Source organism: Chiloscyllium plagiosum, unplaced genomic scaffold (genome assembly GCF_037043375.1).
Source record: "Chiloscyllium plagiosum isolate Xiang-an unplaced genomic scaffold, Cpla_swu_hap1 HiC_scaffold_21, whole genome shotgun sequence".
NCBI classification, from domain to species: domain Eukaryota; kingdom Metazoa; phylum Chordata; class Chondrichthyes; order Orectolobiformes; family Hemiscylliidae; genus Chiloscyllium; species Chiloscyllium plagiosum.
Genome location: NW_028270159.1, coordinates 28,027,090 through 28,270,882, shown reverse-complemented (window position 1 = coordinate 28,270,882; position 243,793 = coordinate 28,027,090). Strand labels below are relative to the sequence as shown.

Genomic DNA, 243,793 nt, shown 5'->3' with positions numbered 1-243,793 from the left:
TGTAACATAGTGAGGTTGACAAATAGCAACCTGCCCATTCCCTTGACTACTCACTGCCTGTGACCGTGATGATCTGCTTGACTTTGAATTGCCTTTCAGTGCAGATACAAACAGACACTGAAACATTGTGAGCATTTAAGCTCTTGCTGAGGAGTAAACTGCAAAAATGCAAAATAAGGACAGTGTTGGCATCAAAATGGACGCTGAGTGAGTTAACACTCAGAACAATTAAGCAGCCCTGAGATGAAGCCTGGTCCAATCCAGGAGTGTGCCCATCCCTGTACACAGCATCCTGACAGCAGCATCACAGAACCACCTCAGATTTATACAGCACTTTCAATGTAATAAAACATCCCAAGAAGCTTCACAGGAGTATTATAAAGCAAAGTGTGAGGTTCTATAAGGAGATATTATGGCAAATAACCAAAGCCTTGGTCAAGGTGGTAGGTTTTAAGAAACACCTTAAAGGGGAAAACAAAGTATAGAGGCAGTGAGGGAATTCTATAACAATTTCCATACGGGGGTCAGTGTAATTTTGTTTGAGCCTGACTCTAACCTTGTGAAGCCTCAAGAGACATTTTACTGTGTTAAGTAAAAATAAGTTATTGCTGTGATCTACAAATTGGCTGCTGTATCTGCTTACATAGTGACTGCACTTGTTTAAAAAAAAGTTGGCCCTGCTTGTGAACAATTTTGGGACGTCTAGATATGAGAAACATTCTATTACTTCAAGTCCTTTGTTCTTCATTGTGTACATTCCATTGATGGGAAGAGACAGTGCTCATTCATTTGTCATTTGCGTTGTGTGATGATTATTGCTTACTGGCTCCCCTCCCCCACCATCTGTCAACCATCTATTTGTGTTCTGTGGGGAGGTTTAAATCTCCTTTCAAACTGGAAATTTGAAACTCAAGAGGCAGATCATTTGCAGACTGACCTCACCCCAACACACCACTTTTCCCTCAAGCTCTAGTTTAGTGCACCACCAGCAAGGTGCTGTCTATTCACACTATAATGCTGTACACACTGGTTGTTGCAATGACTAAGGATATTCTTCCAACTGCCAATGGTATTAGAAAATTGCATATTTGAAGTAAATTGTAAATGTGGAAACATGAGACAAAGGAATCTTGGAAAATGAACATCTAAAATCTTGGCAGATTTCCAATCCAGAATTTCCTCATTGCCGTGACATTATAAGATTACACAAAAGTTCTGTGAATACCAGCGAGGGTCACGTTCGGGATGTACAAGTTGTAATAATCAAGTTGAAAACTATACCACCTTCATAATATCAAATATAAATTACTTGTTGCAGAAACTGAGAAGGGTTCTTAAAGATGAGTTTAAAGCTCCACATACCATTTGTTGTCCAATTGTTATCGTAAAGAGGGATTGGGATATTTACAAGAAAAATGCACATTTCAGAAATATTAATTATTGAAAATAATGCAAAGATTTAGAAAATAGAAACTTGGTTCACCTCAAATACCTCTATTCATGCTAACATAGTAGTCCAACACTTTTAAGCCTGGAGATGGCTGGATGGCAAAGCAGAGTGATGCTAACAGTATGGGTCCAATTCCTACATTGACTGAGGTTACCATAAGGACTCTCCTCCACCTCTCCCCTTGCCTGAAGTGTAGTGACCCTTAGATTAAACCACAACTAGTTGTTTCTCCCCAATAAGAAAGCAGTTTATGGTGACTTTATCTTATTATCAGTTTTATATTTCTGGTTATCTTACTCTCATATTCTAATTTCAATTCCATTACTCTTTGCTGGTTTCTAAAGTTTTTCCAACCCTTTGATCTACCACTGATCCTTGCATCACCGTATATAGAGTCATAAAGATGTACAGCACAGAAACAGACCCTTCAGTCCAACCTGTCCATGCCGACCAGATATCCCAACCCAATCTAGTCCCATTTGCCAGCACCTGGTCCATATCCCTCCAAACCCTTCCTATTCATACACCTATCCAGATGCCTTTTAAATGTTGCAATTGTACCAGCCTCCACCTCTTCCTCTGGCAGCTCATTCCATACACGTACCATCCTCTGTGTGAAACAGTTACCTCTTAGGTCTCTTTTATATTTTTCCCCTCACACCTTAAACCTATGTCCCCTAGTTCAAGACTCCCCCATCTCAGGGAAAAATACTTTGCCTCTTTATCCTATCCATGCCCCTCAAGCTTTTGTAAACCTCTAGAAGGTCACTCCTCAGCATCCAACGCTCCAGGGAAAACAGCCCTAACCTATTCAACCTCTCCATATAGCTCAAATCCTCCAACCCTGACAACATCCTTGTAAATCTTTTCTGAATCCTTTCAGGTTTCACAACATCTTTCCGATAAAAAGGAGACCAGGATTGCACGCAAGATTCCAACAGTGGCCTAACCAATGTCCTGTACAGCCGCAACATGACCTCCCAACTCCTGTATTCAATACTCTGACCAATAAAGGAAAGGATATCAAACACCTTCTTCACTATCCTATCTACCTGTGACTCCACTTTCAAGGATCTATGAACTTGTACTCCAAGGTCTCTTTGCTTAGCAACACTCCCTAGGACTTACCATTAAGGGTATAAGTCCTGCTAAGATTTGCTTTTCCAAAATGCAGCACCTCTCATTTATCTAAATTAAACTCCATCTGCCACTTCTCAGTCCATTGGCCCATCTGGTCAAGAGGAGAAAGTGAGGTCTGCAGATGCTGGAGATCAGAGCTGGAAATGTGTTGCTGGAAAAGCGCAGCAGGTCAGGCAGCATCCAGGGTACAGGAGAATCGACGTTTCGGGCATAAGCCCTTCCTGAAGAAGGGCTTATGCCCGAAACGTCGATTCTCCTGTTCCCTGGATGCTGCCTGACCTGCTGCGCTTTTCCAGCAACACATTTCCATCTGGTCAAGATCCCGTTGTAATCTGAGATAATCTTCTTCGCTGTCCACTACACCTCCAATTTTGGTGTCATCTTCAAACTTACCAACTATACCTGTTATGTTCACATCCAAATCATTTATATAAATGATGAAAAGTAGTGGACACAGCACCGCTCCTTGTGGCACTCCATTGGTCACAGACCTCCAGTCTGAAAAACAACCCTCCACCACCCTCTGTCTTCTTTCTTTGAGTCAGTTCTGGATCCAAATGGCTAGTTCTCCCTGTATTCCATGAGATCTAACCTTGCTAATCAGTCTCCCATGGGGAACCTTGTCGAATGCCTAACTGAAGTCCATATAGATCACGTCCACTATTCTGTCCTCATCAATCATCTTTGTTACTTTTTCAAAAAACTCAATCAAGTTTGTGAGACATTATTTCCCACTTACAAAGCCATGTTGACTATCCCTAATCAGTTCTTGCCTTTCCAAATACATGTACATCCTGTCCCTCAGGATTCCCTCCAAAAACCTGCCCATCACCGATATAGGTTCACTGGTCTATAGTTCCCTGGCTTGTCCTTACCATCTTTCATAAACAGTGGCACCGCGTTAGCCAACCTAGAGTCTTCCAGCACCTCACCTGTGACTATCAATGATACAAATATCTCAGCAAGAGGCCCAGCAATCACTTCTCTAGCTTCCCACAGAGTTCTGGGGTACACCTGATCAGGTCCTGGGGATTTATCCACTTTTATGCGTTTCAAGACATCCAGCACTTCCTCCGCTGTAATATGAACATTTTTCAAGATGTCACCATCTATTTCCCTACATTCTATATCTTCTATGTCCTTTTCCACAGTAAATACTGATGCAAAATACGCATTTAGTATCTCCCCCATCTCCTGTGCTCCACACAAAGGCTGCCATGCTGATCTTCGAGGGACCTTATTCTCTCCCTAGTTACCCTTTTGTCCTTCATGTATTTGTAAAAACCCTTTGGATTCTCCTTAACTCGATTTGCCAAAGCTATCTCATGTCCCCCTTTTGCCCTCCTGATTTCCCTTTTAAGTATACTCCTACTGCCTTTATACTCTTCTCAGCATTCACTTGATCTCTCCTGTCGAGACCTGCTTCCTTCTTTTTCTAATCGAAAACCTCAATTTCTTTAGTCATTCAGCATTCCCAATACCTACCAGCCTTCCCTTTCACCCTAACAGGAATATACTTTCTCTGGACTCTCGTTATCTCATATTTGAAGGCCTCCCATCTTCCAGCTGTCCCTTTACCTGCAAACATCTGTGCCCAATCAGCTTTTGAAAGTTCTTGCATAATACCTTTTAGATCTGGTCTATCCTTTTCAATCACTATTTTAAATCTAATAGAATTATGGTCACTGGCCCCAAAGTGCTTCCCCATTGACACCTCAGTCATCTGCCCCGCCTTATTTTCCAAGAGTTTTAGGTCAAGTTTTGCACCTTCTCTAGTAGGTACATCCACATACTGAATCAGAAAATTTTCTTGTACACACTTAACACTATGGCAGTTCCAGTCTATGTTTCGAAAGTTAAAATCCCCTACCATACCCACCCTATTATTCTTACAGATAACTGAGATCTCCTTACAAATTTGTTTCTCAATTTCCCTCTATTAGGGAGTCTATAATACAATCCCAATAAGGTGATCATCCCTTTCTTATTTCTCAGTTCCACCCAAAAAATGTCCTTGATATATTTCAGTCTTTTCTTTCAGTCTTATTCCATTCTTATCCTCAACTATCCATTGCTCAGGAGGTTGTGTTGCATACAGTATCATTTTTCTCAATGGAAGAAGCATTTGCTGAAGGTTATGCATAACTTCTTAAATGTCTACTACCACTTATCTACTGTCTTACCATTTGACCTATTTTCTCAATTGACATTAGCCAAGTGTTCAGGCATGAGCTTCAGACCCAGTCCCATCTCAAATTGAATGTGAAATTCTACCATGTTGCAATCACTACTCCCCACACCAATCTATGCCATGGTATTTACACATTTGAAGGTATAAAATAGCCTGTTTCTTGGTTGGTTCTGTGATATATTATTCTAAAAATATGACGTAAATACACTCGCTGAATTCTCAAGACTGGCTTTGCCAATTTCATTTGCACAATATGAATGTTAAAATAAACCACAGATATTACAGTTCTTTTCTTTCAAGCCCCTATTTTTTTTGATTAATGCTCTGTCATCCCCAGTGTTATAAACTACTGACACCATTGACGTGCAATATTTTATTTATTTAGTAGAAGTGTTGCATAATAGACCTCCAAACTTTAATGATATGGCAAAAGCAATCTTTAATCAGCTTATAGAGAGGGCTAGTACAGAGAGACAATAACAGTGACTGTTCAAAGGTTATAGACTTAGAATGTTAATTATTCATAAGGTGAGGAGATGCACTTTACAACAAAAATAGTAGCAATTTTTACAAATATATTTTGTGTTGTGGGAAGTAACAACTTGGGAGTATATGTTCAGAGACAACATCTCAGTTATAACACTGCACATAAAATTAATAGAACTCTAGGCTTATTTCAAGGTGCACAAAAGCCAAGATGAAGTGGTGAATCAATATAAAACCTGAGTCGAAGCATTGTGCTTTTCCAAGCTGGAAACTATAAAAATATCAAGGCTGCAGAGAAGGCATAGTGTAGATTTATTAAGACTTTAGCTGGTATGAGGAAAGTTGAAGGAAGACTTGAAACACACGGCCTTATTTTCATTAGAACAGTGGTGGTTACAAGTGATATCACAGAAAGTGTGTGTGACATTTGGAGAGGTTGGCACATGGTGGAATAAAAGACTGCTTCCAGTAGCTGAATGCATAAATATGAAAGGCCGCAGCTAGGAGATAAAATACAAGGAAGAGAGAAGGAGAATAAATGCATCTTTTACTACCATCTTCAGTTTCCACCTGTACTATAAGATAGCATATTGCGATTAAATATTTGACTTTTAAAAATATTTATATTAAATTAGCATATTAAATGAGGTCTCAGGAGACTTATTTATAAATTTTGATTTAGTGAAATCACTTTAAATGAAGCATATGACCCAGAAAACACATTGCAGATCATAAAGAAAACTACTAAACTAAGGGAAGTTTTGTATTCATTACCAAAAACATAAAACATTAAACTGTATCCTGGACAGGGTATTTAGTTTACTATTTTACCCATTCTTTTCAGAATTACATCAAATCACCTCTTAGCAAAGGTGGCATGTAAATTGTAGATCAGAATAAATCTCATATTATGTGCAGGTTGATAATTCAACAGCTAAGTAGGCAGCCCTACTGTCGGATACTATGGAGGTTTGTTATGCCTAACTCTTCAAGTAAGCATAAATGATCTCATAGCACTGTTTGAAGGGCAGCAGGGGAACATTTAGCATCCTGGTTAACACTTACACCTGAACTAACACCACCAAAAATAACTCTCTCAGTATGGGCTGTCAATTGTTATTTTGGTTAAATTTGATGTGAATGACTACACTTTCACAAAGGAGGTAATTGGCTATGAAACAAGTTAGCATATTCTGAAGCTGTTGCAGCATTATATAAACAACAGCATTTTTTTCCTCTTTAATTCAGAAGTCCTATTCTTAAATCAGTGCAGCTTTTCAAATCAAATTGGCAAACAAATTAAAGATATCAATCTTTTAGTCTGAAATATTGAGAAAAAATATTGAGAATATAGTTGGTTTAATTTAAACACCTATATTTGCTTACTTCTCCATGCTGCTGAACTTGGTTCTTTGAGATAAGGCATCAACTAAAATAATGAAGAACCAAGAAGTGTCTGGTGCTTCACTTAAGATCTGGAGATTTTTTGGGGGGCTAGGGGGGAAAATATACCTTGTCACCACTTTAGCCCAGATTGTAATTTAATTGTAAATTATTCTAGTTCTCTGCTAGGTACGGAAATATCTAAGGCTGAAGAGGAGTTTTAACAATCAAACTTACATTCAACATGGATCATTGAATGTAGTGGTCAACTCATCAATAAAATTCTCCTCCTCATTATACCAATCAAGTTCATAACAATTCCATTCCTATCAATATAATTGAATGGAGTGTTTTTCTAATTACAGCGATGTCTTTGATCAGCATCTGGATAATATTATAAAACTTAACTAGAGATCACATCTTCACACAGAAGTACTTAGCTTAAACTCTATTTGCTATTAAGCAGAACAGATAGTGACAACAATCAGAAGCTATTTAAACAGAAGCTAATTACTGTAGGTCTGTGACCAACAATGGTGAAATAATTCCCCAAATTGGTACCATTTGTTATAGTGAATCATGGGTTACTTTGGGTTCTTAGAAAAAGATATACGTAATTCTCAAATTTTATATTAATTCCACTTTGAATCATAGCTCTTCAGTATTTAAAACTGGTGTTAACTTCTTTTATATATCTCATTTTGTAAACTGTACGTCTCAGCTTGTTTTTTCCCTTTAGTCAGAAATTGAATTGGAACTACTGGGGATGAAGGTCCTTCTCTTGTTTAGACATAAGAGCCCTAAATAAAATTACTTAGAACATCATTAATCCAATGTCTCTGATGTCATTAAATTGGCTGATATAGTAAAAAGATTCATATTGGAACAACAGATCATTAAACAAAATAACGCCACAAACACTAATCATCTCCTGTAGTTGAGAACGAAGACAAAGTAGAAGGTGCTTTCTTCTTATTTAGGGAATACAGGATACAGATAATGACTGACCAAAGTAGGATTGTATCCCTAACACAGTTCTGACATCTTTCATTTTAATGAGCAACTTTTTAAAATTAAAAAAATGACCACTCTCCAAAAATTATACCTCGCTAAATGATCAAACCAGAACTCAAGGTGACAGCTAATTGTTGCTTACTCTGAAAACAACATTCAAAAGCATTTACTGACATTACTTATAACTCAGAACTCTATTGGTCAGCAGTTACTACTGTTTGTATTACCAGAAATGTGGGAACTAGGACAGTATACTGGCATGAAAAATATGATATCAAATCTGAAGCTTGAACGAATGTTTACTAGGGATGGGGACAGTAGAGAGGTAGTTTTCAGGAGTTGGATATTGTTCTTAGAGCTAAAGGGATCAAAGTGAAAGCTGGAAGAGGGGGCTGAGTTAGATGATCAGCCATGATCATATTGAATGGTGAAGCAGGCTTGAAGGGCTGAATGGCCTAATTCTGTCCTATTTTCTATATATGACGACAGCTATACATTTTATATATCTTCATATGAAAAATCTTAACTTGTGAAAGACTTCTTTTTATTGGATTCACGAAGTCTAAAACTTCACTCAAAACATAAATAACATCATGTCAATTGTTCCTGGTCTGTGTATTATATAGTGATTTATCCATAACAGAAGAATGTGAAGGGTTAAGGGGAGAAGTTGAGTGAGTGGTAATGGGTAAGTTGCTCCTCTGGATGGCCAGCTCAGACTTGGCAAGCTGAGTAGTCTCCTACTCTGCTGCAACTATTCTGTCATTTTTCAATCAATGTGGACAGAAGACTTCTTGGTCTGTACCCAAAATGTAATGCAGGCTAATAAACCTGTAAAGCACTGCAGGACTCAGCAGAGAGAGAAGTAAGAGGCATCGATCCTGGTAATTCTTCCTTTTCTACAAGCAGAGAAGAAGGCCACAATAGTTTAAGAAATTCAAGGCGGAAAATGTGTTGCTGGAAAAGCGCAGCAGGTCAAGCAGCATCCAAGGAACAGGAGAATCGATGTTTCGGGCATTAGCCCTTCTTCAGGAATGAGGAAAGTGTGCCCAGCAGGCTAAGATAAAAGGTAGGGAGGAGGGACTTGGGGGAGGGGCGTTGGAAATGCGATAGGTGGAAGGAGGTCAAGGTGAGGGTATTAGGCCGGAGTGGGGTGGGGGCGGAGAGGTCAGGAAGAAGATTGCAGGTTAGGAAGGCGGTGCTGAGTTCGAGGGATTTGACTGAGACAAGGTGGGGGGAGGGGAAATGAGGAAACTGGAGAAATCTGAGTTCATCCCTTGTGGTTGGAGGGTTCCTAGGCTCTTCCTCCAACCGTCGTGTTGCTGGTCTGGCGATGGAGGAGTCCAAGGACCTGCATGTCCTTGGTGGAGTGGGAGGAGGAGTTGAAGTGTTGAGCCATGGGGTGGTTGGTCCGGGTGTCCCAGAGGTGTTCTCTGAACCGTTCCACAAGTAGGCGGCCTGTCTCCCCAATATAGAGGAGGCCACATCGAGTGCAGCGGATGCAATAAATGATGTGTGTGGAGGTGCAGGTGAATTTGTGGCGGATATGGAAGTATCCCTTGGGGCCTTGGAGGGAAGTAAGGTGGGGAAGTGTGGGCACAAGTTTTGCATTTCTTGCGGTTGCAGGGGAAGATGCCGGGAGTGGAGGTTGGGTTGGTGGGGGGTGTGGACCTGACGAGGGAGTCACGGAGGGAGTGGTCTTTTCGGAATGCTGATAGGGGAGGGGAGGGAAATATATCCCTGGTAGTGGGGTCCGTTTGGAGGTGGCAGAAATGACGGCGGATGATCCGCTGTACAAGGAGGTTGGTGGGGTGGTAGGTGAGGACCAGTGGGGTTCTGTCCTGGTAGTGGTTGGAGGGGCAGGGCTCAAGGGCGGAGGAGCGGGAAGTGGAAGAGATGCGGTGGAGGGGCCAATTATTCAACCTTGTAAACTTGAAAAGTGCATACTTTTAACATTTGTTGTTGCTTCATTAAATAATTGGCTTGTTCATAATATTTTTGATTTTTAAAAATCAATTAAAAATGTATTTTGCATAACATGAAAGCTATTTTGTACCATTTTTCTGAATGCTATGGATTGTGGCTGTTTTTATGAAAGTCTTAAGTAACTGACAATTGAAATTCTTGTCAGGATTTATAACTCATGAATGATTTATTATAGAGATGCAAGTCTTTACTTGTAGATAACATGAGAAATTTAAGTAGAATAACGTCATTCCTTTTGAGGTCTGCAATTAGCAATATGATTCCTTTGAAAAACCAGCTTTGATGTGTTCGCAGCAGGTGACCACTAACCAGAGACTTAAATCTAAAATTTCATTTTAAATTTAATGCAATTCTACCTCTTTGGTTTTGTAACACTGTTCTGTTGCCTGCAATTGAAAGCTTAAACAGACTCCTTGCAGAAAATCACATTAATTTTTTTCTTTGACATTAATGGTACAATCTAATTTATTTCGAAACTGGTGGCATAGTGAACAGTAAAGAAGGTTATCCAAGACTACAAAGGGATCTTGATCTATTGGGCCAATGGGCTGAGGAGTGGAATATAGAGTTTAATTTGGATAAATGTGAGATATTGCATTGTGGTAAAATGATCAAGGGCAATATTTATAGTTAATGGTAGGGCCCTGAGGAAGTATTGTTAAACAGAGACGTAGGGGCTCAGATGCCTAATTCTTTGGAGTTGCATCACAGGTAGATACTATGGTTAAGAAGGTGTTTAGCATGATTGCCTTCATTGCTCAGGCCACTGAGTACAGTCAGTTTTTTTATAAGACTTGGGTTGTGGTCTTGTGCAACCCTGTATTATAGAAAGATCATGCTTTAAAAACAGCACTTAGCGTTGGGGCTGTAATCGTGTTACAGCCAACACAGCCGCTTCCGCTGCCATCTTAAAGGGATCTTAGCATCCACCATCTGGGCCAATCGCAGGCAAGGGGGACTAGTTTACTTTGGGAAACTTGGTTCAGCATGGATGAATTGGACGATAGGGTTTGTTTCCATTCTGTATGAATATGACTCTTTCCTCGGCCACAACAGGTTATAATTGCTGATCAGTTTAATCATACATTTGACAAACAACAATGTGCCATGTGACATTATAACAATAATTTATAATTAATATTCCCAAGTTAATGTTTGTAACGAGTGACAAAATGTTTCTGTTAGTCCATTCGCAGCTTCTTCAATCAACAAATTTGAGAGTGAAGATAAAAGTATCTGATATGTATTATAATATGGCACAAATTATTAACTTCTTCACACTGTGACTACCTCTACTCTATTATTTTACTTCGAACCTTTGCAAGTCTACATGTGTCTCATATTATTCTCTGATCAGACTTTGGGGTAATGTAAATGGCTTTTAATCAATATGAAGCAGGACTTTTGCTAGAGGCAATAGAAGTCATACCAATTTCAGATTTGAAGTTAATCACTTGTAAAAAGATAAAGTCACCATAGTCCTATGAGAACTACAGGGTTACTTTTCATTAAAGCATGGAGGTGGTTTAATCTGAGGGTCACCACACCTCAGGAGCAGGGAAGAGATTGAGAAGGACAGCCCTTCACAGTAATCTCAACTAATGTGGGAATTGAACACACACTCTGCATTGCAAACCAGCTGTTCAGCCCAACTGAGCTAACTGATTAACTTAATGGATTAGATCAATACTATAATCCTTCATCTGATCCTGAACAACTATATGATAAGGCTGATTCCATTACTACAGAGAGAGGATCTGATTGAGATGTTAACCAACGAGGGTCTTTGTTAAAGTAAATGAAAAAAATTGCCACATTTCAATTTACAAATAAAAACCATAAAATTAAGTTTATGATCAATGGGAGAAATTCCTTTCTAAAAATAGGGATTCAGTAATTGTAGCGATACAGGAGAAGTGACAATTTGTAACACCATTAGTATATTAGAATGAATACAATATAATAAAGAAAATGGAGAACATAGTGGGGACAAGAAACTTCACAAGTAATATTTATCAAAAATAAGTACATATGATATTATCTAAAATGTTATAGGAAAGGTTTTTTTTGTCCCTATCTCAAAATAAAGCTAGAAATAAAGAAAATAATCAGCAATCCATTATTACTGTAGCACTGAAATTGGATTACTTACAAAGTAAGGTCAATAGTTTCACAGCAGTGCCAGAAATTTTAAACATGGGTTGGTGTGGATCACATTTATGCAAACTATGCAGGGTTCAACCTGGATGAATTCAACAGGTGTCACCTTGGCCTACCTGTGGAGGAGTTTGTGGCATTGGGATTCGGTCCTTAAAGTCTCTCTTTTTGGTCTAGCCTCCCTAACGTCTTGCATTGCTGAGTATTAGACTTCCATGAAGCACACTGGGAGCTTGAATTAATAAAGATATTCTACAAAAGTAAGGAAATGCTACTTTCTTGATAATCAGAAATCCAGAAGTATGGTTACGCTTTTTTTTTGCAGACTTGATACTTGTGTAATTAAGCAAGTAGTTTTGAGAAGATTGCAGCCAATAAACAAAAATCAATAGGATCTGACCAGGTTTATTCCACTTTTTCTAAAATTGTTTCAAACAATTTTAGGTATAGGGAGATGTTTTCCAGTATTGTTGGACCCAGAAAGTGTCAGCCTTCAATTTTGTGACCTGGTGGTTTGCATTGTAGTAGTTGCTTATTGCAGTTTATACTAAATTTTGCTGTAGAGGATGAAACTAAGATGAGAAAGTGCTTGAACTTATTGACCTTTGTCTTCTCTGGGTCCTCTTCTCAAGTAACTGATCATTTTGCTTCTCTTCTAATCCATCTCCTAACAGACTCCAGAGATGTCTCCTAGTTCACTATCAATATCGGCTATCTCAATCTCTCGCTTGTGGGTGATGTTGCAGCAAAGGCTTGGATATCTCAAGAAATCATGACCCATTGGCCAGTTTACCACACTTGTCTTTGGGCATGCAGCTGTCATCCATCCAACGAATATGTTAAGCCAGCACAGATGTTACTGCATTAGTAATAATGTGTGCTGATGGGAGTTCCTGGAGCTCTGAGTTGGTAACCTTGACTTAGCCAGAAATGCAGAGCACATTCCTGAGACAGCACAAACTGAACAATTCAGCCTCTCTCTTGCCTAGCTTAAGTCATCCAGGTCTCACTACTGTAAAATAATACATGAGGACACAGGCTTTGTGACATGCAGTTTGGTGTCCTCAGGCAGGCTGCTGTTTTCCATACACTTATTCTGCTTGATGTAACAGTAACAGCTCTTTCAGAAGATTATTATTTAGCCTTTTCTCATCATAAACACCAGATCTACAATAATTTGTGCCCAGTTAATTTCTCAACATGTTCCAGAAAACCACATCAAACACATTCCACAAATTCTTTCTGCACAGAACTGGTGTTCATTAGATTTATCCAGTATACAGGTAGATTGAAGCCATCCATAATTATTGCATGCCCCAGGCATATGAAATTTCCTCATTTATACTGTGCCCTGCAACACCACTACCACTTGGTAACCTGTTAACAACTCTTACCAACATGTCCTGCCCTTGCCATTTCTTAGCTCCACTCAAATATTCTACATTGTGTTTAAATAATTTCAAAAGTTATTTCATTGTTGGTCAATGCCAAATATCTAACTTACAGGGCATTTTTCATTGATAAAGACGACCCTACAAACTCAGACAATGCAATCAGTTTAAATGTAAAATTTGCTGATTATTTCAAAATTGGAACACAAACAAAAAGATGAGAAAACCATGTACACATTCAGAAGAATTTAATCTGTGGAAAGAAAAAAGTTGCAGATTCAATTTAATGCATACAAATGTAAAGGAATAACATCTACAAAAGGGTGCTGGGAAATATATATTCAGTAGGAACACAGCGGTTGTGCAAAAAGAGATTTCAGATCACTGGTGCACAGTACACCATGCCCTGTTCGTGTTCCAAAAGGAAATTAAAGTGTTGGGTTGAATTAACAGATACTTTTAACGAGGCAATTTTTAAAAACCCCAGTTTACTTTTTAAATACCATGCCTAATGGTGCCCTTTAGCTCAGCAAGGATAACAAGATATTGAGAAAGAACAATGAAGGATTAGAAGACTTAGCAGCAGTAAATCAGGATTGAGCTAAGAAAAGCAATTGTATAATCAAGGACATCCATGCCATGAGATGATCAAAGGGAATATGAATAGAAAGGTTGCAAGAATACAAAGCATTCAGTAAATTCAAAATGATTATTAATTACCAATCCAGAATAAGGAAAATCAGGAGTCATCAATGTAACTTTATTAAAAGGGATGATCAGCATATGGAACAGTGACAACAGGTTGAAAGGAATTTTAATCAGTTCACAAACAAGAGTTTTGGCATTTTGAGATATTCAGTGTTCTTGGCCAAATCAAGGGCATAGGGGCTGCTTGTATAGGCAAAGTAACAAAAAAAAATAATTAAATGGTTTACAAAGATCTGCAAATTGATATGATCAAATTAGATGACAACTGTGAAATATTAATAAAAATGTCCAGAATAAACTTTGCTCCTATTTTTCAAAGGTGGAATTATTTGCAAATGGGCAAAAGGTCAACACTTTCAGACTTGGTCCATCTCATATTACCTGAAGAAGCAAAGTATCGGAATAACATCAAAACGGAGTTAGAAAAGCATTTCACACTGTTGTGCTACAGCGGCAACATGCAAAGTGTTTTCAACTAATAGGGATGCTGTCATTGACCCAAAAAAAAAACAATTTGCCCAACTAACAACTGAGTAACTTTGCACTTGAAGTGTGGCACCAATACGTTGCCAGGTATGTAGGTCGCACTCATGAATGATCAAATGTTTCTCTGGCTGTTTATAATACAGTACAGGCTATAATCAATCAGTCCTGATTTGCAAAACTCCACAATTGGGTAACATTTGTGGAATAATCCTGTGGGCATTAATAGCTACAGTAACAACCAAGTTAGGATAATCAATTGAGCTTCCAATATGACTCATTTATTAGAATGACATATTTTGTACGCAAGAACTGGTTCTCTAGAAACAAAAGGAAGATGTTCAAGCCTTCCAAGTTTTCTTTTCAATTACCTGGAAACGTCCACTGCTTTCTCCATTCCTCAGCATGAGTTGACTTGTCAAAGAATCAGTGCCGTTTTCCTTATGGTCACACAAATTGTTGCAATCAGCTGAAATTTGGTATTCTTGTATTTGTCCTAATGCATGCACAAAAAGCTTCAGCAATACTCAAGTTCTGTATTAGCAAGTGACTGTTAGTGTGATGATTCTCCAATAAGAGTTCGAGAAAAAATTTATAGTAGAATTGAGTGTATCATTCAGAAATATGATGATCCTGTGAGTGTCACATTTTGCACATGCTTTCATTTAATTCACATTTCATATAAATTTGGTTGTCGGAACATTTTAAAAAAAAACTACAGTTCCAGTGAAATCAAAGATGAGCAATAGTATGAAGAGTATCATGATGTCCATGCAGTGTTCATTCACAATTTCTACTTGAATATTTTTCTCAGTTTTCTTTTGCAATATTATTTATCACCGTCATTGCAAAGATTTGCATAAGGGGACATGCAGTGATCTAGTCGATTTCTTGTTTTGGATATACAAACTAGTATTGGATCGGTGTGATTTGAACTAAATCAATTAATTACATTGTCCCTTCCTCCACTCACAAATAGAAAACCACAAGCACACTCTTTCCTTACTCTAGCATTACGTGGCATAAGTTGCTATGCAACATACATTTCTTGAAATAGAGAAAGATGGTCAGCACAAATGAGTTTAATAGTGTACTATTTTCTAAAGACATTTGAATCTTTCTATTTTTTGATCATTTGTTTTTTGGGACAGAAGACAGCGTTGAATGCATGGCTCCAAGCTCCCCATATTGATGCTTCAGTGCCAGTAACTCATTTTTTGAAGATGACCAGAAGGTAGATTAAAATAATATTTTAGCATTCTTTCATAGTATTCAACAAGTTACATATAGTGGTATTTAATTAGTCACTTCAAAACACTGAAATTATTCAAAATAACATGCTTAATAATAAAGACAACAAAAAATGTTTGAATTTGTGCAATGGTTTTAGTGGATCTCAATGAAGTTATGGAACTTCGATACAAAGAGTATTTTTTCAGAATGATGTAAATGGAGTTAATTGTTAGGTGAAATTTCCATTCACGTGCAAAAATCTAGCATTTCAACACTGAAGATGGTTCATTTAAGAGTATTCAGTAAGGAGCAATGACCATGAAGCTACTTTTACTTCTCAATTTGTTCAAAAATACTCAACACAATATTTAAATAGTGATATTTTATTTTACAAAATGCAAGTACTGGCTGTGTTGCACAGTTATTTGTGACAAAAATCGCATACAACAAAAAAATATACACTATATATAATTTATGTTCATTATTAAACTGGTTATTGCCTTTCTTCTTTCCATACACACTTCCGTAAACATTTAACAACACATAAATAAGCTTTTACCTCAAAGTAGTTTGAGCCTTCGTTACTTATAAGTATATACATTTCCAATCAAGACTAATTTTTCTCTGTAGCTTTCACCTAGATGAACATACTTACATATTGTTATATATTTCATGGTGTATATCCACCAATAGTCTCAAAAGGTAAGCTTTGAGGCTTCAAAAGTACTTTCTGTAAATTAAATTCATAAACAAATGGAAAGCTAAATAATTGATTACATCAAGGTAATTATCTTGGAAGAGTTTGGTAATTTTACTGCCCTGATTTGTGCATTTGAAAATTCAATCTACATTTTGGTAGGGATTTAGAAAGTCCAGATCGACAACCAGCATTTCAAATCCCTTCATTACCCTGAGAGAAGTATTGCTGAATTAGAATTGTGCTTTAGCTTACAACTGAGAAATATTCAATTATAACAAATTATTGCATAAACTGTAGATTAAGGTGACTGGGCATAGTTTCAAAGCACATTCAAAAACATGGCTGATGGTATTCAAACAAGGCTGTAATAAGCCATTTGCCAACATGAAGTATGTTAGGTTATTCTTTTAATATAACATAGATGTATTTATATACAAAGTTGGAACAACAGTGAAGAACAATTAATGTATTAACATAATAAGAATACCAGATGGAACATTTCTTCCATGCTTGTTTACAATAAGGGCATTAAACATAAATTGCACAATAAAATAATTTGGAAATCTGGAAGGAAAAAACCCAGTAGACTATGGTTGAAAAAGGATACATCTTATCCAAGCTTTTTGTCTTGTACTCATCAGATAGTTCAAATACCAAAGTAATACAAAAACATTTATACACGGTGACATTACTACTGGTGTTCATTTACCAACCAATCAGCACTCTTTTCTCAGCCTGCCACAGTTTTTATGGATACTTCTTGGAAATTGTCCTGATGAGTGTACAGTAAAGCTTCAACAAATGTATATGTTTCAACAATACTTGAATTGTATTCTACCAACAACTAGACACCTCAACTGCTACATATCCTACTTTCTTCAACAGAAGATCTACCTCTGTGGGCAAGTTTGACTCTGCCACTGGTGAAGAAGCATTCCATTACAATAAAATGGAAGAATGGTAAACAAGTACAGCATGAAAGAGAGTACAGACTAGGAGTGAAACACAAGACATTTCAAACAATTGTCTGGCAATTTACTGCTGGATCCACAAAAACTGATTCTGAGACAGTTACATTTGCATAATTCCACAGAATAGTTCTGGTTCATTGCAGTGGTACCATATTGACAGAATTGACATGTAGTTTTTTTTTAAAGAAAAGGGGTGTCACTGGCTAAGTTAGCATTTATTGCTTATCTCTAAATGCCCCGTTAAGAGCCAATCATATTGGGTAGGTCTAGAGTCATACATAGGCCATGCTAGGTAAGGACAACAGGTTTCATTACCTAAAGACGTACGACAATCGACAGTGATTTCGTGGTTGCCACTAAATTAACTTTTTTTTTAAAAACTCCAAATGTTTAAAATTAATTCAAATTTCACTATTCGCCATGATGGGATTAGAACTCATTTGCCTGGAACATTAGCCTGGGTTTCTGGATTGCTAGTCAAGTTTACTCTAGAATATATGCTGTAGCAACGTAGTATTATCATATGCTGTAGATTGCAATGAATTATGGGCACAGTCCAAAACCTTAAATAATTTGGAATTTCATGCAGCCAATATACAGATTTTGACTGCTCCAATCTTAGTCTATTTGGAAGTGCTAACTTATATTGAGAAAACTAATTTTGACTCAGTTCCAACCTATTCTGGTCCTCAACGCATAGTATAGTTAGAATACACTTAATAAATGAAAGAATAACAATTTAAGTATGGCAACATCTTGACTGGCATGAAGATTAACATGCAGTTGAGAATGCTTATGTTGTAACAGACAAAATGAATAATGAAAAACTAAATTTCTAACATGATATAATTGATGTCAAATACAGACGATAAATGAAACATGATACCAATTATATTTCAGAACAGTGGAAGATTATTTTTAACCAGTTTAAACATTGGAAAAACCAGCTCTCAACAAGTACAGACACACAGCCATCCCTATTTTCAGGCAAAAAGATGTTCTTAAATTTACACAGATTTATGGTAATTATCCAGAACAATGATAGAAACAGTCTAGTCATGATATAACTCAAAACAACTGTCTGATTTGATAGACCTATGCTAGTTTACCATTATTCAGAATATATCCTTGGACTAAAAACCTGAACAATAATTTTCATGTTAGTGCTATTGAACAAGCTGCTTATGGTGATAAGGAGCCTTGAGAGCAGTATCTATTACTTTTCATAACAAATTTTGCACTGTTGCCACAACACATTAATTTGAAGTTAATGTATTCATAAGTTTTCAAAATTAGTTGGCCTAACATCGGAAATACTATACAATCCTTTTGAATAAAAAAGGTGCAAGTTTGCTAATGGATAATATGGTAGATTTCATTTTGTCTTTCCAAGTCTAGAAAATGAACAATAATCTCAAAGCACAATTGCTGGAGTAAGTAGGGAAACTAGATGCTTCATGGTCAGTGAGGTTTCCCAGAAGAAAGGTTCTCACAAGGAGCTTTGCACCAGCCATGACAAATACAGTTAAAGCAATCTATCCAACTATATAAATCACAGAAAGGTTGCATGGTGTCATTCCAAATCAACTTTGCCATGTACCTTCAAACTGCTTACAACAAAACCCCTTGCCTTGGAAGATCAACTCAAAACACGTTTCTGCAGATACACTGGGAAACCCAAGTACAATGCTTGGAACAATATCATACAAAAATTGCTTCCTCTGCATTCTCCTTTAAGTCTGCAACATTTCTTCAATATTGTTGGATAAGTATCCTCTAATTTTCCTGTGCAACACATTCTATCTTCACCTTCTTGGGACAGTAGGGAAGGACTAATTACACAGCAAGATCTTTTGCATAAAAGTGTTATTCTAGGACTTGTAGATGTCTTGCTATATGAATAACCATCTCATATAGCATGGGAGTATTAAGCTCAATCTTGATGAATAAAAGTTTTATCCTGTCTATTTGGAAAGTCATCATTTGTGTCCAATGAATGCTTTATCACTTCCCAGGCTGCAACACTTGAACAGCTGTTATACTGAGCTGCGAGAGGAAGTGGTAGAGGCTGGTACAATTGAAACATTTAAGAGGAATTTGGATGGGTATATGAATAGGAAGGGTTTGGAGGGATATGGACCGGGTGCTGGCAGATGGGACTAGATTGGTTTGGGATATCTGGTCGGCATAAATAGGTTGGACCGAAGGGTCTGTTTCCGTGCTGTACCTCTCTACGACTCTATAATCAAAGGTTTCTTCACTTCTGGGTGAAATGAAGAATCCTTTGAGGTCACTTAATCACTCAAATAATCTTTGACGCCTCATTTCAATAGACACAAAGTGTTTAGCCCGCAGATGTATCAATTACATGTCAAAAGCCCCAGGAATCTTTGAAATCCACATTCCCAGCAAATTGCGCTCATTAGGGAGGCTCAGGAAAAATCTAAGAGGGTAGTTCACATTCGAGTGCCTCTTGAAGCTCTTTAAATGTGCATTCGGTCAGCTACTCCCCTCTCTCCACCCATTTTCACCTCAATAAATTTCTCACTTTGTAACGCGAGCAACATGTAAAAATCATGCAGTCAGCAGAAACAACTGCACATTTCATCATTTTCAATGGCTTGAGCTGCAAAGAGATGAGTCAAAAATGAAGTAGCCCTTCAAAAAAATTGTCTTGATAGGTACTTTTTCCTTTGAGATGCCAATTAAATCAGTGGTTTTAAAACTGGGATTTGTTGAGACTTTTAGGGATTAGGTAATAAAGACAAAAAGAAAAGATGGAAGCTGGCTGGGGAAGGGGGCACTTATTCTGCGTAGATTAACAGTAGTGTTTGCGTGTTTCACACGTATAGCTGGTAAATTGTCCCAGCTCAATGCTCCAGAATAGTCTCTCTTTGTGGTGATGGGTACTTTGCTTGCCATGGTTTCAAGCAGTGAATTTCACACTGACTGTTGCTGAGAGGGGAATGGAGGCAGCTGCTGCTTGAAATAAGAGTTCATTCAAATTGTATTCATCCTCTGAGCAAGTGCAATTATAATGCTACCTAGCCTGAGCATTTCCACACTTTGTTTGGTTTAACTCTTGTATGTGTGGAAAACTGTCAATTTGATTTGCTTACTCTTCCACCAAGTTTAATAATGTAAATTCCTTGAATTATTAAGTAATACTGAGAAACAGCTGGTTGGCACAGGTCCATAAAGTATTTCGAGAATGTCATTTTCAAGTTTGTACTTTAAGAGAATTGAAAAAAAAATGAAATTTGTATGCTTAGGATTTTTTAAAAATTAAAATACTATTTTGAACATGGTTATATATCTAGAGTGAAACTGCTGTTAATACTGACTTAGATAATAACTTTGTATTGATGTACTGTTGCTTACAAATGACATACAGACCTAAGCTTTAAACACATTAGACACACTTCAATTCGCATACAGTACAAGGTTAGTGGACTTGCATTTACCTTTTAACTCATCTGGCTTTGAGCATTCAAATTACTCGAAGTACTTACTTACTTTATTTAGAGTTAGTAAAATACACCTCCAATCAAATCTGATGAGTACTATATAGTATTACAATTTTGTGTTAAAGTCTTCCCAGTTATTAATCAATTACTTTAAAAGGGCCCTTCTGCCTTGTATGTGTAGTGAACATCAATTTAATCCAACTGGCAATAACGTTAGTGAGAATGTTTCCACCAAAGATCCGTTAAAGTTTAGTGAAGTTTGATACATTAGAACATGCATTACAATCAGAATTAGCATGACTGCAGAACCCAGAGACTAATCAGCCTCCTGACTAATTCTGGAAGACATGCAGAATGATGGTTGCTCTATAGAATTCTCCTGGATTCGATTAGAATCATTGGTACAACCGCAAAACTAAGATCATCTGCAGGATTTATTTATAATAAGTTGTTTGCTTTTGCCATTTTGATGAATCATGAGATGTTTGTTGCAAGGCAAAAAAGGTCAGTTATCAAAGGGATAGAAAGCAGAATTCCTGTCAAGATTTAGAACCAGAAGCTTGCATTAACTGAAGGGAATATCAGCAGAAAGAAATTAGGTTTCTTAAAACAACCTTGCTGAGAAAATATTGAGATGCAAGCAATAATGTGACACAGCAGGCATGTTGTCTGCAAATTCAAAATTAACTTTCAAAATGGATTGTCAAATAACTATTATTATCAATCCACACGATAGTGATAAAATACAAAAGTGGTCTTTGCTGGAGGTCTTTTCTGAGACCAAATGGAAAACGTTTTAAATAGCAATGAGACCTTATGAGCACTGAAGTGAAGTGAAGATAATCTAAAGTAACACAATGGCACATGTCCTTTTAATGAATTTTCCAGCATAGATAAACCATTTCCAACTTTCAGGTGATGCATTCATTGAGAACTTATTTACTTTTCAAAACATACATGTAATAATTTTTCACTTGTGTGATATCATTGCTGATGTTACTTGCTTAGGTATGGCTTTAGGATCAATTTCATCAGCAAAAAGTGAAGCAGCTTATAATTAACTTGAATACTGCAGACATAAGCAGGATTCAATCAAAACCACTGACAGAATGAAGTTCTTAAAAACAAAGATTCTGAATTGTTATAATTCCATGAATCGGAACATACAAGTGTAAAATGTTATTTATTTCTGAAACTAAAATTAAATTGAACTAAGGCAAGTTACTAAATGGAGATAAGGCAAGTTCCCAGTTTTTAAAGATTAATGTACATCAAAGCACATGTTTTCAGATGGCTATTATAGTGATTGATGTTTCCAAAGGCATTTATTGTTCCAACAGTTTAAGAGAAGTGTAGTAAAAATTATAGCTCTGTATATACCGAAAATGTTAATGAATGCACATTTCAAGTACTGGCCATTGTTTCATTATTACTTCCAAACGTTGGATATATGAATAAATAATAATTCATCAGCCATGCTATAGAAAATGTCAATTATTGATTAAAATTGGTCTGTCCCTTATTGTGCTGAATTTACTACTCTTTCCCAGATACCTTTGATCAGATTTCAAGTATCTTGTTGCAGGTAAAGCTCATAGCATTGTTCAGCTTTCACATTTTTGCCTGTATTAAACAATTACTTTAAACAGTGCCCAGCCACCATAAATTTAGAAAATTATTTTACAATTTTTTTTAAACCCTGTATTAATAAATCAAGGAAAACACCAAGTCACTAGCATTTAAATAAATCCATAATAGGCAATGCTCACTACTTTGTAAATAAAGGATTGATTCAGTGTTACTCTTGTATTGCACAATACTTAAGACTTATAATCTGGTGGTTTTACCATGTGTTATGACATTTCATTTCAAAATTTCACTGTTGAACCCATTCAGTAAATGGCTAGCAGCAGAGTTGACAAAGCAAGTCAAATTCACAATACTTTTACTTAAGTACAAAAACAAATACATGTAATAATTTCAAATGCAAATTCTAATGAAACAGCAGAGGATTAATATATATTAAAATGGAGGAATAGGGAAAGCGAATCAACTTTATTATACAGTTCAAATTTCTAATCAGAATCATTAATAAACAATGCTCATGATTTTGGTTTAAACATTTAAACTCTAAATTTAAAGTAAGCTACTTCCAATGACTGTTATTCGTGCAAGGGCTGGATAGAGATATGACCATGAAACAGTCTGCCTTTGTTTCCTAGCCCACAGCTGAACTAACACAAAAATAAGTTTTCAAGTCTCACAACCTGATGGTTCTAGAAGTCAGAGTCGAAATCCTGAGGACCCAAGTGAATAATAAAAGGTGCGATGGCCCGAGGCTGGTAATAGGGATTGTCAATGAAAAAACCACCTACAGTAAGGAACAAAGCAGAGAAGCAAAACTGCACATTAATTATCATTGCAGTGAAGCTATTTCATGAGCATTTATATTTCTCTGCTCCTTTAGCTGTATGTGGAATTTTCATTGCAAAAAGGGGCAATCTTAGTCAAAGGTATTAAAATTCTAAAACACACATTTCCTACTTTGATATCATATAATTCATTTTCAATAAAGCAGAGAAATGTAAAATTTGCAACAACCAGGGTTTTAGACACTGCGATTAGACACTTGGAATAAACAAAAAAAGACAAGATACATGAAAAAAAAACCACAGCCATCATTTTGGAAGATGTACAACTGCTTGTTTATAGATCTTATGGAACACAAGTGAAATGGTCAACTTGTCAAAGCAATGAGCAGCAATATTCCTAACGTTATTCTAGAGACATCCAAACAAACGTTTCTATACAATGAAAACAAAGCAGGACAACAAATTGCATGCATGCTCAAAACTCAGCTTTGCAAAGAACTAAAAGTATAAGCGTTTATGCAATTTAGGGCAGCTTTGCGAAGCTGTAAAAATTTAAAAACAAGAATAGTTTCTCTTTTCAATTTTTTTTGCTGATTACAGTCAACTGCAGTAAGTGGTCTGCTTTTGGAATAATATTTCTGAATTTGTTCTTTAGGCATGATTAGAAAACAGAGAATTTGCCCATATAATTATAGGAAATATTCCCAAATAAAAAATGTTATACACAGCTTAAAGCAGCTTTTCATATTTAGCCTTTAAATCTGCCACTTGGGTTCTGAGACATTACAACTAAAAATATTCATTCATTTAATGTATGTAACTTAGGGATGAGTGTGGCTGAAGACACATGATGTGAAAATAAAGAGGGATTTTTGAGACAGGAAATCATGTAATTATAAGACTTATTATAGTCTGTTGTGAAATGGAAAAGCTCCTAGTTCACTTCAAATGGGTGGAATAGCTAGTTTTCACATACGGAGATATATTAGTGTTCCTTTTGTTTAACCTCAAATACAGTCAAGAATATGGACCACCACATTTGCATCAAACCATCAATGTGATCTCAGCATTTTAGCACTCGAGCATGTACCACGGGATGAGGTCCTTACGAAAAACATAACTTGACATTGCTGGATTATTTACATGCAGAGCAAAGGACTACTACAGCAGTTCTTCATAGTCCTTTTCCAAGGTGACTCCATTTTAACTCACCATCATCTTCTCATGGGTATGTAGAATGGTTTCGCTACTATCACTCTCATCCCACAGACATACTTAAAATTAACGTGACCCCAACAAATACGAAGCATCACAGTGATGTTTGGTATACAAGTATCAATGTTTGCATATTTATAGATCAATTTAATTGTATATATAAAATGAAAATGTGTTCCTAAAGAACTAAAATGTTATTTTATCTACTACTTTAGATTTCAGCTGAGCTCTTTGTATTCCATGGTGACAGAAGGCTCGGAGAAGCACCATGCGTACACTTAATGAACTCTTCTGCCCTTCCATTCAAATATCCTCCTCACAATAACTCAGAAATCCCTCTTTCCAAATACCCTCTCTCTCATTCCCTCCCTCTACACCCTTCATATGTACTCTCCCTTCACACTCACAAAACCCTTTCTTCCCTCTCTGCTCAGATGCATTCAACTCATCCACCCCCTCTTCCCCATCCTCTCACCCACCTGGATTTCTGCACTTTGCCCAGACTCATTGCTGCTCTTGCCCCTGCTGTCAATGGGCAGCTGTCATTGGTCCTCAGAGGGTGTCACTTCGATCTGCACTGTGGGGAAGGGTGAGCTGGGGGTATGAGATTGGGTTCTGGGGTTCAGACCCAAGTGGGCTGGGAAACACTACCTCTTCCATCACTAGGCAATTGTCGAGTGCCTACAAAGGCTGAGACAGAGGTGATAAAAAACAATGACTGCTGCCAAGGACAGAATGGGGCTAAAACCACAGCCAGCCAGAACCCTTTTTTGGGCTCAAGATTGGAGCCTGAAGCCGAGTAGCAGGCATGACTGCATTGGGAGAAAGTCCATAGGCAATGAAGCCTCATTCTGGTTGAGAAGATCTACCTGCCCTATACCAGTTGTTGTCATTTGCACAGCAGAAGTGGCATCAGGAAGATGGCCAAGTGCAGGAATGTACTTTGGAGGTTGCACATTGGAGCAGCCTCCTACATCACCTAAGCACACGAAAAGGAAGGTATCAGTGTGGTAATTTAATTACTTGGAAGTCAAAGCCAGTCCAGGTTAAAGACAAAAGGTAACAGCGCCCCCAGTCAGATGGAGGCAAGAAATAAAAGAATGGAACAGGAGTTCTACAAAATGGCAAAAAATTTCTGATTCCTACGTGTTAAAAATAAGGACATGCAAAATCCTTAATTACGTGGAATGGATCTGCTTGCCATTTGTTTCAGAGTCAAAAACCCAAAGCTATATTTACTAGTTAATACACAAATCATTCCACAAGAACTGTGAACCCATAAAGTACTTTTGGAATACTTTCTATATGCTGGTTTTAGACACAAGCAAGATTCAACAATAACTGTTATTGGTTGGGGACTGTTCAAGAACTTTTCACTTTTCGAATGTCAAAAGGAATAACCCAATGATAACAAAAATGTTAACAATCCAGATCTGAGTTTTATTTTTCATCAGATGTATTTAGAAAATCCAAATCTGGGTGGTGCAAAGAGGAGAGCGAAAAAGAAATAGATTTTATATTCCCTCCATTGAGAGTTTGACCAACATCAATTAGTCTCTGATTTTGCCTTCCTGTCTTTTGGTTTAGCACTACTTGGCTAAGATTAATCACTGTACCTAGTGACTCTGCAATCAATGTTCCATAATTGAAATGCCAACATAATATCACCAGGCTACCTTAATCCTGCTTCTTCTTGCTTGGGTTTGCAAAGCATCAATTGAAATCTACGATGATATTTTACTAATAATTATGTCTTGAAGTGTCCAGCATTGCATTCAGCATGAATTCAGTTTTAACACTGTTTATATATAAAGAACGAACCATGGTTACAGTGAAAAGGCACCTTAATCTTCGAAAAAAAGATCCATTTATAATAATGGATAAATTCCACAAATTTCAAAGCCATAGTAATGTTGACAATAGCATTATCTGTTTAAACTTTGCCAAATACCTAGGGCCTACTACTACTATTGGGTGTTCTCTAAATTGAAGGGTTTTGCAGGAGCTAGAATTAATTAGATGGCTTGCCTACTTGGATCATTCCTTTACATTCTTGGTTATCAGATGTACTACTTTATTTTGTATCCATTTGTATTAAATGTGCAATAAATTATATACAGTGAATAATTAATTTAAATGACATATTTAAGTTTTTGATCTACTAACAAATATTTTCTACAGACATCACTCTTTAGGTCGACTTATAAACATCAATAAACAGTCACATTTCTTATAAATTAAACGTCAATACTTCTTTCTTGACAGACAAGAGTTCACACCAGTCTTTCAAGTAGAGGAATTGTTTAGTTAGGTTTGGAAAGAAAACTTTTAAAAGCCTTCAAAACTTTAGAAAAAGTAAATGTTGACTGATAACAATGCTTAAGTTTAGGACCATTTTAAAAAAAGCAGTCCAGTTAAATGATAACCAACTATTTTCTACAGAGTCCATGTGCATTGTGTTTGGCATTTTTATGTGCTAATTAGATGATTTTCTTGAAATTAAAATTAAATAAATAAATAAATAAATAAATAATCTAAAATTGCTGTTGTTGCTCTAGTTGGCCTGATGTTGAAATAATAAAATATTTTCAGTAATCTGTATGCAATAGGTGTGGTTTTCACTTTTGCAATCTGCCCACAATTCTGGATTAGATGTCCAACAAGAAAAAAATGGGGAATTTCTCCTCAAGCTCCACGGGAATTATTGTTTTACAAAAATCAATTTGCCAGGAAAAACTATGAACTTGTTGATAGAAATCAGTATACAGAACTTTGAATGAGGCATGATCAATAAGAAAGCTATTTAGACAAAGCATTTGGGATCTGAACAGAAGAACAGAGCATAAAAACAAAGCAAGTTATGCCAAACTCTTATAAATCACTGGTCAGGCCCTAGTTGGAGCACTATGTCCAATTCTAAGCCTATACTTTAAGAAGGATATTGTTATGGCTCCAAGGATTAGAGAATATGATGACAGCTTACATAAATTAGGTTTATATTTTCCAGAATAAAGAAGTCTAAAGGGTAATTTGATTAAGAATTTTAGGAACTTGAAAGGAATAGAATGATACATGGGGGAATTAAAAAAAATCTCTGAACAGAAATTTGAGCACAGGAGATGACCTTAAAAACAGAGAGCAACCATTCAGAGGAAATGTTAGGAGAAATCTCTTTGCAAAAGGTGGTAGAAGTGTGGAACCTGTAAATGATGATAATCTGGAATGCACTGCCTGACAGAGCAGTGAAATAATATTTAATAACTTTAAAAAGAGAACTGGATAAATTTGACCACAATGGGAAAAGGCAGAGGAGCTAGACTAATTGGATAGCTCACGGAGCTGGCACAAGTAAAATGAGCCTAACAGTTATGTTTTGTGCTGAATGGTTGTATAATATGTGTATTTTGCTTTCACACTGATTTACAAGTGCTGTATGTACATTTTAAATATATATACATCATTATGGAGATTTAGCAACAGCAAATCTATGATATTTCAGACTTTGTTCAGCAGGAATCTACAATTTTGATAGGAAATTTCTTATGTTCCTATCCTTCCAGAGTATCAATACTTAAAAAGTATTGGTCAATTTAGAATCAATTACATTTCAGGTTTTTTGTACACACCTTGAGACACTGCTATCATTGACTTCCATTCTTACCACAGTCCAATATAGTCAAAAGATTTTAAGAGGAAGGTGTCCTTCTCAGAATAAACAGCAAACAAACCTGATTGGTACCTTAATCTTAGAAAGAAACGTTGTAATCAAGGATGATCTTAAAATAATTCTCAAAGCCTATAAAAGTGGCATATCATTTCCACAAAAGGCATGCATATACATAAAAAGGGCATTGGAATAAAAACGTTGGTTAACAATTATATAAACACAAGCATCTGAAGTTCTGTTAGGCTTGACAATGATGCAAGAATGATGGCCCATGAGTGAGACGTGTCACTTTTTCAAAAAAAAAAACAGCAGCACTCAACAAGAATTGGGACAATTAAGTAGCGAATATCCATGGGGACCTTGTTGCTGCTTCAGATTCTTCATTTTGTGCAGTGGGAAAAAGATTCTCAGCAAAGGAGTTTTTTTTGTTTTAGTACTACAGCTCATCAATTAAAAACCTGTCTACCTCGAAGCAACTAATGCAAGTTAAGGTTCATCTCAAATAACTATAAAAAAGGCCACAAGAACCAAATATGAGATTATGGAGGCAAGACAGCCTTAAGCCAATTTTAACACACATGCTTCATACCAGGAGTGTAGGAAAGACATAGGTATATTAGCTCACTTGCAGTTTCCATCATTTGTATAACATTCAATGTGACCTATCCTTTTTTTGAGACAACTCAAAATAAATTTTTAAATATTGCTATAAATAAAATTTTTAAAAAATTGAGGGGGGAGGGCAAGTACCATTTCATTACACAAATGATGGCCAGTACAGAGCATATGCACAATACTGGGTTAAGGCTTTGCTACATAAAGTGATTTATAAAACAGGCAATACACTGGCTAGTTCTGAAACAAAGTGTTTATTTGTGATCAGAGATCTATTATCTATACATCCTTCACAAATAAGCTTCCATAAAATTCTTCAGAAGCTATGATTCAATTAAAATGTCTGTGAGGTTTTTTTTTAAAAGTTTATTACTTTCTACCACAGAAGGCTGGCATAAGTTATATTGAGAATGAGGTAACATTTCACAGTACATCTTCAAGTTTTAATGAACTAAGCCTTTTTGTTAAAATCAAAAAGATAGGAAAAATTATTTTACAAATAATTTGCTTCATACAACATTTTCAAAAGAAATTTAATTAAAAAAGCAACTTTTTTCTCCTAATGCTCACTTTTTTTGCTATTGTGATCAGAATCAGTTGTTAGGCTTCTAATACAGTAATTAGCTGAAAAAGGAGTAAAGGGGAACAGGATATGTTGGAATTTTCATAACAGGGAACAGAAGCATTCTCTTGCCTGGCAAACCTATAGAGAGAGAAGAAACGAAAGGACCCCAAATAAGTTTAATGGTCCATTAAAATGACTTAAGAATATAAGGTTCTGTCACCGTAGATCTTTCCAGATTAGCCATTCAATTTCAATGTATTTATTTTGCTTTATATATACCACCTAATTTTATTGAACCAGTTTACAAAACAATAGACATTAAAATGGATACTATTACAAACTGTGTAATTCAAATGCTTGGAAACTTGAATTTTTATGCACAGCTGTGCCCACATGATACTTTTATTTAAGTACTGGAAACAAGTATGAAACTTTGAACATTTCTTTATATGCTATGTTTTAAAATAAAACTTATCCTGCTGAATACAAACCTCATTATTTGCATAAATGATTTATTAAATAATTATTAAATGGGACAGTAGGAGTAGCTGCAATTCTGCTAATTTGAAAAAAAAATAAGATTTCTTTTTAACCCAGGTGTTGAAAGAAAATAGCATGCAAAATGGTGTTAAACATTGGAGCTGTGGTTCATGATACAACCTCATCATGTTTGCAAAATATTCTCTTTCCCAACTGAGCTAACTCTCATTTTCTCTTTAAAATGTACCCATTTCTATCTTTTAACAGAGTATTTTACAAGACTTTGTAATCAGTAATATTTGGAGTAGGGAACTTGTAACGTAACAGAAAATAATTTCAACTAAACGTGTATATATTGCTTGACAATGGAGATCGACTTGGACATTAACTGTTTCACTCCAATTGTGTATGAAGTTATAATTCTAGATTACTATAAAGTAGTAGTCTCTAGCCCACCCGGACAGCAAACTCTTAACAGATTTACACCACATTGCTTCAGTAACCACTTCAAAAAAGCTATACTACTACGTAGTTTTCAGAAAATCTGAATCTAAATCAGATACCATCCACAGAAACATTATTTTGTATTTCATTTGAAAAGCATATCTGGAAAGATCTATGGGTTGTTAATTAAATGTTATTTGGTTGAATACTAAGTTCTTGTGGCCTCACAAAATTCTATATATCTAGACAGATTTCTTATTCTCAATTTTAATTATCATTAGAAATCACAAAGCAGCAACAGTAGGTGTTTTAACAGCACCAGATGACTGAAGTGCAAATTTCCCAACATGCAACAGCTTACAAAGGCATTAAGACACTTTCAACCTACAGCCAAGGAAACAGCCGTGTCGAATATTGTTTTGCATCACATCTAGACACTGGAGAAACACAGAGTCTTTATAAGAGAAATGATGACAATCATCTCTTTGAGAAATAACATTAATTTGGACTGTGTTGAACATTGCTGCAGTGACGTTGCAACAGCAACTGACAGAAAAAAAATTGCGGTGTTCTGGATTGATTTTGGAAATATAGCAGGTAAGTTATTTCAGATGCATACCAGCTGCGACTGTCTTAGCAAACTTTGCAGATTTATATTTGGAACTACCGTGATATTTAAGCTGCTCACATGTGCAGCCCAACTCAGAATCCAAATAAATCTTACATTTGCTTGTCATCATTTGCACATATGACTCATTCAAAGCAACAGCATGGTGCCAGTTTCTGTGATTAAATCAAGCTTATTTTAGCAAGTTATGGAAACCTGTCTGTATTGTTGCAACATTAGAATAAGTGTGTACTACAGTACAAAAAAATGTGAGAACAGTGAAAAGGTTGGTAAAAGTTGGAATTAATTATTATTCTCCCAGTACTAAGCATTTACCTGCTATAATGAAGTGTGGTGGGGCCAATGACTTGGATATTGCTGAAAGTGTACTACAAAATAATTAATGATTGTTTCAAGTTGCCTTGATTTAAAATTTTCTATTACGTAAGCACATCTTTAAAATCTTGATTTACTAGATAAGACGACGAGTTCTGTTTGTCTACCTCAAATACTTTCAAAGTTACAGATTTAAATCAACTTTTTTCAGCCTCAACCTAATTAAATTAGATAATAGTCAAATTTATTTTGAAAATTTCGAAGAACTGGGAAAATATGAAAAAAATCAAAGAGTTTAACAGCTGGGGAAAGATTTGTTTTGGTCACAGATAAAATTGTTCACAAGAAGAAATATTTTTCACAGTCCTGCGATTGACCAAAATGCCAGCCATTTCACCAAGCTTTTCAGCTGTCAAGGATATGCAAACTGTCAGAGAATCAATCATCAGATGGGCAGAAATGTTGACATTCTTCCATCTTGCTGCTCATCTATTTAATGTGTGGGTTACAATATGAAGCTAACCAACCCCCTTACATTCATGTTCTAAAGGCCTTTGGAATTGTAATCATTGCTCAAACATTTAGATAAATGAATGCTGGCATATCATTCAGCAGCATTACATTTTTTTTAAACATAAATGGTGTAACTTCTCAACTAATTATGATTTCATCTTACACTTACAACTTAAAATTAATTATGCCTGCTTAGGGCTACAAGATATTACAACAGGATACTTGCCAATTTGTCTGGCAGTGCAGTGTGCTTTGAATAGAGCATCTAATGGCTGTAAGCATTGGAACATTTAATAAAATGTACAATTTAGCAAGGAGGGGGACAAGCAGTTTATAAGCAGTCCCTCTACAATGTAATTTTTCTTTGCAAGAGAAGCTCCAACCATAAAAATAAACACAAGGTTATGCTGAATTCTCCCATTGCGTATAAAGTTGTGTCAAAGATCAATGGACTGCTTTTGTACAAACTTATAGATCAAAATGAACTTGTTACTATTAAAAAAAATCTTATTTTTAATGAAATGCAACATTGAACCCTTCAGAGTACTTAAGGCAAATGAATTTTTGAAAAAATTTAAATTGTCTGAGTTTTCAATATGTTCCATATTCTCGAGAATGCTACTTTATAAATGTACAAAATTGAAATCAGAAATATTTTCACAATGTGTGGTTGAATGCACAAAAGGTAGAATTAACAAAAAGTAATCAGGAAACATTTTTCAGTACTCGTTGGGTTGTCAATATTCACACATACAGATATCTCCAAAGGGAGATATATATATATGTTCTAGATTAAGGCACAAAGGAAATGATCCTCAGCATAGAGTCATAATTGACTGAGTTACCATACATACCGTAAGCTGGGGCAGCAGCACTGTATCCATATGGTGCCCCATAACCTAAAGATGAAAGGAAATCAATGTTATTTTCCTATTTTAGTACTAATGTACTTTGTTAGTAAGAATACCCAAAGTAATAAAAGTAATTTTATTCAGTAGTCTACTTTACTGCTCTTAATTTACCATATTGTGGGTCCACATGCTTGTGGTTTCATTAAGAACTACATTTACCCATTTTCAAACACTCGTCAAAAATTAAGTTAAAACTAGTTACCAGAATAGTTACCAAATCAATCCTAATACAGTACACTGCTTTTCTTTCTTAAAAAGGATACATATTTTTGAGAACGTCTACAATAAAATCAAAAACTAAAGTAAAGCCTTCATCACGAAGAGTGAGTAATAATATTAAAACCGGAAGTAAAACAGAACAGTTAAAACATGAATATTTTCATAATTAAAATTATTCTCCTCTTTTTTTCCTCATTGTTACTGAAAAGGCATGTGCACCTTCACAACGTCTCTCCACCAATGAATATACCAATGGGACTACCTCATTTGATTTCACGGTTACCTTCTCATTATAGCCACAGCATATGGAGTAATGGCTTAATTGAAATGTTAACTTGTGGAATTTCCTACCACAGAGGGTTGTTGCGGTGGGGACATTAAGTATATTCAAGACTAATATAGACTGTTCATCAATAACGGAACCAGAGGTTTTGGGTAAAAGGCAGTAAGGTGTATTTGAGGGTTATCAGATCAGCCATGATCTCACTGAATGGCGGAGCAGACTCTATTGGCTGAATGACCTACTTCTGCTACTATGTCTTAAGAATTTCTTTCTCATTGAAATGCTGCCTCTCAAAGACACCATCCGGAAACAGTAGTACAATGAGAGCCAGCTCTCACTCTCCTAATTGTGCTTTTGCGATGTTATCAGATCACTTGTATGATAAATGGTTTTGGGTAAGTTGCAATGTCCTCCAAGTAAACATTGTGAAGACCAAAACCAGTTTCTTCAATTCCTGCCAAGACAGACATCACTCCTATAATCATCATCAGTATTTCTGTCCACCTAAGGAATTCATGTCACTGGTCATCACCTGGCTGATCAGCTGAGCCTAGAGCCAGATCTCTGACCACACATTTGGCAGGTGCAGTTTGTCCTTGGCCTTGAGATTCCTGGCATTCCTTTCTCTTCTTCCTTTTTCATACTTTCTCTTGCTGACGGGATTCTTGCAGAACTTTGAGTGAGGGTCACCTGGCATTGATGTCTGTATTCGATGTCACATTTCTTGAGGTAAGTCTTCAGGATGTCTTTGAAGCGCTTTCTTGGTCCTTTCATTAGACTGTCTTCCATGAGCTGGGCAAAGATTTCTGCCTTAAAACAGGTGCTATTGGCTCCTTCAAAAAGGTTGCTTTGCTATGCTTGTCCTCCCAGTTGTTGCAGAAAACAGTCTCAAACAGCGCTGATGGTGCTTCTCCAGAGCCTTGAGAAGCATCTATACATAGTCCAAGTTTCGAAACCATATAGAAGAGTCAGAAAGACAAATGCCTAATACACAAGGCTCTTAGTACCAGTATGCATGTCATGGTCGAAGACTCCCATCCTTTAGTATCCAAAGGCAGTGCTTGCAAATTGGATGCTACGCTGGATTTTCACATCAATAACAGTCTTGGATGACAGGTGATTCCCCAGGTAGGGGAACAGTTGCACATTTGAGAGGATTTCTCAGTTTATCTTAATTAAGTAACAGACTGGAACCTCCCCTGGGACAGGATGGCCAAGAATGAATACCACTGTCATTGAGTTGTACCTATGCCATTATCTCAGCCTGAACTAGATATTTGCAATCTCAGCATCCTTTTCAACTCAGCTTGATCAAACATAGCCCTCTACTTTCTTCTTTTTCTTAAAATCCAGACTTTGACAATTTTTTTGATCATTCTCCTTTAGTCCAGTGTCTAAATTGATAGGATATTGAGTAACATTGAGAAGTGAAACAAGGTATTAATACATAGCATCTTTCATAGCCATTTTACATTCAAAGAGTGCTTCACAGCCAAGGAAATACAGTAATCAATTTAACAAACATATAACCTACTTTAAAGACATTGAGTCCGTGGGATAAATACTAACCAAAATACTGGGATAAATTCTCTCAAAATAGAGTCACGGGATACTTTATATGGATCATTGACAGATAGACCCTTGCTTTAACATCTCATCAGAAAAACTGCGCCTTTGTCTTAATGGTAAGGTCCTGGAGAGTGTTGCTGAACAAAGAGACCTTAGAGTGCAGGTTCATAGTTCCTTGAAAGTGGATAGAATAGAGAAGGCGGTGTTTGGCATGCCTGCCTTTACTGGTCATTGTAGGAATTGGAATGTCAAATTGTGGCTGTACAGGACACTGGTTAGGCCACTTTTAGAATACTGCGCTCACTTCTGGTTCCCCTGCTGTAGGAAGGGAGTTGTAAGACTTGAAACGGTTCAGAAAGTGTTTACAAGATGTTGCTAGGGTTGACGGTTTGAGCTACAGGGAGAGACTGAATAGGCTGGGGTTATTTTCCCTGGAGCGAAGGCTGAGGCGTGAACACATAGAAGTTTATAAAATCATGAGGGGCCTTGTTAAGGGCCCTGAATAGCCAAGGCCTTTCTACCAGGGTCCAAAACTAAGAGGGCATAGGTTTAAGACAAGGAGGGAAAGATTTAAAAGGGACCTAAGGGGCACCTTTCTCACACAGAGGATTGTACAGATATGGAATGAGTTGCCAAAGGAAGTGATGGAAGCGAGTACAATTACAATATTTAAAAAGGTATCTGGATGGGATTTTGAATAGGAAGAGTTGAGCGGGATTGGGACCAAATCCTGGCAAATGGGACTAGATTAATTTAGGATATCTAGTTGCAATAACGAGTTGAACCAAAGAGTCTGTCTCTGTGCTACACAGCTCTATGACTCTATAACTGGATCTCTAAGCTTGATTTTTGTTCTCAAGTCTTGGAAGGGGACTGGAATCCTCTATTTTCTGATTCAGAGATGAGACTGCTATGGTCCAAACCGTGGCTAATGTGGGTGTGTAAAATATATGCAAAACATTGTGACTTGGGAGAGCAGAATGCCATGTTAGCTAAAGCTTTCTTCCAATCTCTGGTCACTTCGCCAAGTTAGTATGGGAAGAACCAAAACATGAGAATAGTAAGATACAGATGACATAACAGTAAATCAATTATCTACAAACATTCTTAGAATTAATAACCAATTGAGTGACTTATCTATGGACTACCATTCTAGCAAGAATTACCATTGTCAGTAGAACTAGAAGGACTAAATTGGAGTGTGAAAAAAATGAAATATATTATTAAAACCGTTGTGTGTTCTAGGGGCTCTTAACATTCAATGTATAATTTCAAAAATCCAGCAACTACGTCCCTAAAAATTAAGTGGCTTCTAAATAACAAAATAGATGGCTTTGTATAGTATTTTTGGATTAGCCACTAGACTAGTAATCTTGAACTCCAGGAAATTGGTATCCTCACCTGGTCTGGCCTACATGCGACTCCAGACCAATGGTGATTAACCCTTAACTGCCAGCTGGCTATTAGGGATGAGAACTAAATGCTGGCCTAGCTAACAATGCCATATTACATGAATGAATATTAAAATTCTTTGAATTTAGTTGCCAAAAATCTCAAAAGGCCCTGTACGATTTGTTACATAACTGAAAGTGGACTTTCCCGTGAACAAAATAATCAGCAACAAATTTGATTCCAAATAGAATTCTCAATACAGTTGCTAAGTAGTATGCGAAAATGACACACTGAACCATGTCAATTTTCCTTTTCTCCCTTCCCTTTACAGAAGTGCCTGACCTCCAGATGGTAGCTCCCTTGATTACTTCACATGATCATTGGCAGCACAGCATAAAGTTATAATCACTGGAAAAATAAACCATTTAACTGATTTGCCACAGATTAGTTTACATCATGTAACCCTGGGATCCATGTAAATATACGTTTTTAAAATTGTAAAAATTTTAACCGTTGAAAGACTGGAGCAACTGGGCTTGTATACCCTTGAATTTAGAAGACTGAGAGGGGATCTGATTGAGACATATAAGATTATTAAAGGATTGGACACTCTGGAGGCAGGAAACATGTTTCCGCTGATGGGTGAGTGCCGAACCAGAGGACACAGCTTAAAAATACGGGGTAGACCATTTAGGACAGAGATGAGGAGAAACTTCTTCACCCAGAGAGTGGTGGCTGTGTGGAATGCTCTGCCCCAGAGGGCAGTGGAGGCCCAGTCTCTGGATTCATTTAAGAAAGAGTTGGATAGAGCTCTCAAGGATAGTGGAATCAAGAGTTTTGGAGATAAGGCAGATAAGGCATGCTCCTCCATGCATCGGGTGGTAACGGTTTGGCAGCGGAGGTGGCCCAGGACCTGCATGCCCTTGACGGAGTGGGAGGGGGAGTTGAAGTATTCAGCCACAGGGTGGTGGGGTTGGTGGGTGCGGGTGTCCCAGAGATGATCTCTGAAACAATCTGCAAGGCGGCATGCTGTCTCCCCGATGTAGAGGAGACGACACCGAGTGCAACGGATGCAGTATATGATATTGGTAGAGGTACAGGTAAATTTCTGACGAATATGGAAGGATCCCTTGGGGCCTTGAATGGAGGTGAGGGGAGTGTGGTGTGGGCGCAGGCTTTGCATTTCCTGCAGTGGCAGGGAAAGGTGCCAGGAGTGGGGGTGTGGGCTGGTAGGGGGTGTGGACCTGACGAGGGAGTCGCAGAGGGAACTCTGATAGGCGTAGGGAGGGAAATATATCATTGGTGGTGGGGTCCATTTGGAAGTGGCAGAGAATGATGTGATTTATGCGGGGGTTGGTAGGGTGTAAGGTGAGGACGGGGGGGGGGGATTCTGGGCTGGTGGAGTGTAATGGGAGGGCCAGGTGGTTTTGGGGTTGGTGGGGTGGATGGTGAGGAGACGTCTCCCCCGGTCCTTACTTCCACCCCACCAACCTCTGCATACATCGCATTATCCTCCACCACTTGCGCCACCTCCAAATGGACCCCACTAAAGATATATTTCCTCCCTATCCCTATCAGCGTTCCAGAGAGACCATTCGCTCCGCCACTCCCTCCTCAGGTCCATGCCCCCACCAGCCCACATACCACTCCTGGCACCTTTCACTGCCACCGCAGCAAGTGCAAAGCCTGCACCCACATCACACTCCCCTCGTCCATTGCCCCAAGGGATCCTTCCATATCCGTCAGAAATTTATCTGTACTTCTACCAATGTTAGCTACTGCATCCGTTGCACCCGGTGTCATCTCCTCTACATCAGGGAGACAGGACGCCTTCTTGCAGATTGTTTCAGAGAACATCTCTGGGACACCCGCACCCACTAACCCCACTGCCCAGTGGCTGAATACTTCAACTCTCCCTCCTACTCCATCAAGGACATGCAAATCCTGAAACTCCTCTACCGCCAAACCGTTACCACCCGACGCCTGGAGGAGGAATGCCTCATATTCCATCTTCGGACCCTGCAACCACACAGGATAAATGTGGATTTCAACAGCTTCCTCATTTCCCCTCCACCCCTGACATTATCCCAGACCCAAGCCTCCAACTTGGCACCGCCCTCCTGATGTGTCCATCACTCCCCCCTCTGACCTATTAACCTCTCCCTCAACTTCATCCACCTATTACTTTCTCAGCTACCCATCCCACCCCCTCCCATTTATCTCTCAGCCCCAGCCCACTAGCCTCATTCCTGATGAAGGGTTTATGCTCGAAACGTCGATTCTCCTGCTCCTTGGATGCTGCCTGACCTACTGTACTTTCCCAGCAACACAGTCTTGACTCTGATCTCCAGTTACTCCTCCCAATCTACTCCAATCCTCACTGACAACACCCAGACCTAATTTGTCCCACCCACTCCAACATACCTTAAATACTGCATCTCTTACCCAAAGACCTGGCACTCTACTCCTTACTCATCTTGCATCCTACCACTTTCCCAGCTGGTACTCAACTTACCTGAATCCCTACTGAACTGGAATCCTACCTCTGTTATCATACCCTCTCCCAGACCGGCAGCCTGCTTACGTGGCACGCTACGGTTTCTGCTTCCTCATATCCCCAAATCAAAACACCCACCTGGCATCCTTCCAAACAACCTACCATTACACTTACTTTATGTACTTATGATTTGACAGCAGCTGTTGCAGTTTCAGAATACAGCAGCTGGCTACTGTGAGAAGGGGATATGGTTTGCCTTCCTCTGACAGTTATTTGTTACAAAAGCATTGATTGTCAGAGCTCCACACTTGAGGGAACCCAGAGTAGAATCTCCTCTCAAAAACGTGGAGCTCCCTTCTTTTATTTAAAAAAAGGGGCCACAGTGGCATGAAATTGTTACTTCAGAAAATCTGGTCCATAATTCCAGGATACACGAAATAAAAATATTCTATTCAAAATGGAAGAATAAAATCTCAATAAAAAAATAGAAAGCATATTCTGAATAAACATTCACTAAAATTAATATACGCTCTCCAGTTATTTATTTGTTCAGAAATTTAAATTTCAGTGCATAATCAGCAATATTTGTTTGTGGATTTCACTAATGGATACTGATGTATTACCTGTGATTGCCATCTCTCTCAGAAAGGAGATGTCCTAGTGGTATTATCACTAGACCATTAATCCAGAAACCCAGGTTTGAATTCTGCCAGATATCCTGAGTAGGAGTGTGATGGGTTGATTGGTTCATGATTTCAAGGGCTCTTATGGTGCACAGGCAGAGTCACTGCCTTGAGCCAGGAGGCCCACCCGCTCCAGGGGTGGGTAACAACATCTCTAAACAGTGTGACTTGTTTTGCAACTGTCTGAGTAATATGAAAAGAGCTAACCTAACTCTTGCATTCCTCCAGTGATACCCATAAGATAAATGAACAGAGAAACTGACACTTTTATAGTGTAAACAAGATTATTCTCAGTAACTTCAAATGCCCTTTAGGAACTCAATCTGTCCTCCTGCTTTGGTCAGCCCTACATGATTCCAGACATAGAGCAAAGTGATTGACTTTTAAATGCCCTCTGAAATGACTAGGAAGCCACCAGCTGCACCAAACCATCATGAATTCTAAAAATAGGAATGAGACCGAGAAGAACCACTCAGCATAAACTTATGCAAAAGGAAACTCCTCCTTACTAACATCTAGAGGGATTTGTGCCTCATTTGGGGGATGTGCCCCACAGACTAGCCAAGCAACAGTCTGACAAAAATCATACCTTACAATGTTTCAGACAGCCCAGTCCTGTCAAACAGCAAGATAGATCCACCAGGGTTGGCTGCACAGTGCTATACTGTTTGGAAAGGAGTGACCCCTGGGAGTCCTCAACATTGACTCTAAATCCCATGAAGCCTTATGGTATCAGCTCAAACATAGACAAGGAAACTTCCAAGTGATTATCATGTACTGGTATCATGCATCATGTATCCATCAGCTGATGAATCAGTACTCCTCCATATTAAACAATCCTGGAAACTGCACAGAGAATGTCAAGGGCATAGAAGGTACTCTGGGTGAGAAACTGCTACATCCATCAACAACTTCAGAGGTGGGCTGAGACGGACTGCTCTTGACATCAAGGCTGAATTTAACAAGAGCTCTGACAAAGCTATAGTCAAATGTGATTTGGTGGGACATCTCTCCCCTGGTTGGAATCATACCTTGCACTAAGGAAGATGGTTGTGGATGTTGGTGGTCAATTATTTCAGTGTTCAAGGCAACATTACAGGAATTCTTGGGTAGATACTTTCTAAATCAACTTGTTAAGAGATGTTTTTCCACAGCACTGGAGCAGCTTGAACCTAAACCCAGGCTTCCTAACTCGGAAGTAGGGACACTAGCATTGCACCACAAGAACCCCAGTTCTCAAGACAGCCATAAAATCTTGAGCTAGTTCAATGATATTGAAGTTCAAAATTGCAGGGACGTTTGTTGATGATTGTGTAATGACCAACATCATTTGTGACTTCTCAGATACTGAACCAGGCTATGGCCACATGTCACAAGACCTCAAAATATATCTAGATTGGGGCTGATAAGTGGCAAATAACTACACAACTGTCAGACAATGACCATTTCCAACAAAACAGCATCTGGCCATCAACACATGAAATTCAATCACATTACCATTGCTCAATCCTCCACCACCAACATTCTGGGGATTACCATTGCCAGTAAGTGAACTGGATAAGTCATATAAATGCTGTGGCTACAAGGGCAGGTCAGAGAGCAGGAACCTAGTGGCAAACAATTTACATCCTGACTCATTCATGCCCGCCCACCATCTACAAGGCTCAAGACAGGAATGTGATAGAACCCTCATTATTTGTCTGGATGGATTCAAGTCAATCAGCAATCATGACGATCAAAAGCTTCCAAGTAGTAGATGCATGGCAGCACGAGCTATAAGTTCCCCTCCAAGCAAGACACTATTCTGACTGGGAACTGTATTGCTGTTCCTTCACTATGTGCATTCAAAATTGTGCAGCTCAAGGATTGCAGCTGGCTTACCACCATCTTCTCTAGGGCATGATTTGGAGATGCCGGTGTTGGACTACGGTGTACAAAGTTAAAAATTACACAACACCAGGTTTAATTGGAAGCACATTAGCTTGCGGAGCGTCGCTCCTTCATTAGGTGGTAGTGGAGGGCTCAATCCTAACACACAGAGTTTATAACAAAAGTTGCCTTCTCTAGGGTAATTATGGATGAGCAATAAATACTGACTAGCCAGTGGCACTGATATCCCAAGAACAAAGAAAACAATTTGCGACTTTTAAAACTGCAATTCTGTAACATTCCATACCTGGTGTTAGATATCCTGGAGCAGCTGTTACTGCTGCACCAGCAAATGCTCCTCTGCTCAAGGCTCCTCTGCCTCTGCCTCTGAGCGTCTGGACTGCAGCTGCTGGAGTAGGGATTGGACCCTTAGCCTACACAAAATGAAGCACAAAATGCTTAAGTCAAAAATCATTTCATTCAGATTAATGTATCTGTTAAAATAAAAAGCAGCATAATTTCAGCTTTAGAGAGAGTCAATCCAGAATGGTCTAGTTTATTAACACACATTCCACTTGCAGAGTTTAAAGCACATTTGCAGAACTTACAAGCAAGTAATATAGAAATGTTGTAGAAATTGATAAAATTGCAGAAAAATTGCTCCAAGCATATATAACTAATATGACCTTTGGATTGGTAAATATATTTATTGCTGAATCAAAAACTGTTTGCATGTGATGTGTGATCAAACACTAACCTAATTCACATTCCTAAATGTTAAAGAAGCAAGTAATAAATAATAGAAACTTTACCGGAGGACCTGTCCTCTTTTTCTTGTTGTTTGCAGCACTTGGACCAGAAAACAATCTTTCAAGGGCTGCTAAAGCAGCACTGGCTTTTGCGACTTTCTTATTAGGGCCTGCTCCTTTGAACTTCTGACCATCTACTTCCACCTGCAAAGCAAATGTGAAATATCAATTAGATGGCAATAGCAGTGCTGATATGCAGACGAATCTTGGCGGGCAAGTCCATAACTCCCTGAAAGTGGCAACAAAAGGGGATAAAGTAATAAAGACAGCATACAGCATGTTTGCCTTCACTAGTTGCAGCATTGAGCATAAAGGTTGAGTCAAGTTACAGCTTATTAGGTCACACTTGAAGTACTATGTGCAGTCTGGTTGCACACTATAGGAAGAATGTGGAGGCTTTGGAGAGGGTACAAAAATATTAGCAGGATTTTGCCTGGTTTGGAATGTATGAGTTATAAGGGGAGGTTGGACAAAGTTGGATTGTTTTCACTAGAGCGGCCACTGCTGAGGGGCAACCTAATAAGGAGCATACATGAAATACAAGAAATAAGAAAATTACATGAGGCATGGATAGGGCAGGTAGTCAGGAGTCTTTTCCCCAGAGTGGAAATGTCAAATACTAGGGGGTATCTGTTTAAGGTGAGAGGGGGAAAGTTTAAATGAGATGTACAAGGCAAGTTATATTTTTACACAGAGTGGTAAGTGCTCAGAATGCACTGCCAGGGAAGGAGGTGTAAGCAGGTATGTTAACAAAGCTTAAGGCATTTAGGTAGACAGGTGAACAGGCAGAGAACAGAAGGATATGGATGGTATGCTGGCAGACTGGGACTAATATACAATTGCATCATAGTCAGCACAGACATGATGGGCCAAAGGGCCTGTTCCTTTGCTGTACTGTTCTATGTTCTAGATCCTGTAAAAACTATTAGATAATTATGAATAACAAATTGCAATTGGCTCATATCTAACTCATTATGGTAAATTGTCTGTAGACTGAACTGTACCTGCTGCCAAGGATTTGTAATGTACTTAAGGCATCAAATGAATCAATAGCAATATTTATTCATGTCCCAAACAGAATTATTATATTTATAAACCACTTCAGTCAATACCAAAACCATGTTCAGATTTGTTCAATTTCTTAAAAAACATCAGTGCAAGTATGCATATATACAAAGACTGGACTTTGAATAATAAACATATGCAAGTCCAACAATTGCATTGTATAGCCAATGAATGGAAATTTAACGTCAAACATTTCTCTATTTATGCACATGGAGAGCAAATGATTAACATCCTTACATGAATAACTTATAGCAGGAGTTATACAGCACAGAAACAGATCCTTTCGTCTAACCAGTCCATGCCGAACATAATCCCAAACGAAACTAGTCCCACCTGCATGCTCCTGGTCCATATCCCTCTAAACCTTTCCTAATCATGTATCTATCCAAATGTCTTTCAAATGCTGTACTTGAACCCACATCCACCACTTTCTCAGGAAGTTCATTCCACACGCAAACTACCTTAGTGCGTAAACAATTTGCCCCTCATGTCTTTTTAAAATTGCTCTCACCTTAAAAATGTGCTCCCTAGTCTTGAAATTCCCCATCTTAGGGAAAAGACAACTACCCTTAACTCTATCTATACCTCTCATTATTTTATGAACTTCTATCATGTCACCTCTTAACCTCCTACGCTCCAGCGAAAGAAGTTCCAGCCTTTCTTTATAACTCAAACCTTCCATAACCGGTAACGTCCTGGTACACCTCTTCTGAACCCTCTCCAGCTTGACAATATCCTTTTTATAACTGGCCAACCAGAACAGGACACCATATTCCAGAGAGGCCTCACCAACGTCCTGTACAACCTCAATATAACTTCCCAACTCCTATACTCAAAGGACTGACCAATGAAGGCAAGTGTGCCAAACGCTTTTTAACCACCCTGTCAAGATGTGATGCAAACTTCAAAGAATTATGTACCTGCACCCCTAGGTGTTGTACCAAAATGCAATACCTCGCAAAAGATTTTAAAGTATTTTAGCATCTATGTTTCGGAATAGTCTAGTAATGAGCCTTGCCCCTTATACTCAGTGTTTCACTTGAGATAACTAGGTACATTTTCAAACTTGATGAGGAAACAAAGAATAATGAGCTCAATTCAACTTTTGCTTTCTACAACGCTTGTTCGGATTTGGGCATTAGGCCAAAATAAGCAGTGGTAGTTTTTACTATCTTCTATGTTTCTACAGCAGGATTAGGCTATTCAGTTGGGCGATCAGCGGAGCAGGCTTGAAGGGTCAAATAGCCTCCTTCTGCTCCTATATTTACCTTGTATCTTGCAATGCTCCTGGTCATCAGATGGATGTTCCTGTCTTACAAGTTAACAGGCACAGCAAGCAACTCCTTAGGATACTGTAAAGTGACTCTGTATCATGGTGATAGGAAGAATCTGTTCACCCCAAGATTTGGCCTTGACACTTCGCTAGCTAGATTGCATAGTCAGTAGTTTTCACGGACAAGAGGAGCTTGGTGAAGGCACTTGAGTAGGAGGAACCAAATTAGCTTTGTGGATAAAGGAAAAAGGGTGGAATGGAACAGATAGCAGTATTGTGGCAAATTCTTCTTGGGGGTGCTTGGCAGTTAGGATTTTAAGACAACTGTTAGTGGTGCAGAAATCTATGGTAACCTTTGATCTCTAGAATCATTGAGTAAGGTACGATTTTGCCAGAAAAGAATGAAATCTAATAGCATTTAATATTAATCAGCCAGAATGGGTAAACCAGTTTCCACCACAGCTTTACAAGACTGCCCTCTTTAAATTTGAGGGAGTAAAGATGAAGTCTATTCTTGGGGCTCAATTAGAATAGCAGATAGCAAATACATTATAGGGGGATAGAAAATAAAGACTAAAATGAGGGAGTAGTTAAGCAAACTGACGACTGCAGGAGCATCACGATTAACAGAGATTCAAGTATTGGGATTCAGAAAATGTACTGTAGTGACTTGGCTGTGAAAATCATTTTTATCTAGCAGAACCTCAGAAGGGGATGGAATTGGAAAGGGGTGTATATATGATGAACAATGAAAGCAAATGATCAGAGATGGTCTTGTTTTTCTTGCAGTTCAGGCAAGGACTGGTTTGTTAGGTGCCAAAAACAGGATACTTTTTTGGAGAAAGAGGTGAAAGTGAGGGAATTAGGTCAGTGAATTGAGGGGCAGTGTCAGTAAAAGGAGCTCAGTTTAGTAGAAAATAGAAGAGAGTTGATACCCAGCTGCAAAAGTGAGGATACCTTTGGGGGTGGGTGACTTTGGGGATAAGTGTAGTAATGCAACAAGAATTTTAAAGGAGAGGTACAAGAAGGTGACAAGGTGAGATACTTGAAGGAAGAGAAAGAAAGAAGCCCTCTTATGTTAGAAGATGGGGGCAAATTGTTTTCACTGACAGGAAGATCGGTCACCAAAGCAAGCAGAATTAGGGTAACTGTTTTAAGATTGATGGAGGGGAGATGTGAATTCTGTTTTTAACTTGACATAGCAAGTTACAATCTGGAATATACTACTATCAGAAGAATGGTGGCGGCAGATTCAATCGTAACCTTTCATGGGGAATTCAATATATTCTTGAAAGAGGAAAATCTGCTGGGCTGCAGGCTAAGAGACAGTACTACTAATTGATTGGCTCTTTCCATATTAGGCAAGACACTGGTCTTTTTCAATGCCTCACCTGAACTATGCCTTTCATATAGCAGTTGAAATTTCCAGTTCAATTTACATTATCTTATTCTGGAGTTGTGTCTTGGAACTGTGGATGCACATTCAACATGTTGGATGGCTATCCACTGAGCAATAACTGGATCTTCAACTTAGTTTCTAGAATTCCTGACACTCAATGGTCAAAATTCAAAATGTATCAGCCACTTACATTACAAGTTGGACAACTAAGATAACTGAATCAGTCAAGATTTGGAGATGCCGGTGTTGGACTGGGGTGTACAAAGTTAAAAATCACATAACACCAGGTTATAAGTCCAACAGGTTGTCTATCTTATACGTTCCTGGCAAGGATGCCCGGAGGCATGGTACATTGGGGAAACTGAGCAAAGGCTACGACAACGGATGAATGGGCACCACACAACAATCAACAGACAGGAGGGTTCCCTCCCAGTTGGGGAACACTTCAGTGGTCCAGGACATTCAGCCTCGGACCTTCGGGTGACCATCCTCCAAGGTGGACTTCGGGACAGGCAGCAGAGGAAAGTGGCCGAGCAGAGGCTGATAGCTAAGTTCGGTACCCATAGGTTGGGCCTCAACCAGGACCTTGGGTTCATGTCACATTACAGGTGATACACATACATACACACACACACACACACAGACTCGCACACAGACACCCACACACACCCTTATAGACACACACACTCCCACCCGCACCCCCTCACAGACTTAAGACACTCTGCACTCACTACAGACACAGACACAGACAGACACACACACACACACACAAACTCTCACCCCAGATAGATAGACACACACACACAGACAGACAAAGACCCACATGCACACATATATTTTGTGTGGTGAATTTGTACTTGCAGAGTTACATTGTACTTTGCTCAAAAGCTGCATACATTCATGTAGAACTCTGAGCTCAAAAACTGCATGAATTTATGTAAAACTCTGTTATCTGTTTAGATTAGAATCAATCTAAACATCAGGTCATAGACAGAGAACACAGGGGGCTAACACCTTCAACATATTGTCTAGCTATCACCATTGTTAACAGCTAACCCGAGAATGCAACTTTTTAAAAAAAGGGTTTTGTGATTTACACATGAAAGTAGTGAAACTATCACTGTATTCTAACAGATGAAAGGCTTAACAGACAATCAATTTTTCAATGTATAATTTCAGTTACATCACACTGCAAATTTTTGCGATAAATTCTGTTATGATTGAGCCCTCCACAATCACCTGAAGGAGCGTCGCTCCGAAAGCTAGTGCTTCCAATTAAACCTGTTGGACTATAACCTGGTGTGGTGTGATTTTTAACTTTGAATCAATCAAGAACCTGAAAATGTTAAGTCTGCTTCTCTTCCCCAAACTTCCTGCCTGAATCACTTAGTAATTCCAGCATTTCTTATATTCATTTTAGATTCCTAGCTCCGCAATGTCTTGCTGTTATCAGGCACTTCAACCCAATAATATCAGGTTAAAAGGTATGGCAATGACAAGAGTTATGCAAAAATTAAAAATGGTAAAACTTTCAAACAAGATTGCAACATGCCTTTAAACAATCCAGTTTGCATTTTAATGGCAGAGAAAGGAAGAGTGAGCACTCAATTTGCTCTCAGGTGATGGGTCATTGAAATTTTTCAAAAAGGCTACAAGCTTTCATCTTAGTTTTTTTTTAAAATATAAACTGTTGTCATGCATATTTTAAAGACTTCAGAAAACCTGGCAGGTAGAAGTAGGTAAGAAGGGCTAGATCCATAAAATAAGTGGTTATCCCAAGCTTAACTCCAATTAAGTGACCCACCTCCACACACCCCGCTGTTCCTTACATGACCTGCAAAGTTTCCTGAACAAACTCTTACCCACAGTTACAATCTTCCCCTGCCACCAGGTTCCTACCAAACAAACTCAACTACACTTTACTCACCCCACACCCTAAGTTGTGCTAATTCCCAACTGCACTTTTCTTTTTAAAACCTTATGTGCAGCCAGTCCATCAGACTGCCTTTTGACAGGGAACCTAAGTAATTGTGGAGAAAGTGAGGATTGCAGATGCTGGAGATCAGAGCTGAATAAGGTGTTGCTGGAAAAGTGCAGCAGGTCAGGCAGCATCCAAGGAACAGGAGAATCAACGTTTTGGGCATAAGCCCTTCTTCAGGAATGAGGAGGGTGTGCCAAGCAGGCTAAGATAAAAGGTAGGGAGGAGGGACTTGGGGGAGTGGCATTGGGAATGCGATAGGTGGAAGGAGGTTAAGGTGAGGGTGATAGGCCGGAGAGGGGGTGGGAACGGAGAGGTCGGGAAGAAGGTCAAGAAGGCAGTGCTGAGTCTGAGGGTTGGGACTGAGATAAGGTGGGGGGAGGGGAAATGAGAAAGCTGGAGAAATCTGCATTCATCCCTTGTGGTTGGAGGGTTCCTAGGCGGAAGATGAGGTGCTCTTCCTCCAGGCATCGTGTTGTCATGGTCTGGTGATGGAGGCGGCCAAGGACCTGCATGTCCTTGGTGGAGTGGGAGGGGGAGTTAAAGTGTTCAGCCACGGGGCGGTGTCCCAGAGGTGTTCTCTGAAACGTTTCGCAAGTAGGCGGCCTGTCTCCCTCATGTAGAGGAGGCCACATCGAGTGCAGCGGATGCAGTAAATGGTGTGTGTGGAGGTGCAGGTGAATTTGTGACGGATATGGAAGGATCCCTTGGGGCCTTGGAGTGAAGTGAGGGGGCGGTGTGGGCGCAAGTTTTGCATTTCTTGTAGGGGAAGGTGCCAGGAGTGAAGGTTGGGTTGGTGGGGGTTGTGGACCTGACGAGGGAGTCGCAGAGGGACTGGTCTTTCCGAAACGCTGATAGGGGAGGGGAGGGAAATATATCCTTGGTGGTGGGATCTGTTTGGAGGTGGCGGAAATGACGAAGGATGATACGATGTATCTGGAGGTTGGTCGAGTGGTAGGTGAGGACCAGTGGAGATCTGTCCTGGTGGCGATTGGAGGGGCGAGGTTCAAGGGCGGAGGAGCAGGAAGTGGAGAAGATGCGGTGGAGAGCATCGCCAACCACTTCTGAGGGGAAATTACGGTCTTTGAAGAAGGAGGCCATCTGGGTTGTTCGGTATTGGAATTGGTCCTCCTGGGAGCAGATGCGGCGTAGGTTTAGGAATTGGGAATATGGGATGGCGTTTTTACAGGGGGCAGGGTGGGAGGAGGTGTAATCTAGGGAGCTGTGGAACAGTCCATCTTCCGCAGCTACACTGGCACCACCCCCCACCTTTTCCTCCGCTACATCGGCACTACCTCGTGTTCCCAAGAGAAGGTTGAACAGCTCATCCACTTTACTAACACCTTCCACTATGACCTCAAATTTACCTGGACCGTATCAGACTCCTCCCTCCCCTTCCTAGACCTCTCCATTTCTATCTCGGGCGACCGACTCAACACGGACATTTACTATAAACCGACCGACTCCCACAGCTACCTAGATTACACCTCCACCCACCCTGCCCCCGTAAAAACTCCATCCCATATTCCCAATTCCTAAACCTCTGCCGCATTTGCTCCCAGGAGGACCAATTCCAATACCGAACAACCCAGATGGCGTCCTTCTTCAAAGACCGTAATTTCCCCTCAGACGTGATCGACGATGCCCTCCACCGCATCTCCTCCAATTCCCGCTCCTCTGCCCTTGAACCCCGCCCCTTCAATCGCCACCAGGACAGAACCCCACTGGTCCTCACCTCCCACCCCACCAACCTCCAGATACATCGTATCATCCTTCGTCATTTCTGCCACCTCCAAACAGACCCCACCACCAAGGATATATTTCCCTCCCCACCCCTATCAGCATTCCGGAAAGGCCACTCCGTCCGCGACTCCCTTGTCAGGTCCACACCCCTCATCAGCCCAACCTCCACTCCCGGCACCTTCCCCTGCAACCACAAGAAATGCAAAACCTGCGCCCACACCTCCCCCCTCCCTTCCCTCCAAGGCCCCAAGGGATCCTTCCAAATCCGTCACAAATTCACCTGCACCACACACATCATTTACTGCATCCGCTGCACCCGATGTGGCCTCCTACACATTGGGGAGCCAGGCCGTCTACTTGCGGAACGTTTCAGAGAACACCTCTGGGACACCCGCACAAACCAACCCAACCGCCCTGTGGCTGAACACTTTAACTCCCCCTCCCACTCCGCCAAGGACATGCAGGTCCTTGGCCTCTTCCATCGCCATACCATGGCAACACGACGCCTGGAGGAAGAGTGCCTCATCTTCCGCCTTGGAACCCTCCAACCACAAGGGATGAATGCAGATTTCTCCAGCTTTCTTATTTCCCCTCCCCCCCCCACCTATCTCAGTCCCAACCCTCGGACTCAGCATCGCCTTCTTGACCTGCAATCTTCTTCCCGACCTCTCCGCCCCAACCCACTCTCTGGCGTATCACCCTCACCTTAACCTCCTTCCACCTATCGCATTCCCAACGCCCCTCCCCCAAGTCCCTCCTCCCTACCTTTTATCTTAGCCTGCTTGGCACACCCTCCTCATTCCTGAAGAAGGGCTTATGCCCGAAACTTCGATTCTCCTGCTCCTTGGATGCTGCCTGACCTGCTGCACTTTTCCAGCAACTCATTTTTCAACCTAAGTAATTGTGCATGCTTTGGGATTTTTGATTTCACAACTATAAATTGCTACCTCGTCTTAGTAATGATTGTAGCCTACATCTCAAAAAAGAATTATGGCTGGCTTTGAAGTACTACCACTTGTTTAACACCTTAAATTTTTCCACTCTTGACCTGAATTGTGCAATTGCATGAATTGTAAGACAAGAACATATGGGAAGATCACAACTAAAGTTTCCTTCCCAGCCATGATCCTAACTTGGAACTATTTTGCCATTCCTTCACAATCACTGGGTCAAAATCCTGGAACTGCCTTCTGACAGCTCTGTGGGTGACAATACATTTAAAAACCTGTTCAGTGATGCTATGACACACCTCTGGAGCAGGTGGGACATGAATCTGGGCCTTCTGGCTCAGAGGTGGGATATTGCTATATCATATCAGTCCTTGTGGGTGTATCTACACGCCAACAACTGCAACAATTCAAGATGTCAGCGCATTATCACTTCTTCAATGGGAATTAAGGATGGGCAACTAATGCTGATATAGCATGTGATGCCTACTTCCCCTGGAAATTACTTAGTATCCAACCAAACATGGAGAGATGCAAAGTGACAGTGCAAGAAATGCAAGTGACTTCTCAAAGATATTGGAAATAGCCAAACTTAAGATGCTAATAAGCGACATCTTTCCAATTGACCTCAGTGGAAATTATGAACGGTTGGTTTCATATATGCTACCCATAACAAGCATGAATGACACAAGCCGTTAAGCTGTACCATGTTAAATCTTTTTTAATGAAACATGGATATGCTTTATTATAGATACTTCGTTCATGTATAAATCTCTATATTATTATAAAATAATTTTGATTGACACTTCAGAAAATTCTTCCTTGCTACCATGCAGTAACAAAAAAGGCATTAAACTCAGTCTTTTTTTAAAAATTCATTCACGGGATGAGGGCATCACTGGCTAGGCCAGCATTTATTGCCCATCCCTAATTGCACAGAATGCAGTTAAGAGTTAACAATATCATTGTGGGTCTTGAGTCACATGTAGGCCAAACCAGGTAAGAATGGCAGATTTCCTTCCCTGAAGGACACTAATGAAGCACATGGGTTTTTCTGACAATTGACAATGGATTCATCATCATCATTAGACACTCAATTCCAGAATATTTTTTCTGCTGAATTAAAATTCCACCATCTGCCATGGTAGGAGTCAAAATCCAAGCCCCAGAACAATTCTGGGTCTCCGGATTAACATCCAGCGATAATAACACTAGGCCATCCACATAACTTTACCTTATGAATCCTTTCCCAGTCAAAAGTACACAATAGAATGGATTCTGTCACTGCCGTCATTGCTCGCGTACAGTTGGGCATAGTTGGTCAGTGTTTAACACTGATGCCACACAGTGCCAGAGACCCAGGTTCGATTCCAACCACAGGTGACTACATGTGTGGAGTTGCGGATTCTTCCTGTATCTGTGTGGGTTTCCTCCGGGTGCTCCAGTTTTCTCCCACAGTCCAAAGATGTGAACTTTGGGTGGTTTGGCCATGCAAAATTGTCCAGTGTCCAGGGACCTACTGGCTAGGTGGATTAGCAATGGGAAATGCAGGGTTACAAGGATAGGGGGTAGGGGGATAGGTCCAGGTAGGATGCCCTGAGGGTCAGTGTCAACTCCATGGGCTTATTGGCCTGCTTCCCCACTGTAGAGATTCTATGTTTCCACATACATGTAAATCATTATCAGTATTTGGCTGAAACAGCATAATCAATGCACACAGGTTGAAATATCAGGTAAGTTTTGAAATTTCAAACAAGAAGCTGACTTGTAAACTGTGGATACTGCAATCCAGCCCATATAGAGAGATAACACTAACATGGTATTATTTAAACAAAGGAGATAGAAATAAACTCAACTGTCTGCTGCAAGTACTCCAAAGAGCAAAAGTCATTCACTGATCTGCTCACAGACATTGCTAAGAAAACACCAAGTGACATTTGCTATTTTAAATTCATTTTTTCCAAACAAAATGCAATGGCTATTCAAAATTAGATATTAAAATTAAAGCATTAAATTCTAAAATAAAGTACTTTAGACACTGTAAACCTGAACTAAATATCAGCATAAACACAAATATTTGCAGTATTAATTTCTAACATACCTCCATAACAAAGCGTTTGTCATGACTACCACCAGTTTCAGATATCAATTCATATTTCAAACCCCTTCTCTTCTCATTTAGCTCCATAACTGGATTTTTTCCACTGGCCGTTAGGATTGGGCCCTGTGTTCTCATCTAAATATGAAACAAAACAAATGAATGAAAGATTTAATGCACCATTGCATAGTTGGTTTTAAACAGCAGGCAATAAGTCCATTCAGAACTTGAGTTCACGTTGGACTTTGTATTCATCTGTTTTTTTCACTGATTTCTGGGGACTCCCAGCTATACCGGGAGGGTTGGAAACTCTATCAATAGTTTTTCCAACATTTATTTTCTCAGAACATTGTGTATTTAGTGCAGTCCCATACCATAAAAAGACTTGCACATTTATAACATCTTATCATATCTGTCATCTATGTCAAGGGAGTTTCATAGACAACAAATTACTTTGATCATTTCAGATATCCAATTTTATGGAAAGGCCCCAAACTAGCACACCATAATGTAATGTGTCAAGTTTAGAATAGGGATGCAGAATTGGTTCAAGGATAGAACACAGAGGGTAGTGGGTCACTTTTCAGATTGGAGGCCTGTGACCAGCAGTGTGCCACAACGATTGGTGCTAGGTCCATTGCTTTTTGTCACATATAAATGATTTGGGTGTGAACATAGGAGGTAGTCAGTAAGTTTGCAGAGGAGACCAAAATTGGAAGTGCAGTGGATAGTTAAGAAGGTTACCTCAAGAGTACAATGGGATCTTGATCAGATGGGCCGCGACATGGCAGATGGAGTTTAATTTAGATAAATGTGAGGTGTTGCATTCTGGAAAGGCAAATCAGAGCAGGACTTATATTTTTAATGGTAAGGTCCTGGGCAGTGTTGCTGAACAAAGAGACCTTGGAGTTCAGGTTCACAGTTCCTTGAAGGTGGAGTCTGAGGTAGGTAGGATAGTGAAGAAAGGGTTTAGTGTGCTTTCCTTTATTGGTCACAGTATTGATTACAGGAGTTGGGAGATCATTGGTTGGGCAACTTCTACAATACTGGTTGCAATTCTGGTCTCTCTCTTATAGGAAGGATGTTGTGAAACTTGATAGGGTTCAGAAAAGATTTACAAGGTTGGAGGGTTTGAGCTACAGGGAGGCTGAAGAGGCTGGGGCTGTTTTCCCTGGAAGGCTGGAGGCTGAGGGGTGACATTGAGGGGCGGCACAGTGGCAGGCACTGCTGCCTCACAGCGCCAGAGACCCGGGTTCAATTCCCGCCTCAGGCGATTGACTGTGTGGAGTTTGCACATTCTCCCAGTGTCTGCGTGGGTTTCCTCCGGGTGCTCTGGTTTCCTCCCACAGTCCAAAGATGTGCAGGTCAGGTGAATTGGCCATGCTAAATTGTCCATAGTGTTAGGTAAGGGGTAAATGTAGGGGTATGGGTGGTTTGTGCTTCGGCGGGTCGGTGTGGACTTGTTGGGCCGAAGGGCCTGTTCCCACACTGTAAAGTAATCTAATCTAATCAAAGAGGTTTATAAAATCATGAGGGGCATGGATAGGGTAAACAGACAAGGGGTTGGGGGGGGGGGGGGGGGGGGGGAGGAGTCGAGAACTATAGGGCATAGGTTTAGGGTGAGAGAGGAAGATTTAAAAAAGGACCCAATGGGCAACTTTTTTATGCAGAGGGTGATGCATGAATGGAATGAGCTGACAAAGGAAGTGGTGGAGGCTGGTACAATCACAACATTTAAAAGGCATCTGGATGGGTAAATGAATAGGAAGGGTTTACAGCGATATGGACGAAGTGCTGACAAATCAGATTAGATTAATTTAGGATAGCTGTTCCCATGCTGTACATCTCTATGATTCTATGGAAGACTCAGAAACTGCAACTTAAATGATCTTCTTCACATTTTAAAAACCTTTAGAACAACTGGTTTCAGCCATATTATTTGTGGGTGAGTATCCCATTCAGAACAGTATTTCCTTTTAAACTAGCACACCATCATTCACGTTCTTACTTCTGAAAGATAATTAACTGCTACATAGTTGTAGATAGGATTTTGCATTATATTTGTCAACCAGCTGTATCTTGCTCAACCATCTGGGGATTTATGGTAGTGTCTGAAGCCAATTTGCTAAACTGGGATTTTTTTTCTAATCTGATTAAATTTGAAGGGTTTAATAAATATGAAGTCACCAATTACTTATGGGTGACATAAGCTGCAGTCGCAAGCATTTCAAACAGCAAATTCATGTCATGTGGGCAGTGAATCAGATGAAAGCAAGACTCTCGAGGTCTGAGAGGGGCATCTGGGATGGGAAGAACTTCAAGAATAGGATGTGCTCACTTGCAGTATTTCTCAAACCTAATTTGATGCAAGTCAAATGTTCACAAAAATCAAATTCTACTGAAGACATCTAAAGCTGGAATGAGAAACATGCATTCCAGCAACATATTTCTCTCAATATAAATAGGACAATTTTATCAGAAGAAACTCAACACTTCCGAAGCTGGTTTTTTGCTGCATAAAGATGGTAAAATAATAGCTAAGCAGTGCTGCTAGTCCATGCTTCTGAAATTTTAGTCCGCAATAAACACAAATGAGGAAAGGGTGGCTGTTATTTGTGCTAATTAACAATTCATGTGGAAAGTTTGAAATTTAGCTCTGCACATTTTGAAATAAGCTAGTCAGTATTTTGATCTGAAATATAACTATTCTTCTGAAGTTTACACTTTGCAGGAAAATTTTCTCATTTTGCATGCAGCATCCATATCAAACATTGCTGGATTAGACACATCACAGACCATGACACTCTACCTAAACTGCAAAACCATGAACAACAAATTCATCTCAGAATAACATTTCAATTTCCCCTTGTCATTATACACTTAAAACAAATTCATCAGGGAACTGGTATATAGTGGTAACTGATCCTTTTGCTGAAAGCACTGGAAAATGTGTTGGATTGGAAAATTGATATCTCATGTGGCAGCCATAAGTTTAATATAAAACAAATATTAGTAAAGCAATTTTTTTTTGCTTGGTGGGTGGGGGAGGGGGTATATTCAGCTCAGCTTTAAAAGCAGTTTGAACTTGCTTATCAACATAAAAAAAAAAGATAATTCATGCTAAAATGATCAGATTGAAGATTTTTGTAGGTGCCAGGGAAGATGAATGAGAGCTAAATTTACAATATTTTTTTACCTTAAAGTTGCTAAAAAACACAATTTGCAGTTTAAGTCTGAAAATTGTATTTTAGTCCAACTTGCTCACTCCATTACCCATGATTTGACCAAATAATTTTGAATCTATTTGCCAAACCACATCCACCACACTTTCAAAAGTTGATCAATTTGGTTTTGGATGTTGTTTGCTGAGCTCAAATTAAATGCATTAAGTGGCAATCAAATTTTGCCACTTCAAATGTTCAGGCAATCAAAAATACTCCAGTAACTTGATCAGTCAAACTTAACTGAAATATACTGCTAACTTAATGGGCAACTTTAATAATTCTGTTCGCACTATTAAATATTAATTTTTTTTCCTTTTAACATTTCAATTTGAAACACTGACAGAACTTGAAAGCTGCTCAACCTTTGCTATTATCCAATTAATTTGCTTTGTTTCACAAGCTTTTAAGAAAATAGTTATTTGCAACTCTAAAGCACATACACTTGGAAATGTACATCTTGGTTTCTAATTGCCCAACTGTAAACTTTTGGACAAGCATGGTAACTAGCTATGTCCAATATGATTACTTTCAAAAGAAAACAAAACAGTAAAAAGAAAATTAGTTTTATGTATATTATTTAACTAAATATTGTGAATACCAATTTTATTTAACCTGAAACAATGCAAATAGTTAAGGGTAAAAAAAAAGTGTGAAATATCAATGCAAATTAACAAATTGATTCTTTACACCATTTATTCATAGTTAGATATTGGAAATCTGGCACCTCTAGAGTATTGGTACTAGCAGCAGTAGCACAGCCAACTGTGTCATTGCTAGAATTTGTAGAAACCGTTTCATTCTTATCATCGCCTGAGGACTTTTCTTCCATCTCCTGAGATTCAAAACCCATCTTTAAATCCATACCAGTTGGACAGCCCATAGCTTGCAGTACCTGGAACAATAGTTACATTAAAACAAATGGTGATTTCAGAAGTTGAATGTTTGTTTTGCCCCAGTGGAGGATCTTGAAAAATTCCATTTAGCATTCAGATCACTCACGCAATTGCATTAATCAATTCACTACCACTATTTCTTTATTCTTGAAAGTTGGCAAGACTGACAAGAAAAAAGATCTAGTCGCCCATCTAGTTAATCTGGAATCTCACAGGTCGGCCTGGTTGGGGTTGTTGGGTCCTTTTTTCAAAAGGCAAATTAGTTATACAATAATTCAGCGGCTTTCAGAGTAATTTTTTGCTGCTCACCAAAATTAACAAGCTTTCTGAATTCAATTATGCAACATGCCATGATGTGTAGATTATTACCAGGGCCTTAAAAATATCATTCATAACTTTGAGTTGTTGTTAAACAACAGAAACCTGATCAGCATAAGATAGCTTGTTGCATTTGAAATCATGACTGTTACAGTCAACTGCAGAGTATCCAAATGAAGAATATTCGTGATTATTCTTGCTGCAACTGAACAAAGAGTTCTGTAAAACACTGCACTAAGTCCAAAAACTGCAGTTTTAAATTTGTATTTCTGGCTGAAATGGATTAATTAAAAAAAGAAATAACTGGGAAATTCTTTTACCTGGCTGGGTAGTTGAGGTAGGTAACCTCACAACCTTTAAAAAGCATTTGGATGAATACTTAATGCGTCATACCATTCAAGGCTATGGGCCTAGTGCTGGAAAGTGGGACTAGTGTAACTAGTTATATATTTCTAGTGGTACAGATGTGATGGGCCAAAAGGCCTCTCTTTGTACTGTATAATTCTATGAATCACTACTTGCATATTAACGAACATAAAGCAGTTTCATATATTAGAATTCTGTGTTTTAATCTGGTAATAATTGAGATAGTCAGCCAAACTACAGGCTTGAACTTATACCTATTCCTGACACATTTCAAAACACATTCCTCCTTTACCGTTCACACACCTTTCTGGATTCAATGTTGGAACATGATAAACTAGGGGGTAGGTTGCTAATTCACATTAAATTGTTTGGTGTGGCAGCATTTCCAAGAGATACATAGGATATCTGTCCTTGTGCAAAATCTAGGCCATTCTACATTTGTCTGAAAACTGAAGGATCTCAAAAGATCTTAACAGCTGGTATTAAAAACCATAATGAAAGCATTCGTTTGTAAAGTTGCTCAGCAATAGTTAACATGAATTTAACAGGCAACTTAATTGAATTGATAAGTGAATGAAGGAATACAGGAGAGCACCAGAAACAGCACTAAGCATACTTAAAAAAAGTCAACCTGGCAAAACTACAAATCAAGATTACCTGGGAGCCAAACAGCATAAGCAGCAAGTGACAGATAGAGCTAAGTGACTACCCAACAACTAATCAGATTTCAGTCCTGCCATATTCAGTCATGATTAGTATTGGACAATTAAACAACTCTCCACAACATTCCCATCTTCAATAATGGGTGAGTCCAGCACATAAATGCAAAGATAAGGCTGAAGCATTTGCAACAGTCTTCAGCCAGAAGGGCCAAGTGAATGGTCCATCTCTATCTCCTCCAGACCAGACTTCAGTCCACGTCATCCAGAAATGGTTGGGTACCATGTATTGAAAAGCTACAGGCCCTGATAACATACTAGCAATAGCACTGAAGACATGTGCCCCAGAACTCTGCGTGCGCCCACCCAAACCAAACTGCTCCAGTACCACTCAACATAGGCATTTACCTGACTTTGAAGAAAATTTCCCAGGTATGTTCTGTACACAAAATCAAGACAAATCCAATCCAACCTATTATTACTATCAGTGCATTCTTGATCAGGAAAGAGACAGAAGGCATCATCAGCACTGCTATCAAGCAGCATCTGTTTGATAATACCTGCTCACTGATGCTCAGTATAAGATCTGATTTCATTATAGCTTTGGTTCAAAAATGGTCAAAAGGACTTAATTCCAGAGACGAGGGGAGTGTGACCAGTCTATACACCGAGGCCACATTTGATCAAGTGTGGCATCAAGGAGCCTAGTTAAACAGGATTCAACTGGAATCAGGTGAAAATCTCTCCACTGGTTCAAGACATACATGGCACAAAGAAAGACAGTTGCGGTGACTGAAAATCAGTCAACTCAGTACCAGGATATCACCGCAGGTGTTTCGTGATAATTTCTAATCAACTTGTCGAGAGATGGTATTACAAACCTCAGGAGCAGATGGGACCCAGAGAGCGGGATGCTGTCACTGCACCACAAGTGTATTAGACCTAACAACCTTCAGCTGCTGCACCAATGACCTTCCCTCCATTATAAGGTCAGAAGTGGGGTTGTTCACAGATGATTGCGCTATTTAGCACTATTTGCAATGCCCCAGATACAAAAGCAGTTCATGTTCAATTATATCAAGAACTGTAATAGATCCGAGTTTGGGCAGACAAGTGATAAGTGACTTTCACGTCACACATGTTGAGATGGTCAGTGCCTGCCACAAGAAAGAATTCAACCATTACCCTCAACATTCAATGGCATTACTATAATTGAACACTCCCCCTCACCCCCTCTAATACCAACATCCTGGGGATTATCATTGAACAGAAAATGAACTGGACTAGCCATACAAATACTGTTGATACAAGGGCAGATCAGAGGTGTGGAATCCTGCAGCATACAACTCACCTCTGACCTGACCAAAGCCTGTACACCACCTACAAGGCACAAGTCAGGAGTATGATTAAATATTCTCCAATTGCATGGAATGAGTGCAGCTCTAAAAACACTCAGGAAGCTTGACACCATCTAGGATAAACTAGCCCAATTTATTGGCACCATATTCACAAACATTCACTCCCTCCACTGCCATAGCTAAGTGGCAACATAGTGTGGCATCTACAAGATGCATTGCCGAAACTCACCACGTGACAGCACATTCCAGGCCCACAACCATTACCACCTGGGACAAGGGCAGCAGATATATAGAACACACCACCATGTGCAAGTTTCTGTCCAAGCCACTCACCATCCTGACTTGGAAATATAGCACAACTGCTCCAATGTCACTGGGTCAAAACCCTGGAACTCCTTACTACGAGTGTGGATCTACTTGCATCAAATGAACTGCAGCGGTTCAAGAAGGCTGCACACCACTACCAAGGAATGGGAAATAAATGCTGGGCCAACCGGCGACATTCACTTCCCATGAACAAATTAATTTTTTTTGCACTAGTTGTGGAAAGGCAGATATTCATTTGGAATCCTAAGTCAATACTGCAGAATGTGAGTTATGTAGCTAATAGCCCCACACAAACTCTTTGTCTCAGCTATGCCACCATGGGTGTCAAAAGTAATGAGAGAATCTTCCCCTGAAACAAGTAGAAAAATTAAAAGGTACGTAGTGACCCAGCTATAGCATTTTCACAATAACATTGATGTAAGTATGAAAAAGAGATGACATAGTGACTCTTGGCTAATAATAAAGCTTAGGGAGCAAAACTTTCAAAATGAAATGTCAATGCATTCTTGGCCAGCTCAATATTATATCACGTAGATTGTGTGAGGACCACAAATCATTTTTACCCCATTAGAACACACACATTGTAACTTACATGCAAACTTTTACTGCACTTTTTCTTTTAGGATGCAAATAGTATCAATACTCTTCTTCCAAACCAAGTAGTGTGCTATATTGTTGATCCCAGTAATAATTTAAAACTTCTGCAAAATTGGCCCTAATTTGGAATACAATTAGTTCACAACTAGTGCTGAAAATTGCAGATTTCCACTATCATCCACATTAAAGATTATATGCAAACGTAATCAGTCTTTTCCACACATATTCTCAGTACTCTGTAGTTTATTTATGCAGAATTTATGTTTTACTATTGATCCAGTTGTTGTGGTTTTTCCACTGATCTTTGAGATCAAGTTAATACCTGGCTTCTAACTTCTGGTTCTGCTCTTGATATCACTGTAATTTTGTTTCAAGATACGTAGGCACTGCGAGCAAGGACAGCGTTTATTGTCCACCATTAATTTTGTTGATCTGAGTGGCTTTCTAGGCCACTTCAGAGGCAATGACATTTCTGTGAATCTGGAGTCCCAAGCAGGCTTGATTGGGTAAAGATCAAATGATAAGTCCTCAATGACATATGAGAAAAACAGAGATTCAAAACCAAGGTCTACTGTGCCCAAAAACTGTGAAGAATACGATTTGAAACCTAGGTGTTTATCAACATGTTGTACTACCTTCATAAAACAACTTTAGCTGAGGTACATCAATCTTTAATAGCTCATAAAAAGGCATATTTCCTGGAGACACTAATCCCGCAAGGAATTTGCAACCTTTGCCTCATTTATATCAAGGTGATATTACGATTGGTGACTGTTGAATGAATGAATGCTAGGTCCATTGTAAATATACAAGTCCTCAGCTCACTGCCCAAAGAAGGCAGCATTGTTATTCTATAATACAAATGGCCGAAATGAAAAACAAAACGTCATAACTCCAAGCGACAAAATGTCAGAAAGATAAACAACTAGTAATCTTGGGTGGAAATTGACATAGTGTGGACTTTCCAGCCCTATAGAGGTCAGGAACAGCAGCAAATACTGGTGCTGGCTAGTGTATGCATTTCACGGATTCTGATGCTGTCTGCTATGAAGGAGGTAGCCAGCTAACTCTTTAAAAGGGTCTTGGCAATGATAATCAAAAGGAAGTCAAATAGGATTTTCCAAATCAGCCTTCAGTTCTCCATCTGAACTGGGGACTGGGTGGGGTTGCAATCCATAGGCCAGAAGACTGAATTCCAGGTAGGCTGTCCTAGTTAACTTGGTGTCAGTGTAGCAAATGGCCACACCCACAAATGCCATTTTTTTTTAAAACTTTGAATTTTAAAGATGTTGGAGAGATAGTAACCCAATATTACTGGAACCTATAGATTCAACAAACAAATTGCATCAGGTCACAACTGGATGTTAGTTTTGAGTTACATGTCTCAGGAGTACCTCCCAATACCTACAACTGGCTTGCACACCCAGTGAACATTTCCAGTTTCTTTGAATTAGGGTACATGCGGAACTTCTTTTATCAACCTGTTGAAGATATTTCTGCCAAGATTTAAGCTGCAACATTCTTGCATCCAGTCATCTCTCTTATGAATAGATTTAGTTGTCAAGTTCTTGTTCTTGGATAGGAACAGATGTATGACCAGAGGTGAGAGGTCCATTGAGGGAGAAATAAATTTAACACCCAAGAACTGGCATTTTGGATGGCTAAAGCAAACTTAAACGAAGCAAATCTGAAAGTAGAATACTGCAGATGCCAAAAAATGAAATAATAACAAAAATGCTGAAATGCTTAACACATCAGGCAGCATTTGTGGAGGGCAAAATAGAGTTAATGTTTAAGGTTGATGACCTTACTCTGTTTCACTTAAGGAGAGGCAGTTCGATTGAAAAACAGTCTCCTTCAATAGTTGGCAACATTTAACAATAGGTAGAAACACAATGTTAACATGAAGTGCAAGTGGAGACAGATTGAAATGAATTATTCAGCATACAATGATCTTTAAGTATAGCAATTGCATGCAAGAAATCAGAACAATATTTACTCACTAATAATGGATCGATCAAAAAAATTAAATCCAAGTAAATTTGATTGTTGCCTTCAGTAGAAGTTGCCTATTCATGGCATGATTACAGATTCAATGAATATTTTTACCCAATTAGCACTATCAAAATTTACTTGAACAAACTAAGAAAACATCACATTGCAGTGGGCTACCATATCTTACCTTAACTGCTACATTAAGTTTGGCTGTTTTTTTGGAAGGTCCTGAGGCTTCATAGGTTTTTCCATCAACATCCACAGACATAGTGAAAACAGGTGCATGCACAGGACCAGATTGTGAAAGAAGCTTGTATTGCAAACCAGGTTTAATTTGATTCAGCCTCATCAGAGCATTCATAGGTTGGTTAACGTCTATTGTTTTGCTTTCCATTACTAAAAAGAAAGTGTAACAAAGAAAATCTTAAAACTCTTCAAAAGTTTTAATTTTGTTAGAAAGAATAGTTCTACTTTAGAAATAAAACCATGATTTTTCTGTCTAAAAGCTTAACAGATTTAAGATGTATAAACCAAGTTTTGATTTCACCAAGTTTTTTTTTATATATGGGACTTATTGTGCCCTCAGAAACCTGGCTGATTTTTTTCTGTGTAGCCAGTAGATGTTATTTTAATGAAACATTTAACTGATAAATTTCTGGGAGTTTAAGTACAAGCGTACCTTCCCACAAGTCACTCCAGACACACAGCAAACATTATGGGGAAATCATTACCATACTTATGGTTTGCTTCTACTGTCCTGTTCTTTCTAATATTGCGTGAACTAATGCCCAACTGACTTCATCCATAACCTTTTATTCCAGTCACCCATAATCTAACCTATCTTCCTCACCTCTGATGCAGTGTAACTAACTGATCTCCAATCATTTTGCTCCACCATTAATGGTTTGCATCTTGGAAGATTTATCTCTAACACAATTTCTTATTCAACCTTTCAAAATCACTAATCTTTGAAACTCTGGCCCCTTTTTATTCTATGTTCCATTTTGGTTAAATGTAAACATCTGAAATAGAAACAGAAATAGAGCCCGTCAAGTCTGTTGTACCATGACTTTAGCACCCTTACCACAACCTGAACCTCACGTCCACCACGTAGCCATTTGACATCATGTACAAGCTAGAATTGTAGTCCAATTTAAATTGAAATCTGCAAATTTGATGAATTTCTATCATAAACTCTGCAATTCGCTCCCGATTTCATTCACCATCCCATCATTAAGAATTACATCAATATTTTGTTTAAGCTAGGAACTGAATTTCAATTAAATATTCTAAAATGTCAGAAGGTTTTCTTCCAAATCTGTCTTTATTTCATACCTATCTCAATAATTTGAAAAATTTACAGCCTGGGATGACATTTAGCCTGGCATGGACGAGTTGGATTGAAGGGTCTGTTTCTCTATGCTATATGACTCTATGAATCAATGTTTGCTCACCTGCCCCATTCGCATGTTATGCTTCGCCCGGTCAAACTCTATTGCTTCCCACTCCGCCTCGAGAACCCAATGAATTCCAAATCTCATGTACAAAGTCTTGTTCTCTCTATACTTTTGAAAACCTTGAAACTTGCCTGATCTTATTCTGATTTCCTTCAGATCTTCTCTTTTCTTTTAATCCATTGTTACTGGCAAGGACTTCAATTGTTTTTTTCCTCCATGCTTAAATCTTCTTTTACCATATTAAGTAATGCTTTATAGATGCAAGTTATTGTGCATTGAGATCTCTCTCTCTTTCAGTTTGTAAACTAAAAATACAAGTTTTTTGCGAATACTAACACTCCATTGATAAAACTAACACTTTGCCAATATGGTTCAGAGTTGCTGAAGACTCTTAACTTGCCACCTTAAGTAGTTTCCAATTTGTTAGCTAATGCCAAACCTGCAACAACCAATATTTTAGCCCATCTCAAAACTACATTCTAAATGCTCCATTCAACACTCAAGTTTAGAAATGGAAATAGAAGCATGGAAAGAGGTTATTTTACTCATGCTGTTGAAAGTATTAGTGCCAACTATAACCTCATTATCTTGTTCTTTTCATGCATCCTTTAATACACAATCATTTAAGAACTATAAATACTTTTTACTCTTCAAGATTGAACGTGCCAGTTTCAAAAGTGACAGATGTTTTTATTACCTCTTCTAGATTCCAATAATTTCCGTTTGAACAAAGCTTCAATTTATGGCCTGTATTGTGATCCATTAACCATTGGAAATGATCTCTAATTGTCTTTGACACTTTCAATAATTTCACCCTAAACTGTTGTATTCCAGAAAATATAGCAAAAGTTGCAAACCCTCCCAACATTTGCATCACTCGAATAAATTTAATAAATTTCACCTTTTCATGCAATTAATATAATTTATTGAATAACGTACACTGATTCGAGTCATAGAGGTCTACAACACAGAGAAAGGCCTTTCAGGCCATCAAGTCTGGGGGCAGTTACTGTCCCCTCCACCAAGAGGGAAAGTTTTTTCTTATCTCTCCCTCTTGCCTACCTATGCCCCTCAATTTTACACGTACCACTCATGTCCCCTCAGTCTCATCCACCCCAATGAAAACAATTCCAGTCTATCCAATCTCTCTTCATAAATGAAACTCTCCATCCCAGGCAAGAGCCTGGGAAATCTCTTCTGCACCCTCTCCAGTGGAACCACGTCATAAGAAATAGGAGCAGGAGTAGGCTATCTAATTCCTGGAGCTTAAAAATGTGTTGCTGGAAAAGCGCAGGTCGGGCAGCATCAAAGGAACAGGAGAATCGATGTTGTGGGCATAAGCCCTTCTTCAGGAATGAGGAGTGTGCGCCAACCGCCCCGTGGCTGAACACTTTAACTCCCCCTCCCAATCCGCCAAGGATATGCAGGTCCTGGGCCTCCTCCATCGCCAGACCATGGCAACATGACACCTGGAGGAAGAGCGCCTCATCTTCCGCCTAGGAACCCTCCAACCACAAGGGATGAATGCAGATTTCTCCAGCTTTCTCATTTCCCCTCCCCCCACCTTATCTCAGTCCCAACCCTCAGACTCAACACCGCCTTCTTGACCTGCAAGCTTCTTCCCGACCTCTCCGTCCCCACTCCCTCTCCGGCCCATCACCCTCACCTTAACCTCCTTCCACCTATCGTATTCCCAACGCCCCTCTCCCAAGTCCCTCCTCCCTATCTTTTATCTTAGCCTGCTTGGCACACCCTCCTCATTCCTGAAGAAGGGCTTATGCCTGAAAAGTCAATTCTCCTGTTCCTTTGATGCTGCCTGACCTGCTGCGCTTTTCCAGCAACACATCTTCAAGCTCTGATCTCCAGCATCTGCAGTCCTCACTTTCTCCTATCTAATCTCTTGAACCTGCTCAGCCACTCAATAAGATCATGGCTGATCTTTTTTGTGGACTCAGCTCCACTTGCCCGTCCACTCACCATAACCCTTAACATCTCTCTTATAATGTCGATTCCAGAAGTGAACTTGATATTCTAGCTGTGGCCCAGCTAACTTTTCATACAGTTCCAGAATCAACACCCTGCACTTAAATTCTAAGTCTCAGCTAATAAAGGCAAGTACCCAAATGCCTTATCTATACATCCCACTAATTTAAGGGACCAATGAGCATGCCGACCAAGATCCTTCTGTTCATCATAAAGTCACTTAGTCAGAGAGATCTAGAGCACAGGAAAAGGCCCTTCGACTCATCGCCAGTCAAGAACAATAGCTATATATTCCAATCCCATTTTTGAGCACTTGGCCCATAGCCTTATGTGCCTTGGCATCGCAAGTACACATCTAAACACTTATTAAACATTGTGGGCTTTTACTTCCACAACCCTTAGAGGGAGCTCCAGATTCCCACCACCACTGGGTGAAAATTTTTTTCTCGCATCTCCTCTTAAAAACATTTTACCCCTTACTTTAAGTCTATGATTTCTAAACATTGATCCCTATATCAAGGGGAAAAGCTTCTTCTTGTAAATAAGAGTCATATACAGGATAGACATCTTACTCACTTCCCCTCTCAACGTCCTCTGCTCTAAGAAAAACAACCCTAGTCTGTCCAATCACTCATCATTACTGAAACTCTCCAACCCAGACCAACATTCTGGTAAATCTCCTCTGCACCCTATCCAGTAGTATCAGATTCTTTCTTTCTATAATGTGTATCCAGAACTGTACACAACACTGTAGCTAACCAGTATTGTATACAGTTCTAACATAACAACCCAGCTCTTAAACTCTATGGATCAGCTAATAAAAACAAGACTCCCATATGCTTTCTTACTCACTTTACCTACATGACCTGATACCTTAAGGGACTGGTGTACATGCACTCCATGTCCTTCAGATCCTCAGTATTTCCCAGGATCCTACTGCACATTATATAATCACTGGCCTTATTTACCTTGCTGAAGTGCGTCATCACACCTTTACTGGATTGAATTCCATTTCTCACTGATCAGCTCATTTGACCAGCCCATCTATATCCTTCTATAAACTAAGGCTGCCTTCTTCATTATTCACTACCCTACCAATTTTTGTATCATCTTCCTATATTAAAGTCAGTACAGACTATTTCTCCATTGTCACTTCTTTTGTACTCCAAGTCCCACATATACAATATAGAATTTTTGACTTTTTGAAACCATTTCCATCTGCTGTATTGCTTTTTAACAAGCCACATTTCTGCACAATTGGATACTTTGTGCTTGTACATCAAGAATTTTAGCACTTACCAGCTTCTGTGCATTGTTCAATTATGTAATAGTCTTCTGTTGTGATAACTCTATGAATTGCATTTACCACAATACTTAGTTCCCTTAATTACCTATCTTTTCTTGTACATTCACATCTTTCCTCCAATTTCCCGTATTCGTTTGATACAATTCCCTCTGTTCACACATCCAGCTTATTTACATGTATGGAAAACCAGAAAAAGCCCCAACTCAGATGAGTAGAACATGCCATGGGCTACATTCTGACAATCAAAAGAAAACATCAACGTGCTCCTTTGTTTTTGCTTTGTGTCCTGTTATTTAGGCTAGCATGTCATCATGTGTCTTGTTGTTTACAAGTTTAATATTTGGGACTTCAAGTGCATTTTGAACTTTTTTTGTCATTGCAAAAGTATGTTCAACAATTTCTCAAATTATTCCATGCCATTTCAAATACATGCAGTAGATCTCTGATCATCAAATATTTTCACTATTTTCAAGTATCCTGCTATCAAGTATCATGCTATCCTGCTATTTGGAAAGACAGACTCTGAAGCTGTTTTGCTTGGTGAAATTAAAAAATAAATCACTTTTTTTGATACACTTACCATAGCACTTTACTGAAATCTGTTACAATATAAAAGTATGCAGATGTAAAAATCAAGGACTTTAATACATTTAGATTTCTATACAATGTTGAAAAGCTTGAATGTAAGTAAGCTGAATGCATTGAGGAAACGGATATTGTTTTTCAAACGATGATTCCGACAGCCTTGAGTAGGCGCCATGGAGGGCAACAAAGATAATACTACATGTTAAGAGGTTGACGAAGGATAGATACCATGTCACTGACTCTTATTGCAAAAGAATACATTTGGAAATAATTCAACAAGGCTTTTCAGAATCTTTAGATGACAGTAACAATGGTCCAAACAAATTGGTATTGCTTACTCAAAGTTCAAAATCTGAGAGGACAGTTAAAAATAGAACTTAACAATGGATACAAGGAGAACCATTTGACATATATGTTTGTTGATGTCAATAAAAAAAATTCACAGGAAAATCGGATATTTTTCTGAAAAAGTGCACTGAGGACTTTGACGAGAAAGCAGAGTGTTGATTTTGATCAAAAACACCAGTTTGTTGGGGATAATGGCTTTCGATTGATCATATAATACATATCACATTGTTTCACATTGGGTAGTTAACCTATATCAAAATTAAGACCATAATCTTATAATTTCCTTCACATTGAGATACTTGGTCTTAGGCATCATATTCTTAAATGATCCTGTTCTTTAATTCAAGGGTTTTTAAAAAAAATCATATACTGAAGGTGGATCTTAAGAGTAAATATCAATAAAAGGATAATAGTTTGTTCTGATATAAAGCAATAGTTCCAGTCCCATGCAATCCCACGTTATAAGAAAATCATGTAATAGCAGCACCATTTAATACAACGGGAGCAGAATCACATTATAGCCAATTACAGGTAAGGAAAGTTTGTGTTTTACAAATAATGGTTTAAATTATTCAATTGCATTATAGCCAATTCGCGTTGAAGATTCATGTATTGTAGCAGAACTGACTGCAACTCGCATTTACAGAAAGCAAGTTGTTTTGAACAAAAATATCAGAAAGAGTGTTGGTAGATTTATGATAATTCAATGTTAGAATAAACATAATAGAATTATCACTTGAAACATTTGCTTTAAAAACTTCTCCACCTGGAAGAGATGGTTGCAAATTGGGTATTCAATAGTCTAAATAATGAAAAACACAGGTTGAAATATGCCCCCAAGTGTTCTATTGTCTAAGATATATTGATGGGGAAATGTAGATATTAGCATACTTTTTCTCAGGTTCCTTTTCATCTTTTTATTTGGATCTTTGTCATCTCCCATACCATCTTCATACGGTCTCTTCAATGGTACTGACAGTGGACCTGCAAAAAAACCTGAAGCATTTTACTTCACTTTTTGTAAGGTGAAAGATCTCATCAACAAAATTATGGTGATTTGTACTGCAATACTATGGTTTTGACCATTATCATTCTTCGAGATAGTATTTAAGAATAAGGGTATGCCTTTCAGCTTGTTCAGCCTGCTGTGTCATTTAATACAATCATGGCTAATCACATGCCTTTTACCAAAACTATTCCCATAATCTTTTGCGCTATTAATAGCCTTCTGATCACCAATTTCTACATCAAACATACTCAGACGGAGCACCCACAGCCCCCTGGGGTAAAGAATTCCAAAGATTCTTACTTTCAAGAATAACATAGAACAGTGCAACACAGTACAGGCCCTTCGGTCCTCGATGTTGTGTCGACCTTTTGTCTTACTTTAGGATCAAACTAACCTACATACCCTTCATTTTACTATCATTCATAAGCCTATCCAACAGTCATTTAAATGTCTCAAATGTATCTGACTCTACAACCACCACTGGCAGTGCATCCCATGCAACCACCACTATGTAAAGAACCCACCTCTGACATCTCCCCTAAACCTTCCTCCAATCACCTTAAAATTATGTCCCCTTGTGATCAGTGAACAACTCCTCAGTTGTTACACAAGTAAAATGATCAAGCTACGCAAGATAAAACAACAAACTTACCTTTGCTATGCACTACATATATTGCAGTATCTCAGATTCTGAGAGGCCTACCAAGTTAGATGCTGAGGGAGTGTTTCCCCTGTGAGGGAATCTACAACTAAAATAGACAGTATAACAAACAAAAAAGGGGGTGAATTAAGCTGGAGATGAAATTTCCTCTGAAGGTTGTCAGTGTTTGCAATTCTTTTCCAGAGATCAGTGGAAGCTGTATTAGGGAATATATTGAAAAGTGAGTTGAACACCTTGGTAATTCAAAGCAATCATGCAGTTTTGGAGAGGGAGGGGATGTCAGGAATGCCAAGTTAAGGTCACAATTAGAACGCATGAGCATGTTGATTAGTGGAGCAGGTTTAAATGAACCAATTGGCCTACAATTGGTTTTTATACTATTTGTGAGGGAATCTATACCAATATGTTTTTGGAGGGGGCCATACATTTAAGCTGTGAAATGCACCAACACATACATCAGATCTTGCCTCAAAAGCGGGTTCAACCTCAGTTGGGAGATTTCATTGGGTACAGAACAATCCAGATATTAGATTAGATTAGATTACTTACAGTGTGGAAACAGGCCCTTCGGCCCAACAAGTCCATACCGACCCTCCGCAGAGCAACCCATCCAGACGCATTCCCCTACATTCACCCCGTCACACTACGGGCAATTTAGCATGGCCAATTCACCTAACCTGCACATTTTTGGACTGTGGGAGAAAACCGGAGCACCCAGAGGAAACCCACGCAGACATAGGGAGAATGTGGAAACTCCACACATTGCCTGAGGCGGGAATTGAACTCGGGTCTCTGGTGCTGTGAGGCAGCAGTGCTAACCGCTGTGCCACCCACATATAAGAGGTTGCAGAGCAGTCACTTGCTCTGTGCAGCTAGAAAGCAAAGTCAGCACAAGGAAGCTGAAATGGTTGTTTACTTAGTACGAGATAGTTGGGATCATTCAGATAATTAGATGTTAAGGTGTAACCTGGACAATTTCAGTGGGATGAAATCACAGAAGAGATTGAACAGCTGTTAAGGGAGCAGTCATTGGGGCAGTCTCAGTTGCCATCCTGTTGCCTGAAAATTTCTTGTAGACAAAGAAGCAAGACGGCCTTCAAGCTGAGTTGGAGCTGTTCTTAAAGGAAAACCAGTAGCCACGATATAAGCTGAGGTATCTTGCAAGGAAAACAGTGTTTGAAGGATTTTTTCTTTAATGACTCAGTGATCACTAACATCCGGGAGGACTGCTTATTGTTGTACTGGTCATTTTGTGGTAACCAGTTTGCCTGTTAATTATATTTGCCACATGTTAATTCTGGATGTTAGCACAGATGTACATAATATTTACAATTTGAAGTGGTGACTTTTGTATAGGTGAAAAACATTTTATTACTTACAAATCATGGAATCTTGAAGTGTTAAACTTTTACTGAGTAACTAAGATTTCTAATTAGAATTCTAACCAAATCACAATCTTATAAAATGCACTAAAGAGATGCAACAAGAGATACCTGACATTGGTACATGAGAGGAACTTGCTGCAATTTTACCGCATGGGCAGTGCCTCAACCAACAAACTGCAACTCAAGTCCAAAATTGACTGTATAGACTGTTGCAGAGAATTGACAAAAGCAATTGCAGAGAGAACGAGCACTGTTTCCTTGGCAACTCTAATCCATTCTTTCTAAAGGAAGTTGATCCAGGATAGGTCTGATGACTCAATTCATGAGGCCTAGCAGATGTCTTCCTTGTTTTGAGGTTCTGACAATGACAACAACAACTGTTCTTAAGTGATAAACATTTGTCTCCACAAATCAGTTGTCTAAATTTTGGTTGACTGCTTACTGCAAGTTTCATCAGCCTAATGCCATACATTGAGGTGGTGCTGAGGACCTGTCTCTACAGAGCCATAAATCTGCTCGAAAGAAGTGAATGCAGTCTTTGTAATTTAACTATGTAATCAACATTTCTTTTAGTCCCTGATTTAAGTCAGTAGTTTTATCAAGTGAAACTTTCAGTTTTATTCAAATTATTCATTCAAATTCATAATGAATGGAGCGGAGACCAATACTTTTAACATCTAGCGGTCATTAAATATTCCAGCCACAGCAAGGAAGTAGAAAGGCAAGTAACATGTTAGCCATTCTTAAAAGTGGACTTGAGTACAAGGATAAGGAAGTCAGGCGATAAGCAAACAGAACAAAGACAGTACCTCATCTAGAGCATGGTGCAAACTTTGGTCTCAATTTTCAAACAAGGATATGGTTCCCCAGGAGATGGTCCAACAAAGATTCACTGAGTTTTGTTTTTGAATGAGAGGGCTGTCATATGTTCAGTGGCCGAATAAATTGAGCTTAAATTTTCTGTAGTTTTTATGAAATATGATCTCCAGGCATCAAGTAATCATGATATTAAGCAGGGTAAGCTGCCAATCACCTTACGTATTCTCAAATAGTAAATGAGAAGTAAAATATGCTTAATGTTTCAGTTAATTAGCATTTTATATGAAGCAAAATAATGGTTATAAACATAGGATTGAGGTAGAAATTGGTATATCTAACCCGAAATGTCATTTAATTTATCTCAGAGGAAATGGTATTCCATAAATATAAAATTAACCTTGTACAGTCAATGAGGCCAGTAAGCTGTAATCAGAAGTTTAGTATGCCGTTAAAAACCCAGCTACACCTCATTCCACAAGTTGCAACCCTTTCAAGGTTTGTTCTCATGAGATAAAAGTATCAACAGTCAGGTTGTCAGCTGAGTAATTCTTTCTTGAAAGAACTGTGTGGAAACTTCAACAGACACTCCATTCCTGCAAACAAGTGTAGAATCAATCAAAGCAGTGCAGTAGTAATGTCCTACCTCCAAACAGGAGGCCCAGGTTCAAGACCCAAGTGCTCCACAGGTGCATAATAGCATTTATGAACAGGTTGGTTAGAAAATATAGAACCAATTACTACAACTCTGGTTTTCCCATTTAATTGCATATCTGCAGACTTAAGAAATTAACTTTGGAGGGGCAATGACAGTTAATGCTGACAGTTTTCTATTATTACTACTTGTCAAAAAAAAACAGATCAGTGTGTCAAACTACATCTTGCAAAAAATGAACTTCTGCTCACCATCTCGCTCATTCACAGATCTGGACCATTTTTGAATGGAGGTTCTTGTTGATGGAAGTGGGTCCATCTCCAATACTTTGTAGATTTGACCAAAGGCCATGAGTCTAAGAGCATGCTGCAAGCACAACATTTACAAATAAATTAGTTACAATTTCATAGTTTTATGCAGGATTTTAGATTGGTTTGTGTTAGCTAACATAGAAGAGCTTCACAAAATGGCTTAGCAATTTACCCAGGGAATAAAGTGAGCTATGCAGGCAAGGAACAATTCAGATTACTGGCCATGTGCAAAACATGCAACTGAGGTAGAATTGCAGTCATAATTGGTAGAAAAATTGCTTGGATTTTCATTTCTGATTTAATATTCAGTAACTTCTGCTGGAAGTACATTTGGACAAAGTGAGTATCAAGTTCAGCTTTACTGTCATTATATTTGAATAGCCTGTCAAAGTGGAGGAGTATGTCAAACAGACATCATACTACACAGGGACACAATCTATTAACGACATCTTCAAAGGAAGAATTAATGTCTCCTGATAACTAAATTGCATGAACTTTCCCAAGATTCTCCACACAGAATGCTTCCAATCACACTCAGGCTACCAAGAATGTTTAGAAACAACACTAAGTTTAATTCATACCATTGCCTGGCTATTTTTTTAAACGCCCAGTCCCTTTTTTGCTTTCAAGAGTCCAATGGCAACTCAAATCCAGGCAAGTTTCATCAGGTTATTTTCTTGTTAGGGAATTTTACAGTCCCAACAAGTTAGAGGAAAAGAAGAAATGATTTTAAGTTTAATACTAAAATACACAAGGAGGAAAGGCCTGGAAGCACATGTTGACAAACTTAGACAAGGAGGGGCAGAGAGAGGCGTGTGTGTACATATGTACATATACATTTTCCAATATTTACATACAATGAGATAATCTGGTCAGGTTTTATCATGCCTAGTCCACAGAACAGAATGTACAGCAAAGAAATATGCCACTGGCCCAAAGATTCATGCAGGGTATTACATTCCATATAAGCCACTCTCTATCACTGTTCATCTAAGCCTATTAACATATACTTCTCCTCCTTCCTTGGTGTCAGATGATGGCTCAATGGTTAGCACTGCTGCCTCACAGTGCGAGGAACCTGGGTTCAATTCAAACATTAGGCTGTGTGGAGTTAGAACATTCTCCCCACGTCTGCATGGGTTTCCACCATGTGCTCTGGTTTCCTCCCACAGTCCAAAGATGTGCAGGTTAGGTGGATTTGTCATGCTAAATTACCCATACTGTTCAAGGACAATAATCCAAGGTAATAACCCCTGGATTACTACCTGAGCCATGAGCTAATTGGCACAGGGTCAATAAGATTAAGCAAGTAAATGAGTGGCTCAAAGATTAGTGTGGGAGAAATAGGTTTGAATTCATGGGACATTGGCACCAGTACTGGGGAAGAAGGGCCATGTTCCGATGGGATGGTCTTCACCTGAAGTGTGTTGGTACCAGAGAAATGCACTACTTGGGCTGTAGAAAGGGCTTTAAACTAAATCGGGGTGGGGGTGGTTCAGTTATAGGGGAAATTAGAAAACCCATCATAAAGGAGGAGGTAGGAGTGCAGATTAGTGATGTGGCGGATGATTACCAGACAAAGGGGAGGGACAAAACAGGTGAATATCTTTACGCATCAAGGAATTATAGTTGAGAAATGTAACATTGGAACAAATTTAAAAGCTTTATAATAAATGCACAAAGCATTCGAAACAAAAGTAATGAGTTAATAGTGCAAATAGGAACAAGAGTACAATTTGGTAGCGATTACTGAGATATGGTTACAGGGAGACCAAGTCTGGGAACTGAATACCCAGGGGTACTCAGCATTTCGGAAAGATAGACTGAAAAGAAAAGGATATGATGTGGCCTTGCTGGTGAAGGAAAGAATCAATGCTTTAACTCGAAATGACATAAGCACAGGAGATCAAGACATAGAATCAGTCTGGGTAGAAATAAGAAATAGCAAAGAGAAATAGTATTTGGTCAGAGTAATCTATACAGCAGTTCTGGGGCACAGAATAAGCCAGGAAATATTAGAGACTTGCAAGAAAGGTACAGCAATAATCATGGACGATTTTAACATGCACGTAGATTGGAAGAATCAAAGTTTGTGGGAAGATTTGTAGCTCGGGTGCTCGTTGCTGTGGTTCTGTTCGCCAAGCAGGAAGTTTTTGTTGCAAACGTTTCGTCCCGTCTAGGTGACATCCTCAGTGCTTGGAAGCCTCCTGTGAAGCGCTTCTGTCGTGTTTCCTCCGGCATTTATAGTGGCCTGTCCCTGCCGCTTCCGGTTGTCAGTTTCAGCTGTCTGCTGTAGTGGCCGGTATATTGGGTCCAGGTCTATGTGTTTGTTGATCGAGTTTGTGGATGAGTGCCATGCTTCTAGGAATTCCCTGGCTGTTCTTTGTTTGGCTTGCCCTATAATGGTAGTGTTGTCCCAGTCAAATTCATGTTGCTTGTCGTCTGCGTGTGTGGCTACTAGGGACAGCTGGTCGTGTCGTTTCGTGGCTAGTTGATGTTCGTGGATGCGGATCGTGGAAAGGTGTCTTCCTGTTTGTCCTATATATTGTTTTGTTCAGTCCTTGCATGGGATTTTGTACACTACATTAGTTTTGCTCATGCTGGGTATCGGGTCCTTCGTTTTGGTGAGTTGTTATCTGAGAGTGGCTGTTGGTTTGTGTGCTGTTCTAAGTCCTAGTGGTCGCAGTAGTCTGCCTGTCATTTCAGAGATGTTCTTGATGTATGGTAGTGTGGCTAGTCCTTTGGGTTGCGGTATGTCCTCGTTCTGTTGTCTTTCCCTTAGGCATCTGTTGATGAAATTGCGAGGATATCCGTTTTTTGCGAATACCTTGTATAGGTGTTCCTCTTCCTCTTTTTGCAGTTCTGGTGTGCTGCAGTGTGTTGTGGCCCTTTTGAATAGTGTCTTGATGCAACTTCGTTTGTGTGTATTGGGGTGTTTGCTTTCATAGTTCAGGACTTGGTCTGTGTGTGTGGCTTTCCTGTGTACCTTAGTGGTGAATTCTCCGTTTGGTGTTCTCTGTACCCTCACGTCTAGGAATGGGAGTTGGTTGTCCTTTTCTTCCTCTCTCGTGAATCGGATTCCTGTGAGTGTGGAGTTGATGATCCGGTGTGTATTCTCTATTTCCGTGTTTTTAATGATTACAAAGGTGTCATCAACATATCTGACCCAGAGTTTGGGTTGAATTTGTGGTAAGAGTGTTTGTTCTAACCTTTGCATTACTGCTTCTGCTATGAGTCCCGAGATCGGTGAGCCCATGGGTGTTCCGTTGATTTGTTCGTATATCTGGTTGTTGAATGTGAAGTGTGTTGTGAGGCACAAGTCCAGTAGTTTAAGTATGCCGTCTTTGTTGATGGGTTCAACGTCCTGTTGTCTGTTATGTCTGTTCAGCAGGTTAGCTATTGTTTCTCTGGCTAGGGCTTTGTCAATAGACGTGAACAGTGCCGTTACATCGAATGAGACCATGGTTTCTTCCTTGTCTATGTGTATATTTCTGATGATGTCCAAGAATTCCTGTGTTGATTGTATAGAGTGTCTGGATCCGCTGATCAAGTGTTTCAGTTTCTGCTGTAGTTCTTTAGCCAGTTTGTGTGATGGTGTCCCTGGTAGTGATACTATGGGTCTGAGTGGGATGTCTGGTTTGTGCACTTTAGGTAGTCCATAGAATCTGGGGGTGTTGTTGCTTTCAGGTTTCATTCTTTGTAGGTCCGGCCTGGTTATCTGTCCGTTTTTTTGTAGGTTTCTCAGTGAGTTGTTTATCCTATTGGTGAGCTGTGGGGTGGGGTCAAACTCCCTCTTTTGGTAGGTGTTGGTATCTGCAAGTAGTTGTTGTGCTTTTTGGATGTACTCTGCTTTGTCCAGGATGACCGTCATTCTGCCTTTGTCTGCTGGTAGTATGATTATGTTCTTATCTTAACAAAGAACAGCCAGGGAATTCCTAGAAGCATGGCACTCATCCACAAACTCGATCAACAAACACATAGACCTGGACCCAATATACCGGCCACTACAGCGGACAGCTGAAACTGACAACCGGAAGCGGCAGGGACAGGCCACTATAAATGCCGGAGGAAACACAGGAGCGCTTCACAGGAGGCTTCCAAGCACTGAGGATGTCACCTAGACAGGGGACGAAACGTTTGCAGCCCTGGAAGAATCAAATTGTCAAGGGTAGCCTGGAGGCAGAGTTCATTGAATGTAAGAAATTGATGAAGGTGCAGCACTCCAAAAGTTAAAAAAAAGACATCCATGGCTAAATAAAGAGGTCAAGGACAGTACAATGTCAAAAACTAAGGTTCACCATATTGTAAAGGCCAGTGACAGGCTGGAAGATTGGGAACTTTCAAACATAAACAAAGGGATGCTTAAAAATTTACAAAAAGAGCTACTGTAAATTATAAAAAGAAAACCAGCACAAAATATCAAAAAGGATAGCAAAAGGGAAGAGAGTCGCTCATGTGAATGTTGGTAGAATATTGGAAGATGAAACCAAAGAGTCAGTAGTGGGGAGCACTAAGATGGCAGAGATGCTGAATCAATACTTTGCCTCAGTTTTCATAGTGGAAGACAGTAATACCACTCCTGTTGGAAAAGGCAAGTCAGAACAATAGATAAAGTAGAATTTAAAACAAACAACATCGATAGGGAAAAGGTACTGCGCAAACTATTAGGATTAAGGTCAGACAACTCCCCCGGGCCTGATGGCCGACATCCTTGGTCATTGAAGGAAGTGGCTATGGAGATCATAGATCCATTGGTTGCAATATCCCAAAATTCCCTGGACAAGGGAAAGGTTCCAGTGGGTTGGAAAATGGCTAATATAATGCCCTTATTCAAAAACAGAGGGAGGCACAATGTGGGAAATTACAGGCCAGTTAATTTAACATCTACTGTTGGAAAGTGTTAGAATCAGTTATCAAGGAAGTAATATCAGGACATTTGGAAAGTCAAAATGCTATCTATCAGAGTCAGCATGGTTTTATGAACAGCAAATCATGCTTGACTAATTTGCTAAGTGTCTTTGAAGATGTAATAGGCAAAGTGGATAATGGGAATACTATAGATGTAATTTATCTGGACTTCCGGAAGGCGTTTCATAAGGTGGCGCACAAAAAGTTAATTCACAAGGTTTGATCAAATGGAATTAAGGGTAATTTATTAATCTAGACAGATGACTGACTGATGGACAGAAGACAGAGTCGGAACAAATATTGTTTTTCTGAACGCCACAGTGTTTGGTCATTGGACCCAGATATTTACAATCTACATTAACCGACTTGGATGCAGGGATAGAAGACGCAGACGACATGAAAATGGGCAGGACAAAAATTCAATGAGGAAATAAAAACCTTACAAGTGGATATAGATAGGTTAGGAAATGGGCTAAAACATGGCAAATGGAGTTTAATGTGAATAAGTGCGAGGTCATGCATTTGGGTCAAAAGAATGGTAAGGCGATCTATTATCCTAATGGGAAGAGCCTTCGGCATGCTCCAGTGAAGAGGGGCCTCTGCATACTCATTCATGAGCCACAGAAAACTAGCATGCAGGTACAGCAGCTAATAAAAAAAGCAAATGGAATGCTGGCTTTTATATTTAAAGGAATAGAATACAAAGGTAAGGAAGTATTGTTGCAACTATACAAGGTATTGGTGAGACCGCACCTGGAGTATTGTGCAGTTTTGGCCCCCTTATTTGAGAAAAAAGATGTAGTGGCATGAGAGGCAGTTCAGAGGAGGTTTACGAGATTGATTCCAGAGATGAGAGATTTGTTGTATGGAGAGAGATTGAATGGTTTAGGCCTTTACTCTCTGGAATTTAGAAGAATGAGGGGAGATCAAATTAATGATGATAAAAGGTGTGGATAAAATAGACATGGAGCAACTGCTTCCTCTTGTTGACTATTCTAGGACAAGAGGTCATTGTTTTAAATTTGCTACCCTTTATCCTAAAACTAAGTTGAGGGGAAACTACTTCGTCCAAAGGGTTATGAACCTGTGGAATTTGCTACCCCAAAGTGCAGTGGATGCTGGGACAGTGAGTAAATTTAAGGAGGAGTTACAGATTTTTAATTAGTAATGGATTGAAGGGATATCGAGAGAAGGCAGGAAAATGGGGGTGAGGAGCATATCAGCCATGATCAAATGTTGGAGCAGACTCAATAGGCCGAATGGCCTAATTCTGCTCCTATTCCTTAAGGACTTATGGACGTGCAGGCTAGGTGGGTTAGCCACATATGAAATGCGGGTTGCAGGTACGGGAATGGTTCTGGGAGGGAAGGTCTTTGGAGTGGCAATATGGACTTGATTGGCTGGATGGCCCACTTCTATGATTCCCATCTTATTTACTTATCCAGTTAAATCCTTTCATTTAAAGTAAAAGCTTTCATAATTATCACCTTCCACACGTTCTCAACTGGCCATTAACAAGATATAAAGATATGTAACCACTAAATTCGTGAATATATTTTCTTCTGCATTAAGTTTACATAACTATTTACAAACAATTATTGTTTACAGGTATAGGTGGTCTGAATGCACCCATTTTCAAAAACAAGCCAAAGTTTCATAATGGGAAGAGGATTTCTTATGATTTACTACAATTCTATTTCACCAAGTGAAAATTTTCAATAGTCATGATCCTAATTATCAAACATACCTGGGCACTATGAGTAATGTTGTCCATTTCCTGAGGAGTCATTGAGATTAACACATCAGTTAGATCTTTTTCACAAGGATCATGTAATCCTGGACCACCTGCATAGAAAATAAACTAAGAATTAACATTTCAAGCAGCAGACATGTAGTAGGATAAGTTCTCTATGTCAACGTACAACACTTAGTAACTGCTTAGCTCATAACCATTCTAATAAGCTGAACATATTTTCATTTGAAATTTATAAAGAATAAATGTTAAATCTTATGCACTTTAGCTGATTTTAAAATCAATTCTGTCCCAGTATTTGGCAGTGACTACTAATTCGGAAAGCTTCATACAAAAACCGAACACCACACATTATCTAGCTTATTAAAATTAAACAGAACTTTTGGAAAAAAAAATGTCAAAATACCAAATTTTAATATGAGCAATTCTAATACATTTCTTAATTGTGAATTGAGAATCTTACCAGGTAGGAGAATCCCTGATGCCAAGCACTCCATTACACGTCTCAAGGCTTCACCAGCCCCTAATGGTCTATTACTAGTACCTATGGCTTTTTCACAAATAAGTTCAAGGGGCTAAATACAATAAGGAACAAGAGATCAGTCACAAATGGTAACACATAATGGAGATTTTGTTTTCACAAAATTACATCCATTTCAAATGGATGAAAGATTTTCAAGATTATTTCCAAATAAATACAATCCCAAATTCTTAGTTCAAATTCACCTGGTCAGTGCCAAGAGATAAACTTAATTACAATTTCACCAAGATAAATCCCTCAAAAGCTTGCATGAATTTAAAATTATATTTGATGTATCAAACTACTACATTTAATTAAATCCAGAGTGTTATTCCAAAATGTCATTGTATTTGGGCCATTTTGTTTGACAAGTGCACAGCCTATATGTAAACTTACCCAGCCTTTCAATGGTCCCCATGTGGGCACTCTGTTGCATAAATCACGTAGAATACGAATCACAATTACACATGACTTTAATCCATTTGCCCTTGCCTAAAACATACAGAATTGTTGTGATATCATGTGATATGATGTAATTATCATTGGCTTTGCAGATGCAAATTACATAGTACCTTGGTACTTCTCAGTGACTTAGAAAATTAAATTAAATTATCATGCAAACAAAAATGAAAATTTACAGAGAACAAACTCCATCTCTAGAATGATCGACTTCAAATACAAGCAAAAAGGATAAATGTTTAACAATTGCTTTTGTAGCCTCATGATAACTAGCAAAAATAAACTACCTATTGTAGTACACCGACTGAGCTTAAACTGTGCGCAGAGTACCAAAGCTACAAAGAGCAAATGAATAGCATCAAATGTTTCAAAATAACAAATCATTTTAACATTAAAACCTCATAAGGCTACAATAACAATAAGGTAAGAACAAGTAGCCAACCTGAAACCATTTGGCATGTCGCAGAGACGCCAAGGCGTTTAGGCATTTCTGCCTGTCCAATAAGTCCGGTGGATCTTTCATCGCAAAATTTTCTACTGGTGAATGGAATAAGAAGACAGATACAGTTTGACCAAGGGGTTTCTGTCATTCAGTACTAGGGAGTGGCAGCATCCTAGGCAAACAAGGCTCCCAGAAATTTTAATGGTTTAATAGTGCATTGTGGTTACTACAACAGCCATTTACAGTAACGTGAACATGTGAGACAGAAGCAAAAGGCATTCATTCGGGATACGAATCAATGGCATATCAACTGCAGAGTATATGATTCTGAGTCTTATTTAAAATGCAGAACACAACAGATTATACCACACAGCAGATACTTTTGTTGACTGTTAGACAGGCCTCCTTAATTTCTGGTTTCTTGGGTAGCTCTATATTAAAATAGTGAATAGGAGAGAAAACATGACCTACTCCCAAATTTTTGAATTCTTCAACTTGGATTTCCCTTAACAATAATTTCAACTTATGATCAAAATGAAGAGCTTACACTATCAAAGTAATGTAAAAATAGTTTTGCAATTCTCTCTTATTGCTGCAACACAACATCAACATTTCAGACCCAGGGAACCAGAAATTAGCTACGTACGGCCTTATCATTTTAATGCCTTATGCAAGTGCAACTTGTGGAAGTTCTTGTCTTCTGAAAAGTTCTCACCAAAACTGTCAGTTGGCTTTAGATTCTGATGGAAGTAAACTACCCATAGAGACTTGCAACAGAGGTATTAAAATGTAACAGAAACTCAATCTGGCAGTTAACCCCTACCGAAATTTAAAGAGGCATATAATAATTTCAAATATTTTCAAACAGTTGGAGTTTTCTGCCTTTTAAAGGAACAAAAACATCTGCTATAAAGTACAATATTTCTTACACAAGGGGTACAAAGATAAACTGCTGTAGATGGGTGGTTAATAGTCTAAAACATTGGATTAGACAGCATAAAGGATGACTGTCTGCAGGGGCAATTCAGTATCAAAACATATCAAATTGCAAAATCTCACTCACTTCTTCATCACTCAGTTATGTCCTTTCCCTCACTCTCCCCCTAAAAAAAAGATTACCAATTTGTTTCAAACTATAAATATAGCGTCAGTCCGTATTAATGTCCAAGGGCTATGGTTAATTTAAACAGTGCTCCCACTATTAAATTTTGTTTTTTTTTAAAAAGGTTCTTGCAATCCAGTTCATTGCACTGAAAACAGTTCTCCTATAAACTTGTATTGAAATACAACAATACATTCTTTTTGCAGTCAGTCATCTTTTACATGCAAGTTCTACAGAAAAAAAAGGTAAGGGCAAGGGACAAAGAGCAGGCAGTGAATGGGGTAGACTTGCACCAAAGTCCCTTTTAAAACACTCATGTATTCACTTCATGCCCTGTACAATTTTGAGTTTGAAATTAATGTAAACTTCCAAAATGCTAGTTTTACCATCAAATAAAGAAGTGTTCCATGGCTCATGATGACAGCAAAGTATATAACTCCCTGCAGAATAGATTCAGCATGTTTGGCAGAAAGCCATTCAGCAGGGAAAATTATGCCCACTGCCAATATAAAAGTTTTACTGACACCCAAACTACATTTCAAGCAGTATGAATCCAATAAACATCTCAAGAGGCTTTATATCTGTACTGCATGGCATCATGACTGACTCTATATTGGATTTAACAAAATGCTAAAATGTTAAAATCTTGGTGAAGAAGTTGAAGTAATGGTAATAGTTAATTCAAGAACTAAATCGAGAAAGTTTAACTCAAAATTCTTCCATTTTTGTTGCTGTCAATACATTAATTTCAAACCGATAATTGTAAGTCACATGGTCCGTAGATGTCAACAACTTGCTTATCTCAACTTTTCAAATTATGCAACAGCACAAGCGACTTCAAGATTTCCCCCAACCTAGAGAGCAGGGCATGAATGCACATGAATCATTCGTATAAGACAAAATGTAAACAGCTGAGTAAGTCTCCTAAGCCCACATTGCTTTGGGTGCTGATTAGTGACTGTATAGCATACTGTGAGGCAGGAAATTCTGTATGGTATTAACTTTAGACTAATGTGTACTTAAATCAGTTGGTTTTTACTAATGGAGTTTATTTGGAAACTTGTTAAGTTTCTAAGCTTATTTTATACCATAATTTCTTGCTGAACAGTAGGAATATTACTGAAGGGACTTGTAGCAAGTCTAGAAATGGGGAGAACAGCAACAGGGAGTCCCCTCCTGCCCAGGTGGGCACAGCTGCCTCCATTCCCATGACAGAGAGCGGCCAGTTGGTCAAAGGTCTGACATTGTCCAGTAAGGCTCAACAAACTACCACTGACACGCTTTGGAGACTAAACCAAAATAAAAGCCTACAAGTAAACAATAAAAACAAATTAACACTACTTTATTCTTACCAGCTCTTTTCCTTTCCCAATCTCAGTGCTGCTCTAAGTTTCATGCACTTTAAATAAATGTACTCAAAGCATATTTGAAGATAATCATATTTATATTGTCTGTTTGAATATCAAATATCCTTTAGGTTCAAAGTCCAATAAGTTACACATGATATAAGAGCAGTGTATCTAGATTACAGATTTTTAAATTAGAGTCAGAAAATGTAGGTTGTGCTTAACAAGTTTCAATGTTTTAAGATGTTATTTATTAAGAGAAATTCTGTTGAAGCATAGCCATTTTACAAATCTTGCCACTGGTGCTTAGGGCTACAAACAAAACTGCATGCCTACATGTGCTGTACTGCCATACCATTAAATACTAATGTTCTGCACAAACATTAATTATCTGTTATTCTCTTCCAAAACATATGAATACATTTGAAGTGTATAATGGTTGGTTCTACATTGATGAATGCTTCTGGATTAAAACGCATTATTATTTCTATTATATTGTGCATGGTTTGTATTTTACAGCACTGAGATGGGGCAAATTGACACTGTATAGATTATTAAAAACGCAGAAAGTCTTACAACATTTACATGGGCAGAACATGTTGTGAAATATGCAAGAGTCAGGTAACTAAATACTAATAAGAATTACTAATATGGAGTTGTACACCTTTAAATATGGAATATTCAATTTTACTTAAGATGGTGCTGTATTTCAATATCATAAATTTACAGGTATCAATTTATTTAGAAATCTGAATTAAAATAACTACGTTTGAAATTCTGGATAAGGAACTCTTTGCTTTTCATTTTTGAAATGGTCCGCATGCTTTGCTGTAAGTGACCGCTGAGAGCTCAGAAGTAATTTTCAAGGTGTGTTCAAACCTGCTCTGCAAGACCACAGAAGTCTTACAAGCAAGCAACAATATAGAAAACATGTAACACGTATCTGAAAAATGCTAGGCAATATACCTCCATCTTCTTTCTTTTCCATTTCATCTCTCACCACTGGAGAACTCAGAATAATCTTGAGTGTCAACTTGGGTTCTTTTGTATTTTGAACAGTAATAGCTGCTTCTTCCACACACTTCTCAACTTCATACTTTTCTTCTGAAAGTTTCTAAAGGTGCCAAAATTTGAAAACATTGACACATGTAATTTTAGTCTAAAGAAACAAAGCAGACTACATATACATTAGCATATTGTGAAGAGAGGACCTGCATGCCACATGCGTGCGCAGCAGAAACAGAGTGTCAGCATGAAACAGCATACATGTGCAAGACAGCATGACAGCAACCACCAGTGAGTGGAAGGGAGGGAAAGCATGAAAGAGGGAGACACATGGGCGGGGGGCATAAATCAGGTGGTTTCCTCGACCATGTTTGACCTGATGTCATGAGACTTCGTGGGGTCTGCTTCAACTACCCATATAGGTTGATGAATTTTTACTGGATTAGATCCTTATTTTGTACATTTTGGCAACAGTTATTAAACAGTGTGTCATATAGTCCAAATCGAACATTTCAAACATGCAATCACATTCAATCGCAGTTGGAGCATTTTCCTATCAAGCAAAACAGATTTTGCCAAACTCACCTGTATTTGTATTGGTAAATTGGTATAGACAGTGTGTAATAACTTCTCAGTTGGCTTTTCTTTACACATCAGCACAAGCTCCAAATCCAGGTCCCCCTTTATCAGTAAACCCTTTGCAACCAATCCAATTCGCATCACTCCACACAATACTCGACCACTCTGTTCACTGTTAAATCAAGATCAATTATGTGATTTATTTTTCCTTCAAATAGGGAAAAGTAATTACATGTGGCAAATCTTCTACAAAGAGCCAAAATAATTTGTCCTTTGAAGGGCACAATATGGTGTGGCACAGTGGCCCAGTGGTTAACATAGCTGCCTCACAGAGCCATATATCTGGGTTTGATTCTAGCCTCCGACGACTGTCTGTGTGGAGTTTGCACATTCTGCCCATTTCTGCATGGCGCTCCCTTGGGTGTCTGGTCTTCCTCCCACAGTAGGAGAAAGTGAGGACTGCAGATGCTGGAGATTAGAGCTGAAAATGTGTTGCTGGAAAAGCGCAGCAGGTCAGGCAGCATCCAAGGAGCAGGAGAATCGACGTTTCGGGCATGAGCCTGAAACATAGCATGGGCATGGGCATGATTCCTGAAGAAGGGCTCATGCCCGAAACGTCGATTCTCCTGCTCTTCCTCTCACAGTCTAAAGATGTGCAGTTAGGTGGATAAACCATGGAAAATGTGGGGTGACAGGAATTGAGTAGAGGGGTGGAACTGGGTAGGTTGTTCTTCGGAGGGTCAGTGTCGACTTGATGGGCTGAATGGACTACTTCCACACAAAGGGATTCTGTGATTTCTATGGACCTGGTGTAGGAGAATGAGCCAGGCCAAGTGGTACAAGAACAGTGACCACAATTCTCTAAGTTTTAGAATACTCGTAGATAAAGATGAGAGTGGTCCAAAGGGAAGAGTATTAAACGAGGCATAGGCTAATTATATCAAAATTCAGCAGGGAAATGTGGATTGGGAGCAGCTATTTGAAGGGAAGTCCACATTTGATACGTGGGAAGCTTTCAAAGATGAGTTGAAGATAGTGCAGGATAGGTATGCCCCTTTGAAAACAAGGGATAGGAAAGGCAATATTTGTGAACCATGGATGACAGGAGAAATCGTGCAACTAGTCAAGAAGAAAAGGGAAATGTACATAAGGTCCAGGCAGCTAAGAACAGAACAGGCCTTGGAGGAATATCGGGAGAGTAGGACCAATCTAAATGAGGAATCAAGCGGGGTAAAAGGTGTCATGAAGTAACTTTAGCGAGCAGAATTAAGGAGAATCCCAAGGCTTTTTATTCATATATAAGGAGCAAGAGGGTAACTACAGAAAGGGTTGATCCGCTAAAGGATAAGGAAGGAAGGTTGTGTGTCGAACCTGAGAAAATGGGTGAGATTCTGAATGATTACTTTGCATCGGTGTTCACTGAGGAGAGGGACATGCTGAATGTTGAGATTAGAGATAGATGTTTGTTTACTCTGGATCACATTGACATAAGATGTATTGGGTAGGCTAAAGGATATTAAGGTGGACAAACTCCCAGGACCGGATGAGATCTATTCCAGGTCGTTAAGGGAGGTGAGAGAGAAATTGCTGGGGCCCTGACAGATATCTTTGTAGCATCCTTAATCACAGGTGAAGTGCCGGAGGACTGGACGGTTGCTCATGTTGTCCCCCTGTACAAGAAGGGTAGGAGGAATATTCCAGGTAACTACAGACAAGTGAGTCTGACATTAGTCGTGGGCAAGTTGCTGGAGAAGGTATTGAGGGATAAAATCTATTTATATTTGGAAAAGAATGGGCTTATCAGTGACAGGCAACATGGTTTGTGCGGGGGAGATCTTGCCTACAAACTTAACAGAGTTCCTTGAGGAAGTGACCAAGTTGATAGATGAAGGAAGGGCTGTAGATATCACATACATGGACTTTAGTAAGGCATTTGATAAGGTTCTCCATGGTAAACTAATGGAGAAAGTAAAGTCACATGGTGTGCAGGGCATTCTAGCTAGGTGGATAAAGAACTGGTTGAGCAACAGGAGACAGAGAGTAGTAGTTGAAGGGAGTTTCTCGAAATGGAGAAAGGTGACCAGTGGTTTTCCACAGGGATCAGTGCTGGGTCCACTGTTTTTTGTGATAAACATAAATGATCTGGAAGAGGGCATTGGTGATCTGATCAGTAAGTTTGCAGATGACACGAAGATTGGTGGAGGAGCAGAAAGCATAGGGGACTGTCAAAGAATACAGGAGAATATATAGACTGGAGAGTTGGATGGAGAAGTGGCAGATGGAGTTCAATCCAGGCAAATGTGAGGTGATGCATTTTAGTAAGTCTAATTTTAGATTGAACTGTGCTGTCAAAGGAAGAGTCTTGGGAAAAGTTAATGAGCAGAGAGATCTGGGAGTTCAGGTCCATTGTACCCTAAGGGTGGCTGCACAGATGGATAGAGTGGTCAAGAAGGCATATGGTATGCTTGCCTTCATCGGAGTGGGTATTGAGTATAAGAGCTGGCATGTCATGTTAAAACTATACAAGATATTGGTTCGGCTGCATTTAGAATACTGTGTACAGTTCTGATCACCACATTTTACCAAAAGAATGTGGATGCTTTGGAGAGGGTGCAGAGAAGGCTTGTGAGGATGTTGCCTGGTATAGAAGGTGATAGCTATGAAGAGAGGTTGAGTAGGTTAGGATTGTTTTCATGAGAAAAAAGAAGATTGAGAGGGCACCTGCTTGAGGTCTACAAAATCATGAAGGGTATAGACAGGGTAAAGACAGGGTTGAAAATGTGTTGCTGAAAAAGTGCAGCAGGTCAGGCAGCATCCAAGGAGCAGGAGAATCGACGTTTCGGGCACGAGCCCTTCTTCAGGAATAAAGACAGGGTATAGATAGGGTGGATAGAGATTCGCTTTTTCTCAGGATAAGGGATTTAATAATGAGAGATCACATGTTCAAGGTGAGAGGAGATACACGTGGAAAGTACTTTACACAGAGGGTGGTAGGTACCTGGAACACATTGCCAGCAGAGGTAGTAGAGGCAGACATGCTGGATTCAGTTAAGGTGCGTCTGGGCAGATGCATGAGTAGGCGGGGAGCAGAGGAATACAGATACTTAGGAATTGACCGACAGGTTTAGACAGTGGATTTGGACCGGCTCAGGCTTGGAGGGTCGAAGGGCCTGTTTCTGGGCTGCAAATTTTCTTTGTTCTATGATATTTTTAAGCTTTCAAATATACTATTTATTAATATATAGATATCATGTCCTGCAAATCTTTGTCAGATATGATAATTTTCTAAAGTAAATTAAATATCAAATCCAATTTTACTACTATTTCAGGAATGCCTTACAGAACATGACTTACTACATTAAAGTCTCATCCCCATCTGTCCTGAGTTTACTAAGTTATCCTAATCTGCATTCACTGGTAACAGTCTTTCTGCCAGTGAGAAAAAAATTCTCCCAATACACTCTCAATAGTTTTGAACACCTCAACTCTCTCCCTTAACCTTCCCTGGCTTCTTCACATAACTGAAGTTCTTTCTACTTGCTCCCATTCCAACAAATCTCCTCTGCACCCATAGATTATGCTGCCAACAGTTGTGCAAAATAGTTCCCTTCAGATAGGCATTATCAGTCATTTATAAATACTTAACTAAAGCCCTTGCTTTTGCAATTCATGCCTCTATATATATTGTTGAGGCACGAACACTAAGATCCAGTATTCCATACACGTTTATTAAATGGCCTTATTGGCTGTTCTTGTACCTTCAAAGCTTTTTGTCTGTGAACACATGTATCTGTTCCTGCACTCCTGTGACAATTGTACCATTTTGTTTATATTGCCTCTACTGGTTCTTCTTTCCAAATTGCATCACTTATTCTAAATTTCATCTTCTGTGTGCGTATTTAATCCGCCAACCTCTCTGCCTTCCTGAAAAATGCTGCATCATTTGGTCATCAGTATACCTCCAAGCTTTCTGCCATCTGCAAACTTTGAATTTAGCCCCAAGTCTTGGTCAGTGGTGCATCAAAATTATGACCACAATACCAAAACCTGGAGATATTACTGCATTCTGCCCTCAAGCCTGGAAAAAAACACATGCCACCATTCTCTGCAGTTTGTCTCATTTTCCATTATATATCCATGCTGCTAAAGACTTTTAATCATTACAATTTAGTACAGAATTGCGAAGAACCCCTGGTGCTCAACAGGAGAAAGAGCACCCTAAGGATAGTATTGGGAAGTGTCTAAGAGGATTCTGGAAGAAGATTTTCCTTCCTAATGGCTTCGATTTTGCTATCACGTAGCTCTTTATTGAGCACCCTCTCAAAGTCCATATATATGACGTCAACTGCACCAGCTTCACCAGAGGGTGATTGTAAATAGTGACTCAATTGGATTCAAGAAGTCTGCTTACTCACTACAATTTAGTATGGAATTGCGAAGAACCCCCAATGCTCAACAGGAGGAAGAGCATCCTAAGGGTAGTATTGGGACGTGTCTAAGAGGATTCTGGAAGAAGATTTTCCTTCCTAGTGGCAGCGTATAAAAAGGAGGCAAGCTCTAGTGGAAGCAGCTATTTTGGAGAGGGGCTGTGAAGATGAAGTACAGGCTTCAGTAGGAAATTCAGCTATGCTAAGGAGGGTGAGCAGCATTAAGGTACAGCATTTTCTACTTGCAACTCACCTGAGCCAGTTGCTCTTTCAACTAACTGAAATTAGTGCTTAGCTGTGCTTCTCTACCTTTAATTATTCCTTGTAGCTTTCCATAATTGTGCTAAACCTACTAATATAGTGATCAGGGTTCTAAAAAGCTCCATTTGTCCCACTTCATTTTCAAGAACCAGATCAGTTACGTACTTAGTCACAGAGTCACACATCACAGAAACAGACCCTTTGGTCGGAATAGTCCATGCCAAACATAATCCCAAACTAAACTAGCCCCACATGCCTGCTCCTGGTCCATAAATCTCCAAATCTTTTAATCATGTACCTATCCAAATGTTTTTTAAACATTGTAGTACCACCCACATTCACCTCTTCCTCAGGGACTTCATTTGACATGCAATCCACCCTCTGTAAAACATTTTCCCTCATGTCTATCTTAAATCTCTCTCCTCTCACCTTAAAAATGTGCCCCTAGTCTTGAAATCCCCCTATATATATGAGGGAAAAGACAACTACAATTGACTCTATACCTCATTATTTTATAAACTTCTGTCAGGTCACTTCTTAACATCCTATGCTCCACTGATAAATGTCCTGGCCTATCCAGCTTTTTTTCATAACACAAAGCTTTCATACCTGGCAACATCCTAGTCATTCTCTTCTGAACCCTCTCCAGCTTAACAATACCCTTCCTATAACTGGGCAACCAGAATTGGACACAGTATTCCAGAAGAAGCCTCACCAATGTCCTGTACAACCGCAACATGACTTTCCAACTTCAATACTCTGTTTTGTTTCCTTTTGACAATGGTTGGTTGACTCTCACTTGAGTGTCTGCTGCTGGCCTGTTTTCTTTTGACTGGCTTGTTAGCTAGCTGGCACCTAGTACTCAGAGCTAAACAGACATCTTACCTGCAATGCAGCGACGACTGTTGCATGGTTCTTACACTCACCTTCACAGCACATTGTACTTTGGATTTCTGATACATTATGACAACACATGAAGTGTTGACCAGAACTTCTAGAATGCTCTAGACATGTGCTACATTGTTTCTGCAGATATTTCTCATATGGAGTAATGAGGGTGGAGGCACAGTCCCAGGAGACCAACCTCAGCTCCAATGACAGTATATTCTAATAATATTTCTTAATTGGACTGAAAGATAAATTTGGGAACTATGGTCATAGAAATATCATGTAAAATTCTAAATTAAACAATGCAATACAATGTTGTTTGCCAAAACTTAAAATAATCTCACGCTTCTACAAGTGGGACATGTTCATTAAAACTTTTGGGCTAGAGAACCTACTTAACCAATGTTGAACACATTTTGCAACTATAATGTGCTAGGAACTAATTAACAAACAATGTCAATTAAAATCTAATAAAATCAGCAAAACACACTCTTACTGAAGCTAAAAGGAGAATCAGTTACAAAATCCCTTCTCTAAGAAAACACTGCATCACCCTTCAGCAACATTGGCAAGAACCTCACTTTGTATTGCTCTCTGAAATGCTGCTTTTCTTCACATCTGTTGCTCCATCTTCACTGGTATCCAAATTGACGGTCTGCAGATTAGTTTCATCCAAATAGTCCGATACATGTTTCAACGCACATTCAACTGTTGAAACCATATTCTGCACAGCCTCAAGCTCCTCTTGGGAAGGATACACCGAGGAATGTTTTGCCATAACATGTCGGTCATCGTTAGCAAATGTTCGGATTGGTCGCTTCAAAAAAAGAGAAGTTTATATATTGAACCAGTTAAAAAAAAAACTTTTTCATTTGTTTGTAAGAACTATGTTAAGATCCAGATAATGTTTACAGATTCTCTTCTGCTAATTCCTTCATTATTCATTGTGAGAGGAATATGTAAACTTCTGTTTTTAGCCTAACTACAACTTCTGCTCAAAAGAAAACTCAAAGACAATCTGGAGATCACAGCTTTCAACTTCAGGAGACCACAAAGTATATTGTTCTCTTTGTTCTTTCATGGTTTCATTGCTACTTGTTAAGGGATTTTTCTTTTCTCTGCTGGAAGCACATAACAACCAATGTAGTACCCTTGAGAGCAAGGCCCACTTGTAACTGTAATATCATTATAATCACGTTCAGAAATGTTATTTGTTACCTCTGACAATTATAATTCACTTACTGAATAGTTGTACAGTTAACTCAACAAGATGTAATTTCCACTCATTATTCAAAACATATGGACAATAAGGAAAAAGCAGCTGATAACAAGCTTCATTGACATATAAATGGCATAACTATCCACTTCCTTACAGATATTTTAGAGCAGCCCAAGGTAATATTGTAAAATCTGGAGTATAAACCTTCCCTATCTTAGTGTTATACAACACTGAGGGTTTACAGAGGATGCATATTTAAATATAATGGGACATTTTATGAGCTGGGTAGGGGGCAAGGCTGCCTATGATGACTGCAGACTCAAAAATCAGCCTTTGATTTGAGGAGAAAATGCGAAGGGTATAAATTCTCAATCACATATCAGATAACATAGGACAGGTTAAGAGCTTGACATGCAGAGAACTTAATTTGAAGAATGCTGAAGACCCTACTCAGGTAGGTAATGTTAGATTGCTTACCTTCTGTATGGTCTTCTTCATTCTTTCAACATATTTCATCCTCCAAATACAAATGATTAAGCCATCACCCAAACAGGGGAAAATTGCAAGACACTGTCCATTTAAGACCTTTCATCCTTGCAGTAGCCATGCAAGCCACATGATCTCCCCCGCCTGTGCTGCATACAAGGTCTCATTCTGTACCTCAGTTCTTTCATGGAGGAGAAAACAGAAGAGATCAAATTGATAGCGCAAAATACACAAAAAATTGGTGAGCCCAAGTGAATGAGAGAGGTGGCATGGTTGGAGCTACCCAGAGTACTGTTTTCTTAAACTGCACTGTGGAAAGTAGTTTCCTTTGCTGTTCTGCACTTCCTGCAATTTCAAACTTCCCCATATGCATTTAGTATCGTTGTATACGCAGAGAGAATAGCTGAGCCTACACACTTATTTCACTTGCATGGTTTTAACATGGTCATATGGCAGTTCTTATGTGGCTGAATTAAGGTTTATTGATTGGTGTTTCATCAACCACAAGTACTGAATAATATTCATTAACTGGATGCCAAATCCACATATTTGATTGCAAAGACGCATTTGGAATTGGTAATATAAAGTTGACAACATGGTGACAACAAAATAAGAGTAAATGCCATTGAAAGATTATAAAAGAATGTTATTTCAGTACAGAAGATATTTGACTAGAATTTCATGCTTCAGCTGCTAAGGCATGTATCTACCTAGATCGGTGGTAGGGTACCAGAGGCAAGTATTTTTCCTTTCCAATTATTATAGATCAACAAATCAATAACAAAGTCACTTCTTGATTGTGTTTTGTGCTATTTAGCACTTCAGCATTCCTGAACAGTCAGTCTCTTTGCACTATTTAAGGTCTCAAGTAGTCTCAAAGTTTTAATGATTTTGTTTTGTATTCATTCATAGCCATCACTGGCTAGGGCAGATTTGTTGCTCACCTCTTGAGAACAGTTGAGAGTCAACCACGTTGCAATGGGTCAGACCAGGTGAGGATGGCAGTTACCTTTCCTAAAGGGCATTTGTGAACCAGATGGATTTTTCAGATGACGACGACAATGGTCACCATTGGACTCTTAAGCCCAGATGTTATTGAATTCAAAATTCCACTACCTGCTGTGGCAGGATTCAAATCCAGGTCCCCAGAACATTACCTGGGTCTCTGGTTTAACAGTCCAGTAATAATACCACTAGGCTATTTCCTCCCTGGCTGGATTTACACAACCCCATCACCATGTTTGATCCCAATTCCATAATTTGCCCCATTACATTTTTCAAATGACATGTGCTGATCTGCTCAGTTATTCTGTACCTATCATGCTATATAGGTTAAGAACAAAGTTTAATTTGGGGTCCGTATTACACCTGGAGGCTGCTATTATGGCTACGCCAGCTTCTCCAATTACCCTGAGATTCCTATATATGTATTCAGCTAACGTGTTATTTCTCAGCCTCAATACATATTCATACATTCCCATTCTAATCTCACTGGATACACCAAACTTTGAATGTTGAAAGACTAAAAATGGTGGAAGTCCAAGACATACTTTGCGGGGGGAAGGAGGTGGTATTTCATGAACACAGATCACAGCCATGCACAGAAAATGGAATTTTGAGCTTTAGATGTAGAAGACTAGGACATAAGAGGGGTAGAGATATGTAATGTGGGAAATGGTTTTTAGACCACTCCTGGAATGCTGTGATCAGTTCATGATACATCTTAGGAAGGATAATATTGGTCTTGGTTATCAGCATAGGAATACAGCATAGATTTATGAAGAATTGTACTGGATTCCAAGGGCTGCATAAATTAGGTATGTATTTCCTGGGATTTAGAAGATTAAACAATGATTTGATTAAAAATTTCAAGATATAAATAAGAACATGTAGGGTTATGATCTCACTTCTGACAAACAATATTTAAAAAGAAATTCAAAATTACACTTAAAGCTGAAAAGGATGACTCAGGACTTTACATTTTTGCTTTGGAAAGTGACTAAGAACACAACTTTTACTTCTAAATATGTAAAAGGAAGCTCTGTTTATATGTTTACCACATATCACCCCCTCCATAAAATTATATCCCGAAACAAACAGTTCACAGTCACTTCCGGCTTCTTAAGGGTTCACATTTCCCCATTTCAGAGTATCAACCCCAAATCAACATTTTCTATCAATTTTTGGAGAGCTTGTCAAATCTCCTACCAGAAGAACAGCCCGGTCTTTCTTCTTCCTTGGCCATGGCAGGACAAATCTTGCAGACTTCTGAGATAATTGTGCAAAATATCTCTTCAACTACAAGCCATCAGTCTTGCACATTCAATTTTTGTAGCTTGCAATAAAACCTACAGCTTGTTCTCTCTGCTGACCATACCATCTACTGTTGTTTTGCACTATTCTTCTCTTTGACTCAAAAAATCACGGCCAAATTATTTACCATTAGCTCAACTGTCCTCATCTTTTGTTCCAAGGTTGGGAACTTCACACCTTGCTCAATCATAGGCAGAATTCAGAATAGTCAAATAAACCCATTTTATGTTAACACAAGTGCAAATACACAATCCAAAATATCAATCCTAAAACCTCAACTAATAACCCCCCAACTAAGAAAGTGAAAATGTGCAACATTCTATACACTTTAATTATTAAATTACTACATAAATATTTATATTCTCTCGTGCAGTCATATTGTGACATTAAAGTGGACTGTTTAATGCACAATGTATAACTTACATTGACCCAAATCCTTGTAACAGTCAGGATTTATGGTCTTCTTTGTGGCACATCTTAAAGTTCATTGGTGAGGCCTCTTCTGGAGTACTGTGTGCAGTTCTGGTTGCCCTGATATAGGAAAGGTATTATTAAACCAGAGGGGGTTCAGAAAAGATTTACCAGGATGTTGCCAGGAATGGAGGGTTAGAGGTATAAAAATGGAAAGGCTGGAACGTTTTTCACTGGAATGAAGGAGATGGAGTGGGGTCCTTATTGAGGTATTTAAAATCATGAGGAGCATTGGTTAAGTTGAATGACAATGGTCTTTCCCCCTAGCCTGGGGAGTTCAAACTAGAGGTCATATTTTTAAGTGAGAGGATAGAGATTTGAAAAGGACATTTGGGGTGGTGGTGGTGGGGGGGGGGGGGGGGGGAGGAGATTGTATTACTTCCCCCCCCCCCCCACAGAGAGTGGAATGATCTCCTTGAGAAAGTGGTGGATGCACATTTAAATGACAAGTTCGTGAATACAAAAGGTTTAGATGGATATTAGCCAATAGCATGCAGGTGAGACTAGTTTAGTTTGGGAACATGGTCAGCATAGAGTGTTTGGACTGTGGAGCGTCTGTTTCAATGCTATATGACTCTGACTCAATGTGGCGGTGCCAGTGTCGGACTGGGTAGACAAGGTCAGGTGTCACAGCATCAGGTTACAGTCCAAGAGTTTCATTTGAAATCACAAGGTTCCAAGGCACTTCTACTTGGTGTGGTGTGACTTCTGACCTTCTTGAGTGAGAATTTGTTTTGCTGCAAGTAGAGTCACCTTTCAAGAAGCTTTGTAGCAAATCTCCTTCTGCATGAAAATTGAAGTTCACATAGAAGCAGTGTCTTTAGTTAGACAATTGTCTCTTTGATCTGGTTTGATAAACCTCTTCAAAACATCATGGCCGCCTTCTATTTTACCCCTTGATCGGTGTAAATTGGAACACAGAAGAAATTCTCACTCAGAATGCTTTTTACTCTAAATTGTGTATTCTCTATGGTTTTTCTTTAGAATCACTGTGAATCAGTTGGTCCATGTTCTTATGTTAAATCTTGATTTTATTGTGCCAGATTTTTTGTAATGTTTAAATCTGAAAGACACATTTAGATCAGTCAACAAGAGTCATTCTCCAATTAAAACATGTGACTCCAGTTCATTTAAAATTCCAGTTCAGCCTCCCGGAGAACGTTGTAGAGGTTATACTAATGTTCCACTAAAATTTCCTTTGTTTTTAAACAACTTTTGCAGTTTTTTACATTCATTCTGGGTTTTTTTGGGTCATCCCACTTGAATTGTTCATTGCTTGAAACAAGTTGGTCCAATTCCTTCTGAGTAAGAGATGCAGTTTCCTCATTTTGAGTTTTCATTTCCTGATCTAACATTCATAGTTAAAACTGTCCTGGGCTAAAGCATTGCCTCTCTGTCCATTAGCTTGGAGTGCTGCTGCTATGTTCTATTTTGATTCCTATGGGTTAAGATCTACAACCAAGTTCAAGGCAGACAAAGTCAAATGCAAGCAAATAGAATCTAACTCTTTATTGCGGTCAGAGATTTCAAGAATTTTTTCATTTGGAATGTTTAAACTTTTGATTCTTTGGATACATTTTTAGTTGAAATAGGGTTACAAATAGTTCATATGGTTTTCAGTGTATATTCAGTTTTAATGGACCTGCCTGGACCACATTTGGTTGAATAAACCTTCATTGCTTTTCCTACGAAATGCCTTGTCACAAAACACAGGTTTCCCTTTCAAGTATTTTCATTCCTTTCTCTTGCCCCTCTTACAAGTTAAACTTGCCTCATTTGTAACTGAACTGAAAATGTGTTGCTGGAAAAGCGCAGCAGGTCAGGCAGCATCCAAGGAACAGGAGAATCGACGTTTCGGGCATAAGCCCTTCTTTCAGGAATCCCGAAACGTCGATTCTCCTGTTCCTTGGATGCTGCCTGACCTGCTGCGCTTTTCCAGCAACACATTTTCAGCTCTGATCTCCAGTATCTGCAGTCCTCACTTTCTCCTCATTTGTAACTGAATCCTAGTAAACTTTTATTTGGATTTCTTTTCATTCCTCAAGATTTAAATGACAAATAAAGACAAGTCTTCTTTCAAGGAAAGATTCACAACAGACAAAGCCATTTTAATTTTTGAATAAATGCAGCAAAACAAAAATCATTGAAATTGAATTAGTTTAAACTCAATATACTCGTCTTAGCCTGTAGATTCAAAATCTTGCAAGCACTCCATAGTCTGTTATTGACTCCACAAAGACTGCTGTCACTTAAAAGAAATTTGAACTTAAAAATTAACAGCTGAAAAGGATGAAACAAGATTTCACATAGTAAAATTTTACTACAACAAGTGACTAAAGACATTATTAATAATCACAGATCACAGTATTTAGGTTGCATTGGCTTATGAGACAATTCCAATTTTTGGCATCATAAATCATGCTTTTGCATATACCCCACAACAAAGTTATCTGCCTTTCAGCTATGAAATGCAATTCGGAATCAGAATTTAATTCGTTCCAGGAGGCTGTTCAGATCGCAAAAAGTTCGGAATCCGAAACTATTTTCCCCATAGGAAATAATGGAAAGTGAATTAATCAGTTTCTGGACCCAATAAAAAACATTTCCAAGACAGTTTTAACTGCAAATACACATGGTTAAGGTAAAATAAGGTGAGTAAATGACCTAAATATCAAGTAACAATAATAAAAATAAGAAATAAATGTTCTAACATGAAAATAACTTCATTTACCTTAGTGAGGAGTGCTAATGGTGCATGTGGAAGCTGGAGAGGAGGAGGGAGGGAGAGAGTTTACAGACTTCCTCTTGCTCTTATTTGCTTCACTGCTCTTCTTGGGTGCCAAGGTGAACGCACAAGGGTGATGATTTAAAAACCAGCACAAACCAAGGTGAAAACACGAGGTAAACTAGTGATGGACACACGAGAGATGTTTTCATGACTACTTCCAGAGACGAACTGAACAAACAAAGTGCGACCTGAACGGTACGTGGTGTTCGGGTTCTGAAAATGTGTTCGGATTTTAGGGCAAAATTTTCAAGAAATAGTTGTTCGGATTCAGAGTTGTTCGAACAATAGGGCGTTCGGATTCCGGGGTCACCACTGTACGTGCATAAGTAGTCAAGCTTGATTTTTCACCCATAAATGTATGATTTACTTAGCCTCGACAGCAAGTCAGAAAATGGGCTCATGCAGGTCTTGCAAAGAGTATGTACGGGCATTTAAAACACACCCATTCACAGCAGAGTATGCTTGGTAAGGCAAGTGATGCCAAAATGAAAATGAGGTACAAGGCTGTTTTCTAGTTGGAAGTTGTAATATATGCAATTTATCAAATAACTGCTACAGTGAAGGAATTAAGTGGTAGTGAAAAACTGACGTTAAAAAGAGGTAGTGGTCAGCTATTCACCAAAGAGCAACTACAGAAGATCAAAGGTGCTACCAGAACAAAGACCTGTCGCTGGCTTAATTCTGAGAAGCATGGACCCCTGTAAGTTGTTGAAACAATTATACCATCACTGGATGTGTGTTTTTATATGCACTTAAGTGGGCCATATCAAAAGGTGGATAAACCCCTGGAACCCGATTAGGTGTACCCTAGGACTCACTGGGAAGCGATTGCTGGGCCCGTTACTGAGATAATTGTATCATCCGTAGCCCCAAACAAGGGTCTGGTAAACTGGGTGGTTGGCTCACGTGGTGTCACTATTTAAGAAAGGTTGTAAGGAAAAGCAAGAGAACTACAGACTAGTGAGCCTGACATTGGCGGTAGGCAAATTGGAGGGAATCCTGAGGTGCAGAATTTACATGTATTTGGAAAGGCAAGAATTGATTAGGACTTTGTGCGTGAGAAATCCTGTCTCACTAACTTGATTGGTTTCTCTGGAAGCAACAAACAGGATTGATGAGGGCAGAGCAGTGGAAATGATCTATATGGACTTTAGTAACGTGTTTGACAAAGTTCCTCATTGTAGACAGGTTAGCAAGGTTAGATCACACAATATAGAGGGAGAACTAGCCAAGTGAATACAGAAATGGCTTGAAGGTAAAGACAGAGGATGATGGTGGAGGGTTGCTTTTCAGACTGGAGGCCTGTGACCAGTGGTGTGCCACAAGGATCGGTGCTAAGTCCACTGCTTTTCATCATTTATATAAATGATTTTGATTTGAACATAAAAGAGGTATGGTTAGTAAGTTTGCAGTTGACACCAAAATTAGTGGTGTAGTTGACAGCCAAGAAGGTTACCTCAGAGTACAATGGGATCTTGATCAAATGGGCAAATGGGCCGAGTGGTGGCAGATGGAGTTTAATTTAGATAAATGTGAGGTACTGCATTTTGGAAAGGCAAATCAGGGCAGGACTTATACACTTAATGGTAAGGGCCTGGGAGAGTGTTACTAAACAAAGAGACCTTGTGGGTGCAGGTACAAAGCTCTTTGAAAGTGAGTCACAGGTAGACTGGATAGTAAAGATGGTGTTTGATTTGCTTGCCCTTATTGGTCAGTTTGGAGTTGGGATGTCATGTTGCAGTTTGCAGGACATTGGTTAAGCCACTTTTGGAATACTGTGCTCAAATCTGGTCTCCTTCCTATAGGAAGGATGTTGTGAAACTTGAAAGGATTTAGAAAAGATTTATAAGGATGTTACCTGGGTTGGAAGGTTTGAGCTATCGGGAGAGGCTGAATATGATGGCGCTATTTTCCCTAAAGCATCAGAGGCTGAAGGGTGACCTTATAGAGGTTTATAAAATCATGAGGGACATGAATAGGGTAAATAGACAAGGTATTTTCTTCGGGATACAGGAGTCCAAAACTAGAAGGCATAGGTTTAGAATGAGTGGGGAAAGATTTAAAAGGGACCCAAGGGAAAACTTTTTCACGCAGAGGTCGTGCATGTATAGAATGAGCTGCCAGAGGAAGTGGTGGAGGCTAGTACAATTGCAACATTTAATATGAATAGGAAGGGTTTGGAGGGATATGGGCCGGGTGCTGGCAGGTGGGACTAGATTGGGTTGGGATATCTGGTCGGCATGACTGAAGGGTCTGTTTCCACTCTATACATCTCTATGACTCTATATCTGGTCAGCATGGATGAGTTGGACCGAAGGGCCTGTTTCCATGCTGTGCAGCTCTATGATTTTATAAACCTGGAGTCAAGCAAAGATTTCAGACCAACTGCACCAAAATGCAGGTGATGTTGCTGCATTGTGGAACAAAACAGTTTAAATATTATTACAAAAGACCAAGAGACTTTAATTCTAAAAAGATCAGTTTCCAGTGCCTATTAAGTGACGTCCTCAATAAGGACAAGATACCCATGAATTTGATATTGCCAGGATGATATAAAATACAGACCAATTAGTCATTAAAATCTCATGGATTAACAGCAAAGACTTTGGTTTGAGAGAAACAAATAAATCTAAGCTGGGACAAATAAAATGGTCAAAGTCACCTGACCTAAAGCAGACAAGCTTTCAGGAATTTATAAATCAATTTCTAAATAGCATGGCTGAGAATCGCACCTTAAAACGTTAAGAGTTCGTCATCTGGAATGTATAACTCACAATGAGGCCTACACACCCTCTCTGGGGATGAGAATTCGTACTAACAGGTATTGCTTGAACAACAATGCAAGTTTGAAACTCCTTATGCAAAATGGTGAATTGAAACCAGCCCTTCCATAATCAAATACTCACAAGGGAACTCTGAATGGAATAATTCTTTGCAAAAGTAGATTGTCTTCTGCATTGTGGGCCAACTGCCAATTTTGACATATCAAAACGTCCCTCCTGTGAGAAGCAACATTCCCTCTAAGTTGCGCGGTGACAAAGATCGCAGCAATGATATCTGCTGCTGGAACCCTCTGCTGTGCATGACCCTCTAAGGTTCACACAGAAGAAAATAAATTAGGATAAGCACAGGTAAGAAGCCATAATACAAGGCTGTGGTTTTTGCTGAAGAAATAGATGCAGAAACATGGAGTAACATTTTTAAAAAACTGTATCGCCGCTCTCTCTTTGCGAAAGTGAGCTCAACTGAAAAAATATGATCAGCCCAGACAGAAAACTGACTATCCATAAATTTTCAATGACTGTAACACACAATGATTAGCTACTTTCTTGGATGTAGTCAATCAACATACTATGTCAATTTTGTCAACCCTCCCATAGCAGCTCTTATACAATTTAAATATAATCAAACCCCAGACTGTACAGGCCTAAGCTACACAATCTCTCAATAGACAAGCCCTTCACTTCTGAAATCAATCTAGACAACCTCCTCTGAATCACCTCTAATACAATTATATCCCTCATCAAGTAAGGGAACCAAAACTGTACACAATACTCCAGGCACGGTCTTAGTAATGCCTTCTACAGTTGCAGGAACACTTCCCTATTTGTATACTCTGTTCCTTTAGCAATAGATCCCTAAATTACATTTACCTTCCTTATTACCTGCTGTATAGTTGGTTCTGCTATAACTCAGAAGTTCTGTTCTCATGCCATCCTGTGTTATTTATGCAGGGGGACAGTCACAAGCGATTGCACTGGAGAAGGCAGAGGAGATATTGCCTGGGGTGAAAAGTCTCAGTTACGAGGAGAAACTGGATAGGCTAGGCTTGTTTTCCTTGGAGCAGAGGTGGCTGAAGGGGGGATCTGATTGAGGTATACAAAATTATGACAGGTATAAACAGGGTAGGTCATGAGAATCTTTTCCCCATGACAGGTGTGTCTAAGACCAGAGGGCACATGTTTAAAGGTGAGAAGCAAATGTTTAAAGGAGTTCTGAGAAAAATGTTTTGACCAGAGGGTGATAAAAATATAGAAAATACTGCCTGAGGTGGTGACAAAAAGCAGAGAATGCAGAATAATTTCCTCCCGTTCACATCCAGGGAAGGCAGACTCAAAGTCCAAGAGAAGAGATACTGGATCCACCCTAATTTCTGCTCCCAAGTTTTCTGTCATAGCATTTGCTACACTGATCCATGTGACATGTCCATAAGCAATGCGTGAGAGTGCCGACCTCTATTTTACATTTAGGACATATGGAGATGCTCCTGCCCTAAATTTTGCCAATTGCTCCGGTGCTACATGAGTCCTATGGAGTATCTTCAATTGAATAGCTTGGGTTCTATTACATATAGAGATCTTTCTGGCATTTTCCCAGATGTCGTCCCACATTTCTGAAGAGATTTCCAACCCCAATTCCCGATTCCATGTTTTAAACAATCTTTCCGATACTTCGTTATATAGTAAATTATGGCAAGTGCTGACCAAAGGTAAACCCATTGGCCACAACACTCTTCGTTCCCTATCTGATTTATAAGAGCAATCTAATAATGTAGTCTTCTTCTGTATGTAATCTCGAATTTGGAAGTACCAAAAGGGTCTCCATTAGGTAGTCCAAATTTCTGGTGTAGCTGTTCAAAAGACACCGTAACCTCCCCATCGAACAGATCCCCTAAGCAAGAAATACCCCTGGACCTCCAGAATTTAAATGTGGCATCTGTGAGCCCTGGTTGAAAACCCCATGCTCCCACTATAAGAGTATAAGGGGAGGTTTTTTGTGAGTTGCCCTTGTTTTGCCGCATTATCTACCAGGCTTTAATTGCGTTTAATACAATAGGGTTTTTACAATGATCCATAATAACTTTCATTTTATCTAAAAATAGGTTAATAAGGGCGCACTTTGCTTGAGAGGCCTCTATGTCCATCCAGATTGGGTCTCGTGTGACCCGCAATCAGCTATGTAGCTTAATAGAGAACGTAGCTGATACTTCCTAAAGTCTGGAAAACTCATCCCTCCCCTTGCTTGTGGAAGCTGTAGCTTCTTTAACTTAATAAGGGGCCATCTATGATTCCAGATGAAAGAACCAAGCCAACCGAATAGTTTACGCAATGCCGGCCTCGGTAACATCACCGGAAGCATTCTCATAGGGTATAGAAGACGGGGCAAGATATTCATTTTAATTAGAACTATTCTGCCTAACCAAGATATTGGAAGATCCCCCCAACGTTGAAGATCCTGCCTTATCCTCTCCAATAGATGTACAAAATTGACTTTATACTACAGGCCAAATATTGGGGTGATAAAAATACCTAAATATAAAAAACCCTCCAGAGACCACCGAAAGGGAAAGCAAGATCCGTCTGATAAGTGGGACATACTAGCGAGACCACCCATCGGTATGGCCTCAGATTTTGTGAAATTAATTTTGTAACCTGAGAACGCACTAAATAAATTAATTACTTGGATCAGACAGGGCACGGTCATCAAAGGATTACTAAGAAAAAGGAGAACATCATTTGCATAAAGGGCAATTTTATGTTTACCCGTACCAACCCTCTGAGCCATTATATTAGAACCAGCCCGTATAGCTTCCGCTAGTGGCTCAATTATTAGCAATAGCAACGGTGAGAGAGGACAACCCTGACGGCAGCCCCTACCCACACTGAAGCTATCCGAGCCTAAACCATTGATAATCACGGCCGCTTTGAGGTCATTACACAATATTGAGACCCATTTAGTGAATACCTTTCCAACACCGAACTTTACTATCCAGTAACCTGTCAGTGATGTGGGAGACCATGAAGGCCTATGCACAGGGGCTGATCATTTCATACTCAGCAACCCAAAACAAACAAAAGGGAGAACAACAGCATCTACTCGAGGCTCGCTTGAAGGCAGCTGAGATAGCTTATGTTGATAGGCCCTCTGTTGCTAAATTACAAAGGAATACAGCCCTTAGACAGCCCTGAATACTGCACTTACCTAAACGGCAAAGAGGGAAATATTTTATTTGCAAAGCAAAGATTATATGAATATGGCGATAAGCCTGGTAGATACCTAACATATCTTGCAAGGGAAAAAAAGGCCCCTCAAGCTATCGCGTACTTTAGGGAAAGTGCTGATACTTTGACTCATGATCATAAAAGGATCAACACAATCTTGAGAGATTTATACTCTGATTTGTATAAATCACAGGATTGTGAAGACAGAGCTAAGAAGATGGAGTCCTTTTTTTAAAAGCCTGGCCTTTCCGGACTTAGGAGGAGAAAGTGAGGTCTGCAGATGCTGGAGATCAAAGTTGAAACTTTATTGCTGGAACAGCACAGCAGGTCAGGCAGCATCCAGGGAACAGGAGATTCGACGTTTCGGGCACAGGCCCTTCTTCAGGAATGAGCAGAGAATGTTCAGCAGGAGAAGATAAAAGGTAGGGAGGAGGGACTTGGAGGAGGGGCGTTGGAAATGTGATAGGTGGAAAGAGGTCAAGGTGAGGGTGATAGGTCGGAGTAGGATGGAGGCGGAGAGGTCAAGAAGAAGACTGCAGGTCAGGAAGGCGGTGCCGGGCTGGAGGGATTCGGCTGAGACAAGGTGGGGGGAGGGGGGATGAAGAAACTTTCCGGACTTAGCCCTGGAACAGGTGTCGATTCCGAATGCTCCCCTGACAACCCAGGAAGTACTTGACGCAATCAAGCAGCTTCAGAGCGGCAAAGCACCTGGCCCAGATGGATTCCAGGTTGAATTCTCCAAAGAATTTACAGGAGTACTGGCTGGTCCACTTATGGACATGTATAATTACTCAGATGGTCAGGGCTGCCTCTCCACCACCCCCCGCCCCCCCCTTCATTCAGAGAGGTGAATATCTCTCTCATTGTCAAAAAAGGAAAGGCCTCAGAAGATTGCGCATCATACAGACCAATATCTAAAATATTCGCATTGAGGTGGGAGAAGGCGTTACCACACATCATAAAAGAGGACCAGACGGGGTTTATTAAGGGCCGTAGATCATCTAATAATATTAGAAGGGTTTTGAATGTGATTCAAGTCTGTCATCAGGAAAGAATACCATTAATAGTAGTCTCGTTGGATGCGGAGAAGGCATTTGACCGGGTTGAATGGTCATACCTGTATCCTGTCTACCTCCGGGTCCATAATACAATTAAAATCTCCTCCTATAATTGTGTAACGAGCCCCGAAAGCCATCAGTTTGGGAGAATACTTCTGTTATAAATTTGAAAGGGTATGCCAGGGGACAATAAAGATTCAAAATCCCATATTCCTCTCCATTTATAAGGGCTTTGATCAGTATATACCATCCAGATTCATCCTTTATCTGACTTAAGATTTTGAAAGGAAGGTTCTTCCGAATGAGAATTACTACTCCCCACTTTTTGAACTGAAAGATGAAAAGAAGGCCTGATCAGATCCTCCCTGTTGTAATTTCAAGTGCTCTTTATCCAGTAAATGTGTCTCCTGTAATAGAGCTATATCAACCCTTTCTTTTTTGAGGTTTGATAGTATTTTCTTCCTTTTGATTGGTGAATTACTCCCCTTGACATTACAGGTGCACCACTTAATCGAATGACTAACCATGATCATCCAGGCAAGTCAGAGACCTCCCGGGAGGAAGAATCCTACCCAAAATACCCCAAGCAGACCACAGAAAATTCACAAAAATAGAAATTCTTTAATGCACTCATGCCAATATAGTGAAAAACTAAGAAAAATATAAAACACATTTAAAAGGGGGCATCATTTCCTGTCAGTAAGCCCATCGTATCCTCTCCCAACCAGCACCCCACACTCGACCCAGGCACCACATAGTAAAATAAAGAAATTAAAGTGTACTATAAAGCTAAAGTTGAAAGTGAGTTCCCCATCCCGCCCACCCACACCAACACCTAAATACATTTAATAAAGATAATACCAAGTATAAGCATATAAAACTATAAAGTTACAATCTCAGCAGGTAATAACTCAGCCGAAGCGAACCTGTTCATTCTCCTTTTGGGGCAGATTGTTATTTGCCATGTGCATGCAGTATATAGCCAAATATGCCATTAAAACCTCTATTAGTCCATGCATCAGCTATATGCCCATAACCCTCAATTCCCTTGGTCATTAAAAATCCATAACTCAGCCTTGAATATACTTAACGACCTAGCCTTGAGCTCTCTGAAGTAAAGAATCCCAAAAATTCATAACCATTGGAGAAAAGAAGTCTCTCCTCATCTGTCCTAAAAGGGTGTCCCCCTCATTATTCTGACAGGGAGAAAGAACCCCAACACAACTATCCTGTCAAGATGCCTAATAATTTTGTATGCTTCAATAAGTTCTCATCTCATTACAACCTGCTCAACGCATCCTCACACGAAAATCCAACCATCTCCAAAAACATCCTAGAGAACCTTCTCTGAGCTGCCTTGAATGCCAGTTTAACTTTCTTAGATATGGAGATCAAAGCTGCTCAGGTGTGGTCTGACAGATACTGGAGTACTTTTAGTAAGATTTCATTATTTTTATATTTGATCCCTTTGCACTTATTTTCCCTATTATCTGAACTTGTATACAAGCTGTTTTGCAATTCATGCACAAAGATCCCTCTGCGCTGCACCTTTCTGCAGTCTTTCTTACCATTTAAATAATATTCAGCACTCTGTTCTTCTTGCTAAAGTGTGTAACTTCGCACTTGGCCATATTCGTGTTTTCCCACTCACTTAACCTGTCAATATCCCTCTGTAGACTCACTGAGTCATACTTACCAATTGCCATCCCATATATTTGTTTCATCACAGTACCAGAAACTATTTTATGTGGCATTTTTGCTACAGTAGGCAACTAAGAGAGTAGTACTTGTTGAGACAGGGAACAAAGATGTAATTTAGGAACACAATCAGCACAGAAATCTGTAACAATGCATCGATCACAATATCGGTGTCAACGTGATCATCATATGCGATTACCTAAACACAACTTCTAGTATTGTCAATATACACATTTCCAAAACAAAAAACTCACCATAGACATGCCGATTCTCTTAGACTATTTATAAGAGGACAGATATCACAATAGTACCTTGATGGAAACCTCAATTTATTCACCCATTCGGTAGAGATGCTATAAAAATGGAGCAAGTTTCTTGCAAATCAATATTTCACCAAACTGTACTGTGTATTTCATACCATGACATCCCACAGTAGAATGCTGGGTTATCTTGAATAAATTCTTGGTTGTATGGCTATTTGCTGGAACATTTCTGTATTGTGTCCCTTAATTGTTCAATGTATTAAATCAAAATCTGTTCTTCACATCTTCGTTACGATGCAGATTTAAGTTCTGGACTGATCCTTTTGTGATTCATTATTACTTGCCCCCTAGTGTGGGGTCAGTTCAAACGCACAGCTAGCTCAGCAAAATACAAAGTGTGCAGGAAGTTTGTACAAAATATTTCAGGATGTCATCGATTTCATTGCATGCTCCCACAAGGTCTGATATCACTGCAATAACAGAAACTGTATCATGACATTCCAAATAAACAAGTTAGACTACAACCTGGTGTGGTGTGATTTTTAACTTTGTTTACCCCAGTCCAACACTGGCACCTCTTAGCTATATGGCTAGCACATGGATTCGATAGTGTTATGATTTGGTCCCTGTTCTGGCTGAAGTAGATTTGAGGCTTCCCATTTCAAACTATTAATACTTTTTAAAAAAAAAGGCATTTCTCCTTGGATTCTTGAATGAACACCACAAACCAGACTTCAAAAAAAGAACAGGTTCAAGTTCTAAATTGAGGCAAGACGAATTTTGATGGAATTGGACAAGAGCTTGCAAGGGTTGAGTGGAGTAGTTTGTTTGCAGGCAAAGGGACCTCTGGCAAATGAGATAACTAGAGTTCAAGGTCTACAAGCTCCTGTGAGAGTGAAGGGCAAAGTTGGCAAGAATAGGGAACCCTGGATGAGAAGAGATATTGACACTCTTACCAGAAAAAAGGTACAGGCAGCTGGGATCAAGGGAATCCCTGGAGGTATACAGGGAACACAGGAGGTTACTAGAGAAGGAAATCAGGAGGACGAAAAAGGGGGCATGAGATAGCCTTGGTTGAGAAGATTAAAGTGAATCCAAAGAGGTATTTTAAGGAAAAAGAATAACCAATGTACTGTACATGACCTCCCAACTACTGTACTCAATACTCTGACCAATAAAGGAAAGCATTCAAAATACCTTCTTCACTATCCTATCTACCTGCGACGCCACATTCAAGGAACTATGAACCTGAACTCCAAGGTCTTTTTGTTCAGCAACACTGCCAAGGACCTTACCATTAAGTGTGTAAGTCCTACTATGTTTTGTTTTCCCAAAATGCAGCACCTCCTTATCTAAATTAAACTCCATCTACCACTTCTCAGCCCACTGGACCATCTGATCAAGATCCCATTGTAATCTGAGGTAACCTTCTTCACTATCCACTACACCTCCAATTTTGGTGTCATCTGCAAACTTACTAACTATGCCTCTTATGCTCACAACCAAATAATTTATATAAATGATGGAAAGTAGGTGGACCCAGCACCAATCCTTGTGGCACTCCACAGGTTACAGGACTCCAGTATGAAAAAAAACTATTGGAAAGATGTTGTGAAACTTGAAAGGGTTCAGAAAAGATTTACAAGGATGTTGCCAGGGTTGGAGGATTTGAGCTATAGGGAGAGGTTGAACAAGCTAGGGCTGTTTTCCCTGGAGCATCGAAGGCTGAGGGGTGACCTAAGAGATTTATGAAATCATGAGGGGCATGGATAGGATAAATAGAGCAGGAGAATTGTCGTTTCGGGCATTAGCCCTTCATCAGACTTAGGAACTCGGGCAAGTTAACGGTGATATCTTGGAAACAGTCCATGTCACGGTCATAGAGTCATAGTCCTACAGATGTACAGCATGGAAACAGACCCTTCGGTCCAACCCATCCATGTTGACCAGATATCCCAACCCAATCTAGTTCCCACTCGCCAGCACCTGGCCTATATCCCTCCAAATCCTTCCTATTCACATACCCATACAAATGCCTTTTAAATGTTGCAATTGTATCAGCCTCCACCACTTCCTCTGGCAGTTCATTCCATACACGTACCATCCTCTGCATGAAAAAGTTGCCCCTTAGGTCTCTTTTATATCTTTCCCCTCTCACCCTAAACCTAAGCCCTCAGTCTCCGATGCTCCAGGGAAAACAGCCCCAGCCTATTCAACCTCTCCCTATAGACCAAAAAATAACACTTAATTCCTCTACAATAACCTGGAGCAGTGTAAAACTATTCACTTATCTGTTTCTCTACTGTGACTTTGCCCAAACAATTTCTCCAAGATCAATTGTGAATTTCACTGTTTGCTGATTTTCCCAGATGCACTCCGATGTCCAGTGAATTCAAACAGCAAGGGCCGTCTTCACCAGCAGAGAGTTGGTGTTGGATGTGTTAGAATGTATGATGGTGGATAAATCTCTTAGTCCTGACCAGATATATACAAGAACACTGTAATAAGCTAAAGTAGTAATTGCGGGGGGCCCTGGCTGATAGTTTTGCATCATTATTAGCCACGGGTGAGGTCCTGGAAGACTGGAGAGTAGCGAATGTTGTGCCATTATTTAAGAAGGGCTGCAAAGAAAAGCCTGGGAACTGTAGACTAGTAAGCTTAACATCTATGGTGGGTAAGTTACTCGAGAAGATTGAGGGATAAGATTTGCATGTATTTGGAAAGTCAGGGTTTCATTAGGAGTAGTCAGCATGGCTTTGTGAGTGGGAGATCATGCCTCACAAATTTGTTAGAGTTCTTTGAAGAAGTGAACAGGAAGGTTGACAAGGGCAGGCCAGTAGACATAGTCTATATGGATTTCAGTAAGGCCTTTTCTAGGTTCTACATGGAAGACTGCTCTGGAAGGTTAGATCGCACAAAATCCAGGGCAGGCTGGCAAACTGGATATAAAAGTGGCTTGATGGTAGGAAGCAGAGGGTACCGAGAGGAAGGATGCTTGTCAGACTGGAGGCCTGTGACTAATGGAGTGCCTCAGGTGTCGGTGCTGGGCCCATTACGGTTTGTTATCTTGATCAATGATTTAAATGATAATGTACAAGGCATGATTAGTAAGTTCGCTGATGACACTAAAATAGGCGATATGGACTGTGAGGAAGATTATCAGAAATTGCAGCAGGACCATGATCAGCTGGGGAAGTGGGCCGAGAAATGGTAAATGGAGTTTAATATAGATAAGTGTGAGGTCTCGCATTTCGGAAAGCCGAATCAAGGTAAGAGTTTCATTATGAATGGTTGGGCCTTAAGCAGTGTGGTGGGATGGAAGGACCTTGGAGTTCAGCTGCATGGTTCTCTAAAGGTTGAGTCACAGATGGATAGGGCAGTGAAGCAAGCTTTTGGGACACTGGCCTTCATCAATCAAAACACTGAGTATAGAAGTTCGTAAGTTAACGTTGCAGTTGTATAGGATGTTGCTGAGGCTGCACTTGGAGTATTGTGTTCCGTTTTGATCACCTTATTAGTAGGATGTAGTGGACAGTGAAGAAGGTTATTTTAGAGTACAACAGGACCTTGATAAGATGGGCCATGGACCAACGAATTGCAAATGGAGGTTAATTTAGATAAATATGAGGTGCTGCATTTTGGTAAGGCAAACCAGGGCAGAACTTATACAGTTAATGGTAGGGCACTGGGGAGTGTCAAGGTGACAGAGGTGCAGTTGGAAAGTTCTTGAAAATGGAGTCTCAAATAGACAAGATGGTGAAGGCAACTTTTGGCACACATTCCTTCACTGGTCAGCACACTGAGTATACGGAGTTGGGGCATCATATTGCAGCTGCACAAGACATTGGCAAAGCCACTTTTAGAATACTGTGTTCAATTCTGGTCTCCCTGCTGTAGGAAGGATGCTGTTAAACATGGAAGAGTTCATAAAAGATTTATAAGGATGTTGTTGCAAATGGAGGGTTTGAACTATAGGGAAAGGCTGAATAGGCTGGGACTTTATTCCCTGGTGCATTGGAGTCTGTGGTGTGACCTTCAAGAGATTTATAAAATCATGAGGTCATCAATAGAGTGAATAACCAAGGTTTTTCCTCCATGTTTAAGGGCATCCAAAGCTAGAAGGCATAGGTTTAAGGTGAGGGGGAAATATTTAGAAGGGACTTGAGGGGCAGCTTTTTCCACGCAGAGGGTGGTGAGTGTATGGAGTGAGCTGCCAGAAGTGGCGGTGAAGGGGTTACAATTACAACATTTAAAAGCACCTGGATGTAGAGGGATATGGGCCAAATGCTGGCAATGGGACTGATCAATTAAGGATATCTGGTCAGTTGGACCGAAGCGGCTGTTTCCGTGTTGTATAACTCTACAACTCTTCTTCCATTGCCTTTTCAGGAAGGAGAGTTCCAAACACTCAACTCTCTGAAAATTATTTACTTCATTTTTAATTGAATGATTGTTCAGAAATAAACAGTGTCTATGCGTTCTAGATTGTCCCCTAAGAGGGAACATCCTCTCGACTCTCAAAACCTCTCAGGATCCTATATGTTTCAATGAAGTTGCTCTAAGCTCTTTGAAACTCAAGCTGATAAAAGCGAACATCTGTCTAATGTCTTTGGAAACGGCAACATGTTCATTCAAGAAATTAGTCTCCAAAATCTACCCTGAACTGTCTGCAATGTACTTAAATGCCTTCTTAGATAAAGTCCTGTATAAAAGTGAAGCAAACCCTCCTTTAGTATTCAATTCCCCATGCACTCTATTAACTTTCCCAAATATTTGCTGCACCTGTAAACTAATCTTTTGCAATCTATGCACTAAGGCATCCAGAACCCTCTGCATCTCAGAGGTTTGCATTTCCTTAAGATTTAGGTAATAAACTTTAAAAACAATTATTCCTGCCAAAATGGACAACTTTAAAGTTTCCCACATCATAAGCCACTTGCCAAATCTTTACCCACTCAATTAAGGCAACACACGTATAAGTTATATTTGCTTCCTTTCCTACTAATCTTTGTTGTTGGCATATCTAGCAACAGTACCTTCCAACTCTTATTCCATGATACTTATGTAAATTGTAAGCAGTTGAGGTCCAAACATCGATCACTGTGGTATACCAATCATTACATCTTGCCAACCTGAGAAAGATCCACTTATTCCAATTTTCAGGTTCCTCTTGGGAATGGGCAGAAGATTGATTGGCTATATGCTATCACCATATCTTTAGCTTTTATTCTACACTTAAGTTTGGATATAGCACTTTATCAAATGCTTTCTCATAATCTAAGTATTGTATGTCCAACAGTTCCCCTTTAACCACAGTAAAGGACACCTCTTCAAAAGAGCTCCAATAGATTGGTTAAATATGGCTTCCCTTTCCAAAACAATGTTGCCTCATCTGATTATCTCAAACGTATCTAAGTGCCGTGCTATAACTTCTTTCATAACATAGTCCAACATTTTCACCATGTCAGTTACCTGGTCTGTAGTTTCCTGCTTTTTGTCTCCACCCTTTTGGAATAAAGGAGCTTCAATTTAGTAGGAGATTCTGTGAATCTAGGGAGTTATGAAAAAACCAACACATCAACTATGTCAATTGCTACTTCTGTTAAGATCCTAGGTGAAATCCATCAGGACCTATGCATAAGTTAGCCTACAGCACCAACAATTTACTCAGTAGCACTTCCCAGGTGATTTTAAGCTGAGCTCCATCTTCCCTTTTATTTATTGATTTATAGCTGTTGTTGAGATGTTCCTTGTACTTTTTTATAGTGAACAATGATTAAAGATACCTTCACAACTCACCTGTCATTTCCTTATTTTCCATCAATTATGTTTTCTTTGTCTGATGCTATCTTTAAGCCTTTAGATAACCATGGATAATGGATTCATCTCTTGAAAGCTTTCTTAGTCATTAGAATGTATATATTCAATGTATTGAAATATCCCTTACGTCTGCCAGTGCATCTCTATTAAACTACCCTTCGACCTAATTAACCAATTCACTTTAGACAGTTCTGCTTTCATGCCTCATTATTGCCCTTATTTTAAGTTTAAAGGCTTTACACCGCAATATTACAACTGTAGGTTGTAATGCCATTAGGGACTCAATTTTGAGGCTGTGTTGATGCAAAACAGGCCCCTAGTGGATATTACAATTCAGAAGAATAACTTAAGAAGTTCCAGGCCTCAGAGTCTCCAAACACAACAGATAACAATTTGTAATAGCATGCCCTCTGGACCCATTATAAACCAAGACAAAAAGCAATAAGTGACCCCAGACAGTAATTAAAAAAGATAGTGAATCGTGCAATAAAGTGCTGAGAGTGCTCTTCTGACATCATAGGCAAATCAATTAATTTAACATTAAAACAGTGATTATTTTAACATTGACAGATTGTTTCTATGAAGGTAGAAAACTGAATACATTTACCACGTTGAATGATGGAGCAGGCTTGATGGGCTGAATGGTTCACTCGTTCTTACCTTTTGTGTTTCTTAATGTAGAAGTAATCAAATGTATAAAATACATCCACAGGAAGTTTTTCCTGTTAACTCTTCACCTCCACAACCACCATCACGAGTTGCAAGCTCTGCCTTTAAGACATTCACCATCCTGTCTTGAAACATGTTGCCATTCCTTTAGTGTCACTGTTGTGTCAAAAGCCTGGTATTCCCTCCCTAATGGCATTGTGTGTCTATCAAAACCACATGACTTGCAGCAGTTCAAGGCAGCAGCTCATCACCACTTTCTCAAGTGCAACAAGGGACGGGCATTAACTGCTGATCCAGCAAATGATGCCCACATCCGAGTGAATAAAAAAAATTCAAATATTACTTAGCTAATTATGTGCATTAATATTAAATTAACAGATATTCCATATGTCCTGGACACAGTGTCAAAATATGACGGTAATTTATTTCAAGTCAAGTCAAGTAAGGTGATAGCTCCTGCAGCAAGATCTGTCATATCACACAATAGCAAAAGGTACTGCTGTGGAAAAGACAGACTTGGAAAGATCTCAAAACAGTCTCAAATTTGACACCAGCTTGATATGTACAGATTCAGAACTATCCTTGCAAGACATAACCTCAAATGCTACAAGCTTTCAGAAGCTATTAACAAATAATCTAGGGTTAGGGAACCAGACAGAATGGGAAAAAGATTTAACCAAACAGAAAGAAAGTCGTTTGAGAAAAGATTCAACATTATTGCAAAAAAATATTTTAAGAGGGTGCCAAATATCTTTACTCCTCCCAGCCTGGGTTTGCTAATTCTGTTATTCAAAGTATGATGTGAAACAATTAATACAGATGAGGAAAACAGATGTCAAACCAGAATAGGAGGTTCACTAAAGATCAAAAGAAAATTGCGAACAGTCTGCAAAACAACATTCAATAACGTAACAGTCCTGGCCTAACTTGATGAACTAAGATGATATTCCCTTTAAAAACAAAAGATTGTCTTAGTGTGATATACTAACATCTACAAATAATACAACTAATACTGACCCCTCAAGAGGAGCCAAGTAAAGAATTCTCAAACCAGCAATAAGCTATGGATAAAGACTTCACATTGCACTTTTAAAATGTTTCCCATTTGTTACCAGGAAATGTTCCTTTCTTTTTCTAGTGCTCTCAAATATAGAAGTCATTTTATATAAGAAAAGTCCAACAGATAGGTTTGCACACTACAGATCTATTATATTATATATTTTTAATAAAATAATTAATATTTATACATTCATCTTCCTTTACTGCCCATTTTTGACAAGTCTTCCCCTCCTATATATCCAGACATACCTTTTACAGAAAAGGGTCGACCAGTAATTTCTCCAGGTGATTACTGACTAGCAATCCTGAACAAGCAACAGGGAACTATTGCAGCCACTAGCAATCAAACAGTCAAAGTCACAGAATCACAGAAGACAGGAACAGACTCTAATGTCCAACTCATTCATACTGACCAGGTTTCCCAAATTAAGCTAGTCCCACTTCTTTGCACAATTCGTGAATACTCATTTTATTGTCTTTTCTGGATTTATTTTCCATTTGTTTCCATTTTTGTTTCTTCATTTTATCTCTACGGTGATGTTGTACTAAACCGACAAACTAAAACTCAGAACTCTTGATGCATCTGCATTTCCACTGTTCTTTTCATAATGTGTTAATTCTAAAATCTAAGCTCCAAATTTTATGTACACAGTTTATTTTCATTTCAGTTTGCAAACAATTGTGCAAAATATTATGCTAAATAAATGATGGATCCTAGGAAAGATACTTGATACATTGTTAAAACACACCCACGCAGTGCTTGGATATAATGCAGCCTTTGAATATCACCTAGACTATGATTCTTGCACTTTCAAATTATACCCAATACGATACTTTGCAGCATATTGAAAGCATTGTGGTTAAAGCTGATTTATAGTCATTAGACCGATGAACAATTTGTATCAAATTTTGTGAAGGTTAACAGACTCTCAAAACATTTGCAGTGAAATTAGTATCTTTATTGAAAGTGTGTTTCCTGACCCCCCCCCCCAACATACCACATATGTGCCAACACCCACCTCCACTTCACCCCTTTTCCCCCTCCCAAGCCACACTCTCCCCACTGCCCTTGGGCCAGCCCCACCCCAGTTCTTCCAACTAATGTAGAAACTTCTAAAAGATTTTCTTGATTGGTTGGGACATTTTTTCAACTTCCGTCATTATTCTGTTATCAGTTAGTATCTGGTACACAAAACTACGAATTTCCTTAAAAATTTATTAGAGACTGGGTGAAGACTTTGGCCTTTAATTCCTCTCATGGTTATAATAAATTCAAAGCATACTAACCAATTATTTTAATTTTATCATAAATAGATTTTGCTTCTATTACTAGATCTGATTTTAAAGCAATATACAAGTTCATAATCAAAAGTAACACTTCTAATAATGTAAATTTTAATAGTATTAGTAGCTATTAGAATATTTTCCTTAGGTTTCATTAGTCTTTTTTGACATTATCATGTAATCAGGTGATATAATAAAGTAATTTGAGCAGAAGATTAAATGGTGCTGACATGCAGCATCTGTTCACTTAACAATAGCCAAGCTAGCTGATACATCTGTCAAAGTATCCTGATTCACTCACTGCAATGATTCTGCTACACGGAGGACAATGACAAGCACCTAAAATTTTAGCTATGCAGCACAGTGCAAGGTCATTTGGCATCTTATAGCAGCATGTTAACACCGGTTTCATTACAGCGTGTAATTTATGAACATCCTCTTTGTAATTAATAATTCATATGCTGCAGACTCTGGAGGCTTAATTCTGTGGTTTAAAAATCTTGGAAATAACTCAAGACAATACACTCTGCACATGGAATTATAGCACCCATATAGTTAATATCAAACTACTGAATAGATTTTTGTTTTACTGAGCTGCTTTGATTGCATCCATTAGACTATCAGCTAATGTATCACATGAAACAAGGTCAGAAGTGATAAAACCCAAGAACATACCATGATTCTCCACTTGCTGTTCCAGCTACCCTTCTCCGTCTTTTCCTGTTAGATGCTCCTTATGTTCAGCAATTTTGTCTTGCCACTGGTTTTCTCTTTCACAGCAGAACTTCCTCATAAGCTCTTGTAATCCCTCTACAACTCAGATCTCAAAGTAGCAAATGGTACAGCAAGATGACTTTTTTTAAACGTACCTATAGAGAAAAACACCCAGCAGTCCAAAGTGAATTCTTAGTCAAGTGCTATTATTATACAATATCTTTTAAACTAAAAAACAAAAATACAAATCTCAATTCTGAAATCATATGATTCTGTGTTAATGAAATTCCACTTCATTAGAATGTAGACAACTTCACAAAAGTGGTCATACCATTAAGGTTGAATTGACAGCAAAAGCTCTGGAGAATATGGAACCAGCAGTCTGCAGTATAACTAATTGAATGCTTAGTTGCTCCTTAGTCCCAAGATTCTGGATAGGTGAAGCAAGGCAAGGTTTTTCCTTCCTGCTTGACATAATCAGAAACCACATCTGTTGCTGAATGTGCACAATATTTAAAAGCCTGTTATTTTGCCCCCCAGATTGATGAAGTGTATTCAGTCTAAAGAGATTAATTAATTCCCATCTTAAATATTTTTTCACATACACACAAACTCTCAATTTATTTTAAGAAAAGAGTTTAGCTTCCAAATCAGAATGCTAGCTTTCCAGTTTTAAACTGACTGCAGGGAGCTAAAAATGCCTTCTCAAAGATTTACTAACGCAAACTTTTTATGATAGATCTTGCAAAGTGTAAATTCTGCCATATGCGTCTTTGCAGAATTTCATTGATTATGCTTGACATGAGATTTTTTTTTTGTTTGTTATGAACTATTAATTTTTTGTTTTGCTACAGTCAGCAACTGGATAGCAAAGGTAAAGGACACATTATTTTGCCAAAGGAAAAGCCCAGAAGACAAATCAGCTAACTGCAGAAAACTCGGAGGTGCAAATGCCTAAAGAACACACAATATGGAATCTAACTTGTTGGCTGCATAATTAGGCTGCAAAAGGCTGCATACTATTGTCAAATAAAGACAACATATTTAATACTGATATAGGAAATCCAGATTTTTTTTTCCAGTGTATTTTCAAAAGGCTGTTGATATATCTGAGATGACATCCTGCCAACAAACAATTGGTTTTGCAGTTTTCTACCAGCAGAAAAAGCCAAACAGTAAAGTGTTACAGACACTGGAAATCTTAAATAGTCAAATCCTGGAAATAACAAGAATGACCAGCATCTGTGGAGAGGAACTTAAATTTTTAAGTCTGACATCCTTTTGACAAAAGGGTTTTCACATCTATACCTCTCTGCAATTGGCAATGAACAGCTTTGGAAATTACAACACATACACATACGTTAGGTCCATCTTATAACTAAATGGACAGAAAGTGAGTGATTAGATTAGACTAGGTTCCTACAGTATGGAAATAGGCCCTTCAGCCCAAAAAGTCCACACTGACCCTCTGAAGAGTAGCACACCCAGACCCATTCCCCTACCCTTTTATTTACCCCTGACTAGTGCATCTAACACAATGAGCAATTTAGCATGGCCAATTTACCTGACCCGCACATCTTTGATTGTGGGAGGAAACCGGGGCACCCAGAGGAAACCCACGCAAACATGGGGAGAACGTGCAAACTGCACACACAGTTGTCCAAGGTGGAAACCAAACCCGAATCCCTAGCTTTGTGAGGCAGCAGTGCTAACCACTGATCCACCATGCCAATATCTTTATTATTTTTTCACAAGAAATGTATAAGTCATTGTTTTATAACTGTTTATATACTTGGTTTGTGATCCAACAAAATGAAATCATGTGAATCATGTAATGGCATATTTTACACTTATGAATAAAATGCATCTTAGTGGTCAGTGATGCCAAACCTAAGAAAATACCTAGATTGAAAACTCAAATATAACAGACTTTGAGAAGTGAGACTTCTCAGCATATTACAGAACACTTCAAATTAGATTCAAGAATCAAAAATAATCCAAGTTCAAAGAACAGGATATGATCTTGTTACTTTGGATGTAGGTTTGCTCGCTGAGCTTGAAGGTTCATTTCCAGACGTTCTGTCACCCTACTAGGTAACATCTTCAGTGGGCCTCAGACGAAGCTCTGCTGAAAATTCCTGTTTTCTATGTTTGGATTTCTTTGGGTTGGTGATGTTATTTCCTGTGGTGAAGTCACTTCCTTTTTTTGCTAGGGGTTGGTATATGGGGTCTAACTCGTTGTGTTGGTTGATACAGTTCTAGTTGGAATGCCACGCTTCTAGAAAATCTTGTGCATGTCATTGTTTGGCTTATCCTAGGATGGATGTGTTGTCCCAGTCAAAGTAGTGTCCTCCCTCATCCATATGTAAGGATACTAGTGAGAGAGGGTCATGTTTTTTGTGGCTAGTTGGTGTTCATGTATCCTGGTGGCTAGTTTTATGCCTGTTTGTCCAATGTAGTGTTTGTTACAGTTCTTGCATGGGATTTTGTAAATGACATGAGTTTGCTTGTTGTCTGAATAGGGTCTTTCAAGTTCGTTAGCTGCTGTTTTAGTGTGTTGGTGGGTTTGTGGGCTACCACGATGCAAAGGGATCTGAGTAGTCTGGCAGTCATTTCCGAGATGTCTTTGATATAGGGGAGAGTGGCTAGGGTTTCTGGACGTGTTTTGTCTGCTCGTTTGTGTTTGTTGCTGAGAAATCAGCGGACTGTGTTCATTGGGTACCCATTCTTTTTGAATACACCGTATAGGTGATTTTCCTTTGCTCTGGATAGTTCCTCTGTGCTGCAGAGTGTGTGGGCTCATTGAAATAATGTTCTGCTGCAGCTTCGTTTGTGGATATTGGGGCGATTGCTTCTGTAGCAATCATGTAGAAGCTTGGCATTCCAACCGAAACTCTATCAACAAACTCATTGAGTTAGACCCCATCTACCAAACCCTGAGAAAGAGAATAGGAAGTGACTTCACCACAGGAAATGGCATCACCAACCCAAAGAAACCCAAACATAAGTAGAAAGCAGGAATTTTCAGCAGTGCTTTGCCTGAGGCCCACTGAAGATGTTACCTAGTAGGGTGACGAAATGTCTAGAAATGAACCTTCAAGCTCAGTGAGCAAACCTACATCCAAAACCTCATCCTGAGCTACAAGTCTTGTCAAATCTTACTTTGGTAGTTTTTCAGATGATCATTTCATGGAATATATTTACTTAATTCAGCACTTATAAATAGATTAGCTACTCTTGTATCAAGTTTGCATATTGAAGGTAAAACAGTTTACGCTGCACCAAGTGCTGCTTTAAGAGCTTGAAACCAGGAGTTTGTGATTGAGGGGAAAGTGCATAGTTATTCTCTCAAGTCTAGATTTTGTTTACATTTAGCAAGTAACTAAAAAAATTACTGTTTAAAAAGTTTCTTCTTAGTCTTATACAGGGACAAACAAGCTCTCAAAGTATTATACAGAGTTAATTATATACCTGGTCTATGCTGGCTTCTGAGTTTTACCAGAGCTGATGTATTATTTTTTTCCCCCCCAGCGTATAAGTGTCTCTTGGGTGCTGGTCTCTGAATGAGGGGAACTGGGAGTTCAGTGAGCAATAGTGTTTGGTAAAAAGAAGGGAAGTATAAATTTTAAAACAATTTAATTAACAAAATAAAGATAATAGGACAGGTGGTGATGTAAAACTGCAACATGTGGGAGTGACTTGAAAAGCATTAAAAGTGGAAAACTCCCCAGGACCTGATCAGGTGTACCCTAGAACTCCATGGGGAGCTAGGGAAGTGATTGCTGGGCCCCTTGCTGAGGGGTTTGTCTCATCGATAGTCACAGATGAGGTGCTGGAAGACAAGAGGTTGGCTAACGTGTGCCACTGTTCAAGAACAAGCCAGGTAAGGACAAGCCAGGAAGTATAGACCAGTAAGCCTGACTTCAGTGGTGGGCAAGTTGTTGAAGGGAATCCTGAGAGACAGGATGTACATGTATTTGGAAAGGCAAGGACTGATTAGGGATAGTCAACATGGCTTTGTGTGTGAGAAATCATGTCTAACAAGCTTGAATGGATATTTTGAAGAAATAATGAAAAGGATTGATGAGGGCAGAGCAGCAGATGTGATCGATATGGACTTCAGTAAGGTGTTCACAAGGTTCCCAATGGAGACCTTGGGGGAGACTGGTTAACAAGGTTAGATCTCATTGAATAAAGGGAGAACTAGCCATTTGGATACAGAACTGGCTCAAAGGTAGAAGATGGTGGTGGAGTGCTGTTTTTTCAGACTGGAGGCCTGTGACCAGTGGAGTGCCACAAGGATCAGTGGTGGATCCACTACATTTCGCCATTTACATAAATGACTTGGATGCAAGCATAAGAGGTACAGTTAGTAAGTTTGCAGATGACACCAAAATTGGAAGTGTAGTGGACAGCAAAGAGGGTTACCTCAGATTACAACAGGATCTTGATCAGATGGACCAATGGGCTGAGAAGTGGCAGATGGAGTTTAATTTAGATAAATGTGAGGTGCTGCATTTTGGGAAAGCAAATCTTAGCTGGACTTATATACTTAATGGTAAGGTCCTCGGGAGTGATGCTGAATAAAGAGTGCAGGTTGATAGGATAATGAAGGTGGCGTTTGGTATGCTTTCCTTTACTGGTCAGAGTATTGAGTACAGGAGTTGAGAGGTCATGTTGTGGCTGTACAGGACATTGTTTAGGGCCACTGTTGGAATACTGCATGCAATTCTGGTCTCCTTCCTATTGGAAGGATGTTGGGAAACTTGAAAGGGTTCAGAAAAGATTTACAAGGATGCTCCCAGGGTTGGAGGATTTGAGCTATAGGGAGAGGCTAAACAGGCTGGGCTGTTTTCCCTGGAGCTTCGGAAGCTGAGGGGTGACATTATAAAGGTTTATAAAATCATGAGGGACATGGATAGGATAAATAGACAAAGCCTCTTCCCTGGAGTCGGGGAGACCAGAACTAGAGAGCATAGGTGTACGGTGAGAAGGGAACAATATTAAGAGAGACCTAAAGGGGCAATGTTTTCACACAGAGGGTGTTACGAGTATGGTATAAGCTGCCCGAGGAAGTGGTGAGGGCTGGTACAATTGCAACATTTAAAAGACATCTGGATGATATATGAATAGGTAGGGTTTGGGGGGGGATGTGGGCCGGTTGCTGGCAGGTGGAACGAGATTGGTTCAGATATCTGGTCGGCATGGACGGGTTGGACCGAAGTGGTTGTTTCTGTGCTGAACATCTCTATGACTCCTGGATTCTATGGGCAATGTATGGGAAATACATCAGAAGTAACTATCAATGGTTTAAGGAATTTTGATTTTAAGTTCACAAGCTGGCGATCAAACTGTAGGCATTGCATCAGAGGGAGAGGAAAATCACCCAGGTACTTTGTTCCAGAAAGGCATTCTGATATCTTAGGGGAGTATCATTTGATTTGGTCAGTGGTCAGGGGACACAAAGGTGTAACCGTGAGTTAAGCAGGCAAGGGGATCAAGAAGTCACAAGGAGAAGCATTATGCCTTGCAGAGTAAGGTCAGGGGTTAGGCCCTGTTATTTGCAGCTGGGAGCAAGAATTGAGGCTGAGGCTGCATTGCTGTCCTGGTATGAGAGGGTTTGGGATACCTATCAGGGTTGAGAGGAATTTATAGTAGAGTGAGGAGCCAGTTGTTAAGGTCAAAGATGAGAAAAGGGATTTTGCATAGGCTACATCAACAGCTAACCATTAAATGAAGCCAAATCTCAAAAAAGTATTAATCCCTAGATTATTATCTGAGGCATTTGTAAATTGACATAGGGTAAATAAGATTAAAATGATGAATATATGGTTGAAACACTGTTACAGGAAAAAAACAGATTTCAGCTTGTGGGACACCTTCAGCAGCAATAGGAAAAGTGGGAGCTGTACCACTAGGATAGACTTCACCCAAATCTTGCTAGGACCAATATTATAACAAGTAGTATAATGAAGGAAATTGTTGTACCACTTCCTAGAACAGTGGTTCTAACATTACACCTGTATATGAACCGAGTAAATTAAAGGACAATACAGCAAGATAGCAATTATGGTATGGACGATGATTGCAAAGAATGTACCAGCAGATTGAGATAGAGTTTAGAAAAATGGTAAAAATAAAATTAAGGACTCTGTATTTGAACATGTGTAGCATTTGCAACTAACATATGAATCATCAAAGATAAATTAATAAATGACCAGATAGCCATTCTACAGGGTAGCTACAAGGAAACCAAATCTGGTAGCGGAGTATCCAAGTGTACATAACATTCAGCAGTATTAGGAAGCTGAGAAAACGTAGTAGGGTAGCTCTATTAATTAAGCATAGCATTAGTGGTGTACAGTAGTAAGAAAAGACCTTCGTTCCTAAAGTTCAAAAACAGAAAACACTGATGGGGAGTTGTTTATTCGACGCTGATCAGAAGTGATATTGTAAACAGCAACAGAAATCAACAAATTAGCAGTGCATGTAACAAGGATAAATCAAATATTTACAGGGTGGAGTTTCAATCTACAGAGACACAGTGAATCCAATTAATGCAAATATTGTGAAGGATAAGTCCTTAGAATATCTGCAAGATGGTTTCCAAGAGCAGTACATTGAGACACTAACAAAGGAATAAGTTGTTTCAAATCTCGTATTATGCAATGATAAAGGGCCCATCGGTACCTTGTTTTAAGAAAGTCTTTAGGAAAGAGGAATGATGACATTTCATATTAATGTTCAAAAATCCAGAAAACAAAGTATTTCAACCATGACTAACAAAATAAATCAACAATGTCATTATATGAGGGAAAATGCATGTAGAGTTTCCAAAAAAAGACAAGCCTGAGGAACTAACAGTACTTCAGAATCCTGCAAAGAATGACAAAGAAAAGGAAAGAAAGGGAGATGGTTCATTACAATGGAGTCAAGAGAATTTCCAATGAGAAATAAGGAAATGACAGAGAAATTAAACAAATGCTTTATGATTGGCATCCCTAAGGAAAATACTAAAAACTTGCTGGAAATAATGGAGAACCAAGGGGCAAATTTAAACGAGGAACGAGATAGCAATTAGTGAAAAGGCAGTACTAGAAAAATTACTGGACACTTCAAATAGATAAATCCCCTGGATCCAATTATCTACATCCCTGGAAGCTGAAAGAGGGATCAGTAGATATAAATGATTCATTGTGAATAGTCTTTCAAAATTCTATAGACTTTGGAACAGTTCCTTCAGATCTGAAGATGGCAACTATAAGTGCACAATTTAAGAAATAAGGGGATAAAACACAGGAAACTACGTTTAGTTTAACATCAGTCATAGGTAAAATGCTGCAATCTGAGTAAAGAATAACAGGACACAAAAATATGGCACAACTGGGCAGTCAACATCAATTTATAAAATGGAAATTGTATGTTATAAATCTGCTGGGAGTTTTTTCCTGAGGATGTAACGAGCAGAATAGGTAAGAGCGAAATAATGAATGGAGGTACATTTAGATTTTCAGAAAACTTTTGATAAAGTCCAATTCAACAGGTTAGTAAACAAAATTAGAGCAAAAGAGATTGGGATCAGGAAGGAGAAGAGTACACTAACATGGATTGAGAACTAATTAATGAACAGAAACCAGTGAGTAGGAATAAATGGGTCATTTTCTTGGTTGGTACACTGTGGCTAGCAGTGTATCCAAGAATCATTGCTTGTATCCCAATTATTCAGAATCTGTCAATTACAAGAATGAGAGGATTAAATGCAATGTTTCTGAGTTTGCAAAAAACAAAATATAGAAGTTAGAGTTGTCAAGTGGGGATTTGGAGAGGCTACGTGCAGCCAAAAATAAGACAAAGTTGATAAATGCTAGATTATTCATGTTGGTAGGAAAACATAAAGCCTATTTCTTAAAATGGTGAGAAACTGACAAGGGTTGAACTTCAAAGAAACTTGAAAGGCCTTACTAACGAGTCAAAAAAAGTTCAAATGAAGACACAGCAAGCAATTAAGGTGGCAAATTGTATGTTATCCTTTAATACGAGGGGATTTCAGTATATGGGTGATGAGATCTTACTTCAATTACACAGAGCCTTGATGAGACGACACTTTTGGATTCCCTAACATGTGAAAGATATACTTGCCAAAAAGAGAGCGTGTGCAAAGACTTACCAATAAAATTCCTGGGATGCAGGAATTGGTAAGAATAAATGTACCTTAATTCTCGGAAATTCAGAAAAATGAGAGGTGATCTCATTCAAATGTAATTCTTACAAGGCTCACCAATTAGATGCAAGAAGGATGTTTCCCTTGACAGAGGTTGATGGGACGGTAGAATGCGGGGTCATAGCCGAGGCATAAACAGTAGACCATTTAGGACAGAGATGAGGAAGAATTTTTTTCCTTAGAAGGTGTGAGCCTTTAGATTCTCTACTTCAGAACACTCTGGAGGATCAGTTATGCATATATTCAAGAATTAATCTGTGGAATTCTTTACCACAGAAGGTTGCTGAGGCTGGGTCATGAAAAATATATTCAAGGCTAAGATATACATATCTTTAATCAGTAACAGAATCAAGAGTAATGTGGACAAAGTAAGAAAATGAATTTGATTATCAGATTAGGCCATGATCACACTGAATGGCAAAGCAGACCCAATGGATTGAATGCCCTACTTCATTTCCTAAGTCTTATGCGATTGATAAACTTCGACATGATGCCCACCACGAAATCCCCTTCTCTGCTCTAAGCATTCTGAAGGCATCATTCCATTCATGATAATCTGGTCTTATTTGCTGTAAGATTAACTAGATAAAGTATTTCCACATCTCCACATGATTAAAATATTAATAATTTAAATTATATTACAATTATGAATTAAAATAATTGAGTTATAGATAGAGTCAGAGTCATAGAGATGTACAGCATGGAAACAGACCCTTCGGTCCAAACCATCCATGCCGACCAGATATCTCAACCCAATCTTAGTCCCACCTGCCAGCTCCCAGCCCATATCCCTCCAAACCCTTCCTATTCATACACCCATCCAAATGCCTCATAAATGTTGCAATTGTACCAGCCTCCATCACTTCCTCTGGCAGCTCATTCCATACATGTACCACCCTTTGCATGAAAAAGTTGCCCCTTAGGTCTCTTTTATATCTTTCCCCTCTCACCCTAAACCTATGCCCTCTAGTTCTGGACTCCCCGACCCCAGGGAAAAGACTTTGTCTATTTACCCTATCCATATCCCTCATAATTTTGTAAATCTCTATAAGGTCACCCCTCAACCTCCGAAGCTCCAAGAAAAACAGCTGCAGCCTGTTCAGCCTCTCCCTATAACTCAAATCCTCCAACCCTGGGAGCATCCTTGTAAATCATTTCTGAACCCTTTCAAGTTTCACAACTTCCTTCCGATAAGGAGACTCGAAATGCATGCAGTATTCCAAAGGTGGCCTGAACAATGTCCTGTACAGCCACAACATGACCTCCCAACTCCTGTACTCAATATTCTGACCAATAAAGGAAAGCATACCAAACACCTTCTTCACTATCCTATCTACCTGCGACTCCACTTTCAAGGAGCTATGAACCTGCACTCCAAGGTCTCTTTGTTCAGCAACACTCCTTACGGCCTTCCCAAACTGTGTTTCATTTTACTTTCTGATTTTAATAAAACTTAACCGATACCAAAGAATCAAAACATATATGATAAAAATGTTGCTATCATATAGGATAAATTAGAAAAATGTCCATTAACTATTACTCAAAATTCATCAGCTCTCATTCGTCATGGTCTCCAAGAAATCTCAAAAGTGAATAAACAAAAGTATAAGAATGATTATTTTATTTCTCATCTGATTTTCTCCCTTAATTGTTTCTTTCCAAATATAGTAAACTACAGTAAAAGTAGTACAGTTCTATATGCAGCCAAAGCTCTCTAGATTACCAGTCATCAGATGAATACAGAAGACATAGAACATTTGACTCATCTTAGCTCATCTTTCTAAAAAGATATGTCAGTTCTCCCCCGTTGAGGTATCAAATTTTTTTTCAATACTTGAATTGTTTCATTTCTATTCCAGTAGTAGAGAATTCCATTGTGTGCATCAATTATTTTTCTGTAATAAACAACTTCTGGAGATATGCATTAAGTTTCCTTTTTACTAGACCCATTCTCAATGTTTAGGAAGTAATTTTCCATTTCTTCACACTATTCACTAATATTTATTTTGCATTCTCAGGCCAATAAAGCAGTTGTAGAATCATAGAATCCCTGCAACGTGCAAACAGGCCATTTGGCCCATCGAGTTCACACCAACATCCGAACAGCAACTCTCTACCCCATCCCCTGTAATCCTATGTTTTCCATGGATAATCCACCTAGCCTGTGCAGCCCTAGACATTATGATCAATTTTGCATGGCCAATCCACCTAACCTGTACAGCTTTGGACTGTAGCTGGAAACCCACACAGACACGGGGAGAATGTGCAAACTCCGCATAGACACTCATCTAAGGCTGGAATCAAATCCTGGTCTCTGGTGCAATGACACAGCAGTGCTAACCACTGAGCTACCTACCGTGTTACCCATTTACAGATAGATGAGGCTGTTCATTCTGGGAGAACACAAGAACACTTACTTAAATTGAGAAAAGCTGCAGGAATCTATGCAAATCATTTTACAGAGCAGCAGAGCTGTTTCAGTCCTCCACGACTGACACTATTTGCTGAACAATGGACAGCATTAGATGATAGATTGAGGCAGATCTCTCACAACAGTTGGATAAATTTAACACATTCACAGAGGTTACTTGGAGATTTAAGAGAGAAAGTGAGGGCTGCAGATGCTGGAGATCAGAGCTGAAAATGTGTTGCTGGAAAAGCGCAGCAGGTCAGGCAGCATCCAAGGAACAGGAGAAGGGCTTATGCCCGAAACGTCGATTCTCCTGTTCCTTGGATGCTGCCTGACCTGCTGCGCTTTTCCAGCAACACATTTTCAGCTACTTGGAGATTTACCCACATTCACGTATGAGGACAGGCTGAATTTCTGATGACGTTTTAATGGTATAAAACATTATCTCGGTTTCTTTCTCCAGATACTGCCTGACGTGCTGAATATTTCCTACATTTTCATTTTTTACCCCAAATATCCAACATTCATATCAATGTGCTTTCAAATGGGTTAAATCTTGAGGTACACAATATGTTATGTCTCTCCATAGAAATGAAAATTTTTATGCACATCAAGGCTTGGTCCAATTATAACATTCAGCACTTAATGATACGATGAATTACAACAAGAGAGTTCAACAGATCTAAAGCAACAGAAAACAACAACTACTTCAAAATGAAAAGATTGCAAGCAGGCAGATATAAGAAAAGGCAGATTCATTTTGAACAGGTATTAATTCATATAAAGCGGTTGTTGCTGGTGGTTAAATACCAGACATTATGTATTTAGCTTCTCATTAGCATTATAATGGAATCATTGTCATGTTGACATTACAAGTGACTTGGGGAATTGATGTTTTACTATACCAGATTCATGGCAAGCCTTTAACAGCAATCACAGAGCAAGAGTCATAGAGATGTACAGCATGGAAACAGACCCTTCGATCCAGCTTGATGCTGACCAGATATACCCAATCTAGCCCCACCTGCCAGCACCCGGCCCATATCCCTCCAAACCCTTCCTATTCATACACCCATCCAAATGCCTTTTAAATGTTGCAATTGTACCAGCCTCCACCACTTCCTCTGGCAACTCATTCCATACACGTGCCACCCTCTGCGTGAAAAAGTTGCCCTTCAGGTCTCTTTTATATCTTTCCCCTCTCACCCTAAACCTATGCCCTCTAGTTCTGGACTCTACAGCCCCAGGGAAAAGACTTTGTCTATTTATCCTATCCATGCCCCGCATGATTTTATAAATATCTATAAGGTCACCCCTCAGCTCCGATGCTCCAGGGAAAACAGCCCCAGCCTATTCAACCTCTCTCTCTATAGCTCAAATCCTCTAATCCTGGCAACCTCCTTGTAAATCATTTCTGAACCCTTTCAAGTTTCACAACATCTTTCCGATAAGGAGACCAGAATTGCACACAATATTCCAACAGTGGCCTAACCAATGTCCTGTAACAGCCACAACATTACCTCCCAACTCCTGTACTCAATACTCTGACCAATAAAGGAAAGCATACCACACACCTTCTTCACAATCCTATCTACCTGCGATTCCACTTTCAAGGAGCAATGAACCTGCACACCAAGGTCTCTTTGTTCAGCAACACTCCCTACGGCCTTACCATTAAGCGTATAAGGAGAAAGTGAGGTCTGCAGATGCTGGAGATCAGAGCTGAAAACGTGTTGCTGGAAAAGCGCAGGTCAGGCAGCATCCAGGGAACAGGAGGATCGACGTTTCGGGCATAAGCCCTTCTCCTGTTCTCTGGATGCTGCCTGACCTGCTGCGCTTTTCCAGCAACGCATTTTCAGCATTAAGTTTATAAGTCCTGCTAAGATTTGCTTTCTCACATTTATCTAAATTAAACCCCACCTGCCACTTCTCAGTACATTGGCTCATCTCATCAGGATCCTGTTGTAATCTGAGGTAACCTTGATTGCTGTCCACGACACTCCAATTTTGGTGTCAACTGCAAACTTACTAACTATACTTCTTATGCTCACATCCAAATCACTTATATAAATGATGAAAAAGTAGGGGACCCAGCACAGATCCTTGTGGCACTCCACTGGTAACAGGGCTCCAGTCTGAAAAACAACCCTCCACCACGACCCTCTTGTCTTCTATCTTTGAACCAATTCTGTACCCAAATGGCTAGTTCTCCCTGTATTCCATGAGATCCAACCTTGCTAACCAGTCTCACATGGGGAGCCTTGTTGAGTGCCTTACTGAAGTGCATACAGATCATATCCACTGCTCTGCCCTCAATCCTCTTTGTTACTTCATCAAAAAATTCAAATCAAGTTGAGAGACATGATTTCCCATGCATAAAGCCATATTGACTATCCCTAATCAGTCCGTGCTTTTCCCAAATACATGTGCATCCTGTCCCTCAGGATACTCTCCAACACCTTGCCCACCACAGATGTTAGACTCACTGGTCCACAGTTCCCTGACTTGTCCTTACCACCCTTTCATATTAAAAACAAGCAGTACAAGTTTAGAATCGAGCACAGAATTTATAAGACCATAAAAAATAGAAAGTGTGGCCATTTGGTATCTTGAGTCCGCTTCACCATCACAGGATCACCACTGGATCATTGCTGATCCGACATTTCTCACATCTAATTTCCTGCCTTTTCTTCATATCACTCAATTCGACCAGTGATCAAGAATCTCAGCCTTAAATTCTGAGGCTACGCTTGCTGCTCCTAGATTCTCCTATGAGGGCTAACATCCTCTCAGAAGTTACCCTGTCAAACCTTTAAGAATCCTCCAGTATATAGAGTCCCCATCCATTTCGTCTTTGCTCATGAGAAGTCCCACCATACCAGGAAATCATCATGGTAAACCTTCTCTGAACAGCCTCAAATCAAACAATTTTAAGCGGATCAAAGCTGCTCTCAGTAGTCCAGATACGGACTCATCAGCATCTTGTCCAGTTGCAATAAGATCTCCCTAGTCTAATACTTAAAACCCCTTGAAATAAGGGACAACGTTCCAATTGCCTTCCTGATAAACTATTACACCTGTGTGGTTTTCTGCGTTCCCTGAACAAGAGCACTAGAGTCCCTTTGTGTTGCACATTTCTACAGATTTCCTCCATTTAAATAATAGTGTTCTCCCTTCTAAAATAAGCAACTTCACACTTTCCGTTATTATACTCCATTTGCCAACATTTTGCCCACTATTAACACCTGTTTGTAAACTATCTGCATCTCCTTCACAACTTGCCTTTCCACCTATTCTTGTGTTATCTGCAAATTTGGCTACACTACATTTACTTCCTTACTCTGTCATTGTAGAACCACTGATTCTGATAGAACTTCACTAGTTACAGGTTGCCAACTTGAAAAAGAACCCCTTATCTCCACTCATGGCTTCCAGCCCAGTAGCTAGTTCTCTATCCACACCAATATACCAACTCTAACACCATGAGTTCTTATCTTATGACTTAACCTTTTGTAAAGTACCTTGTTGAATGCTTTATGGAAGTCCAAATACAACATCTGCTGGTTCCCCCCTCCACTCTGGTTGGAACTTCCACAAAAAACTCTTAACAAATTAATCTAATTTCCTTTCACGAAGCCGTCCTGACTCTGCTAGATTAATGATTTTCCAAAATTCTTATTACTTCCTTAATAATTAATTCCAATATTTCTCCAACAGAATCTTGTATAGCAAATGCCACGGATATTTGAAGAATACATCAAGACTACGTTCTCGTGGCTCAGTAAAGAAAAGTAAACTTGCCTCTTAAAAAGCTGCTCATTCCAAAAAAACAATGTCAGCTGGTTACATTATATTTTTACCTTTAATGCATCAGTTTAACAGAAAAAAAAAACTTTTGCAGCTCTTTCTTGTAAGCAAAAACATGCATTTATATATTGCATTCACAGTTTGGTTGTTTTATCAGAAAATTCGATATGGGTAAACTATCCCAATGTGAAATAAACAGGAGCTCACCTGAAAGGGAGCAGTTTCACCACCTCATTTATAAACAAATCTAAAAGGATATTAAGTCATTAGGAAGGCCTACAGTCTGTGTAAAGAATGCTATGGTGAGACAGTTCCTCAATTTTGATCTAGTGATGGGGGTGGAATGTTACCAAAGTATTTCCAAGTCAAGATGGCATGTGACTGGGAGGAAAGTTTGGCATGATGCCCTTCAGATAGTAGGCAGAGGTTGTGGGTTTGGTTTGAATGATATTGTTGAAAAGGCAACTGTGGAACGAATGTTAAACCCATTACCCAGCTTCAGAAATGCAACCTAAAGAGAGCTGGCAAATTGAGGCACTCATCCCAAGGTCAATATTAAAACCAGAGAAATTTTTAGAAGCTTGGTATTAAAACTGAAAATAGTGGCAAACAATTAAACAACTCACTCCTTAAAAATGGGGAGTACAACACATCAGTGCAAAAGTTAATGCTGAAGTATCTGTAACAATCTTCAGTTAGAACTCTGTTGAGTGGATGATCCATCCCAGCCTCCCAGAATCGCCTTCAGTCATTTCATTTCACTTCACATTAGATCAAGAAACAGCTGAAGACACAGGGTACTGCCATACTGACAAAATTCCAGCAATTGGACTGAAAACCTGAGGTCCAGAAACTAGTGTACCGTAGCACAGTAACAACACTGGAATCAATCCAACTATTTGTAAAACTGCCTAAGTACCTTATCCACACAATAAGCAGGACGCATCTAGACAATTACTGCCCACTACTCCTAATCATCAGTAAAATGATGGGACACGTTGTCAACAGCACTATCAAGAAGCACTTGCTTAGCAATGATCTGCTCCCAAACTCTCACAAATAGTAATTGCTGGAGAAACTCAGCAGTCTGGCAGCCTCATTGAAAAGAAAATAAAGTCAACATTTTGAGTCCAGTGACTCTACTTCAGAACTGAAGAAATCTGTATCCATATGCAGCAAGACCTGGACCGAAAACAGCAAATAATATTGCCACAATGAGCATCTTCACCACAGAGTTTCTTAGCATTCTCATTGCTGAATCTTCATCAACATCCCAGAAACTAAAGTTGGATTCGCATATACATACCGTGGCTACTCAAACAGGTCAGAAACTAGGAACCCTGCAGTAATTAACTTACCTCCTGACTCCCCAAAGCTCGCCTACCATCAAGACACAAATCAGGAGTGTCACAGAATACTCCCCACTTACCTGGATGACTGCAGCTCCAACAACACAAACCTGACACCATCAAGGACAAAGCATCCCGCTTGATTGGCACCACATCCTTAAACATTCACTCCCTCCATCACCGACACTCAGCAGAAGTGTACACGATCTACAAGATGCACTGCAGAAATTCACCAAGGCTTCTTAGGCAGCACCTTCCAAGCCAACCATCGCTGCCATCTAGAATGACAAGGACATCAGATAAATGCCAATATACAGGAACAGCACCACCTGCAAGCTCCTAACCAAGGCACTCATCATCCTGACAATGAAATATGTTCCTAGTCCTTCTTTGGGTGAAAATCCTGGAACTCCATCCTAACAGCGTTCTGGGTGTGCCTAGACCAAATGGACTGCAATGGTTCAAGAAGTAGCTCACCATCACGTTCTGAAGAGAAACGTGTGATGGACAATAAATGATGACCTGTATAGCCCACATTCCTTTAATGAATATAAAATAAACACTCAGGCCTGCTAATCTATCCAGGAGGAGAGTGCAGTCTTTTCCCTAGCAAGCTCAGTTATTGGCCTAGACATTACAAACAGGGTCAGGAATCTTGATCAAATTTTTAAAAATCCATTACCTTTACTTTTAAACATCAGCACTGAAGATTCCTGAATGGAGGCCTCCTTTTACAAACTTACAAGTCCTCAATATCCTGGACAAATCCATCAGAGTAATCTGTATCAGGAATTATGCATGGTCCCAATATGCAACTTTACTCTACACTGCTCTAATGGCCATCTGACCATCAGAATATCTGGATCAATAAAGTTTTTTTTCACATATTAACAGATAATGCTCTTTTGAATCCATGAAGGTGTTGACTCGAAGTGCTAACTCAATATAATGCTCTCTTCAGATCCAAACAATATGCCATTTTGTAAACACTGTAAAGCTTGAAAATATTAGTAAAATCCTAGAGGCATAATTTCACCATGAGTGTTAACACATGCAGTAATAATTTAAGATAATATTTTGTACAAATCCATGGTCCTTGTGAATAAGCAGGTTCATTCTCTTAAAAGGGGATCTTAAACTAGTAATGCCCTGCACGATAATGCAACAGTTCACAATTCTTCCAAGGCTTTTCATGTTTTAAAGACCTGTTGTTTTTACCCAGACTTCCTTGCATTAGTAGCTACCCAACAGAATCCTGCATCATGGGCAAGCAGTGTGGTTAGCAGCTTCTGAAAGACAGATGTTAAACCATGGCCATCTATTGAGTCTACTTTTCTGACTTCTCACTTTTCAGAAAAGTCCCAGGAATTTTGGTGATAATTATTCTATAGCTGATATTCAAACTTCATGAACAGCGGCTATATTACTTTTGCAGAATTAAATGATGGCCAAAATAGACATCTACCTGAGCCCAGCAGACCCATTTAATACTATAATATGATTTTTGTTACTAAAGCAAAACTTGGTAAAGTAGTTATGTTTTAAACAATTTCTAAAGGCAAAATAGAATGTCATAAAAAAAAAGGAATACTGAAAGTTTGACAAATTCTGGCCAGGGACAAACCCACAGAAAACTTGGTCATCCGGAAAAAGCAGCCCTGGCCAACACCCATAGAAAATGAAGGCGAAGTTTTTGCAATTTGGCAAAAAAGATGCACATACTGGTCATTTCGTAAATAGACTCCTAAATGTAGATCTCGAGGGAGAAGAGAGACAGTTTCCTTCTATGCCAAAGGAAGAAACTACTTTGGAGATGACTACTAAGCAAGATGCTGTTGATAACAGATGATCAGATTGAAGAGAAAGGAATTACAGAAATGTCAAAGACAAAGGCGGCCAGGTCTGTCAATCAAACGTTGGCGTGGAGACAGAGCAGAAGAGTTGGACATCGCACACAGCCGTGGTAATAGGGGACTCCATAGTGAGAGGAACTGACCGGGGTTTTTGTGGCAGCAGACGGGGCTTAAGGATGGTGTGTTGCCTTCCTGGTGCCAGGGTTAAAGACATCACAGACAGAGTGCAGGAAATCCTCAAGGACGAAGGTGGAGAGCCAGAGGTGGTGGTACATGTCGGCACAAATGATGTCAGGAAGAAGAGGAGGAACATACTACAGCGGGACTTCGGAGAACTAGGAAGAAGGCTGAAAAGCAGGACGTCCAAGGTGGTTATCTCCGGTTTGCTTCCAGTTCCTCGGGCTGGTGAGGCCAGAAACAGGGAGATAATGGACTTGAACGTGTGGCTGGGGAACTGGTGCAGGAAGCAAGGATTTAAATTCTTGGATCACTGGGGTATGTTTTGTGGCAAGCATAAATTCTACAAGAGAGACGGTTTGCACCTTAATAGGTTATGGACCAGCATTCTGGCAGGCAGGTTTGCTACTGCAACACAGCTACATTTAAACTAAGTAGCGGGGGGAGGGGACAAACTGGATGTTTAAGGAGGAAATTGGAGGGAAAGTTAGAATAAGGGAAGTCAAGAAAGACAACTGTATCAATGAGGCAGAAAACTCAAAGGGATCATGCTGTAAGGTTGAGTGAAATAGGAGTTGATGGGAAGGATGAGGGCAGTAACAAATTAAAAATACTATACATGAATGCACGAAGCATTAGAAATAAGATGGATGAGCTTGAGGCTCTTTTGGAAATTGGCAGATACGATATTGAGGGGATAACTGAGACGTGGCTTCAAGTGGACAGGGCCTGGGAAATGAATATTCAAGGCTACACGTGCTATCGTAAGGACAGGCTGACAGGCAGAGGGGGTGGGGTGGCCATGTTGGTAAGGGATGATATTCAGTCCCTTGCGCGGGGGGGGGGGGGGGGACCTAGAATCAGGGGATGTAGAGTCAGTGTGGATAGAGCTGAGAAATACTAAGGGTAAAAAGACCTTCTTGGGAGTTACCTACAGGCTCCCAAACAGTAGTATGGATGTCGGATGTAAGTTAAATCAGGAGCTGAAATTGGCCTGTCGCAAAGATGTTACTACAGTTGTTATGGGGGATTTCAACATGCAGGTAGACTGGGAGAATCAGGATGGTATTGGACCTCAAGAAAGAGACTTTGTGGAGTGCCTCAGAGATGGATTCTTAGAGCAGCTGGTGCTGGAGCCGACCAGGGAGAAGTCAATTCTGGATCTGGTATTGTGCAACGAACCAGAATTGGTCAGGGACCTCGAAGTGAAGGAGCCATTAGGAGGTAATGACCATAATACAATAACCTTCAATCTGCAATTTGAGAGGGAGAGGGTACAATCGGAAGTGACAATTTTTCAGTTGAATAAAGGGGACTATGGAGCTATGAGGGAGGAGCTGGCCAAAGTTCAATGGTGCAATACCTTAGCAGGGATGACAGTGGAGGAACAATGGCGGATATTTCTGTGTACAATGCAGAAGTTGCAGGATCAGTTCATTCTAAAAAGGAAGATTGATCCTCAGAGGAGGCATGTGTGGCTGTGGCTGACGAGGGAAGTTAGAAACATATAAAGTCAAAAGAAAAAAAATGATAACATAGCAAAGATAAGTGGGAAAATGGAGGACTGGGAAGCTTTTAAAGAACAACAGAGGATTACTAAGAAGGAAATATGCAGAGAAAAAAAAATGAGGTACGAAGGTAAACTGGCCAATAATATAAAGGAGGATAGTAAAAGTTTTTTTAGGTATGTGAAAGGCAAAAAAATGGTTAAGACTAAAATTGGGCCCTTGAAGACAGAAACAGGGGAATATATTACGGGGAACAAAGAAATGGCAGAAGAATTGATTTGGTACTTCAGATCTGTGTTCACTGGGGAAGACACAAGCAATCTCCCTGAGGTAACAGTGGCTGAAGGACCTGAACTGAAGGGAATTTATATTTGCCAGGAATTGGTGTTGGAGAGACTGTTAGGTCTGAAGGTTGATAAGTCCCCGGGGCCTGATGGTCTGCATCCCAGGGTACTGAAAGAGGTGGCTCGAGAAATCGTGGATGCTTTAGTGATTATTTTCCAGAGTTCGATAGATTCGGGATCAGTTCCTGCAGATTGGAGGGTGGCTAATGTTATACCACTTTTTAAGTGGGAGAGAGAAAGCAGGAAATTATAGACCAGTTAGTCTGACCTCAGTGGTGGGATAGATGCTGGAGTCTATTATAAAGGATGAAATTACGCCATATCTGGATCGTAGTAACAGGATAGGTCAGAGTCAGCGTGGATTTATGAAGGGGAAATCGTGCTTACCTAATCTTCTGGAATTTTTTGAGGACGTAACTCTGAGGATGGACGAGGGAGATCCAGTAGATGTAGTGTACCTGGACTTTCAGAAAACTCTTGATAAAGTCCCACATAGGAGGTTAGTGAGCAAAATTAGGGCGCATGGTATTGGGGGCAAAGTACTAACTTGGATTGAAAGTTGGTTGGCTGATAGGAAACAAAGAGTAGTGATAAACTGCTCCATTTCGGAATGGCAGGCAGAGACCAGTGGGGTACCGCAGGGATCAGTACTGGGACCACAGCTTTTTACAATATATGTTAATGATATAGAAGATGGTATTAGTAATAACATTAGCAAATTTGCTGATGATACTAAGCTGGGTGGCAGGGTGAAATGTGATGAGGATGTTAGGAGATTACAGGGTGACCGGGACAAGTTAGGTGAGTGGGCAGATGCATGGCAGATGCAGTTTAATGTGGATAAATGTATGGTTATCCGCTTTGGTGCCAAGAACAGGAAAGCAGATTACTACCTCAATGGAATCAATTTAGGTAAAGGGGCAGTACAGAGAGATCTGGGTGTTCTTGTACACCAGTCAATGAAGGCAAGTATGCAGGTACAGCAGGTAGTGAAGAAGGCTAATAGCATGCTGGCCTTCATAACAAGAGGGATTGAGTATAGAAGCAAAGAGGTTCTTCTGCAGCTGTACAGGGCCCTGGTGAGACCACACCTGGAGTACTGTGTGCAGTTCTGGCTCCAAATTTGAGGAAAGACATTCTGGCTATTGTGGGAGTGCAGCGTAGGTTCATGAGATCAATTCCTGGAATGGCAGGATTACCTTACACTGAAAGACTGGAGCGACTGGGCTTGTATACCCTTGAGTTTAGAAGACTGAGAGGGGATATGATTGAGATATAAGATTATTAAAGGATTGGACACTCTGGAGGCAGGAAACATGTTTCTGCGGATGGGTGAGTGCCGAACCAGAGGACACAGCTTAAAAATATGGGGTAGACCATTTAGGACAGAGATGAGGAGAAACTTCTTCACCCAGAGAGTGGTGGCTGTGTGGAATGCTCTGCCCCAGAGGGCAGTGGAGGCCCAGTCTCTGGATTCATCTAAGGAAGAGTTGGATAGAGCTCTCAAGGATTGTGGAATCAAGGGTTATGGAGATAAGGCAGGAACAGGATACTGATTAAGGATGATCAGCCATGATCATATTGAATGGTGGTGCAGGCTTGAAGGGCAGAATGGCCTACTCCTGCACCTATTGTCTATAAATGAGTATTAAGAGCATACTATGCTGTTGGATATATGTTTGACAATGGTCAGAAGATGGCATGAGATTTAAAAATGGACACTGGAAGGCTAATTCTGGGGTCATTAACAGGGAGAATACAACTTGTTGAATGGCTGGGAGAAGTTTGGGACTTGATCTGTAAGACTCCATATTTGTTGATATTGTGGCATAATGCAAAAACATGGCACTTAATTTTCAGTTCTTAATTAGTTGATAGGGAGAATACCTTTTCTGTAGTTTAGTGTATTAAGTTGCCTAAGTAATGTCTTGATGGTGATTGTAGTTTGTTCGTTTAAAATCTTAACATATGAAATCTTTAGAAGTTATCAATGTCCAATAAAATCTCTAAAAAGAGATGTGAATTTTCCAATCCCTATGGGTACCATAACATTTTTAAAACAGATATGCTATGTTTCAGTCTCAAATAACATTGAATAGCAGGTAAACAGCAGATAAAGAGAGGCTGCCGATATCATCTACAGCAATGGAAGAGTCACTTTAAACTGTATACAAGAATCCATCAGCAAGTAACAATTAAAATCTATAATAAGTAACAGAAGTGCCTTCAATACTAAAAGTTGCCCTGAGTGATGATACGCTTCAATTTGAAGACTCACCAGAACAGTTTGAAGAGAAAGAGACTTGAATTAAGGCTTCAAAAAAAATGTAAATTAATGCTAATAACCACTTCTCTTTCTCAAGAGGACATAAAATAATTCATCACTAATAAATGATTTGCACAATCTACAGAAAGATGCAAATCCTTGGCACATATATCTACCTAACTTTAGTTGAACAATACAGAAAATCATTAAATTTAAGTGTATGAGAGAGAAAATAAGAAATGTTTTTGTAAAAAAAACAATTTAATACACTCCATAGAGGATACTGATGACTGAAGGGAATTAAAGGAAAAACAGAGAGAGAGAGAAAAAAGGTTTGAACTAAAAGAGTTAAAACAAGATATTATTTGTTGTTAGTTAATTTGGAAAACAAAAACGTCCAAGAAGTGAACAGATAGAAAAAAAAGAGTTAAATTTGAGATAGAATATGGAGCAGGCCTCAGAGCACTTTGAGGGAGTAAGCAACACTAGAATGGGTGCTAGGGGAGATGTTCAAAATTGAGAAGGGCTTTGGTGGTTTAATGACAGGATAGTCATTCATCAGATGACACAAATGAGAATCATTTCACAAAAAAGAAAACACAGGTGGAAAATGAGAATTTCTTTTTATATGATTAGGAGGTGTCAGTGTTGGACTGGGGTGTACACAATTAAAAATCAGATTATAGCCCAAGAGATTTATTTGGAAGAACTAGCTTTCAGAGCGCTGCTCCTTCATCAAGTGGTTGTGGAGTATATATCTTTTTATATGCAAGGAGTTATAATCCAGCAGCCTATTTGTACAGCCTGATACCAATTAAAGTGACTTCCAAAATCAACTTGGACAGATTACTTGAAAACAGAAGCTTGCCAGGCTACAAGAGAAGCACAAGGGGAGTAGAACTAATTTGATAGCTCTTTCAAAGAGCTGATATAGACACAATGGGCTAATTTGGTCTTTTGTGAAGCAACCTTCCAACTCGGCACTGCCCTCATGACCTGTCCATCTTCCTTCCTAACTATCGTTTCACCCTCCTCTGACCTATCAGCATTACGCTTACTCCATCTACCCATCACACTCTCAGCTACCTTGCCCCACTGCCCCACACCCCTTCCCATTTATCTCACCACTCCTTCAGCTCATAGCCTCGCTCCTGGTGAAGGGCGATTCTCCTGCTCCTCGGATGCTGCCTGACCTGCTGTGCTTTTCCAGCACCAGACTCTCAATCATAATTATATGATTATCTAATAGTAGTAAGAAGAAGTAGTGCAAAGGCAAAGGGTAAGAAACAGCATTACTCCAGCAAGAGGATATGGAAACAAAGCTGCTTTAAGCCTACATTCCCCCTAAAAATACAGACATCCATTCAGCTAACCAAATGAAAGAAATCAGAATAAAAAAGAACAAGAAGAAAACTAAACGTGGCAGAAAGCCCCATGGAGTGCTACAAAAACCAACATGGGTGATCAACTGTTTGGTCAAAGTAACAAGTTGTATAGAATTTCTTAAGGAAGGAAGGGGGTGATTCTGCAAGGGAACTCCAGACTTATACAACTGAAGATATAGATATCAACTGTGAGACAAAAGTAGTGATTATGCAAGAGCATCTAGAATTTAGGGAAGAGTGTTCCAAGGGTTGCACAGCTCAAAAGATCAGGAATGAGAAGGACTAAAATCACAGTGGGAACCAAGATGAGTCAATAAGCACAGATGCAATAAAACAAACAAATGATGAATTCTGGAAGTCTGAAGGAAAAATAAAGTTTGGAGAAATTCAGCAGGTGTGGCAGTGTCTGTGGAGAGAAAAACAAAGTTAATGTTTCAAGTCCTGTGATCTATCTTCAAAAACAGGTGTGAACACGTGAATGTATACAGCTTGATGCAAGATAGAATACAAGCAGCAGATTTTGCCATGACCTTAAACTTAGTGAGGGTGGAAGACTGAAGGTTAACCAGAGAAGTTAGTTTGGAGATATCAAAATGAATGGGCTATTTCAATATTAGCTGAGGCAAGTACAGAGATAGCATCCTGGTGATGGAGAGGAGACAAGCATTTAAAATGTGAATCAGGCAATTTTACTGACATCTTTTTAAAACAATATGGAAATATATTTTGCATCTCTTACTTTGATCAATAAATAAGATACCAACAAGTTCTCCGCAATGGGTAACAATCATGTATCTAATTTGCAATATGATTTTAATCTTCGACATAATTCTTCCTGTAAGTCATTCCTGTCAGTATATTATTTTTATTTAATTTTATATCTATTTGCAGGTACTATTAAGACTGAGCTCTCAAAGCTAAAACAGAATGATTTAGCTAAAAAGAAACCCCAAATTTCTTCACCTCATCTTGGAATGCAGTCAGCATCAGATATGCACAATCAACAATTACAAGGAAATTACAGTGAAAATGATGGATATAAAGTGCAATTCACTGCAAAAAAGTGCTGCATTAGTATAAATCCAGTAAAATGCCATGTAATTCAGCCAGAAAGTGGTGGCAATCAAAAGTGTGTGGTTGTTAAAAAATAATAAATGCCTTTCTTGACGGTGAAGTAGGCATATAGCCATCAGTTTGATGCCATGAAATATGATCATATAATTGTTATGTAGCGTCCAACATTGAATTGCTCCAGAATTTTAATTCTGTTTGATATAAATAAAGTGGTAGTATTGTCAACACTTAGACAAGTCCATTTCATACCATCTACCTTTTTCCTCCATATAATAGAAAATGGATCTGCTACCAGCAGCATGCATGTATCTCTGGCGAAAGTTCCAAAAAGCACAATGAGAAGTATCACCAGTATTAATTCCTACTTCTGGAGAATCTGAATTAACAGTAAAAGAGCACAATCATTCAAAACTATAACTGTCTTTTTAAAAATCAACCTGTTCTGAAGTGTTATAACACACCTTGGGACAGGGTGAGACTTGAATCCAGGTATTCTGGCCCAGAGGCAGGAACACTACAATTGCAGCACAAGACTATTTCAACTGGAATTAAATGCCCTTAACAATCAAAACTCTAGAATCAAATCAATTGCCTACCAGCAATGAGGCAAGAATGGACCAATTGAAATCTGGGACTCGTCAGCACATTGTTGGCCTGTAATTCTCCAGGTACAGATGAAAAATAAACTTCACTCTTGCAGTTTTAATTGTCTGAACCTTGAAATGTTATTTTCTAAATGACTGATAACATAATTTAGATGTAGAGGTGTCAGTGCTGGACTGGGATGGACAAAGTTAAAAATTACACAACACCAGGTTACAGTCCAACAGGTTTATTTGAAAGTACTGTACTAGCTTTCAGAGTGCTGCGCCTTCATCAAGTAGCTGTACAGCAGGATCATAAGACACAGAAGTTATAGCAAAAGATCACAGTGTCATGCACGTAACTGATACGATATATGAAATAAACCTAGATTGCTGTTAAGTCTTTCATCTTTTAGAAAGGGTTGCAGGCTTTGGTTCATTAATATGTAAATCCCAGAACTTCATTCAAATCACATTCTCGAGACCAAGGTGTGATGGCAAAGTCTCTCAGCGTAGTCTATGTTATATTGTGATCTTTTGTTATAAGTTCTGTCTCTATTATGATCCTGCTCCATAGCTGGCTGATGAAGGAGCAGCACTCTGAAAGCTAGTACTTCCAAATAAACCTGTTGGACTATAACCTGGCATTGAGATTTATAATTTAGGAAAAACAAACCTTCACATTCTCTGTGAATCTGCAAGTTCTTTATAGCCACAAAAAATTTCTTATCAGCACAGATAGCAGCTAACATGCAGACAGCAAATATCAGTGGGAGGAATGCATAGTTAACCTGTTTTCAGTGCTTACGGTGAGCAATAAACATTGGCTAATTTACTGCCCTCTTCAAGTAGTACCTTATTTCAAGTCCTTTAGTCTTGCCCCATAAATCAGTGCAATCCATGCGATCTAACGCACCCCTATTCCCCTTGAAAGCTGACAGCCTACATACCCTTGGTTTACCAGGTGAATAGGCTGGCTCTTTTTGGTCCTTCATGGAGCTGAAGTAATTGCAGCTCAAACAGATAGAGGCCCTCAAATGGCTGTTACTTGATAATTTGAGGGAATTAATTGGAGATGGACCACAAAGGTTGACCATGGACATTCTTGTTCAAAACCTGAAGTTCTGAGATGATTGGAATGAGATAGGTCTCTTACTGGTACTAAATCTGTCTTATTATCTGCCTTGCTTGTCACTTCCCCTGCTGCTTCTCAGAAGAGAAAGATTTGCTATTAAAAGTATTCTTAGGTTCCCTACAGTGTGGAAACAGGCCCTTCAGCCCAACAAGTCCACCCAGACCCATTCCCTTACCTGCACCTAACACTACGGACAATTTAGCATGGTCAATTCACCTAACCTGGACATCTTTGGATTGTGGGAGGAAACCAGAGCACCCAGAGGAAACCCACACAGACACAGGGAGAATGTGCAAACTCCACACAGACAGCTGCCTGAGGTGGGAATTGAACCTGGGTCCCTGGCGCTGTGAGGCAGCAGTGCTAACCACTGAGCCACCATGCTTAATGTGTAATGCTTAAACAAAGTTCAGTGTCCAAGTTTAATGTCTATCTGTTTCTGTTATAACCGTGTTAAGCTTATGTACATCCAGTGATTGGACCCTGATTTTGGACATTTTTGATCAAAGAAAAAACACCCCAGCTTGATTGGACATGAGTTTTTCTGAGTATTTTAATCCCACTTATTATAAATTTGGACTTTTGAAATTTCATATAAAAGTTTTCTGTGTGCCTGAAGGGGTTTAATGATTATCCTCAAGGTATTTAGAGACAGAGATATACGGCATGGCAACAGACCCTTCAGTCCAATCCTTAATTAATCTAATCCCATTTGCAAGCATTTGGACCATATCCCTCTAAACCTTTCCCATTCACATATTCATCCAGATGCCTTTTAAATGTTGCAATTGTACCAGCCTCCACTACTTCCTCTAGCAGTTCATTCCATACATGCATCACTCTCTGCATGAAAAGGTTTTCCCTAAGATCCTTTTTAAATCTTTTCCCGCTCACCTTAAAGTTATGCCTTCTAGTTCTGGACTCACCTATCGCAGGGAAAGGACCTTGTCTGTTGACCCGATTCAGGCCCCTCATGATGGTATAAACCTCTATAAGGTCAGTCCTCAGCATCTGACACTCCAGGGAAAACAGCCCCAGCCTATTCAGCCTCTCCCTATAGCTCAAACTGTGCAACCCTGGCAACGTCCTTGTAAATCTTTTCTGAACCCTTTCAAGTTTCACAACATACTTATTATGGGAGGGAGACCAGAATTGTACACAGTATTAGAATGGTGGCCTAACCAATTTCTTCTTTCTCGCTGAACAAGACAAACAAAGAAAATTACAGCACAGGAACAAGCCTTTCAGACCTCCAAGCCTGCACCGATCCAGATCCGTTAACTAAATTTGTCGCCTATTTTCTAAGGATCTGTATTCCTCTGTTCCCTGCCCATTCAAATATCTGCCTAGATACATCTTAAGTAATGCTATCGTGCCTGCCTCTACCACCTCTGCTGACAACGCATTCCAGGCACCCACCATCCTCTGCATATCTCCCCTAAACTTTACCCCTCTCACTTTGAACTCATGACCCCTAGTAATCGAGTCCCCCACTCTGGGAAAAACCTTCTTGTTATCCACCCTGTCTATACCTCTCATGATTTTGTAGATCTCAATCAGGCACCCCTCAACCTCCGTCTTTCTACTAAAAATAGTCTTCACCTACTCAACGACTCTTCATAATTAGTGCCCTTCATACCAGGCAACATCCCGGTATTGTCCCGTTGCACCCCCTCAGTCGAAGCAAAATGCTCAGAGAGAGTAGTTTTACCTCCATCGTTATTTGGGCCCTGGAGGGAGAAAGAACGATCGCTCATGTGCACAGAGACAAGACTTCACGGTATTCTCTGGCACAGCAGTTTCTCAATGAACTATATAGTCATTTTGCAGGGAGGAGGATCCAAACAAGGCAACATACATATTAATTGGGTGACCATTACAATCAAGTATCGATAGCAGAGACCAAGCCCTTTACTGTTACACAATGAATGCTCTTCACCTTGTTAATTGGATTCATACAATAGATACTTTTCCCCTTGTTAGCTGACCTTGTACACTAAAGGCTTCCAATATTGTTAAATGGCTCTACATAATGGCTGCTTTTCCACCTTGTTAACCTATTACCCTCACCTCCAGCACCCCACTGTTTTTTTTTATTCTTAATTTTTTTTTCTTTAACCCCCACACTACCACCTAAGTGCAGTAGTGCTTATTTTATCCCCAGCACCCATGGTGTGTGTGTGCAGGGGTGAGACACAGTGAAAGACACAAAGTGCACGAATCTTTATTCAAATTCCACCACCAGGAAGATAGGAAAACATCCGGGTGGCCAGTGACAAACACTGCCCTTCACATCAGAGGGCAGTGCTGTGTGGTCAAAACAGTGAAGGGGAGGGTAGGGACTAAATCAAAATAGAGTTGGAGGGAGAAATGATGCACTCCACTCCCTGCGGCTCCTCTGCACACGTGAGTGTGTTTGTTTGTTGATAGAGTTCAAGTCAATATGTTTGTTGATAGAGTTCCATTTGGAATGCAGTGAACCTCCTCTGCACACGTTCCAAAGCATCCTATATCCTTTTTGGTAATGTGATGACCAGAACTGTATTCCAAAATGTGGCCAAACCAAAGTCCTATACAACTCTAACATGACCTGCCAACTCTTGGACTCAAAACCCCATCCGATGAAGGAAAGCATGCCGTATGCCTTCTTGACCATGCTATCGACTGGCGTTGCCACCTTCGGCGTACAATAGACCTAAACACCCAGATCTCTCTGCACTTCAATTCTCCCCAGGGCATTTCCATTTACCATATAGTTTGCGCTTGAATTGGATCCTTGAAAATGCATCACCTCACATTTGCCCAGATTGAACACCTTCTGCCATTTCTCTGTCCAATTGTTCAATCTATCTATATTCTACTGCATTCTTTGGGAGACCCCTTCATTATCTGCTATTCCACCAATCAGTGTCATCTGGAAACTTGCTAATCAGACCACCTATACCTTTCTCTACATCATTTATGTATCTCACAAACAACAGTGGTCCTAACATGGATCCCTGTGGAACACCACTGGTCACAGTTCTCCATTAGCAAGTTTTGAGAAGCTTTGTAGCTCAGGTTGAGGTTCTGGATGTAAGTTTGCTTACTGAGTTGGAAGGTTTGCCTTCAGACATTTCATCACCATCCTAGGTAACATCAGTGAGCCTCCGGTGAAGCACTGGTATGGCCGCTTTTTATTTATCGGTTTAGGTTTCCTTGGGTTGGTTACATCATTTCCTGTGGGGATGTCATTTCCTGTCCTTTTTCTCAGGGGGCGGTAAATGGGATCCAAGTCAATATGTTTGTTGATAGAGTTCCATTTGGAATGTCATGCTTCTAGGAATTCTTGTGCGTGTCTCTGTTTGGCTTGTCCTAGGATGGATGTGTTGTCCCAGTCAAAGTGGTGTCCTTCCTCATCTGTATGTAAAGATACTAGTGAGAATGGGTCATGTCTTTTTGTGGCTTGTTGATGTTCGTGTATCCGGGTGGCTAGTTTTCTGCCTATTTGAAATAATATTCTAATGCAGCTTTGTTTGTGGATGTTGGGATGATTGACCAAATGCTGAACTACAGAAGCAATGAACATAGTCCAAAAAGTAGCATTATCCATGCTACCCTTCCTCAACAAGGCGACAACACTAGGAATTCTCCAGTCCTCCAGTACCTCACTCGTGTTCAAGAATGTTGCAAAGATATCTGTTAAGGCCCCAGCCATTTCATCTCTTGCTTCTCTCATAACCTAAGATAGATCCCATCCAGACCTGGGGACTTGTCCATCTTTATCCCTTTTAGAATACCCAACACTTCCTCCCTCCTTATGCTGATTTTACCTAGAGTAATCAAACATCTATTCCTAACCTCAACATCCGTAGGTGAAGTTCTAAATTGAAAAAAGCTAATTTTGATGGTGTGGGAAAAGATCTGCTACCCTGCCAACTCATAATAGGCCCACAAAAGCAAACTTGGCCAAACTGTATAAAAAACACCCAGAATGCCTCAGCAGGGACCAAGCAGGCTGACAAGTGAAACTAGACAGCACTCGCAGACAAGGGAATATATTTCAAGCATTGGATGCTGCGCTTTTCCAGCAACACATTTTCAGCTCTGATCTCCAGCATCTGCAGTCCTCACTTTCTCCTCAATACATTTCAAGCACCCACTAACAATGACAGAGCACCACAGCTATCCCAAAGCCCCAAGAGCAGTTTCACAACCTAGCAATACCAAAAGCCACACAAAGAACAGGTTAGACAGAGAGGCACCAGCAAGAGCACTACTCCCAGAACAAGATAATGGAAGCACCTCACCACTTCAGAGGAGACATTAGCACCTACCTGCGAAGAGGAATGGAAGCTCTGAACCCATTGATACTGGTCAGGATGCTGCTTTGTGTAGAGAATTAGGACATTTCTCCGATAACTCTTTTCCAATTAGCACCATTGTAACTGGGTTACTCCATTTCCAGGTACATTCCAGATACATTGTATTTTCCACTTTTCTAATTAGCCTTATTGTACAGGATTATTATAAAAACTGGCTTTTCCTCAGCTCGAGGAAGAGAAGTGCCAGTTCTGCGTCAGCCTAGTCAATTTCTCTTCCAGCCATATCGCTTGCAATAAGCAGCATGTCAATTTCACCCAATCTGGTTTGTGAGGTCTCTACTTTATTGGACAAATTTCTCCGACAGATGGTATGAGGCAAGAACTTTCAACAGCTGACTAGGGCAGATGTTCACAGGTAAAAGGACGGCTGGAAAATGGGAAGCCTTCAGAAATGAGATAACGTGAGTCCACAGACAGTATTTTCCTATCAGGGTGAAAGGAAAGGCTGGTAAGTGTAGGGAATGCTGGAGAACTAAAGAAATTGAGGGTTTGGTTAAAAAAAAAGAAACACATATTAAGTATAGACAGGATAGATCAAGTGAATCCTTAGAAGAGTATAAAGGCAGGAGTATACTGAAGAGGGAAATCAGGAGGGCAAAAAGGAGGCATGAGACAGCTTTGGCAAATAGAGTTAAGGAGAATCCAAAGGGTTTTTACAAATACATTAAGGACAAAAGGGTAACTAGGGAGAGAATACGGCCCCTCAAAGATCAGCATGGCAGCCTTTGTGTGGAGCTGCAGGAGATGGGGAGATGCTAAACGATTATTTTACATCAATATTTACAGTGGAAAAATTCATGTAAGGTATGGAATGTAGGGAAATAGATGGTGACATCTTGAAAATGGCCATATTACAGAAGAGGAAGTACTGGATATTGAAACGCATAAAGGTGGATAAATCCTCAGGACCTAATCAGGTGTACCCTAGACCTCTGTGTGAAGCTAGGGAAGTGATTGCTGGACCCCTTGCTAAAATATCTGTCTCATTGATAGTCACAGGTGAGGTGCCGGAAGACTGGAGGTTGGCTAACGTGATGCCACTGTTTAAGAAGGGTGGTAAGGACAAGACAGAGAACTATAGACCAGTGACCCTGACCTCAGTGGTGGGCAAGTTGCTGGAGGGAATCCTGAGGGACAGGATGTACATGTATTTGGAAAGGCAAGGACTGATTAGGGATAGTCAATATGGCTTTGTACATGGGAAATCATGTTTGACAAACTTAATTGAATTTTTTGAAGAAGTAACAAAGAGGATTGATGAGGGCAGAGCGGTAGACATGATCTATATGGACTTCAGTAAGGCATTCAACAAGGTTCCCCATAGGAGACTGGTTAGCAAGGATAGATCTCATGGAATATAGGGAGAACTAGCCATTTGGATACAGTACTGGATCAAAGGTAGAAGGGTGGTGGTGGTGGTGGAGGGATGTTTTTCAGACTGGAGGCCTGTGACCAGTGGAGTGCCACAAGGATCGGTGCTGATTCCACTAATTTTCACCATTTATGTAAATGATTTGGATGTGAGCATAAGATGTATAGTTAGTAAGTTTGCAGATGATACCAAATTGGAGGCGTAGAGGACAGCGAAGAAGGTTATCTCAGATTACAATGGGATCTTGATCAGATGGGCCAATGGGCTGAGTGGCAGATGGAGTTTAATTTAGATAAATACGAGAGGCTGAATTTTGGGAAAGCAAATCTTAGCAGGACTTATACACTTAATGGTAAGGTCCTAGGGAGTGTTGCTGAACAAAGAGGCCTTGGAGTGCAGGTTCATAGCTCCTTGAAAGTGGAGTTGCAGGTAGACAGGATAGTGAAGGTGACATTTAGTATGCTTTCCTTTATTGGTCAGAGTACTGAGTACAGAAGTTGGGAGGTCATGTTGTAGCTGTACAGGACATTGGTTAGGCCACTGTTGGAATATTGTGTGCAAGTCTGGTCTCCTTCCTATTGGAAAAGATGTTGTGAAACTTGAAAGGGTTCAGAAAAGATTAACAAGGATGTTGCCAGCGTTGGAGGATTTGAGCTACATGGAGAGTTTGAATAGGCTGGGGCTGTTTTTGTTTGGAGCATCGGAGGCTGACGAGTGACCATATAGAGGTTTATGAAATCATGCGGGGCATGGATAGGATTAATAGACAAAGTCCTTTCCGTGGGGTCGGGAGTCCAGAACTAGAGGGCATAGGTTTAGAGTGAGGGGGGGAAAGATATAAAAGTGACCTAAGAGGCAACTTTTTCACGCAGAGGATGGTGCGTGTATGGAATGAGCTGCCGGAGGAAGTGGTGGAGACAAGTACAATTTCAACATTTAAAAGTCATCTGGATGGTTATATGAATAGGAAGGGTTTGGAGTGATTATGGGCCAGCTGCTGGCAGGTGGGACTAAATTGGGTTCAGATACCTGGTTGGCATGGATGAGTTGGACTGAAGGATCTGTTTCCATGCTGTACATCTCTAGGACTCTGTCTCTTTTCTGGGTGAATACCAATGCAAAGTACTCATTAAGAATCTCACCCATTTTCTCTAACTCCATGCATAACTTTCCTCTTTTATCCTTAAGTGGGCCAATCCTTTCTCTAGTTATCCTTTTGCTCCTTATATACAAATAACAAGCTTTGGGATTTTCCTTAACCCTGATCATTAATGATATTTCATGACCCCTTTTAGCCCTCTTAATTCCTTGTTTCAGATTGGTCCTACTTTCCCGATATTCTTCCAAAGCTTCATCTGCTGATTGCTTTTAAAAACAGTGTGACAGAAATTTCTTCCTGGACCAGGTTTTTGTTTACAGTTGGAGAGTTTAAGAGCAAATAAACAGTGTTGCAAGGGGAAACTTCCAAAACTTTGAAAATAACTTTTTAGTTTTAGTTTGGGGGGAGTTCTGCAGCATAAGGCCAAAGCTATATGTGTAAAGCAATTGCTCCTGAGAAAGGGAGAAGATGGTTCAAAGTTATTATCTTAATGCAAGGGGTATAGTAAAAGTTCCAGACTAGAAGTATTTAGTTAAAATCCTGAAAGCAATATCTGAAGCTGAAAAGTTTAAGCTGAATTGTAAGAAAGCTCCAGGAAGAGGTCATCAAATTCTCTCAAGACTGGGAATTAAAGCCACAGTTAAATCAAGTCCTATGCAGGTGGGTACTATAAAAGACTTTTTTTTGGATTAATGACATTAAATTTTTACTGTGTCTCAAAATTATGAAATGTGTTATATTTAAAGTTGATTTATTCTACTTTATCTTCATTTCTTTTGCATAATAAACTTGTTTTATTGATAAAACATGGTCTACAGCATTGCATGCTCATGTTTCAGTGAGCAATCAGCTCAGTAACAACTAGGAAAAAAAAATCCATCAAACGAGACTTCAGTTTGATGTCAGACTTGTGTTCCCATTTGATATTATTAGTGGACAAGTCTGAATCCAACTCTAATATGATTTTAAAATGATAATAATGTTAATGAATGGCAGTTTCAATTTTACTAACAATTGTACTGGAAATGTTTTGCACCTGGAATCTGCATCCAAGTCTCCATTTGATATTTTTTAAAAAGTACTAACATCTCGATATTGCTAGCATGTTCAGTAAAATAGTGCCATATGACGGAGGATCTAGGAAAGAGAAGTGCATTTTTGAACTCATTAATAATCATTTGTACTTGATTTACTCCCAGGTGAATACCAAACAGAGTTTTCATTTCAGCTGACTCATGAATGACTTCAACTCATTTGTCACGACAAATAAAAATCAACAGAATTCTGTTTAAAATCAATACCAGTGTAAGCGAAACCATTGTTGAAAGCAGGATCCAATACGAAGGCTGGTTTGTATTTATAATCACCAAATGCTGGTGCTGAATATTCACTTAAGCTATGAGTAAAAGCACCTTTTCTCCCTTTAAGCACCAAGTGAGGACTGAGTTTGGCACTTCCAAAGCTTAAAAGTCCGTCTCATTTGACCCTTTATTTTATTATTTGATGTGTCCTTCATTTACACACAAGGTTAGGCAGTGAAGAGCACAGCCGCTGCCTACCTCTAGTCCTAAAATAGAGGAAAAAATTATGGAAACTGGAGATCCGAAACAAACCAATAAAACAAAAACTGCTGGAGCAACTTAGCAGGTGTGGCAGCATCTCTGAAAAGAAAACAGAGTTAAAGTTTCAAAACGTTATTCTATCCTATTCAGTTCACAACCTTGATCTAGAGATGAGCTTCCAACCTCCATCACTCAAGCTAGCTAGTTCCACCCTGATTTCATTCCTGTTGAGCTCATCTACTCCTGTACACACTTTTGACTGGTTTCCCACTTTCTACATTCCATAATTAGAGGGCATCCAAATCTCTGCTGTCTGTTTTAAATCACATCAAGTCCCATTTTCCTAGCATCCCTGTTTCCTCTGACCTATAGTGGCTTAGAGCCAAGCAATGAAAGTCAGTGTCTTGATTATAAAATTCTTACCAGTGTCCTTCCCTCCTCATCTCTATAATCTCCTCAGCCTCACAACTCACTGAATTATCAGAGATCCTCTAATTTTGGCAATACCTTATTGATACTTCTCTGCTCACTTCTTCCTCTAAGTGACACCCTGAAATCTCTTTGACCAAGTTTGGCCATAAAACTGTTTGGATTATTTCATTTTTTTTTACCTCTACTATGCTGTCCTTAGATCAGTCTATTATTTTTCTCAGTCTGCATAGAGAATGTCTTCCCAGTTAAAGCCTTAAATTTTCCCTTACTTTATCAGAATTAGAGTGAGGTTGATCATGGTCCAGTAGGTTAGGGGGAAGGGAGAGAGGGAAGAGGCAGGGGCAGCTAATTATGTAGAATCCATTTCAGTGACACTTACTGATGGAAGTGAAGGTGAAAAAGATGGGGGAAGGGTCTGTTGCCATGCTGTTTGACTCTGAGTGTATATGAAAGGGATTTCAGAGGCACTTTAAGAGTCTGTAAAACATGAACTACTGACTCTAAAAGACAAATGGATAAAATAACAGCCCAAACACAGTGGAAAGTGAACCACATAGTATGTTTGCAATTCAAAGCACCCATAAATTTTTGCAGTACTAAATTTAATGCCCATCAGTTCAGTGCCACAATGCTAGATTTTTCAAACTTACAACAGCTGGCATTATTGCTTTATCAATACATTTGCAGTAGCTCCTGGATCTGTTACCCAAATCGTAGCCATAATGCCACATAAGAGAATCCTGAAATGTACATTATCATTGACCAAACTAAAATTGGTTCAACTGTTTTATTAAAACAATTGAATCAATAATTTAAACTGCATGGTCCATAAGCAGTTTCATTTCTCAGGTTATGAATGTGATCCTCTGTGAGTAGAAGGGCAGTGCAACTCATTTTTGTTGACACAACAAAAAACTGAAGTCAAATCAGCTGTGCAAACTTTCATAATTAGTGACATTTTGTGCTGCAGAAACATGTAAAATTCCAAGCAGTGTTATTCCAATTTAAGCTGACACAGAATATTAAAATTCAGTATTCCCCACATGACACCTTTCTGCTGAGCATATGATATTTTTCATTTTGTTGTCCAATAATAAACAAAGTTAAAAATTCTTCTAATACATTATAAGGCAGCAAATGATCAAGCATTAAGTGATATTTTTATATAAAACCTCAACAATGACACAGCTGCATGCCAATATTGTGCTGAAATCTTGCCAACTTTGCATTACTTTGAGAGTCTACATTGTCCTTCCATATTTTTAGTTGTCTCTTGCCAAACAATATCTGCTGATTGGGATAGCAAACAAGAATTTGACTCTAATGTTACCAGACCAGTGATTTATTAATTTCAAACTTTCCTTCTCTGTACTTCTTGGTAAAGCGCGAAAGCACCTTAAGCACATGGCGACAGTACTGTAGCGCACACACACTAGCGATGTGCAATTACTGATCTTATTATTTTAATAATGGGTACGTTCTTTGTTGTGGTTCTGTTCGCCGAGCTGGGAATGTGTGTTGCAGACATTTCGTCCCCTGTCTAGGTGACATCCTCAGTGCTTGGGAGCCTCCTGTGAAGCGTTTCTGTGATCTTTCCTCCGGCATTTGTAGTGGTTTGAATCTGCCACTTCCGGTTGTCAGTTCCAGCTGTCCGTTGCAGTGGTCGGTATATTGGGTCCAGATCGATGTGCTTATTGATAGAATCTGTGGATGAGTGCCATGCCTCTAGGAATTCCCTGGCTGTTCTCTGTTTGGCTTGTCCTATAATAGTAGCGTTGTCCCAGTCGAATTCATGTTGCTTGTCATCTGTGTGTGTGGCTACTAAGCATAGCTGGTCGTGTCGTTTCGTGGCTAGTTGGTGTTCATGGATGTGGATCGTTAGCTGTCTTCCTGTTTGTCCTACGTAGCGTTTTGTGCAGTCCTTGCATGGGATTTTGTACACTACATTGGTTTTGCTCATGCTGGGTATCGGGTCCTTCGTTTTGGTGAGTTGTTGTCTGAGAGTGGCTGTTGGTTTGTGTGCTGTTATGAGTCCTAGTGGTCGCAGTAGTCTGGCTGTCAGTTCGGAAATGCTCTTGATACATTGTCTTATACGTCCATCATGTGTATACTACTTCTGTATATAAACAACTTCAGATTCCTTGTACGTGATGCCACATAGAACCTCTAAGATAGTAGAAATGTCCACAGGTTAAAATTCATGATTTTGTGGAAGAAAAATACATGATACTGAGGTAACCTGTCCATGCTGGTCAAGATGATGGTGCTGTGGTATTTTGGAGGGATAGGGATTTTAGGGATTTTGAGGGCAACAGATCCTTAGGTCCAACCAGTCCATGTCGAACATAATCCCAAACTAAACTAGTCCCACCTACCTGTTCCATATCCCTCCAAAACTTTCCTTTTTCACATACCTACCATAACTAATCAAGATCAAACATCACTTCCTCAAGAAATTCATTCCACACGGGAATCACCCTCTGTGTAAAAGATTTGCCCCTTATGTTGTTTTTGAAATCTCTCATCTTAAAAATGTGCCTCCAAGTCTTGGAACACCCTAGCCTAGGGAAAAGACACCCAATCTATACCCTTCATGATTTTATAAACTTCAATAAAGGTCACCTCTCAATCGCTTACGCTCCAGTTAAAAAAGTCCCAGCCTATTCAGCCTGTCTTCGTAACTCTGAAGCAAACAAAATCTCATAACTAAAGGGCTTTGATGACAGAACAGCAAAACGAAATGCAAGTCTTCAAAGTGTTCTGTAAAGTGGTAGCATTAAAAATATTCAACGCTGGATTATATTTTCCCACACCAGTAAACATGTAACATTTTTACTTCCAGTCAGTCACACGTTTATTGCTTTATCACAGTAATGGAGGGATTATTCATCAATTTTTTTACTTCAATTCTGCAGAAAGATGATCAGCATGCTCTCTTAAACTATCCAAGTAATACTTTGAGGTATATAACTATTGAGTTAACATGGGAATTTGCATTAATAGTGAGTAGAATCTAAATGCTGAATATTTAGGCAAAATTAACATTGGGAAAATACAAATCAGTATTGGCAATGTTACAAAATTTATGACAGATCAACCACTGTGAAACTAGGGGAATGAACGCTTTTTAAACATCCCCATCAAATCTTTGGCTGCTTTTATTTTGAAAAACATACACTTATTACAGGTCTCATTAATTTTGGCTCACTATATAAGTGAACGTCAAATTAGGAATGACAGCAACACTGATTTAAGTATCATTACTGGAATTCCGAAAGGGATCAGTCACCATCCTGACATCCATTATTTGGAATCACATCAGGGTCAGGTAGGGTGCAGAGCAAAAGAATGCAAAGCTGTTTTTAGGAGGCAGAGGAGGCACTGTTTTTGGAGAATTAGGTGACTGAAACACAGCAATTAAGAGGCAAGTGTTAGAGTATTTTAAAATTAAAGCCTGTTAAATCACAAGAGAATTCAGGGAATAACTTTAATAGTGAGAACTCATACTGTGAATCAACTGCTGGACAGAATGTTACTTGCCTGGTCCTATTCTCAAGTCCATGCTTTAAAAAAATATTTATCATATTTAGGACTTCCAATTTCATTCCATTTGTGGGCGGCACGGTGGCACAGTGGTTAGCACTGCTGCCTCGCAGCGCCAGACACCCGGGTTCAATTCCCGACTCAGGCGACTGACTGTGTGGAGTTTGCACGTTCTCCCCGTGTCTGCGTGGGTTTCCTCCGGGGGCTCCGGTTTCCTCCCACAGTCCAAAGATGTGCAGGTTAGGTGAATTGGCCATGCTAAATTGCCCGTAGTGTTAGGTAAAGGGGTAAATGTAGGGGTATGGGTGGGTTACGCTTCGGCGGGTCGGTGTGGACTTGTTGGGCCGAAGGGCCTGTTTCCACACTGTAAGTAATCTAATCTAATCTAAAGACACATTCTTCCCTCCTCAGCGTATTTACATCCATTTCCTTGTCTTATCTCTATTTTTTAGTCCATCATACACAACAGCAATTTTTAGTATAGTCATTTTAATCAACCTGCTCAGACCTGCTGTGATACAAATCCAGGGCAGATGGAACTTGAAATTGGACCCTCTAATTCAGAGGTAGGGGCTATATTAATGTGCCACAAAAGCCCTACTCTTTAGCACATATTTGTATACATCAGAAATACTTTGATTGCCTCATTTGTGCTTCAAACAAGTTTCATGGCAACAGGTATAAGGAGTATCCATATATTATTATAGGTCAATGCTTCCATTTGTTGTTCTGTGGAGCTATGAAGGCTTCATTTTTAGTAACTTTTTTTAAGGACTTGAATATTGATGGATTGTGGGAAAATGGACTTTGTGCATGCTTTGTAAATTTTTTGTTAAATGTTAATGAAAGGACAAATTGGAGATTTTATTTAAGAGCCTCTGGGAAATCATGTGACTTCAGTCAATTGTTTGGAATTAGCTCTTAGAAGTCACATGTAGGAACAAATTACTGCAAATGCTGGAATCTATACTGAAAACAACATGCTGGAGATCAACCATGGCATGCTCTTTCTCCATGGATGCTGTCTGACCCGCTGTGATCTCCAGCATTTGTGTTTTCAGCTTAGAAGTCACATGCCTGGGTTTTATGGCTACAGTGTTTGAAAGTTATTTTGGATCTCAGCTGGTGGGAAGCCTACTGATCTCCCTGCCTTTTTAAGAAGCCTTTGCTCAGAGTCCAGTGTGAAACCTAATTGTTCTCTTGAACATCGTTTGGAAGACTGATTATTACTGTGTATCCTAAGCAAAATGTACATTTCCCAGAAAGTTATTTTGAAATTCATCTGAACATTTTACACCTCATCTTCTGCAACTACTAATCATTACTGGCCAAGAAAAAAAAAGTGTTTCACCTTCAAGAAAATGAACTTTTTAAAAGAGAATTTTCTCCCCTTTCACCCAGTGTGTGCATGCGTGTACATATGTGGTCTATTTAAAAGGTGCAAAGAATTATATTTCACATTGTATATGGTGTTAACCAGTTTGCCACTTTGTTAAATAGGTTTTGTTTTATAATAAATTTTACAAAATCAATTTAAGAAATTCTTACTCTCAGAAAATATGGCCAATTATATGCTTCCTCTATACAGGGAACTGAGAGAAACATTTAATTTTATATTGCAGCCCAGGGAGTAGTGGGACTAGACAGAGACAGTGCACTCATGTAATTTTAGTCATCACAGTGTAAATTTGGAACAATGCAAACCAATAAGGTATTTTAACCAATAACCATTGGTAGTCTGTTTATTGAGTGTTTCCACTATTGGTACAAATAATACTGCTACAAACATGTTTTGACAAAAAGCATGTCAAAAATTAATATATTGAGATAACAAAGCTCACAAATTGTTCATCTCTTTCCACTTTCAAAGCAAACTCTAAAAAGTGTAGATATATATCCACTGGCACTTCAGTTTAAGGAAATGATCAATGCTAGTTCAAGAATGTATAAACATACTGGCATACGTGAAACTTCATTGTGCATGTAATTCACACGGTGCAACCATGGTCAGCTTTCTATTACTCTCCAATCCACACATGAGAATGTGTATAGGGTATAAGTAGGTAGGGAAAGAGTTATGTTTTGAGTTTTGTGAAACAAGGGGTTCAGCTTAGCTTGACTCAGATCAGATAAGAACTTGCAGTTAACAATGGGGTGCTGGAGGCAACAGTAATGGGTTAACAAGGTGGAAACATATTCATTATGTAGAGCCATTTAACAATATTGGAAGAATTCAGTATGTAAGGTCAGTTTAATAAGGTGAAAAGTATTCATTATGTGAAGCCAGTTAAGGTTAAGAACATTCATTGTGTTATACCAGATGGCTGATCCTAATGATTACCTAACCAATATGTATGTTGCCTTATTTGGATGTTCCTCCCTGTAAAATTACTATATAATTCATTAAGAAACTGCTGTTTGAGAGAGAAGACCAAGAACTCATGTCTCTGCGCACGTGGGCAATCGTTCTCTTCCTACAGCGCCTGGAATAAGGATGAAGGAGGTAAAACTATACTGCGTCCCTAAGCGTTTTGCTTCGACTAAGGGGACAAATACGGGACGACGCACTGACTAGCTTTTAAATTGAAAAGTGAGCATCCGTGATCAGTGCATATTGCTTTCACTTTTAGTGGGTTGAAATCAAGAGTTGTGTGATACAAAGTCTAACCAATGACTAAAGAAGTGTAAAATGGGTCAATCTATTCAATACTATAGCTAAAAGCATTTTTTTTTGCAAAATCAAATCCATTACGACATTCACAAAGAAATGTTTCATATGTCGTGTATAAAACGTAATTCCACAGTTATACTCAATACTCGGACATCACTTATTTATCAAGCCTCAAATAACATTTAAACAAAGGGTCCTCAATGATCTATTAGCTAACCCTGGTATTCTGACACTGAAACAAAATACGAAACAATTGCTCAACAACACTGAAGTGATTTCTACGATTCAAAAGGACAACTGACACAGTGTACCATTGTTATCAAATAAGAGGTTCTATTGCAATAATGGTATTCCAGCCCTATTTTGTAAAATGTGTACATGAAATGTCGGAGTCACAGCTGCCCAGCCCTAGCTGGCCTGCAGGAGATGGGATGTAAGCTACCTTCCTGAACTATTGCAATCCACACTGCTCCTTAGGAAGAAAATTCCAGAATTTTGATTGAACAGCAAGTAAAGTAACAATATATTTCCAAGTCAGGATCATGTGTAACCTTTTGAAAGTAGGGGTTAGGGGCTGCGGGAACACAAAACACACAGGTTGTGATCAAGAATTTGTAAGTTGCAGTCAACAAACATAGAAGCCAACATGTAGAGAAAGTTTTTTTAAAAATAAGTACAATGTCAGAAACTGAATATTTTAGTTGACAGATTGTCACCACCCACTGACTATGCTTACAGCTGGCTTGCTTTCCTGGAGGGAGAGGAGGAAAGAGAAAGTGGCACAATGATAATGTCACTGAACTAATAACTCAGATGCCCAGGAATCAGATCTGTGGGCACCGATTCGCATTATGGCAGCCAGTGGAATTTACATTAAATTAATAAAACATTTGGAAATGAAAGCTAGTCTCAGTTGTTGACAATGGTTCACTATTTCAAATGGCCCAGCCAAAAATTCAGTTCAAGGGAATTGTGGATGAGCAACACTGCTCTTGCCAGTGATAACATTCTACAAAAGAATTTTGTTTTAAATGAACAGTTGGATACAAAACCCTCTCTGTCAATGAGTGCATTCATTCTGATTGTTCACAGTTCACAACTTCAAAAGATTTCACATTTGTTTCATACAGATTGCTTACAATTTGTATTATGTGGCAAATATAGTGACATGAACACAGTGTTTGACAAGCACCAAAATCTATTAGGCAGCATTGTTAAAGAGGGTCCAATAAAGTAACTGAAGCAACCATAAGGATCAATTATATTCAAGTATCCACATGTGGGGTTGGATAAAGAGGACAAAAGAAAATAAATTGACGTTCTTTCTTTCTGATACCAACGTACCAAAAAGTGACTAAATATGGCAAATGTATATGATGAATAAAACGGACTGATCAACTATTCTGCTAAGAAATAAAATAAACTCAAGGATGTCAAATGGCAACACTTCAATTCAGCTAACAAAACCAAACTGAGAATTGACCCCCAAACAAGATGTAACTAAAGTAACACATTTAGCAGAAGTCTACCATTTTTCTTTAAAACTGGCAGTGCTAGAGAAACTCAGCAAGTCTGACAGTATCTGTGGAGAGAAAAAGATTAGAGTGGTGCTGGAAAAGCACAGCAAGTCAGGCAGCATCTGAGGAGCAGGAAAATTGACATTTTGGACATGAGCCCTTCATCAGGAATGAGCCCCATTCCTGATGAAGGGCTCCTGCCCGAAATGTCGATTTTCCTGCTCCTCAGATGCTGCCTGATCTGCTGTGATTTTTCAGTACCACTCAAATCTTGACTCTAACCTCCAGCATCTGCAGTACCCAATTTCACCTCCTGTGGAGAGAAAACACAGAGTTAACATTTTGGAATCAAGTGGCCCTTCTTCAGGACTGGTAGCAGCTAGAAAAGGGAAAAGAGAAGCTAGAGGGGTGATAATGGGAGTTTTGAGGTGGTGAAAATGAGTTGGTTGTACTGAAAGCACCCATGACGTGATAGCATGTGGTACGTGGGGATGTGTTATAGATATGAATGGTATGGAAACTTGAAATTGGAGTCCTGAAGGCTGTGGGGTCTCCAAGTAGATAAGATGTCGCTACTCCAGCTTGGGTAGGGCTGGGGTAGAGCACTGCAGCAGGCCTGAGATGGAAATGCTGGCATCGGAAGAGTGGTGTGTTGAAATACCACCAGCGCCACCCTTGTTTGACAGGTGTTCAAAAACAAACAAAAACACAACTGAAACAGGGCTCTGGCTTTCTCAATGTTACAACTCTCTCTACTTTTGATACTTTGAAATAGGAACAGACCACTAGCTAAAAAAAAGTGAATAAACAATGGAATGCATCTTTCACTCACCATGGTACCAGCAATAAATACATAACTTTGAACTCAGTTCCATGTAAGCAGGCCAGAAATGCTTGGTATTTAGCGTTGTGAAATGTGTAATTAAAAGAGCCTGATTATGACAGACTGAATGCATTTTACGTCACGTGCACCACACAGCAGTTCTGAGGTTTGCTCCAATGTTATCCTGTGTGAGAGTTTAAAGGAGTTACACTCTACAAATTGGGCAGGTTGCACGTACACTTCAGGCTCCCTTCACAAAATATGATACAGAATGACAGCTGGAGTTAGTATCTTTTTGGGCTGGTGAAATTGGGGGAAATGGATTGGTAAGCTCAAAATAAACGGCTGAGGACCACCACTCAAAAGAGAGAATACTTTACAATGGAATAAGAAGAAGTGGACATGCTCCTCATAGCTCCAAATAAACTTCACAATTCATGCTATCTACTCCAGCCCAACCATATCACACCCCAAACACTTACTCTCACCCCTCAAATATTTAGAGCATTAGGATTGAAATGCTGCATAATTGAAACAGCCTTCTTCTAGATTGATGAAAGCCTAATGTTTTGAGAAACAGGTTGTTATAATTTCTCTGTCATCTATCGCAGAAAGGCCTAAAGCTCTCACATATCTATTTGGCTACAATGAACAAAGAACAATCAGCTTTCCTGAAAAGAATAAATGCACCCTGTCTTTTTCAATGCATGTACTACTTAGATTTTCCACCCTATTTTGACAAGGGTTTCATTTCCCCTTTATCCAGTTTCCTTCTCCACAAACTACTATGATCAAGCCACTTCATGTGTGGTATCTTCCTCAGTTATTAAACAGAGAAATGAAGTTGTGAAAGTATAAAAATATTATGCTTTCTGTAGCATCTGAATCTAGTAATATCCTCAATTCTACATACTTACCCATGACAACTATTTATTGTAGAAAACTACAAGCACTGCCAAGTCCACTTCAGCTGATTATAACTAAACTATTTGCTACTGGCCATCTGAAACAGTATGCTACTTCTTGGAACAGAACATTATTATTGCAAGTCTATTGCCAAAATGTAATGCTTTTGTTAGGAATTCTCTGAAGTCCAGTCAATATAACAGTATTATTTACTGGACCTCTGACATCCTGATAATGCAAAAGATTTGAATGAGAGCTCATGAACAGTCAAACTCAAACTTCCATGCAGATTTTATGAAAAATATTGTTTAAAATACACAAATGCAACAATTAAAATCCTAATATTCAGTTTGTCATTTCGCTTGATAAATGTCAAATTTATATCCTTTAATAATATTTAGAGCAGCTAAAAACAAACCAAACTATATCAAAATCCATTAACTGTACCAAGTGAAGTTACAATGATCAAAGTGCATACAGTTTTCAAAAAATGTTATTCCAGATTTCCAGATAACTGACAGGGTAACAAAAGGCAAGATGAACGGTCAACCTAATTGCTTATGCCCATGCAGATTTTGCAAATTCTTCCACATTTCAGTTATAAGTCTATTTAAATTAAAGCTAAAATACCCTGCAGGCAAGACCATATCATAGTTGACAGCGGTGACCATCTGTTAAAAAACTCCAAGATCTAGGTGGAAGTTATCTGGAAAACTAATTGATGAGTAACTGGATATTTAGTAGCATAACATTCTGAGTAAAGACAGCCATTTGAATCTTTAAGTGAAGCACTGACCAAGAAGATGGAGCTAAATTATAATTCATTTTTGCACTTTTGAAGATGAGAAACTTCCAAGTCAAAAGTCTTAGATACCAGCTTATAGTCCAATCGGTTTATTTGAAATCATAAGCTTTCAGAGCGTAGCCTCTGTCAGGTGAGCTGGACTTCACAACTGGTGTTGTGTGACTTCTGACTTTATCCACCCCAGTCCAACACCACCACCCCAGTCCAACTCCACCTCCACCGAGAAATTTCTAAGATTGCCTCAATTTAACAGTGGAAAAAAAGCTGCAGACAACTTAAGCTGGTAGCATAGAACACACTGTTCCTTAAAGTGATAACAAAAGTAACAATCTTACAGCAGCTGCTGAGTCTGGTTCTTGAAGAAGCACTTCTAAATTTCCACTGCCAAAGTCTAGGAGTATTTTTAAGGCCAAGTCATAGCAGAAACCTAAATATGGAATGGATACCCAGTGCCATCTTTACTGAATTAAAACTATTCAAAACAACATCTGCATGTACTGGAGGGTCTTCACGAAGTTAACACATCTGGTCTTTCTAGAGACAAATTAGAAAATCCAGTAAAGATTTGGAAAGTTCTGAAATACCAGCTAAAAGAAAGAATTAATATGCCCCCAAGAGGTCATACAGATAGCTACCTGACCAGTTTCCTGTCCAGTTTGTCAGAAGATGCTGCAAAGTGTAACTTTTCCAAACAGGAAGGGTCAGAGACACTGAGTCAATAATCACGTCCAACCCAATGTCCACATTCAGAGTGGCATTACGAAACAGATGATAAATATTGATTTAATGATCATTAGGTATTGAGCAACTATACAAAATTTTCACATTGCAGTGCTACATTTTCATGCATTGCTAATAGAGAAGCAAACACCACCCCAGCACGACTTGTGCTTTGGCTGCAAGTGTGCATTACTTTGCTCAAACAGTCTAATTCATTTTGAGACTCGAGACTCGAGACTTTCTTCCTGAATAAATACAGAAGAATGAGAGAGACACTCAACAAACAAGCAGGTACAAAATTATATTTGTACCTCTGCCCAGTGCGTTATTTATATGAAATACAAATACTTGGATACCAGCGAAGGTTAGGATATGCAACAAATTTAGATTATACAAAGTTATTACTGACGATGGTGATACATTGTGAAGAGACAGAAGTCAGCTCAAACCAGAGTGAGGAAGAACACTATAATGATGTAAATGATGCAGTGATGTGATACAGCAACCAGCAAGACACACAAGTTGTCTCAGGTGCAAACAAGAACAATCCTTTACCTCTCCTAAAGGCCAAATGAACACCAGATCAGGAATTGCTGTACATCTCCAAAGCATTACATTAAAGTTCGAAGTATTAATTATGTACATCTGTTTGGGATACATATTTATAAAAGGCTGAAGGGGTGTTGCGTCTCAGTTAGTATAGCTTAAAAAACATATTCATTACATCATCACTGTATCATAGCGCATGACCAAAAGATTTCAGACACCACCTTAACTGGTATTACATGAAGGAAGACATGCAACAAGCATGTTGTTATGTGTAACTTTAGGCTTAATATTATCCCAGACACTGGTGTGTCTATGATTGTAAATAATAGCTAGCTGTAATAAACATCAGGGGGATTCTTTAATACCATGTTAACCACCTTCTGGTTTCTTAAGTCACAAGAGATAACAAAAGCATTGCCATTATCAGGCCAAATATTCCAGCAAAAAAAAAAACCATATCACAACATTTAACTGCTATGGATGATTCCAAGTGATTAGTTCCACTACCCTATCTTGAAGATTAAATGGCAATCACATTTGGTACAAACAATTTCAAATGAACAAGACTATGAAGTATTTCCAAAGCTCAACGCAAGTTTTACCAATTTGCTTTGATTTCCACCAACTTGGATAAAATCATCCCTCATTTCTTTTCCTTCCAAAGATAAACAAACAGTCTTAATTTTAGTAAACTTCAGCCAGTCAGTCAATCGTTTTGACGCTGACCAGTTTTGTATCTAGGCCCTGGTTTCAATTTTTAAGAGCAGAACTGAACTTAATATTATCTGACATAACACACATGGCATTAACATTTTGGCACTAAACTTGGTAATTCTATTTCTCTATTGGGAATAGTCAAATATAGTTATTCTGAGGTATACTTTTAATTGGAGATTTATTTCAACCCCTCTACCAGTTAGTTTAGTACCATGTTGTTTTCCCCTATCTGTGTTTCCTCCAATGTTTTTCTATAGTTCCTTAGATGGTTCACTGTGTAGTGATTGGAACCAGGTGGATTTCGTTGACAAGATCCATGGTTGGGGTTGTTAACCTGGGCCAATAAGGAAGACCTGCCTGATCAATATAAACAGGGCACCCAACTGGAAGGGGCATGGGGTGGACCGAGAACCGGAAGGTGGATAGGGGCGGGCTGCCTTAGAGTGGTCGGAAGGTGGGAGCTTGCTGGGCTTGTATTGTCTGCACTTTTGTATGTAACGGTATTGTCTAATGTATAAATGTCATTGTCACTGTCTTGTCATATGTGGAACTGGGATTTGAGGTTTGTCCTCCTCTCCCTGTGAAATGGTTGAACAGTAGGGTTCGGGGCCTAGCTTTGCTGCTCCTCTCCCTTGTAAAATTGCTGTCTTTTGTGTACAGCTGTCAATGTTTTTTGTAAACTGGTTTGTAATTTGTTTAATAATAATATAAACAGGGCACCCAACTGGAAGGGGCATGGGGTGGACCGAGAACCGGAAGGTGGATAGGGGCGGGCTGCCTTAGAGTGGTCGGAAGGTGGGAGCTTGCTGGGCTTGTATTGTCTGCACTTTTGTATGTAACGGTATTGTCTAATGTATAAATGTCATTGTCACTGTCTTGTCATATGTGGAACTGGGATTTGAGGTTTGTCCTCCTCTCCCTGTAAAATGGTTGAACAGTAGGGTTCGGGGCCTAGCTTTGCTGCTCCTCTCCCTTGTAAAATTGCTGTCTTTTGTGTACAGCTGTCAATGTTTTTTGTAAAGTGGTTTGTAATTTGTTTAATAAAATAATATAAACAGGAAAAAAAAATAAACAGGGCACCCAAGGGCAGTGTTTGTCACTGGCCACCCGGGTGTTTTCCTATCTTCCTGGTGGTGGAAATTGAATAAAGATTCGTGCACTTTGTGTCTTCCACTGTGTCTCACACCTGCACACACACAAAAAAAAAGAAAAAGAAAAAAAGAAGAAAAAAGAAAAATAAACAGGAGTAGGGGATCTGGGGTGGAGGGTGTTGCACGCAGCAGAAAAAAAAAAATAAAAAAAAAATAAAAAAATAAACAGGGCACCCAAGGGCAGTGTTTGTCACTGGCCACCCGGGTGTTTTCCTATCTTCCTGGTGGTGGAAATTGAATAAAGATTGGTGCACTTTGTGTCTTTCACTGTGTCTCACACCTGCACACACACACCATGGGTGCTGGGGATAAAATAAGCACTACCGCACTTAGGTGGTAGTGTGGGGTTAAAAAAGAAAAAAAAAGAAAAAAAATATATAAACAGGGCACCCAAGGGCAGTATTTGTCACTGGCCACCCGGGTGTTTTCCTATCTTCCTGGTGGTGGAAATTGAATAAAGATTCGTGCACTTTGTGTCTTTCACTGTGTCTCACGCCTGCACACACAAAAAAACAGGGCACCCAGCACTACCGCAATTAGGCAGTAGTGTGGCAAAAGAAGAAGAAAAAAAATAAAAAAAACAGGGGACCCAGGATTTGAGGTTCCTCATTTCCCTGAAAACTGGTTGGCCAGTAGAGTTTGGGGCCTGGCTTTGCTGCTCCTCTCCCTTGTAAAATTGCTGTTTCTCTATATACAGCAGTTAATCTTAATTGTTTTGTAAACTGTAAATTGTTTAATAAAATTTAAAAAAATAAACAGGGGACCCCTCTGGAGAAAGAGCATGCAGTGTCCACTAACACCCTGGAGTTGTTCAGGGAGAGGTGGGTGCCGCAGGGAGTGGAGTGCATTATTTCTCCCTCCAACTCTATTTTGATTTAGTCCCTACCTTCCCCTTCACTGTTTTGATCACACAGCATTGCCCTTTGATGTGAAGGGCAGTGTTTGTCACTGGCCACCCGGGTGTTTTCCTATCTTCCTGGTGGTGGAAATTGAATAAAAATTTGTGCACTGTGTGTCTTTCGTTGTGTCTCACACCTGCACACACACACCATGGATGCTGGGGATAAAATAAGCACTACCGCACTTAGGCGGTAGTGTTGGGGTTAAATTTTTAAAAAATAAAAAAAAATAAAAAACAAATAAACAGGAGTTACCCTCCCCTTCATTGTTTTGATAAAAAAAAAACAGGGGACCCAGCACTACCGCAATTAGGCAGTAGTGTGGCAAAAGAAGAAGAAAAAAAAATTTTAAAAAAGGGGACCCAGGATTTGAGGTTCCTCATTTCCCTGAAAACTGGTTGGACAGTAGAGTTTTGGGGCCTGGCTTTGCTGCTCCTCTCCCTTGTAAAATTGCTGTTTCTCTGTATACAGCTGTTAATGTTAATTGTTTTGTAAACTGTAAATTGTTTAATAAAATAAAAAAATAAACAGGGGACCCCTCTGGAGAAGGAGCAGCAGTGTCCACTAACACCCTTGAACTGTTCAGGGAGAGGTGGGCGCCGCAGGGAGTGGAGTGCATTATTTCCCTGTCCAATTCTATTTTGATTTAATCCCTGCTCTCCCCTTCACTGTTTGATCACGCAGCATTGTCCTTTGATGTGAAGGGCACTGCTTGTCACTGGCCACTTGGGTGTTTCTTTTTCTTCTTGGTGGTGGAAACTGAATAAAGATTCGTGCACCTCTTGTCTTTCACTGTGTCTCACACCTGCACACACACACACATGGGTTCTGAGGAAAAAATAAGTACTACTGCAGTTAGGCAATAGTGTGGGGGTTTAAAGAAAAAAAAACAAAAAAAATAATGAACAAACAGGGGCCCCCAACTGTTTATTCTGTGGTGCTGTGGAGTGCGTGGACAATGTATATATTGGGTGTGGGCACTTGCACTTCCTTTTTTGATTTCCTTAAAAACCTTCTCCTCTGTTTTTGGCTGCACTTCAGTCCCACGCTCCTAATCTTTAGGCACTCTGTGTGGAGGAGGGAGGGTAATCAGAGTACCTCTACGAGAGTCTGCTCCTGGGCCTGACCAAACTGACCAGGCAGCAGGCTGTAAATGGGGTCATTATGGCCGATTGCCTGCCCCTCTTCTGCGGATATGTCAGAGCCTGGGTGTCTCTGGAGAAGGAGCATGCGGTGTCCACCAACACCCTTGAGATTTTCAGGGAAAGGAGCGCACTGCAAAGAGTGGAGTACATTATTTCCTCGTCCAACTCTACTTTGATTTGATCCCTACCCTCCCCCTCGCTGTTTGATCACACAGCATTGCCCTTTGATGTGAAGGGCACTGCTTGTCACTGGCCACCTGATGTTTCCTTTCTTCCTGGTGATGGAAATTGAATAAAGATTTGTACACCTGTTGTCTTTCACTGTGTCTCACAGCTGCGCACACAGACACAACATGGGTCCTGGGGAAAATATAAGCACTACTGCAGTTAGGTGGGGAGGAAGAAGAGAAAAAAAAAGTATATTAAAAAAAAAACAGGAGATTTAGAGTCTCTTCAGTTTAGGGCACTGATTCTGTGCTGGCTGGTGCTATATTCAGTGCGTTACTGTTGGTTTCTGCTTCTTTTTGGGGGGATACCTGACTCCAGAACTGGCTGCATTATTTAGCCAGTTTGTTAACTGGTATTACTTTTTTATTGAGGACTGATTTCTCAACTGCCTGATCCACACAGTCAATGTGTTTCAGGTGTAACTCAGTTCTCATTAAGAAACAGTTGTTTCACTGTGTGTTCTTCTTTTCTCTTTTACATTGAGAAAAGGACAATGTTGATTTTGTGGCAGGGTTTAGCCCTTGGACTCTAGTTTTCTTTGTATCTTCACTGTTTTTTGGTGTTTGGACTGAGCCCTTGTGAGAAAATACATCTTACTAGATGAGCTGTTCCTGTGGGAAGGCCTGGCCCTGGGGCTGGGCCTCTGTAAAGACTGAACACCTGTGTGGGTGTATGCTGGGAGGTGAGCACTTGCTGCATCCTGGAGTTTGAGAGTAGAACCTGCCTTCGGAGCAGACCAAACACCCCTGAGAGTTAACTGCACCTTTACAATGTACTGTGTTCCAGTGAGTGGGCCTGGTTCGAAGGATGGGCCAGGATTCTATGGAGACTGAACACCTATGTGCTGTGGGGTATACATTTGCTGCCTTCAGGATTGGACTCTGCTCTCGGTTGTGGACTCTGTTTTTAGCAACGGACTCTACAGTTTGGAGTGGACTCCATTTCTGACAAGGCACTTTGTATACTGGAGTGGACTCTGATCCTGACAATGGATTTCACATTTTGAAGAGAACTGAATATGGTAATGGACTCTGTACCAGAAAGGAAAGCAGGACCGGCTGTCCTAGAGGTGGCCGGAAGGTGTGTCAGGGTGGTCTGCCTTTACAGTGGCCAGAAGGTGGGAGGGACGGGTGGTTTGCTGGGGCGGGGGGGGTCTGTATTTTATGCACTTTTTTTTCTGTAATTGGACTGTCTTATGTACATGTCATTGTTACTGTTTTGTGACTGAAAGTGGGATGTGAGGTTTGTCCTCATTTCCCTGAAAACTGGTTGAACGGTAGGGTTTGGGGCCTAGCTTTGCTGATCCTCTCCCTTGTAAAATTGCTGTTTCTTTGTATACAGCTGTTAATGCTAACTTTTTTTTGTAAACTGTGTATTGTTTAATGAAATAAAAAAAAATAAACAGGAGACCCCAAGTGCTTGTTCTGTGGAGTCCGGGGACCATGTATATACGGGATGTGGGTGTTTGCACTCCCTTTTTGATTTTCTAATGCACCTTCTTCTGTTTTTGGTTGCACTTCAGTCCCACGCTCCTGATCTTTGGGCACCAGGTACGGAGAGGGGAGGGCAGATCTGAGGACCTCCTCATGGGTCTGGCCAAACTGGCCATAAAAAGGTCCAAACGGTGGGCCGTGGAGGGGGTCATTCGGGCTGATTGTCTGCACCTCTTCCACAGCAACATATGAGCCCAGGAGCATGCGGTGTCTACCAACTTCCTTGAGCTGTTCAGGGAGAGGTGGGCAGTGCAGGGAGTGGAGTGCTTTATTCCCCCCTCCAACTCTATTTTAATTTAATCCCTACCATTCCTTTCACTTTTTTGATCACACAGCATTGCCCTTTGTTAAGAAGGACATTGCTTGTCACTGGCCACCCTGATGTTTTCCTTTCTTCCTGGTGGTGGAAACCGAATAAAGGAACAAATATATACAGGGATTTAGAATCGCCTCAGTTCAGGGGACTGACTCTGTGCTGGATGGGCCACAGTCAGGATGTTACTGCTGTTGTTGGTTTCTGATTTTTTGGGGAGAACCGGATTCCTAAACTGGCTGGTTTACAAAGCCAGTTTTGTTAACTGGTATTTCGTTTTGAAAACAAAAAAGAGAGAGAAAATATATAAACAGGGAGTTTAGAATCTCCTCAGTTCAGGGGATTGACTCTGGGCTGACTGCACACAAGTAAATAAAAGGTGACTTGGTGACAGGATACTGGCCCCTGTGCAGTTATTTCACATTGGAATCCATTTGGTTCTATTCCAAAAGTTGAATTTTTTCACCATAACCAGAGAAGAGAGGTTAACATTTTCAACATTGTTCGTTCCCTTTGCATAATTTGTGCCATTGCCTAACTACCATAAAATGACACCATAAACCAGTCACACCAGTTAAACAAGAATTGACCTATTTTCTCACATACCAGCGTTTCCCTCCTCGATCACAAACTAGTTTCAATGTGCTCCAGAATTACAAATTCAGTTCTATCCCATACCATATTTAGTTTATCCATCTGTCCTCATTAATTCAATAGATTTTGGAGCTTTTAAGCAAATATGAATTCTCTTTCAATCCTATAATTTTCTCACGTATCAACTTAATTCAAAAAATGGATCAAGTCACAGATCCTTCTCAACGTTTTAGAAGAGTTACAATTTTGAAATGAGTACTGAATTAAAACTAAAATATATCAGTTTCTCATGAATTTCAACAATAATTCATCAACAGTGAAACCAAAAGCACATGTTATAGGGGAAATAAAAATACATTCTATTAATGGAATCTTCCCATTCTATTAGATTGGAGGGCCAGGCAAGTACCAGAAAAAAGTTGACGAGTCCAATACTGCCCAACCTTGGACCAGTCTCCAGGCATGTGTTGCCACAGGATTTGGTAATCCCTTCAATAGAGATGGGGAACTGGAGAATCGACATTTCAGGCACAAGCCCTTCATCAGGATTCCTGATGAATGCCTTATGCCCAAAACGTTGATTCTCCTGCTCCTCAGATGCTGCCTGATCTGCTGTGCTTTTCCAGCACCAGACTCTTGACTCTGATCTTCAGTATCTGCAGTCCTCATTTTCTCTTCTTCAATAAAGATGGTCAATTAGTGCAAACAAAGCCAAACTTAAAGGGCCATTTTTCCACACCAGGTGAATCTTACTTGCCAGAGTACGGAATCTGATAGTGACTTGGAAATATTCTCTCAGATGAAAGTTGGAGCATTGTCGGAGCTGGTTACGCATGCCCCATGTCAGAAACACAGGGGTCCTCTGCCAAAAAAGTAGCCAGACCCTGTCACATCTCTGCTCCACTTGGCATTTCTCGTGAGCTGGCCTCCATATTTACCACTTGCTGGTGACCATATATTTGAGATGTGTTGGCTCAGCATCCACAGAAGTTCCCAACACTGCAGAAACAAAAATCAGTTCTACACCTTCAACTAAAGGTATGCAACATAGCAGTAAATTTATGGCTGAGTGAAAAACTTGGAAGCTTCAAATTTAAAACGACCGGCTAAAGATAAAGATGTGCTATACAATACCTATAAGTATCTCGCTTACTCCTCTGGCAATATAGAATAAAATACGTATTTCTGTCTCGGTCAGTGAACTGGCAGGAATATATCACAGTTTATACTTGCTAGATAACACTCCAGATAACTAGTTTTGCTTGGGCTCTTGATGCTACAATAAATGCTGCCTTGACATCAAGGCCAATCATCCTCACGTACCCTTAAGTGCAACGTTTTCTTCCACGTTTGGACAATGACTATCATGAGATAAGCAGCCAAGTGGGTCTGATGGTACCCAGAATCCATATTGCTGGGGGCCTCAGAAGGAAGAATCAGACTGTCCACTTTGCACATTGCTGAGTATATTTGCAAATGTTTCAGCCTTTAGTAGACTCCCTCATTGTTGAGGATGGGGATGTCGGGGGATCATTCTCTCCCAGGGTGTCGTTTAATCTAACTCTACAAATCAATAGTGGAATGACAGATCTGTGGAGCTCAGATCGAACCAACTGGTTGTGGGTCATTCAGCTTTGTCTACAGCATGCTGCTAATGCATGTCTGACTTGCATTTTGTTGTTTTTAGTTTCACCAGGTAAACCAACTTGGTGGTAATGCTAGTATGGGGGAGTATACCAGGTCATGACTTTACTGATTGTAGTTGAACACTACTGCTGCTGTCACAAGGCACCACAGTGCCTCATGGATGATCACTCTTCAATTACTAGATGTTTGAAGTCCATCACATTCAGCACAGTGGCAGTGCCAAACAACACAATGAAGAGTACACATGAACTGTGCAGTGGTTACCCAACAATTCAGTCACAGACAGATGCATCTACTGCAAGTAGATATATTTCCTCTCCACTTCTTGTTCACTTCATCACTTGCTACAGCCAAACAGCTGTGTCCTTTTAGACATAACCAGTAGTAATGCTATTAAACCACTCTTGGTGAAGAACGTTGAAGTCTCTCATCCAGAGCATATTTATGCCTGCATCATGCTTAAATGCTTCTTTTCAATTAGTGTTCAACTTCATGGAATCAGAATTCAATGTTGGCAACTCTCAAAATACCTCCCTCCAAAGTGTATACTACGGTGCTACCATCTCTGGTGAATACAGTACTATTGGTGTTTAGGACATTATCTATAAGATACGATTCCATAAAATCTAGGAGCAAAAGTAGGCAATTAATCCCCTTGAGTCTGCTATACCATTCAACACAATCATGGTTGATTCCACCTCAGCCTCAACTCCACTTTGCTGCTCACTCTTCATAAACCATCAATCCAATACGAATTAAAATCTGCCTGTCTATCTCCACTTCAAATTTACTCAATCACCTAGCATCCACTCCACTTTGGAGTAGTGAATTCCACAGATTCACAAACCTAACAGAGAAATAATTTCTCATCTGTTTTATCCTAAAGCTAAGGCCTCTCATTCTAGATTGTCCAACTAGGGGAAACATCCTTTCAAAGTCTACTTTGCCAATCCCATTTAGCATCTTACACAACTAAATGAAATTTTATTCTTCTTTACAGGCCTAAATTGCTCAAGCTCTCCATAAGACAAACTCATCTCTGGAATCAAACTAGTGAACCTCCTCTGAACTGCCTTCAACTGCTTCTTCAAGTAAAAGGGAGAAAAATTATATATTATACTCCAGATGAAATTTGATATTGCCCTGTGCAGATGCAGCAACACCTTTCCTATTTTTATATTTCATTCCTTTAGTAAAAAATACCAAAATTCTTTTTACCTTCTGTTATCTGTTGCACCTGCATACAGGTTTCTGCAATTCATGCACAAGGACACCCAGATCTTCCTGCATGAAGGACTCTGACGTTTCTCTCCATTTTAGGTAATAAATTGCCTCTGTTCTCCCGACCAAAATGGATAACTTGCCACTTATCGACATTAAACTCCATCTGTCATGTTTTGGTCCATTCACCTAACCCATCCATATCCGAATGCAAATTTATTATTTCTTTAATGCAACCTACTTCCCAACCTATTTTAGTGTCATCTGCAAATCTTGCTGCAGTATTTCCTAATCCTTCAAAATAAAATTAATATAGATTGTAAAATGGCTGGTTCACCACCAACTTACAATCTTTTTTTCTCTTGCAAATATATTTTAGTTGGGAGTTATTGAACATCTTAAACATCTGTCACTTTTAGTCTTCCTGCCCAGCCTAGGACCAAATCTGTCCTCATGCCCATGTATTTACCTTTGTTTAACTCCAGAATGATAGTGTGGGACTCCAATTTCTCAGTCCCTAAACTGAATTTGAAACTCTAGCATGCTAATGGTCACTTCCCTGAAGGATTCTTCTACTACAATGTCATTAATTAATCATTTCAAAACACTAAGTACCCTTAAATATTTAATTTTCGGGCATAAGCCCTTCTTCCTCAATACGGAATCCAGAAATCGTGCACTCCCTGGTTGGTACACCACTACATGGCCCCAAAAAATAATCTCTAATACATTCAAATGAATTCTTCCTCGAGGCCACCCTTTCCAATTTCATTAATGCATATCACTCAATTATTGCTGTATCTTTCTTACAAGCCCACAATATTTCCTGCGAATTATAACTACCATTTGAGGGATGAGTGTGTGGTGCTGGAAAAGCACAGCTGGTCAGGCAGCATCCAAGGAGCTGATGAAGGGCTTATGCCCAAAATGTCGATTCTCCTGCTCCTCAGATGCTGCCTGACCTGCTCTGCTTTTCCAGCACCACACTCTCTACTCTGATCTCCAGCAACTGCAGTCCTCACTTTCTCCTACCATTTGGAGGATGTATAGATTATCCCCAGGGACTATTTATTTATACCCAGACTGATCCTATATCTTGATCTCCAGTGCCTATATCATTTCTCACTTTAGCATTTATTTCTTCCTTTACAAACAAAGCTATACCACCCCTTAGTCTTGCTGCAACCACAACTCAGGAGCTACCACAAAATAATATCCATTTATCTCGATTTTCACTGTTAACTCACCAAATTTCAAAATGTTTTCTTTTCCCTTCTCTTTTCTCATTTTTTGCCTCTTTTATTTTACTTACCTCTTGTTGAAGAGCTTGGTCGTGGTGACGGCAAGTGAGCCCAGCGTGGATTCGTGCCTGTGGTGGCGGACGCAGCTTTGGGTTCCTGGCAGCTTCTCCATCGACAAGGCAATCCTAATACTGACTCATAGCTGCTACAGCAGTGGCGCATTTGGGTTTCCCATGGCATCTACGTGCATCACAGATTCATGCATGTTTTTGGGCCCAGTACGAGCCTTGGTGACATTGACAGCGTCTGCATCGGCAGAGTTGGCAAAGCAGACTCATGGTGGCAGCGGACTTTACTTTTGGCTACTGCAGCACACTTCGGCATCAGTGGCATCTGCATTGGTGAGGTACAGCGAGGACTCATGATGGCAATTGCAGTAGAGGCAAGACGGCACCAAAGCATGGCACCTTTTATTCCGGGGCAGCAGGGTGGCGAAAGTGACTTATATCTGGCCATTGGGGCCATAGCTGAGCACTTAACAAAAAGGACTGTAAAGTTGAACACTTCCTTTATTTTTTAAATTTTATGTTTGGTTTATTTTTCTGTGTTTTAAGATGGCGCTGGAGAGAGGCGGCACTCCACAACACTTTTCACTGTATTTTGTGACAAGATACACGTGCCAATACATAAATCAAATCAAATTTTCCTGCTATAGAAGATTAGGTAAACTCTTGCTTGATTGGTCTGCGGGATAGCTCTCCCAATTTCTGTATTAACCACAAGATGGGCTACCTAGTTTAATTCATTTATTAGACAGCAAATGCTCAACACAATTGCCATAGCAAATCACTTAGTAACAGTTAACCACATTATGATGGATCTGGATTCAGGGAAAGAAATCTGTTGTTCTTAGAAATGTTTAACCTTTCAAGTGAGGAGAAAGAAGTGCAAGTTAAAATAATTCAACTTCCCCAGAATAATTTGTTTAAAAGAGTCAGGAGTAAGTCAAACATCACTAATTCTTCTTTGTTGATATGGCAATTTTTACTGCAGTTTCTTCACTCAGTTATTTAATATGCACTGATAACATTATTTCTTAAACATTCCACAAATATTTCTTACACAGTATGCCAGAGGATTCATACTAAAACAAATCTTTGTGATGATTTTAGCAAAGTGCAACATATAGATAAATAAAAGGGAATCAAAGATTATATTCATACCACCCAAGGTATACCACCTAAGGTGTCTGGAAAATCTGCCATTGTTGGAGACTGTAATAATGACTTTATTTGTAAAAGTGGAAACAAATGAGTGTAATCCAAGATAGGAGGAACAAAGTTTAACAACAGGAACCAAATTATAGTTTCCTTAGTTCTTACTCATTAACTTAGTGCGCAAACCCCCTGAGTACCTCTTGGACTACTAAACAGGGTCGCTTAATTTTCGCCATACACTTTTGTGTTATTATCTATTGCCAGCAAATATACTGTGATAGTTACCTTGGCAACCAATAATTGATGTTCTCAAAAAAAATTTTAAACTGAAGCTTCCATACAACAGGTTACGAACACATGAATAATTTGAAATGGAACATAATTATATTTTTAAAGAAATACTTAGTAGTTGGATAATTAAATTGAATAGAAGCTGTTTTAAATAATCAAACTTTCTGGTATTGAAAACTGACAGTCACCTTAGCAGGTTTTCAAGTATAACATTTCAAACACGATTCAAGGAGGCATTATATATCTCAAATTCCATATTAACATAGCCCAAGAGTGTACTGAATATCGCAATGAAGTACCTACCACTAGTTCAAAGACTTGTGCTACCAGCTAAATAGCTAAAACACTATTTAATCAAGCATTAATTATGCATATATATCCATAGACTATATATATAGTTCAGCAATAACTAATTTGTGTTCATTTGTCTGTTGCACATGTAATCGATTTACAAAGCAATTATATTGTCAAACCACTTGACCATTAAAAAATTATATAATTCAATTGAGACATTCAAATACTATAATGAGCACTTAGGAGATTTTAATCCCGGGTGCACAGTTAAAAATTGTATTGACAAAACAGTGAAGATTAATAATAACTACAAAACCTTTAATTATATATCTAGAAAAGATGAGTGCAAAGTAATAAAGTTTAGCAAAACTCCTACAGATTAACATAAAGATGAAAAACTTAATCACACATTTGATATACTTGTCAATTTTATCAGAATCCATAAGAAAGCTTCACCTTCAGGGAAGAAAATTTTAAAAAAAATGGTACTGCAAGCAAGATTATTATTTGGCTAAGATCAACTTTGATCAAACAGTAAGATACTTCAGAACCAACCAACAAAATAAATCCACTGACGCAAAGTAAAAAGCAAATTATAAAGATTTTCTTACTAAAAAGTTCGTCACCACATTGGTTAGCATCCACAAACATTTGTCTATTCTGTCTCATTGGTATCCGTACATTCACATTGGTGTGGATGGAATGAATTTTTAATCATGGGACATTGGCAGCACCAGCACCTGGATAGAATAGAGCCAGATTTTTGAAGGGGGGGGGGGGGGGGGGGAACGGTGCATGGAAGTTTTGCATGGCAGCTATTTCGATAACGATCCCAGAATGGGACAGGAGGGAACAGAATATATAAATATAGAAAAGCAGGGGAAATGATGACAGCATGAGCGCCTCTTCAACCAATTTGCAAGTGCTCTTAACACCATCCAGTGATACATTACATGTCACCATCTCAGTACATATCCAACCGACTGTAAGGTCAAAAACACCAACCATCGGCTGAAAAACAAGGCCTACTTACACTGAAGTACTCACACCTCATCACTTAAGTCTGGAAGAAAACAAGCATGCCAGGTGATCTCAGGGACACTGTAAATGAGACCATGTTCAAGAAAGGAAGTCGGTCTGACTGGGAATTAGAGGGATTACCCTGTCTGTCAAGTAAAAAGACATCGCGAAAATCACAGTCATTGGCAAATTGTCCTCCATTAAGCCAGAATTTTTGCTACTGTCACAAGTCTAGCTCTTAGTTGTAGCCATCCCTAGAATGTGTTATTGTACAAAGACTACATCTGGTAACTAGAAATACAAAATATACAATGGAAATATTTCTGAGATTGCCCCATACATGCAGACTCTCATCAACAGCTGTGGTAAGAGTCAAACAAGAGGCTTACAATAGACTGTGGCAACACAGTCAAAACTCTTCAAATTTCCACACTTCTCACTAATTTTTTAATGGCTTTACATTAATCTCCAGTAATAATACCACATCTTTTAACTTGGTTAGTAGAGTTAATAAGTAGACCATATAATTCTAAACATTTTTTTGGTCTGAATTATTTTGACCATGATGCAATTATTCCTACCTAAAACTCCAAGCAAGAGTTGGAGTTCTGTCAAGAGAATTTAATAATCTTCTGACTGTGAAAACTACAGATCCACTGACTTCACAAATAACTGTCTCATCACTTTCCATTTGCACATTCATTTTTCCTAGAAGATTGACTCCGCAGTAGAGGCATTCCATTAGCAACTTCAATATGTTAGCACTTATAAAATGGCTTACTCCAGCTATTTTACATTAGAATTATGATTCTAGAGACCTCACTGTATTGTCATCAAGCCTAATACAAACAGCACTTTTATATTCCTTAATTTTGCACTGATCCTTAGTACTTCTTCAGTCAAACCAACACGTTAACTGGTTTGCTCCATAAAATATTGAAGTGTCAATACAACCTAGCACTGTATAGTTAAAAAGAGTCTTCAATTAAAAACCCATTATGATCATTATTTGTTCAGATTAACCATCACACTCTCTCATAATTCACTGCATTCTGTTTCATTTCAAAGATCCTGTCTTTCTACTTTGAGCAGTTCATCAGATAAATGTTACTTCAGACCAAAGCTGACAACTACGAACTATTATTTGCACGGTTCCGGAATTCATACATCAATTACTGAAGTTCCAATTCTGTCTTCTGTTGTAATAGCCAGATTTTCTAAAAGGCACTTCCTTTGTCATTCCAGTTGTTTTTAGCCTTCCCAGTGTAGCAATACTTGCATCTAGTTGCTGGACCATTTCCAAATCTTACAAACATTGAATTGTCTATCCTTTCTAGCCCATTTATCGCTAAACATTTTTCTTGAATTTCATCAACTTTAGGTAACAATTCTTCTTCGACTGAATAAAAGTGAAGCTAATTTTACATATACATACAACATACAGTACATATGCAATTCTTAACTAACAATGTGTCCAGAAACGTTATGACACATAATGGATGAGGATAGATATTGAGGTTCTAGTCAAGAATACAAAAGAATCATATTAGATAGATAAATGGGATTGACTGAATCTCTTAAACAGTGTAACAGTGTAGGGGCATTCTTAAAAAGGAAACCAGGAAGACAAAAGAGGGGATATGAGATAGCCTTGGCAGATAAGGTTAAGGTTAATCCAAAAGGGTTTGACAAATACATTAAGTGGAAGGCAGGAACTAGAGAGAGATTAAGACCCTTTGAAGATCAACAAGGTTGTCTTTATGTGGAACCTAAGGAGATAGGAGTGATATTAAATGAATGTTGTGCACCAGTTTTTCTGTTGAGAAAGTGGAGGTTAGAGAACTCAAGGAAATACAAATCGTTCTGTTATAATGTATGTTTCCTCAAAGCAAATTCATTGTAACGCAACTGACAAATTGAGGACGCTGTTTCTACACTGTGAACCAATAACCTTGTATTGGATGTATTGCGATTACAGTGCCAATGACTTAAGCACAGTTTCTAAAGTGCCATAGCACAAGAATGCAACCATGTTATAGAAGAACTAACTGCAAACATTGATGTTTTGAAAATAATTCACATAGAAGAGGAAGTGCTGGAGATCTTAGGAAACACAGAAGGAAGATAAATCCTCAGGACCTGATGATGTGTATCCCCAGATGTTGTGGGAAGTCAGGTAGGAAATTGTGAGGCCCGTAGCAGAAATATTTGTATCATCATCTGTAAACATGGGTGAAGTACCAGAAGGTGGCTAATGTTGTGCCATTGTTTAAGAGAGGATGAAAGGAGAAGCATGGAAACTATAGACCTGTGAATCTAACATTTTGTTGGAGGTGATTCTGAATGATAGGATTTACATGCATTTGGAGAGGCAAGGATTGAGTAGGGATAGTCAGCATGGCTTTGTGCGTGGAAAATCATGTCTCAACTTGACAATTTTTAATGAAGTATCCAAAAAAAGATTGATGACAACACTTTAATAAAGCCCTTGACAGGGTTCTGCGTGGTAAACTAAACAGTGAAGTTAGACCATATGGGATTCAGGATGACCTTACCAATTGGACAAAATTGGCTTTATGGTAGAGACACAGAGTGTGATGGTGGAGGGTTGTTTTTCGTACTGGAAGCCTGTGACCAGCGGCACCTATCGCCCTCCCAGCTACCTCCCCTTTCCCCACCAGCCACACCCCCACCCTTCTCTTTATCTTTCAGTTATGCCCGAAATGTCGACTCCCCTACTCATATGCTGCCTGACGTGCTGTGCTTTCCTAGCACCAGACACCAGCAGTATTCCACTGGGAATCGGTACTGGGCCCACCTGTTTTTCATTTGCATAAATAATTTGGATGAGAATATAGGAGGCATGATTAGATTACTTAGTGTGGAAACAGGCCTTTTGGTCCAACAAGTCCACACCGACTCGCCAAAGAGAAACCCACCCAGACCCATTCCCCTACATTTACCCCTGCACCTAACACGATGGGCAATTTATCATGGCCAATTCACCCTCTCTCCCCTCTCTCTGCCCCAATCTCTACTCCCTCCCTCTCCTCAATCTCTCCCCCACACTCTCTCTCCCCATTCTTTCACATTCTTCTTTCTTCCTCATCCGCTCTCTCTCCCACCCCGATCTCTCTCATCCCCCTCTTTCTCTCACCCCTCTCTCACAAACCCTCTTTCTCATGCCTCTCTCTCACCCTCTCTCTCTCTCTTAGCAGACACGGGGAGAATGTGCAAACTCCACACAGACAGCTGCCTGAGGCAGGAATAGAACCCGGGTCTCTGGCGCTGTGAGGCAGCAGTTCTAACCACTGTGCCACCATGCTGCCCACCATGGTTAGTAAGTTTGCAGATGACATCAAAGCTGGTGATATAATGGACCATGAAGGCGGCTATCTATGATTACAAAGAAATCTCAATTAATTGGATCAATGGGCTGAGGAGTGCTAGATGAAGAGTATTTTGGATGAATGTGAGGTATTGCATTTGGTTGGGTCTTATATAAATTAGTGGTAGGGGTCCAAGTAGTGCTGTAGAACAGAGAGACCTATAGACCATAATCCTTTGGAACTTGAGTCACAAATAGACAAGGGTGGTTAAGAAGAGTGATTAGTATGCTTGCCTTCATTGCTCAGACCACTGAGTGTATGATTTGGGATGTCATGGTGAGGCCTCTTCTGGAGTACTGTGTGAAGTTCTGCCCATCCTGTTATAGGAAGGATACTTTTAAATGAAGAGGGTTCAGAAAGGATTTAATAAGATGAATGGAGGGTTTGAGATACAAAAATAGACTGGAAAAGCTGTTACGTTTTTGCATCAGAGCATAGGAGGTTAAGGGGTGACTGTAAGAGGTTGAAAAAAATCATTAGGTGCAGATATATGGTGAATGATCAGGGTCTTTTTCCTAGGATGGGGTAGTTCAAAATTGGGGCATATTTTTAAGGTGAGAAGAGAGATTTAAAAAAGACATGAGGGGCAACTTTTTTTTTAAGCTCAGATTGGTTCTCAGTATGTGGAATCAGATGCCAGAGAAAGTAGTGGACCCAGGTAGAGTTACATTTAAAAGACATTTGGATAAGTTCAAGAGTAGGAAAGATTTGGAGGGATATGGGCCAAGCATAAGCAGGTAGGACTAGTTTAGTTAGAGAACATGTTCGGTTTGGGCCAGTCAGACCAAATAATCGGTTTCCGTGCTGTGTGACTCTATCCCCTTCACAACAGGTGAGATTTGAACCAAGTCCTTTTGCCCAAAAAAGGTAGAACACTACCACGTAGAGTCATAGAGATGTATAGCATGGAAACACACCCTTTGGTCCAACCCAATCTAGTCCCACCTGCCAGCACCCAGCCCATATCCCTCCAAACCTTTCCTATTCATATACCCATCCAAATGCCTTTTAAATGTTGCAATTGTACCAGCCGCCACCACTTCCTCTGGCAGCTCAATCCATACACACACCACCCTCTGTATGAAAAGGTTGCCCCTTAGGTCTCTTTCATATTTTTCCCCTCTCATTCTAAACCTCTTGTTCTGGTCTCCACAATCCCAGGGAAAAGACTTTACCTGTTTACCCTGTCCATGCCCCTCATAATTTTGTAAACCTCTAAAGTCACCCCTCAGCCTCCGACACTCCAAGGAAAACAGCCCCAGCCTTTTCATCCTCTCCCTGTAGCTGAAATCCTCCAACCCTGGCAACATCCTTATAACTCTTTTCTGAACCCTTTCAAGTTTCACAACATCTTTCCGATAGGAAGGAGACCAGAATTACACGCAATATTCCAACAGTGGCCTTACCAATGTTCTGTACAGCCGCAACATGACTTCCCAACTCCTGTACTCAATACTCTGACCAATAAACAAAAGCATAGCCACTGATTAAAAGAGAGTAAAGTTAATCCTCAATTAATGCCCAAAAATAAATTGCATAAAATATAAAGTATCCAGACTGGATATGCAAAAGATTAATGAAAATCTTTTCAAAAATGCAGAGGAACTCATGTTGATGAGGAAGAGAGTTGGGAATCTAAGTAAGTGAATCATAAAACTACTGCTGGAACACAAAGGTAATTTGAAACAATTAATGGAACATTGTACAACACAACAGTCGTAGCCTAGACTGTGGTGCTGGAAAGCATAGCAGGTCAGGCAGCATCCGAGTAGCAGGAGAATTGACATTTCTGGCATAAGCCCTTCGTCAGGAATCTGAGCCTTGGTTGGAAACCATTTGAGCTACTGAATCAATCTTACATTAACAGTAACTATGATTTAAAACACTACAACTCCAACTCCAATTGCAACCCGGAAATGTGACAAGAACAATGGTGCATAAACACTCAAATTCATAATGCAGCAGCTTGCCCATGTGCAACTGTTCCTGACAGCGGAGGGAGTATTAAATTTTCCCTCTATCCAAATTACTGTAGGGCACCTGGTTTTGTACAGCCGCCTATTACATCCTCTAGTGTTAGGGCTGAGTTTTTTTAAAAAAATTCATCATGGCATTTAGGTGTCGCTGCTGGGCCAGCATTTACTGCTCATCCCTGGTAGACCTTGAGAACATGATGGTGAGCAGTCTTCTTGAACCTCTGAAGTCCATTTGGTCTTAGGTATACTAACAATGTCTTCAGGGAAGGAGTTACACAGTGAAGTGACAATGAGAACATTTCCAAGTCAGGATGTTCAGCAGCTTGGAGGGAAACTAATAGTGTCTCCATGCTACTTGTCGTCCTCAAAAGGTAATATGTATAGGTTTAGAAGACACCAAGGAGCCTTGATGAATTTTCGCAGTGTATCTTGTAGATGGAACATTGCAGCTACTCATGATGTTGATGGTGGAGGAAGTGAATATTTGATGGTGTGGTGCCAATCAACCAAATTGCTTTGCTTTGTCTTGGATAGTGTCATGCTTGAGTATTGTTGAGATTGGCTTTCAACCAGGCAAGTGGAGAAGATTCATACACCCGACTTCTAGATGGTGAACAGATAGACGGAAGTTAGGTGATGAGTTATCAGTTACAGGATTCCCACTCTTGAAATTCCTCTTGCGCCCATATTTATAGCACTAATCCAGTTCAGTTTCTGGTCACCCAAAACATCAACCTCTCCACCTCCTGATGCTGCCTGGCTTGCTGTTGATAGTGAAGACTCAGCAATGGTAACATCACTGAATGTCATGGGGCAATAGTTAAATGAGATGGTCATTTACGTGAGATGGTCATTGAATGGCACTTCTGTGGAACAAATGATAAATGCCTTTCATTAGCCCAAGCTGAGCTGTTGTCCAGGTCTTGCTGCATTCTCATTTTTCAAACGTTCTTCCTAAAGAAATAGAAACCTAAGACTTGGTTTGGTTTTTTTTTAAATGTGGCCTTGCTAGCTATGGCATGATGTTTATTGACTGCTGTATCTGTACTTCTAGATCTCCTCGTTCCTCCATTCTGCCTAGACTTGCACCATCTAATTAATAAGTGAACCCCTACAATATGCACTACCTCCAAGTCTTGAAGTTTACTTGTCAATTACTGGCTCGGTCTCCCAAGTTTATTGTCTACTATCTATTGCAGTTTTCTAGCAACATCTATCCCCCAATTTGAGGTCATCTACAAATTTAGAAATTTGTATTTTTGGTTCCAAAGTTCAAATCATTAAAAGTAGCTGTACAAGCACTAATACTTACAGATCACTATGTTTCAGTTTCTGCCACTCTGAACTCTCCTTTACTTGTAATCTCTGCTTTCTAACTTGAAGCCAGCTCACAATCCATTATCATTTGTGCCCAGATTTCTCAGTCTGACCCTATCCAACCTATTATGGAGCACCTTATTGCACATCTTCAAAATCAAATCCAGATAAATTACGTATTTTTCATTACCACCATCAACTCCATTTGCTACTGCCTCAAAGTTCAATAAAGTTAGTCAAGCAAGATTTCCCTTTATATTCTCCATGCTGAACGTGCATTCTAATATTTTTTCATTCTGTTCTTTCCTTTAGTAAGGATTGCATTATTTTTCCTACCACCAATATTAAGCTGGCTTGTGTATGATTCTCTGGGCATGGTCTGCCTCCTTTCTTAAATGTAGGAATTACATTAGCTATCTGCCAGTCTTCTGACACTATACCGTCTTCTAATTAGTTATTTTTAAAAAGGTGAAAGAATGTCTCTGCTACCCATTTCTTTGATTGCATCTCCAAATTTTGAAAGAATCAGTCTGGCTTTATCCTACTGGAGTTTGACTTTATTTAATGTATTTCTTTTTGTTTTAAATGTAGTTATCTCATTACCTATATCATATCTACTTGTTCCCTGGTAAATAGTGAAGTGAAATAGTTATACGATATTTCAGCCATTTCTCATTCAACATCTGTGGTATTAACAAAAAAAGGCTGTGATAGTAACTGGATCATGACAGTCAGACATGCTGGCAAAATATTTTACTGGTATTTTATGTTCCTTGATAATTTAATTCCATTGCTGTTTGTTTTCCTAACTGTTTTATCACAGTCTCTTCATATTCTCTTTAACATGCACTTAACACATTCCACTTTTCTAAACCTATTTTCCCCCAATTTGTCAGTGTCCGGCAAGTGTCTCATTTTCTTTTAGCAGAATAAATCTTTCCTGAACTTTGCTCAACACCATTTTAGATGTTTCCAACAATGTTTTTTTTAGCATTGTTGCTACTGTTAATGTCAATTTTCCCAAGTTCTATTCTCAAAGTCAAATTTTCTCCAATCATACTTGCACCCTTCACTATCAACTTAAAATGCACATCACAATGTATGTTGTTCTACTCGCGTGCACTGGTTCATGCCTTACTATAGATGCAATAGCAAATCTTCCCTTGAGTTTTGTATTATATAAGAGTTAGAAACCAGTCCTTCACACAACGTAGAAACTCCGTTCCCCTATCCTTTTTGTCTACCTCTTCACTGCAATTAATATCAAGCTAGTTGATCTAAGGATCTTGCAAAGGCAATACAGGTGATACTTCCCTAGTAATTTAAAAGGTACTTGCTGTGGACTTGCCCAAATCTGACAGCCAGGTCTGCACTGGCTTTAGTGGTGACAAGCTAAAAAGGATGGAACTAAGCAGTAACAAGTTAGTTGGAATGGCCTAAAAGCTTGATCAAAGACAGGTTAAAATGGTTTAGGAAAAGCATTCCACAGATTGGGACTTAGACAGCTGCAAATATCATCACAATTGATGGGATAAAGAAAGGGTGGGATACATCAAAGAAACAAGGACTTTGGGGCAGGCCAGTAGAGAGAGTTAGTGTGTTAAAAGGAAAGGGGAAGGAAGCTGATCCTAGATATTGTCTGATATGGCTTGAAAGGATGGACAAAGAATTGGGTGGCATCAGCCTAACATGAAAATATTGCTAGAAGTTTACTTTTGCTGGATAAAAATACTGTAAACTCCCTACCTAACTGCATCGCAAGAGGACTTTCACCATACAGATTACATATAGAGCAAGATGCTGCTCATCACCAAGTTCTCAAAGAAACTAGGATTAAGCAATAAATACCAGCTCTGCCACATTGAGGAATTAATAATTTTAAAAATCCTTTGTAGTTTTGTAATTTATTTCAATGCAAAGTTTTGATCGCATTCAAAGCCAAATATACTATAACCACTTCATTTCACAGTAAGTTCTTCACAGAAAGTTAATGAATAATTACACATTGATTAATTGATTATGCCCTCCTTCTTCCATCTCCTCTGCCCCTTTGATTAATAGTAGCTATGCAAAAGATGGCACAACACAACAGCACTTCACAGGCGGTTCCAAAGCACTGAAGAAGTCACCTAGACCGGATGAAATGTCTGCAAATCAACTTCCAGCTCAGCAAACACACCCACAACTACGGCAACCGACAGCTATAAATCTTTACACAAACCTTGATATGGGTTTGTGTTTTCTGCTTCAGCATTTTGAAAATGACATTTTTTCTATACACTTTATTGGAAGGAAAACTCAAAAAAATCAAATTATTTTGCTGGGAGAAAGTTTTTTTTTAAAACACATGGCAAATCTTCTCCAGGTGACATTAATATTTCTTTAAAATTTGATTCATTCCAAACATACAAATTCTGTGCAAGAAAACTTGCTGAAACCCATAATTAAAAACTAATTTTCATTGCCTAAAACTTGAATAACTCTTGCCATGTTGAAAGTATTTTGTTCAAATCAAAAAATGCTGACGATCATACATTCCATAAGAATAAAAAAAGCAGCAAGTGTCATAACTGAAGTAAATACTGTGCGAGCTGGAGATCTGAAATTCAACAAAGATACTGAAGAAACTCAGCAGGTCTTGGCAAACAGAGAGAAACAGTTAATGTCTCAAGTCAAATATGACATCTTTGGATCTGTCACAACAGTTGAGTTGCCCTTTCAATTTAAATTGCATGCACCTATATTTTGAATTAAAAATAAATGTCGTAACTTTTTCTTTCAAAGCCAGTATCAGACCAAGACCACTATTGACAATGGAATACACAGCTTTGAAAAAGTGACCAGGCCCACAGGTGCCACCCTGACCTCCTAGTCAGTGTCCATTTTAATTCCCTTTCTAACATGACCATCCTTGGCCTTCGATTGACACAGCGAATCAGACCACAAATTGGAGGAACAACAGCTCATCTTCCGATTAGCAGCCTACAGCCTGCAGGACTCAACACTGAGTTTTCCAATTTCAAATAACCTCCCTTCCCACCTTGAGATATTAAAAGTTAATTTGCTCTGCTGACCTGCAGGAAATTGAATGTCCCAAGGCTAGGGAGAGATGCCTCTGACTTACAGGTAGATTGTAAGGAATTTATATTCCAATCCCTTGCCATTCAGAGCCATTTCCTAGTTATTCAGTGTAAAGGAATTGCATTATCATCTTATTCAAAATCAATAAGAACATTACAGTTGGAATTTTGAGTACTCCCTGTAGTTAAAAAAAAAGATTCACAACAGATTTGATCATTAAGGGGTGATTTACATTATACTGTTTCTGGAAATGATGTAGTCACTGTATTGTGTCTTGAATGGCATGTGACTAGGTGCAGGTTGTCTTGTGGGCATTTCTGACTGTGATGCAAAGATCTTGTTCTAACGGAAAGACTGTTTCCTTTGTTCAGAGAGATCCGTTGACATGGCTTCACAAGCATTGCCAAGTGTGTTAAAGGGTTCCTCCAGAAAGCTTACTTTGTACTCAGCTTAATAAATTTTGCTCGTTCACAGAAGGTGACATTTGCAGTTGCATCAAGGAGTGTAAGAATCTCAGGAAAACAAATCCCACCAACTCCCTTCCCAGCCCCTCCCCCTCCCTCTCCCTTCCATTCCTCTGATCAACTCTTCCTTCTAGCTTCCAACCAGATTCATTCTTCCCATCAACCAACCACGTCGTAGCCTCTACCTGTGTTCACCTATCCCTACCTCACCTCCCCCAACCACCCCATTACATGCAATTTCCCTTATACCTACCCCAGTCCTGAAGAAGAAACATTGGACTTCTCCATCTCATGATGCTGCCTTGCTGTGTTCTTCCAGCCGCCTGATTGTCTACCTTGCATTCCAGCATCTGCAGTCTCTAGTCAGGAACAGAAATTGTGGTGTCTCTGCTATGACAATCAGAATCACACTGGGAAGTGTATTTCCTCAATCATCAGGGTCATGGACAATTCCATTCTAAATGATATTGTTCATTCATTTTAAATTTAGCCAATTGTGACAATACTATGGTTTTAAGAAGTATATTTTGTCCAAGTTTTAAAATGATAAAAGGTTGGGAAAGAGGCGCCAAGCTGTTGATTGAAGCCAATGAAGTAAACAGTTTGCGAGCCCTTTTTTAAGAAAAAGCAAGTTGTAACAATAGAAGCAGCCTAATTGGGTGTGGTCAAGAATTGCATAAGAGACACAATCTGTATATTACTGAATTTGCCTTTGCTAAAAGTCATTTTATAAGATTTGGATCAGAGTGATGTTGGAAAAGTACAGATCAGGCAGCATCCGAGAAGCAGGAAAATCGACGTTTCAGACAAAAGCCCTTCATCAGGATCCTGAAGGGCTTTTGCCTGAAATGTCAATTTTCCTGTTCCTCGGATGCTGTCTGACCTGCTGTGCTTTTCCAGCACCACTCTGATCTAAACTCTGGTTTCCAGCATCTGCAGTCCTCACTTCTGCCTAGTTCATTTTATGGGATGTTACAATATTAGAACAGTTAATTAGTAGTTAATGTATTTTGTTAAGCATTTCAATAGAGTTATGGGTTAAGCTAATTCTTTTATCTATATTTATACTACAGTTAAAATACAAAACATGTGTTTGGTCAAACTACTCGATTAAAAGCTATCAAATTGCATCTGGAAAGCAGCGTTTTACACTTACCTTTAAAATAAAAAAAGTTAGGGTCCAGGCTATCATCTTAAAAATTTTGGGGGGAATTTAGTCTGATCCATAACATAATAATACAGGTCATTCTGCTATGACACACGTTTTGTTAACACAAATTCACTATAACACAATTGACGAACTGGATGACACTGTTTCTAAAGTGCAAAGTTTTAAAGCTTGTATTGGTTATTACATGATTCCAGTCCCATTAGCTTAAATAGTGCTGCCATTACATGATTTTTTTTTAAATGACATGGGATTACTCGAGAACGGAACTACTGCGTTATAGCAGAACTGACAGTACATTGCAAAACAAATGCAAAATGAAGTAAAATATTGAAATACAAGCTAATGTCAGAACATCAGAGTATATCTACAACACAGACCATAGGGATTCAAGGAAAAGCTCTCATCAAATTTAAGGGCAATTAAGGATAGGCAATAAATGCTGCCTGTGCAAGCGAGATGCACATTGTATGAATTAAGAAAACCACTTATTCACATAAATACATCAGAAAGCCTCACCCTTTACATAAGTGAATGCACAAGTGAGTGTAGACTGATGAAAAAGTAGCAAAAAGATTCATCTTAATTTTTTTTAGGTAACCAAGTCTTACTTAAATTGTATAGTCCTATTCACATTGTCCACAATTAAGAATTGCGCGCCCAGGCCCTTTAAGGTTTCCCATCCTGTTAGAGTCATACAGATCTATAGCACAGAGAAAAAGGCCTCCAACCCACGCACTACAAGTAGTTTAAGAAGTAAGAAGTTACATTTCATTGATACCATGTGCCCAAAACAAACTTAGTTAAAAAAAATTCAATAATCCTGTAAGGGAAATTTGTCTAATCAAATTTCAGAATATTGAGGAACCTGCTCAGGAACTGGTTATTTTAGATCAAGCATTGTGGGAAGAGACAGCATTCTTCAGTAATCTCGCAGTAAAACGAGCTCAAGATAGAGATCAAATGTTAAATTTCATATTAAAATTTCCATGTGGTATGATTAAATTTGAAATTAGATTCCCAAAGTTAAACAATAACATTCACAAAGGTAAGAAGGGCAACATTAGCTTAAAAGATACGCTGCTGATAGTAATGACTCTAGGAATGTGTGCCAGAGATGTACAGCACAGAAACAGACCCTTCAGTCCAACTTGTCCATGCCGACCAGATATCCCAACCCAATCTAGTCCCATCTGCCAGCACCTGGCCCATATACCTCCAAATCCTTCCTATTCATATATCCATCCAGGTGTTTCTTAAATGTTGCAATTGTACTAGCCTCCAACATTTCATTAAAGAAATAATTCATGATTCTAAATACACATTCCCTTGAGGAATAAAATCTCTATTGGAAACATGGTACAAGTGGCTAATTAGAGAAATTAAGGATAGCATTTGATTAAAAGAGGCTTACAATATTTAAAAAAAATAAGTCTAACCTGAGAAATTATTAACTTACTTTTAAATTCCAAAAGGAGAAGCAAACAAGTGTAAATCGATAAGATATATAAAAACACATTGAAGAGCTATTATAAGGATGCAAAAATGAAAACTTTTACAGACAGAGACAAGAAATAACTAAGGGGAATAAAGGTAGTGGCAGAAATGTTAAATAATCAAAAAAATGTGTCTTCACATTTTCCCTTGATGTTCAAAGGCATTACTGTCACTGAATCGTGCCACTATCAATGCGATTTTTGAGATTTGTAGCTCAAGTTAAAGTTCAGGTTGTAAGTTTGCTGACTGAGCTGGTGGTTTGTTTTCAGATGTTTCATCACCATGCTAAGTAGCATCATCAGTGAGCCTCTGCTGAAGTACTGGTGTGCTGTCCCACTTTCTATTCATGTGTCTTGGCCTGTTAAAGGTGGGTGATATCATTTCCACTTTTTCTTAGAGGTTGGTAAATGGGGTCCATATCTGTGTGTTTATTGATGGAGTCCGGTTTGAATGCCAAGCCCTTAGGAATTCTCGGGTGTGTCTCTGTTTAGCCTGTCATAGCATGGATATGTTGTCCCAGTCAAAGTGGTGCCCTTCTTCGTCTCTGTATATGCATTCTAGTGATAGCTGGTCATGTCTTTTGGTGGATAGTTGGTGTTCGTGTATCCTGGTGCCAGTTTCCTGCCTGTCTATCCGATGTAGCGTTTGTTGCAGTCCTTGCAGGGTATTTTGTAAATGACATTTGTTTTGCTGGTACAGGATCCTTTCGGGTCATTAGTAGCTGTTTCAGTATGTTGGTAGGTTTGAGGGCTACCATGATGCTAAGGGGTCGGAGTACATAGAACAGTACAGCCCTTTGGCCCTCGATGCTGCACCGACCTGTGAACTAATTTAAGTCCATCCCCTTACGTTATCCCATCATCATCCATATGCTTATCCAAGCACTGCTGAAATTCCCCTAACATGGCTGAGTTAACCATATTGGCAGGCAGGGCATTCCAAGCCCTTACCACTCTCTGAGTAAAGAATCCGTCTCTGACATCTGTCTTAAATCTATCACTCCTCAATTTGCAGCTTTGCCCCCTTGTACAAGCCCACCCTATCTAATCCTCTGATCATTTTGTATGTCCCTATTAAATACTCTTAGATCTGTTCTCATTGGAGAGAAGAAGGCTAAGTCCCTCAGCCTTTCATCAAAAGACTTTCTCTCCAGAACAGACAACATCCTGGTAAATCTCCTCTGCACCTTTTCCAATGCTTCCACATCCTTCCTGTAATGAGGCGACCAGACTGTACACAAGATTCCAATTGAGGCTGCACTAGAGTTTGTACAGTTGCAACATGGCATCCTCTACCACTAAAACCTAACACACCGCATGCCTTCTTAAAAGCACTATCAAACTGGGTGGCAACTTTCAGGAATCTATGTACATGGACTCCAAGATCCCTAAATAGTTTCTTTCAATTAAATACTGGGAAAACCAAAGCTCTTGCCTTGACTCCAAAACACAAACTTTACAACTTTGCAAGACCAACTATTATCACTGTTGGAGCCAACCTGCAAAATCCAAGTATGCTATAGTTAGAGTTCCAACCCCATTTACTCCCCAACACCTAGGCTGTAACAATGTTGAAAAGTGTGGTGCTGGAAAAGCTCATTCTTGTAGTCATCTCCTAGATGTCTTTGGTGTATGGTAGTATGGCTAGAGTTGCTGGGTGCGTTGTCTTCTTGTTTGGATTTGTTGTTTAAGAACCGGCAGACTGGGTTTAATCGCTCTATAGGTATATACGCTGTGTAGGTATTTTTCTTCTGTTGCTCGTAGTTTCCAGGTGCTGCAATGTGTTGTGGCCCATCTATATAATGTTTTGATGTAGCTCCATTTGTGGGTGTTGTGATGATTGCTCCTGTAGTTAGATATATGGTCTGTGTGTGTTGCTTTCCTATAATTGCTGGTCTGCAGTTCTCCATTGACACTTTGTTCCACTGTGACATCTAGGAAGATGTTCTCTTCTTCTTTGGTGAAATGTATGCCAAAGATACACCAAGGACACAGACACCAGACATCCATTAGCAAGACCAGCATCCTCAAGCTAGTAGACCTGTGCCTCACTCCTCACTTCATCTTCAATGTCAAAACCAACAAACAAATCAACAGGAGAAAAACAGGATCACCAATATCAGGATTCTTAACAGACGCACTAATGCTTAGACTTGGACAAACAGCCCTGCCCACAATCCAACCCAAATTTTGGGTCAGTTATGTGGATGACACTTTTGTCATCACAAAATGGAACAAATTAGAAGAAACCTACAATATCATCAACATCCTTACTGACATAAATTTCACCAAAGAGGAAGAGAACAACAACAGACTCCCCTTCCTAGATGTCATATTAGAATGAACAGTCAATGGAGAACTAGACCAGCATCTACAGGAAAGGAACACACAGACCAGATACTTAACTACAGGAGCAAGCATCCCAACACCCATATGCGGAGCTGCATCAAAACATTATTTGAACAGGCCACAACACACTGCAGCACCCAGGAACTACGAGTAGAAGAAAAATACCTACACAGCAAATACAAGAACAGGTACCTGATAAGCACAATCTGCCTATTCTTAAACAACAAACCCAAAAAAGATAGCACAACACGCCCAGAGACTCTAGCCACACTACCAAACAAAGACATCTCGGAGATGACTATGAGACTACTCCAACCCCTTGGTATCATGGTAGTCCACAAACCTATCAACATACTGAAACAGCTACTAATGAACCTAAAGAATCCTTACCAGCAAAACAAATGTCATTTAAAAAAAACCCTGCGAGGACTACATCGGATAGACAGACAGGAAACGAGCCACCAGGATACACGAACACCAACTATCCACCAAACAACATGGCCAGCTATCACTAGAATGCATATACAGAGACAAAGTAAGGCACCATTTTGCCTGGGACAACATATCCATCCTATGACAGGCTAAACAGAGACACACATGGGAAATCCTAGAGGCCTGGCATTCAAACTAGAACTGCATCAATAAACACAATTGATTTGGACCCCATTTACCAACCTCTAAGAAAAAGAAGTGGAAATGATATCACCTTAACAGGCCAAGACACATGAATAGAAAGTGGGACAGCACACCAGTGCTTCAGCAGAAGCTCACTGATGATGTTACCTAGCATGGTGATGAAACATCTGAGAACAAACCTACCAGCTCAGCAAGCAAACTTATAAACTGCCAGTATCAATACTGTGAGGGTTATCATTGGCCAGAAAGTGAAAGAGTCATCTGTTTAAATATTATGGCTAGGTGAGCAGGTCAGCAGCAGAGAATTCTGCAGCTTGTATCTCACCTCAGTCCCCAAAAGACTCCACCATTTATGAGGTACAAGTGAAATATATAGAATACTCTCCACTTGCCTGGATGAATGTAGCTCAAACACAAGAAGTTTGTCACAACCCTGGGCAAAACAGTGCACTCAAGTGCCATTCCATTTACCATTTTTAACATTCACTATCTCCACCAAAGCAGAGTGACAACAGTGAATACCTTCTGCAACGTGTTGCAGAAATACACTAAGATTAATTGAACAACATCTTCCAAACCGGCAACCTCTACCACCAATAAAAAATGGCAGGGGCAGCAAATAAATTGGAACATCACTCGCTGCAAAACGCCTCCAAGTCACACACCACCCTGACGTGGAACTATAATCACCATTCCTTCAGTTATTAAGTCAGACATGGAACTCCAATTCAAACAACACTGTTGGTGTACCTACAGAACTTGGACCATTGACATTCAAGAAGCTGTCTGACAAAACTCAAATAGGGATGGGAAATAATTACTGGCCTGGTCAGCAGCAGCCACAGTGCATGAAAAATATGAATTGAAAAAAAGCATGTTGAAAAATAAAAGAGCCAAGAGCCCAACAAGCAAGGAATTTAATTACATCCAGTAAAGAAACATTACTGGAGAAATTGATGGGACTGAAATCTAAGAACCTTCTGGATCCAATGTCTTACCTGCTAGATTTTAAATGAGTTAACTCCAGATATGGCAGGTGCATTGTGTTTGCTTTTCCAGAATTCCCTAGATTCTGAAATGGCCTCAAGAATGAAAGGTGACAGAAACCAGAGAACTGCAGCTCAGTTTAGTCTGCCATCAGTAGTATGGAAACTAAGAGAATCTATTAGTAAGGAAACAGCATCAGAACCTTGTAGAAATCATAATACAGTTTGGCAAAGGCACAGTTTTATGAACAGGAAATTGTGTTTGACACATACTCAAAAAGATTAACTAGGAGGCTCAGGAGAACAAGTGGATATAGCATATTTGGACTTTCAGAATCATTCAACAAAGGTGCCCTACAGATTATTACACAAGATTAGTGCATACACTGAAACACAATCTGCCCTATAACACAGTCATATCTGATTCCTGTGTCTCAATACCATGATCCTTGGTATCTTTAGCCTTTAAAAATATATTTCCTTAAGTATATTCAATGATTTAGCCTCCATAACCCTTTGTGGTAGAGAATTCCAGAAGTTCACCATATTCATTCACTGCAAAACCAATTTGTGGAGGAGCAATGAGCAAAGTGCCATAGGGGTTGGTGCTTGGACTCAAGCAACTTAGAATGTCAATGACTAATTAGGTGCAACATATTCAAGTTTGGTGATGAAAGATAAGGATGCTGGGAGTAGGTTCAGAGAATGCTGGGAGTGAAACCTAAAGACGTTGTAGAAGATTAGAGGCCAGTAAAGCCATTGGACAAGGTAACAGTGGGTGAAACTTCATGAAGGAAGTGTGAAATTATTCATGTTGGTAAGAAGAATACAAACATTTTTTTAAAAAAAGGCTAGACTAGTAAGTGATGGTAATCAGAAGGTGAACAAGTCAGAAAGGCAACATGCAAGTACAGCAAACAATTGGGAAAGCAAATTATATGTTAGTCTTCGTTACAAAGCATTGGAATATAAGTGTAAGGATGTCTTGTTGCAATTATATTAGGATTTGATTATATCACACTGAAGAATCTATATACTGTTTTGGTTGCCTTATCCAAGGAAGGAAATACTTGCTTAGATAAGGGTTCATCAGATTAAAATCTTGGATGGGTCTAAAAGCATAAATTAAATAGAATGTGCCTACATTATTTTGTGTTTAAAATGAGAGGTGAGCTCATTGAAAATGGTTAAATACTTGACAGAATAGATCATGAGAGAATAAAACCAAAAGAACGGAGGTTGCTGTAAATCAGAAACAAAAACAATTTGTTGGAAAAGCTCAGCAGGTCTGGCAGCATCTGTGGAGAGAAATATGAGTTAACATTTTGGGTCAAGTGACCCTTCCTCAGAACTGATGATGGCTAGGAAAATGTCAGTTTATATGCAGACAATAGCGGGGGTGGGGAGTTAAAGAATAAATGATTGGTGGAGATAGAGAGAGACAGACAGACAAATGCTGAAAGGCTGTTTCCCTTGGCTGGAGAATACAGAGTTTTATGTTAGAAACTAAAGGTAAGAGATAGGCCATTTAGCGCTACAATGAAAAGAATCTCATCATTTAAGGGTTCCGAATCTTGAACATTCACTATCCAAGACAGCTTTGAATACTCAAAGAGAGTATATTCAAAATTCAAATAGATTTTAGGCGCTAAAGAAAATAAGTGAGGAAATAAGGCAGGAAACTGCAATGGATGTACAAGAGAAAAAATGAGGTATGCAGATCAGAGTCGAAAAGTGTGGTGCTAGAAAAGCACAGCAGGTCAGTCAGCATCCGAGGAGCAGGAGAATTGATGTTTCGAGCTTATGCCCTTCATCGGGCATTCCAGCACCACACTTTTCAAATGGATGTACCAAGGCTGACACAAGTTTACCAAATGACTGCAGCTAGTTTACATGGCCCTAATTGCAAGCATGGGATCAACTTCTACATGTCAACTGTTGACAGGTAACCTTATTGCTTTGCTGTGAAGCAAGTTGTTTGAAGAGTACTCCTGTAACTCAACAACTGTATGATGAAGCCAGTCTGCCTAATGTCCAAAAAGGCAGATTTCTTATGGCAATACACTATAGTTCTAAACCAGAACACAAAAGAGTGCCCAAATATGAATGTCACACTGATCAAAAAATTTCAAATTGCTGGAAAATAAGATAAACCCTCTCTTATGTACAAGAGCTATCATTAGTTCATTTAACAGGTGATCAAGTTTCAGTTTGCAGAAAACAAATGAAGTTAGTTTACAACATAAAATCACACCTGAAAGTTTAAGATTACTACATCTCAGTACATACCATCCAATTATCTTCTCCAACTTAGAATGTATTTAAAATTTCAAAATGCATAATTATTCTAACACCATTCCAATTTTGCAGTCAATTCAGAGAAAGCCCATTCCAATATTAGGGTATTTTTAAAAACATATTAGGGGTTATTAAAATAAAGTGTATAATATTTGTACATGGCCTAAGTTTCGACGCTTTGAGCACAGGAAAAGCAGAATCTACAGCAGTTGTATTTTTAAAAAAAGAACTTTCGACATTGCTCGTCTCCAGTGCCATCATGGTCACCTTAATCTCAGTGGTTCCTAAGAGACGTACGTAACTTTAGCAAATCACAAAAAGATCTGGAGAAGTCAGTATAGTGTGTACCCGACGCGGAAAACGATTCACTTACATGCATGCTATAAATATACTGCGGAAGACACCATAGGTATCTTGCAGTATTGCATATTCTAAACTTAATGCAGTTTTGCAAAACTGAAAGAACATACCAAATTTATATAGTACATTTACAAATAATATCGTTTGGCTTATTTGGAAAGCTCTGGAAATTTTAACAAGGCGGACTGGTTTTGCAATGCATAATTAAATACTCTGCATAGCAACAGAAGAGAATTTATAGAATTCCGGCTGACACATCTTACTGCCTAAAATTGTGTACGAAATGAGGTTGAGTTTGGTGTACATTTCCCTTTATACACTGAAAACAATGACTCTCACCAAATAAATAGAAATAAATTTGGGTCAAGGGCAATGCGTCAAACCGAAATTTGCACAGAAAAGAAAATAGACAAAGCAAAATTTGAAACGATCTGGACAGGACATATTTGCTTATTATTTGCAAAAGAAATTCCTTTTTCCCCCCCATTAGAAAACGTCGATTTGTGTCAAAGTGCTCACGTCGAACAATGAACCTACAGCGACTAACCTGCCAAATAGTGGACCTCAAAAAAACCCAAAACGGTGCTCACTTTCGCTAACTTACAGGTTAATTACATTGAAAAGGCAATTAGATTGAAAAGGCATTTTTAAAAAAAACTGCAGAGAGGGAATCTCCAATCTTATACGAATTACAATCAAATCGTCCTGCGTGGGAGGAATCCACGTTCGTGTTTCTTGCCGTACAATAGCAGTACAATGTGAGAATGAGACAAAGATTTGTGCGCTTTTATGTTCAAATATTTTCTGGTAGCAAGATAGTACAAATCGGTCCCTCGCACGAGACAGAAATCACCAAAGGCATTGCTGTCAGAAAACCTTCGACTATTTTTACAGTGACATGAAACATTTCACAATTAGAACAAATACACAAAAGGCTCAAGACTCGGGGCAGTCAAATTAGGTAATAAAATGTCTTAAATCTTACATAACACCAGAGTTCTATTTATTCGTTAGTGTCAAAACAATTTCATTTAAATGAATTAATTATAAAACAAAGCCACAAATTAAGGCCGGAGCATTTTACAAAAACGCCCATATCCTTGTAATTTAATCTCAGCCAGGTTAAAACAAAACCTTTAAACACCCACTCTCCATGTCAAAGGTCATCAGTTCCCAATGAAAAAAGTAGTCAGGAACCCTTCAGATACAATTATTTTAAATTACCTAACCACGAAAGTACATGAACAAAGGAAAAACTCCTATCCACTCCTAGCATCTACGTAATTTTGACTAAATTTGCCTTGCTAAACTAGCGACCTTCTCTAATTAAATCAAAGTTTTATTTTAAATTTTTATCAAAATGTTCACACACTACAAAATCAATGTCCTATAGGGCACAATTTATGGCAGGAAGCAGTGTTGGACACATCTGCGCATGCTCAAAAAGGCCCGAGGGAATGGGTTCACTATTTCGCAGCTTACAGGATGGGACTTAGACCCTAACTCTACCACGCGAGAGATGGAGAGGAAAAAATAACACAGACGCTCCGAGCAGGTTGGTAATTAAAATAAAGACAGAAAATAATGAGCCGAAACTCACCACAATCAAATCAGTCACCGGTGCCTGGTGTCCCAAGAATGTAAATTCATTCACTTCACGGCAGATCGAGTCAATTTAAGCCCATGAATAGGAATCTAAGTGAGCTGACCTAGCACGTCCTCCAGTGCGGGGACTCAACCCTCACTCCGAGCGCCGGCACCAACCGCCGCTCACGTGGGGCCGCACCGCCTTCCCTCATTGGTTTGTTCCGCCCCTCTCCTTGGAGACCGGGCCTTCATCACATTGGAGCGCAGAGCAGCCCTACTCGAGGTGGTGTGAGGAAGATAACAGCCGGGAGAGGTAAGGAACCAGGGAGAGAGAGGAAAAAGGAGGAGGAGGAGCAGGGAAGAAAGGTAGACAGATGGAAGATTGGTGGTTCGAGGCCAACAGCAGGAAACCCACTCAGGCCGCCGGGTAGAAGAAGGAAACTCTATCTTAAATGGGACCCTGGAGTACGGGGGGGTTCTGGAGGAAGTTGGGACCCCCCTCCTCGGGAATAGGTTTTGACATGGAGGTAAAACCACAGCAAGCAAATGGAACAGATCTTATCACACTGGAGGATGGCTGGACTTATTTTTCTAACTTAGCTTTCTGGAGCTCATTGGATTTTGACAGGAATTCCAGTAGTTTGGTTTTGTAGGGGGTGTCTGTTGTTAAAGAGTCCCACTTGATCACTTCACACAGACGAAGGCAAATCCTTTAAATTCATTAAAGCAAAATAATGGTTGTGTTCTGCATCCAAGTTAAATATTAACTGTCAACTTGTCCCTAAACTTAGATAACGATTGGAGGATTGCTCAATAGTCAAATATATTTTGGTTAATTGTGTTTGGTTGTATTTCTCAAGTCTTCTTACCTTTTAGCTCTGTGGCCAGCCACACCACGGTCCACTAGATTCATATCTTTTTATTTCTGTTTACAATTATCCACTGAGCTGTCAGCAACTTGATATTTGAAAAACAATGGAATCATGGACTTAAGCTATTTGTGTGGTTTCCTAATGCACACCCATGTGGTTCCTGAGGATAAATACAGTTTTCTGTAAGAAATAGGGCAAGTATTCAAGTGTAAGAAAAGTACTTAAATCAAAATCATTTATTTATTTTAAATGGAGAATATTCAATATTGTGATTTCAAGTCATTGTTGATAAATATAATGTATGAACACTTTTGAGGCCTCAGAATGCTGGGAATATGTTTTGGATGAGCAAGGGAATTGCAAAAACTTGGGAAGAGCATACTGCTATGGTGAGACAGAAACTGGGTTTTTGGGAGCACCACTTCCCCCTCCGTGTGGGTAAAATCCTGGCTATCAGGTGTGAGGTACTCTTGGTATTGCTGCATGTGATGTAGTTCACCAACTCCCACAGCTACCTGGATTACACCTCTTCCCACCCTACCTCTTACAAAAATGCCATCCCGTATTCCCAATTCCTCCGCCTCCGCCGTATCTGCTCCCAGGAGGAGCGGTTCCACCATAGAACACACCAGATGGCCTCCTTCTTTAGAGACCGCAATTTCCCTTCCCACGTGGTTAAAGATGCCCTCCAACGCATCTCATCCACATCCCGCACCTCCGCCCTCAGACCCAACCCCTCCAACCGCAACAAGGACAGAACGCCCCTGGTGCTCACCTTCCACCCTACCAACCTTCGCATAAACCAAATCATCCGCCGACATTTCCGCCACCTCCAAACAGACCCCACCACCAGGGATATATTTCCCTCCCCACCCCTCTCAGCCTTCCGCAAAGACCGTTCCCTCCGTGACTACCTGGTCAGGTCCACGCCCCCCTACGACCCACCCTCCCATCCTGGCACTTTCCCCTGCCACCGCAGGAACTGTAAAACCTGTGCCCACACCTCCTCCCTCACCTCTATCCAAGGCCCTAAAGGAGCCTTCCACATCCATCAAAGTTTTACCTGCACATCCACTAATATCATCTATTGTATCCGTTGCTCCCGATGCGGTCTCCTCTACATTGGGGAGACTGGGCGCCTCCTAGCAGAGCGCTTTAGGGAACATCTCAGAGACACCCGCATCAATCAACCAAATCGCCCAGTGGCTCAACATTTCAACTCCCCCTCCCACTCTGCCGAGGATATGGAGGTGCTGGGCCTCCTCCACCGCCGCTCCCTCACCACCAGACGCCTGGAGGAAGAACGCCTCATCTTCCGCCTCGGAACACTTCAACCCCAGGGCATCAATGTGGATTTCAACAGTTTCCTCATTTCCCCTTCCCCCACCTCATCCTAGTTTCTAACCTCCAGCAACTCGACTTGTCCGGACTTGTCCGACCTGCCCAGCTCCTTTTCCACCTATCCACTCCACCCTCTCTTCCTTGACCTATCACCTTCATCTCCTTCCCCACTGACCTATTGTACTCTATGCTACTCTCTCCCCACCCCCACCCTCCTCTAGCTTATCTCTCCATGCTTCAGGCTCTCTGCCTTTATTCCTGATGAAGGGCTTTTGCCCGAAACGTCGATTTTGCCTGTCCTCGGATGCTGCCTGAATTGCTGTGCTCTTCCAGCACCACTAATCCAGAATGTAGTTCTGGCCCGTTCCCTGAATCTGCATCTTTACAGTCATCTTCCACTTCAACAGGACAGTGATAAAGGCTTTTGGTATGCAAACCTTTATTGGTTATTGCATTGAGTATAGTTGGGAGGACATGTTGTAGTGTACAGGACCTTGGTTAGGTCATTTTTGAAATGCTGTGTTCAATTGTGGTCTCCCTGCTAAAGAACAGATGTTGTGTAACTTGAAAGGGTTCAGAAAAGATTTACAAGGATGTTGCTAGGGAAAGGAAAAGGCTAAATAGGCTTGGGCTATTTTCCCTGGAGTATTGGAAGATGAGAGGTGATCTTCTAGAGGGTTATAAAATCATGAGTGGTATAGATAGAGTGAATAACCAAGGTCTTTTCCCCAGGTTGCAAAGTCCAAAACTAGAGGGCATAGGTTTAAGGTGAGAGGGGAAAGATTTAACTAGGACCTCGAGCAACTTTTTCACGCAGATGTGATGTGTGTATAAAATGAACTGCTAAAAGTGGTGGAGGTTGGTACAACTACAACTTTTAAAAGGCATCAGGATGAGTATATGAAGAGGAAGGGTTTAAAGTGATATGTGATAAATGCTGGCAAATAGGACTACATTAATCTAGAATATTTGACCGAAAGGTCTACTTCCATTCTGTACAGCTCTATGACTTTGTCTGCAGACAAACCATGTACAAAGCTCTGCATAAGGAAGGGAAAAGACATACCCAATACTTCCCTCAACCTGATGGCCACCTTTGTGTGTGTGGCTACATCAAGCTACACATAGACTCTTGGTATGCAGGCACCAAATGTCACTACTTACTGAGGGTTCTACCTGTACCTGATGTTACGAAGGATGTGTCTAGCCTCAGTGCCACAAATGCTGCAAGTAGTTGGACCACTACATATCACCTGTCCTTAGTGAAATAATTTGCAACGAAAAACACCTTTGACCATAAGTTCATCCGGTATAATTAGCATATAGTGTCCTAAAGACCCGGTGGGAAAAGGAGAGTGTCCTATCACATGGTTCCCTGAGCAGACTGTGAAAGTCATTTTGCACTACACCTGATTGCCAGAACTTTCCAACAAGTACTGAGACATAGCTTGGCTGGTGGTGAGAAAATCATCACCCTTCAGATACTCCATGCACACCCAGTCTCTGTCTGCCACCGCACATTGCCCTCAATGCAGCTGCACTGGTGAAGAAACTGTCACTGATCTCCTCCTAGAATGTACCTTTTCAGAGAAAGTTTGGAGAGAGATGCAATGGTTTTTGTAAAAGTTTGTCTCCAGCAACTCTATGATGCAGGACTCTGCGCTCTGTTCCCAGAACACACACTGAGACAAATGTTGACTGTGCTTGGAGAACCATCAACTCTGTGAAAGATGCTCTTTAGTTAGCCAAATCTTGTTGGACTTGCCATGTAAACGAGTTGACCTTGACTGAGTATTGAAGCCTGGCACATTCCTAGGTCCAGGACTACATGCTGAGGATGCACTAAAACTTGTAGCAGCTGCTGCTGCTAAGGCATATTGGGGAAAGACCGCCATCTCAAGTTGGTTTTCCGAAGTATAAAAAGGATCTGTTCAGTTATCAGACCCTCTCACTGCCTCAGAGTATATAAATAGTGTCCTGCATGAGTAAGGAATGCCTTTGATTTTTGCAATTGCTTGGAAATGTTAAATTCCAAAGTTTGTTTTTCTTGATGTGCAAAGACTATATTAAACTGTTTTCATACCTATGAACGTATATGACATTTTCCGTGAATAAAGTGTATTTTTCTTTTTAAACAAAAAGGCCTGGTATTCATTAGCTATCTATAAAACCTACATGAAACAGACATTCTAGCAGCTGAGGCAATTGCATCCAAAAATGATGAAGCTTTCCATGATCTGAGAGTCAGAAGTATGCAAGATTTGGAGGTGGCTACATCCTCATTTCACTCCACACTTTTTTCCATCTTTAGTTATATTGTAGCACAGGAAAACGAAGATTAAGACCTCCTAAATCTGCTCTTAGCATATTTTTAAAAAGCATCCAGAAATCCATGATCCATTAGACCCATAGCCACTCCATATGTTTGCTGTTCAGCTGGATCCTTGAGCATGCCTGGGAAAACATGGAATGAGAGAGACCAAATTATGCCCACCAGTGAATCCATTAGATAGAGCAGCAGAAGTAGGCTGTTCAGCCCATCAAGTCTGCTCTGCTATTATGAGATCATGGCTGATCTGGTAATCCTCAATCCCAAATCATGTCTTTTATCCATAACCCTTGACTCCCTTACACATTAAAAATCTGTTGATCTCAGTCTTGGATATTCTTTATAGCCCAGCCTTGACAACCACTGCATTATAAATAATTAGAGAGATTCATTACCCTCAGAAAACTGGTTTTTCCTCATCAGTCTTGAATGTGTGGCCCCTTATTCCAAGATTATGCCGGCATTTCCTAGACACTCCCAAAGGGAACAAGCTTTCTACCCTGTCAAGTTCCTTAAGATTGTTTCATTCTTATCAATTCAAATGAGTACAGTCCTGCTCAATCTCTCCTCTGAAACCAGCCTAGCAAATCTTGCCTGGACCGCCTCCAATGCTAGTATATCTTTTCTTTAGGAAAGGGGCCTAAAAATGTTCACAATATTCCAGTTGTTGTTTGACTTGTGTCTTAAATAGTTTAAGTAAAACCTTCCCACTTTTATACTCCATTCTCTTTGAAATAACGGCCAACATTCCATTTGCTTTTCCTGAACTCATACTAGCTTTCTGTGATTCATGGATGTGGATTCTCAAATTTCTCTGCTTCTTAGCTTTCTGTAGTTTTCCTTCATTTAAATAATATTTTGTCCCCTATTCTTCCTGCCAAAGTACATAACCTAACATTTACCCACATTCAATTCGGTCTGCCAAATTTTTGCCCACTCACCCAACCTGTACTCTTCTTCAGTTATCTTCCCACCTCTGGCTACATCCTTGTAAATATGAACCCTTTCAAGTTTCACAACATCTCCCTATAGGAGGGAGACCAGAATTACACACAATATTCCAAAAGTGGCCTAACCAATATCCTGTACAGCTGCAACATGACCTCCCAACTCCTGTAGAGAGAAAGTGAGGGCTGCAGATGCTGGAGATCAGAGCTGAAAATGTGTTGCTGCAAAAGCGCAGCAGGTCAGGCAGTATCCAAGGAGCAGGAGAATCGACGTTTCGGGCATGAGCCCTTCTTCAGGAATCCTTGGATGCTGCCTGACTTGCTGCGCTTTTCCAGCAACACATTTTCAGCTCCCAACTCCTGTACTCGATGCTCTGACCAATAAAGGAAAGCATAGCAAATGTCGCCTTCGCTCTCCTGTCAACCTGCGATTCCACTTTTAAGGAGTTATGAACTTACACTCTAAGGTCTCTTTGTTCAGCAACACTCCCCAGGACTTTACCATGAAGTGTATAATTGCTGCCCTGATTTGTCTTTACAAAATGCAGCACATTACATTTATCTAAATTAAACTCCATCTGCCACTCCTTGGCCCATTGTCGCATGTGGTCAAGATCCTGTTTAATCTGAGGTAACCATCTTCACTGACCACTACACCTCCAAATTTGGTGTCATCTGCAAACTTACTAACTATACCTCCTGTGTTCACATCCAAATCATTTACATAAATGATGAAAAGCTGTGGACCCAGCACCGCTCCTTGTGGCATATCACTGGTCACGGGCCTCCAGTCTGAAAAGCAATTCTACCACCACCCTCTGTCTTCTACCTTCAAGCCAGTTCTTTATCCATATGGCTAGTTCTCCCTGCATCCGCATAATCTAACCAGTCTACCAAGAGAGATTGCTTTACTGAAGAAATTATTTACTTATTGATTGCTTTACTGAAGTCCGCATGAATCACATCCACCACTCTGCCCTCACCAATCTTTCTCATTACCTTTACAAAACGCTCATCAAGTAAATGAGACATGATTTCCCAAACACAAAGCCATGTTAACTATCCCTAATCAGTCCTTGCCTATCTATAGAATCCCTACAGTGCGGAAACGCCCTTTGGCCCAACAAGTCCACACTGACCCTCCGAAGCATAACCTATCCAGGCCCGTTCTCCTCCCCTATTATCCTATATTTATTCCTGAGTATTGCACCTAACTTACACATCCCTGAACACTATGGGTAATTTAGCATAGCCAATTTACCTAACTTGCACATCTTAGGATTGTGGGAGGAAACCCACACAGACAGGAGGAGAATGTGCAACTCTACACAGACAGTCAACCAAGGCTGGAATCGAACCTGGATCCCTGGAGCTGTGAGGCAGCAATGCTAACCAATGAGGCACTGCATCACCTCAGGTCCTATTCCCTCTCTAGTTATTCTTTTTTCCTTTTAATATACTTAAAGAATCTTTTTGAATTCACTCTAATCTTATCAACCAAGGCTATTTCGTGCCCCCTTTTCGCCTTCCTGACTGACGTCTTCGTAAACTCCTGTATCCCCTTTACATCCAAATGCATATAAATCCTGTCCCTCAGGATTCCCTGCAATAACTTGCTCACCACCGATGTCAGGCTCATTGGTCTATAGTTCCCTTGCTTTTCCTTACCAGCTTTCTTAAATAGTGGCACCACGTTTGCCAACCTTCACTCTTCTGGCACCTCACTTGTGATTATTGATGATCAACATATCTTAGCAAGGGGCCGCCTAATCACTTCCTTAGCTTCCCACAGAGCACTAGGGTACACCTGAACAGGTCCTGGGGATTTATCCACCTTTATGCATTTTAAGACATCCACCACTACTTCCTCTGTAATATGGACATTTTCCAAGATGTCACTATCTATTTCATGTTGTAATGGTGCAGTACACCCACAATGCTATTTGAAAAGGGGTTCCCATATTATGACCCAACTTTACTTCAGGCAGACTCATGTAGTGGTAACTTTGTGCTCGCGGTTTTCACAATGCTATCCATTTTGGTTTAGTCAGAGTAAGTCCTAGGGCAGGAGCTAAATTCATAATGTGAAGGAACCCTTAAATGTTAGCCAAAGTTAATCAATACTTTAGACTACAGTACTGAACACTTTTAGAGATACAGTGCAGAGAATTCAGATAAATATATCTGCTAAAATTAAATTCAAACTATTCATATGTGACTTTAAATTGATTAAACATTAAACTGGGAATAGGAAAATTGAGAGGAAGTAGAAGAGGGTCATCAGCAGAAATGAAAAAGTGCTGATCGGTAGACAGGAGCAAAAGGAAAACTCTCAGTTTGTTGATTTACATGTCCAAAATAATAGAATAGAAATTGGGCTAGGTGATCAAATCTTAAACAAAAACAGATATTGCTGGAAAATTTAAGTCTGGCACCATCTGTGAAGAGAAAGCATATTTACAGGAAGGATCACTGGACCCAAAACGTTAACTCTTGATTTTTCTCCTCATATGCTGCCAGACCTGAGTTTTTCCAGCAATTTCTGGTGTCATTTCAGATTTTCTGCAGTTTCTTGTGTTTTTAATTAAATCTTATGGTCCTTTGATGAGACTGAACCTTTAATACAGTATCTAATTCTGATTACCAATAAAGGATGCTTTCAGGTTCTGAAAGCACAAATCTCAAACCTCCAAGATCAGGAGTCTGGATTTTGAAGAAAAACTGAGGAAACATGAGAAAGAAAATGTCTTGGCGGTGATATTATGGAGTTATGTAAACTTGGCAATGACATGAAAGAAGTTAACCAAGAATGTTACTTGAAATAAAAATTGTGGGACATATACAAGGGGAAATAATGAAGAAAAACAAAAGAATGTTCTTAAAACCCTCAAACAATTAAGATCTGAAATAATGAGATCCTGCACTTGTGAATTAAATCTTCAGTGGCAAAGAGGCTGGTGACATTCATTGATATTTACTGCTCTGTTAAAATTTACCCACGTTTGACTAGACAAACCATAATATTGTTTTCTGGCATGTTTAATAAGAATGTACTGCAAATTTACATTAGAATCTCAAACGATATGACATTAAAACACTAATGTCTCAAAGTTTGTGGGGTACAAGGGTAAATTGGGTAGCCATTTTATGATCAGCAGTTTTAATTTCACGTGCAGGTGCTGGGAAGTTAGTGCCTAATTTACTATATAATAATGGTGAGCACTAATTACCACAAATTCAGGCCATCATCTTGTGAGTCGTCAACCACAAAGAACTTCCCTTATTTCCCACCCCCACTGAAAGAGAACAGACATTAGATGATGTACTATAGAATTACCAAGAAAGGAGTTTACGTTCTTTAAACGTTTCTAGCAAGCACGGCAAAGGTGGTATATGGTGACCTGCACAACTCACTGTGACGTTTAAGTGCATTGTTACCGTCTCGAACTACACATGCACATGTGCCCTGTCTAATAGTTCCAAGATATGGAACTTCAGCTGCACCTGTTTGTCTTTCCTGAATCAAACCTTTAGAGACACATCCTCAAACCTGAGTTTCTGGATACCCCTTCCATCTTAATTACAATTTTGATTTAATTCTTTTAATATAGCCTTCTCTATTATTATTAAAATAAAAACATTGGTACCATAAAATGTCCTTTAGGGCATTCTCCACTTTCTGACAAACAAATTTCATTACAGAAATATATACATATTTATTTATGATTTGGATGAAAATGTAGATGGTCTGATTAATAAGTTTGCAGACGACATAAAAATTGGGAGTTCTGGATAGTAAGGAAAGTTGTCAAAGAGTACAGCGTAATATAGATCAGTTGGAGAAATGGCAAATGAAGTTTAATCTGGACAAGTATGAGATGATGTACTTTTGGACCTCAAATACAACAGCAAAGTATACAGTAAATGGCAGGTCCTTGAGGAATACTGATATACAACGGGATCTTTGAGTGCAAGTTCGTAGCTCCCTAAAAATGGCAATACGAGTGGATGATGTAGTAAAGAAGGCTTTGGGCACGCTTGCCTTCATCAGTCAGGGTACTGAGAATAAAAGTTGGTAAATCATGTAACAACTGTAAAGAACTTCAGTTAGGCCAAATTTGGAATATTGTCTGCAGTTCTGGTTGCCACTCTATAGGAAGGATGTGAAGGCTTTGGACATTTAGCAGGATGTTGTCTGGATTGGAGTGCATGAGCTATGAGGAGAAATTCAGATAAACTTGGATTGCTTTTGCTAGAGGATCAGAGGCTGAGGAGCAACCTGAAAGAAGTATGTAAAATTATGAGAGGCATGGATAGGGTGGATAATCAGAGTCTTTTTCTCAGCGTGGTCATGTCAAATACCAGTGGGCATTGGTTTAACATGAGGGGGGAAAGTTTAAAGGAGATTTTGCGAGGCATGTTTTTTTATAAAGGGGGTGGTAGGTACCTGGAATGCGCTGCTAGGGGAGGTGGTAGAAGCAGATACAATAACAACGTTAAAGAGGCACTTACAGGCAGGGAATAGAAGGGTACAGACCATGTGCAGGAAAATGGGATTAATTCAGAATGGCATCATTGTTGACGCAGAAGTGCTGGATGGGAAGTCTTTTCCTACATTGTGCTATTCTATGTCCTTGTGAAATTTGGGATTTCAGCTAATTCTCATGATTTAAGGCAATTAAGAATAAAGCACATTTTTACCTTTCAGCTTTCGTTATCATCTGTCAGGAATAGATTACCAATTGTGAGATATGTCACTCTGGAAGACTGACTAAACATTTGCGTATCACAACCTTCACTTTGTACTGAAACATCATGGGTTTTGTTTCCTGTTATGGATTATATGCTAATATTTTCCCTTGCATATTGTTGTGAGAATAATTGTTGTGAGAATGCATCACTTCATAGGTCAACTATCTAACATTCTCAGTTGCTTTTAGAATTATGGATTTTCTCAAATGTATTTTCTTACAATATCGTAAAACTAACCAGTTGATGTTCTTTCCTTTCACAACTTGATAACATTGTATTCTTTTTGTTTCACCAAATTCTTCTGCTCCTAAAGGTTTGCTATCAATGATTCTATAGACGGTGTTACTCCATTGGATCTTGCCAGCCTAGTCATTATTCAAATACAACAAATGAGTTAAGGATAATATTTTGCTTATAATGCACAGCAGTCTTGTAACTCGATTTTGGATTTGCTAAGAACTACAATGATCTGTTGCAGAATATAGAAACCAAATACAATGTGGCACAGTAAGGAAATTCACAGAGGATAGCAAGTCTCAGAATTGTTGGCAGATAATTCAACTGCTGGGGGAATTGAAGCAGGGGACGTTATCTCAGACCAGGAACCACAAGGCCTTGCATAATATCTGCACCAGTGCAAGTTGGATAATAATCAGGAACAGGAACCTTGACTGAAAATAACTGCAAACTCAAAGCATAGATTTGGGTTGTGTTTATCTGTAGTTACTCAGATTAGTCAATTTATACTGGGGATTTAAACTGGCATCTTCCTAGTTTGTCTGGCTCAGTTACATATTGACTAAATTTACAATAGTCATTAGAGGAGCCAAAAGCTTCCCCAGAGCAAAAATGGCTTCTTTTTGTTCCCTGCATTAAAATCTAAGCTGCTAGCATGAGATATTTTCTGTGAAAGAATGATTAACTATGAGGTCCTCTGTGATTTGGGGCTGAAATTGTGAAATCAAATGATTTTTTTTAAAAAATTGAATCCATACACTGGAGTATGCATTCGTTACTTGGAAAATGGTCCACTGCATTTTCTACAAGTGTTGAGTTATGTGAGCTCATGGGGTGATCTGTCACAATCACAAGCTGTTGAGACTTGCTGCCCTCTGTGAATTTCCTTACTGTGCCACATTGTATCTGGTTTCTACGTTCTGTGGGAGGTCATTGTAGTTTATAGCAAATCTGTAGCTGAGTTACAAGACCACTGTGCATTATATGCAAAAACATTATTTTTAATTCATTGTGGAATTTGAGCAACACTGACAAGGCAACAATTTATTGGCTATTTCTAACTACCCTTGAGAAGATGATGAGGAGCACCTTTTTGAATGGTTGTGGTCCCATTCTGTGTTGGTGTATCCATACTGCCATTAAGTAATTCGTTCGGATTTTGACTCCATGATGGTGATGTAACAGTAATAAAATTTCATGCCTTATTATTTGGTGGGGAACGTCCCATATGTCAACTGCTGTTATTCTGCTAGTTATTCTAGTTAACAAATAAATCACTATTAATCTTGTAATGCAATTTTTACATGTATTTCCAATCTGTTTTAGGATTCAAATGATATTGTGTGAGCAGTTCTATGTATATTTAAATGAAATATTAAATAACCTCTTTTATTTGCTTTGGGGATTGTTTCAAATCATGAATTGTGTTGAATTGTTACCCTGATGAGAAAATAGTCACGAAGTGGATTAATCAGCCAGCTACTTCACCATTTAGTCCTGATTTGTGGATGATCATCTTGCAGCCTAGAATCAGTATAATTTTGACACCCCATTCTAGGACCAGTTTTTTTAGTGACATGCTATAATTAAGGTAAATTCCTTAAGCAATATATTATTTTGAATATAATATTTTATAAATGCTTAAAATAAAGCATTTTGTCATTTTAATATGAGAGAAATGCCCAGACACTTGGCTTTTAGTGGTCTTTTTGAGGCTAATTGTTGGCTTGGGTACCAAGAATACCAGCATTGCACCCATATATGTCTTTCAGTTATGCCATCTGGTCTATCATATCCAACTAGGATGATGAAAGGAGCCAGCATTTAACATTTTAGGTGAAAGTTACTATCATTGACAATACAGTGCTCCTTCAGTACTACCTATATTATGTGCTCAAGATCTGAGTTGGCCTTTGAATCCGTGAACTTTCAGGCTTAAAAGGAGAATGCTACCACGAGCTAAACTGATAACATTGCTTAAATTAGAGAAGGCCAAATTTTGGAAACGTCAGCGTAAAACACATAGGAATGATGAAAATAAAAATGAGCTTATAGTTTTGATGATGGCTAAAAACTTAGAAATATATTTCTGTAGAGAATGCAAAGTAAGCAATCACACAGTTCAAACTTTTAAAGAGTTGAAATCTATCTTCATGGAATGAAAGTGCCCATTATCTTAAGCATAGCAGCCTGGTGGTTATAGTAATGGACTAATGACCAATATGTTATGAGTCCACATCCACTAGAAAATGTTGCGTTTTTTTTTAACTTGTGATTTGTGGACTGAACAGGAGATCAACTACAAAAGTTGTCAGAATATCATAGAAAGTCAATTGTGTCCACAATCTGTCATCTCTAATCGGTCTGCCAAACAAGTGCCTCCAGTTCTATTTGAAACAACTGATTCTTGATGCCTTCTAGGCACCTAGGGATAAGCAATAAATACGGTTTTGCTGGTATGTGATCTACAATGCATATTAACCCAGTAAGTATAATGCAAGGTTAAGAATCTTGGCTTCACTTAGGAGTGAGGTTTATCAGGATCTCGTTAAAGTTAAAATATCCCAGTACATAAGTTCATCCTTACAAGATAATTAAACAGGACTGATGACTATCTCTGGAGATGTTTTCCAATGGTCCTGGGTTTGAAAATTAGGAGAGAGGGATATATTCAAAACAGTGGTCTATGGTATTTTAGATGATCCAGATAGATGCCAGAAGGTTCAAGTAAACAAAAACTGGTCAGAAAATAATGCATTTATGAAATGTGATACATTCAATGAAGCAATTTGGGTGCCAATGAACATTTTTTTTTCTTTAATGTTCAGTATTCCAGAAGTATAAGGCTACTGGCCTTATCTCTCAGTTAGAGTTGCACTTGCAAAATCCTGCCTAATGCTCATTGGGAAGGTCACCTTTGTAACTTCTTATAGAAGAGGGTTGTTTTCTGAGCTGAATAAGAGAGCACCAATGATGCATATGGAATACGTAGATCTTTCAGGGAAATCCCCTATGATTATTATTCCATTCAGCCTTTGGATATCACCAACATAAGACTTTAATCTGTGTTTTTATTCATCATATTTACTCATAAAAACAGGATTTTTGTTCCATTTGGATGTCCTTTTCTAAAGTCTTTTGAAACTCCATTAAATCTTATAAGATGATGTGAATTGTTTACAATTTCTGCCACACAAATTTGGGAAAATAAAGTCCTATAAGAATATTTTTTACTCTGCCTTAAAATATGGAAAAGACTGTTACAGGATGTTTTCAAAGTTGCAAGAAGCCTTTTTATAGTGAGGGTGTGCTAATTGAATTTTAATTCAAAGGCCTGGTTCCATTCCAAACATGTTAGATTGGTTTAGCTTTCAAATTATAGAGTGTGATTGTTGTAGGTGGTTTGCCATGGGACATATCAGTGCCATCCACTCAGTCTTTTGAGCATGCAGACAAACATAATTTACAGTACTAAGCCACTGAGTTACTTAGTGCATTTAATTGTTCAGAGACATTTTCCAGATGTTTTGGAGAATGCATTCGATCATTTCATTTTTTTTTGTGTGTGAAAGTATATATATGAGTGGACTTGATCATTCTACATGTACCAGCAACTTATCTGCTTAACAGCATCACTATGCTGACAGCCTAGGATTTCAGACTGTTGCAATTAGTTCTGATTTATTTTTGACACGTTTTGTTGTGCAAAAGCAAAAATGATATGAGCCTTGCATCCATCTGCCTTTTACCACTGAGATCACTTAAAGCTGTTTGAATTCTTTGTTTGAACGGTACAATTGTTGAAAATTATGAGCTAAGTTTTTTGTTAGATGTAATACTGAAATGGGATACTTGATAAATTGAAGACAAGATAAATGCCTTCAATATTTGTGACATTTATATTCTATATTCTTTTTTGCAAAAATGTTTTCTACTCACTTCTTCCTCATTTACCAATCACAAGGAGCAAAATAGTCTCTGACAGGTTTTCTGAGATCTTTTTGGCTGTTCCTTCATCTGAAGAAATATCATAACTTCCATTGGCACATGTGAGAATTACTTAATGAGGAATTCATGGGCAACAGTGATTTAGCAGACCACTGCAACTGCCTATTGCCTTTTTAGTTTGTTTTGAAGTAAATATTAGGCACAAAATTTTTAAAATATACCTATAAGTCTCTAAGGATATGAATATCTAGAATTTCTGCTTTGATATTGTTGATGAATGTAAATTGTTATGGAAGAACCGTTTATATTGATATTGAATTAGAAGATTCTACACTCTTCTGATCATTCTGAACTTTGTTTCATGTTTGATAACTTGAGAGTAGAAACACAATGACTAATCAGTAAAGAACACATTTACATTGTGCTGTTACTACTGATGAACATTCAGATATATACGATATATTTCCAATTAAGAATAATTGTAACACTTCAAGATAAACACTGTCAATGGTGCCAGCCAGATATAAATATTCTTTCCTAACTATATTTTAATGACTGAATCATTTCTTAACACTACAAGGCACCAAATGGTAATAATTAACCAAATTCATCAAATTAGAACAATTTTCTTTAATATCTCCGAATCCTCCTCGTGATTTTTCTGTATGTGTCTAGCATTTCAGTATATTCCTCCAGCACCCTTTCTAATAAGATAGGTAGCAGCATAATATGTGTGTGCGTTTGTTTGTTAGTGTGGGATGGAGGGTCAGGGGGAGCCATGTTATCAGAAGTTCCAGCTCAAAAATATTATTGGATGAAATAAAGGGCAGGAATAGCTTTAATGAATGCACTGATATTTTCCACATCCTCTAATCGTAATAGTGACTTATATTTGTATAGCACATTTAATGTATTCCAACAACAACAAATCAGTAAATACTTAGAGTATTCAATAGAATTTGCTGCTTGAATACCACAAATTGTATAGAAAGGTCCCAAGACAGCAAAAATGTTGATTTGTGAGTGAATCTGAACAGCATCTAATTGTTTGTCATGAATATAAATTTCTGAAGAATACTTGTCAGATTATATGAAAGCTCTAAAGTCGAAGGCATATCTGACTTAAGAGATGCAATCACCACTTAACTGGTTTTTAAATTTTGGCAAAAGAATAAACCCTTTTGTCAGAACAATAAAACAATTAAATTTAAAAATTGATATTTTCATTTCACAGCATCCTAATAAATTGCAAATTTGCCATTTAGGATGTCAAAATAGTAAATTGTTACACACGTAAGTGCATAGCACATGATGTACTGCACTTTTTGGCTCACTGTATTCAGTGTAGAAATACAAATTATACCTTAGCCCTATGTCAAGATTTGCAGTGCTGGTCTCTGATTTGCAATCAACCAAGAATGACACACTTTGTGAATTAACAATGAGCTGTGGTGTTTCAGATCTGTAGCCTGCATATTGATGTTTTATTTTACTTTAAGCTATGTTACTCAAAAGTCATTTTTCTTAAGTACTCAAGTTTATCTGAAATTATGACTGAAATGAAATCAGTTATTGAAATATTAAATTTAAGCATTTAGTAAATAACACTTAAAATACTACATATTTGTTTCCATTTGATCCCATTTTAAAAATGCATTAAATGTATTGTTATTACCTCTTGTTAAGAATCAGAACCAGCAACGCAATTAGTTACACAAGATGAATCTAGGGCATCAATTTCAAGACCATGAGGGTAATTGGAATTTTAAGCCAAGAGTTTAGCTAATCATTTTTAACATTGTTCCCCTGACATTCTGTATATTCCACTTGGGACCAAAAAGTAGATGTTTTTTTCAAATTCCAGTTTATGCTGCCTTTAAATCATCTGCCATCGTTGATTTAAGAGCATGAGAAGTTAATTCACCATCCAAGTTCCATCTTTCTTTCAGAAGAAATATCGTGCTTGCTTTGAACGCCATGACATAGAGCTGGCCTGAGATTAAACACTCAAAAATGTGGCAAACAGTGCAGAAGGTCACTTCATAATTATAGAATTACTCCACTGCAGTGCAGATGAAGGCCATTTGGCACCAGCACTCCAAATGAGTTAGTGCTGTCTTCTTGTCCTTTCTCCATAAATGTGTACATTATTTCTATTTAAGTAATCATCCAACGTTCTCTGCAATGTCTTGATTGAACCAGTCTCCACCACACTTCGAGACAGTGATTTCCAGGCACAAACCACTTGCAAGACAAAAAAGTTTCTTCTTTCATCACACTTCCTTTTTCTGTAAGTTACTTCAAATCTGTGCTCTTTGTTCTTGCTCTGTTTATAAGAAAGGCCAGTTTCACCCTGTTTGTTATATCCAGACCTCATGATTTTAAACTTCAATGAAATCAACTCTTTGTTTTCCATGGAAAGGAGAAGGCAATGTCAACTCCACCAATCTATCTTATTAGTTTTTTATGGCTAGAATTTTTCTTGCAAACCTCAGTTGCACTCACTCCAATGTGTTCACATTCTTCCAAAAGTGCCAGAACTATAGATACAGCAGCTGAGGTCCAACATTTCTCCTATTCAGGATCTGCAGAACTTGCTACTTTACTCTATGCCACTGGTAATAAATCCTATAATACTGTATCCTTTACTAACTCCTCTTTCCACATGTCTTGCTATCTTTTAATGACTTAAGTATGCAGACATCCAGGTTGTTCTACATCTGTCAACCTCTGGAGTAGTACCCTTTATTTTATACTGTGTCTCCATGTTCTTTGTACCAACTCTCACTTCTTCATGTTTAATTTCATCTGCCACCGAATATGCCTCTTAGATCCTTTACACTGCTCCCATCCTCAGTTTACGATGATTCCAAGTTTTATCTTGTCCTGTAAACTTCCTGTGTCCTTTGAGCGCTAAGATCTAGATTATTAATAATAAATCCAAAAGGGCCAAGTTCCTAAAGTTTGACCCCTGGGAACTTTCCTCCAGTTTGAAAAATATCCTTTAACAATTACACTCACTTGTGATCACACTGCCAATTTGTATCCATGTTACTACTGTGCTTTTTATTTAATGAATTATAACTTTTCTCTCATCCGTACGGCACTGTATTTGGAATTGCCTTTTGGAACATCAACAACGCTATCTTTATCACCCTCTGTTAGCTCTTCAAAGAACTCTAGCAAAATGTCGTCAAACAAGGATTTTTCTGTTGTCTAACAATTTTAACAATAACAAGACATGGAAGCAATGCAGTTTTAGTAGTTTCTTATGATTTTTCAGACTGCAATGATGCTAATTTTAGTACCATATTAGTCATTATTACTGTAATTTAACTTGGTGAAAAATATGTTGGGAATGGAGAACTGGAAGAAACATTGTTTTAAGTTCCATTGTGAGGATATGAAATCTCTGTTTGTCACTTAACTCCCTGTCAAGGTTTGCTGGGCATTTCTGCAGATTGCTCACTGTTTTTTTAAATGATTCATTCACATGATATAGGCATTACTGACCAAACTGACATTTATTGCTCATCCCAAATTGCCCAGAGGGCCATTAAGAGTCAAGATATTGCTTGGGTCAGGAGTCACTTGTAGACTGGACTAGCTAAGGATGGCTGTTTCCTTTCCTGAAGGACATTCGTGAACCACCTGGGTTTTTCTGACAATTTGACTATGGTTTCATGGTCACCATTAGACTCTTAATTCCAGATTTCTGCTTCTATTTCTGTCAATACTTGCCTTAAACTGATGAAGTTCACTACCACAGCAACCTCATGATGCCATACCATCCTTTTTGTGATACTTAGCAGGAATCGCAAAATTAAATTTCAGTACATAGCATCACACATTCAGGCTCCAATGTATTCATGCAATATAACATCTCTAAATTATGTGCTTAATGTCAAAAAAAGGTTCTGAACTGACAGTTGTGATTCCAGTAGATTTTTATGGCCTTTCACGTAAGGGAATGTGCATTTACTAATGAAAAAAATACTGGCCTCTTCCTTTTATGAAAGAGCTAACACAGCACTTGCTAGACTTTCAGTACATTAATCTTCCACTATAATTCTTAACTCCAAACTTTACCCCAACTCCTGTCTTCTCCCAACAAGTGATAACTTTATAATATTGTACTCTTAAAGCGATGTTAAAAAAAATCACACAACACCAGGTTATAGTCCAACAGGTTTATTTGGAAGTACTAGCATTCAGAACATTGCTCCTTCACTAGGTGACTAGTTACCTTATGAAGGAGCAGCGTTTTGAAAGCTAATAATTCCAAATAAACCTGTTGAACTAGAACCTGATGTTATGTAATTTTTAACTTTGTCCAACTGAGTCCAAACCAGCACTCCACATCTTATAGCAATGACTGAGCAAAGTTTATCTTTCAAATTACCATAGTTCCATAATATCAGGCAAAAGATACCTGTAGATATAGATGTGTATATTTGATTAATGCTGAGTGTGGTATGAAAAATAATGAACTGGAGAATATCTGCTAGCATAGCTAATTTGACCCATACAATTGTGATACCTTGAGCATCACATTGCAAACACTCTCACCTGGAAATCACTTCAGTCACAACCAAAGACAAATGAGGAAATTAAAAATTCCTCTCCAAACCCCTGAGGCAACTGAAATGATACCAGTAGACCTCTGTGGCACTGATTTAAGTTGGATGGCAACATACCTCTATTACAAAGAGATATCCCATTCAGTCAAAAACAGGTACATTTACATTTAAAGAAATTGGTGAATTAATGTTCACTATACTTTGGGAGCAGAAGAATCTTCCTTACATGTAATCTACTTCTGCCTTTGCATTCTATCCTTCTTTTCAAAGGTAGATTTTTATTAATTTAGCAAGTGTATTGATGCATGTAAAAACAAAAAAAAATGCTACTTTCCATTCCTAATAAGTAAAAACAGTCTGTACGATTATTACAGAGTACATAACACTCCAGCAATGTGGCCCAACCCTTGCTCAAAGGAATAGACTCTTCTGCAGCAGAAAGACACTTCTCTACATACTGGAGATTTCCAGAGAAAATTTCTAAAATTAAATATGAAGCAGCATAATTCAGTGGATGTACTTCATTGCAAGAGAATTAATATTGGAATTCATGTGAAATTAATACTGTCTCAAACAGCTGATTAGATTCCCTACAGTGTGGAAACAGGCCCTTTGGCCCAACAAGTCCACACCAACCCTCCAAAGAGTACCCACCCAAACCCCTTTCCCTCTGACTAATGCACCTAACACTATGGGCAATTTAGCATAGCCAATTCACCTAACCTGCACATCTTTGGACTATGGGAGGAAACCCAAGCAGACACGGGGAGAATGTGCAAACTCCTCATAGAGGATCGCCTGAAGTTGGAATCAAACCTGGGACCCTCGTGCTGTGAGGCAGCAGTGCTAACTACTGAGCCACTGTGCCACCCTCTTACTCAATGAGCAATAAAGGGAGTGAGATTGTGTATATTATAAAAGCAGTGAGTAGTGTTTCATTCTAAGTTATGAAATTTACCACATGGTTTAATTTTATTAAGTGTTTAATGTTAATGAGACCTGAGTTTGCGTGTCAAGCAGTTCCAATCTTGACTCCAGAAATCATGCTTGAAAATGCAGTGCACAGCCAATGAGGCAGACTACACTCAGTTTTACAACATAAATTTGCCTGTGGAGGTGGCTTTGCACCTCTGGTAGAACCTCCTCAAATTTACCCTTATGAGTCATTCAGGGTAGTCATAATGTTTATCTGCTAAAAACTGAATTATGATTAAAGGACAAAATCAGGAAATAAAGTTGGCAGAAAATAACCACAGTTCTTGACTTGCATAAAATAAATTCAGCCAAGTTCTATTGACAAAAGCAGGACTGGTGTTGCCAATACAAACGTGCACCGACTGTTGGGGTCAATTGAGCGAAGCATTTTGACTAATCTGGAAAAAAACTAATTATTCAAAGCAGCTTTGACATAGCAATGAATTATTTGCTCTTGATAGATTAAACAGTGTGGAGCATATTCATAATACTATGAAAGGGGAATTTGTGTTGCAGACGTTTCGTCCCCTGTCTAGGTGACATCCTCAGTGCTTGGGAGCCTCTTGTGAAGCGCTTCTGTGATCTTTCCTCCGCCATTTGTAGTGGTTTGAATCTGCCGCTTCCGGTTGTCAGTTCCAGCTGTCCGTTGCAGTGGTCGGTATATTGGGTCCTGGACCCAATATACCGACCACTGCAACGGACAGCTGGAACTGACAACCGGAAGTGGCAGATTCAAACCACTACAAATGCCAGAGGAAAGATCACAGAAGTGCTTCACAGGAGACTCCCAAGCACTGAGGTTGTCACCTAGACAGGGGACGAAACGTCTGCAACACAAATTCCCAGCTCGGCGAACAGAACCACAACAATGAGCACCCGAGCTACAAATCTTTTCACAAACTTTGAACGATGGAAAGATTGATGTGTGCTTTTCCTTATTCTTTGCTGTCCTAAACATGTTAAATGAGAAATTAGGCTCAGAAACATTTACTTTTTGGGACACTACACGTGTCATTTAAAATGTATCAGACTTTCAAACTGTTTTGACACGGGTACTACATTTTGAAGTCCAAAGTTCGAACTGGTACATCCTCTTAAGTGTGCATGGTTGAACACGTGAAATAGCAGTAAGGATCACTAAACTAGCAGTATTTAAATGCATCATCAACTAATTGAGTCAACTGATTTATAGGTTATGGCTGTTGCTACAATTTTACATGTTTTGGTGCATTCGAAATTATATCAAGTTTTCAAATTCTACAGGGAATGAAATAGCAGGTGCTGATGTACTTGAAGTCAACAAAAAGGATTCTTCACACACCATTCCTCCTATATATGAGTGCGCTAGTAAGCCTAATAAGCCACTTAAAATAGAACATGACTCGGAGACCATTATTATGATTCCCTTAGAGACCATTAACATTTATAGCGAAATCTGAACACCCAGTAATTAACTGACAGAACTACACCACAAGATTTCACATTTTTAAACAAAAACAAGCTTTATTGTACAGAAAAATAAATTAAACAAAGCAAGCACCACTAACTACAGTACAATTTATAAAGATTTACGCTATAAATGCTTATTAGTTTCTCAAAATCGAGACATGTTGCTAGAAGAGGGAGGAGGACAAAAATGGCTCTCAGCAGGAGTCCTTATCAGCAGTATTTTTATGGACCAGTTTTCTTGCCTGAACCATAGCAAGGAGCAATTTGTGAGATATCTGCATTTTACTGAAGAAATTCTGATTGAAACGTTCCAAATACAGAAGCCACATTGCTAGTTGTTGCGAAGCTGATCATGGTGATAAATGTTTACAAGTCAGGGTCCATTTCAGCTGAAGCTGGAGATATTTCTAGCATCTTTCAGTTTGCTGTTTAATATTATGTAAGCCTATAGTCCTAATAAATCTGTATGTTTGAACTGCCAAGTTGACTAGCAAGAAAAAATAAAAAGGTGTACGGTTTTATGAAGCTTTGCTTAAATGTCTGAGCCTGAGCAATTAGTTTTGGTACACTAGTTAATTGAGGTGAAGTACCATCATCATTAATCCCATTGTTGTTATTTGTCACCTGTGCAGTGCTGTTCCAGCAGGGCCTGTTGGCTAAAAGTTAGGAACAAGGGCGTTACATTATTCTTAGTCTGGACAAACTTTCATACCTTCACAAACTCTGGCTGAAATCAACAAACTCAGCATAGGCAAAGGATTGAATCAGCCATCTTTCTGCTCTGAATGACCCAGTTCTAAATAATATGGTGTTTAGACACCTGCTTCTGCTTTATTCAAATTTGGAAATATGAGCTTACTTTTTGCATCCTTAAGTCATTATGTGGCAAAAAAGTTTCAAAATAAATCAATATTGCCACAGGGTTTGTATTGTACAGATTTTAAAATGGGACAATGGTTCTAATATAAAATATTGATTCCTTTCTGAGTGCACTGTATTAACAGTGCAAATATCAGCTCCTGATTATTTACCTGAAATATTAATTATAAAATTAAAAAGGACATTGTTTTCCATATGTTCTTTTCAACTTTATGTCTTTTTTATTTTTCTCTACCTCCTCAATTAGATTTCTCAGCCCAAGCTGATTGACAGGTGAATTAATTACCTCTACCGGTCCCCCACCACGGCAGAAAAATGATTGCAGTATTCACATTATAATCAATTCCAGGTAATATTCTGAGACATATTTTTCAGCTTTCACCTTCAAAAGTTTTTGTAGGGAGGGGGAGGCAGAAAGGTTAAGAAGGGAAGACGTTTCACATAATTATGATAAATTTTCATACACAGATATCTTATTAAGCAAGTTCAGAGTCTATCTATACAGACATATGCAGATAATGGAGAACACACAAAATTACATAGCTTGCTTGGACACGTAGCCATCCTAAGGATCATTCACCTGTTTCAACACCCTTTTTGTAAAAGAAAGCTAAGCAAAAAGATTTTCCGCTACATATATTATCAATATTACCATTTTAGGCAAAATCATTATTCTTTATATAGTGTCACACAGGATGAGCAAATGAAGCCTTCTATAGGCAGACACAGTAAAACCAAAATTATATAACCTTTACACACTGAGGGCGACATTCAAATTTTCCTCTCTGGAGTTGGTGATCAAATGTTAGAATGAAAAGTTTTGCCTCAACAGTAAATGTGAATTTCAGAAAAAATACAATTACAGAGCAATAAATACAAATGACCATTTAAAAAGTGCCAACAGCATAGTTAGTGAATGAACTTTTTTTATTGTCAGGAGGCAGAGCTAGAGATGAAAAAAAAACTAGGCCCTGATTACCAAGGGTGGAGTTGGGCTAAGGTGTTGAGTTTAATTTACTAATCTTGGTTCACCTTTAGGGCATACGCCAAGCTGACCTCAGCAGAATTCACATGAAATTGGGTTGGAAGTGGGTTGGCCCTCAGTCTGGGTTTGGCTGTCCTGCCAACTTGCTTTGTGGATAGATTTTTGGAGGGGAAGAGGAGAGGAAGGGTGGGTGTGTGTCTGATTCAGAGCCACTCTCTAACCCACCAATCTGTCAGTCACACCCACACTACCTCATCAGCTACTCACACTACCAAATCACTCGCTCCCCAATCCCCCCGGTTACTCACTCCCTACACACACCTCCATCACCCACTCTCCACACAACTCCCCTACACCCAATCACTCACTTGGAAAGTTTACTGATTAACATTGCTGAGGAACAGTATGCAATGCCTGTGAAAGTACCAACATGCACTTCCTCACACTCCATCTAACATTCTAGCTGCCTTTCCTGTCTCTGCATGTCCCTACTCCCTACCTGATCCTCATTCAACTGATACTATCCACTCTGGCAGTCCACCCAAACATTATTTTTCTCTCCCTGCCAGTCTTCCACCACCCCCCCCGCCACATGACACCCCCCACCCTCACACACACACTGAGCCGCCTGCCCAATTCTCATTTCTCTCCTTACAAGCTAATGCCTCCCAGAAAGTGCTTCATCTCGTGCCCTGCAGAGTAACCACCAGGCCTCAGGCCAAGTGATACCTCACATCGCATGGACTTTTTCTTCTTGGAGTGGGAGAAAAGCAGTTCCTTGCAAAATCTGTCAGTTACACTGACCTATGTTTTGATCATAGGTTGGCTGGCCACATATCGATCCCTCAACAGGTGGCCAGCTATTGGACAAGGCTGAATTAAGCCCTTGTTTAGATTGGATTGGCTTTTGAAACTTTCCAAAGCTGCTTTGAAGAAATCACTGATTGTGTACTACGCAAATGTGAAGTCAATTAAAAGTCACATTTTAATTTCACTTGTGTTATACTTAATTAGGGGAGAAAGTGAGGTCTGCAGATGCTGGAGATCAGAGCTGAAAATGTGTTGCTGGAAAAGCGCAGCAAGTCAGGCAGCATCCAAGGAGCAGGAGAATCGACGTTTCGGGAACAAGCCCTTATACTTAATTAGGCTGTTGAAAGTGTACCCAAACAAATATTAAAAAAGTCAATGCTAGCAGTCTCATTTTCAACAAAATAAGGAGATTGATCAAAGCTCAAGGACAGTAAATGACAGAAGGTTTTACAGGAAATTAGATACAATAACTCAATCAATATAACAATAGCATTTCCACTGAACATTAAAACAGGCATGTTCACTTCAATATTCTTCAGAATAGAAGCATTGTATGACCTTGCATCACATAAATCAACCAAGACTTAGTTAATGGTATTTTTGAAGGTTGTGGGTTCAAGTCCTAGAGTTAGTCTTGAACTAAAATAAAAGTGACTTTCCAGTGCAATAAAGAGGGAATACTGCACTGTTGGAGTTGTGATCTTTCAGAAGGTAGGTTCAAAAGAGACCTCACTTGCCCAACCAGGTTAAAAATCCTGAGGTACGATTTAAAGATGGGGAGGCAGAGGGTTTGGGGAAAAAAGTAAAGGTAGCTAGTTCTCATCAGACACTCCGTGCCTAATGTCCAGTCCTTTGACCAGGCCTTTGAAAGCTTTTGGTCACAGGGTAATCACTGCTTGAGGAGACAACCTGCTGCACAAGTTAACCTATCAGACACATCACATGGCAACAGGCCCCACTTGCAGCTGGTGGGCTGAGGTCTTTAAGTGGTCTTTCGTAGGCCATTCAGGGACATGAATTGGTTGTGGGAAGGGAAGGTTGACCATAGGCCTTCCTGTCCAGAACTTGATTCCAGTGGAGGTAAGAAGGCAGTGGCACCAACATCCTACCATTGCTGCCTCTATGCTCAGGGAGCAAAACATTCTGCCCAGAATTTTTATTTGATGTCATTTTGATTAAAATACGCAAATGTCTTTTCTCTAGGGTGGGGGAGTTGAAAAGTAGGGGGCATATATTTGAGATGAGAGGAGAAAGATTTAAAAGGGACCTGAGGGGCACCTTTTTCACACACAGGGTAGTTTGTATGTGGAATGAACTGCCAGAGAAAGTCGTAGGTGCAGGTACAGTTACAACATTTAAAAGACATTTTGATAGGTACATGAATAGAAAAGGATGTGGGCCAAATGCAGGCAAATGGGATTACTTTAGTTTGGGAAACGTGGACAAGTTGGACTGAAAGGTCTGTATGATTGTGTATAAAAATACTTGCTTTTCACATCCCTTTTACTTAAACCTTTGTCCCCTAGTAATTCAGATGGTTTTATAATTAGGCTCAAGCTCTAGTTTTTTTGTTTTTAATTTAAACTTTAACTGGTTTGGGGAAGTGGAAATCTTTAAACCAAGGCTGTGAACTCTGATCTAAAGGGAATGGACCACGAGATGCAAAAAAAGTATGGAGGAGAACTGAGGTCAGTTTTGTCACAGCATCGGGACAGGGAGCAGTAACAACAGAAGAAATACCATGATAGGTTACTGAGTAGGCAATGGCTGAATGGTTGGAGTTGAAAAGTACGTATCAGATCAGCTTTTATCATCATAACCAAGGGGCAGATCGGACACTATCCTGGGAAAAATACACTAATTATCCATTCTATCTTATAATATTGCAAGCTTCTATCATGTTGCCTCACAGCCTCTGATGTTCAAGTGAAAACAAGCCAGGTTTTTCCAATGTCACTCTTGGCCAATACCCTCCAAACAAAGCAACATCCTGATAAATCTTTTCTCTACCCTCTCCGAAGCCTCCACATCCTCTGGACATTTGTCAATGAAATTGTACGCAATATCTCAAATTTCACCTAACTAAAGCTCTATACAACTGCAACATGACTTGCCAATTCTTAAACTCTGTGCCTCAACCAATGATGGCAAGTATGCCATATGCCTTCTTGACTACCTTATCCATTTGGGTTGCCACTTTCAAGGAACAGGGAGGCCCATACTACCATCATATCAAAGTAATTGCATCCTTCCTGTTCCTGAGTTCTACTCATATGGCCTCGCTGGATGAGCTTTCCAAGCTGCCCTCCCCTTGGTACAGCTGTAATATTGTCCCTTATCTGTAAAGCACCTCCCCCACTTCTTTTACTTCACTCTCTATCTCATCTGAAATATATAAGTCCCAGAACTGCAAGACTTGTCCCTCACTCTCAACCATGTCTCTGTAATAGGTACAATGTCACATTAGTATGTATTAAACCCAAGCTCTAAATTCCTCTGCCTTACCTATTGTCCTCCTTGCATCAAAGCAGATACATTTCAGACCACCCATCTCATCTTGTTCTGTGACATATCCTTGTCTGTTCTTCTGATTGTTTTGATTTTTTTAACCCACAGAGAAAGAAATTTATATGATTCACTTTCTGTAATCCAGCACTTGAATATTAGCAGCACTGATTATTGCAAAGAGCAAAAGTACCAGTTCAGCTAAATCAACTTAGCCTTTTGTGCAGAGAACATCTATCGCCTAGCAACTAATTCCGTCACAGTGAGGGGAGATCCCACATTACAAACTTACTTTATCTTCTTGAGGCAGTGGTCGAGAAATTCAGACGCAACTCTTTCTAAAGTAGACAGGAGATCCCATCTCCTACATCTGAGTCGTGAGACCCGAGATTCCCCAGATATGGATCTTGAGCCACCTCTATAATAATGGAGCCAATATGGCATCAGATCCAGCCAGTGGAGACCATTGATAAATCAAGTCATTGCTAGCATAGCATCAAAGCTCAGGTAAGTGGAACTAAAGTTTGGACCAAGATGCTGATGTTCAGGCCATGGGTTAGAGTCTGGAACGGAATTGAATCTTAAAAACAGGCATTGTGTGGACCACTTTCGAGACTGTAATATTCCAAGTGGATGCTGCTAATTCCCATTATATTGTGAGTCCAGAAAACCTAGAAAATGTTTCAAATTATGGGTAGTACATGAGCTTATAGTATCCAAGGTAAGGCTCGGAGATTGGTAAGGATCATTTTAGAGTCTATTTGAGCCACCAAATTGGCCTAAATCAAAGAAGTATTCAAAGCTGAATAGATAGGAGAGAGGCTTATGTGTCAATTTTAATGAAACAGCAGGGGAACTATAGAAGAACTTTGACAAAATTCAGACAAGTTATTGCAGATAAAATTCAATACAGATATAGTACAAGGCATAATATATAAAAAGATTAGTCAATATTTGTTTAGTTTAGACATTGTTTTACTAATTAGGGCGAGACTGATAACTCTCAAATCCAATCATTGCAGTGCAGCTATCAACAAAGCAAATAGAAGGGTAAACTGGATTTTGGATTAGTGGTGCTGGAAGAGCACAGCAGTTCAGGCAACATCCAAGGAGCAGCAAAATCGACGTTTCGGGCAAAAGCCAGTAGGATATAACTCTGAAATTGAATGATACTTTGGTCAGGCCAGACATTCTATATTATTTTTATGTCAGTAACTAAAACACAAATAAGCATGCAAGATTTTGAAGTGACATAAAGAAGGGTCATGGGATCACTCCCTTGTTGAAATAGTGGCCCGAATTTTCCTGACAGTCACTATTGTAACATGAATGTGAATTGTGCTTGGGGACCCTGCAGAATCCCCATTGTAGCAAACTCTAAAGGAATTGCTTGAGGAGTTGAAGATTCCATTTGGGCAATTCCTCCATGGCTGAAGCTCTCCAAAGGTTTCCATTTGAATTGCAGAATTCAGAGAGTTCCAAGGAAGTCAAGTAAGTAGTTAATTGGTGGAAAAGTTAAACTGTGAAGTTTGCAGTCTAATTTCTGAGTAACTACTCAACTGACCCTATACTTACCTCATTTTTGCCAGAAACTTGCATCCCCCAGATTCTGACCCAAAACTTCTCAGGCCAACCCAACCCCCTTCCCCCACCACCACTGGGCCTGACTCCCTCCCACTTCCCCACTGTTGAGCATATTACACCTTTCCTCATTCTGCAGCCTAAACCCTCTTCCACATAGGTAGACTTCTCCCGCTCCACTCCCAACCCATTTTCCCCACTACTGAATAAGATCTCCCTGTTTCTTGTTCTTCCCCACCATTGGACCTGACCTCCCCCATCATCCTGGACTCAACCCCCACCCTACCCATTATCCTGGATTTCTCCATGCCACCCCAAACTACTCTAAACTCTACATTACTGACCTGACCCCTTTGCCAATGTGCACCCTACCCATCTTCCATCCTTCCCCCGCTACCCTACCCACCTAGTACCTTATATATTGGCACCTTATTTAGCTGACACCCAACTGGTCCCCTACCCTCCCACCATCCTGTGTGAGGGGAGAGGTGGAGGCAGTGGCTTTCGACGTGAGATTGCCACTCCTTGGAAAATCTGTCACATTGTATGCAAGAAAAGGTCGGTAAGGCCCAGTCTCCACACTTCGTGTGGGAAGCAAATGAAAGGGAGCCCTACAAGAAAAATTCCTGACTCAAAGGTGTCATGTGGTCTAGTTACGTTAATTGTGTTATATTCAATTATACTGAACCTATGAACCTTTTTAATGTAGTCCTAAACTTTGCAACGACCCCCTTCATTTTGTACAATTTTGCATGATTACCAAATCCAGATAGAAATGGCTCGTTTAAACACAGGCTTGTATTGCCAATTAAATTTCACCTCTGTTGTGCAAATTGCAATGGGCCCATTTCGGCTGAATATTTTAATTCAGATCATGGAGAAGCTGGGAGGATTGACCGTTAAAATCCAGTGGAACTCTCTGTCAATGTCCTACTATCTTTCACTGCTTCTTATTTTAACCTGCCATTCTTATCAGGCAGGAGAAAGTGAGGTCTGCAGATGCTGGAGATCAGAGCTGGAAATGTGTTGCTGGAAAAGCGCAGCAGGTCAGGCAGCATCCAGGGAACAGGAGAATCAACGTTTCGGGCATAAGCCCTTCTTCAGGAAGGGCTTATGCCCGAAACGTCGATTCTCCTGTTCCCTGGATGCTGCCTGACCTGCTGCGCTTTTCCAGCAACACATTTCCAATTCTTATCAGGCACAAAGGCCTCCTGGCAACAGGGAACTGCAAAAATAGTTCTATGATAATGATGAACATGGACGATTGATATTCAATGCACACTACCTGATATTAATACCTGAGTTCTCCATGGAGGAAAGTGACTTTTCAAAAAGAGCACAAATATTGACTGAAATGATTGCCTTGATCACTTGACCATATATATAGGCAAGCTTTGTAGTCTATGACCCTGCTCAACTAAGTTCTTTAAGTTGATACTCCTTTCCCCTGGTGCTGTCTCATATACACCTTGTTCAAAAGTGGTTCCGAACATACTGTACGGAAAGCACAAGTACAGAAGAATTCAGCAAGGAACCCCTTTCTTGCACCATAATATCCTGGCTTTACTGCAGCTAAAGTATTTGGGGGACATTATCCTTTTTATCCTTTTATAATTTAGAATGGCAGCAATTGACTAAGTACTTCAGTCTCATATAGTGTACAAGCTGTGACTTTACAGTGATTAAAAAAATAATTTTTAATACCAAATTTAGTGCAGGCACCTGGCATGATCTCTGATGAGTGTCAAGAATGAGGATTCAGTTTAACATCATTTTGCATCACAAATATAACATAGCTACTTCATCGGAATAGAAGTTCCTCTTTCAGACATTGTGTTGTGAGGGACTTCTCCGATGAAGTCAAGGATTTTATGGGTAGTCTAACTGGAGCAGAGATCTAGCATGATGAGTTCAGTTGACTGTGTCTCTTCAAGTGCTCCTTAAGCTCATAAGCTCCAGATACTCTGCCCTAATAGATACAAAGAAATTGTACTAGAACATGAGCAGAATATAGATGTAGAACAGAGCCAAGCTCTGTGAACTGGCAAAAGTAGATACAAAGGCAGGGTGGAAAATAATTTATGAAATGACAACAAAGCTGACCTTTTTAGGTCAGTCAGTATGAAGAGAAACAACCAAAATGTTTCCAAAGAACAGTAAAAATTATACTGCCCCATATCTGAAAGTAATTTCTACTGTAGATTTCACTTTCTTTCCCTATTATTTTCTGTATTTATGTATGCATAAGATAGCAAGCCCACCAAGAGAAAAATATGACTATTCCTTCAATTCATGCCATTTTGTGTCTGCATACATAAGGTTTTTTTTAATTTGAAGCCTACTCTGTTTATAACTTACCTGTACTATCTTTTTTTAAAAGACTGCTTTTGCTTTCTTAGTCCTTTTTATTTCTTCTCTGACTTTTTCTTCAATGATTTTTATATCTTTTCTTCCTGCTACACTGCAGTAAATGGGAAATACCTTCACTCTCTCTTTGCAATCCTTCTATTTTCTTTGGCATTGCTGAAGTAATGAGGCATGCTGTTAAAATAAGGGAGAATGTGTAAGCTGAATGGCCAGAGGGTTGCTGTCACATATGGGAGATAAGAGTAGAAAGGACTCCACAAAATGATCCAAAAAGCAAAATACACAAAGGAATCGAACGACAGTCCTGTGTTATGGTCTCAAATCTGCTTCATTAACATTTCAGATATAGTTAGTTATTTTCCTCAGTATATGAAAAAGCAGGTTCAACAATTATTGCCAATGAAAAGTTTCTGGCTTCTCACATAATTAATGTGCTAAAGTCGAAGTGAAGTGAGATAAAACTTCTTGTCCTTTCAAATAACACATCTATATTTATGCTGGCATTCTGGAGTAGGTGGAAATGGAAATTAGGCACAGAATCTGACAGCTTCTATCCATCCAATGTCACTTATATAATGTCCCTCTGGAACTGATATTGCATCTGTAAGATTTCCGGTTGCCATATTTCTAGTAAGATACAAATGTTGGAAGTTGAGCATTAGCTTTTAATTGTGCCATAGCAATGTTGGAAATTCAGTGAATTCTTAGTGTATAGAGTAGCTAAAGAAATAAGCACAGGGTAGAGTAGCTGCCCACACAAAATAAATAGGTTTTATTGTAGAAGAAAGCTGAGTCCAGTTTAGCTTCTAATCATCTGAAAATGAAAATTGTGCTTATGCCACGTTAAAGCTAAGCTCTGAAACAAACTGAGGTGTGTAAATTTATCCCACATTTTCCACCTGGAAAATAGGCATAACGAGGATCAATTTCAACTCCAATGTTGCCAAGGGAAGGCACTGCGTTCAAAAACAAAAGATGTTGGCACACATAGCATTATGAAGATTAAAGTGCAGTTCTCCTAGTTTTTGTTTCTGGGACAAAGTGTTTTTAATAAGATTTGGGAGAAGGTTCGATCAAGGACCATGAATTCGAGATAAATTTAGAGGGGAAACATTACTGAAGGCATATGTGTAACTGCAGAAAGGACTGTTAATGCAGGGGTCACTTTCAAGGTTGGTCATTTTCTTGTAAGCACAAACTTCTCCAGTTGTTTTTACAACAATCTAGGGGCCTTTCTCTCTCTCTCTCTTTGCAGCATCCATTATATTACTTCTTTGCAGGAAAATCTTGTGTGCATTCAAATAATACTTGGAAGATTTTCACCAATGCTTTATTGTTGAACATTTAGGTCAATACAAGCACATAATGAACTTCTTCAATATGCCAGTAGTGTGCATACTTCTGATGGCTGTGTATTTCTATCACAGCCCTTAAATTCAACATCATTTTCTCAATCTTTGGGGGTATTTTTGAGATGCCGTAATCCGGGGCTGCATAGCATCAGCAGCTCTGATTCAAAGGCATGCTGGTTATCTCTCATGATTCAATATTATCGGAACCACTGCTTTCCTTTCAAGCAGCAGCATTATTATCAGCTCCTAGGAAAACAAACATTTTGTAGTATAATTTGAAAAGAATGCAGATGTTTTTAACATGAAGTCCTTTACAATTCATTTAACCTCCATTATATGAAGTGACCATTCCACTGCAAAGCATCTCTCTCGTTCCATTCTGCATACAGTTAAGGTCATCCGGCTGTCCATATCTTAAGTTTCACAAATCACATACGCTTATCACCCATATGATGGTTGACTTAGATTGGCAGTCAGGCAAGTCTTGTTTTTATAATTCTTATCTTAGTTTTCAAATCCTACCCTGGCCTTGTTCTTCCCAATTTTGTAATCTCCTTTAGTCCAAAAAGATATCTGTGTTCTTCTAATTCTGGCCTCTTGAGCATCCCCAATTTTAGTAACTTTAGCATTGCTGGCCTTGGCTTCACCTAATTGGGCTTTAAGCTTTTGAATTTCCTCCATAAATCTCTGCATCTCTGTATCTTATTTCCATCTATTAAGACTCCTTAAAACCTATTTCTTTGACCAAACTATTGATTGTCTAGTCTCATACTGTCCTATGACCCAATATCCTCTCCTGTGGTTTGGTGTCACATTTTATTTTATAATGTTCTTGTGAAGAGCCTGGGAAGTTTATTACATTAGAGAAGCAATAAATGTAAGTTGTTCTAATAAATAGTGGCAGTAAAGGAGAAAAAAAATATGGTTTAGGTAATATTAGAAACTCCTACATTTCAGGCATCCTGCTTTCCTGTAAAATTGTACATTGTCAATTGGAAGGAACCTGTACAGTAATCCTCAAGCAAGTAAATTCATGTCGCTTTATTCATGCATCCATGATTACGGGTTGGCTGATAATCTCAATAATTCCATTGGCAGTTTGAAATGATCTTAATGTGCAAATGACACCAACTAGCAAACAGATTGGCAGCCAAGCTTCACTTTTGTCAGCTTTACTTGTGAATCAAAAGTGGAAGCAGAGGCAAGATTGGAGGTGTGACAGATCTTTTAATCAGACCAAAGGATGTGAGGTGTAGACTCCACCACTTTCTGGCATTTGCCCTAATTAGTCCTGAGGTAGGAAGGCTCATGACTGGAGAGGAAGTGGAATGGAGTGTGGGTGTTTCTCTTTGATCAGCACCTGATCAAAGAATCTGTTGTAAGTAAAACAGGGCTTGTCCTTTCTTCTAGTTTGCATTGCGACCTAACACCAGTTGCTGCTTCTTATGCTATGGTCCCCATTTCACTGTAATTCATCTTTGATTTTGGATCACTTGCTGCTGGGATTCTGATTGGTTTATTATTACCAGCTACTTCTTTTCCTAGTAGTACTGCCTATTATAGTGAGCTGCTTGCTGGGGACTGGCCTGCTGCTCTTTCCAGGATTTCCAACCTTGGTCCTTGATTCTAGGGCTAGCCTCCTGCACTCATCCTCCTCTGTGGGGGACAACATGAGGCTCTTGCTGGCTCTCCAACCAGTGGTCAAGACCTCCAGTGATCTCAGTCGAATTCCACCCAATGTTCCAGCATAGAATTCCCTGTCTAATACTTGCTGTCAGAAGTCTGACAGCAAGATAAGACTACAGACCTTAGTTTATCTACACCAGCAAAAAATAGAATGAGATGGCATCTTTATTAATTTATTCAAGATTCTTAATGTCATCAATAAATCAAATTTTGAGAAATAGTTCATCACAGCCATGGAATGAAGAGACAGAAAGCTTAAGAGAAGTGAAAAATCGATCTATAAATCTGATAAAAATGCACAATGTTTGGAGTGGAAGAAGAACAGCACAACTGACATCATTGGTAATTTGAAGAAAATGTCCTGGAGGCATTTGCTGAATTGAGGAATACTGTATTTGCAATGAACCATGTGTTATGCTTTTTGGTCTTGTACATTCTTATATTTTCAAACAGCAGAACGTAAATGCATCCTTTAGGTCCTAGTAAGTGCATGCTGATCCTCCCTGAATGCTTGCTTCCTTTTGATTCTCTGCAAAGCAGAGATCCAGGAGTAATCCCAGTAGGAATGTTGTTGCAGCAGTTCAGCAATAGGAATAGGAAAACAATGCAGCACTACAACAATTACTACAACACACTTCTCTATGACACAAGGGTCAATAAGTGACATGTCTTCAGAGATGATCTGTCAATACTGCAGTTTCAATACTCTTTTTCAAAAGCTGATTCCATATGGAGTATAGTGCCTAGCAACCATGAACACTTAGTTTCTCAGTGCAGGTAAGGAAAATGGCATGAAATGGAGTAAATCACAGTAAACTACAAATAACACTATGCAATCATCGGCACTCCATTTGCTGTCAAACTAACAATTATTTTCTGTACCAGATCAAGGCCTTTGAAGAACCATAATGGAGCTAATGTATCAGTGGAAATGTGTTGCAATGTGCCTTCTGGAGAGAAAATCAAGGTTGTGTTTGTAATTCCAATCGCAAAGGGGTTGTCTAACCATCCATGCAGACACAGAGTGAGCAGTGCCACAACAAGGTGCCTGCAATCCAAAGACAGCAAGCCACAGAAAGTGTGTATTGGAAATGTTATAAATGCATTGAAATCCTGGTGCTGCCTTGCTCTTCTCTATCCCTGAAGGCAGGGTGACCTGGTACTAGCGACTGGGGGTAAAGGAGACTGAGTGAAACTATGAGCAGGGTGATACAGTGTTCATATTGGGAGTGGGGTGTGGGGGAAAGACATCGGCATCACTGCCACCACATCCAGTGCCAATGTATTTGCAAGAGATGCATCGAATTATGCAAATAGATTTTAACTGCCACTGATTGGAGTATTTTGATGTTAGGATGGCAACAAGCTGAGCATTTTGAACCTCTGGTGCATTCATGGTAGAACAGTTTGCTGAACTCATTCATGAGGCAATACATCTGCTCACTGTCTACAAACTTAAGGCAAGCATGTCAGTTCTTGCTGATTTAGCTCTACAGGGACATTTGCATCTGAGGCACGCTCAGTAAGCACTTTCTGGAAATAAATCAGTTACATAATCATTTTTGAAATTAAATTTCTTTCTTGCAGAATCTGGACATCTCTTGTTTGTGAATCATGTTAAGTGCATTGACCCATCTATTTTAAGTACTTTACGACATTGTAAAAGTAATTTGGACCAATAATCAATTCACTTGATTGAGCATGTCATGACTAGCTAAAGGCAAAGGATCCCAGTTATTGGCCAATAAGTAGTCACTAACTTGTCAATAAGGAAAGCAGGAATGTTAAATGCTTCCAAATTATACAATCCATTAAAATAATTATTTTCCCAATAACTTTGTAAACTCAACAGCAAAGCTTTGGGGGAGAGTGCCCAGTGCTCTATATACATTAAAGTATCATTAATGCAAATTATAAGAAATACAATGATTATACTTGAATCACTGTGTTAATAAACTCCATGTAGCCACCTTCTTATTATGTGCTAAGTGTAAAATACAGGTGTAATCCATTAATCATATTTCACTAAATTGCAAGTGAATGATAAAATCTACTTTACATGCCAATAAGACAATAATTTTCAGAATCAAGTTAAGTAAGTTTTGTTATTTTGAAATATTCAAACTTATGGAGATGACCAAGACTGAAAGGAGATAAACAGTGGCAATTCTTACGGTTCAGTACCAGGACCATGCCAGTCTTTTGGTTATGATTTGATGGCTTTGATTCTGGGGTACTTTACTCATATTTAAAGTTTTCAAAGGAGATTAAAGTTTGACATGGGAGCTGAGTGGTTCACACTACAGTCTCACAGCGCCAGTGAACTGGGTTTGATTCCAGCCTCAGGTGACTGTGTGGAGTTTGCACATTCTCCCCGTATTTGTGTGTTTTTTCTCTGGGTGCTCCGGTTTCCTCCCATAGTCTAAAGAAATGCAGATGGATTGCCCATGCTAAATTGTCCATCATGTCCAGGGTTGTGCAGGCCAGGTGGATTAGCTGTGGTAAATGTAGGGTTATAAGGATAAAGTAATGGGCTGGGTCTGGATGGGATGGTCTTTGGAGGGTTGGTGTAAACTTGATGGACCAAATGGCCAAAGGGAAGAAGTGTTTGCACAAATCTTTGCTAATAAAGCATACAGGATCCTCAGCTTTAAAAGTAGGCAGAGTAGAAAAGTCAGGAAGTTATGCGAAACCTAGATAAACATCAATTTGGCTCTATCTGGAATACTGCAATTCTGGTACTGTATTTTAAAACGACATATGATGGCTTTAGGCAGAATATGAAAGAAATGTACAATAATTACAAGGGATTAATATAGATAGGTGATTCCTTTTTATACAGTGCTGCCTTGATTGCCAAAGGCCTTCTTCTGTACTGCATGTCTCTGAGAATGATGCTATGATGATAAAGAATTGTAGTTACATGGAGAAGCTAGGGTTATTTTCTTGATTTGATTTGTTATTGTTACATGCACCAAGATACAGTGAAAAGTGTTATTTTTGCATGTTTATATAGGCAGTTCATAACATACAAAGTGCATCAGAGAAGTGAAGGCTACAGGAGACAGTAGCAGTAGCTCAGTGATCAGCACAGCTGCCTCACAATGCTAGGAACCCAGGTTCAATTCTAGCTTTGGGTGACCGTTTATGTAGAGTTTGCATATTCTCTCTGTGTCTGCACAAGTTTTCTCTGGATGCTCTGGTTTCATCTCACTGTCCAAAGTTATGCAGATCAGGTGGATTGGTCATGTTAAAAATCCCATGTGGGGTGCTTTTTGGAGGGTCAGTGTAGGCCAGTGGGCTCTTGCCCTATAGGGATGTTAAGATTCTGTGAGATTTGAAAGGATTATTTAAAACCATGGAGGATTTAAATAGACTAAACAAAAAGTAGCTGTTCATGTGGCTGAAGGACTGAGGACTAGATTGTGTTTACAAGCTCTCCCACTGTGATTGGGCAGGACTGCCGAGCACCGAGCCCACACCAGGCCCAAGGTAATTGATGGCCTGATGGATTTCACTGGATGTCTGCTAATATTGACATTTTTTGGCAAATGTACTGGATGACAGCTACAACACCTTGCAATTGACCCCCATTGTTTCTCAGCAGTTTTGTAAGGTGTAAAATCTCTATTCATTCTTTCCAAAACAAAGTGAGCAGTCCTGAGGATTGATTGAGAGTCTTAATGGAATAAAAAATATACTAGGCAGAATTGAGCCACAACAGGATGTCTAGGTGGGGAGAGAGAGGTCTTGACAGAGAAATAAAGTGTTCTGAAGATGTCATTGGACTTCAAATGTCTCTGTCTCTCTCTCCACAGATGTTATTAGAACTATATAGAACATAGAACAGTACTGCACAGTACAGGCCCTTTGACCCACGATATTGTGCCGAGCATTTATCTTAATCTAAGATCAATCTAACCTACACACCTCTCAATTTACTGCCATCCATGTGCTTGTCCAGCAGTGGTTTAAATGTCCTAATATCTCTGACTCTACTACCACTGCTGGCGGTGCATTCCATGTACCCACCATTCGCTGTGCAAAGAACATATCTCTGACACCTCCCGCACACCTTCCTCCAATTATCTTAAAATTATGACCCCTTGTGACAGTCATTTCTGCCCTGGGGAAAAGTCTCTGGCTATCTCCTCATTACCTTGAACACCTCTATCAAGTCCCCTCTCTTCTTTCTTCCCTACAGTGTGAAAAACCCTAGCTCACTGAACCTCTCTTCATGAGACACGCCCTTCAATCCAGGCAGCATCCTGGTAAATCTCCTCTACACTCTCTCTAAAGCTTGTACATCCTTCCTATAATGAGGCAACCAGAACTGGACACAATTTTCCAAGAGTAGTCTAGTCGGGGTTTTATAGAGCTGCAGCAAAACCTTGCGGCTCTTAAACTCAATGCTCCTGTTAATGAAAGCCAAAGCGCCAAACACCTTTGTAATAACCCTATCAACGTGGGTGGCAACTTTGAGGGATCTACGTTCATGGACCCAAGATCCTGCAGTTGCTTCACCTTGCTAAGAATCCTGTCTTTAGCCCTGTATTCAGCATGCAAATTCAACCTTCCAAAATGAATCACTTCGCATTTATCCAGGTTGAACTTTATCCACCACTTCTCAGCCCAGCTCTGCATCCTGTCAATGCCTTGTTGTAGCCTGCAACAGCCCTCAACACTATCTACAAAATCAGTGACCTTTGTGTCATCGGCAAACTTACTAACCAACCCTTTCACTTCTTCATCCAAGTCATTTCTAAAAACTACAAAGAGCAACGGCTCAAGAACAGATTCCTGCGGGATACCTCTGGTCACCGACCTCCAGGCGGAATATTTTCCATCCACTACCACGCGCTGTCTTCTTTCGGCCAGCCAATCCCCTGAAGGAAAGGGAGGACTTCAGATGCTGGAGATCAGAGTCGAGCGTGTGGTGCTAGAAAAGGGGTAGCCATGGGCACCTGCCTGGGCCCCAGCTATGCCTGTCTCTTCATGGAACAGTCAATCTTCCACAGCTATACCGGCACCATTCCCTATCTTTTCCTCCACTACATCGATGACTGTATCGGCGCCATTTCATACTCCCATGAAGAGGTTGAACACTTAATCAATTTCACTAACACAGTCCACCCTGAACTTAAGTTCACCTGGACCATCTTGGACACCTCCCTCCCCTTCCTGGATCTCTCCACTTCCATTGACGGTGATCAACTCAATATGCACATTTACTACAAACTCACTAACTCCCACAGCCAGCTGGACTACACCTCCTTCCACCCTGCCACTTGTAAAAATGCTATTCCCAATTCCTCTGCTTCTGCTGCGTCTGCTCCCAGGAGAACCAATTCCACCACAGAACATACCAGATGATCTGCTTCTTCAAAGACCTCAATTTCCTATCCCACGTGGTCGATGATGCCCTCCAGCGCATCTCATCCACTTCCAGCACCTCCGCCCTTAAACCCCACCCCTCCAACCGCAACAAGGACAGAACACCCCGGTCCTCACCTTCCACCCCACCAACCTCCATATACATTACATCGTTCTCTCCCATTTCTGCCACCTACAAACAGACCCCGCCACTAGGAATATATTTCCCTCCCCACCCTTATCCGCGTTCTGTAAAGACCATTCCCTCCGTGACTTTCTTGTCAGGTCCACGCATCCCATCAACACACCCTCTCCTTCTGGCACCTTCCCCTTCCACTGCAAGAATTGCAAAATCTGCAGCCACGCCTTCTCCCTCACCTCCATCCAAAGCCCCAAAAGAGCCTTCCACATCCGACAGAGATTTACCTGCACTTCCACACACATCACTTACTGTATCCATTGCTCCTGATGTAGTCTCCTCTACATTGGGGAGACAGGATGCCTACTTGTGGAACACTTCAGAGAACATCTTTGGGACACACGCTCAAAACAACCCCAACCCCCTGCCCTGTGGCTGAACACTTTAACTCCTCTTCCCACTCTCCCAAGGACATGCAGGTCCTGGGCCTCCTCCATCACCAAACCCTTACCACTCGACGCCTAGAGGAAGGGTGCCTCATCTTCCACCTTGGGACCCTTCAACCACATGGGATCAATGTGGATTTCACCAGTTTCCTCATTTCCCCCTCCCCACCTTATTCCAGATCCAACCTTCCAACTTGGTACCACCCTCTTCAACTGTCCTACCTGTCCATCTTCCTTCCCACCTATCTACTTCATCCTCCTCTCTGACTAATCACCTTCACCCCCACCTTCATTTATCTATCGCATTCTCAGCTACATTGTCCACAGCCCTACCCCCCTCCCATTTATCTCTCAGCCTCATTCCTGATGAAGAGCTTATGCTCGAAACGTCAACTCTCCTGCTCCTCGGATGCTGCCTGACCGGCTGTGCTTTTCCAGCACTACACTCTTGAGACAAATTTCCCTGTATCCCATACCTCCTAACTTTCTGAATGAGGCTACCATGCATAACCTTATCAAATATCTTCCAGAAATCCATGTACACCACATCAACTGCTTGACCTTCATTAACTTGTCTTGTCACATCCTCAAAGAACTCAATAAGGCTTGAAAGCATGACCTGCCCCTCACAAAGCCCATTCTGACTATCCATAATCAAACTATGTTTTTCCAAATAGTCATAAATCCTATCTTTCAGAATCCTTTCCAGTACTTTGCTTGCCACAGATGTAAGACTGACTGATCTATAATTCCCAAGTATTTCCCTATTCCCTTTCTTGAACAGAGGAGCAACATTTGCATCTCTCCAATCAGCTGGTGCTACTCCCATGGAGAATGAGGATGCACAGATCATTGCCAGAGGTTCAACAATCTCAATCCTCGCTTCCTGTAGTAATCTTAGATATATCTGGTCCAGCCCTGGGGACTTATCTATCTTGATGCTTCCCAGAATTTCCAGCACATCCACTTTCTTAATATCAACCTGATCAAGTCTATTAATCTGGTCCACAGTGTTCTCACTATCAACAAGATCCCTCTCTCTAGTGAATACTGAAACAAAAAACTCATTTCGGACCTCTCCTAACTCTTCGGATACCAGGCATTAGTTCCCACCACTATCCTTGACTGGTCCTACCCTCCTTCTGATCATTCTCTTATTCGTCATGTAAGTGTAGAACTCCTTTGGGTTTTCCCTAATCCTTCCCGCCAAGGCTTTTTCGTACCCCCGCCAGCTCTCCTCAGTCCATTTTTGAGTTCTTTCCGAGCTACCCTGTAAGCCGCTAAAGCTGTACCAGATCCTTGCCTCGTCAACCTTAAGTAAGGTTCCTTCTTCCTCTTGACGATAAACTCCTCTATTCCTTGCCTGTCTCAATGAGACACAGTTATCCAACACTTGCAACAAGTGCTCCTTTAAAAGCCTCCACATCTCTGTTGTGCATTTCTCGTACAATTGTTCCCAATTTATACTCCACAGCTCCTGTCTGATAGCAATATAATTTCCCATCCCCCAATTAAATCCCTTCCCATACTATCTGTTTCTATCCCTCACCATGGCTATGGTAAAGGTGAGACAGTTGTGGTCACTATCACTGAAATGTTTGCCCACCAAAAGATCTGACACATGGTCTGGCTCAATGTCGAGCACCAAATCCAATATGGCCTCCCCTTTGGTTGGTCTGTCTACATACAACCCTATCAACTGTGTATCCTTCCTGACAGACACTGCATTCTATTTCTGCTCTATCAACAATCTCCTCTAATCTGTAGCCCTGGTTCCCATTCCCCTGCCAAACTAGTTTAAACCCTTCCGAAGTGAATCTCCCACCCAGGACATTGATGTCCCTCTATTAAAGTGCAACACATCCTTGATTTACAGCTCCCACCATCCCCAGAAAGTACCCGAATGATCTACATATCTGAAGCCCTCCCTCCTGCACCAGCCCTGTAGCCATGCTTTCAGCTACTCACTCCCTGTTCCTCGCCTCACTAGCATGTGGCACCAGTAATAATCCTGAGAGCTGTTGAGTCCCTCTATGACTTCCTGTTTGTATTATTAGAGTACATATAAGTTTAGTTGGAAAATAGTCAGTTTGCTAACAAACAGAGAAAGAGAATTAGAGTGTGTCAAGAAAAATGAGAATTTACAAAATGATAAGAAACCTCCTTTTTGTTTCTATTCACTTGGAAGTTTTAATCTTCAACTTCCATGACCTACACAACCAAGAAAGACAAGAATAATAAATATTCCTATGTTGGGAACACCATCACCTCCAAGATCGCCTCCAAGCCGCGTACAATTCTGAACTGTAAAAACATACATGTTCCATATTTATCGGCGACTCAGAATGCTGGAATTCCTTGACTAATACTGTCATGGAAGCACCAACATCGCAAACACTGCAGCAATGCAAAGAGAAAGCTCCCAATCTCCTTCTCAGGACAACCAGCAGTGGCCATTAAATGTGGTTTTGCCAGTATGTCCACATCATGTAACCAACAAGATGTTAACCATTCCCCTCCTGGCAGAATGCACTGTACGTAGAGACTACAAGCTCTCTAGGAAGTAGTAGTTGCATGTATAGTTACAACATTGAATAGGAAAGGTTTAGAAGTGTCTAGGCCAAATAGAGGCAAGAGGAGCTACTTTAGTTTTAGAAACTTGATCGACATGGACAAGTTGGACCAAAGGGTCTGTGTCTGTGATGTATGAGTCTCTGGCTCTCTGTGTAGTGGGACTACCTAAAGGAATTAATTACATTTTGCCAAGCATAATGTGTCCAGTTTTGAATGCCTTATTTTGAGATTTGTAGGTATCATTCCAAACAACCTACAGATATAGTTCAGTAGGAAGTGGATAAAGATATTTCTGGGTCTCAGACTATATGCTGCACATTTTACACTGTTTTAAAAGATTCTACAAGGGAAAATGCCGTTTATTTCTGGTAGATCACTTTGTGTTTGCCCTGATGTGTAAATCACTCAGTCAACTGCAATGAGTCATTTCTTATTTTTAATCTACCGAAAGAGGCTTTAAGTTCTGTAATTAAATTCCCTAGTAGGTATAATAATACCTGGGTGTTCATCTAAATGAAAGACAATCTTCAGTAGGTTTCCACAGTCAGCAGATAAATACATTGAGAGCAAACAAAATTCTTGGGTTTCTAAGGAGAAATCTTTGGAAATCCCGCAAAAATAATAGAATTATAGTCTATCAAATACTTGTTCATTCAATCCTGGAGTATGTAGGATCTTTGTGTGACAATAGATATAAACAGGATTAAAGTGAACTAAGGACATGTAGCACAATTTTGCGCTAATCACTATTAGCAATAGAGGAGTGTCACAACCTTAATCAAGATGGTTTGGAATGGCAATCACAATGGCAAAGGAGGGAGAAAAATAGACTGAACACAATCTATAAAATATGGAATGGACAATTCTGTGGGAGTTGACAGAAATATGTACCTGGTAATGTCTGGCAATGACAAAACATGAGGTTGCTGTCTACATAAACAACAGACGTTTTGTTTCAAAATTGCGTATCAACAATCTTTCTTCCCAAGGACAATCCCATAATAGAACAAGCTGACAAAGGAGATAGTCACAGCCCTGAATCCTTCAAGACCAATATTTAAATTTTCTCTATTTATAAGTTTTCATGTCTTGTTTGGCTTTTGCTACTTGTATAAATGTTGGTGAATTAATTACCTTCTGTTGGGGCCCTCCATTCAGATGCTGATTTGTACCAGATTTGCCATTGATAGCAGTAGTCTCTGTGGATGCACACATGATCAAGGTGAATGAATATATCTTCAAATTCTATATCTTACTAACTGCTGACTAACTAACTGCACTTTCTCACACTCTTGCTTTCATTGAGGTCCTTCACTTGCTTACCAACCATTTCAATCAACCACGACTCAATATCTCACTTTCATAACCTCAACTGAGCCTCAAACACTTTGCTCTGGTGTAATCCACACAATCACATCTCACATTCTGGCTAATCCCTGGATGTAGACATACTGCCCAAACATCATGCACTACAATCATTGGCAAGATTTTCTCTCTCTTAAAGGTGGCCCACAATAGGCAGCAGCAACAGCTAACTCTAAGGTAGCAGGCACAGTTTCACAGGTTCCATTTCTCTGGAGGATATGGTAGTTTATCATCACCATTATCAGCGCTGCATTGTGGGGAACGCTACTGTGGTGGATCCTGTGTCAAAGGGCACTTACTCAGAAGCACCTGGAGTAAAACAGAAATTCCATCCTTAATTTCTTTAAATTACATCTGCAGCCAATTGACCTTAAAAAAAAAAGCTCCAAACTTTACTCAAAATGGATTATTTGCCTTTGTCTGGAGCAGAAATGGTTACATTATGAGATGAAAACTGCAGTGTTCAGTTTTACCTTTGACCTTTAAAGGCTGGGATCACCTCAGGTGCAATAGCCACAGCAGCTTGGGACAGGCACATGTACAGCACTCCCTTGTGCCCACTGCAAGAGCAAAGCGTGTTCCAGTGCTGCTGTGGCATTGAAACAGAATCCAATGGATTCCATGCCTTACATCACAAGATAGAGGAGACTTGAAGGGAACAAGCTGAGATCTTGCAGCTATAAGTGAACCTTCACACACACTGCTGGTGTTTTGCTTATGCCGTGAATGTAAGTAGGTCAGGTGTATCTGCAATGCAGCCCATCGCTCTGTAAACCTCTCAATTCTACATCATTTGGGAATAGTTTCAGAATGCATCAGGTCAACTGAAAAATGCAAATATGCCCTGTTCAGATTTTTAAAACGTTACTGATTCCAAACCCAAAGCAACTGTGGGCTGAAGATAATTATAACTCTTGCCCCAATCTCCTAAGGTATGTCCTTTGCTGGAAATGTTAGGTCACTAAATTTGTCTCAAATCTAATAAAACTAATTTGGATAGCCCCCCCCCCTCCCCCCGTCCCCCCAATCCAGCACTCCCCTCCCCCTACCCCCAGAATCAAGGATGGAATCCTGCTGCAAAGTTAGCTGCTGTTGTGCAAAGAGGAGCTGGCAGCTTGCAGCAACCTGCTAATTAGAATGATTGTGCTTTGTAGAGCAGCACTCTGCCTCAGCAGGGATTCCAAGTTCAAAGCAAACATAGCACTTCTTAAAGCTAGCCAATACTACTTAAAGACGGACAACATCTCTTAAAGATGAGGAATGTTCTGGCCATTTTGGGGGCTGGAACTGGTTAGGGAAGAATTGAAAAGTTGTGCCATTGTTCAGAAATTGTTGAACAAATCAGAGAGCATGCCTCATGGTTCACAGATGTCATACTCAGGTGGTTAATGTGCATAGGAGGGCAGAGTTACCTTCTGGTGGGGGCCCTCCATTCAGATGCTGATTTGTACCAGATAAACTTTGCCATCGATACCAGCAGACTCTGTGGATGCACACATGATCGAGGTGAATGAATACATCTTCAAATGCTATATCGTACTAACTGCTGACTAACTAACTGCACTTTCTCACAGTCCTGCTTTCATCAAGGTCCTTCACTTGCTTACCAACCATTTCAGTCAACCACGACTCATATCTCTCATCCATAGCCTCAGACACTTTGCGCTGGTGTAATCCACACAATTACATCTCACATCTTGCACACATTCTGGCTAACCCCTGGATGTAGACACACTGTCCAAACATCATGCACTACAATCATTGGCAAGATTTTCTCTCTCTTAAAGGTGACCCACAATAGGAAGCAGCAACAGCTAACTCTAAGGTAGCAGGCACAGTTTCACGTGTCCCATTTCTCTGGAGGATATGGTACTGGACGTAACTGGAGCAGCCAGTTGATTGAGACAGTGGTTAGCAGCAGGACTGAAAGACAACGATCTGTTCTTGCTTGAATCACCTCCTCACACCAAATGTCTCCCCAGTATCACACAAACTGTTTTGGTTTATAAATTGCAGATGGTGTAGCCACGTGTCCGTTGCTTGCTGTACTTCCCTCATTTCATTCTCAGACATACAAGAACTACCACCTGGTCAGCCAGCAGGGCAGGAGGCGAATGGCCTGAGGGGTGATCAGTGAGGATCAGTGTGGAGTGATCCCTGAGATTCACAGCAACCAGCTAGTACTGGTACTGTGCTACCTTAGGGAGCAGAACGGTGGGGGAACGGTCTGGGCATGATATGCTACCAGGCAAAGGTGGGCACCCAGCAGGGCAGCCAGCAAGGATGGTAAGTACAAGGAGGTGAGATAATTCACGGTTCTGATTAAGGCTCTGATGGGGCGGTGTACAGAAAGAAGCTAATGGCCATTTTCTAAAGTTTATTCATTCACAGAATGCGGGTGTCACTAGTCTTTTATTTATTGTCCATCCCATTTATCCTTGAGAAGGTGATGGTGAGCTGCCTTCCTGAATCACTGCACTCTAAGTGGTTCAGGTATTTCCTGTAAAGTACTGTTAGGAAAACGTTCCAAAGGTTTTATCCAGTGACTGTGAAAACGTTTCTAGTTGCTGCCAGTGGGGTTCACCTGGTTTTCATTCCTTTTTGATTTTTGTATCGGTTTCATGGCTTTCTTGACCATTCAGAGGCTATTTAAGTTCAATAGGTAAGTGTCTGCAGCCATACGTGGGTCAGATCAGGTAAAATTTGAAGATGAAACATTTCCTTTCCTATAGGATACAATTGTGCCAGATGAGTCTTTGCGACTAGTGATAATGGTTTCATTTCAGATAGTAGTTCCAAATTTACAAGTTGCCATGCTGAGATTTGAGCCCTTCTTGCCCAGATTACTGGATTACTAGTCTAGTGACATTACCAATATGCCATTGTCCCCTCGCACCTGGTGCATTGGTAATCCTGCCAGAAAGCCTATTGCCACCATCCAGGAACATTGGTGGAAAGTGGCTCCACTGGGAAATAGGGTTTCATGCAGAGCTCAGGTCCATCTTCTCCAGCCAGAAGTGTTGGTCATGGGAGTATTTAGTGACCTGATCTGGATTCAATGTCGTAGCTGGTGTTTCTGCTTGTATTACTGCATAAACAACATCTGAATGCGTCAGTGCAATCTCAGATTGAGTTCATGATATCTGAGCTG

At 39.6% G+C, this 243,793-nt stretch overlaps 1 protein-coding gene across 7 annotated transcripts; it reads right to left on the bottom strand.

Moving 5' to 3' along the window:
- Nucleotides 1–15,750: 15,750 nt before the first annotated feature.
- On the bottom strand, nucleotides 15,751–197,319 carry strbp (spermatid perinuclear RNA binding protein). Of its 7 annotated transcripts, XM_087998444.1 has the most exons (21): nucleotides 197,164–197,319; nucleotides 131,964–132,161; nucleotides 116,428–116,560; nucleotides 116,058–116,251; nucleotides 91,949–92,138; nucleotides 90,834–91,069; nucleotides 84,683–84,848; nucleotides 84,059–84,206; nucleotides 80,645–80,739; nucleotides 80,140–80,235; nucleotides 79,687–79,798; nucleotides 79,218–79,315; nucleotides 72,503–72,617; nucleotides 68,617–68,721; nucleotides 62,234–62,442; nucleotides 56,258–56,425; nucleotides 52,313–52,447; nucleotides 41,810–41,950; nucleotides 41,305–41,431; nucleotides 32,429–32,473; nucleotides 15,751–23,131 (listed from the first exon to the last, which is right to left on the bottom strand). In XM_087998444.1, exons 5-21 carry the CDS (start codon nucleotides 91,985–91,987, stop codon nucleotides 23,037–23,039), a joined length of 2,130 nt encoding a protein of 709 aa, XP_087854570.1. In that variant the 5' UTR covers nucleotides 91,988–92,138; nucleotides 116,058–116,251; nucleotides 116,428–116,560; nucleotides 131,964–132,161; nucleotides 197,164–197,319; the 3' UTR covers nucleotides 15,751–23,036. The 7 variants fall into 7 exon arrangements, with proteins under 7 accessions (XP_087854570.1, XP_087854569.1, XP_087854568.1 ...); XM_087998443.1 differs by lacking the exon at nucleotides 116,428–116,560; XM_087998442.1 differs by lacking the exons at nucleotides 116,428–116,560; nucleotides 131,964–132,161.
- Nucleotides 197,320–243,793: the final 46,474 nt, after the last annotated feature.

Bases quoted from the DNA above. Each gene is read 5' to 3' on its own strand.
- strbp (XM_087998444.1), bottom strand. From the start codon at position 91,987: ATGAAATATGTTGAAAGAATGAAGAAGACCATACAGAAG. The intron at 80,236-80,644 runs GTTGGCTACTTG...TGTATGTTTTAG, and splicing joins GACATGCCAAATGGTTTCAG to GCAAGGGCAAATGGATTAAA. The intron at 23,132-32,428 runs GTATGTATGGTA...TCCTTACTGTAG, and splicing joins TGCTGCTGCCCCAGCTTACG to GTGGTTTTTTCATTGACAAT.